At 43.2% G+C, this 262,706-nt stretch overlaps 1 protein-coding gene across 8 annotated transcripts; it reads right to left on the reverse strand.

The window, feature by feature from the left end:
- Window positions 1-1,393: 1,393 nt before the first annotated feature.
- Window positions 1,394-136,371, reverse strand: PALS2 (protein associated with LIN7 2, MAGUK p55 family member). Of its 8 annotated transcripts, none has more exons than XR_013635392.1 (13): window positions 136,104-136,371; window positions 130,731-130,790; window positions 58,357-58,475; window positions 47,805-47,957; window positions 44,437-44,589; window positions 43,591-43,818; window positions 29,580-29,711; window positions 21,596-21,695; window positions 17,894-17,962; window positions 16,755-16,916; window positions 13,198-13,400; window positions 3,591-3,737; window positions 1,394-3,280 (listed from the first exon to the last, which is right to left on the reverse strand). XR_013635392.1 is itself a non-coding variant. In XM_073333706.1 (13 exons), exons 3-13 carry the CDS (start codon window positions 58,471-58,473, stop codon window positions 7,057-7,059), a joined length of 1,623 nt encoding a protein of 540 aa, XP_073189807.1. In that variant the 5' UTR covers window positions 58,474-58,475; window positions 130,731-130,790; window positions 136,104-136,371; the 3' UTR covers window positions 3,744-7,056. The 8 variants fall into 8 exon arrangements, 7 of the variants coding, with proteins under 7 accessions (XP_078707896.1, XP_073189807.1, XP_073189809.1 ...); XM_073333706.1 differs by lacking the exons at window positions 1,394-3,280; window positions 3,591-3,737 and adding exons at window positions 3,744-7,233; window positions 12,615-12,743; XM_073333708.1 differs by lacking the exons at window positions 1,394-3,280; window positions 3,591-3,737 and adding exons at window positions 3,744-7,233; window positions 12,615-12,743 and having other exon boundaries at window positions 58,357-58,478.
- Window positions 136,372-262,706: the final 126,335 nt, after the last annotated feature.

Genomic DNA, 262,706 nt, shown 5'->3' on the forward strand with positions numbered 1-262,706 from the left:
CTGCCAGTTTTACAACAGGCTACATAAAAAGCACTAGCGAAGTCTGTACAAACTAAAATTTCATACGACTTGTTTATTCTGCTCTATATACTATATTATACAGTAACAACGTGCATATACACACTGTATTAAACATTCGTTTTATGTCATATGATGCATGCAAGCACGTTAATGAGGTTGAAGTTGTCAGTGTGTATGCAGTTCCAATGTAAAAACTGACAGTTTTTTAAAACAAGGTGCTAGAAGCGATGGTAGTGGCGACAGTGAAATTTGTAAGAAATTGAAAAGGACTGAAAACACTCGATCAGTTTTGTGAGGAATATATTGCTTTTGGATTCACATCTACAAATAGTGATCCACCTCAAACTTTGTGGTTCCTTTGCGGAGAAGTCTATTAAATAACAGCATGAAGCTGGCATATTTGCAACAACATTTGAAGACGAAACACCCTGTGCATGTGGGTAAACTGGAAGAATTTTTTCAAAGAAAGATTTCTGAGTTCCAGACTTGCCAGCTTAAAATGAAAAAAGCGTCAACTATTTCTACAAAAGCACATGAAGCTTTATATGCTGTCTCTCTTTCTTATAGCAAAGATCAAAAGAGCCGTACACTATTTCAAAAGATCTGATAAAAAAAGCAGTTGATACTCTCAAGAAAGTACCCTTATCACATGACACTGTCGTAGAACTGAAGAAATGGCTGAGGAAATTTTCTCTCAATTTTAGAGAAACTTAAAATGGCTAAAACATTTGCCCTTCAGCTTGATGAGTCACGGATATTAGTGGAGAAGCTCAGCTGATTGCTTACGTTTGATACCGTGAAACCACTGATATCAACGAGTACATACTGTTTTACAAAAGTTTAAAGGCAAACTAAATTGGAGGGGCCATGTTTAAACTGAATTTTTCTTCTGAACACGATTTGAGTTGGAATTCATGCAAAGTCATCTGCACCGAGGGGGCTGCTGCAATGACCGAGAGTGTGAACGGACTTGTAGCTAGGATCAGGAAAGAAAATCCTTCCTTGCAGTGGGTGCACTGTATCATACACTGAGGGGTACTTGCTTCAAACAAGATGAGTTCTTAACTGCATGAAGTTTCAAATGAGTCTGTCAAAATTGTCACTTTATCAAGTCCAGGCCCCTCAATGCTTATCTGTTTTGTGTTGTTTGCGTAGAGAGGGGGTCAGAACAGCAGCAACTGTTGCTTCACACAGAGGTTCACTGGCTTTCATGACAGAAAGTACTTGACAGATTGTCTGAATTACACACAAGTTCACACGTTTCTTTCTGATCATCCATTCCCTCCTTTCCTCAGCCATTTCTTCAATTCTATGACATACAGTGTCATTTGATAAAGGTACTTTCTTGAGAGTATCAACTGCTTTTTTTATCAAGCATGTTTTTTTTCCTGCAAGTGCCACAGTGGCAGGCAGAATCAGATCTTCTGTAATAGTGTATGGCTTCTTTGATTTTGCTACAAGAAGGGGGACAGCATATGAAGCATTGTGTGCTTTTGTAGAAATAGCTGAAGCTTTGAGAATACTGTGGTTACCTCAACTTGCCTACCTCGCAGATACACTTAGCAAGCTGAATGATCCAAATTTGTCCATGCAAGGACGTGACACTAACATTCTGAATCTCTATGAGAAAGTGAATGCCTTTATCAAGAAAACTGAATTCTGAAAGTCCAAATGTGGAGACAAAGACTATCTGTTTTCCACTGCTTCATGCACATGTCACGGATTTCTGCACAGGGGAAATTGAGCAGAGCAAAATTAAAAGATATAATAATAGATTGTTTTGCTCACTTGACATCTGAATTCAAGTCTTATTGTCATGAGAGATTCTGCTTTTAATGTTCTGAAATACCTTGAATATCCTGAGAGGCTTACAGAAAAACCTGAAAAGGGGTTTAAATATTGCAAAAATTCACTTTTCCCAATTGATATAATTAAGGTGGTGACAGTATCAGGATACTTTGGGTTGTATAAAACAGTAATTAGTTTTAAGATTAAGGCAGTAAGTAAGTATAAATTAATGATAGTTTAAATTTAGAAAATCCAACATGGCCAGGAAAATCAAAATGGGAGAGAGAGGGATTACGGAGTTCAAAATTAGGTTGTGGAAAGTTTAGCAAACAAGATAGCATTAGAGGGAGGAGCTTATAAAGGTCTAGAATCCAAGATGGCGTCAGGGAGGAGCTTTCCTACCTAAAAATAGGTATGTTGTTATAGGGAGGAGCTGAAAAGCTAGCTGCTGATTGGCTGAGAGGAGCTGATATTGAGAGAGCAAACAGCATATAAGGCCAATAGTCAGCAGGTTGAGTTTATAGTGGGTTCAGCCAGCAGGCTGAAATTGAAGTACAGAAGCTGCTTGAAAAGAAGAATGGAACATCCTGGAAAGCAGCTACCTGGAAAAGCAACAGCAGCAGCAGAATTCCAAGGTTGTCATAGCAACGAGCAACTGCCTGCCAGCAACTATCTTACCAGCAGCAATGAATGAGCAGCAGCCACCACAGCATCCATGGCCCGACTGAGCAGTGAAATTGCAAGCTGTGAAAACTGTGCTCTCTAAATTCGAACAGATCAGAAGGACCAATAGATGAATCAGAGGGAAATTTTGAATAAGATGTGTAAGTCTGATCTTCTTTTCTATCTAATATTTAAGAGTGTATGGGTTTGTCTGTAAATAAAGCTGGATGCCTATGTCTTGAGTAAGATCTTCCCTTCTGCTCTTGTAACTGCTTGGCCAGCACTTATAGGATGGTAAATATTAAGTGTTAATGTTAAGTAAAGGTTTTATGTTAAATGTTATGTGACAATGATCTCATGTGTGTATATAGAGACTGCATCTCTTACAATCTAATCCTGTACTTAATGTAACACTAAGACTAAAAACCTTTGTGTATGTGGGATCTTTATATACATGTTACACTGAAGCTGCTGTATTCTTTGTGTGTGAAATATTGTAAGCAGTCTTATTTCATTGTGCCGCTTTAATTATGATGGTTTAAATGTAATTTTACTGCATTTTTACTATATTCTATTATTCTTTCTTGCTTCATTAAATACACTGTAACCACTTACCTTTTAAATAAACAATTATTTTGTTTTCGAAGAATTACTGCTTGTATGTCTATCCTTGAGCGGAGGGCTGTATCCGTGTCCTTTTAGGGGTTAGCAAAACTAGCTTACTCTGGGGAGCCCTCTGTGGGTCATAGACAAGCCCGCTGGTAACACCCTGGCAATTCCTTTAGGGCAGACCACAAACCTGGTTACCCTTTTAAGAAATTAAAAGCGCTATTGTAGGTAACATAATTGAAGTCTAAAATTTTAGGATAACAATACTGCCCCAACATTCAACACAACTTAGCTCAACTCAACTGGGTAAGAAACCCATTCATTTTGTCAGATGTTAGTTACAGTAACCTCTCTGCCAGTCAGCAAGAAAATCTTCTTGAGACATCCTAAGACATCCGAAGACCAAGGGCTGCAAATGAAGTTTAAAGACTCCACACTAACCCAGTTCTGGTGTTTAGTACAGAAAGAGTACAGTGACCTTGGGAACCATGCTTTGCATGTTCGGTTACCTTTTAGGTCAACATATCTTTGCGAAGTCTCATTTTCTGTTAAGACTGCCATCAAGACAAAGAGTAGGAATAGACTTTATGTGGAGAAAAACTTGATTGTTGCTGTCGCTTCACTGCCTCTCAGAATGACAAGGCTCAAGTGTCACACTGAAATGTAAGTACAATCAATATTTACATTCTAATCCATTTATTTTATAATTGCATAGTAAAAATGAGAAAGTAAGCAATTCTTCAGTATTAGTGTGCTGAACTGTTTTGTTTTAGGTCTGATTTTGTAAGCAAGAAGTTTTTAAGTGAGGTGAAATTTGAGGTATGCAAGACAAATTAGACTCCTGAAAGGGGTACAATAGTCTGGAAAGGTTGAGAACCACTGTTCTAGCCTACCCCCCTTCCTACCAATATGTATTATGACATGAAGCTATCACCGTAGTTACGATGGAAATAGCATCTTCATTCTCTAACCCTCTGATGAATGGCTTAACAACCTCTCTTAAATGGTTAGTTTGAACTCAAAATTCTCATTGCTGTCAGACTAGAAGACTTTTTTTTTTAAAAAGAGTAAAAGAAAATATTCAGCCATTTTTGAGTGACCATATGAGCTGAAAACCTATTTTTTATAGTTTAAAGAAAAGTTTCAATGTTTTCTGAACAGTTGTTTTAAATCCAAAGCAGGTGTGTTTATACAGCTAACCTGGTCCTCAATGAGGAAAGTATACTTTACCAGACTTCTTTACCAAATCTTTCAAATTTAGCAAAGAGTTTATTTTGCTTACCACCTTAAGCCTAGAGATCCAGATAACCCCCATAAAGGTTTTGATATACCAGGTTCTTATATACATCCTGCCAGACAATCCTTCCTGTGAGGGAGCCCTAGAATCACACTTTCCAGCTGCTTCTACATTAAAGACAATACCTAAAAGGATACAGTAGGCCTGATGGCACTTATGATAGGCTCAAGCGCGATCAATTTAACATTTTGCACTCTATTGAACACAGGAGGGCCTACGCCCTAGCACAAAACATCACCACACTGTCCCTTTTGACAGTCCTATTTCTATGATGGTACTGGTAGTAGTACAGTAGTTTTCTGACTAGACCTTGGCGCATACATTTCCATTTGGTGAAATATGCTCTGACAAAGCTGCGGAGTTAGTGAAATTTGCAATATACGGCTCTACAGTGTGGAAAGTAAAATCTTCTAATTTTACTCGTTAGGGAGGAGCTAGCTCAACCCACTTTTGGCATCACAGTTCAGGAGTTAGTCATTTCTAACTCATAATGAAAGGCATAGTATCTGACTAGATAACACTTCCTACATATAGAACACACTTATCTCCTATTACATAGTGTACAACAAGGACACTGATAGATCCATCATAGCTATAAAGTCCTTTAGTACCAAGATTGAATCTTTAAAATATTTAAGCAAAGGCTCTGCTATTTTTTGGCAACAACAGATCTATTCTTCAAAGTACCATTAGAGCAGTAGCATCATAGAACCCAGTCTCCTAAGAGTACCAAATAGAAAAGTGTCATGCTGGCACCACATATTATGAAATCTACCAAACTTTTAAAAAGAAACAAAACCCATATATACTTTGCAGAATTTAACAGAATAAAAACAAAGTAGTAATACAAGTTTTCCTTAAAAGTTTCAGACTCACTTTAAAAAACTGAAATCTCAATACCAAAAGCCACAGAGAAGACCAAGGCTAAATTTTGTATAACATTTACAAAATATACTGGAATCTTTAAAAAATATATCTTAGAGGTTTTTAAATCTTCTATAATAACTTTTGAGACTCACGGTTTCTTTGTATAAAGTAACTACATAAAGCTACCTGCACCCTGTTTTTTGTGTACATAGACAAAAATCTTTAAAAGACCAAGGGCACACTATTGTTTTTACAGTGTATCTACTCTTTTGGGTTTTTCATCAGAAAGAGAATTCAGCAGAAGTCCTCTTTTTGTTGGCATTCTGTGTAATATGCTTTGGCATAGAAAAAAACTTCAGAAGACAGGTGCCCGTCACCAGATAGAAAATAAATTAAGTGGATAGATGACTGTAATTTAGGCTCAAACCTGGTAACTGATGAAGAAATGTGACTACATACAATAGCTAGTGTAATATAAAATATGGTCACAAGAATAGTTTGTCTTACTGACAATTTGTATTTTCATTTTATACCTTGTTAAGGAGAATTTATATTAGTAAAAGTCTTGAAAATATGAATCAATATGAACTTGGAGATAATAGGAATAATGCCAGTGAGTCTACTGAATGGAGAATTATTTCATCACGAAACAGAAAAAAATCAAGTTATAAAACAAAATATAAACATTGATTTTTAGCATCTGTCAATAACTTTCTAATTTCACAAGCTATTCAATGAAGAATGCAGTTTAAACACAATATAACAAATAGCACAAAAATCTCATCACATCACATTTTATAAAACACAACAGCTGATCACTCACAATATTCCAAAATGTAAAATAAGAGCCAGCTAAATATCACAAGAACTCAATTCACAGATCAATATACAAACACCGAACAATGTCTCAATAAAAAAGCAGGTTTCTTTAGCAATGTGTTTTCACAAGCGTGAATAAATAGTCCTACACACTAAGCCTCATTGTAAGGCTCTGCAATATAAGGCTCTCTTCTCAGGCTACTTCACCATGATCCTAACTACAATGATTTACATTACATACAACCTTTCTGACATCAGTACCTCAACTGTAATGGGCTAAAAGGTTGGCTCCCAAGAATAGCCTAATAAGCAGAGTGCAAGGTATTGTTTTACATTATTGTTTTTTAAAGGTACACATAGGGGAAGTCTACAGTACATATGTCTAAATCAAGAGACAAGAAGAAACCATGAAACTGCAAAAGTGTATAAACATTGAGCAGAAAGATGTCAGAGCAATGTCACAAAGCAGTGATGGTTGCTGCTTTAATATTTAAAATTCTGCTCCCATAAAAAAATTTAAAGGTGCATATTAGGAAAAGAATTAGTGTTTTCTCCTAACAACAACTGACATTTGACCAGATGAACACTAACTTTCAAGAGTTTTACAAAAATTGTTTCAAGTATCCTTCCTTATCACAGTGAAAATGTAAGACCAAAATGTAAAAGTTAAAGTGAATGACTTGAAAGTTTTAGATGAAAAAGGCAAAGGTACTAAATTAAAACATAAAAATGCTTCAACGCATTTCCTTCATGTGACATGAATAGAAAGGTTATCTGTAAAAAGTTAGAAAAATTAAAATAAATTACATATCTAAGTACACTTTTCCTTCAATATGTTATATAAAAACTCAGAATAGTGTACTATCATCGGAATATACACAGAGTAAAAATGCAAGGGTGCTGCAGGTATCTTCCATCTCTACAGAATGTCTTCTGAGAATGTTTGTTGCAGCTAATTTCACTTGTTAGCTAAACCCATCTTCAGAAATCTGTCAGTATACCCAACTAATTGGGACCCATTGTGGCTCCAACCTCAATTTCTCTATAGCAGTCTGTAGCTTCTCAAAGGCTTTGTCTAGATTGTCATTTACAATGAGGAGGTCAAAATAGTGGTTGTATGCTCTCTGAATCCGTGCACTTTCATCAACTGTTTTTTTCAAATCAGTGTCCTGTTGAAAAGATTTGGAGACTAATTAAAAATCGTGACATTAGCAGTTCATTACACGTTCAAATAAAGATAAATGAATGAACATAACTATTGGTACCCCCATCAGTTTGTCAGGTAGTGCAACTGAATTTTACTAAGTTTAATATTGAACAAAAGCTTTCATTTACTACAAATACTTGGTAGTAAAGTTTAAAATATTTGATGGAGATGGAAGAAGGTATGCTTAATGTAATTTGGTTAACAGTAAGAGCAAAATTTTCAAAATCTGCTAAATTTGAAAGGTGACTATCAGCCCCAATTTAGCAAAGCACGTAAGCATGTGCTCAGAGTTAAGTACATACTTAAATGCTCTGATGAGCTGGTGTCTTTCTGCCCAAAGAGGGCTTTTACTGCAGCTACTTATTTTGTATGTGGAACTGTTGGGTGCAATGAGTGTGGAGGTAATGTTTTCAGGAATAATTTGAGCAGCCAGTTTTATTTGGCCCTAAATATACTTAATTTTCCATCAGATACTGCCACCAAAACAAGAATCTTGATGAACAAGTTTTAGAATTGAAACTTCCAGTATCAAAGAATAAGTGCTGGCGTTTCTTGTTATTTTGGACTGCATTTCACCCAATCTTTCCATCTGTACACATCCTCCCACTTGTGGGCCTCCACTGCATCATTTTATCTGAGATGTTGAGGTGTGTGAGGACTGTTCCAAGACTGCTGATGAGGACATCCTATATCTGAAGTATAAGGTGATTAAAAGCCACTATAAAACTGTTGTTCAGCATCCCAGAGAAGAAATTTCACCTTTGTTTTGTACTCTATCAATACTGGATTTCCCACATACAGCACTACCAAGATGTGAGTGTCAAAGCAGAAGTCACTTTTGCATACAGCCAATTAAACAAAACCTGCAGTTACTGGTTGGTTTGCTCCAATGTTCTCTTCCGTAGAAATAAGTATTTCAAGGCCCAATACTAATGTGAGGTCACGTAAGCCACACTGAAATATAGGTTTTCTAAGTAGCACTTCTGTAACAGTAAGCGAAGGTAAGAAATGAACAAATCCAAGTAGGAAATGAACAGCAACAGTCAAATGAAAAAGAGTCCCATTCAATTACATCACATAATGGCAGACAGCTAAAAAGTGACAAATTTTATAAGTGCTTATATACAAATGCTAGAAGCCTAAATACTAAGATGGGTGAACTTAAGTGCCTGGTATTAAATGAGGATATTTATATAATCACAGAAACTTGATGTCATGATGATAATCAATGGGACATGGTAATACCAGGGTTCAAAATATATAGGAATGACAGAGTAGGTTGCACCTGTTGGAGAATGGCACTGTACGTGAAAGAAAGCATAAAGTCAAATATAGCAAAAATCTTAAATGAATCAAACTGTACCACAGAATCTCTATGGATTGGAATTCCCATGTTTAATAATAGTATAGCAGCAGGAATATACTACCGACCACCTGACCATGATGGTGACTATGAAATGCTCTTATAGATTAGAGTGATTATAAAAATAGAAAATTCAGTAATAATGAGGGGCTATCCCCATATTGACTGGCTATGTGTCACCTCAGGACAGGCTGAAGAGAAAGTTTCTAGACACCATAAATGACTGCTTCTTGGAGCAACTAGTCCTGGAACCCACAAGAGGAGAGGCAATTCTTGATTTAGTCTTAAGTGGAGCGAAGGATCTGATCCAAGAGGTGAATATACTGAACCACTTGGTAATAGCACTAAATTTAACATCCTTGGAGGGGTGGGGTAGAATATCAAAGAAGCCTCACACAGTAGCATTTAACTTCTGAAAGGGGAACTATACAAAAATGAGGAAGCTAATTAAATGGAAATTAAAAGGTACAGTAAAAAAGTGAAATGTCTTCAAGCTGCATGTAAACTTTTCAAAAACATCACAGTAAAGGATAAAATTAAATGTATACCCCAAATTAAAAACATAATAAGAGGACCAAAAAAAGAGGACCATGGCTAAACAACAAAGTAAAAGAAGTGGTTAGAGGCAAAAAGGCATCCTTTCAAAACTGGAAGTCAAATCCTAGTGATGAAAATAGAAAGGAACTTAAACTCTGGCAAATCAAGTGTAAAAATATAATTAGGGAGAATTTTAAGAGCAACTAGTAAAAGACTCAAAAACTAACAGCAACAAATATAAGGCAACTGTGGAGAAGCTAAATGAATTATTTGCATCTGTCTTCACTGCAGAGGAGCCATTCTTTCTAGGTGAGAAATCTGAGGAACTGTCCCAGATTGAGGTGTCATTAGAGGAGGTTTTGGAAAAAATGATAAATTAAAAACAGTAATAAGTCACCAGGACCAGATGGTATTCAAAGAATTCTGAAGGAACTCAAATATGAAATTGCAGAACTACTAACTGGTGTATGTAACCTATCACTTAAATCAGCTTCTGTACCAGATGACTGGAGGATAACTAATTTGACACCATTTTTAAAAAAGACTCTAGAGGTGATCGTGGCAATTACAGGCTGGTAATCCTAACTTCAGTATGAGGCAAACTGGTTGAAATTATAGTAAAGACCAGAATTATGAGAAGCATAGATGAACACAATATGTTGGAGAAGAGTAAAGGGAAATCATGCCTCACCAAACTATTAGAATTCTTTGAGGGAGGTCAACAGACAGGGACAAGAGTGATGCAGACATAGTGTACTTGGATTTTCAGAAAGCCTTTGACAACGTCCCTCACCAAAGGCTCTTAAGCAAAGTAAGGAGCCATGGGATAAGAGGAACAGTCCTCTCATGGGTCAGTAACTGGTTAAAAGACAGGAAACAAAGGGTTGGAATCAATGGTCGATTTTCAGAATAGAGAGGGAAACAGAGGTGCCCCCAAGGGATCTGTACTGGGACCAGTGCTGTTCAATATATTCATAAATGATCTAGAAAAAGGGTTAAACAGTGAGGTGGCAAAGATTGCAGATGATACAAAATTACTCAGGATAGTTAAGTCCAAAGTAGACTGCAAAGAGTTACAAAAGGATCTCAAGGCTGGGCAACAAAATGGCAGATGAAATTCAAAAGCTGATCAATGCAAAGTAATGCATATTAGAAAACATAATTCCAACCATACATACAAAATGATGGAATCTAAATTAGCTGTTACCAGTCAAGAAAAAGATTTTGGACTCATTGTGGATTGTTCTCTGAGAACATCTACTGAATGTGCAGTGACAGTCAAAAAAGCTAACAGAATGTTAGGAACCATTAGGAAAGGGGTAGATAATAAGAGAGAGTAGATGATATAATGCCACTATATATATCCATGCTATGCCCACACCTTGAATACGGCATGCAGTTCTGGTTGTCCCATCTCAAAAAGATATATTAGAATTGGAAAAGGTACAAGGAAGGGCAACAAAAATGTTTAAGGATATGGAACAGCTTTCTTATGAAGAAAGAAAAAAAGACTGAGAAGTTTCATTTTAGAGAAGAGACAACTAAGGGGGGATATGACAGATCTATAAAATTGTGAATAATCCAGAGAAAGTGAACAGGGACGTTTATTTTCCTCTTCACATAACAAAAATTAGGGGTCAGCCAGTGAAATTAATAGGCAGGAGATTTAAAACAAATATAAGAAACTACTTCATACAACACAGAGTCAAACCTGTGAAACTCATTGTCAGTGGATGTTGTGAAGGTCAAAACTATAACTGGATTAAAAAAAATAATTAGTTAAGTTCATAGAAGATAGCTCCATCAATGGCGATGGCCAAGATGGTCAGAGATGCAACCCCATGCTCTGGGTGTTCCTAGCCTCTGACTGCCAGAAGCTGGGAGTGGAAGACAGGAGATGGATCACTCACTAATTGCCCTGTTCTGTTCATTCCCTCTGAAGCACTGCATTGGCTGCTGTTGGAAGACAGGATACAGAGCTAGATGGACCATTGGTGTGACTCAATATGGCCATTCTTATGTTCCTCTTTTCTAAAGGAGGAATGCAAATTTAGCACCATAACAGCCAGAAGCAGTAGGGAAATTTGCAATTGCTTGTTATATTAGAAGTGATTTAAAATAATCCACTAGTATGCAAAGCAGATTCAACCATCCAAATGCATCTATTTACTCAGAAGTGGCTGCATAAACAGATAATATTGAAAGAATACACACTTTCTGTCTCTGTGTGTAAAATACACATACACGGAGAGATTCTGTATACATACATATATAATAGGCACAACAAAAACACATTAAAAGAACATTCTTTAGCTTGCAAAGTCAAACACTTGAAAGTCAGGAAATGCTAGATTTACAGTTGCACATGCAATCTGTTTCCCAATTTTAAAAAGAAAAGGTAAAAACCAATTGTTATATGCAAATGTAACAATATCCTGCCACAATCATGAATCATTAGTAGGATTTCAACCTTTCGTATTAACAACAGAGATTGTTACTACCAGAGCTACTTACAGGACTAAGTCCATCAACTAGCAGCAGAAGAAGGCTGTTTTCTCATATGGGACAGGGAAATAAATGGTTTGCTGGGTTCAGATGGTGGATCCAGGGAGGAGTTAGGGGGAAGCCCAGCCCAGCTCTCCCCCTCATGCTGCTGGAGTTGGAGAAGTTCCTGCCCAACGTGTTGACCCAGAGGGTGGATTGGTGCTAGGTTCATGGGGGTAGCCTGAGAAAGCACAGCTCATATTCTCTCCCCTGCCCTCTCCCTTCCCCAGAGAGTTAGGGGAACTCCTAGTCTATGGGACCACTTGGTTCCATGTGTTGGAGCCAGGTAATTTACAGGGGCAGGGAAACCCAGCTTGGCTCTCCATCATCTCCCCATCCTCCACCCCCAGCAGCTCCCAGGTGTTCCCAATACAGTATGTGCTGCTGCGGTTCAGTGATTGACAGGCTGTCAAAATCTTCCCAAGGAACACAAGTGAGAGAAGGACCATTTTGATTTTTAAATCATTTATAGTTTAGGCAAATCTCAGTGGAACTTCATGAAACAAAGAAAAGCTACTTCTGCAGCCCTAAAAGATTCCCCCTCTCAAATATCAAAGGTCTGCTGCAAACAGTGGAGGTGTGAGAACATCCCAAAGAAAAGTTGCAAGAATCCTTTATAACAGAAAGCATTAGGCAACCCAAATTATAGGGGGTACCACCTTAATAAATTAATTACCTTTATTTAAAAATCTAGCAATCCATGTCAGAACGTAACAACTAGTGTTAGTAGTATATGATCAGTTTAAATTACTCTATATTATGTAATCTAATATAAATGTTGCCTAATCTTCCTCAGCAAGACATTACATTCACATGTGTTACAAAGAACTTGTCGTAAAGGAAAAAAGGTTTAAGAAAATCCTGTGAAAACGAAACTATATATGGAAGAATTTGCTTACTGTTAGAAGTTTGGTTGTAATTCCAGCATCCACCACAGCCTTGTGCATAGCACGCAGAGTCTCTAACTCTGGAGCAGCAATAAACACTACATAGGGCATAAACTCTGCAGTCCTCAATACTTTCAAGGCCTAGAAACAAGAAAACACACAAAACCAACCAAACAAACAAACCCCCTCCAAACACTAAATTGAATTAGTTAAAAATGAGAATAAGTCACTGTACTTCAGTGAAGTACTGCAATTTTAATCTGGTACCATTAACAAAACAACAATACAATTTTTGCACTCCTATCCCATCCTCAAAGTGCTACCTTGCCAAAGGATGGTACGAAACTCCCCTTTGAAGTGTTCAACATCACTCTTACATTGGCTGAAGGGGTTACTGATCAGCAATGCAAAACACACTCGATTACAGGCCTTTGCACATTCCTGATCTCTTCCACCTCAAAATGCCAAAAAGCCAAAATAACTTGTGAGTCTTCCATGGTACTGTAGGATACAAGACTAGCTTAAAAGTCTTCAAATTTAAAACATACCTCTTCAACACTGATACTCATTTTAGGGTACATGACACATTACTTACCTGCGGGTTCACATCCAAAATGCATGTCCTTCCAGTCTGAACCACTTCAAGGATGGAATCTATTTTGGTGCCATAAAGGTTTCCTTCATATTCTCCATGTTCTAGGTATCTGCCAGCTTTAATATCTGCCTCCATTTCAGCACGTGACACAAATCTGTATGCTTGCCCATCTTTTTCATCATCCCTTGGCTTTCGTGAAGTAACTAAATACAAATTTTTCACAAATCACTGGATATAAAAACCCCCAAGATATCTGAAGATTGATTGGCTGTAAAGCCATGTACATGTGTGTCTTTTCTGTGTGGGGAACAAACCACTGTCCAAGCTCATGTTCAAAATTTATGAGCATAATTCCTCCCAAACCCATTCCCTCTGCCATTACTCTCTTCCCTCCCTCATTTCATCTACCCTTTATTCCCTCACTTTCATCATTCTTTGTTCATTCCATATCCCAGACTCATTATCCATCCTCTTCAATCACTATTGCATAAGATTTTCAACAGCACCTAAGTCTCATTTTCAAAGATGATTTAGACACTTAGGAGCCTAAGTCCCACTGACTTTCAATGGGACTTAGGGCTTGGCTACACTTACATTTTATAGCAATCTAACTTGCTGGCTCAGGGGTGTGAAAAATCACCCCCCTGAGCACAGCAAGTCAGAGCGCTTTAAAGCGCCAGTGTAAACAGGCTCCGAGCGCTGGGAGCCGTGCTCCCAGCACTCAGAGCTAATCCCCTCATGGAGTTGGATTACCAGGAGCACTGGGAGAGCTCTTTTCCAGTGCTCACGCAGGACCACACTCACACTTCAAAGCGCTGCCACAGGAGTGCTCCCGCCACAGCGCTTTGAAGTTTCCAGTGTAGTCATGCCCTTACGCTCTTTCCAGCTGATCCCACAACACTCATTTATTTCTCTCTCTCTCTCTCAGACACACAGTGTGGAAGTGGAAAAGCTATAGGAAAACACTAATTATCCAGTCCTCCTTCAAGACCCTCTTCTATTGTAATGCCTCTGGTAAATTTTCAAGTGACAGTAAATTAGGCAGTTGGCCAGTAGAAGCTTCTAATATTTGCCTCATTTATTTCTTATAATAGCATTTTTTTAAAAATTGACAACTAAAACCATCTAGCTATGCTCAAAACTTCCCTGCATAAATGCATGTTCTTTTTACAGCTTCCTTATGGTACCTCCACCACTCCTTCCTACTGTTTGTTGCATCTTATCTTAAATTAGGTAGCAAACTCTTCAGGGCAAATACTATCCTTTTACTCTGTACAGCACATAGTACAATGGAGCCCTGATCCTGAATGGGGCCTCTAGGTGATATTATACAAATGAATAATAAAATACTAAATGTGTTTTATTTTTCATCTCTCTTTTATGGACACCCACCCAGCCAGCTAGCTATAAAATCCCTGTTAGCAGCTGTTCTTTACTTGCTTTACCTGTAAAGGGTTAAAAGTCTCACTGCTATGCATAGGTAAAAGGAAGTGAGTGGGCACTTGACCAAAAGAACCAATGGGAAGGCCAGAGCTTTTTAAAATTGAGAAAAAACTTCCCCTTTGTCTGTCTGTTTTCTCTCAGGGAGAGGGGGACAGGGCAGCAGTTATGTTGTAAGAAGCTTGGGCCAGGTATGAAAAATCTTCAGTATCATACCTAGAAACTACTCATTTGAAATCCCAGCTATGTCAGTAGGTCAGGAAATGTCTAGGAAGACACGATTAGGTTTATCTCTTTCTATATTTTTATGGCTCGTGGATTCCTCTGTGCTAACGCCAGGGGCTTTTGTTTTGCTTGCAACCTTTAAGTGGGACCTCAAGAAAGCTACTCTTGGTGCTTAATCCTGGTAGTCACTCTTTTAAAATCTAGCAATAGCCTGAGTTTCCAGATGTATTTTCTTTCTTTTTTTAAAATAAAATTTACCTTTTTTAAGAACAGGATTGGAGTTCTGTGTCTCAAGAGGTTTGTGCACATATTTTAAATTAGGGTGTATGTGTGTGTGTTCTGCACTTGGGTGGTGGCAGCATCTACCAATCCAAAGTCAGAAAAAAGCTGTAACCTTGGAAGTTTAATACAAGCCTGGAGTGGCAAGTATTAGTTTTTAGAATCCTTGTGGGCCCCCACCTTCTGCACTCGAAGTGCCAGAGTGCAGAATCAGCCTTAATCTCCAAATAAATTATTATGGTAGCTTGATTAAATAGTATTTAACTTTACATGTTTTGTTTGTATGTTGCTGGTTTACTGCTTGGTAATTTGCCTTGTCTATTTAGGTTGTCAGATCTCTGACACATAGACCATGTCTTCTCTGAGTTCTGTGACATTCCGATTCAAGTGGCCAAAAGTGCTCTAAATAGATTAAACAACAAACAACAATAATAATAATGTTGGCACACATACGAATTGAGAGATCTCATTTATTACCTATCTGCAGTTATGACATCTTACAGAAACCTATAATTTGTTAATTTTTAGACAATTTACTGTTAATGTCATGTTGTGCATTACTCTTTGCCTACATGGATTATTAACCTGACTCCCAGCATAGGTTCCTTTGGACAGACTATGCTATCAGATATGCACCCCTGATTCTAATGGTATGGACCAGTTTGGGGGTTTGTGAGCATTACAGATGAAAAAGATTAGGACTCCTGGGGCTATCTAGTTTCCCCACCTCAGTTACAAGACACTCCTGGCTTGTCTTTCAGATTTGCCCACATCCCCACTACTGCCAGTACCATTCCTTGCCACATACTATGAGGCAGAAGAGAACAGATGGCTCTTAGAAGTGTCTGGGCATAATGGGTATGGGGCAATGAAGCTGTTCTGTGCTCAGAGGTCAGCCAGAAGGGGTGGTCTGGCAGACAGGAAGGAACAGGTTCTTTCAGAAAGTGCGAGGTAGGAGAAAATTCTGATACTGCAGGAAGGGGCAGCTCTTTCAGCAGCTGAAAGGAAGAAAAACCAGAGCGGAGAGGGGTAGGGCTGGTGCAGGAAGAAGTAGGAAGAAATGACATTAATTGGCCTCTCATCCCTCAATTTATAACATTAACAACCAATAAAATAGAATTCATAGTTTATTTATCCCTAGGATACTATGGGTTAAAGCCAGGAACTACAAATTTCATATGAAGTTTTTGTTTCACATACAGAGAGAAATAAAGAGTTCATTTAAACAATAAAATGAGTTTCGAAGCAAAATTCTAGTAACTGTTCATTATTAAAATGTACCAGGAATTTTTAGAAGCATTCAGATATTGACTATAAACCCCAAAATAGATATACTTGAACAATCCTGCCAGATGCATGCATTGGAACTCCTGTCTTCAGCATGAGTAGACAAAAGTTTGGCTGGTAGTTAGATGTCATTAACACAGAAGCAGGATCTTCCTACTTATTGAGGAGATTGAAAACACATTTCATTCTCCAGCCAAAGTTTTCAACCCACAATTATTACTCCCAGATTGAGTCACTACAACAAACTTCAGATTAGAGTAAATTTTTCCAGATGAATTACAAACTTCAATAAATAGGATTTGACAGTGGGAGTGCTGATAACTTACATGGCACTGTAGTTCCAAACCTAATGGGATTCAATACTATAAATCGGTTTTTCAAGCTTCTTCGACCCACTCCCTGGGCCCCAATTAAGACCAATGTCTTCCTCTGAAAAGGAGGCATTTTGGCTACTTCCTCATATATCTGAATTTCATGACGATCAAATTCTACATAGAAAAAAGTAACAAAATATTAAATGCAGATCAAGTCACTGCCATTTGTAGAAAACTTCAGCAATTCTATTTTATATTCACATATAACCTATTATGTAAATAGTACTTAAAAGGTATTTTTTCAGATATTTTTATCTCAGTTTTCTTATGTATAAACAGAAATGGGAATATTGTAGATTCTTTCAATGACCATCTACTCTAAACATAGTAATTCTGTAGTAGGATTGTTTTTTGGAAATTTAGGCAATAGTCACACCATGCATAGGTGCCGACTTTCTAATGTGCCATGGGTGCTCCCCCCAGCTCCATTCCAGGCCCCGCCCCCACTCCACCCCTCTCCCAAGGTCCCACCCTGCCCTGTCCCCTCCCCTGAGTGCCCCCCACTCTCACTCCTCCCTGCTCCCCTCCAGTACCTCCTGCACACCACGGAGCAGCTGATCCACAGCAGGGGAGGTAGAGGCACTGATCAGCAGGGCTGCTGGCAGGTGGGAGGAGTTAGGGGAGGCACTGATAATGAGGGCTGTCGGTGGGTGTTAAGCACCCATCATTTCTTTTGGGTGGCTGCTCCAGCTCTGGAGCACCCATGGAGTCAGTGCCCAGGACATCATGCCAGCATTTACCACTGTGCCAATCAATAGTGTTTTAAGTATTTAGAAAATTGTTCTTTGATCCTTTATTATGTCCCCTAATGCATCTGCTCAACAGTAACAGCTTTTCTTTGTGCACCATGACTTAACCACAAAAACTACCCTGTTTATAATTTCTGATCTAGCTGATTGATTTGCTAATCAAGCTACTATAATTTATTTTAAAACTTTCTCCTATAACACAAGCATTCACTGTCATGAGTTTAATCGGCTATACCCAGTGTGTTAACCTAAGTTTAAAATGCAGATTCAGAAACTCTACAACGTACTGGACTTGTACACTATTCTACTGGATTTTACACATAATGTAAGATTAAAATGTACCTGCATTTCTGGTTGTGAGGTACATCATCTTTTTCTTTTTTTTGCTACTTATTGTTCCACAAAAGGGCCCTGAAAGTAAAACAGACAAGAATACTGAAAGCTCTTAAACTCACTTTTTGATAAATATCTTTTCATGATGGCTTACTCTATGTAGATTTTAGGATTAACTAAAAAGACAGCCATATACTGAAGGATAGTTGCACTTTTTTTTTTTTTTTTTAAAACCAGAGACACAATATGACCTTTATTGGAGAGAGAAATCATTATTAATCCTCTTGGCATATACTTTAAATGGTACAGCAGACACACAAAAACTAATGCTCTGCATAAAATGTACCAGAAAACAAAATACTTTTCTAGAAACGAATAGGAAAGGACCAAAACTGTTTCCAGTAAATATTTATATTAGAGCTGTCCATTAATCGCAGTTAACTCACGTGATTAACTCAAAAAAATTAATCACGATTAATAGCACTTTTAATTGCACTGTTAAACAGAACAACAATTGAAATTTATTAAATACTTTGGATGCTTTCCTACATTTTCATATATATTGATTTCAATTACAACACAGAATGCAAAGTGTACAGTACTCATTTTTTATTACAAATATTTGCACTATAAAAATGATAAAGAAATAGCATTTTTCAATTCACCTCATTCAAGTGCCATAATGCAATATCTTTATCATGAAAGTGCAACCTACAAATGTAGATTTTTTTTTTTGTTATATAACTGCACTCAGAAAAACCAAAACAATGTAAAACTTTAGAGCAGTGGTTCTTAACCTTTACTGCAGCCTGCACTCCCTTGGTTCTCAAAATATGTTCTTGCACCCCTTATCAAAAATCACTGAAGTAGGTCAGTTCTTTAAACCTAGATATATTTTTTGTTTGTATACTACAGTAATCATTAAAAAAATTTATAATGTTAATAAATACATAGGTTTGATTAAACAAAGTAGTTGTTTGTACGTACGTACCTATGCTTAATTTGTGTTTTCGATGATTTACCTTCTAAAAAAATCTGGCATGTCTCACACCCCACGTTAAGAACCACTGCTTTAGAGCCTACAAGTCTGCTCAGTCCTACTTCTTGTTCAGCCAATCGCTAAGACAAACAAGTTTGTTTACATTTACGGAACATAATGCTTCCTGCTTCTTATTTACAATGTCACCTGAAAGTGAGAACAGGCATTTACATGGCACTTTTGTAGCTGGCATTGCAAGGAATTTATGTACCAAATAAGCTAAACATTCGTATGCCCCTTCATGCTTTGGCCACCATTCCAGAGGACATGCTCCCATGCTGATGACACTAGTTTAAAAAAATGTGTTAATTAAATTATTGACTGCACTCCCTGGAGGAGAATTGTATGTCTCCTGCTCGGTTTTACCCATATTCTGCCATATATTTAATGTTATAGCAGTCTCGGATGATGATTCCGGCACACGTTTGTTTTAAGAACACTTTCACTTCAGATTTGACAAAAAGCAAAGAAGGTACCAATGTGAGATTTCTAAATATAGTTACAGTACTCAAGATTTAAAAATCTGAAGGGCCTTCCAAAATCTGAGAGGGATGAGGTGTGGAGCATGCTTTCAGAAGTCTTAAAAGAGCAACACTCTGATGCAGAAGCTACAGAACCTGAACCACCAAGAAAATCAACCTTCTGCTGGTGGCATCAGACTCAGATGATGACAATGAGCATGCATCAGTCTGCACTGCTTTGGATCGTTATCGAGCAGAATCCGTTATCAGCATGGACGCATGTCCTCTGGAAGGGTGTTTTAAGCATGAAGGGACACATGAATCTTTAGAGCATCTGCCACGTAAATATCTTGCGATGCCAGCTACAACTGTGCCATGCAAACACCTATAAACAAGAAGTGGGCAGCATTATCTCCTGCAAATGTAAACGAACTTGTTTGTCTGAGCAATTGGCTGAACAAGAAGTAGGATGGAGTGGACATGCAGGCTCTAAAATTTTACATTGTTTTATTTTTGAGTGCAGTTATTTTTTGGTACATAATTCTACATTTGTAAATTCAACTTTCATGATAAAGAGATTGCACTACATTATTTGTATTAGGTGAACTGAAAAAACCTTTTGTTTTTTACTGTGCAAATATTTGTAATAAAAAATAATATAAAGTGAAGCACTGTCCACTTTGTATTCTGTGTGCTAACTGAAATCAATAAATTTGAAAATGTAGAAAACATTCACAAATATTTAAATGGTATTCTATTATTCTTTAACAGTGCGATTAATCACGATTAATTTTTTTAATTGCTTGACATCCCTAATTTATATATAGATATATATTTTAAAAGCAACTTGAAAATGGTCACCCTATGGTTGATTTTCCTGCTTAATTTTACCATTCACCAGCAGGTGGCAAAAAGGATCAAAACTCTGAAAACAGTGAGTGTACATTCTAATCCTCGCTCTTCGAGTCAAGGTCAAAATAAAATACATTTGTAATAACTAGCATTTATTTTATGTATTGAAACCACCTGTGGAGCCTCTTTCATAAGGTCTGCCTGATTGTGCAAATGGAAAAAGCAAAGCAAGCTAATCATGGCAGCACCCCGGCCAGAGCCCTGCCCGCCCTGCGCAACACCATGTATAGCCCCTGGGCTGCTGTGTCCTTCCAAAGCCAGTACGTGGAGCTTGCAGGGCTGTGTGTGGCCTTCCAGTCCCCACTGCCTTCCTCCCTGATATATTTGTTCAATATCTTCATTAATGATCTGGAGGATGGCGTGGATTGCACCCTCAGCAAGTTTGCAGATGACACTAAACTGGGAGGAGAGGTAGATACGCTGGAGGGAAGGGATAGGGTACAGAGGGACCTAGACAAATTAGAGGATTGGGCCAAAAGAAATCTGATGAGGTTCTACAAGGACAAGTGCAGAATCCTGAACTTAGGACGAAAGAATCCCATGCACTGCTATAGACTAAGGACCGAGTAGCTAGGCAGCAGTTCTGCAGAAAGGGACCTAGGGGTTACAGTGGATAAGAAGCTGGATATGAGTCAACAGTGTGCCCTTGTTGCCCAGAAGGCTAACTGCATTTTGGGCTATATAAGTAGGAGCATTGCCAGCAGATCAAGGGATGTGATCATTCGGCATTGGTGAGGCCTCATCGGGAGTAGTGTGTCCAGTTTTGGAGCCCACACTACAAGAAGGATGTGGAAAAAGTGGAAAGAGTCCAGCAGAAGGCAACAAAAATGATTAGGGGGCTGGAGAACATGACTTATGAGGAGAGGCTGAGGGAACAGGGATTATTTAGTCTGCAGAAGAGAAGACTGAGGGGGGGATTTGATAGCTGCTTTCAACTACCTGAAAGGGGGTTCCAAAGAGGATGGATCTAGACTTTTCTCAGTGGTAGAAGAGGACAGAACAAAGAGTAATGCTCTCAAGTTGCAGTGGGGGCGGTTTAGGTTGGATATTAGGAAAAAAACTTTTTCACTAGGAGGGTGGTGAAACACTGGAATGCGTTACCTAGGGAGGTGGAATCTCCTTCCCTAGAGGTTTTTAAGGTCAGGCTTGACAAAGCCCTGGCTGGGACGATTTAGTTGGGGATTGGTCCTGCTTTGAGCAGGCGGTTGGACTAGATGACCTTCTGAGGTCCCTTCCAACCCTGATATTCTATGATTCTATGATAAAGGAACCCATCTCTGAAAGTGCATTAAACCTTACCCGAATTATCCCAGTCCCTCCTAACAAATGCCTTCCGCTTCTCTTCCAGGAACTGGCTAGGAATAAGGCCGGCACTTCCTCCTTCTTTGACATGGCTAGCCTGAAATCAAGTTAATAAGCTATGAATCCCCTGTGACAAATACTTTAAATTTTAGTCCAGTGATTCAAACAAGCAGCAAACTTTCAATCAGACATTCACTCCTGAAGACTGGCTTCTTGAAAGACTGTCATTTAGGATTTCTGGAGGCTAAGCACTGAAGCATTAATGATGGACACCTGAAAATCCAAATTTAGAGAACCATGCTTCCCAGAAACACAGTGGGGTTTGCCGGTTTTCTAGTCCACTTAAACATCATAATTCAAGAAACATGGCTAGAGTAGAGACACAGAAAACTACTTCTTGATAATGAAGTCATTGTACTGTTTACCACATAAATTATTAAATCTCTAATTCCAGAGGTTTATATTTCAGCCATAAAAAGAAATTGCTAAAATGTACAATTACCAAATTGACCAAAATGGCTCAGAAAACACTTAAAAGCCAAACAATTCGTTTGAAAGGATTCTGCATGGCACAACATCTGTAGAGCTCTGCTGAACACTTATGCATTTATCCTGCATTCTTGTTGGAATCCAGAGGCCCTAAGCTAAACATGATTCCAAATATAGGCACCTGACGCACCTATTTTTTCTGTCATTTCACGAACATGTAATATTATCCTTGCCTATGAACTGACCATACCTTAAAATTCCACTGTCATTGTACTGTTTTACTACTACTTAGGAGAGAAAACTCATAGATCTAGGTTTTATAAACCAAACAGTATACTTAGTTATGAAAGCTTAGAAGTCAGATATTCTCCACTGAAATCATTTTATGGTGAGTGTCCCATTGTCAGTAATTCAGGACACACAAATGTGAAATTTTATAGTTTTGGTCCTCTCAATAGCAGCTACTTGCATCCATTTCTCTTAAAGAGAAATGGTATAAACAGCAGGCTGAGTCATATTTTCATCTTATTAGTAGCCAGATGGAATGAAGTTAATATCTCACTTTTTGCCCACTCAAGAAATACTGGATGGATGCTGAGAAGTCTCTAGCTGTAGGAATTCAATGACATCTATTTTGGTACACTTGCAAGTTACTACTTACGACACAATACATCATTGTTCATGTCAATAGACAGAATGAAATGTAAAAACCCATTAGAGATGGCTTGTGGGAGAGGGCTTTTGGTTTATTTTGTTTGGATTCTTGCAAGTTGCCAGTTGGAGGAGTTTGAAAAAACAGAGGTGACAGCATGCATGCTGAATGTCTCTAGTACGCTCTTGTGAAGAGATTCAGAGTGCCTAACTTCTGAAACACATTTAATTGGCAGTAAGTAATTATGCAGACTATTTTTTCTCTTTATTTTCCCTTCTGTAGTTACTGTAGCTGGCTGGTTAGAAGAAGATGGGATCTCTCCATCATCTTTTTCAAACACACAAAAGGAGTAAGATGGAAATCCAACTCTTTGAGAAAACAAGAGAAAAGATTCCTGTATCATAACTGCTGTTCTATGAGATGTGGGTGCAGACATGTATTCCACACGTGTGTGCATGGGCTTACTCTGCCTTGCAATATTCATCATGCTCACTCCTGCCCCAACCCCTCCCCCCAGTTCCTTTGTGCCAAAATCCCCGGCGGAAGACTCGACTGCAGAGGGGTGGAGAGTGGTTCATGGACTACATGTCTGCACCCACATCTCAAAGAAGAGTTACGATACAGGTGGTAGACATGTATTCCAATCAGGTAACTCACAAGCAGTTCCAGGGGAAAGCAGGCTCAGAGTTATTTAAATAGTGAGCACAGAACTGCTCCCCAAAGTTTGCAGCCATTGGTGATAGCACAATGTCTAGCAAAAATATGTACAGAAGATACATCACAGCCCTGCAGATATCCACTACTGAAACACCACTAAGAAATGGAGCTGATGTCACCTGAGCTCTCGTTAAATGAGCCCACAAAAGATGGTGGAGGTGTCATCTGAGTCACTTCAGAAGCCATAGTAATGCAGGAAGTTATTCACTTGGAAACAGTTTGAGCAGAGAATGGTTGTCCCTTCATCTGCTCAGCGTAGGAAATAAAGTGGCGAGGTGATGAATGAAACGGCTTAGTCCTTTCTAAATAAAATGCCAACCACTACATCTAAACTAGGCAGATGCTGTTCCTCCACACTTGAATGTGGTTTGAGAAAAAAAAAATATAGGTAAGTAAATAATTTGATTAAGGTGAAACAGATACCACTTTGGACAAAAATTTTGGGTATGGTCTTAAAGCCATCTTGTCCTTGAAGAATTGAGCGTATGAAGGCTCTGCCATTGAGGCCTGCACCTCACTAATTCTTCTTGTGGATGTTATAGCCACTAGGAAGGCAGTCTTCTGAGAGAGGAGAGCCCATGAACATGTTGCTATCAGCTCAAATGGTGGACCAATCAGTGCTGTCAGGACATTAAGGTCCCACAATGGCACCATTTCTTTTGCTAGTGGAAAAAGATGGATAATACCCTCTCAAAAACTTCACAATCATAGGGTTTGAGAATACCAACTTCTCTTGAATGGGAGGATGAAAAGATGAGAACATCTCCAAGGGAACACCTTCAGGGAGCTCAGAGTGAGGCCTGAAGATTTCAAATGCACCAAATACTTCAAAACATGGGCTGAATCGGCATGGATGTTGCCCAAATAGAAAATTATTTCCACTTAGACAAGTAATGGCCCTTGTGTCTGGTTTTCTACTACTAAGCAGAATCTCTAACTGCCTCTGAGAACTAGCCATTCAGCATCCACACCTTAAGATGCAGACTGCTCAACGATGGATGAACAACCTGGCTAATTGGTTGAGTCAGTAGGTTGGAGAAAACAGAAAGAGGTTTGGGAGGTCAAGGCAACAAGAGAGAGGAGGTTGGAAAATTAACATTGCCTCAGTCATGCTGGTGTAATCATAGTAAGTTTGACGTGATCCAATTTGAGCTTGAGGATAGCCTGAGGGATCAGAGGAATGGGGGGAAAGGCATACATCAGGGTCCCTCCTCAATTTAGATGGAAGGCCTAGGAGGGTGGTGAAGCACTGGAATGGGTTACTTAAGAAAGGAGATTCCACCACCTCCCTAGGAGTTTTTAAGGTCAAGCTTGACAAAGCCCTGGCTGGGATGATTTAGTTGGTGATTGGTCCTGCTTTGAGCAGGGGGTTGGACTAGATGACCTCTTGATGTCCCTTCCAACCCTGATATTCTATGATTCTAAGGCCTTGATAAGAGACCCTGGCTAAGACATGCTCAAGAGCAGAACTGATGACATTTTCTGTTGCCCTTTGTTGCAAAAAAGTTTATGGAAGGGATACTCCGTTACTGAAAAATGGACGTCAACACACTCTTCTTTAGGGACCACTCATGGTTGATCAAAAAAGATCTGCTGAGATGATTAGCCATTTGGTTCTGAGAGCGTGACAAGTATTCTGTGGGTATATCATCTTCCTTGATGCAGAAGTTCCAGACTTTTGTTTCCTGAAAAAGCTGGTTGGAACAAGCACCACTCTGGTTGTTCACATAATACACTGCAATGGCTGTGTCCATGAGAATATGAATCCATGCCCTCCAGATTGGATCCTGAATCACCTGACAAGCATTGTCTACTGCTCAAAGTTCCAGCAGGTTTATATGAAAGGAAGCTTCCTCTGACCACAAACCCTGAATTTAACTCTCCCAGATGTGTTCCCGAACCAATTGGGGAGGCATCAGAACTACTGTCTTAGTTGGTGGAAGGTGGACAAAGGGGAAACCCTGACACAATATGTTGAATTCCACCCACCACTATAAAGAGTGCAGAATTTTTAGGGCACCTGGACAAGGGTGTCCAGCAGCTGGCAACACAGGCAAAAGTCTAACACCAGCCACAACTGAAGAAGGTGAAGATGCACCATTGCATGTTTCATTACATACATGCATGCCACCATAGGGCCCAGTAACCTCATGCATACCCGGATTGTGGTCAAAGGGTGCAACTGAAGATCCCAACAAAAGTGATGAATTGCCTGGAACAGTTCAGACAGAAGAAAGACCCTCAAATTCATAGTCTATCGGAGCACCAATGAAAATTTTTTGAGTTGGCTTCAAAACTGATTTGCTCCTGTTTCAGATCAGACCAAACCGATAAAAAAAAGTCTAGTGTGAACCTGACATGACAGAGAACCTGCTCCCTGGATGGACATCTCAGTAGCCAATCATTCAGGTATGGAAAGATATAAATTCCCCTTCTCCTGAGAAAGGCAGCCATCACCGTCATGCATTTAATAAAGACATATGGGGCTGATGGCAGTCTGAAGGGGAGAACTGTGTACTGGTAATGATAGCTGGTGATGAGGAATCTGAGGTACTTCCTGTGGCCTGGGAAGATTGCTACATGACAATAAGCATCCTGGAGACTGAGAGCAGCAAACCGGTTGTAATTCAGAGCAGGAAGAACAGTAACCAGGATAACCATGCAGAATCTCTGATGAGTTTGATGAGATCAAGGCTAGGTCTCATTCCTTCCTTAGATGTGAGGATCAGGAAGTATCACGAATAAAACACCTTTCCGCAAAGATGACGAAGAACCTCCTCTATAGCGCCCAAAGTACACAAGGTTTGTACCTGCTCTAAGAGCAGTTACTCGTGAGATGGGTTCCTGAAAAGGGACGGGGTAGGAGGATGGGAGTGGGGAATGGATAGGAACTGAATGGCACAACCTGATCCCCCCAGTGCTTATGACCCATCTGACCATAGTTATTGTTTCCCGAACACTGTAGAAGCAAGACAGCCTTTCCCCAAATAACTGGGGCATAGAAACAACATTGACAACTGAGGTGCTGCTCTCAAAACACCAGTCAAACAGACTGTCTAGCGGAAGGAGGAAGAGGATAAGCCACTTGACTAAAAAGTAGACCCAGAAGGTTTCTTCCCTCCATGATTTATGCCCCTTTCTAGGGAAATCTTGCTGCCTTGCAGGGTAGGAATGAACACTGACAGAAATATCATTGAGGACGATATTGCTGCTGCTTCCCAAAATGCAGTCTTTGCAGCCTGGGTATAAATTCCCAATGAGTGTAGGGCACTCAGGAGTCTTTCAAACAGTATAATGTCTCATCAGTTTTCTCCGAGAACAGGACATGACCATCGAACAAGTCCTCTATGCTTTGCTGGATCTCAGGCGCTATGCCAGAGTTTTGTACTCATGAGGCCATGAACCTGGACGAAGCATCTGCTATATCCAGGGTTGACTGTAAGGATGCCTTGGCCACTAAACTACCAACCATAAAAAAAGCCTTGAACTCCTCCTTAGAGGATCCTGTAACTTGTTCAGATACGGACACAGCATCACGGTTCACAAAATCGTATTTTTATAATAGAGCTTGATGATTTGCAAAACACATCTACAAGGAGGAAGTAGAGTAGATTTTTCTCCCCAATAAACATAGCATTTTGGACTTCTTTTCTTTAGGCATAGATTTATATCTTCCTTCTCTCACTCTCATGTTCTGCTGTCACAACCAGGAAATTTGGAACTGGATGTGTGAAAAAGGATTTGAAGCCCTCCATTCCCACATAGTAACTCTTGTCAGTGCATTTTGCTGTGGGTGTTAACAAAGCCAGGGTTCTGCATAATGATTTAACAGACTCTAGTGTTGCTTCGTTTATAGGGAAGGCAACTCTCACAGGAGCCAATTGTTGGAAGATATCTACCATTTTATGGGTGTTTTCCAGCACAAGCTTGGCCTGAATACATAAGGCTGATGCCATGTGTCTGAGCAGATCCCGATATGATCTGAAATCCTCTGGTACTGGACATGAGGACTTGAGTACCACTGCATCATCTGGTGACAAGGACGACAATGTAGTTGGGGCCAATGGAATCCCTTGAGGAATGACATCCATCCATCCCAAAGGTTCAGAATGTCCTAATACACAGGGAGTGCGCCTTCTGCTGTGCCTGCAGGTCTGATGGTTCTGGCGGGGAGACTACTGGAGGTACAGGTGATCGCCTCCTACAGCGAGCTGATGACTGGGATTTTGCTGAGCAAGAGACTTCTCAGGGATTTCCAGGAGGCTGCTGGGCATAAATATACAGCATCTGAGGCCCGTAAGAACTAGGTCAAGGTACCTTGTCTCTGCTGTGGGAATGATATCAATCCTGGTACCAACTATGACTCCTGCTGTGTCTTGACAACCTTCAAGAGAGTGGGATAGGGAAGGGAAGGGGAGATCTCTCTGAGCTCAGGTGTGAAGATCCCCCCCAAAAAGCCACTCCTGTCAGGACTACCAAGATTCCAGCGCCATCCATAGCCCAACCCAACAACGCCACGAGTACCAAAGGAGCAGTCAACAAGTCCTTGAATATTGGTACCAGCCCTGAACTCATTCTGGGCCCCATAAAAGGCATCAGTACCAAAAATAAAGCTGGTGTCAAGCCAGCAGATCCAGACTATGTTGTAGTCAGCATTGATACCACGGATTCTATCTGTGCCAAAGACGCCCTTGGTACCAAATAAGAAATCGACAACACCCATGCATCATGGGTAAACTGCAGTGAGGACGACGGTGTCAGAAACGATAAATTCACCAACAATCCCAGGGTAGCAGAGGACACCACAGACGATGCAATTGCAGTCAGAGGAGGGTCTTGAATAAGCAGTGAATCAGGAACAGACAGGCACAACAGATCTGCTGCTTCCGGATACACAGGGTGGAAACCAATGATACCATCATCTGTATTGAAGGTACCGGAATCAATGGGTGTCCCCAAGGCAGTACACCAGAATTGCTGGTACAGATTCACAAACTTGATCTAAACATGAGACCAGAGATTGGGTTGATGGTCCCACTCTATCCCTCATACCAAGAGACTCCCAGTGCCAATCAGTACTTCCCTTAGTCTGAAGATGAATCTCCCCATCCCCTGGAATGACCCTGATCTGTTTTGATTGTTTTTGTTTGTGGGCCCGATGAAGGGGAGCAGTCCTTCTTCCTTCTGGGCAAGTAATCTGAGCTCAGTCCAGAAGCACCAATACATACCGGCTCCAGTGCCCTTTCACGGGCCTGACACTGGTCCCCAACGTTGAGGCAGGCAATGCTGTCTGCTCGAGAAGGTGCTGTTTTAATCTTACATCTCTAGTTTCCTGTGTCCTCTTTTTAAAGGACTTACAAATAGAGCACCTTTCTTTAGCATGCTTTTCCTGAAGGCAAAATAAACGTCTAGGGTGTGGATGGTTATGGGGAATAGCTGCCCCACAAAAAGGGCAATGTTTTAACCCCAGTGAAGGCATCCTACCAAGAGAAGCTACCTGGCTATTAACTACCTAAGGGTACTAACAGTAACTATATACAAAGATGACACAAAAAGCTGTAAAGACAAGAGAGAGGAAAGATCACACTAAGTGCTCCAACTCTAGCTGCAAGCAGTGTGAAGGAACAGAGCAGGGTTGGGGTGGTGCTGCCCTTTTATAGCCATGGGAAGAGCTATGAGCGGAGGGAAGCCGGTGCCGATTCTGTGGGTACTGCTAGGCAAAATTATACAGCTTTGGTGCGCTGGGTGTGCACACACCTGAGTGCAACGCATGTCTGCAACCACTCAAAGAAGAACCTACTCTTCCGCAATCACTGTCAGAGGGAGACTCACCATAATTAATTGACAACCTAAGATGTGATACTTTGCTGGAAATTATCTGAATTTTGGAATGTAGCAGCTTCAGACCAAATAAGTAGTAGTATAAAAAAGATAGAGTGGTATAGATAATACTGAAGTGAAAGACAATGATGTAAGATTGTTTTAAGACGTTGAGGTTATGCTGGAGAGCGAAAAGCTGGATCAATACTTCTTCCTAAAACTCCTATCAACCGGATTAGATTAATACAAATCTATTACTATTATAAATAATCAAAGTAATAAAGGTCTCAGCATTTTACCAACCTGCCACCAATTTGAGTCTTCCCGGTTTACAATCTGAAGAATTTCTCCTTTAGAAAATTTCAAACCTGCTTCTTTGCATGGGATCAGGTTGTCATTGTATGGATTATAATCAAAATGACACTTCACAAATACCTGAAATACATCGTAAACCTTTAAAGCTTAAAAGATTGAATATCAACAATTGCTACTGATATCAAAAAGTCTCATTACTTCGTTAGTAAAGCCAAAACTGCTTTGTAACTTTGCTAAGGACATACAAAATTTAATTAATGGTTAACAATTTTCCTTGGCCAAGCAAAATACAAGATATTGGAGAAGATTTAAAGAACATTTTGCCTGATATTATACCAGCAGAGAGTACATTAAACTAAACAGCAACACAAATGATCTCAAAAAGCTTCTCAACCCAGGAAAATACAAAATTGTTTTTTTTTTTTAAAAATTACACACATATTGTCTAACTGAAACTGAAACACTCATTTTTACACTTCAGTATAAACCATAACTCCGCATTCTGACATGCACTAACCTGAAATTAATCTAAAGTATGCATTTCTGAGAATGTGAGCACTGGCCTTGAGATTTGTGAAATTCTAACTATGAACTTAGGCTACAAATTGCTGAGGTTTCAAGACCTCACTTGTATTAAAGGCCTTCCTCTCAGAGTTGCTATTGGAAAGGGAACTGGCAGTAAACTGCCCCCCTTCTCTGTGGTTCCAATGCTTCAGAAGATGGGGATCTGCATGCCTTATCCCCTGTATAGGAGAATGCGTCTCTGACTAAAGCTCAGTGCATTCCTATATTCCTACAGCTCCTGCTAGCCCAAGCAGTCTTTTGTCTTGCTTGTACTCAAAAAAGCTGGTTCTGGAGAATTTATGTTTTGGAAAACCATATTCAGGAAGATAAATTTACCACCTACAAAGAGCTTTTTTTGAATCTTCAAATCCATCGATTTAGAACAATGTATTTACTCCTTCAGTGTACAAGTTAACAGGCTACAGGAACAATCAGTTAGAACACTGAGCTATTTGGCACCTCACATTCTCTCAAGCAAATCAACTTCTGAGGAAGTTTCTCTCTCTCTCAAATTAAGCCTGTACCCAAATTCAGCCAAGTCTCTGAAAACTGCAGTTTGCTCAGTAGAGATTTGTTAGAGACTGGCAGCAGCATCACTCTCTGAAGATTCTGCCCGCACAGAGCATTCTTCATCCCTATACATCTCCTGTGGACCGACCAGACTAGTCACGTGCCATTCCAGGGATGAGGGGCTGGGCCAGACTTTACCTGCAATTGCTTCTCTCAACAGCTGAACAATTCTGTGCTGCCAGGCACTGGAATTGAGAGCAAGAAGAATGTCCCCTCTGTGTTCTCAATGCTTCCATTGCTACCGCCAATGCAGCATGAAGGAGAAGGAGGAAGCAATGTGACCTAATGTAGAGGTGCGAACAGGGAGGAGCTGGTACGAAGGAAGGGGAAGCAGTGGAGGTGGGATAAGGAAATGAGCTGTGTTAGGGTGAATAAAGAGGTCCAGAGGAGTACTGACAGTCTGGAGAGAAGGAGGATGGAGCAGAAGGGTCTATAGCCATGTTAACAACACTTTAACTACAAGATCACATACTATTTTTCCAGAGTGTACTATAATGCAATCTTAATTCTCACATTTCTTAACTGCTGAGTGCTTGACATTGCAACTGTAGCTTTCTTTTAATGTAAAGGGGGGTGGGGCTGTAAATAATTAACAAATATATTAAAATTAAGACTAGTTGTAAGTTTTCTATCAAAACCGTTTCAACAGAAAACTGAGTTTTTGACTAAAATTGTTTTTGTGGAAAATGTCTACTTTCTATGGAAAATTGTTTTTGTCAAAAAACTGAACATCCAAAAACGAAACCCCTCCCCAGCTGGACTACAGCTTTCAGGATGCACAGTAGCCATGCAGCTGCCATTATGTATGCCTCTGCTCATCAAGAGTAGAGACCCATATGCAACATGGGAGATTTAGTTTGCCAAGGGAACCCAGCCTACAGAAGAGAATGGGAGCATTATGCACACCAGAAGCACTTCAGAATAGAAATATTTTGGGTTTTGGCCAAAGTGTTCTTGTTTTCAATTTTTCATAGAAAACTCAACATTTTCGATGGGACAAATACCCCATTTTCTGAGGGGATATTCATGGGTGGGTGAACAGGGAATTTTGCAGATCCATAAACCAGAACTGTCTCTGCCAATTGGGCGCAATCAGGATGACTTGAGCTCTGTCTTGGTGGATCTTCCATAGAACCTGTGGTATCAATGGGATGGGAAGGAAGGCATACTCCAGGTAATCTGTCCATGACACCAGCAGATCATCTCCAATCGAGCCCCTACACAGTGCTGCTCTGGAGCAGTACTGAGGAAGTTTCTTGTTCCCCCATAAGGCAAAAAAAAGTCCCAGTCTGGTGTTCCCCATCAAGAGAAAACGTTGAGAACCAAATTTTAAACTCCCATTTGTGATTTGCAGAAAAATGTCTGTTTAGACAATCTGCTAGAGAGTTTTGCATCCCTGGTAAATATGCTGCTGGTAGGGCTATACAATGGCTGATGCACCAGTTCCAAAGGACGCTTGCCTCTATGCACAGAGGATAACAGCTTGTTCCCCCCTGCTGATTGCTCACAGTTCTAATAAATTGATATGCATTCTGGACTCCCATACAGTCCAGATGCCTTGCGCCATATGATCACCAGCATGATCACCCCAACCCAAGAGGGAGGCACTGGTAACAATGGTTGCCTCAGGAGTCAGTGTGAGAAACGGAATCCACATCCAACCCTTTTCCGGTTTAATTCACCGCCTGAAAGAGTGCAAAACTTTGGAAGGAATGGTCACCTTACCATCTATACTGCCCTTCTGATATGTCCATAGAGAGAAGGCAGGCTTGTAGGCAACAAAGATGAAGTCCGGTGAATGGCACCACATGTATGCAAGAGACAATGTGGCCAAGGAGGGAAAAGCGAGTTTGGACTGACATCCAGGGTCTGATAGTGACCTGATGTATGAGTGCACTCGTGGCCTGAAACTAGTCAAGAGGAAGATATGCTCTTGCTGTGGTTGAGTCCATTATTGCCCTGTAGAGTTTATACATCTTGTGGGTGTCAACGTGGACTTTTTGTGATTGATGCAGACATCCAAAGAAGGCAGAAGGCTGAGCAGAACACTGGCTGTTCACTGGACTTCCTCATAGGAACTGCCCTTCAGAAGCCAGTTGTTGAGGTAAGTGAAGCCTGTAAATCCCTTCTCATCCAAACTGCCACTACTGAAAAAACCTCTGTGAAGACCTTGGGTGTTATAGCTAGGCCAAAGTGAAGGACTCTAAACTGGTAATGTGATTGATTGAAGAGGAACCTCCTGTGAGTTGGGTGGATGTCTTTGTGAACATATGCATCTTTCAGGTCAAGAATGTCAAACCATGTGTTCCCCTCTAACAAGGAAATTATTGATGCCCACGGATATCATGCAGAATTTTAGCTTTCAAATGAATCTATTCAGCTGCCTCAGATTGAGAATTGCTCTCCTTTCCCCATTCTTCTTGGAGGTCAGGAAGTAAGGGGAATGGAATCCCTTCCCTAATGTTGTGGTGGAACCCTTTCTACAGCTCCCGGTAGGAGAGGGGGGTTTGCCTCTTGTTGTAGAATCTGCTTGTAAGAGTGGTCCTTGAAATGGAACAGGGAAGGGGATTTGTGAGTAGGAGGTACCAGAAACATGATCAGAAAGCTACAATGAATCATCTCTAATACCCATTTGTCTGTAGTGGGTCCTCTGGTTTTTGGCAAATTAGGTAAGGCAACCTCCAAATATCAGGGGAGGGGAATGAAGCAGCACCAGTAAGGTATAGCTCCACAGACCTATCAAAAGAAACTCTTCATTTGGAGGTTGGAATATGATGTGTCAGTTGATGTTACAGTGGCTGAGTTCCTGGGTCTATAAACCCGGTCTCTTGTGTGGTGGCTCCTGAGGATGTTGGTGGTTAAAAAGCTGAGGAGATCATCTTGCCCTATTCCCCTTGTCTATGGGGTTTTCTCTTAAGGGTGGGAGTATAAATGCCCAGTGAGCAAAGCATTACCCTTAAAGACTCAAGGAGTGGAGAGACTATCATGAAACAGGTTGATACTATCGAAGGGCAGATCTTGGATAGTACTCTGCACCTCTCTAGGGAAACCTGAGGATTGCAACCATTAGTCCCTTTGCATAACAATGGCTGCAGCCATCTTTCTAAATGCACAGCTTGGAGGGAAGCTTTGGTCACCATCCTACCCTCATCCACTAAGGCCTGGAGTGGGCCTTATCCTGAGGGAGCTTGTCCTTGAATTCCAAAAACTTATTACAGTTGCTATCATCATATTTGGACAAAAAGGCTTGGTAATTTGAGCTCCTGAACCGGAGTGAGGTGGATGAGAAGACCTTTCTCCCTAGCAGGATGAGTCACTTGTGTCCTTTATCAGAGACCGTGGGCTTTGGGTGCTGTTGCTTGGACTGCTCTGTAGCTACCTGTACTACCAAAGAGTTAGACAGTGGGTGAGAAAACAAAAACCTCTCCCCCTCCCCTCCAGGAAGGAACAAAGTAATGGTTTTTGGCTTTCTTTGGGGTGAGCACACAAGAAGCCAGGGTGTGCCAAACCATCTTTGCCACGATGGCCTCATTGATGGGGAGGGCCACTCAGCAGGGACTGGAAGATTGCAGAATGTCCAGTAAACTGTGCTGAGGCTTCTGGACCTTCTCCAGCTCATTCTGTAGCTCTACAGTCACCTTGTGCATGAGATCCTGGTATTGCTTAAAGTCATCTGAGGGAAACAGAGGATGGAGTAACCACCTCATTCGGTGAGGATGACAAGAACTGTAGGCTCTGACTCACTTTCCCCTTCCACATATTCTGACAGTTTCAATTGTGGGTAACTGGGTGATGATAAATAGGACTCCTGTAGGCTGAATCAGCTGGTTGAGGAGGAATCCATGGCATCAGGTACCACCTGTCCTTTGGCCAGTTGTATCTGGTCTGGGGCTGGAATCCTGATCTGGGGCTCTTATCTCATGCTCCCTCTGCCTGATGCTGCAGGGGATCCTGCAGGGGCTAATACTCATCTGAAGAGAAAGCTGGATTCCTTATCTCTGGTGGAACCAATGGTACAAATGGTTGCCTTGCTGTAATAGTCTCTGTAATAGGGTGCAGTTCGCCGCTCCAGGCCAATGGGGGCTGCGGGAAGGCCGCTTCCCGCAGCCCCCGTTGGCCTGGAGCAGGGAACCGCGGCCAGTGAGAGCTGCGATCGGCCGAACCTGCGGACATGGCAGGTAAACAAACCAGTCCAGCCCGCCAGGGGCTTTCCCTGAACAAGCGGCGAACTGACTTTGAGAACCACTGGGCTAATGAACACTGCTTACAAAAAATTACAGACTCAGACACATGGTGTGCTTGCATATCCCACATGTGAAATACACATAGGGACCATCACTCAAAGAACAAACTAAACTTTATTGCTGCCACTTCTAGCCCAAGCACATGTATGTGTCCACATGACTGGCTCTGACTGAAAGTGAATGTCTCCCTAGGACAAGTCTCAGGCAATAATGCCAACAGGGATCTAGAGGCATATAAAAAAAAAAGGTAGGTTTCCCGGAGATCCAGACATATTACAAAATCCCCTGAATGAACTGTCCCCAACAGCAAAATCTTTGCATTAGATTCCATCCAGAATTTTTTCTTGAATACAAACAAATTCAGCCATTTTAAAAATCAAAATTGGTCCACCTTTTTTGGTACTATAAAACGTAGGGAAACAAGTCCCAGATTCTGCACCTGTACTTGAGGAGGCAATGAACTACACATAGTTAATAAAACCTTGTGTTATTTTTCTTCCCAAAAAGCAACTGAGGACAGGATGAACAGAGGGGACACAACAGGCATTTCTTGTAATTTTATGCAGTACCGCCTGGTCATTACTGAGGGTGCCCAATCTTGTACTTATCAGTGTTTTTCCCTAAGAGTGAAGAAGCCTCCCACTTTAAATCACTCAATGAGACAGAGTGGTAGATAGAATGAACCTTAGAAGATTCTTTCAAGATGAAAGAGCCTCCTCTTGTATTATAGGAAATAAGGAAATGTGAACTTATGGGAGGTTGAGAAAATGTTACCCTTTTCTGTATGGGTTTAGATTGGGGTGTCAAATGTTGGCTGGATCCAGCCCACCAAATACATTTGCATGGCCTGCATAGCATGTTCAGAATCTAAGCTCTCACCAAAAAAAAAAAAAAAAAGTTCTCTCTCTCCTGGCTACATATAACACCTTTCAAATGTGAACGGACTGTAACTAATGTAATGCCATCTGCCTGATTCTGCAAACAGCCTGAAACAATGATTCATTGCTGTGAACTGCCTCTGACTACCAATAATCTAATGACACTTTAAAATGTAATCATTAACTATTTAAATTTATTCTTTTAGCAAAGAAATGAGGAAAGGATTGAGATCAAAATCCACAGGTCAGAGGTGAGAAACTGGGAGTTGCTACAGAGAACAAAGTACAAATGAAAGACAGACAGAAGAAGGCAGAAAGAAAAGAAATAGTGGGCAGAAAAACAACAGTTTCTAAAATAGAGTATGTTTTCCCTTCATGCAACAAGAAGGTACTGAACAGATAATAAATCTGCACAAAATAAGTTTGACAATTCCAGTCCAGTCTTATGCTTGGAGGTTTGAAGTTTCAATTTTGAGTCTTTTAATAAGTCCTTTAAACCAAATGATATTTAAAAGCTTTTTACCTTAGTTCTTTTGGCCATGAGTTCCAAATATTTTTGCATAAAATTTCCAAGCCTTTATTCAACAGTGTTGAACTTAGTAGGATACGCAATTTTGAACCCTTTCAACGATTTCTGCTTCTGGATTACAGAGTTAGACTCATCTTCAGGCTTTAGTGCCACACTAGTTTAAAAATGTACCAAACTAACTAGAGAAAGAAGGCTGAAAAACTGCTCTTCAAAAGGCTACACTTTGAAGCTTGGTTTCTATTTTTTCTTGTTTTCTTTTTTGATCATGTAGTTTAAAAAAAAAAGGATCCTCACCTGATAAAAGAACAGCAGTAGTGTTACTGAGTAATCCTTATCTGTCTTGGCAGAAGCTAGACTTTGGTGAGGAAAAGCAGCTTCTTGTTTTCTAGACTACTGATTATCTGAACAGAAGGTTCCAACAGGCTGAGGATCAATTTGCAGGTGCCCAAGATGAGACACCTTAAAGGGGCTACATATTCAGAAAGCGCTGAGCACTTATCCTCTGAAAATCAGGCCATTTTTAGTAGTCTCAAGTCAGACAAAAAAAATGTAGACTCACCCAAAAATCACTAATCACTTTTAAAAATCTTGCCTTCAGTGTTCTAATTGGCCTTTTCTGTTGCCTAATAAGATATACACAGAAGGAACAACCCATCAAACCAGACTGATTGAAGATACAGAAATTATATTTCTTCTCGCAATTTTCCATCCCATGCTGATTTGCGTTAGCCAAAACCTTGGGTTGAAAAAAGTTTAAAGGGGGTTTTATTATCTGTCTCTTCATACTATAGAACACCTAGCTCTAATATAACACTTTTCATTAGTAGATCTCAAAGCACTTCACAATCTTTAATGTACTTACTCTTACAACACCACTGTGAAATGAGGACAGTAGCGCTTCCCTGTTTTTACAGATGGGGATTTGAGGCACAGAGGCTGAGTGACTTGCCTAAGATCACATAGGAAGTATTTTGTAGAGCAAGGAACTGAATCCAGGTCTCCCAAGTCCTAGGCTAGTGCCCTAACCACTAGACAATTCTCTCTCAATTAGGCCTCTGAGGCACCTAAAGACAAAGATCACTTGAGATAAGCTCACACGATTTACTGTGAGCCAACATATGTTTCAGTAAAATCATATTCAAATTTTTCAGGAATATGATTTATTTTGTGCTTTAAAAGAAATCTACCTTTAAATGGTCAAACCTATAGCGTGGAGCCGGTGCTCGGGCAGAGGCAGCATAAGGAACCCCATGGGCCCCCATCACCTAGGAGACAGACATGCTGCTAGCTGCTTCCGGGGCACAGCACGGTACTGGAACAAGCAGCTGGGCAGCACTGCCGACGGGACTTTTAACGGCTCAGTCAGCGGTGCTGACTGGAGCCGCCACGACCCAGTGCCTTCTATTCCGCAACCAGTACTGGTCGCGACCCACAGCTTGAAAACCACTTATCTATAGGGACAGTGAGTGGGAAAATAATTTGAAGAGACTTGACAGGAAGAACAAACCTGGCAAAGCACTAAAGCTGTACAGAGAAACAATTCACCAAAGCAACACCACAAGAGTCCGAAGTACTACAAGACCAGACACTGAAGAGAAGCCAACAAAATGTGCCAAAATAGACAATCTACTAAGACAGAAACCCTCCAAATACAGAAAAGCAAAGCAGGATAAAACAAGCTCTGAGCTGACTCATGAAAGGACTTCAGCAGAACCAAATGACAAAGGAACAACAATTTTGGAATTAAACAACAAGAAGCAATGACAAAATGCATTGTGGGTTAAATAAACCAGAAGAATTTATTACAGCTCTGACTGGACTGGCTGATTTAAAAAGAAAAGATATAAATACAGGAGAAAAAGCTACCCTGGGACATGTGACAACAGAAGTGGAAGCCACAAAAGTCAGGCTACAGCACTTAAGGAGAGCTCTTTTACCAATCAAGGCAACACTAAGTGGAAAGTCCTGAAAACTGAGGTAAAGACAGTTGCGAAATGAATGCTGACCAGACTTCTATAAGGGAGGACAGAGAGAAGGAGAGGAGAGAATCCTGCTTGCTTGACACCACCGTCTTATTTAGGAGAGTCAAAATCTCAGAGTTTGGATAGTTTTGCCTTATCTTATAATGGGGACATTTCTGCTCTATTTTGTTCATGATAGTTTGAGGTGCTTCAGAAACGCATTATGTGATATGACTAACATCTTTAAAATGTGGTTCATCCTCTCATCATCCCCCAGAGGAAAAATTGTGTGGCAATATAGTGTGTTCAGTTGTGGTAGTTTTTTTAAAATATATGTACGTTTATATGTTTATTTTAGTTAAGATATGGCCACAGCAGCATAACTTGCATTTGGAGTGGAAAGTGGTGAGGTTTGTGACAGTTCTCAGTTCCTGTGGGAGTATGTTCCACAGTCTTGGCTCTGCTCCCACAACAACTGTCTCCTGCACAAACGAGCTTTACCTTTGCAGCAGAAAGCACCGTTGTGCCTCAGGAGCAGAGCTGTCAACAGCGATCCTCATCTCTGAACTTTAGGTGATCTTCTAGATATCCTGAACCCAAGCCATAAGTGCATTGAAGGTAAGGATCAAGACCTTGAATTTGACACTATATTCTATGAAAAGCCACCGTAGAGAGATGACAGGTCTGATGTGCTCACTGTAGTCTGTGTTGCTGAGGAGAAGTTGTAGTAGTTGAAGTTTCCTAAAGTCTGATGGCTTCATGTCCAGGTATATTTTGTTGCTGGAATCACAGATTCCAAGGACAGCAGGGATCCATTGTGATCCTCTACTTTAAACTTCCTGTATAACACAGGCCATAGAACTTACCCAAAATCATTCCTATAGCAGATCTTTCAGAAGAACCATCCAACCTTGATTTTAAAATGGTCATTGACAGAGAATTCACCACCCCTCTTGGTAAATTGTTCCAATGGCTAATACCCTCATGGTTAAAAATTTACATCTTACTTACAGGCTGAATTTGTCTAGTTTCAAACTTCCAGCCATTGGATTATCCAAACAGAAGATAAGGGCAACATATAACTGAGGGCCAAGTCATTCTCCATCAGGATAGGACTTAGTCCTTGCCAAACAGAGATGGTAGAAAGTGTTACTCATGGATGCTGCTATGTGAGACTATGTCAGCCAAAAATCCAGCAGCAGTTCTAAACTATGGAATGAATTGACCAATTGTGCATATGTACTTTTAACTAAAAGAAACTGCACTCAAAACTTCCCAAAAGTGCTTTCTGCTGCCAATCAGCATAATCTTTATCTTGATTAGATTCAAGTTCAATCAGCTGTTCTTAATCCATTAGCTGATCTTGATAACCACATGTACTGAAGGAGAAGTAGAAGTTGTGTCTCATCTGCATATTGTTGGCACTTGAATCCATGAATTCTCACCAGTTTGCCTAGATCAGAGAAAATTTATCCTTGTAGTACTCCACAAATGAGGGACCTGGTGGCAAAGATGCTGCTTCACATCACTGTGCTTTGAGTGCGTCCCTTCACAAAGGACTTAAACCATTTTAGTACATTCTTATGGATCCTTGTTTCTTTTCTTAGATGGGACAGCAGTATCTCATGATCAGCAGTGCTGAATGGTGCAGAGAGGTCCAGGAGGATCAGAATGGATGTCTGCTCTCCATCCATGCACAGCAGGAGGTCATTCATCAGTGCCACTAAAGCAGTTTTGATCCTAGGTTCTGGGCTTGTAAATTGGCCTTTTTCTTCTCTAAGACTATGCTCAGGAACAAGAGATTTGATACTGGCTGGTAATTAAGCTAAATCTGAAGTACCTAAAGTGGATTTCTTCAATGGAGGTTGAACTATTGTATATCTGAAGGAGGAAGGAAAGATTCCTTCCTAAATGAGGTATTGATTATTTTGGTAAGGAGTAACACCAGTTGCTCAAGGGAACATGATACCCAAGAGTGAGAGTTCTGTGTATAGCACCTTAAATAAAGGTGCATTCTTCAGCCCTCTTTACCCCCAATGAATAAAATTCCAGTTACTTAAATTAACTATAGATATACATGTGAAACGTGGATTTTGAAAAGGAAAAGAAGTGTTCAAGTAAGAGAAGACATGGTGGATCAAGAGACTAATCTTACTCAACTCTTAATTGTTAAATATGTCCATTTTCTTTTCTTTACTATATACAAATAAGATTCAGTTACTGACATTTACAATTCCACAAAAAATAAAAGACAAAAGAAGAAAATCATCTATTACCAAAAATTGACAATTGGGCATTTGTTTCAGCTCAAGATTTTAAACAAAATAAAAAAATACAGGAATTGCAGCAGAAAGCCTGATTTTCCTAAAATATAGAAATCAAGCTATAACAGAATATATAAAGCCTTCAGGGCTTGACAGGCAAACTGGTTTACAAGAGCGTGATAGTCTGTACCCCTGCGTTCATTCCTTTTTCAAGACTATGATACATTTTGGACAAAGTATGCCTTGTGAGGTATTATTTGAAAACTCAAAATTTGCTGGTCATTATTATCCAGGTAAAATACGTGTGGCAACATTGTATGCAATGTTATATGATTCTACTCTATGATATTACTAATAGCAACCACAAACCAGTTCCTCAGAGACAAAAGGCAAACTAATGTTTCAAATCAGGTGTCAAAAAAATGAAAAAGACCATCACCTGATTCAGTGGCCATTCTTTGGCAGAAAAAAGGGTGAGAGAAATTTACATCTTGCAAAGAAATAGCTGGAGGTTCCCATCCCCACAGACTTTCTGTCTCCTGATTCTCAAAGAAGAGAACAAGATATAAAAATGGGGAACAGACACCCCCAAATCTCCCTTCATCTTTACTCACGACATCGACGACACTTGAAGAACAAAGTAAATAGCTTTGGACGAGGAGGAGAGATCCTGACGGAAAGACTCAGCCAGTAAAACATCTAGAACATGTGATGAGAGACCCTAGCTTTGAATTCACTTAGCTGATTATGTTAGGTATTAGTTGCGTTTTGCCTTTTATTTCTTTGTAACCAATTCTGACTTTTATGCCTCATTACTTGTAATCACTTAAAATCTCTCTGTAGTTAATAAACTTGTTTTATTGTTTTATCTAGACCAGTGTGCTTGGACTGAAGTGTTTTGGAAACTTCATTTGAGGTAACAGGGTTTGTACATATCATTTTCTATTAATAAAATGAACGACTTTATATGAGCTTGTGTTGTCCAGGAGAGGGCTCGGCAGTACAAGATGCACATTTCTGGGGGGAAATCTGGAACTGGTGTTGTTCTGCAGTGTAATTCAAGAGTGGCTCGCCACAGCACTCTCACAGGATAGCTGGGAGTAATTTACATGCTGGAGGCTGTGCGTGAGCAATATAAAAGGCACCCCAGGCTGGACAATTGAGGGGACACGGCTGTTCAACAGTCCAGATTGCACCCTGGGTAATGCCACGAACAGACACACCCCACTTTGTAATCTGTGTTGTAGGAATTCACAATCAGTGCACAAATTGTTAGAATATGTATGGGTCACTACGAGTAGAATCAGAAAGCCAGTACTAAAATACTACTCTGTTTGCATTCACAACTTAGTTAACTAAGTTTATTGGCTTTATGAAGCCAACTGCCCTAAAAGGGAATTTGGCTGGTGGATAAATATGTGATAAAAGCCAGGATAGGATGTGGAACAATAAGAGATTTATTTTGCATTGTATTATACTGTTTGGATCTCTTAAGCTCAGCAATACAGCTTTTTGATATGCTAGAACCTGAAACACCCATTAAACAAACAGTACTAAGCATTTATATAGAACTTCCTATTTGTAGGTATCACGGAAGGACAAGAACCTGTATTTGCAGAACGTTAACATGGATCTACCAGAAATCTATATAAACTGCAAATCCAGAAGAGTGGCTCTCTCATAAGGTTAGGATACAGTATCTGTTCTAGTGTGCTGACCCTTCACCAAACTTGTTGAGTGACTATGAGCAAGTCACTTAATTTCTCTGTACTTCACTTTCCCCATCTGTGAATGGAGAAACTGCTACCTACCCATCCTTTTAAGGCAGCTGAGCTCTTCTAATAAAGAGACATTATGCAAATGCAAAGGACTATTACTTTTACCACTCAATTGACAGAAATATGAAGATGTGAGGGATTTAGGGAATTCTTGGTATGAAATCAAATTAGAATTATTGGATAGTGAGGCACATGCAACCCCAGCTTTATGCTCACTATAAAGCAAATAAACCTTCGTCTTTGTTAATTGGCTAAAAGGTCTTTACACTATCCTATGTGTCAATATGAAGGACTTAAGAGGACAGATATAAACATATGAAATGGGCACACGTTCCCAGAACAAAAGTTTAAGACCAAAATGTTATTTATATTAGTAAAGGAATACCATATAACATTAAGCACACTCTTTATGTGCTATGTTTCTCAATAAAAAAGAATCCATAGCTCAGTTGTATACTCATCAGGTTTTGTCTGGTTAAAATCCTATTATGTGAACCTTCCTTTATTTGTCCATCTTTTAATATTTGAAGCAACCTACCTCATTAAGAAGCAGTAGGAGGCATTTTAAGACACCAATTACCATGATATCTATGGGGCCAGATATTTATATTCTCCAGTTTATCTGCAGTATCTGTGTTTACTACCAAATGCTCCAAACGAAGAGAAGGAAATACCTGTACCTCATTGTTTTACATGAGAAAATGGTAGCAAACACAGTCAAAAACAGTAAAAAAAAATTACTACAAAATTTAATCCAAAAATTGTCACTCTTCAAAATGTTCATTTTTTTCAAAATTTCAGCCAGCTATATAGCAGCTTTACATTACATGATATATCCTGTGTCAATCATTTAAAGGACAACTTAATCTAGTTCTTTTTAAAGAGAATTAAAGATACTACACTTACTCTTCAGCCCCTGTGTTAACTTTTGTGGGTTTAGTTATATATTCCTTTCTCTTTTAAAACAATCTTTTTTCTTCCTCTTTTACTGTATGGGAAAGACCCAGACAAAGGGGAAACTGACTGACTATGCAGGGGAAGAGTTAAAGTGACTATACAAAGAGTGCAGTCAAATGCACAAAGTAAGAAAACAAAATAGAGAGAAGTCTTTTGTTTTCATTCCTTCAGTAATTTATAATACATAAGATTATTATAACACCACTAAATAAAACGTTTTCTGGCAGAAGCAATGAAAATATCATGTTACTGACCTGTTGAGGAATAACAGTGTCTCTATAACTGGGAAGAATTTTCAGAGTGACACTGCCACTAATATTTTTCAGTAGTTCTTGTAGTTCTTTTGGATTGTTTCCAACTTCATGGCCATTCACCTCTTTAATGATGTCACCCACATGCAGAAGTCCTTGTCGATCTATCATTCCGCCATGCAAGATTCGTGCTATTACTAGATCATTATTCTCAACCCTAAATGTAACACCCTAAAGGAAGCATTGAGTAACACCATTACTTAGTTTAATATCACTGTTTGAGTTTCACCTTAAATTTTGTTCTAACAATTACTACTACTGCTGACTTTTTAATAGTGACCACAGAACAAATTGTTAACATACTGACATTATTGCACTGTATTATGCAATAAATATGCATGGTCCAAGTGAAATAAATGCAAATCATATGTACTCCGGACGGGAAGTTGATACGTAAGCATACACCGGTCAGATCATTTGCTCTTGATTTCACTAAGTTCTGTCATTCCTTAATAGGACCAAATATTCAAAAAAAGTTTCTTCATATCACTTATGCTAGGCATATCATCCTGCCTAATGACAAGGTCATCATTTGTCCTTGAAGAGAAAAGTGTGGGAGAATGGTCATGTATCTTCAGATTTTAGCCTTTCATTCTTGCATCTCCTGTCAAACTGATTTTGAAAATGTTATAGTGCACATTATAATCAATGGGATTACTCAATATAAAAATTATAAACACCAGTATGAATAAAGAGAAATAATAAGAACAATGTAGAAAATTCAAAACATCAAAAATATTTCTCTTACTGTTTAGGTGAAAGACACAACACTTAATTACATTTACTTACCAGTGGCTCCCCTGCTCTTTTGTGAATACCAAGTATACGAATGGCATCTACTGGTACTACCTGGTTGTTCACTGAAGAACTATTAATTTCTGGGCTAGAAGGAGGGGAATCATAAGACTTTGATGCCACAATATCATGGGCTTCCAAGAGTGACTGTAAATGAAGAGTGAATAAAGCAGGTTTACTATTAATATCTATGGAAGGTATTGGTTATTAAATGACAATTCAGTACCTAAATAAGTTGCTACAAAACCTTTAAGCCTAGATTTTGCAACCCTTGTTTCGTTTAGAATACAGTAACACTTAAATAGACTTCTTTGGGACATATGAGTAAGTATTTACATGACTTCATCATCATACTATGTGAACAAATATGGGACTACTCACATAAACACTATTTACTGTAAGCAGTTGTAGGAGACAGAGTAAATATGGGGTCGAATAGGACCAGGTGAACTCTCACGCATGAACATGCGTGCAGACACCCTAAAATATTCTTCTTCTTTGACTAATAAGGAAGTATCTGAGCAGTCACATTAGGTTCCTGGAGGCTCATGAACACAAAGTGGTGGAAGTAAAAAATGAACAATCCCCCACTAAAAAGCTAAAACTACGCAGAATTGCAAGTCCTAGGTTTATAAGAGTTTCTAGTGATTTTGCAAGAAGTGTGTGGTTTCTACTTACAAGAACCTGAATTATAGTCCCATATATGATTTGGGATATATGTAAACTGAGATAACTCCACTTGCTGGAAACAAGTGATCAGAACTTTGAACTAAAGGAGTTCTTCCCAGTCTACATACATGGACAAACATACAAATATTGAAATCTTATAATGAATACCTTTGGAAAACAATTTACTTTACAGTTTTAAGATACCTTTCGTTAAAAAATCTAATCTTCTAACAATTATGAAAAAAACAACATAAATCTAGGTTTGCTGGACAAAGCAAAAGACCAGACTCTAGGGGACAGATTATAGTGACTTCAGGCCTACGTGGAAAACATGGAAACAAGAAGGGTACTCCAACCCACATCTGTATAACCTGGCAATAATTCACTCCCATGAGATGGAAGTACCAGGCTCCGTCAGAAAGGGAGCTCAGGGGAGTCTCATTGGTAGAGGCAGGGAGAGGAAATATGGGCCCTTGACAAGTTGGTGGAGTAGAATGGCCCTTAATCCTACCTCGCCTTAAAGTAGGATAGTGGCAGTTTATTTCACAAAAAGACATTCTGGAGTTCTAGTCACAGGCAAGGCCACTGACAGGCATCACATTAAGTAGTTGGATAGAAAAAGCAGAGTACAAGATACCATGGATGGTGGCTCTGGTAGGGCCACATGCACAGCCGGGGTAGGCAGAGGATAGGACCAGTAGCTAGGCCAGGCTGTACTACTCGAATGTTGCAGCTTCCAGAGGCCTACCAGAGCATGGACACAGAAAGCAGAGGCCTTCAAGCAACTCACATGGGATGCTTCAGGAGCCTGTGTGCCACAAACAGGGAAACAGCGAAACAGACATAACAGAGAAAAAGGAACTTCAGGTCCAGCTGTGGAAGCAGAAGATAGGGGCTACAGGTTCCTGGGAGCCTCTTGAAGGGCCAGCAAAAATTTGCTTTAACTGCTGCCACCAATTTGCTTGTGACTGAACCTGGCAGTTACAGGACTGGGAGCTATTCTTTTACCTGGTCCTCTGCTCAAAACTTGAGTAAGTGGGTTTTTGTGTAGGAATCTCTGCAAAGGGAGAGTCAGAATCCTCATGACACCACGAGGGGTAAATTATGAAAAAATATTCTAATATGCTCTTTAAAAATCAGTTTAACCTAATGTGGTGGCACAAAATGCTAAGATCCCTTAATCATAATAATCTAACAATGTTACTACAGGGCAGAGTTAAGGTTATTATTTTTTGTATGATCACAGTACCTAGGAGCCCTAGTCCTGGGCCAGTACCCCACTGTGCTAGGCCCTGTACACACACGGAACAAAGACATTCCCTGCCCCAAAGAGTTTAACAATCTAAATGAAAGAAAAGATGATAGAGGTATACAGACAAGCCTAAGTACAAGGACACAAGGGACATTATTGGTCAGCGCAAGAAGCTGCGGGCTCAGTACACTAGCAGCTTAACCATTGTCAAGCTTTTGTACATAACACCACAGAGGAGAGTCCAAAGGAGGAATCTTAAGGAAGATAATGAGTTAGCTTTTCAGATATTTAGGGGGAAAAACTCATAAGCGAAAGGGGCAACATAGGAGAAGATGCTTGTTTGAAAATTTAACAAGTGAGCCAGGGAGGCTGGAGTTGATCTTTCGGTGATGAATGAGAGATGATGGATAAGGTGGTTTCAGTGCCATAACTGTGAATTTCTTACTTTAACATTTTGGATCGCTTAAGTATTACCTTAGCTCTGAATTTCCTGATTTTGTAGTGCTTGGCTTTGGTAGGACATCATCATCCAGGTTATGTTTTTTCCCCTTAAGTGATACATACGCTCAACCTTGACTCTGCTTTGACAGTTTTTTGTTTGGGAATATGTAGAGGGCATAGCTCACATCAAGTGCAATTCCTAGACTATTAATGATTTAATAGGCAGAAATGTACAATACCTCTTTCCTGAAGAAACTTTTTCTGAGGGATGAGAGAAGGCCACAGACTTATGAATAAGGGGTTTCCTGCACCTTCTTGTGAATAGCCTGCTACTGGCTATAGTCAGAGATAGGATGCTGGAATAATGGTGTAGTTAAATGTCTGCCAAACACACCACAGCAGTGGAGAAAAGTAAATCCAAATTTAAGATAAAAAGTCCAGAGTAAAATAAAAGTTAGGGAAATCCTTTTAGATCTTGTGTAACTTTTGAAGCATAAAACTGTCCAGTTAAAAAAAACCCCAAAACACAAAAACCCTGTATGCAAGAGCAACAGTGTGACCAGTTTTAAAAAAACAAAGATTCTTTAGCTGACAGTGCAGAATTAAGTTTCCAGGTGAAAGGATGTCAAATCTGTACGTAATATACATCATCCCCCTGAGCACAGCAAATTTGGACCAGGAGAAGAAAGAATTGTAAGTGCTTGGCTAGAGACAGATTTGAGAATATATCAAGGAATGTAGAATATGCTTTGATCAAAATGAATTCATCATCATATATACCTAATCCCTCCAAGTGGTCTTTTTTCGTTTTGGTTTTATCCTATTTCTCTTTAACTCTACTCTTGGTGAAAAAAAAGACTGTGGTGTTTCTTCCAAATTCTTCCTCCTTATTTGGCTGGAGGGGTTAAAATTATTTTTTCCACTCCTAGTTAGATCAATATGCATATGTTTATATATTAAGTGGTAACATTTAAATATGCAAACTGAAAAAAAATGATACCTGAAAATGAGGTTCCTTGAGTATACCAACTAATTCTGCAATACTTTCATCTTTGTTTATTAAAGGACTGATGTCTTCAAGAATTTCATTCACTAGCTCCAGGTTGTTGTCACTGACAGCCTCAAGTTTAGAATCTTCCAGTCGCTCATGAGCCTGTGAGAGATTAAAAACAAGATTATATTAATGATAGCCAATGAGTTGCAACAGTACTTTTAATTCATTTAGCCCTGTGATTAATTTTATTTCCTGATTTATCTTTTCATCAAGAGTAAAAAGAGCACTTTATCTAAAGTAAATCTGCTGTTTTGCCTTCACAGCCTCACCGCAGGATTAGCGTGCTTAACCACTTGGCCACAGAACCCTCATTTTAAAGCAGCACTGGACTGACGTGTGTGTGTGTACACGTGTCCCCCCAAGCTCTATATTACACAACAGTCTAATAGCCCACCATCTCTGAACAATCTTTCAGTTTCTCTTTACTTCTAGAAGTGCTACAAGGGCTGGGCTCTGAAACAGAGAGGAAGAGGGAGGATCAATGTTGCTTTATGAAGGCAATACAGTTAGAGAACAAGAGTTTGCCTTGGTAACTCTTTTGCTTGATCCTGGACATTTCTGTCACTGAGTCCCACTCTAAGAGACTAGTTAGCAGTAGGGTAAGCAGATAGCAAGTATGAAAAATTGGGACTCTTTTTCGGGAGTAGGGGGTATAGTTCCTATATAACACAAAGTCCTTAATATCGAGACATCTGGTCACCCTAGTTAGCAGTGACCTCCTTGAAAAGAAGGTCTTCTCCCCTCTAATGACTGGGCTTCATAGTCTGAATTTCCTCTAAATACATTATACTCCATTTAGCCAAAACCTTATTATCCTTATTATCTGAATCCCTTCCTTGTCCCCCAGCTGCAGAGGGCCTGAATCTATGCTAGGGGCCAAGAAAGGGATTTGGATAATGCGGAGATTCTGATAATAGAGCAAAGACCCCTGGCCAGGAAGGCGATGACAACAAACCTTGGCCACAGGGGAGGCCACGATGATATGGAATGACTCCTGCAGCAGCACAGGGAGCCCTATGTAGCTCTGCTATCATGAGAGTGGGTGAAGTGGTGCTATGACAGTGGAACTGCAGAAAGCTCGGACCACTGCAAACCTGGTGATCCCTGACCCCTGCAGGCGCAAGGTGCAGGCAGAAGGCCACACTTCTGATGGGGAAAAGCGGAGACCTCCCTCTACCCTCTGGCTAGGACTGTGAGGAGGAGCCACCCCCAGAAACCAAGGAGGCCACCCCCTGCTGAACAGCTCCTGCCCTCTCCATTTTGTCCAAACTCCCAATTATCTGAATGAAATCTGTGTCCCCCCTGCTATTTGGGTAATCAGGAGTATAGTGTAATAACTAAGAGTTCCTAACCATCTCAACTTTCCTTCCCAACAGCAGATATTGGGCTCTGGGGAAAAAAAAACAGGCAGAGAAACTGACTTATTGAGATGAGAGATAATTTTGGTCAGAAACTTGGGGTGCAGCCTAAGGACATTTCTTCTTTGTGGACTATCATAAGAATTGCTGACTCTCACTAGCAGCCATGTAAATATGAACAGTTGCCAAGAATTGCTTCAGTGATACCAGAGATAGGACAAAGTCCAAGACAATTGGAATCAGATAACCACCATGTCAAAGCATCTGCCTTGAGCAATTTTAAGCCAGTTCTAACTTTGTCACCCCCTATGAGGCTGCTTTTTGATCTCTGACTGACTGGATCACCTCAGACAAGTAAAGTCATCTTGCTTTGAAAATCAACAGCTATGAAGGGACATGAAGTCTGCATAAACTGCTCTGCTGAGACAAGAAATCCGGACTCAAGAGAAAGAGTGAAAGGATGACTGAGCAATATTTCCTGAGAACCAGGTCTGTCAGTTCCATGTTGGCTTTCTCCTGCCAAATCTTCCACACTACCCTGGCAATAAGAATAAGTGGAGAAAAAGCATTTTTTTCATAAAAGGCTCCTTTCCCCCATAAATATAAGAGAAAGGTGTCTATAACCACACTGTGGATTACTGCTCAATCTAATGCAGAACTTGAGACACATCTCTACAACCTAAGATTCAGGAAGGCCAATCACAATAAAGGCTGAGCAGATCAGATGGCTGAAGTCCTGTCAGAGCTCTTCTCCTCTGTGCTGAACAACCTCTAACCTAAAGACCCCAGGAAAATGCTTTTTCCAGTTCCATTCAAAGTGATTGGATCTTAAGACTTATAAAGTCATTTAGCTTATGTTGTCATTCTTTAATGATAACCCAGAGGACAACTCTGAAATCCAGTGATGTGATATCAGACTTTGACACTGAGGCAGGCTTAATAAACTGCACTTCCAGTGCCTTTTTAGCGGAGGATAACAGGCTCATGAGCTTCCAGATCCCCTTGTAAAGGCAAGTTCTAATGAAAATTAGAAAATTCTGTTGGGCCTCTTCATCCCTCTTCTGAAAAGACTTACAGATGTACTGCCTTAGACAAAGTCCATCCCTAAACTCAGCAGTGCTCATCAGAAGCTGGGAATTTCCCAAGGAAACCAACAAAAAAATTAAGATGCTCAACACTATATAAACTACTAACATTATTTACAGTAATTTTAACAAACAGAAGTCAGCAAAAGAATTGATTCATGATCACTGGTTGGTACAGAGAGAACTGAGCCCTGGTCTACACTAGGACTTTAGGTCGAATTTAGCAACGTTAAATCGATTTAAACCTGCACCCGTCCACACAGTGAAGCCCTTTATTTCGACTTAAAGGGCTCTTAAAATCGATTTCCTTACTCCACCCCTGACAAGTGGATTAGCGCTTAAATCGACGTTCCCAGCTCGAATTTGGGGTACTGTGGACACAATTCGATGGTATTGGCCTCCGGGAGCTATCTCAGAGTGCTCCATTCTGACCGCTCTGGACAGCACTCTCAACTCAGATGCACTGGCCAGATAGACAGGAAAAGAACCGCGAACTTTTGAATCTCATTTCCTGTTTGGCCAGCGTGGCAAGCTGCAGGTGACCATGCAGAGCTCATCAGCACAGGTGACCATGATGGAGTCCCAGAATCGCAAAAGAGCTCCAGCATGGACCGAACGGGAGGTACGGGATCTGATCGCTGTTTGGGGAGAGGAATCCGTGCTATCAGAACTCCGTTCCAGTTTTCGAAATGCCAAAACCTTTGTGAAAATCTCCCAGGGCATGAAGGACAGAGGCCATAACAGGGACCCGAAGCAGTGCCGCGTGAAACTGAAGGAGCTGAGGCAAGCCTACCAGAAAACCAGAGAGACGAACAGCCGCTCTGGGTCAGAGCCCCAAACATGCCGCTTCTATGATGAGCTGCATGCCATTTCAGGGGGTTCAGCCACCACTACCCCAGCCGTGTTGTTTGACTCCTTCAATGGAGATGGAGGCAATACGGAAGCAGGTTTTGGGGACGAAGAAGATGATGAGGAGGAGGAGGTTGTAGATAGCTCACAGCAAGCAAGCAGAGAAACCGGTTTTCCCGACAGCCAGGAACTGTTTCTCACCCTAGACCTGGAGCCAGTACCCCCCGAACCCACCCAAGGCTGCCTCCTGGACCCAGCAGGCGGAGAAGGGACCTCTGGTGAGCGTACCTTTTAAAATGCTATACATGGTTTAAAAGCAAGTATGTGAAAGGATTACTTTGCCCTGGCATTTGCGGTTCTCCTAGATGTAGTCCTAAAGCCTTTGCAAAAGGTTTCTGGGGAGGGCAGCCTTATTTCGTCCTTCATGGTAGGACATTTTATCACTCCAGGCCAGTAACACATACTTGGGAATCACTGTAGAACAAAGCATTGCAGTGTATGTTTGCTGGCATTCAACCAAAATCCGTTCTCTCTCTCTCTGTGTTATCCTCAGGAGAGTGAGATATAATTCATGGTCACCTGGTTGAAATAGGGTGCTTTTCTTCAGGGACACTCAGTATAGCCCATTCCTGCTGGGCTGTTTGCCTGTGGCTGAACAGAAATGTTCCCCGCTGTTAGCCACAGGGAGGGGGGAAGGTTGAGGGGGTAGTCACGCGGTGGGAGGAGGCAAAATGCGACCTTGTAACGAAAGCACATGTGCTATGTATGTAATGTTAACAGCAAGGTTTACCCTGAAAGAGTGTAGCGACTGTTTTATAAAATGTGTCTTTTTAAATACCGCTGTCCCTTTTTTTTTCTCCACCAGCTGCATGTGTTTCAATGATCACAGGATCTTCTCCTTCCCAGAGGCTAGTGAAGCTTAGAAAGAAAAAAAAACGCACTCGCGATGAAATGTTCTCCGAGCTCATGCTGTCCTCCCACACTGACAGAGCACAGACGAATGCGTGGAGGCAAATGATGTCAGAGTGCAGGAAAGCACAAAATGACCGGGAGGAGAGGTGGCGGGCTGAAGAGAGTAAGTGGCGGGCTGAAGAGAGTAAGTGGCGGGCTGAAGAGAGTAAGTGGCGGCAGCGTGATGAGAGGAGGCAGGATTCAATGCTGAGGCTGCTGCAGGACCAAACCAGAATGCTCCAGTGTATGGTTGAGCTGCAGCAAAGGCAGCTGGAGCACAGACTGCCACTGCTGCCCCTCTGTAACCAACCGCCCTCCTCCCCAAGTTCCATAGCCTCCACACCCAGACGCCCAAGAAAGCGGTGAGGGGGCCTCCGGCCAACCAGCCACTCCACAACAGAGGATTGCCCAAAAAAAAGAAGGCTGTCATTCAATAAATTTTAAAGTTGTAAACTTTTAAAGTGCTGTGCTTAAAGTGCTGTGTGGCATTTTCCTTCCCTCCTCCACCACCCCTCCTGGGATACCTTGGTAGTCATCTCCCTATTTGTGTGATGAATGAATAACGAATGCATGACTGTGAAGCAGCAATGACTTTATTGCCTCTGCAAGCGGTGATTAAAGGGAGGAGGGGAGGGTGGTTAGCTTACAGGGAAGTAGAGTGAAACAAGGGGCGGGGGGTTTCATCAAGGAGAAACAAACAGAACTTTCACACTGTAGCCTGGCCAGTCATGAAACTGGTTTTCAAAGCTTCTCTGATGCGTACCGCGCCCTCCTGAGCTCTTCTAACCGCCCTGGTGTCTGGCTGCGCGTAACCAGCAGCTAGGCGATTTGCCTCAATCTCCCACCCCGCCATAAACGTCTCCCCCTTACTCTCACAGATATTATGGAGCACACAGCAAGCAGTAATAACAGTGGGAATATTGGTTTCGCTGAGGTCTAAGCGAGTCAGTAAACTGCGCCAGCGCGCCTTTAAACGTCCAAATGCACATTCTACCACCATTCTGCACTTGCTCAGCCTGTAGTTGAACAGCTCCTGACCACTGTCCAGGCTGCCTGTGTACGGCTTCATGAGCCATGGCATTAAGGGGTAGGCTGGGTCCCCAAGGATACATATAGGCATTTCAACATCCCCAACAGTTATTTTCTGGTCTGGGAAGAAAGTCCCTTCCTGCAGCTTTTGAAACAGACCAGAGTTCCTGAAGATGCGAGCGTCATGCACCTTTCCTGGCCATCCCACGTTGATGTTGGTGAAACGTCCCTTGTGATCCACCAGAGCTTGCAGCACTATCGAAAAGTACCCCTTGCGGTTTATGTACTCGGCGGCTTGGTGCTCCGGTGCCAAGATAGGGATATGGGTTCCGTCTATAGCCCCACCACAGTTAGGGAATCCCATTGCAGCAAAGCCATCCACTATGACCTGCACATTTCCCAGGGTCACTACCCTTGATATCAGCAGATCTTTGATTGCGTGAGCTACTTGCATCACAGCAGCCCCCACAGTAGATTTGCCCACTCCAAATTGATTCCCAACTGACCGGTAGCTGTCTGGCGTTGCAAGCTTCCACAGGGCTATCGCCACTTGCTTCTCAACTGTGAGGGCTGCTCTCATCCTGGTATTCATGCGCTTCAGGGCAGGGGAAAGCAAGTCACAAAGTTCCATGAAAGTGCCCTTACGCATGCGAAAGTTTCGCAGCCACTGGGAATCGTCCCAGACCTGCAACACTATGCGGTCCCACCAGTCTGTGCTTGTTTCCCAAGCCCAGAATCGGCGTTCCACAGCATGAACCTGCCCCATTAGCACCATGATGCATGCATTGGCAGGGCCCATGCTTTCAGAGAAATCTGTGTCCATGTCCTGATCACTCACGGGACCGCGCTGACGTCGCCTCCTCGCCCGGTATCGCGTTGCCATGTTCTGGTGCTGCATATACTGCTGGATAATGCGTGTGGTGGTTGATGTGCTCCTAATTGCCAAAATGAGCTCAGCGGCCTCCATGCTTGCCTTGGTATGGCGTCCGCACAGAAAAAAGGCGCGGAACGATTGTCTGCCGTTGCTCTGACGGAGGGAGGGGCGACTGACGACACGGCTTACAGGGTTGGCTTCAGGGAACTAAAATCAACAAAGGGTGTGCCTGTACATCAAGGAGTATTTCAGGCAGGACTGCACGGAGGGTTCCAATAAGAAATGGTGCACCAAAGTTATCGTTGTTATTGGAACAAGGAGGTTAGCCTGGCCTCTGATTGATACATGGCTAGATTAACCTCGCTGCGCCTTCTCTGTGACTGACTGCAGTGTGATCTAGACAGGGGAGGAGGAAAATGAGTACAAAACAAATCTGGTCTATTTCTTGTTCTGACCCACTCCATCTATCCTTTACATCTTTGGCTGGCAGCAGACAAAAAAGGCGCGAAATGATTGTCTGCCCTTGCTTTCACGGGGGGAGGGAGGGTGGGAACGGGGTCCTGACGATATGTACCCAGAACCACCCGCGACAATGTTTTAGCCCCATCAGGCATTGGGATATCAACCCAGAATTCCAATGGGCAGCGGAGACTGCGGGAACTGTGGGATAGCTACCCACAGTGCAACGCTCCGGAAGTCGACGCTTGCCTCGGTACTGTGGAAGCGCTCCGCCGAGTTAATGCACTTAATGCACATAGAGCATTTTCTGTGGGGACACACACACTCGAATATATAAAACCGATTTCAAAAAAACCGACTTCTATAAATTCGACCTAATTTCGTAGTGTAGACATACCCTGAGACACCCTTACGGGGAGCGAACAATGTATACCCACAATATATGGAGCCTGATGGACAAGTGCACATATCCAATTGCCAAGTACTGCTTTAATATGGGTCCTTTAGTATCTGCCTAGGAAAACCACTTCTCAGTGGGGCTGTGTAGAGGCAGTGTGTCAAAGGCAGATGTTTAAATTTAATCTTGCTATAAAAATGGAAAAATCTGTATGTTTTTTCTGAAACGATTTTTCATGAAGTAAGTAGAATTCAACAAGTAGAATTTACAGGTAAGAATCCATTCTTACCTGTAAATTCTATTAAGCAAGCCCCAATATTTGTAATTAATTAACCTCTGAAGTAGCTTATTTAACACAGAAAGGACAAAGCTTCAGTTATTTTTCTATTTTAAAGAAAAAAAAGTCAGGTCATTGACTAAATAATCCTGTTTATTATAAGGCTCACTGAGAATTTTGAGCCAGACATACACATCACTCTTAAAAGAATAAAGAAATGTTATGGTGCTGCCGTTTTTTAAATGTATTTTGCAAATACCATACAGATTATATAACCATTTACCACTGTAACCAATACTGCTTTTACAGTAGCTAAAAGACAATAATACTGATCTTATAATTAGTAACATTTTGCAATGACAATTTGCATTAAAAAAAAATCTAACAAAAATTTACTCTACTCATTTCCCCCAGATATAATTGCATCCACACTAGGGGATTGTATAGTTAAAGTGATACAGCTTTCTAGCGGAGATATGCCAATAATCAAAAGTGTAAACATTTCCGTTATAGTCTCTCTCTTTTGCATTTGCAACTTGACCATTAAAAAAACTGCCTTAGGGCTCATCTAGATAACAGTGCGCTGCAAGCTGAGGTGTACATCTACAGAGCACTAGAATGCCACACAGTAATTGTCCGTGAGGACTCTGCTCCTGTGCACTAAAAGTTCCCTAGTGTGCTTTGATCTACTCCCATTTCAAAGTAGAGTAGATCAAAGGGCATGCAGTAGCAGGATCCACACTGAGTTACTGTGTGGCACACTAGCACTGTAGATTTGTCTTTAACTGTTCTCCTAGACAAGCTCTTAGACTGTAATTTGCCAGAGAAGAGAAGCTCTTGCCAAAGGAGCAAAAAGAAGCTTGTTTCTAAAGCACCCCCTCCCTGGTGATAAAAAAATAAAGTATCAAATTTAACATAAAAGTGGAGATATACAATTCACATTTGAAAGCCAACCACTGTACCTGTGCTCTAATCTGTACGCAGTAGATACGGAATGCGAGCATCCACTTTTTGAGACCCCTGCAGTACTTTTGCATAGAGTTGCCGCCACTTTAGCCTAGAAGTGGCTCACTTTTGTTAAATTACACATAAACTGTGTTATTTTCTAATCTTTTCTCACTCCATTCTTGTTACTAACAGCAGCATACTGCCATTGTTTCTCTCTACACCTCTCTCTCTAGGCTGCACCATGGTGATCCATGTGGGTGGGTTTCTGTGCCTGCATGGAGCCCCACTGACTTCAGAGTGGCTCTATACAGGCACAATCTCTCATACGTGTGGATCACAATGTACGTTTGGTCAAAGACAAACCGGATGAGATGCGACAGGAGACAGTAGAGTAGTACTATATAAATACTAAATACTGAAAATCTTGAAATTTTGAGTATTTTGAAATTGTCTTCATAAATAATTTTACCATATTTTTGGTATCTGAAGTTCCTAAAACACAGGAATTTGCCAAATCAACTCCTACCTTCCATCGGCTCATGATGCCAGCCTCCATTGCCCACTTGTTAAATTTTCATAGATTTCAAGGCCAGAGAGAACCACTGGGATCATCTAGTCTGGCCTCCTGTATAACACAGGTCATAAAACTTCCTCAAAATAATTCCTAGAGAATATCATTTAGAAAAACATCCAAACTTGATTTGAAGCTTGGCAGTGAGAGAATCCACCACAACCCTTGGCAAGTTGTTTAAATGGCTAATTATTGTCACTTTATGCCTTATTTTCCGTCTGAATTTGTCTAGCTCCAACTTCCAGCCACTGGATCATGTTACATCTTTCTCTGCTAGATTGAAAAGCTTATTATTAAATATTTGTTCCCCACATAGATATTTATAGACTGCAATCAAGTTACCCCTTATCTTTCTCTTTGTTAAGTTAAACACATTGAGCTCTGAGTCTATCACTATAGGGCATTTTTCTAATCCTTTAATCATTCGTGTGGTCTTCTCTGACTACTCTCCAGTTTATCAACGTCCTTCTTAAACTGTGAGCACCAGAACTACACACACTATCCCAGCAATGGTTGCACCACTGCCAAAAATAACATCTATTCTTACCCGACGTTCTCCTGTTTATGCATCCCAGGATCACATTAGCTCTTTTGACCCCAGTGTCACACAGGGAGCTCATGTTCAGCTGATTACTTCCCACAACCCCCAAAACTTTTACAGAGTCACTGCTTCCCAAGATAGAGTGCCCCATCCTGTAAATATGTCCTATATTCTTTGTTCATAGATGTATACATTTACACTTAGCTCTATCAAAAACACACATTGTTTGCTAGCACCCAGTTTACCAAGCCATCCAGATCACCCTGAATCTGACTCATCCTCTTCATTTACCCCTCCCCCTATGTTTGTGTCAACTGCAAACTTTATCAGTGATTATTTTGTTTTCTTCCAGGTCATTGATAAATATGTTAAATAGCATAGGGACAAGAATCAATTCCTGCTGGTCCACACTGAAAATACACCTGCTCAATGATGATTCCCCATTTACGATTACATTTTGAGACCTGTCAGCCAGTTTTTAATCCATTTGTGTGTGCCACATTAAAAAACTAGAATGATATAAAACTAATCAAAATGTTGTGCAGCACCAACAACCTTTCAAACAACCTCCTTTGTGTTTTATCCCTTCATGCTTGGAAGAAAGGCTCCATGACATCTACAAAACTCACTCATTCTCCCTCAATTCCCTCCTTAAAATTCTCCTTGATGATGTGTGTACAAAAACCTGACAATGGTAAGGCTGCTGGTGTGCTGAGCCTACAGCCTATCACACTGACTAGTAATGTTTCTTGTACTTACCTGTTGGTCTGTCTATATCTAAAAATTTCTTTTTTTTAGATTGCAAGCTCTTTTTGTTCTGTGTGTACAGTGCCCAGCAGAGTAGGATCCTGGTTCGTGACTGGGACTCCTAGGCTCTTTGATAATACTAATGATAAATAAACTTATTTTCATCCTCCATATTCCAATCCCTTTTCTAAATGCTAGAAAAGCAACTGAGTTCAATAGATGGAGAAAGGATCAAGTCAAGCAGGTCCAAGATTAAATCTGTTCTCACAATTTCCTTTAAGTCCACCAGTGGTAGATATGCTCTGGATAAAATTAATTTATACTACCAGTCAGACTTCTTGACTTGACAATATTCCAAGTAAAAATATGCAAAGTGTCAAATTTAATTAAAGCTATCAATACATCAAAATACCTTAGCAAGTGATTTTACAATAGGGTTCTCCATAATTCCTTTGAGGAAAATAAGGTCTATTTCTTCAGCTCCTGTTGATATGGGCAGATCAGTAAGATTATCCAAAACTTGCTGCATTGCTGCTGATAAAAAGAAACAGTAATGACAAAAATACTCTGGACAAGCCTTTAAAAACTGAAATACAACTAAAACCCAATATTCATAAGACATCTCAGATGTTTAGAGACTACTGATGTAGTGATTGCTCCAGTGGAATTACTGCAGATATTTTATATAGCACATTGGAGTGAGTGTGGGGCAGCCAACATTCCATTTGCATTTACAAAGAAAGGGGCTTGGACAGAAAATAAGATTTTTTTTTTTGCGATCCACCTAGAATTTTACCAATGCAATTGCTTTGAAGCCAGGTGCAGCACATTTTCCCAACATTTGCTAGTGTTTAAAGGTGTCAAGAAATACATAAATGAGTATATGCTATACGTTATATCCTTGGAGACACACTTGCACATATTATTAAATGTAATGTGTATTAATGGCTGTTTTCCTTCTATTTCTCTTTTCTTTGGACATTCGAGAAATGTTTTCAGCCCTCATGTGCACATGTCCACACATACTGCAGGTCCAAACATATGCATGTGGTACCTGTACACTTGTGTACAGTTGAACAATTCTGACATTTGCATGTACACATGGGCTTGCTAAGGTTCAACACAATTTTTTTTAAATAATAATCGTTAAGCTACTATACTACAATGGTCCACAGGCTGCAAAAAAAAAAAAAAAAAAAAAGTCAGAAAACTACACACATACCCTTTCCTCCCACACAGAAATGTATTCCTAATCTGCATTACTTCTTCATGGCTTTTCACAATAGCTTTCATTATGTAACAACAACTGTACAGAATGGATGGTATTTAAAACACCTACACTCTGATATCTATCCTTCCTAGAAAAATCCATTTCATGAAAATATTTACTGGCCACTCTTTATTAAAACATTCTACTTAACACAATTAAATGCTATCCTGAAGTACAGTAGCTTCTGTCAATCAACAGGGTTTGTGGACCATTTTTAACATTTGAAAAAGTCTGCTATAACCATATTTTGTAATAAACACCCCCACCCCCATTTACTTTAAGAAAGTGAATTCTCCTTGAAAGGATGAGTAGGAGGGAAATGACAGTTACATTATGCTTTCATAGATTCTGACAGCAATATATTATTTCCAATCTTTAGCTGAGAGACAAAAGCTGTCGGTAACCACATTGTGAGCTTCATGCTGCATACCGTATTTAAGTCAGCAAAACAAAAATGACTAAAAACAACCAAATCAAACTCTACATAGCCCATATGTTTTTTAAAAGCCCCTATGACATGTTAAATCCCTCTTCGCCCATTCCAGTTCAAGTTGGCAAAACAACGTTGCACTCACATTTCATGACTTCCAAATTCTCTAACTCAGTGGTTCCCAAACTTTAACAATCTGTGAACCCCTTTCACTAAAATGTAAAGTCTCGCAAACCCTCTCCTAAAATTATTATTTCCAGGGATTTTCTCCTTTACTTGAGTATAAATTATAAAAGCAGTGATCTTGGAAATATAAATTTTTTGTTTTTATGACATGCTTATTACACACTATTTATTATTCTTAATCATTACAGTATTTTTATTACATTATGAAAATAGCAACACTCTTCCAAGATCTCACTTTCATAGCTTGTATCACTTTGAATAAGCCTGTTATAAGACAAGGCTTTTATGTTTTATCAGTGAGTATCAGATGTGAAACAGCATGAAGGTATTTAAGAAGCCAATTCAGAGTTCCTCTTACACAAGCATTCAGCTCTTGAGCAGTCCAGGCAAACACCACATGTTACAACAAAGCTTAAACTTGTTCATAGTAATTTTAAAAACAATACTAGCTGCCTATTTAATTTTAAAAACAGCAAGAAATATCCACCTCCCTTTCCATTTCTTATAAGGAGTCTTGAAGTTTAAATCTCCTCAGTGTGATAGATATGCTTGCTTTGATCTGCTTAGCTCTTGGAAGTCGTACTGCCCAAGGCTCCCAGGGACAGCTCTGTCCACCATGAGGGAATTTTTTCCCCCCGAGAACCCCCTGTAAAATTTCATGAACCCCAGTTTGGGAACTACTGCTCTAACTACACAACTGTAACATTCTCTTAATGCTGGTTTTCTGGCATAAAATACATACATTTGCACAAGTATACAAGTGCTTCTATCAAGCATTTTTATTGGTGTACTATGTGTCATACAGTGTTGGGATCATAAATGCTAAATTACAATAATATGCTTTCTTTGCTTTACGAATAAACTGTGCAGAGCTCACCAGATTCCACAAAATTACACATCTATGCCAATGCCATTTCATAGTTAACACTTGTCCTAAGATTAAGAATTTATTCCACAAAATTCTGACAAATTATGTGTTTTACAAACAGAAGCAATCATTATATGTGGACAACAGCACTAGTTACTTATTAGCGATACGATGCATCAGTTTCCTTCTTCTCTCTCTCTTTAAAGTCCGTCATATGGGTGTTCTAACAATTTTTGAAATGCTAGGGAGCTCTTTAGGCTGACAATCTGTATCCTTTTCCACATTTATTGGGCATAATTTGCCTTTGCAGACTGTAAATTATTTGGGGCCAGGACTGTTCTTAAATGACTGAAGCACCATGTGTACCACAGCACTGTATAAAAAAAATAAACTACCACCACCTGCCCCTCTCCAGGGCAGATTAAGTCCTGAAAGCAACACTGCGACACTCTGCACCATGGGGGAACCCCCTGCAACCCCCATATTCATCATTTGTATCTAATTGTAATATTGCATATAAAGCATGCCATGTACGGTATCATGGGAAAGATTATGATCTGCTGAAACCCACTGTTCCATCTAAATATGTATACCATTTAGGCATATGAAGTTATGAGAATTGCACTGTATGCTTCTCATTAAAATATGCTGAGAGTTTAGGAAGCACCCAGATACTAGCTCCCCAAAGACAGTAAGAAGGGGGATAACCAGCGCTCAGGTGGGTGCTGAACAAATATCAGCCATTGTCCAGCAAGAGACTTACAATTCAATGACTCACTTGCACAAGGCCACACCAAGGGAATTGCTCAACCTTGCCTGATGACCTAGCAATGCCCAACAGACATGCCTGGACATATGTTCTCCAGTCACATGAACTAAGGATATAAAACACAACACAATGGCCGCATGCTTTGTCCTCTCTCTTCTCCCCCACCTACGCGGAAGGCAATGAGAATGCCGGAGCTGAAGAGACTGGTCCACAAGCTAAGAGGGAAAAAGCCTGTGTATTAAAGACTGTTACCAACCTGCAATATCCAGGGAGGTGAGAAAAACTGCTTAATCTACATCAGGGGTCCGCAACCTTCGGCAAGCAGCCCATCAGGGTAGTCCACTGGCAGGCTGCAAGACATTTTGTTCATGTTGACAGTCCGCAGGCACAGCCCCTCATAGCTCCAAGTGGCCACGGTTCACTGTTCCCGGACAATGAGAACGGAGGGACACAACGAGCTGCTGAAACATGATGGCCGCCACTTCCCGCAGCTCCCATACCCTGAGAACAGCAAACCGCAGCCACTGGGAGCTGTACCTGCAGACGGTCAACATAAACAAAATGTCTCGCGACTCGCCAGTGGATTACTGTGATGGGCCGCATGCTAAAGGTTGCCAACCCCTGACTTAGACATTGCCCAGTCTAACAGGGTTGAGAGTTTAGACTGCATGCTTATATTTTCTTTTCTTTTTTTTTTTTTTTTTGGTAACCACTTTTTGCCTATCACTTATAATCACTTAAAATCTAGCTTTTGTAACCAATACACTTGTTTTACTGCTTATCTTTACCAGAGAGTTTGTCTGAAGTGTTTGGCAAATCTGCTCAGGTCACAAAGGCTGGTGCATGTCCACTTTTCATTGATGAAGTTGTGAACCAATTAATAAATTTGCATTGCTCAAGAAAGGGTCTTGAGCAGTGCAAGACAGTATATTCCTAAGGTACAAGGCTGGGAGCTGGTGGGATTTGGCTGGTACCTTTCTCTGTGAGAGTCATGAGTGACTCTGAGGGCATTTATGCAATCTAGCTGGGTGTGGGACTCCACATGCGGTTGTACTGAGTGGTAACAGCACTTGGAGGGATTTGCTTCTTGCCACCAGTAAGGCATTGTGAGAGAACTCAGAATAATGAGCAGAGGGGGCACAATGCCCCCACAGTCCCAGGTTGCACCCCAAGGATCCTGTGACAAGTAGATACACTAGAAATCTGCTAGGCACCGCATTAAACCTACAGTGGTAAAGTTCCATTCATTCTTTAATAAATTAACTAATATAGTATGTAGCTGAAGTGCTAAATCCGTGACGCACCAAGAAAATGAGAATGCTCTTAGGTAATATGTAAGATAGTTGATCCTGTTTAAATATTATTTTCTGACTTTCCTTTCACTTCAGACATCTATCCCTCAGAGCTGAATCAATCTCTGTGCCACTAACCTCAAATATTTTTGCAGCAAGAACTCCTGACATAAGGGGGACTTCCAAAAGAAACTACCCAAAGTGAGATGAATGCAGGGGACTAGGTGCCCAGAAACTGAAAGTCCTGATGTGCTCACAACTTTCTTGCTGCCGTGAAGGAAAAGAGTATTTACCGTATGAAGGCTTATTCATTTTGGAAGATTATTCTGGACACCATATTCAGTTTCTAGTGATCTTTGCTGTGCTAGTAGACCTGAAGTAGCCCTACTTCTGAGCCTCAATTGATTTTTAAATTTGATACAATGCCAGTATTGGCTATGCTAAGCTGGCTTTAGCATGGGAAAATGGAGTTTACTTACCATATAGTTACTGGAGTTCAAGATGCACGGTCCCTATGAGTGCACATGTTCTATGTGCCTAAGACCAGAAGACTTTTCCATAGCAGTGTGTTCCACAGCACCTGCACTCTGTGCTTCCTCATGCTCTAAACTGAGGACATAAGTGGCAGTGAGGACCTGCTGCCTCACCAGTTCCTACTCTACTGCGACTCAAGTAAGAATCTGAGCAGAGGGGAAGGAGGGCAAATAATACCCATCGGGACCACACATCTCAAATAAACTCCAGTTACTACAGAAATAAGTAACCTTCACTTCAAGCGCTAGTCCATATGGTATGCACTGTGGGTGACTCCCAAGCAGTACTCATGATGGAGAAGTACGTAAGGAAGAATGCTGCAAATCACAGGATTGTTGAACCAAAGGAGGCATCCACGGATGAAGCTTGGACAAAAGCATAATGCCTGGTAAATGTATGAATGGAGCCTTGAGCTGCTGCTTTACAGATGTCCAAGAGGGGAACTAACTCCCTGTAGGAAAGCCACACATACAGTTTGTGCTCTAGTTGAATATGCCCAGATACCGTGATGGGGAGGCGCTTCCATAAGCTCTTAGTAGTGGAGAATACACTCTGAAATCTATTTTGAGAGTCTTTGAGAAGAGACAGCTTCTCCTTTCATTCTCTGAGTAATGAAAACGAATAGCCTTGGAGACTTTCTAAAGGGTTTTGCCCTTTGCTAGTTGGAGGCTAAAGCTCTGCCAACAACCACAGAGTGCAGCTTCCGGTCATTCCTATTACTGTTAGGTTTTGGGTGGAAGCCTGGCAAGCGAGCAGTATGATTCACGTGAAATTCAGAGGGGACCTTTGGGATGTGATTTCAACACTTTATGCCTGCGGAACACCATGTGGAGAGGATCCACCATGAAAGTCCCAAGCTTACCCACTTTCATAGCCAACATGATCACCATTAGGAAGGCCACTTTCATAGACAGGGCCAAAAGAACAGGAAGCCAAAGGTTCAAATGATGCAGACACATCATGGACTGTTTTCTACCCTAAATCTTTCATTTTGCAATCCGTCTCTGTGTGAGACTCTTTTTATAGTGCAAAGACATCTCATCTCAAACATCGGTAGGCACTGCCCCGCCACCCCTTTTCTGACCATGTTTCTCTACTGCAGAGCATTGCAGTGGCACCATTCTTCTACACAGTTGAGCTTTCAGTCACAGTGACATATGTTTGTCATACACAACACCTGAAATGCTATTACACACTTTGCCAACACTCCCCAGTCTGGACCATATCATGTTTAAGCTTACTATCTTCTGGAACCCAGACACCAAAGTACTTGAACTGGTCAGTCTGATTTCGTCATACCCTATTAATTTCTTAAACGATCTGCCATCCAAAAATCAGGCTGCCAGATGGAGGGAGGCTGGATTTGGATGGATGGCTCTGTCCTCATTCTGAGACAGCAGATTTAGAAACAGTTATAGGCTATGCATGGGTGAGAGGCCATCTGCAGTATGGTGGCAAAACAAAATTATCTCAGCAACCAAGGTGCTATCAGGATTATTTTTGCCTTTTCCTGCTTGACCCTCTTGTAGGCAAAGGCTAATAGGGGAATGGGAGGGAAGGCCTACATTAGCAGCTCCAGTGTCCCAGAAAGGCATCCAGCATAGCAGTTCATGAGCAGTAAGTTGGGTGCTGCTAGTTTGCTTCAGTCATGAAGTCCCAGAATCGGAAACCCCACGACCTGAATATGTTCTGCACCACTGAAGAGTGGAGTTCCCACTCACAATCCAGGTAGATATGCCTGTTTAGACTATCTTCTAGCATTCAATACTCTGGTCAGTGCACTGCCAATACGGATCTGATGCACCAGATCCAAAGCATGATTTCATCCATGCAGAGTGGGGGGAACCTCACTCCTCTCTGCTTATACATAATACTGCTGTAGTCACACTGTCAGACATAACTTAGACATGTTGGAGCAGATGAAGAGTGACAATCTTTTGCAAGCTTTGTGCATTCTCTGAAGCAGAAGATTGATGTGCAGTTTAGTTTGTGTGGAATGCAGGAGCCCTGAGCCATATGACTGCCTACATGCACTCCTCAGCACAGTAAGGAGGAATCTGTAATGAATGTATCTGTGGGTGATGGGAGAACAAAGGGAACCCCTACACGGTCTCTTTGTCTTGCTCTACACTGGGGGGAGGGGGGGGAAGACAGAAATCGATCTAAGTTACGCAACTTCAGCTATGTGAATAACGTAGCTGAAGTTGACGTACTTAGATCGACTTACCGTGGTGTCTTCACTGTGGTGAGTCAACTGCTGCTGCTCCTCCATTGACTCTGCCTGTGCCTCTCGTGGTGCTGGAGTACAGGAACTCGACGGGAGAGCACTCGTGGGGGTAGATTTATCGTGTCTAGACTAGATGCGATAATCGATCCCCACGGGATCGATCGCTGCCCGCCGATCTGGCGGGTAGTGAAGACATACCCTTTGTTTTCCCACTAGGTGAGGGATGAGAGGACACTCAAATGAAACAAAACTTGTTTGTCCAGGGTGCAGCTTCCTGGAGCATAGGCCATCCACAACTAGACTCTTACAAATGATGTCACATAGCTGCATGCAGCCAAATGGCCTAGAAGGACCAGGCAGGACTGGATTGTCATTTGTGGGGATTAGTCAGAGCTGGGTGATTAGGTCCTTCATCACACAGAATCTGTGACAGTAAATATGCCATGACCAAAATGGAGTTCAGATTCACTCTTATAAATTCCATAACTTGTGTTGCAGCTAAAGTGGACACTTTTGGATTTACCTACATCCCAAAGAGTGAAAGAAGTTTAGTAAGGAGAGGACCACCATCCATTCCTCCTGATACGAGTGTCCTGTGATCAGCCAATTGTCAAAGTAAGGAAATACCAGGCTGCCTCAGCAATGAAGATATGCTGCTATCCCAGAGAGCACCTTTGTAGACACCGCATTAAGTTGATGTAATTTACGTCATTCAGGGAGGTAGTTTTTTCACACCCTGAGCAACGTAAGTTACACTGATTTCAGCGGTAGACAAACCTAGAGTCTCACTCAGTACCAAGAGCAGGGGAGAGACAGTCTATTTCTTAGAGGACTTAGGAAGTAATGTATCCCTCTTTGTGAAGGGGGTGTCCACCTTTACCTTCCTAATGCCTCTGCTTAAACAAGTCCTTGAGCTTGATCAAGGATCGCTAGAGAGCATTGTTGCTAGAGGGGCACTACACAGAAGCTCCAGCCAGTGTGCCAGGAAGCAGGAGGGATCAGAATTGGAATGGAGCCTCTTGGAGAGTTCTATGAAGTGTCTACAGAGTTGGAACTCTCCTTTCCCCTTTGGACTGGAGGAGGCTGGGTCGACAGATTTTGCACTTAGAAGAAATGTGTGATTCCCTGAGTCAACATAGGCAGGGTCCTAACCAGAAAGGCTTGTGGGCAGGCGAGGCAGGGCTTAAAGCCTGGAATCTTGGGCATACTAAGTGCTTCAGACATTGGGGCAGCAAGTAGGGAAAACCCCCAAACCCCAAAACTAATACTAACAGCTAACCAAGGGAAAAAAAGTGAATTCAAGCAGGACTGCCAGCAAAAGCTGAGGACACTGAAGGGTTCTGTCTCAGACCACAAGCAATAGAAAGGAATTAGAGAGCAATTGATCCATGCTGCCCTTTATATCCATGGTTAAGAGTTTGAGGAGGTGCAGAGCACAGGAGCAGACCAATGAATATGGCCATTAAAAAGTCTTCTGGTCTCAGGTGCATGGAGCACATGTGCACCCTCTGTGAATACCAACTGGGAGAAGCGCTTGAAGAACTACTCCTTAGATCTTCCCTCTGGCATTATGCTCATACCTCTCCTAGTTCCACCACATACATCAGGGTATTCTTGCTGGAGTATCTGAAAATATAGGACCATGGTCAAATAGGCAGTCAACTGACTTTATTTGACTAGTTACAGCTGACCACCTTCTCTGTCCTACAATCCACGGAGCTAGTCATATAAATAATAAAATAATAGGACTGGAAAGGACCTCGAGAGGTATACTAGTCCAATCCCCTGCACTCAAGGCAGGACTAAGTATTATCTAGACCATCCCTGACAGGTGTTTGTCTAACCTGTGCTTAAAAATTTCCAATGATGGAGATTCCACAACCTCCATAGGCAATTTATTTCAGTGCTTAACTATCCTGACAGTTAGGAAGTTCTTCCTAATGTTCAACCAAAACCTCCCTTGCTGCAATTTAAGTCCATTGCTTCTTGGCCTATCCTCAGATGTTAACGAGAGCCATTTTTGTCTGCCCTCCTTGTAACAACCTTTTATGTACTTGAGAACTGTTACCTGGTCTCCTCTCAGTCTTCTCTTCGCCACACTAAACAAACCCAATTTTTTCAATCTTCCCTCACAGATTATGTTTTCTAGACCTTTAATCATTTTTGTTGCTCTTCTCTAGACTTCCTCCAATTTGTCCACATCTTTCCCGAAATGTGGTGCCCAGAACCGGGCACAATACTCCAGTTGAGGCCTAATCAGCACAGAGTACAGCAGAAGAATTAATTCTTGGGTCTTGCTTACAACACTCCTGCTCATACGTCCCAGAATGGTAAGGTTTTTTTTGCAACAGGGTTACATTGTTCACTCATATTTAGCTTGTGATCCATTATGACCCCCAGATCCTTTTCTGTAATACTCCTTCCTATGCAGCCATTTCCCATTTTGTATGTGTGCAACTGATTGTTCTTTCCTAAGTTGAGTACCTTCATTTCTTCTTATTGAATTTCATCCTATTTACTTCACACCATTTCTCCAGTTTGTCCAGATCATTTTGAATTTTAATCCTAACCACCAAAGCACTTGCAACCCCTCCCAGCTTGGTATCATCCTCAAACTTAAGTGTACTCTCTATGCCATTATCTAATCATTGATTAAGTTATTGAACAGAACTGGACCCATAACAGATTCCTGCAGGACCCCACTTAATATGCCCCTCCAGCTTGACTGTGAACCACTAACTACTACTCTCCGGGAACGATTTTCCAATGAGTTATGCAGCCACCTACAGTAGCTCTATCTAGTTTGTATTTCCCCAGTTTGTTTATGAGAAGGTTATATGAGAAAATATCAAAACCCTTACTAAAGTCAAGATATACCACATTGACTGTTTCCCTCCTATCCACAGGGCTTGTTATCATGTAAACGAAAGCTATTCGGTTGGTTTGACTCAATTTGTTCTTAGTCAGCATGGATTTGTCACTACTTATCACCTTATCTTCTAGGTGTCTGCAAAATGATTGTTTAATTATTTGCTCCATTATCTTTCGGGGTACTGAAGTTAAGATGACTGGTCTGCAATTTCCCTGGTTGTCCCCTTTTTATAGGCTGGCACTATATTTTCCCTTTTCCAGTCATCTGGAATCTTACCCAAGAGGAAAAAGCAAACAAACTTTTTAATGAATCTATTAGTCTTGCAAGAACCAGACAGACATTTCACCCTTTGGAGACACCTAAAATTGTTGAGCAGAGAGGCTACTGGTTAAATTCAAATTTGACTCAATCTCCACCTGCTCGTCACAGGATTAATCCCCAAATCCCCATACTGGTATGTAGAATGAAACAAATATATATTTGCTGGTTGTCTTTAAACAAAGATTTCTAATCGGTTCAAAAAACGTCAAAAAATATTGCACTTCAAGCTCAAAGCAAGCATCTGGTGAATACAGTTGCAAACTTGAATCATGTAACAAGTAATTCTGAATGAACATTTTTTCCAAGTCTTCATTTGACCGTATCACATAACTGGAAGACTTTTCCGAACAGGACTAATAATTAAATAGGAGTGTTACAGGACAGAAGTAATATGTATTTGTGTCGCACACTGCTTAGCACAGTACCCCTAAACTAAGACAGTGCTATTAGCTGTTTATTTTCACGAGCACTAAAATTTAATTTTTTTTTAATTTTTATTTTTTTTAAAAGATGGATGTGTTCAGAGACATTGAGGGCAAAAACCCAGTTCTCTTTTCAAGTGATTTCTCCATCTGTAAATTATTCCCAAAGCCAGCCTGTCAAAATTCTAGCATGCCTACAAAGAAATGGACAAATCTGTTTCAAAACCGCATAAACAACAATTCTGTTCAATAATAAGATTTGAATCATTGCCATTTTTCTTGCACTTAGCATGTCTATGACTTAGCTAGAAAAGCTTTGATAGAATTAATTTCAGCAGCCATGTCATAAAATATTCTGAGTCTTCTGGAAAGATTATGAACAGTTAGCACTGATAGTGTTACAGTGCTTGTCCTGATAGAGTACAGCAACTGAATTTTTCACTGACTGGAGTGGCAAAAGGCATTCCATATGTGCTGTCAGCACCAAATGATGAGCATAAAGTGGTTTGATTTTGTGCAAAATGCAAAGATCTGGCTTTCCTTCAATCACTCATATTCAAAGACAGCATTCCATGTTCTTCATCCATGTTGCCAGGATGGACAAAAACACTTTGATGGAGAGTATAAGAGCATGGTGTGCCAAAGTGTGAATGGGTCCACACCCTGGACCATACCTGGTGCTGCCTGCGGGACCACCCCAGCATGTCATGGATTTGCAGGACTGAGTCAGATCTGCAAACTTCACTATACAATGCCTGGTGCAACTACATCAACCGTAGTCACTCTAGCTGGTTCAATGGTCCTCAGTAGACCATGCATGCTTGATGATGACAACTGACCGAAGACGCACTATGTGAGAGTACCTTATTAAAAATGCCACAAATGCCTGTTTGGCCCCCTTGTGCAGATGGATAATGATACAGTCTTTAATTACACAATCACATCCTATTTTTTCCCCTCATAGGACCCTTGGTTAATTCAGTAGACTAGATGGACCTGCTCTGGGAATGAATCAGGGTTGCACAGCAAAGGAGGTCTGTCAGACCGCTGCTTCATTTATTGCGTAAATTAGAAAACATGTAGTGAATGAGGCAGGGGAATTGCAGGAAGAGAAAGGACAGTCTCATGGTTAGGGAAGCTGAAGGCTGCCCTGAAGAACTGGATTTTATCCCTGACCCTGCCACAGAGTTCCTGCATGATGCTAAGCAAGTCATTCAAACCAAACCTATCATAGGTGGTCACTAATGGTGTGTGCCTTATTTTCTGCATGCCCAACTTGAGATCCCAGGGCCTGCTCTGTGCACACACAGCTGCAACTGAAGTCAGTGGTAACTGTGTTTGAATACATAAAGTGCTATGTACTGCTACATACTCGGGATGGAGGGAGGGGGAGATCAGGCCCTAGGCATCTCAAATTGGGCACCCACAGTTAACTATACCTTTAACATGAACCTCTTTGTGCCTCAGCTCCTCATCTGTTAAACAAAATTTTGAATAGTTGCTCATTAAATGAACACCATCCACTCTGTGCACTGAATGAGACAGGGGTTCTGTGGAGAAAATCATTATGTGATCATGTAATTAAACACTGTATCATAAGGTACATGTACAAAGGTGCAAAATTAAGGTTGCACAGGAATTCCCAACTCGAGTGCCTGACATTGCAACCTTTATTATTTGTAAACAAGTAGATTGTATGTGTAATTTTATATAAATACACACAAAAAGACATCAGTGAAAAATTCATGGGGGGTAGGATTGCAACACAAACAGCAGCTCTCCCCCTCTTTTCCATGCCCTATCATCTTACTTTCTCTCCCTTCTCTTTTAGGGCTTACATCTTTTGTGGTTACAGCCTCTAAAAAGAGGAATCATTACATATATTTGTATCCCATAGTTGTTTGGAAGAACAAAGCCATGGACACAATAGATTAGACACACAACAATTTTGAGTAGTACATAATCTAAGAAAGAGGATCCCCACAAAGGGGAATAAAAACCAGGATGATAAAGAAATATAAAAAGGTCGGCCTACTGGATGCAAGAAAAAAGAAACTTGATCAAATATGGGGCACAAGCATTTAAAACACAGACAAAGGAAAAGTGTCTCATAATATCCTCAGGATAAGCACCATGTTTGGCTGAACTGCCTGGTGCCATTTTTTGGCAATATTATATCATCATCTTAGAATCCCTTCATAGTAGCAAATCCTAAAATTCCAGTTTCTGGTACCAAGGAGTTACAGATACTTCAAGCAGGTTTAAAATTTTAAAAATTTTAGTGTCTGTTTTAGGAAGGGCTATAACCTCAAGACTAAGAACAGGATTTAAAGAGGAAAAAACAGAACCAGCACTACTTGGGACAGCTTCACAAGAGTTACTTAATCTAGAACTTTTTGAATAATTTAAGCATGAACATACAAGAGACTACTATTTTTAGGGTCTAAATGGCACAGTGGTTCTTTCCCCTCACTTAGATTGAAATTATAATTTAGGTGTCAAGTGACTAGTTTAGCTTTTTCTTCAGTTATCTACACTGCAAAAATATTTCCCAACTCAGTCATGCACAGAGATTGTCAGCCTAGTACAATGGAATCCTGGACTGTAGGTAACAGATTATTTTTAATCTACAGAGAGGTAGAAGAGTAGGGGTTTAGCAGATCATGACGGAGATGCAGTATTAGAGCTATGGATAGAAGCTTGCATCATGTCTACTTGTCTACCTACATTATACCTGACTCAAACCAGTGCTATCAAACCCTTATTTTCATAAAGTATGAAACTCTCACACATTTAAATGAGAAAAAAAAAATCTACAGCCTTACTTCTTTCAGGCTGTGAAGACTTAAAAAAAGCTGAAGCATCAATTGTCTGATGAACGGCTGGTCTGCAGTGCTGCATTTTCTGGAAAGAAGTGATATTTAAAAATTATTTTATTTCCTGCAAAAAAGTGGATACCTAAACCACCATTCCCTAAAGACGATGAAATAAAAGCAAATTTAGAATTTTTTGGATAGAGGCATTCTTTGGCCAACAGAAAAGGAAGATACTGTCAATGGAGAGAGAAATCAAGAGCCAAATATTGAGGAAACTGTTTTAGATTTTTCTTTAAACTCTCAGCTGTAAAGAATAAAGACAATTCACTAAAACTAAACATTTATTTTGACAATAAGCATAGATAAATTAAACAATTTACTAATTCCTGTTCAGTATACACTGATGCAACCCCCACCTGCTGAAAACGAACTAACTGGAGAGGAAAAAAAGGTAATGAATTCCTCAATATGTTTTGCCTTGCTTTGACAACCAAAAGACGTTCTACCCTATAGTATGAACAAGTCCTGCTTCCAGAACTGAAAGTTCTTCTCTGTGGTAGATAACTAGCAAAGCAGAACTCCATATTTTATTAGTTTCTCTATAATTCAAGCTGCCTAATCAATTTCTGTTTGACTCTATGTAGGTATTTTTATCATGTCATCTCTATAGTATGATCATCAACAGTCAGATCATCACAAAAACCAGAGGGTTTAAAATAGGTTCCAAAAAGTTTAAGGTTAGGCAAGTAAGTAGAGGAAGTATTTCTTCCCCACTCTTTGCCACTGCAGCTGAGCCATTTTTGGATGCAACACTAGAAGAAAAAACAGTTACTCATCTAATCGTAACTGTTGTTCTTTGAGATGTGTTGTTCGTGTCCATTCCAATCAGGCGTATGCGCACACACGTGCACGTTGGCTGGAAGATTTTTCCCTTAGCAGCATCCATCGGGTCAGCCTAGGCGTCCCCTGGAGTTGTTCCCTCATGGCACCTAATATATAGCCCTGCCGACCTGCCACCCCTTCAGTTCCTTCTTGCCAGCTACTCCAACAGAGGGGTAGGAGCATGGGTATTGGAATGGACATGAACACCACATCTCAAAGAACAGTTACAAGAAGGTGAGTAACCATTTTTTTCTTCAAGTGCTTGTTCATGTCGATTCCAATCAGGTGGCTCCCAAGCAAAATTAGGAGGTGGGGTCGGAGCGGTCTACTGACTGGAGTACTGCTCTACCAAAGGCCAAATCATCTCTGGCCTGCCTAGCAATCGCATAGTGTGTGGCAAAAGTGTGTATTGATGACCACGTTGCCGCCCTGCATTTTTCCTGGGTGGGGACTTCAGCCAGGAAAGCTATTGATGAAGCTTGCACCTTTGTAGAGTGTGCTGTTATTGGAGGTGCTGGGATCCCTGCTAGACTGTAGCACTCAGTAATGCAGGCCAAATTCCATGATGAAATGCGCTGTGTTGAAACAGGCTGGCCCTTCATCCTGTCTGCTACTGCGACAAAGAGCTGAACTGACTTCCTGAATGGTTCATCCTCTCAATGAAAAAGGCCAGCACGCTACGGACATGGAGAGCATGGAGTCTCTGCTCCCTACTATTTGCATGAGGCTTGGAGTAGAAAACCAGGAGGAAAATGTCCTGGTTGATGTGGAACTGTGATACAACCTTTGGGAGGAAGGCTGGATGGGGCCTCAGCTGAACCTTGTCCTTAAAAAACACGATGTAGGACGGCTTGGACGTTAGAGCCCTGAACTCAGACACCTTCTGAACTGATATTATCGCCACCAGGAATGCGACCTTGTAGGAAAGGTAGAGCCAGGAGCATGTTGCTAGAGGCTCAAAGGGATGCCCCATGAGCCTAGAGAGGACCAAGATAAGGTCCCAAGCCGGAACCGGTTAGCAGACGTGCGGGTACAAGCTGTCGAGACCTTTCAGGAAGCGACTGACCAGGGGGTTAGCGAAAAACGAGCGGCCCTGTGCCCTGGGCGGAAAGCCGAGACAGCAGCCAGGTGTACTCTTATGGAAGACAAGGAGAGGCCTTCCTACTTTAGGTGGAAAAAAAATCTAAAATCTGCGGCAAAGTCTAGCGCCAGGGGAAAGTCACGCTGAGCTGACCAGATTTAAAATCTCTTCCACTTGGCAAGATATGTGGCCCTAGTGGAAGGTTTCCTACAGCCCACGAGAACCTGTCTGACTTGTTCTGAACAGGAGAGCTTGAACGGATTCAGCCATGGAGCCTCCATGCTGTGAGATGTAGCGACTGCAGGTTCGCGTGCTGGAGCCTCCCGTGATCCTGCGTGAAAAGGTCCGGGAAGAGCGGCAAGGTACTCGGGGCTCCCACTGACATGCCTAGGAGAGACGTCTAAGAATGAGCTGAGCCCAGTCTCTGCAGATCTTGAGCAGGACCTTGCAGATGAGCGGTATGGGTGGGAAAGCGTATAGAAGCAGAACCCCCCCCGCCCCGCAATGGAAGAGGAATGCATCCGCTGTGGAGCCCGAACTGTGATTCTGGAAGGAGCAGAACTGCTGACACTTCCTTTTGCATTGTGTGGTGAAGAGGTCGATCAGAGGACAGTCCCACCTCTGGAAGAGTGAGGATGCGATGTCTGGGTGAAGGGACCACTCGTGGCTGTGAAAAGACCTGCTGAGGCGGTCCGCCAGCTCATTCTGGACCCTTGGAAGGTACGATGCCTGTAGATTGACTGAATGAACTATAAAAAAGTCCCATAACCTGAGGGCTTCCTGGCACAGCGGAGAGGAGCATGCACCCCCGTTTGTTGATATAGAACATCGTGGTCGTATTGTCTGTCATGACTGATACACATTGACCTGCTAAATATGGGTGGAATGACTAACACCCTAGGTGTACTGCCCTGAGCTCCTTGGCACTTATATGGAGACTGAGATCTGTCTGTGACCAGAGGCCGAGTCCTGTGATCCCCCAGATGATCTCCCAGCCCCAAATCTGACGCGTCCATCACTAGCGCTAGGGATGGTTGTGGGGCAGCAAAGGGAACTCCTGGGCACACCTGCTTAGCATCCGTCCACCACAGGAGCGAGTCAAGGATATGGCGATGGAGGGTCACAATCCTGTCTAAGCTGTCCCTGGCAGGTATGTACACTGACACAAGCCACGACTGCAGCGGTCGAAGCCTGAGTCTGGCGTTCTGAACCAGGTACGTACAGGCCGCCATGTGGCCAAGAAGTTTGAGACAATTTCTCGCTCTGGTGGTGGGGAACTGCCTGTGTCCCTGGATTATGGCGTCGAGGGCCTGGAATCTCGCCTGTGGGAGGAATGCTCTGGCTTGGGTTGAGTCCAGAACTGCCCCTCTGAACTCTATCCTCTGGACTGGGGACAGAGTCGATTTTGCCACATTCGGTAGCAGGCCCAGATTCTCGAAGGTGGCTCTGATGAATGCCACCTGAGCCCTGGATCAGCCAGCTGTTGAGGTATGGAAACACCTGTACCTGATGTCTCTCCAGAAAGGCATCAACGACTGCCATGCGCTTGGTGAAGACTCGAGGTGCTGCTGACAGACTGAAAGGAAGGACAGTAAATTGGTAATGTGAACCACTGACCACAAACCTGAGGAACTTTCTGTTGTTGTGCATGATCGCTATGTGAAAATACGCGCCCTTCAAGTCGAGGGCGGCATACCAGTCTGCTGGATCCAGTGAAGGGATAATGGACGTCAGGGAGACCACGTGGAACCTGAGTTTCCTCACGAACTTGTTGAGGTCACACAGATCCAGGATAGGCCTGAGGCTGTCTCTGGCCTTCGATATTAGGAAATAGGGGGAATAGAAACCCTCTCCCCTGTGCTCCAGTGGAACCTCCTCCACTGTCCCCAGTGCTAGGAGCGATTGCACCTCCTGAATGAGAAGTTGCTCGTGAGAAGGGTCCCTGAAGAGGGATGGGAAAGGGGGGTGGAAGGGCGGGAGGGCACCAAATTGGATGGAGTATTCCCTCTCTACTGGGCGAAGCACCCAGCGGTCCCAAGTTATAAGGGACCATGCCCGGTTGAAAGAGGATAGTTGGGAGAAAAAGGTAAGGCAGGGTAGATCCAGTCTCTGGTCTGGTGCGCCGTCCTCGACCGCACCTTCAAAAGGCCAGTTTAGGGCCAGAAGGTGGTTTGGGCTGGCCTTGATTAGTGGAGGAATGTTGCCTTCTCCTACCACTCCAGTTCCTCCTCCTAGAATTGTCCTGGCGGTTCTGCTGCTGGAACCTTTGAGGAGGTTGTGGGTGGAAATGTCTCTGCTGTGTGGCAGGGGTATGCAAGCCCAAGGATCTGAGAGTGGCTCAGGAGTCTTTTAGGCTGTGGAACCATTTGTCCGTCTTTTCTGAAAAGAGTCTCACCCACAAACGGGAGGTCCTGAATCGTCTGTTGGACTTCATAGGGCAACCCTGAGACTTGCAACCAGGCCCCCCACCGCATAGCCACCCCGTCACCATGACTCTTGTGGCAGCATCTGCAGTGTCTAAAGTTGCCTGCAATGAAGCACGGGAGACTAATTTCCCTTCTTCCACCAATGCGGTGAACTCTGACAGAGAGTCCGAAGGGATGAGATCCATGAACTTCGCCATTGAAGCACAGGTGATATAAAAGAGTACCTGCTCACAATGGCCTGCTGGTTAGCAATACGGAGTTGCAAACCACCAGTGGAGCAGACTTTTCTACCCACAAGGTCCAGGCGTTTAATACCCCTATTCTTTCGGGAATGACCTTGGAAACCTTGTCTCTCCTACTTGTTAGCCGCATTGACCACTAGCAAGTCTGGAGGCGGATGGGAGTAGAGACGCTCAAAGCCTTTGGAGGGGACAGAATACTGCCACTCATTACGTTTGGCAGTGGGTTGCAGGGATGCTGGTGTCTGCCAGTGTCTTAGTGGTGTCCACCACCGTCTTTATGAGGGTAACACTACCCGTGAAGGCCCCGAGAGTGCTAGGATGTTCATCGTGGGATACATATCCTCTATCACCTCCTTGGCTTTCATGCCCTTGGGCAGCCCTGCGGAGCAACTGCTGTAGGACTCTTATCCTCAAAACGCAGGAGTTATGGTCGTCCCTGCCAATGCTTCGTCCAGGAACGAGGGGAAGGAAGCGTATGCCGTTAGTGGAAGCTGTCTACCATCTGCCCTGGAGGGGTCACGTAACTCCCCGGGCAGAGTTGGAGGAGATTGAGCCGGTGCCGATGTCAGTGCCAGGGCCATAGGCATCATAGCAAACATGGGCAGTCTCACCAGAAGGAGCTGCATCGGCACGCTCACAGGAGCCCCCGGGGTCAGGGGGCCCAGTGCCAACATCGACACCGGGGCCGTAGGTGCCTGCATAGAGGTCGACCACGGTACAAGCATGGGAGACTGGTGCATCAACGTCGTGAAGGCCGGTACCAAAGTCAGAGCAGACTATGGTGCCAGAGTCGATGACAGGGCCAGAGGCAAAGGCGTCGGGACCGTAGGTGCCGGGGGTGGATGCACAGCAGAAGGCGGCATGAAAGTGGCAGAGGCCACTGAAGTTGTCGCCGAGCGTGGGCCCTGGGTTCCTCCCTGGCCCTGGTGATAAGCCCAGAGAGTCCAGAAGGGCCAATGAGGTGGATTCTGCCATTGAGGAGGCCACACCCGATACTCCCTTCGGTCTCTGCCCGACCTTGCTCTACAGCTTCTGCTCCTACTTGAGTGATAGGAGGTGGGCTCTGACTCCGAGGTCTCAGACACTGAAGACCACGGAGGAGCTGATCCTTAGTGCCTTGAACATTGAGAGCTTGGGGAGCGGGAAGGCTCTCTGTCAGAGCGTGCAGGCACCGATGGACAAGGCGAAAGGGAGTGCCTCGACATCGTAGCCGGCTTTCCCTTAGAGTGCACTGGAGGATGGGGCTCCATTGGTGCTGAGGGTTCCTACCTGGTAGGCGAGAACAGTGCCATCAGGTGGAGGAGATCTCTAGTGGCCTGGTATGCTTCCGGCGTCAACGGAAGCTGCAGCTGTTGCATAGGCACTGGTGATTGAGATGGGGCCAGACTCGACTGCCTCACCTGGACAGGAGTCGACACGGCCTAGGAAGGAGACGCCAAGGAGTGGAACACCTGGGGTTGTGTGTCTCGAGGCTTAGCCGGAGGAGAACAGTCATCCGGCTTTTTCTTCTTTTGAGGCACTGGTGAGTGTGAGCGGTGCCTACTATCAGATGGGCCCTGTGAGGAGGTGTGGCAGTGCTGAGCTTCCCTGGAGGAGTCCTTCCTCGGCGCCGAAGTTGCCAACAGCACCGGGGCACTCCGCGTCGAGGAGGACGCCATAGGGGTCAGGTCTCTTGAGACCAGGTCGGAGTGGGGGCATAGGGCTGCCTCCATGAGGATCACCTTCAGCGGCTGTTCCCTTTCTTTATGTGTTCTCGGGTGGAACTCGTGGCAGATCTTACAACGATCTTTCTGATGGGTCTCCCGCAGGCACCAAAGACACTATGAGTGTGGGTCACTCTTCAGCATGTGGTTGGCGCAAGCCACACAGTTCTTGAAGCCCGGGCATCGCGGCATGCCACGGCATCAGGGCTGGAGTGTGGGGGAAAAAACCCCAACTACTATACTACACTAAACTATTAGCTGGAGTACTACTAAGAACTAACTAATTATATACACGGAATAGAGAAGAAAACTTGCTGAGCAAGAGCCAAGGGAAGTTCAAGCCACCGTCACTGGTGGTAAGAAGGAACTGAAGGGGTGGCAGGTCGGCAGGGCTATATATCAGGCGCCATGAGGGTGAAACTCCAGAGGGCGCCCAGGCCAACCCGACAGATGCTGCTAAAGGAAAAATCTTCCGGCCAATGTGCACATGCGCGCGCACACATCTGACTGGAATCGACATGAACAAGCACGCGAAGACGACCTTGTATTTTCCTTACCGAATTTGAAGCATGTACAACCATTTCTAAAGGAGAATGATTTAGGTGGAATTTCTAAACAACTGTTCAGGCTGTTAGTAGCAAAAGTAAATATTTTCCATCTAGTAGCGCATTCAGGAATGTATCAGGCCAAGTTAGGAAAGCAGTATTAATGAATTTTCAGAGGACTAATTAAAATTCCCCAAAGACCTGCACAACATACAGCCCCCAGGCCGCATGTGACCCGTGTGGGCTCACTGTGCGGCCCGCACGGGGTGAGTAGGGGCGGCGAGCTATATTCTCTCGTGGTGCCCAGGCTCCAGGAATTTTCAGGGCTGGGGGCCCTGCTCCACCAATGTTTGGAGCGGAGTCTCTCCCCCAGCCCTGTCTGGAAAGTCCCTGGCCCCCACCTGCCCCCGGAGCACCCCTGCCTGAGTGAAAATAATGCGGCTCTCCCTCGCCTCCCGCTGCTGGCAGCTACAGCACAGCACAAGAGCAATGCCAGCAGGAGGCTGAGGCAGCTGCTGCTGCTACTGCATCTCAGGAGGGGGAGGGGAAGAGCAAGGGGGCACACACATGCTTGGCAGCCCTCCCCTCCCCCCGCTCCAGACAGTGAGGGGGCTTCCAGCGGGAGACATCTGGAGTGGATCCGTGACTCACCTGAGCAGCTACTGGGCCTTCAGTGTGTGATCAGCCCCCCCCTCCCCCACTCCCAGCCACCACTCCTGCCCCACCCTGGGCAAGGCGCAGCGCCATCCCCCACCCCCAGTGAGGCTATGGTGAGGGGCAGCTAGGGAGGAAGGAAGCCACATATGATGGCCATTCCCTCCCCTGCAGCACCCACCACCTCCTCCCAGAGCCCACACCCTTTCTCCAGCCCCCAAACTCCCTCCCAGAGCCTGCACCCCCACCTCTTCCCACACACCCTCCCTGGCCCCCAAACTCCCTCCCAGAGCCTGCACCCCTCCACCTGTCCTGCACCCCACACCATGCCCCAGCCCAGAGCCTGCACCCAGCACCCAAACTCCATCCCAGAGCCTGTACCCCCACCCCCTTTCCACACACCCCCTCCTGCATCCAAACTCTGTCGCAGAGCCTGCACCCCTCGCCCCCTCCTACACCCCCAGACCCTGCCCCAGTCCACAGCCTACAACCAAACTCCGTTCCAGAGCCTGTACCCCCTCCCTCCGCAGCCCCTCCCATCCCCAAACTCCCTCCCAGAGCCTGCACCCCTCCACCCATCCTGCACCCCCACACTGTGCCCCAGCCCGGAGATTGCGCCCCGCACCCGAACTCCATCCTAGAGCCCAACCTCTCAACTGTCCTACACCCCAATCCCCTGCCCCAACCCAGGGCCTGCACCCCAGACCTCCTCCCCCAACCCAAATTCCATGATTCATAAAAAAATTAAAATAATTAAAAAATTGTTTAACTGAAAAATTCTTAATAAAGTATCACCCCCTCCCCGCCCCCAACTCTTCCTTTTCAGCCCACAGCTGTTTTGCAGGGCAACACTGAGGAAGGAGGGTGTGTTTCTGCAGGGCCAGGGGATTATCAGCCCTCAGCTGTTTTCTTTGGAGTAATATGACCCTCACCGCTTTACAAGTTGTGCAGGCCTGGTCATATAATTCTGGAGTATGTGCTCCAGAATTATTAACTGACTAAATCTTGGTATTCAATCATCCATCAAAACAGAAATTAAATCTTAAAGTACCTGGTATGTTCAGGATTAATTCTAGGCTGCAGGTTCACTACCTTGGTGCCAGAAGCTGAGATTACAATAAAAGCACCTAGTAACTTAGTAGCCATTGATTTTCAAGTCCCATTGATTTTCAGCAAGATTTAGGAACGTAGTCACTTAAGGGCTTTTAAAAATTTTACCTAGTGTCTAGATTGGTGTTCAATTTCCTTGTTTGTCTATCTTTAATATTACGAGAAAAACTTCAACAGAAAAAAGTTTAAATCATCTGTTAGATTTTTCTCAGCACCCATCCCTTCACTGAAAGCACAGCTAAATTACATAAGACAAACAGTTATTTAAATTTTTTCAAAAGCAATGCAGAGGGATTAAAACATGACTAATTCTGTAAATGGCAAGTTATAGCCAAAAGCCTTTGAAGTAATATTAAAAAAACCAGATGTATATAAATATTTCATCACTCCTCAATCATGATTTAAACATGGGATTTCTTTCCCAAATTGAAAGTGCATGCATAGTATATTTTTATTTGAATATCTTAAAAATGTATTTAATGTTTGAAACAAAGTGGTTGCTAAGATTTTAAATGAGTATTCATAAAGTCCAGAAGAGTAGCAAAATAGGGGTAACAAAATGGGCACAGCAATCCATTAAAGTGTGCCTTTCCTCTTTCAATTTAATTTATCTCATCTCTAACATGTACCTTTACAGAGGAGTCATAAAACTGATGCAGTTACAGCTAGGATTCTGCTGAATCATTTAAATCAATTTGTTGCAGTGAGGTAGAACAAATAGTATTGCTTTAACCAGTCATACTAAGAAGCATCATTCATTGCTGCAAGTACCATTACTCAAATTCCATACCACATTACTAGCCACACAAAATGAATATTCATAATATACATACATTTGTTAGACTGTTTGTCTTTGTGAAAAGATTAAGTAATGGTTGTTCCAACATTCCTCACTGCACGTCCAGATTCGATAGAGAACAAGAGCTACAGAACTTCATCCAACAGATGCTCCAGTCTTGTCCCTCCCTGTTAATTAGTGAGTCCACTGGGTAGCATGCTGCTTTAAAAAAAAAATCCACATCTTCACTGTATTGATGTTGAGATCTTATCTTTCTGCTCTCAGCTCCAGAATGTTCATACATAAAGCATTTTTCCATGGATACCAAGATCAAGGTATTGTTAGTGTGTGTGACTTAAGTGAGATCCCCTGCTCCCCAGATTAGAATCAGTTTTGACTAACACCTCGTTTGATTTTTCCAAGGGGCGACCCTGGTCAAGGTTAAGGTTCTTGGATCACCATACGTAAAAGGGTGAGGATGAATGAACAACTTTCTGGAAGAATTCCTTTATTTTCTACTTTCAGTGCACCATTATCCTTCCTATTTAGAACACAGACTGTTGATCAGCCAAATCTTAACAGAATTTCTGAGACTAGAAATGGGGCTTGAAGGCTCTTCAAGCTTCTTCACTTGTGCTATAATCTTGGGGTTCAGATAGTCTTAAAAATATCTAACTCTGCAATAACGCCAGAAGTGGAGCTTGCTAGTTCACCACAACACCAAGAACGGATACTGCGATAGCAAGGCACCCAAGACTAGTAGAGGCTATGCCAGCCTGACCAGACAAGTGCCCAGAGGAAGCCCACCAGCCAGCATAAGGCATCAACCAGACATGAGATCACCTGGTCCCCCAAACTGTAGTACTGTTGTGGAGAAGCTAAATTAATTCTTTGCATGGGTCTTCACTACAGAGGTTGAGAGAGAGATTCCTACATCTGAACCATTCTTTTTAAGTGACAAATCTGAGGAACTGTTCCAGATTGAAGTGTTAGTAGAGTAGGTTTTGGAACAAACTGATAAATTAAACAGTAATAGGTCATGTGGACAAGATAGTAGTCACCCAAGAGTTTTGAAGGAACTCAAACACTAAATTGCAGAACTACTAACTGTGGTATGTAACCTTTTGTTTATATCCTAAAGTTATCTGAACCAGATAACTGCAGAATATCTAATATAACAACCATTTTTTTAAAAAGGCTCCAGAGGCAATCCTGGCAATTACAGGCCAGTAAGCCAATCTTCAGTTCCAGGTAAATTGGTTGAAACGATAGTAAATAACGGAATTATGAGGAGCATACATGAACACACTATGTTAGGGAAAGAGTCAACACTGCTTTCGCAAAGGGAAATCATGTTTCACCAATCTATTAGAATTCTTTGAGGGTGCTGACAAGCATGTGGACAAGGGTGATCCAATTAATCTAGTGTACTTGGATTTTCAGAAAGCCTTTGACAAGGTCCCACACCATAAACTCTTAAACAAAATAAGCAGCCATGGGATAGGAGGGAAGGTACTCTTGTGGATTAGTAACTGGTTAAAAAGACAGGAAACAAAGGATAGAAATAGATGGTCAGTTTTTACAATGGGGAGAGGCAAATAGCAAGGATCTGTACAGGGACCAGTGCTGTTCAACATATTCATAAATGATCTGGAAAAGAAGGTAAACAGTGAGGTAGCAAAGTTTGCAGAGGATACTAAATTACTCAAAAAAGTCCAAAGCACATTGCAAGGAGTTACAAAAGGATCTCATAAAACTGGGTGACCGGGCAACAAAATGCCAGATGAAATTCAATGTTGATAATTGCAAAGCAATGCATGTTGGAAAACATAATCCCAACTATACATATAAATGATGAGGTCTAAATTAGCTGTTACCACTCAAGGAGATCTTGGACTTGTTAGGGGTTGCTCTCTGAAAACAATGTGCACCAGCAGTCAAAAAAGCTAACAATGTTCAGAATCATTAGAGAAAGGATAGATAATAATACAGAAAATATCATAATGCCATTATATAAATCCATGGTGCACCCACACCCTGAATATTGCACGCAGGTCTGGTTGCTCCATCTCAAAAACAATATATTAGAATTGGAAAAAGTACAGAGAAGGGCAGCAAGAATAATTATGGGTATGGAACAGCTTCCATATGAGGAGAGATTAAAAAGAGTGGGACTGCTCATCTTAGAAAAGAGGCCACTAAAGGGGGATATGATAGAGGTCCATAAAAGCATGAGTGGTGTGGAGACAGTGTTATTTACACCTTCACATAACACATGAACCAGATGTCACCCAATGAAATTAATAGGCAAGAGGTTTAAGACAAACTTAAGGAAGTATTCCTTCACACAACGCATAGTCAACCTGTGGAACTCTTTGCCAGGGGATGCTGTGAAGGCCACAAGTATAACCGGATCCAAAAAGGAACTGGATAAGTTCATGGGGAATAGGTCCATCAATGGCTATTAGCCAAACTGGTCAAGGATGCAACCCCATGTTCTGGGTATCCCTAAACCTCTGACTGCCAGACTCTTGGACTGGATGACAGGGGATGGATCATTCGATAATTGCCCTGTTCTGTTCATATCTTCTGAAGCACGTGGTGCCAGCCACTCTCAGAAGACAGGATAATGGGCTAGATGGACCATTGGTCTGACCTAATATGGCCATTCTTATGTCCTGACACTAATGACTGAGCAAGCTACATAAACTTTTTTCTTTTAAATACCATTTTCTTATCCCTATTTTGTGGTTAGGGACACCTGCCACCTATATTCAAGATTTTTCTCTCAACGGTTCTTTAGGTATGAATGAGAGAGTGAAAAATAGCATGTGCGTTTCCAAATTCTAAAATTTTTCACTACAAAAGGTCCACCCTCGCACTCCTGCTGGTAATAGCTCACTTTACCTGATCACTCTTGTTACAGTGTGTATGGTAACACCCATTGTTTCATGTTCTTTGTGTATATAAATCTCCCCACTGTATTTTCCACTGCATGCATCCAATGAATTGAGCTGTAATTAAAAAATTATTTTCAGAAAGTCCCACAATAAAGAAACTAATTAGACAGAAGAGACAAGAGTTCTCAGGTTTTCTGGAATTTTGAAGTCAGTAGGTGCTACAGTCACAGAATTTCATTGCTTCAAAATTTCTGTTATTTGCAGAAGCTGGCTCTGACGTATCTCAGAATTCTAAGGTCCTGAATAAACGCGCTACAGTTAGAAGCAGTGCCAATTGCTTCTGTACATACGCTACATAAGAATAGGCCCAGTTCAGCCTAACCTTTGCAGAAAGACTGAACCAAACCCATCCTCGTGCACATTTATCATTTAATCCATACAAGAAAAAAATCAAAGTTAATTTCATATCTGTTCTCATATCACCAAGAAGTTTAAACTAGTCAGTGTACTGTAAGTGCCCTCCATAGTATATTAAAATTGGAATGTTAAAGGAAGCCATAAGGCATTAGCTTCCTATACAATGGAAGAAAGAAAGGATACGGCCATGGGTGGGAAAATGGACATAAGGAGGGAGGAAGGATAGTGTAGATACCAGTCTAATAGGTTACACTGGCAGTAAAATGTCTGTGCCCAATTGGGTAAAGAATGTGAGTGAAGCCAAACAGCAAAAATTAAGATGTTTGTACACTAATGCAAGGAGTCTAGGTAACAAAACGGAGCAACTGGAGCTACTGGTGCAGTAAGTGAAACCAGATATTATAGGGATAACAAACATGGTGGAATTGTAGTCATGCCTTGAGATCAGATATTGAAGGGTATGTGCTATTTAGGAAAGACAGAAATAAAGGCAAAGGTGGTGGAGTAGCATTGTATATTAATGATGAGGTAGACTGTAAAGAAATAAAAAGTGATGAAATGGATAAGACAGAATCTGTCTGGGCAAAAATCACATTGGGGAAGCAAGCTACTAGAGGCTCCCCTAGGATAGTGCTTGGGGTGTGCTATAGACTGCCGGGATCCGATCTGGATATGGATAGAGACCTCTTTAATGTTTTTAATAAAGTAAATACTAATGGGAACTGTGTGATCATGGGAGACTAACTTCCTAGCCCTGGTCTACACTAGGACTTTAGGTCGAATTTAGCAACGTTAAATCGATTTAAACCTGCACCCGTCCACACAGTGAAGCCCTTTATTTCGACTTAAAGGGCTCTTAAAATCGATTTCCTTACTCCACCCCTGACAAGTGGATTAGCGCTTAAATTGACGTTCCCAGCTCGAATTTGGGGTACTGTGGACACAATTCGATGGTATTGGCCTCCGGGAGCTATCCCAGAGTGCTCCATTCTGACCGTTCTGGACAGCACTCTCAACTCAGATGCACTGGCCAGGTAGACAGGAAAAGAACCGCGAACTTTTGAATCTCATTTCCTGTTTGGCCAGCGTGGCAAGCTGCAGGTGACCATGCAGAGCTCATCAGCACAGGTGACCATGATGGAGTCCCAGAATCGCAAAAGAGCTCCAGCATAGACCGAACGGGAGGTACGGGATCTGATCGCTGTTTGGGGAGAGGAATCCGTGCTATCAGAACTCCGTTCCAGTTTTCGAAATGCCAAAACCTTTGTCAAAATCTCCCAGGGCATGAAGGACAGAGGCCATAACAGGGACCCAAAGCAGTGCCGCGTGAAACTGAAGGAGCTGAGGCAAGCCTACCAGAAAACCAGAGAGGCGAACAGCTGCTCTGGGTCAGAGCCCCAAACATGCCGCTTCTATGATGAGCTGCATGCCATTTCAGGGGGTTCAGCCACCACTACCCCAGCCGTGTTGTTTGACTCCTTCAATGGAGATGGAGGCAATACGGAAGCAGGTTTTGGGGACGAAGAAGATGAGGAGGAGGTTGTAGATAGCTCACAGCAAGCAAGCGGAGAAACCGGTTTTCCCGACAGCCAGGAACTGTTTCTCACCCTAGACCTGGAGCCAGTACCCCCCGAACCCACCCAAGGCTGCCTCCTGGACCCAGCAGGCGGAGAAGGGACCTCTGGTGAGTGTACCTTTTAAAATGCTATACATGGTTTAAAAGCAAGCATGTGAAAGGATTACTTTGCCCTGGCATTTGCGGTTCTCCTAGATGTAGTCCTAAAGCCTTTGCAAAAGGTTTCTGGGGAGGGCAGCCTTATTTCGTCCTTCATGGTAGGACACTTTATCACTCCAGGCCAGTAACACATACTCGGGAATCACTGTAGAACAAAGCATTGCAGTGTATGTTTGCTGGCATTCAACCAAAATCCGTTCTCTCTCTCTCTGTGTTATCCTCAGGAGAGTGAGATATAATTCATGGTCACCTGGTTGAAATAGGGTGCTTTTCTTCAGGGACACTCAGTATAGCCCATTCCTGCTGGGCTGTTTGCCTGTGGCTGAACAGAAATGTTCCCCGCTGTTAGCCACAGGGAGGGGGGATGGTTGAGGGGGTAGTCACGCGGTGGGAGGAGGCAAAATGCGACCTTGTAACGAAAGCACATGTGCTATGTATGTAATGTTAACAGCAAGGTTTACCCTGAAAGAGTGTAGCGACTGTTTTATAAAATGTGTCTTTTTAAATACCGCTGTCCCTTTTTTTTTCTCCACCAGCTGGATGTGTTTCAATGATCACAGGATCTTCTCCTTCCCAGAGGCTAGTGAAGCTTAGAAAGAAAAAAAAAAAACGCACTCGAGATGAAATGGTCTCCGAGCTAATGCTGTCCTCCCACACTGACAGAGCACAGACGAATGCGTGGAGGCAAATAATGTCAGAGTGCAGGAAAGCACAAAATGACCGGGAGGAGAGGTGGAGGGCTGAAGAGAGTAAGTGGCGGGCTGAAGAGAGTAAGTGGCGGGCTGAAGAGAGGGCTGAAGCTCAAATGTGGCGGCAGCGTGATGAGAGGAGGCAGGATTCAATGCTGAGGCTGCTGCAGGACCAAACAAGAATGCTCCAGTGTATGGTTGAGCTGCAGCAAAGGCAGCTGGAGCACAGACTGCCACTGCTGCCCCTCTGTAACCAACTGCCCTCCTCCCCAAGTTCCATAGCCTCCACACCCAGACGCCCAAGAACGCGGTGAGGGGGGCCTCCGGCCAACCAGCCACTCCACAACAGAGGATTGCCCAAAAAAAAGAAGGCTGTCATACAATAAATTTTAAAGTTGTAAACTTTTAAAGTGCTGTGCTTAAAGTGCTGTGTGGCATTTTCCTTCCCTCCTCCACCACCCCTCCTGGGATACCTTGGTAGTCATCTCCCTATTTGTGTGATGAATGAATAACGAATGCATGACTGTGAAGCAGCAATGACTTTATTGCCTCTGCAATCGGTGATTAAAGAGAGGAGGGGAGGGTGGTTAGCTTACAGGGAAGTAGAGTGAAACAAGGGGCGGGGGGTTTCATCAAGGAGAAACAAACAGAACTTTCACACTGTAGCCTGGCCAGTCATGAAACTGGTTTTCAAAGCTTCTCTGATGCGTACCGCGCCCTCCTGAGCTCTTCTAACCGCCCTGGTGTCTGGCTGCGCGTAACCAGCAGCCAGGCGATTTGCCTCAATCTCCCACCCCGCCATAAACGTCTCCCCCTTACTCTCACAGATATTGTGGAGCACACAGCAAGCAGTAATAACAGTGGGAATATTGGTTTCGCTGAGGTCTAAGCGAGTCAATAAACTGCGCCAGCGCGCCTTTAAACGTCCAAATGCACATTCTACCACCATTCTGCACTTGCTCAGCCTGTAGTTGAACAGCTCCTGACCACTGTCCAGGCTGCCTATGTACGGCTTCATGAGCCATGGCATTAAGGGGTAGGCTGGGTCCCCAAGGATACATATAGGCATTTCAACATCCCCAACAGTTATTTTCTGGTCTGGGAAGAAAGTCCCTTCCTGCAGCTTTTGAAACAGACCAGAGTTCCTGAAGATGCGAGCGTCATGCACCTTTCCCGGCCATCCCACGTTGATGTTGGTGAAACGTCCCTTGTGATCCACCAGAGCTTGCAGCACTATCGAAAAGTACCCCTTGCGGTTTATGTACTCGGCGGCTTGGTGCTCCGGTGCCAAGATAGGGATATGGGTTCCGTCTATAGCCCCACCACAGTTAGGGAATCCCATTGCAGCAAAGCCATCCACTATGACCTGCACATTTCCCAGGGTCACTACCCTTGATATCAGCAGATCTTTGATTGCGTGAGCTACTTGCATCACAGCAGCCCCCACAGTAGATTTGCCCACTCCAAATTGATTCCCAACTGACCGGTAGCTTTCTGGCGTTGCAAGCTTCCACAGGGCTATCGCCACTCGCTTCTCAACTGTGAGGGCTGCTCTCATCCTGGTATTCAGGCGCTTCAGGGCAGGGGAAAGCAAGTCACAAAGTTCCATGAAAGTGCCCTTACGCATGCGAAAGTTTCGCAGCCACTGGGAATCGTCCCAGACCTGCAACACTATGCGGTCCCACCAGTCTGTGCTTGTTTCCCGAGCCCAGAATCGGCGTTCCACAGCATGAACCTGCCCCATTAGCACCATGATGCATGCATTGGCAGGGCCCATGCTTTCAGAGAAATCTGTGTCCATGTCCTGATCACTCACGGGACCGCGTTGACGTCGCCTCCTCGCCCGGTATCGCGTTGCCATGTTCTGGTGCTGCATATATTGCTGGATAATGCGTGTGGTGGTTGATGTGCTCCTAATTGCCAAAATGAGCTCAGCGGCCTCCATGCTTGCCTTGGTATGGCGTCCGCAGAGAAAGAAGGCGCGGAACGATTGTCTGCCGTTGCTCTGACGGAGGGAGGGGCGACTGACGACACGGCTTACAGGGTTGGCTTCAGGGAGCTAAAAATCAACAAAGGGTGTGCCTGTACATCAAGGAGTATTTCAGGCAGGACTGCACGGAGGGTTCCAATAAGAAATGGTGCACCAAAGTTATCGTTGTTATTGGAACAAGGAGGTTAGCCTGGCCTCTGATTGATACATGGCTAGATTAACCTCGCTGCGCCTTCTCTGTGACTGACTGCAGTGTGATCTAGACAGGGGAGGAGAAAAATGAGTACAAAACAAATCTGGTCTATTTCTTGTTCTGACCCACTCCATCTATCCTTTACATCTTTGGCTGGCAGCAGACAAAAAAGGCGCGAAATGATTGTCTGCCCTTGCTTTCACGGGGGGAGGGAGGGTGGGAACGGGGTCCTGACAATATGTACCCAGAACCACCCGCGACAATGTTTTAGCCCCATCAGGCATTGGGATATCAACCCAGAATTCCAATGGGCAGCGGAGACTGCGGGAACTGTGGGATAGCTACCCACAGTGCAACGCTCCAGAAGTCGACGCTTGCCTCAGTACTGTGGAAGCGCTCCGCCGAGTTAATGCACTTAATGCACTTAGAGCATTTTCTGTGGGGACACACACACTCGAATATATAAAACCGATTTCAAAAAAACCGACTTCTATAAATTCGACCTAATTTCGTAGTGTAGACATACCCCTAGATATAGACTGGAGGACGAGTGCTAGTAATAATAATAGGGCTCAGATTTTCCTAGATACGATAGCTGATGGATTCCTTCACCAAGTAGTTGCTGAACCGACAAGAGGGGATGCCATTTTAAATTTGTTTTTTGGTGAGTAATGAGGACCTCAGAAGAAATGGTTGTAGAGGACAACCTTGGTTTGAGCGATCATGAGCTAATTCAGTTCAAACTAAATGGAAGGATAAACAAAGATAGATCTGTGACTTGGGTTTTTGATTTCAAAAGTGCTAACTTTAAAAAAATTAAAGGAAATTAGTTAGGGAAGTAGATTGGACTGAAGAACTCATGGATCTAAAGGTGGAGGAGGGCTGGAATTACTTCAAGTCAAAGTTGCAGAAACTATCAGAAGCCTGCATCCCAAGAAGGGGAAAAAAATTCATTCAGGAGTTGTAGACCAAGCTGGATGAGCAAGCATCTCAAAGAGGTGATGAAGAAAAAGCAGAAAGCCTACAAGGCGTGGAAGATGGGAGAGATTAGCAAGGAAAGCTACCTTACTGAGGTCAGAACATGTAGGGATAAAGTGAGAAAGGCCAAAAGACATGTAGAGTCTGACCTGGCAAAGGGAATTAAACCCAATAGTAAAAGGTTCTATAGTCATATAAATAAGAAAACAAAGAAAGAAGAAGTGGGACCGCTAAACATTGAGGATGGAATGGAGGTTAAGGATAATGTAAGCATGGCCCAAAATCCAAACAAATACTTTGCCTCAGTCTTTAATGAGACTAATGAGGAGCTTAGGGATAATGGTAGGATGACAAATGGGAATGAGGATATAGAGGTAGATATTACCACGTCCGAGATAGAATCACAGAATATCAGGGTTGGAAAGGACCTCAGGAGATCTACTCCAACCGCCTGCTCAAAGCAGGACCAATCCCCAACTAAATCATCCCAGCCATGGCTTTGTCAAGCCTGACCTTAAAAATATCTAAGGAAGGAGATTCCACCACCTCCCTAGGTAACGCAATCCACTGTTTCACCACCCTCCTACTGAAAAAGTTTTTCCTAATATCCAACCTAAACCGCTCCCACTGGAACTTGAGACCATTACTCTTTGTTCTGTCATCAGCTACCCATTGAGAACAGTCTAGATCCATCCTCTTTGGAACCCCCTTTCAGGTAGCTGAAAGCACCTATCAAATCCCCCCGCATTCTTCTCTTCCACAGACTAAACAATCCAAGTTCCCTCAGCCTCTCCTCATAAGTCATGTGTTCCAGTCCCCTAATCATTTTTGTTGCCCTCCGCTGGACTCTTTCCAATTTTTCCACATCCTTCTTGTAGTGTGGGGCCCAAAATTGGACACACTACTCCAGATGAGGCCTCACCAATGTCAAATAGAAGGGAATGATCACGTTCCTCAATCTGCTGACAATGCCCCTATGTATACATCCCAAAATGCCATTGGCCTTTTTGGCAACAAGGGCACACTGTCGACTCATATCCAGCTTCTCGTCCACTGTAACCCCTAGGTCCTTTTCTGCAGAACTGCTGCCGATCCATTCGGTCCCTAGTCTGTAGCGGTGCATGGGATTCTTCCGTCCTAAGTGGAGGACTCTGCATTTGTCCTTGTTGAACCTCATCAGATTTCTTTTGGCCCAATCCTCTAATTTGTGTAGGGCCCTCTGTATCCTATCCTGGCCCTCTGTATCCTATCCCTACCCTCCAGCGTATCTACCTCTCCTCCCAGTTTAATGTCATCTGCAAACTTGCTGAGGGTGCAATCCACACCATCCTCCAGATCATTTATGAAGATATTGAACAAAACCGGCCCCAGGACCAACCCATGGGGCACTCCACTTGATACCGGCTGCCAACTAGACATGGAGCCATTGATCACTACCCGTTGAGCCCGACAATCTAGCCAACTTTCTATCCACCTTACAGTCCATTCATCCAGCCCATACTTCTTTAACTTGCTGGCAAGAATACCGTGGGAGACCGTGTCAAAAGCTTTGCTAAAGTCAAGGAACAACACCACGTCCACCGCCTTCCCCTCATCCACAGAGCCAGTTATCTCGTCCTAGAAGGCAATTAGATTAGTCAGGCATGACTTGCCCTTGGTGAATCCATGCTGAATGATCCTAATCACTTTCCTCTCCTTTAAGTGCTTCAGAATTGATTCCTTGAGGACCTGCCTCATGATTTTTCCAGGGACAGAGGTGAGGCTGACTGGCCTGTAGTTCCCAGGATCCTCCTCCTTCCCTTTTTTAAAGATGGACACTTCATTAGCCTTTTTCCAGTCATCCAGGACTTCCCCCGATCGCCATGAGTTTTCAAAGATAATGGCCAATGGCTCTGAAATCACACTCGAAGCCAAACTCGAACAGCTTAATGAGACTAAATCGGGGGGCCCAGATAATCTTCATCCAAGAAATATTAAAGGAACTGGCACACGAAATTGCAAGCCCATTAGCAAGAATTTTTAATGAATCTGTAAACTCAGGGGTCGTATGACTGGAGAATGGCTAACATAGTTCCTATTTTTAAGGAAGGAGGAAAAAAGTGATCTGGGTAACTACAGGCCTGTTAGTTTGACATCTGTAAGGTCTTGGAAAAAATCTTGGAGAAAGTAATTAAGGACATTGAGATCAATGATAATTGGGACAAAATACAACATGGTTTTACAAAAGGTAGATCCTGCAAAACCAACCTGATTTCCTTCTTTGAGAAGGTAACTTTTTTTAGACAAAGGAAATGCAGTAGATCTAATTTACCTTGATTTCAGTAAAGCATTTGATACGGTTCCACATGGGGAATTATTAGCTAAATTGGAAAAGATGGGGATCAACATGAAAATTGAAAGGTGGATAAGGAACCGGTTAAAGGGGAGACTACAACGGGTCAAACTGAAAGGTGAACTGTCAGACTGGAAGGAGGTTACTAGTAGAGTTCCTCAGGGATCGGTTTTGGGACCAATCTTAATCTTTTTATTACTGATCTTGGCACAAAAAGTGGGAATGTGCTAATAAAGTTTGTGAATGAGACAAAGCTAGGAGGTATTGCCAATACAGAGAAGGAACAAGATATCATACAGGAAGATCTGGATGACCTTGTAAACTGGAGTACTAGTAATAGGATGAAATTTAATAGCGAAAAGTGCAAGGTCATGCATTTAGGGATTAATAACAGAAAATTTTGTTATAAGCTAGGGATGCATCACTTGGAAGTAACAGAGGAGGAGACGGACCTTGGAGTATTGGTTGATCACACGATGACTATGAGCCGCCAATGTGATATGGCCGTGAAAAAAGCTAATGCAGTCTTGGGATGCATCAGGCGAGGTATTTCCAGTAGAGATAAGGAGATGTTAGTACCATTATACAAGGCACTGGTATATTCATCTGGAATATTGTGTGCAGTTCTGGTCTCCCATGTTTAAGAAGGATGAATTCAAACTGGAACAAAAAGAAAAGGAGTACTTGTGGCACCTTAGAGACTAACCAATTTATTTGAGCATAAGCTTTCGTGAGGTACAGAGAAGGGCGACTAGGATGATCCAAGGAATGGAAAACTTGTCTCATGAAAGGAGATTCAAAGAGCTTGGCTTGTTTAGCCTAACCAAAAGAAGGCTGAGGCTAGATAGGATTGCTCTCTATAAATATATCAGAGGGACAAACACCAGGGAGGGAGAAGAATTATTTAAGCTCAGTACCAATGTGCACACAAGAACAAATGGATATAAACTGGCCACCAGGAAGTTGAGACTTGAAATTAGACAAAGGTTTCTAGGCATCAGAGAACTGAAGTTCTGGAACAGCCTTCTAAGGGGAGCAGTGGGGGCAAAAGACATATCTGGCTTCAAGACTAAGCTTGATAAGTTTATGGAGGAGAAGGTACGATGGGATAGACTAATTTTGGCAATTATTTGATCTTTAACTATTCATGGTAAATAGGCCCAATGGCCTGTGATGGAATGTTAGATGGAGTGGGATCTGAGTTACTACAGAGAATTCTTTCCTGGGTATCTGGCTGGTGAATCTTGCCCACACGCTCAGGGTTCAGCTGATTGCCATATTTGGGATTGGGGAGGAATTTTCCTCCAGGGCAGATTGGAAGAGGCCCTGGGGGTTTTTTCGCCTTCCTCTGCAGCATGGGGCATGGGTCACTTGCTGGAGGATTCTCTGCACCTTGAAGTCTTTAAACCATGATTTGAGGACTACAATAGCTCAGACATAGGTGAGAGGTTTATTGCAGGAGTGGGTGGGTGAGATTCGGTGGCCTGCATTGTGCAGGTCAGACTAGATGATCATAATGGTCCCTTCTGACCTTAATATTTATGAGTAATACACTACACAAAATTAGTATTTAAATATCCAAAGTTATTCAAGACTATTTTAAGAGATTTGATATTAATTTGTACAAATGAAATCAATTATACAGGACAGCTTTTATAATGAACTGCAGAGCAAAGAAGATGAATCATAATATTTCCACCCCATTATTTAAACATGATCTACATTGACACCCACCTAAAAACAAAAAAAAAACTGAATATATTTACTATTGTTACAACGAACATATGGGTTTTTTTAAATAACAATTAGAGAAAAATCTAAATTTCAGTTCAGTTACTTTGTGCATTTGACAATTATGAATCTAGTCAGTTTCACCGGTGTAGTTCCCCCTTTTCTTTGTGTACGTCTTTCACAGAGGAACAGGGGAGCGTAACATTTTTCAAAATAGAAATTCAGATTGTAAAAGCACAAAAATTGACACATAGAAATCAGGAGCAAGTGTACATCTCTAATCACAACTTTTTTTCTGTAGTTAGACATTGTCAAATTGAAATCTGTCCAAGATCATCATTCAGAACAGCTTTATTTACAGCTTATTGCCAGACAAACTTTAGAGATTTTTAGATCACTGCTTTTTACATTGAAATTTAAAAGGTGAACATTTAAAGTTTATAATTTAAATTTAGACAATTAAAGATTGTCTAAAAGCTACAATAAAAGATTAGACAACATGTTGGCACTTCCTACTGTAAGGAGGCAACTGAAGTTGGGGAAAGTATGTTTGGGTCAGTGCAAGGTGTTTTTTTAGATTGATATTAATATGTGAAGTGAGGTTTTGAGATTCTTGAAACATTGCCAGTATGGCTGTGAATACAGTGACAGACACTGATACAGGATCAATCAAGTCTGTTTGCAGAATCTTAAGTGACCCCCCCAAAGAATCTTTTTAAAAGTGGGCATTTGCACTTGAGTTTCTTTAAGTTTTGCTACCTTTCTTTTTTTAAAACACAGAAATATCAGGAATGATCCTCTAGAAGATTTCTGGAATTTTAATCATGAGCTCTAGCACCCTTAACAAGGGGGCAAGAGTGAACTGTTAACACAGGCTTCCTTTATCTAAAGTGTTAGGCACTGAAGCTAAATAGATGTTAAATTAAAAAAAAAGTTTAATGCTTATTTTCCAGACAATTTTTGCTTCCTTTTACTATGAGAAAATGGGATATGAGATTATCACAAGTACAAGTGTTCCCAAAGTGTCTGTATTTACCACAATATATACAGTATACAAAGCACCCTTTTTTTTAAAAAAAAAAAATTTGAAATTCAAGGTATATATTGCTGGGGAGAGCTTTGAGGAAATACAACATTACAAGAAAAGGATTCAGAAGTCTGACAAGTTATTTCCATCAGTTTACAGTCAACCTTAGCTGGACTGGTGTCACAAACAATGTTAGACACTTTCCACCCCCTTGTATTTTCCCAAACATAGTCAAAATGGAAGCCAGTGCTCTGCATTTTATGCAGAGATTAATAATGGGATTTAGAAAACTGAGCAGGACATTTCCAACTGTCAGTTTAAAAAAAACTTCTCACTATCAACAATTCTAAAGGCATTCACTACAAAAGGATGCCTTTAAATCAAATCCAAAGTCAAGTTTTAATTTCTCCTCTTGTTTAGGCTGTAACGTATCGAATATTTTATGCCCAGGCCTGACGTACACACAGTTTTTGAAAGGGAATAACTTTTGTTTAGGAATGTGATTTTTACCAAAATATGTATGCATTACAACCCCTACTGTGGATGCAGTTATACCAGTCTAATTTATTCCCCTTTCTGTATGAAACTAGTATCCTTTTACTGATATAACTGGTGACAGTGATGGGTGGGGGTGTTACTGGCCCAAGTTGTAATACATGGGTCTGCCCATGAGTTTCAGTTGCAGGGCCCACGTGATTAAATTCCATGTGCAACAACCATTCTGCAGCTGTCAAATGTAAACAGGAAGTTGTCCGTACATTTGTCATGCATCATGAAGTAATGTGAAATGCTTTTGCAGATTGAAAACAATCTTCTAGGCAGTTAGTGAAAATCTGAAAATCCTACAAAACAGGATATTGACTCCATTTGCCAACAAATACCAAATGGCTGTCTGAAAAGGTTTGTTATGGGATTGCTCAAATACTGAAGTCCATAGTATGACAATTACTATAGAGGGAAATTAATGTTCACTAGCTAAAGCTGTTGAAATGTGGAAGAAAAAACCTTTCAGTGAATTGCAATTATATACTGTCAAAATGTTTTTAGTATTTTGCACCATGTCATTTTCTAACGTCAGTGATCAGTTCAAGTATGAGCCATTTCCCCCAAACAAAACACATGCAGAAGTTTTTAAGTTGCAACTGAGGCCTTGTCTACACTACCAATGTAAATCAATCTAAGCTATACTACTTCAGTTACATGAATAACGTAACTGAAGTAGAGGTAGCTAGATCCACTTACCATGGTGTCTACACCATGCTGTGTCGACAGGAAATGCTCTCCCACCAACTTACCTTATGCTTTTTGGGGAGGCGGAGTACAGAAATCGACAGAAGAGCGCTCCCCTATCGATTTAGCATGTCTTCACCAGACCCGCTAAATCAATGCCACTGCATCGATTGCAGCAGCAATGATTTAGCTCTGTAGTGAAGACATGCCCTGAGTTTCTTCCAATAGTAGTTCAATTGTAAGCCAAGTTTCCTGTATTTCAAAAACCACACTTCTCCAGTTAAATACTATAGAATAGGACAGTAATAGACAAATTAAGGGTATGTCTACACTGTCCACTTTACAGCACGGTCGGAGCAGCACTGTGATGTAGGCAGTGTAGACACGCTTTATCACCAGGGGAGAGCTCTCCCAGCAATAAAAAATACACACACACCTCCCCGCACAAGGGGTGGTAGCTTTATCGTCGGGAGCACAGTTCCCATCGATAAAATGCTGTCTATACTGGCGCTTTTCACGGCTAAAACTTTTGTCACTCAGGGTGTGTTTTTTCACATCCCTGAAAGACTGAAGTTTTAGTGCTGAAAGTGGCAGTGTAGACACAGCCTAAGTGCTCTGGGAGAAAACAAGGATGTCTTAATCATTAATTCCTATAGGCCTATGCTGGTGCTAAATGTGCACAGGGCTTAAGAGTTGCTTTCCTATCTCAAATATTGATTCTGAAAGCTTTGAAAGCACCACCTGTGAATTTGAGAAAGAACTCCATCATAAGTCATTCATGATTATGGATTGTACTTACTACATTTAAAATGCTGCATTATGTAACTGCATTATGTGTTTAGTAAAAAGTTTGTATCTAAAAGTTCATAATTCTGAACTTTGTTAATGTACCAAAACTTCTACTTTCCACGCTACAATGCCTTCGTTGTACAGTGACAAATAGTTTAATGACATTTAAAATTTGAGAAAAGTTTTGAATACAGTTATACCCATGCATAACTGGAAGCATAAGTAGTTCCACTTAAGTCTATGGGACTATTCACTTTAATGAAATTACTCATGTGAACATTTGCTTGCAAAATCAAGGCTTTAGTTTTCCACTGTGCACTAAAAGGAAAGGAGTACCTTCACGGAAGAGGCACGAGTTTTTACACTTTCCTAGCAGAGACAGCCACCCTCCCTTAAAACCAGAAGTAAGAGAATGAACTCAAAGGCTTAAGAGCAGAAGCAGAACAAAAACAAAAAACAGAATCCAAGCTGGGGGGGGGGGGGGAGAGAAAGTACTGGTCCAAGAGATATTCTCAGTCATTTTCAAGAGCCTGTTGACTAGGGAGATAGGAAACATTGGGAAATTTCTCTATACAGTCCCCAATGACTCCAGGACAGATGCCTGACCCAAAAGAAATCTAAGAACATAGAATATTGGGTTGGAAGGGACCTCATCTAGTCCAACCCCCAGCTCAAAGCAGGACCAATCTCCAATTTTTGCCCCAGATCCCTAGATGGCCCCCTCAAGGATTGAACTCACAACCCTGGGTGTAGCAGGCCAATGCTCTAACCACTGAGCTATCCTCCCCCCCATCTTTAATCTTTCTTCCTACATTAACACCGCCACCACAGAGCCATTTCCTGCTTTATCCAACCCTTCACCGACAAACCAAAAGGAGGATTTTTTGAAAAAAAAGTCTCTTTGGTATATCTTAGGATTCCAGAATAACCTCAATGCCCTCATAAAAATAGGAAAACCGAGTCAGGCTTTCCTCCTGGAGCTGAACAGCTTCTTCAGAGCTTTTGGTTCTCATGACTCCATTCAGGACAAAAAATTCATGCTTTGGACATTTTTGGGGGGGAAAGCAGTCTCATATGGCCAAGACTGATTTTTTTGGAAGCAAAGGAGGGAAAGACTCACTCTCCTCAGAACTTGCTAGATTCTCCATAGGCCTGACCTTAATCGTGGATTAACTGGGGGGAGGGGGAGAAGAGAAGGTGGCCCTCTCCCATCTAATTTCCTCCAACAAAGCTGAGTTCCATCAGAATGTTTTCTGTGAAACCTGGATCTTAGCCCCAGCACACACCACTACGGGATAGGCCAATCTGCCTAGTCCAGGGAACAAAGGGGATGGGGCACATTATGCAATATCATTCTTATCAGATATGGGGAAAAGGTCCCAGAGAGCAAACAGGATAATAGAGGTCTGTCCCGTAATGGTTCAAATCTACTTTGGTCACTCTAATGCCCCCAGATGTCACTTCAATCACCAACATAACAGGAGGAGCCACCCCATCTTACCAAAAGGTACCAGAAAAAAAGAGGAACCAAAAGATGATTGCAGGTAGGACTGGTAGTCAGACCCAAGAGCCTGGCAAGAAACAAAGGTCTGCTTTGTATGGGGAGAAAGAGGGAGGAAAGGAAAAGGGCAAGAGAAAAGTGGAAAAACACCTGCAAACAGCAAAACAAGAAGCAACAGCCACAGATTCTAGACTGGTGGGCTTTTTATATGAAGAAAAAAGTATTCACTATCCACCTGATATTTTTTTCTGCTTATGATATTAAGCATATTTGAAAGTTTACTATGCTTCATTGCAGGTTACAAAACTGCACCATAAGTATGTGCCACAGAACTGACTTTGCAGCTCCAGTTCAGAGGCATACTGACATTCTTGCCTTATCTTCCAAAACTCACTGATGGAAGTTTGAGTGTTATAAGCAAAGCCAACAGAAAGTTGCATTTGTTTCCCATTACCTTTGGAATCTATTTTTTTCCCCAGAAGATATCAGAGTAAGCCCAGACTGCAAGCACTTTATAACAATTAGCCTATTTCTTTTCAAGATATACAATAGTTGGGTATGTGTGGGTGTGGAGGGGGAGAGAGAGAGGTGGCGGATCTTAATCCTTCAGCATTTGGGGAGTTCTTCTCTTTATATGCATCTCTTATTTTAGAAATTCTTTAGGTTGTCCCGTTCATCACAGTATGTGATTGATTACCAAGCATGGTAATTAAGACTTACATAAGGCCATATGAAGTGGTCTCTGCTCTTCACCTTGCCTATGGCCTGTCCACATGAGGACAAAAAGGGATAATTTTAAAAAATATTAGTATCAAAAGTCTATCATGTGACTTTTTGATAAGCAAATTAGGGAAATATAGCCTAGACAAACCTATTATAAGGTGAGTGCATAACTGGTTGGAAAACCATACTCAGTGTATGGATCAATGGTTCACAGTCAAGCTGGAAGGGCACATAAAGTGGGATCCCCCAGGGATCTGTCCTGGGTCCTGTTCTATTCAACATCTTCATAAAGGATTTAGATAATGGCATAAAGCAGAGGTGGGCAAACTACGGCCTACAGGACCATCCTGCCTGGCCCCTGAGCTCCTGGCCAGGGAGGCTAGTCCCCGGCCCTTCCCCTGCTGTCTCCCCTCCCCTGCAGCCACGCCACCATGTCAGGCAGGCAGCACAGCGGCGTGGCTGGCTCTGGCATGGTAAGGGGGCGGGGAAGTTGGATAAGGGGCAGGGGGTAATGAGGGACAGTCAAGGGACAGGGAGCAGTTGGATGGGGTGGGGGTTCCTTGGGGGGCAGTCAGGGGATGGGGAGCAGGGGGAGTTGGCTAGGGGGTGGGATCCTAGGGAGGCAGTTGTGTGGATAGGGGTCGTGGCAGTCAGGGGACAGGGAGCGTGGGGGGTGGGGGTTGGTTAGGCGCGGGGGGGGGGGGTTCCTGGGAAGAGGCAGTCAGGGGTCAAGGAGCAGGGGAGGTGGCCAGGCTATTTGGGAAGACAGCCTTCCCTACATGGCCATCCATACAGTTGCACAACCCCAATGTGACCCTCGGGCCAAAAAGTTTGCCCACCCCTGGCATAAAGAGCTCATTTAAAGTTTGCAGATGATACCAATCTGGGAGGGGTTGCAAGCACTTTGAAGGATAGACTTAGAATTAAAAATTGAGAAATGGTCTGAAATAAAAGGATGGAAGTCAGTAAGGAGAAATGCCCCCCTCTGGGGACAAACCCTGGAGAAGGAGGCAGGAAGTGAGTTCCTCATCTTCCTGTTGGTGGTGGGGTCAGGCTTCAGCCTGGGGGTGGTGAGCAGCACGCTCCAGGCACAGGGCTTAGAACTCCATCTCCACCCTAGGGGTCCAGCCCCAGGCCTCATTCCTCGGGTGCAGGGCTCAAGGCTCTGCCCCCCAGCCGCACAGTGGCAAGTAGGAAGGAATAATCAGCTGCACAAATACAAAATGGGAAATGACTGCCTAGGAAAAAGTAGTGCAGAAGAAGATCTGGGGAATATAGTGGATCACAAACTAAATGTGAGCTGACAGTAATGCTGTTGCAACAAAAACGAACATCATTCCAGAATGTATTAGCAAGAGTGTTGTAAGCAAAACAAGAGGCAACTCTTCCACTCTTCTCAGCACTGACAAAGCCTCAAGTGTAGTACTGTGTCCAGTTCTGGACAGCACACTTCAGGAAAGATGTGGACAAACTGGAGAAGATCCAGAGGAGAGCAGTAAAAGTTAATGGACTAGGAAACACGCCCTCTGAGGAAAGATTGAAAAAAACTATTTTGTTTAGTCTGGAGAAGGGAATAATCAGGGGGCAATAACTCTTCAAGTATGTAAGGTGTTATAAACAGGAGGGTGATAAATAATTCTCCTTATCCATAGAGGACAGGTCAAGGAGTAATAGGCTTAAGTTTCAACAAGGGAGATTTTAATCAGACAAGGCAAAACTTTTTAATTGCAAGGTTAGTTAAGCACTGGGACCTCTGTCACTGGAGGTTTTTAAGAATGTTATCAAACATGTGTCACGGATGGTCACTGTTCTCACATGCAACCACCAGGGCTTTTCTTGTGGCCACAGCCTCCTGGGTGGCGATTGATGGGGAAGGGAGGGGAAGGAGAGAGCCATAGCCCCTCCCCTGGGGTAGCCAGCAGAAGTTGGGCCTTTCCCCCCTCTGGGAACACAAATGCTGGAGAAGGAAGCAGCTAGTGAGTTCCTCACCTTCCTCTGGGTGGTAGGGTCAGGCTTCAGCCTGGGGTGGTGAGCAGCAGGCTCCAGGCACAGACCTTCGAACTCCATCTCCAGCCCAGGGGTCCAGCCCCGGGTCTCATCCCGTGAGTGCAGGGGCAAGGCTCTGCCTCCCTGTCACACAGTGGCAAGCTCTAACCCCAACTGTCCCTGGCCCCTGCTGCCTTGCCCAGCCGCCATCCATTCTCCCTATCGCCCCGGCCCCATTGCCTCCCTACTCACCTCCCCATCCAGGGCTTACTTTGTCTCCTCGCTAGCCAGGGCTGAGTAAGTTTGCGGTGAAAAGTGATATTTATATGTTTGTTAACAACACTTTTCACCACAAACTTAGAAGATAGCTGGGAGGCTGTGCAAAGTGATATTAATATACAAGCATCACTTTTCACAGCAGCAGACTTACTAGCCAGCAAGTCTTTAAAAAAAGCAACTAAAACAGCCAAAGAAGCAACAAAAGACAAGCATGTGCAAAGCACCTCACTTGTGTTTCAATTCTGTTTAGGTCCAGTAAAGAACAGAGACAACTGTACATTATTTTTATTATTGCAAAGAAACCCTACATAAATAAATTACAATGATTTGGACATGTGTATGTGCATATTTGTGTTTTCCTAAAGTTAAATATTTTAGGACAAATTGTCAGAGCAGCCACCAGGAAAAGTTTGTGGCCACACTCTGAGGCCACCAAAAAAAAAATTGTTGCGAGAACCCCTAGATAATATTTAGTCCTGCCTCAGTGCAGGAGACTGGCCTAGATGAACTACCATGGTCCCGTCCAGTCCTATATTTCTTTGATTCTGTGATTTAAAAATCCTACAACAGACAGGACAAGCTGTATTTTAACATGTTAACACTAGGTTCAAGTTAAGAGTTAAGAGTACAGTGCCTTCCCTACACTTGGATTTAAAATAATTACACATACAATTTTAGTGTGTACAGGGCTCTAGGTAGCACAGTTTAGTCTGCCATTTTTGTTCTCTCATCGTCTCAATTGAAGATGAAGAATTGTACCAGTTTTTCCAGCCAAAATAAGACGACCCTCAACTATGTGCAGAAATGATGTGGGTTGAGATGAAAACAGAATTTGCCCTAAGATTGTGACTTTGTCTTCGTCTGCTGGGAAGTCCTACTGAAGTCAATGGACTAGTAAACTGAATAAAGCAAAAGATGATTTGAGCCTGGGTTAGTTTATCATTCCTAAAATAATTCTTTGTGCAAGAGCCATCCTAGTGAATTCAGTGGAAATCTACTGCATAATCAAAGGCAAAACAATGCTTGGAATGTAGGAAGTGTGTAACTTCTGAAGCCTCATGTTAAAGCTAGCGTTCTGCAGTTGTATACAGCAAAATAGGAGATCCTCACCTTTTCAAACTGATTACCAACATTTAATTTGTGTTTATTTTGCCGTTGTTAAACTTTCCCTCCTTTGGTTATACAGTCCTACAGAACTCTTAAAATAGTACCTCTGGCTGGTAGCAATTTCTCATTTGAAAACTGATGAAAATTGTCAAGAGAAGTTTTTTTTAAAAAATGTGCCAAAATATTGTTTTCCATTTCTACCATCACTCCTGGCTTTCCTCAGATAATTTACGTTTAGTGCCTTAGAACCAGGGTTGATTTGGAAGAGTTACCATACATGGACAAAGAAGACTGAACACTGGATATCAAAGTTGGGATTTCTTTCAATCAGTTCCACTAACCAGCACAAAAGTAGTGTGTATAATTGAGTGATTTAAGCATGTGCTTAATTCTAAAGTCAATGGGATTACTAAACTGCTTAAAACTGGACATGTGCTTAAGTGCTTTTCTGGATCTAGAACACAAGAAGGGCATGGAAAGAAGATTAACCTAATTGTATTAGAGACTCAGATTGAGTTTATATTCAGCCTCTAGAATAGAGATGAGCTAATATGGCAAGAGCATGTTCAGTACATTTATTTGAATGAGATGAAATTTACTTGAACTGTATCCATAACCCTTCTTATTCAGTTTTCATATGCAACTTGTGATCAAAACTTGTGACAAAAAGTGCTAACCTCTCATTTATCACTTATTTCCATTCACCTAATACCATACATTACTTTCCTACTCTGTTCTCTGTTGACTTAATGTATGTTCAAAAAAATATTCTGAAGTGTTGAAAACTGCCTCAAGCCACAACAGCTTCTCTATTGCTTGCTATGTGGGAGGAGTTTGATTAGAAACAGTCAGTGCAAGAACAACTGAGGCCTGTAGGCAATTTCCAACACTAAAAGTTATCTGAAACACAGCTTTGATAGGGAGACGAGAGAGAAAAAAAAATAGTGAAAGGCAGAGCTATCACAACTGTAGCCTCAGTCACAAGTTAAATCTACTGAAGTTTGCCAGTGAATTATCAAAGCTTGGCACCACAAGCCCTTGCATCATTCTAACACTGCTCACAGCTATAGCAAGGCAATGTTAGTTAGGATATTCATGAATAATTCAACATACACTTTTCTTAATGTTAGTTTGCACAGGAGTGGCTTTTTGGATATCACTTGAAAATAAAGTTGCAATGTGTATGTCAAATGCAAGGAACAGTTTGAATACTTAAATTTTTTTTGATGTAAGATTTACATTTATTTTTTTCTCCATAAAAAGAACACACAAAGTTAGTCCTAAATGCTATAATACAGCATGTACTGAGTTCCCAGATTAAAAACACATATTGAACTGGAGTTAACTGAAATGCATGTAATGCTTTTACCTTTATCTAAAAAACAAAGCATTACAAGCCACAGATATTCAGAATTAAGGTTACATTTAAGGATATCCAACCAGGTTAAAATATGGAAATACTTAGTTCAGGCACCCAAAATATTGACTGTATAATGTCACTACAGGACATGTATGACTAGTGCACAGTAATATTTGTAGTCCTAGATACTATTAAACTGATTTAAAAAACCACAGATTTCTTCATCATTCCAACCTTCTCCTCACCCATGTCACTACAGAACAGAAAATGAGAAGGGAGTAGTTAAGGTTTTCCTTAAATATGTGAAATCCAAGTTAGCACTATTCCCTGGGAACTCTATATTTCATAGATCAACACTAAACAAGAAACCCAAAGAAAACATAACCTTCCAGTTATTAGGAATATTACATGATATGTAGTATCAACCTTAATTTGGTGTTTTTACTTTGAGTCAGATTCACCTGTGGATTCTGACCACTTTTTGCCATTCTGGGAAAGCCTGAGCTTTCTGGCCAAGTTTCCAGTAACAATTCACCACTACATTCCATTTCACACCCACAATTTCTCCTCACTTTCCCTGGAGCATATAGGTTTCCTGTCTGGTTCTCCTTGTTGACTAGATCTGATGCAATGGATAGTCCTAAGCATGCACATTCAAACTAAGTTTTGGGGGTTTTTTGGACCATATTTAATAATTAAGTTTTGTGAAACAGAGGCTGCAGGATATTTTTCTTCAGATAATTCCATGAAGAACAGTGTTCTTTCAAGACGGTTGCCGCCTACCATCCTCAGTGAAACTGAGGCCATAGTGTCCTCAATTAAGCCAAGCAGCTAAAGGTGACTGGAAGCCAGTGAAAGGATTTTAGCATGGACCCAATTTGCTCATGATGGTCTACAGCATGGAGTAGGGTAGGCAGCCACATTCTGTACCAGCTGCAGCCTGTGTATGTTCACTTTCAGCTTCAGATATAATAACAGTCATTTTTCCAGCTGGAAGTGACCAGTGCATTGATCACTGTGGTCCAGACCTCATCTAGGAGGAAGGAGTGAAGTTTCCTAGCAAGCTGGAGGCAAGAAAACATCTTTTAGATATCAATGCTATACTGTCATCCAAGCTAGTGAGGAGTCAAATAGGGCATACGTGCACACCAGAGACTTCATGCTACTTTAATAAAAGGGGTTGTAGGATTCAAGAGGAAGAGGACAGTGTCTGTTAGTTTTTCATTTCAAGATCAAAAGAAATCTAACACAGAGCAGGATTTCTTAAATGACCAAGTTTTAATTAGCTGCAACTCAAAATTAAAGATTTAGTTGCAAGTTCTCACAAAATTCATTTTGTACTCAAAGTTCTGTAATTTTGGGAGAATACACTATATTCTTCATATGTAAGAGTAGTTGAAATCTCACTTTAAGTGCAAACTCAATCTTAAGCTACAAACAAACAAACCAGTTTCCACACTATAGAAGAATTCTAGGATGTTAAACTGAACAGACTTGTCTGAAACACACAGTTGAAAAGATATTCCTAAATGCCACAAAAGTTGACCTCTAAGCTGTGTGACCCAGACAAGTGTGTGACTATTAGAAGTTAATTTTCTCACCAATAAAGAGAATGTCAACTTTGACCTCTCATTCCTTATTCATCTAGAGTTCAATTCTTTCATGCATTCTTCATATTCTGGTTATTAAGGCAACAGACTATACGTTACTGTCTTATGAATACACAGCACTAGCACATAGCAAGGCACAAGGCCGAAGTCCAAGTTCTTTGACAACTCAAAGAGCTTTAATTGTAAGAAAGTAATGCACACAGAGTGCATTATGACAAAGAAATATTTAAGACGCCCGTTAACAGTCTTTATTTATCATAACTGATTGCCAGGTCAAGCTCCAACCACTCAATTTCCAAATAAAGTTTTTTCATTCTGATCTGTTTACCATACTGAAACACCTAAACTGAATATGCAAGTATTGTAGCTACTTTACAATTCTAGATTTCTTAATCATTCCTGTTCAGAGTGAATACTAGGATGGATTTTGTATTTCGATTCAGATTTATTAAAACACAAATATAAAACTAAACTGCTGACAATAGCCACTTCACAACATGAGGAGTAAGGCGGCCTTAATAAGTCTTATTTTCAAAACTGCTGCACAGTCACAAGCTCCACTAACTGACTGGAGTTGCAGGTACTTTTTTTGAAAGAGAGGCTAGATGTTCACTGGAAGTTTAGACCAAGATCAGCATTCATAGTTTTAGAAACTTTGTCAAATACCAAGTCAACTCCTTAAGTTCTGGGTACTGATCAAGAACTCTCACTACATTCTCTTTTGCAGAGTGACTTTTAAAGCACAGATGAGAGTGGGTGGGGATGAAGTTTTTGGCCTGAGAAGTCACAAAGGAATAACCTGAATTTATAGGAGATGTAAGCCACAAATTTAGGTGGGGAGCTCTGAGACAGTCCATCAGCAGAGGGGAAAAAAACTGTGCAGTTAGTTACAAGCATCTATACCATCACTTCTGGAGCACACACAGAATTCTACAGTGTAGCAACCCTACACCCACCGTACAGTGGTCCCCAACCTTTCTTGTGGGAATAGCATATTGCTATTCCCAGAAGACTGTGGCGGGTGCCCGACACCCCACTGCCAAAATGCCACTGCCAAGAAGTGGCAGCGGCAAGAAGCCTCGCCACCAAAATGCTGCCGAGAAATGGCAACACTTTTCGGTGGCGGGGTGTCCTGTGGGCGCACAAAAATGCCCTGGCGGGCACCACGGCACCAGCGGGCACCACGTTGGGGACCCCTGCACTAGTATCTTCAAAGAAACCTTAGTGGGGTGCTTCAGCTTGAAGAAGTGAGACTAAAACATGCAAGTACAGCTTCATCATACTGCTGCAATGACTTCTCAAGGAACCGGTTCTTGGTCAGGAAAATAGGTAAGCCTCCAGTCTACCCTTGACCTAAGACTGCCAGATGATGAGCAAACTACACCTGTATTTGAGATCAGAACTAGATAAGTCATCAACACATTTAAATATAGGCCACTGAACACAGCAACAGCTTTGTCACTTTTGTTGAAGTGCTTGTAGAATTAGGAATCAATTCTCCACACAGAATGGAAGAGGTTGATTTATTTTTCTGTGGGGTATGGCTGACTGTGCTCTTCCTGGCTTATTTATGAAAGAAAATTCCATTACACACATCTGTCACAGTCAGAATGTCACCTTGTCTACAGTACAGAATTAGGTCAATGCAAGGCAGCTTACATTGACCTAACACTGTAAACATCTACAATAAAACGTCGCTCTCGCCAACATAGCTTGCCTATTACACTGACTTAACTCCACCTCTGTGAGAGGCGTAGCTCTTAGGTCAATGTAGTTAGGGTGATGCAGCGTCAGTCTACATTGACACTGCTTTCTTTACGTTGACTTTAATGGCCTCCAGGTGTCCCACAATGGACCATCATGACTGCTTTGGTCATCATTTTGAACTCCACTGCCTTGCGACCAAGTACACACCCCATCTCTTATAAAGCCCCACACATTTTAAATTCATGTCCTGTTTGCTCAGTGTGGACACCTCACATAGCAACTGCCCAGCTGACCATGCCTGCGCCATGCTGCAGATGCAGTCCTGCTTGGAGTACACAGAAGGTGGTGAGTCTGCGGGGAGAAGAGGCCGTGCAGCCACAGCTCCAATCCAGCCACAGAAGTGTTGATATCTACGATCAGATTACTTGGGGCATGGAGGAGAAAGGCTACAGGAGGGACCCACAGCAGTGCCTCATGAAAGTTAAGGAGCTGTGGCAGGTGTACCAGAAGGCAAGAGAGGCCAGCAGCCGCTCTGGCGTGGAGCCAGAGACATGCTGCTTTTACAAAGAGTTGCATCCCATCCTCAGCAGAGATCCCACCACCACCCACAACAGCACCGTGGATACTTTAGAGGAATTGAAGTCACAGGCCTCCCGGGTGGACAATGAGGAGAAGCATCCGATGAAGTGGGTATCACCCACAAAAGCTTATGCTCCAATAAGTCTGTTCATCTATAAGGAGCCACAGGACTCTTTGCTGTTTTTACAGATCCAGACTAACATGGCTACCCTGCTGATACTTTGTGCAGGAAATAGCCCAACTTGATTGTGTAAAGAGTTGTCACTTTGGATGGGCTATCACCAGCAGGAGAGTGAATTTGTGTGGGGGGGGTGGAGGGTGAGAAAACCTGGATTTGTGCTGGAAATGGCCCACCTGATGATCACTTTAGATAAGCTATTACCAGCAGGACAGTGGGGTGGGAGGAGGTATTGGTTCATATTCTCTGTGTATATATAAAGTCTGCTGCAGTTTCCACGATATGCATCTGATGAAGTGAGCTGTAGCTCACGAAAGCTTATGCTCTAATAAATTGGTTAGTCTCTAAGGTGCCACAAGTACTCCTTTTCTTTTTACTTAACTGAGTTACTTTAACTACGAAAAATGTTAAACGCAATGAAATAGAGTTCTAAAAGAGCACAGTGTCTCTTCACCGGTCACGCTGCAATGCCCCCAGCAGCTGCATCAGTACAACTGTGCTGCTGCAGCGCTGTACATCTAAACATGCCCTTAATGGACCAACTTCTGGTGGTGAGAGACCCAAAAATTTGAGCTACTCAGAACTCTTCCTCAGGTCTGGGAAAGGTACTCAGAGTTCCTCAGCTAAATACAAGGTTGAAAAGATAGTTTAGCATAAGTAGTTAGCACATCATCTAAGTGACCACTCGTCCTGTACCTTGTGGGAACACCCTACACTCCAATGTTCATCCTTATAAAATGATTGTGTGGTATCTAATTCGAAGTTTGTTATGTCAGATGTCTTCAGAAGGCTCATGATGCACTGAGCATTGTTATAGTAATCATTGTTATTGGTTGTAATTTTATGTATATAAATAATATAATAGTTATGAGGCCGAGAATGTGTCCTCTTGGCTTAAAGCAAGCCCAGGCAAAAAACTCTCCAAGAGCAGAGGGGCAGTTCACATTTCATCAGGGCATGTATGGGACAAACCTAGGTCAGTCTCATAGGAACAAAGGACACTGGCCTTGGCAACAAAGGATCCGTTGGACTCTTGAGTGAGTCACCCCCCTTCCTTTGGTCAGTTTGGGACTGCGATGAGGTAATGCTCACTTGACTTTGAAGGGGAGGCAAAGACAAGAGGGAAGAAAGTACATGATAAAAGGGAGAGTCGTTTGCCATGCTCTTCCTCTCTCTTCCACTTCCATCTACAGACACCACCACCAAGCGACTGAAGCGCTGATCAAAGGTGAGAGCCTTGCTGAAGGGCAACCCGCCAGCCTGTCGTGAGAAGCATCTAAGTTTGTAAGGGCACTGAAAGTGTTAAGATCAGCTTAGAATGCATTTTGCTTTTGTTTCATATGACCAAATCCGACTTGTGCTTTGACTTATAATCACTTAAAATCTTTTATGGTTAATACATTTATTTGTTTATTCTTCCTGATGCAGTGTGTTTGGTTTGAAGCATGTCAGAGACTCCCCTTAGGATAACAAGCCTAGTGCATATTAATTTTTGTTAAATTGACAAACTCATATAAGCTTGCAATGTCCAGCGGGCATAACTGGACACTGCAAGACTGAGGTTTCTAGGGTTGTGTCTGGGACCGGAGATATTGGCTAGTATCATTCAGTTGCACAATCTAAAGAGCAGCTTATATACCAGAGGCTGTACGTGAACAGCCCAGGAGTGGGGTTCTTACAATAGAGCACAGTAAGGCTGGCTCCCAGAGCCAAGGATTAGAGTGATCCAGCAGATCACCAGTCAAGATATCACCAAGGAAACATCACAACCACTCAAGGTGAAATGGCCCCTTAACACTCCTTTAGTCAAAGAACAAAAAAAAAATTCCAAGAACAACTATGTGGGCGAAACCAGACAACCACTATGTGATCAAATGAACTCAGACAGAAAAATGATAAACAAAATCACCACCTGTGGGTGAACATTTTTCAGAAAGCGATCACTCTATATCTGATCAGTCCTCATCCCAAAAGAAAACTTGCATAAACTCTTTCATAAGATGAGCCTGGGAACTTAAATTCATAACTTTGTATTAAAACCATGATTTTTAATGTCTAGCCGATACTGGATTTTGGCTTGATACAACAATCTCCCCTCCCCTTTTTTGACCTATGACTACAGGAGCAGGTGGCACTCTGTACCTCAAAGCAGCAACCTGGAACCCCAATATTCACCTCTGTCATATATTTATGTTTTGTACAAAATATACCTCGTGAGGTATCATTTTAACATCTTGATTTGTTGAATACTAATGTCCAGTTGGAGTGTGTGTGTGTGTGTGTATGTTACTGAAATATGTTGTGAGGTTGGGAACATCTGTAACAGCTTTTCAGGTACAACAATGGAGTAGCCAGACACACTGACAGACATTAAAAGGGAATCTACTTTCCCAACAGCTATCCCAAATGACTTCTCAGAGACAGCACATAGACAATGGAGAAGGATTGACCAATGGGGGTGAACCTCTCTGTCATAAGCATAGATCTTTCCAGCAAACTGGAAGAAAACTATAAAGAAGGGAAGTGATGTCATGACTGGGCCTCACTTCCCCCACAACTCAACACCTGGAAGCACATCTGAAAGAAAGATTTTGAACAGGGGCACAGGTGGTCCCAGGCTGGAGGAGAGTTCCAGCCTGTATATTGAACTATATCATCTGCCAAGGTGAGACACTGCTTGACTCTAATTCAATTTAGTTTATAGAACTCAGACAACAAATTATTTTATTTCTTAGGTAACCAACTTTGACCTCTACTCCTAATACTTACAATCACTTAAAATCTTTCTGTACTTAATAAACCTGTTTTATATTTTACCTAAAAGTGTGTGCTTTGGTTTAAGTGCTTGGGCAATCTCAGCTCAGTTTGCAAAGGCTAGTGTATGTCCACTCCACAATGAGACAGGGGCAAACTGGGTAATGAACTTGCTCTGGTCAGAAGCCTGACCAGTGTAAGACAGTACAGTTCTGGGATTCAAGGCTGGTGAGCTGGAGGGGAATTGGCTAGAGCAGGGGTGGGCAAACTTTTTGGGCCAAGGGCCACATCTGGATATGGAAATTGTATGGTGGGCCATGAATGCTCATGAAATTGGGGTGCAGGTGGTGGTGAGAACTCTGGCTGGGGGTGCAGGCTCTGGGGTAGGACCAGAAATGAGGCGTTCAGGGTGAGGGAGGGGGCTTCAGGCTGGGACAGGAGGTTGGGATGCAGGTGGGGGAATGAGGGCTCCAGCAGGGGGTACAGGCTCTGGGGTGCAGGAGAATGGGACTGAGGGGTTCAGAGGGAAGGAGGGGGATCATGGCTGAGGCAAGGGGTTGGGGTACAGAGTGGGTAAGGGGTACAGGCTCCAGACAGTGTTTACCTGAAGCAGCAGGATGTCCCCCCTATGGCTCCTACATAGGAGGCGTGGCCGGGGGCTCTGCACAGCCGCAACCTGCTGCAGCAAGGGAGGGGTGCCCATAGGCAGCAACTTCCCCTCTAGCTGGGAGGTGCTTGATCCCTCCACTCCCATTAAGGGCCCGCCTCCTCCCCCACCCTCCTGAAGCTTCCTACATGCCACGAAACAACTTTTTGCAGCGGGGGGAGGCGCTGGTCAGTGTGGCCACCCGGACAGGATGCTGGGGGAGCTTGGTTGCCCATCGGTGCTGCTGAGAAGCATCTGCTAATTTTTCTCTGTGGGTGCTCCAGCCCTGGAGCACCCATGAGTCGGTGCCTATAAGGGCACCCCTCCCACTGCCCCAACTCAGCCCCAGACCTGCTGCAGCTGGAGGAGGGGCAGCCCCACCCCAGAGCCCACATCCCCATGCACCCCAAACCTCTGCCCAGCCCTGATCCCTGCCCCCCACATGCTGAATCCCTCGGCCCCAATTTTGTTGTGTGCACCAATATGGAGCTCATGTGTCACACATCACCTCCATATTAGTGCACATAAAATTCATTCCACACATGTTCCCTCTAATTTTTCCCCCCACACACTGACTGGGAGAATCATTTTTATTTAGCTGTGGCACTGAGTACCTTTCCCAGACCTGAGGAAGAGCTCTGTGTAGCTTGAAAGCGTGTCTCAACACCAGAAGTTGGTCCAATAAAAAGATATTACCTCACCCACCTTGTCACCAATATCCTGGGAGCAACATAGCTACACCACCACTGCATAATGCAGAACTATAAAACAGTCCATATTCTGAATGGATAGAGCTATAGGTTCAAGTAAAGTGAACTGAGTTTTGCCTCCAACAGACAGTCTTCAAGAATGTTAGTGCTGATTACTTGGGGGCAACACCTGGCAGCCCCTTCAACAGCAGCTGACTGAGGAGCTTTCTTGCTTATCTGAAGATCTTTGGAGACATTTAATAGAAGATGTTTATCCAGTATGACAAGGCTCTCAGTGTGGATGAAATTGGCACTAAAAATGGCTACTAGTAACTATTTTTGAAAAACTTGCTAGTGCTTTTCACTTTTGCTACATGTTGGAGATCTGACAACTTTCTCATCACATCACCAGTGAAAACCATCATACAGGCAGCACATCCAAAAAAAGGTGAGAATACTCATTTATCATTTTCATATTAGCCAGGTTATTGGTCAACCAAAATAACCTTCACGGACCCAGTCCATTGACTATATTTTTAAACTGGTCACCAATACATTGGGCTGTGTGGTGATGCTCAGTTGTCCAACAGAATGAATGAAATACTGGTTGTGGAGTTACCATTAAGTTGATGGCACACTCCCTGTGAATACTGCTCTATCCATCAGAAACTGGAAGAGATGTGAGGAGTCTGCAAAAACACCAACTCCTTTTCACATTGTCGCGAAGACTTCCGGCAAGCTGTCTCCTACTGGGTACTTTGTAAATTGGATGTAATTTATGAAAAAATTCTAACAATGATTAAGCAATACACCATTTCATATAGTTATCATAAATACCTCTAGCATCAAGTTCATTTTTATGGTCATGGGACATTCAATCCAAAAACCTCTTAAAACTAATTTGATGAACATCTGAAGACTTTCCAGCAGTAGGAGTTGACACTGAAACAGATGGGAGTAGCAAAATTATTTTTAGAAGATCAAGAAATAGAATTGCTTCATTCTCATTGCCACTCATACCACTTCCTTCATCAAAAGGCTTCATGTTCTGTGGTGATGCTGCCAAAAATGAAGGATAATGCACAGAAAAAAATTCTGATGTAGACCAGTTTTCCTCCTGTTTGACAGCAGTTGGACATATCTGAAGAACTTAAGTGTTTCTCCATTCTATCTACATATATCACACACCCAGAAGAAGAGAACCTGCACTTAGATTTGACAGTTTTTCCACATTCATCTCTAATAAAAGATTTTCATACAAATGATTTTGTCTTTCCCAGATTCTGCCATGTCTACTTATTATTGTCACTGTTTCTGGACAGTATTCTTTTGCATAGAGACTGTCTGGTTTGGCCAATGCACATGACAGAGGAGCACTGCTGGCACATGATGGTATATCACATTGATAGATTTTCCAGGGGAACGAGCCCCTGATGGTGTGGCTGATGTGGTTAGGTCCTATGATGGTGTCCCTTGAATAGATATGCGGACAGAGTTGGCAACAGGGTTTGTTGAAGAGATAGGTTCCTGGATTAACGTTTTTGTTGCGTGGTGTGTAGTTGTTGGTGAGTATTTGCTTCAGGTTTGGGGGGCTAATCTGTAAGCGAGGACTGGTCTGTCTCCCAAGATCTGTGACAGTGAGGGATCATCCTTCAGGATAGGTTGTAGATCCTTGATGCACGGAATAGGTTTTAGTTGGGGGCTGAAGGCGATGGCTGTTGGCATTCTGTTACTTTCTTTATTGGGCCTATCCTGTAGTAGGGGACTTCTGGCTCTTGCCATCTGTTTCTTCACTTCACCATGTGGGTATTGTAGTTTTAAGAACACTTGATAGAACTCCTGTAGGTGTTTGTCTCTGTCTGAGGGATTGGAGCAAATGCAGTTTAGAGCTTGGCTGTAGACGATGGATTGTGTGATGTGGTCTGGATGAAAGCTGGAGGCATGTAGGTACGTATAGTAGTCAGTAGATTTCCAGTATGGGGTGGTGTTTATGTGACCATCACTTACTTGCACTGTAGTGTCCAGGAAGTGGATCTCTTGTGCGGACTGGTCCAGGCTGAGGTTGATGCTGGGGTGGAAGTGTCCACATCTGATGAAGTAGATTTTAGCTCATGAAAGCTTATGCCCAAATAAATCTGTTAGTCTCTAAGGTGCCACAAGTACTCCTAGTTGTTTTTGCCGATACAGACGGACACGGCTACCACTCTGAAGGCTATAATCTGTAGGTTTATCTCCCTCTACCATCTATAGGGGTAGAGTCAACCAGATTGTGATTTAAAGGTGGAGGCCTATACTTGCAAAGTTAAACCAGTTTAATTGTATTAGCCACTGACCTTGCATTTAACAAACAAAGCTCAACATCTATTCACATACGGTACTCTTGCAATGAAACCCTGGAAGATGCCAATAGAACTGAAACTAAAAGCCTTGGCCTAAGCTTCACTTTTTGTTCTTTCTGCCTTGTCTTGCCTTTGGTCAACACTGCAGTAATCAAGGGGAACAAATCGTATAATCAGAAATATAGGGATGGACAGGACCTCAAGAGGTCATCGAGACCAGCCCCCTGGTGTTGGGGCCGGATGAAGTATACCTACATGATCCTTGATAGGTGTTTGTCTAACCTGTTTTGTGAGGATTCCACAACCTATTCCAGTGCTTCCTATCTTCAGGTGATACACAGAACAATTCATCTGCAGTATTGTTGCAGCTGTGTTGGTCCCAGGATATGAGGTAATATCTTTTACTGGACCAACTTCTGTTGGAGAGAGACAAGTTTTCTGGGTTACACAGAGTTCTTCTTGATCACCAGCCTCTCTATAACAGTCCTAACAGATCTGAAGACCTACCAGGTTCTCCTTCAGTCATCTTTTCTCAACATTAAACATGCCCAATTTTTTAAGCCTTTCCTCATAGACAATGTTTTTAAATCTCTTATTTTTATTACTCTCCTCTGGACTCTCTCCAGTTTGTCTGCATCTTTCCTAAAGTGTGGCACCCAGAACTGGACACAGTACTCCAGCTGAGGCCTCACCAGTGCTGAGTGGAGCAAGATAGCTTCTTCAGTTCTCTTACTATGACACTCCTGTTAATACACCCCAGAATATTATTTGCCTTTTTCACAACTGCATCGCACTGTTGGCTCATTCAGTGCGTGATTCACTATAACCCCCAGATTCTTTTCAGAACTACTGCCTAGCCATTTATTCCCCATTTTATATTAGGAAGAAAAAAATCAAATGCACTAAGTAGTACTCTGCAGTTGTCTTTAATGAATTTCACCTTTCATTTTAGACCAATTCACCAATTTTGTCAAAGTTGTTTTGAATTCTAACCCTGTCCTCTAAAGTTGAGACCCCTACTAGCTTGGTATCAGCCACAAGCTTTATGAAAGAGTTCTCTCCACTATTATCCCTATAGCCTGTCCCCACCATAGACCATCCTACCCCCAAGCTCACAGATACTTGCGTCAACAGCTTCTGCCTGGTAAAGGGTGGATTGTGATAGGGTCTTCTTGATGGTTGAGCATTCCTGGCTTTGAAATTAATTAGTCTCACACTTTGGTTTACTAATATCCAGATTTGGTGACCTTCAGGGCACCTTAAGAGCCACCTATTCATTCAGGGTCCCCCAGGAGGTAGGAGTTTCCTGACCATAACATTTTCTCCAAGTGGGTACCTGGTGCTCCATCAATCTAGCTCCAATAGTCTTTCCACTTAACCGCACATGGCAGACAGAAAGATAACTTGTTTTGTCCAAGCTGGTTGGTGGTTTTTCTGGCTGACCTACTTGAGATGCTGCAGCCACAGAGCCTAGGCATCCTGCCACAGGTGAAATACAGAGTAAATAGTAAGTTAGCACAAGAATGCAAAGATATCCCCAAAACTAGCCTATGTGATTTTTTTTTTAAAAAATATTAATTTGTAGCAAAGTCTTTCATGTGAATAATAATGGAATCTTACTTCTCTCTCTCTCCAGTATTTCCATGCAAAAGTAAAAACCCTACATATTACTGAGACTTAAACACAAGATGGGTTCTGACAAAAACAGCAGTTACTGACTTGGAGAAAGTAGAATTACAGGTAACGCAGCTTATTTTACTTTTAAGCCATATGAGTACACAAGTTCCATATTGAAACAATGGGAAGAAGCAAGCATTAACATTTTCAACAGCCAGTTTACTTTTTTTTTGGGGGGGGGGGGGGGTGCAACGACGCCTAAATCCACCAGTTCATCCATCTTCTTGTGGAGAAAATGGCAATCAGAGAAATTAATTTAAATTGGTCTGAGGTAGTCCTGGAGTTTGCCTTCTGGAAATATGGCGATTGTATCTGTGCTGGGGAGAAGATTGTTTCTCTGGCAGGGATGCCCAAGGGATATCCTTTTTAAAAGCTTGGGAGAGTAAAATTTCCAGCTGCCAGGAAGTGAATACTGAGAAAGTTTGTGTGTGTGGGAAGACACTTTGACCATGGTCCTCTAATGTCTTGATAACTGTTTTTATACTTAAGTAAAAGTTCAGGCCTTGTCTACCACTACAGAGTTTTGTCAGCAGATGACAGCTTTTGGTGGCAAAACAGTGGAGGTGTGCATACTGCAATGCCACTTTTGGTGACAAAACTATCCTGTTTTGGCAACAAAATAAAACCACCTCAATGAGAAAATTTTGCAGCAAAGTTTTAGTAGCAAAGTGCCAAAGTAGACACCACATTTGGTTTTGCTGCTGTAAATGGCCTCCAGGAGACATCCCATAATGCCCATCCTGACCACGCTGGGCAGCAGTTTGAACTCTGCTGCCCTGCAGCCAGGTAAACAATCTTCTGTCCTTCCCCCTTTGAAGCCCTGTGAATTTTTGAAATTCCACTTCCTGTTTACTGGGCATCGAGAGCTCACTTTGCATCTTCCCAGCTGATCATGGTAACTCCATGTAGCAAACTGTCTCCTGCTTGGACCGATACTGAGCAGATCCAACAGCTCTGCATTTGGAGAGAGGAGGCTGTCCAGTCCCATCTGCGCTCCAGCCATAGGAATTTCAATACCCACAGGCAGATTTCTCATGGCTTTTGTGAAAAGGGGTACATCAAGATACGGTGCAGTGCCGAGCAAAGCAAAGATCAAGGAGCTGAGGCAGGTGTACCAGCAGGCAAGAGAGGCAAACCGTTGCTCCGGTGCTGTACCAGAGGCCTGCCAGTTCTATAAGGAGTTGGATACTATCCTCGGCAGCGACCCCATCTCCACCACCAAGAGCTCTGTGGACACTTTGGCAGCACTTGAGGCAGTGGAAAGTAGACATACCCAGAGGACGAGGTCGTGGATGAGGAGGTAGAGTTAGAGGATGCCATGGAGCCCACAGCGGGGTTGCCAGGTTGTCAGGCCAGTCAATAACTGTTCTCCACTCCGGAGTGGCCTAGCCAGTCCCAGCACTCCCATGAGCAAGAAGGACAGGAGACACCTAGTAAGTGGTGTTTAAAAAAAAAAAGTTGATGGTGCTCAGTTACATGATGGGTAAAGAGACAGAAATGGACAAAACTAGCTGTGTTTCTGTGTGCTCGACATTTCTGTATGCAGCTAAGCAGTACAGTGAAACAGGTGTTGATGCACACCGAGATTTCACGGGAATCCTCCAGAGAGATCTAGGAAAAAAAAAACTTTCCTGGAGGTACTTGGCAATCCTCTGCCAGAGATTCCTTGGCAGAGCTGCTTTGTTCCTTCCCCTATGGAAACTTTCCCACCCAACTCTGCAATCACTTGTGCAGGGACAAAGTGCCACACAGGAAAGTAACATAGGGACCAGGTTGGAATCCACAAGCCTGCAACAGATGTAGCCTTGCTATTTAGCCCAGGTAGAAACTCACCCACCCTGGCTAAACTCACCATGCCTAGGGTGTTCGCTGAGATGCGTACTTGCCAAGGGACAGAAAGAAAGGAGAAAAGGCTTGGTATGTTACAAGGAATGTGCTAAACTGTAATGATTCAATGTGTGTGAACAACAATTATACATCTGTGTATTGTTTCTTGTGCTTCTGCAGATGTGGCCTTCATAAAGACAGTGCAAGGAGGACATGCTCTGGAAGTTCTGCAATACTCTGATGCAGAAAAAGGGGAACACGAGGAGTGAAGAGAAACTGAAAGGCAGGTCAGAAAAGAATCAGGACTACGTTAAGGATGCCACCGAGCGGATGATAAAAGTAACATAATTCATTCACAAACATGCTTAAGTCCCTCATAACTCTGCAGTCAGAACAGATGCCTGCCTGCCCACCCTCTCCTGCAGCACATTCAAAACTGTTTTCCACACCCCCACAACTCCACCTGCGCATTCCCCGACACACTCTGGAATTTAACGGTTTCCCATTCACTTCACCCCCGGGACAGCTTTCAAAATGATAGCTAGGCCTACGCACAGCTCCGACAGTCTGCCCTTCCCTGGTCCCTTCTCTTCCCACCAAGCGTTTGTGTGTGTTGAGTGTTTCATAAAAACAAAAATATACAAGAGATACCTCAATTTCTAGGGCATAAAGATAGCAGGTGCACCAAGACACACACAGGCAGTTTACTCCTTTGCTTACTGAAATCCTAAACCACGAATCACCACAAGTGCTTCCTAGGAAAATTTAATTTAATGAAGCATTGCAGTTTGCAGCATAAAAATATATATTGTTGGTTCTCATTCTCAAGGTGTTGCCTCAAACTTCTCTGATTTGAATTGGCCCCCATTGTGCCCCTCTAATAGCTTGGTATCAGGCTGCTCAAAATCAGCTTCCAGCTGGCATGCCTCAACAGTCCACTACAATGAACAAGAGCCGTTGAAAACATGCAAACCAATGCTGGAAGACCATGGAATGCTGGGACAGAAAACAATGTATCATGGGATGTTAAGCACGCACTCATGATGTGCTGTGATCCACTCTACCAACCCACAAGTCATAGCGGCACAAGGTAGTGAGTATCCCTGTGGGATAGGTACCCACAGTACACTGCTCACTGTCTATGGCACTAAATGTGGATGCCCTCTGCACTACGCTCCCTCTGTCAGCAAACAGTCAATAGTGCTGCTATTATGATTGTCAACCTAACTTTTGTCTACAAAAAAGTCTGAAGTGTAGACATAGCCTTAAAAAGCACTGGTTGACAGGCATAATTAAAAATTGAGTGTCATCTAGTATCCATGTAACTTTTAGATGTACATTTAAACCAATAAGTGAAGAATTATATTGTAACTTCTTGCAACAGTACTTCATCCTAGTTTGTAACTAGACTAAGCTGTATCTAGCCTACAGTCCCATATGCAGAGCTCTCACTAATTTCAAAGAACTGCAGGATCTCAGAAGTAGCTTAAAAGAGACTAAGCATTTGTCAAAATAAAGAGCATATACATGAACTTCAACTCACTTAATGAAGTATATGAAGAGAGCCTGGTCTCAGTCCCATCCCTACTGGGCACGTACACACATAAGTAAAGACAATCACCATAACTGACAATCTCAGCAAGCAGGTAGAAGATTCAAACAGCTTTCTTACTGACCTGAAATATTAAAATTTACAGAAAAGAAAATGCAAGTTTTTTTTATTACATGTCTTTATGAGAAGCCAGGAAGGAAATGAGGGTTAAACATTGGCTCTTAGTCTTCCGTACATGGCTAGCAAGATAAAGATTTAGGAGTCAGCCGGTTCTGCATAGTAATGATAAGACTAGAGCCTACTGTGAAACATCCTAGACAGTTTAGACAGGTATGCATGTTTGACTGTAAGCAGCAAATAGCAGCCTTTTAATCTAAACTAATCTCTATGTAAGCTCAATAGCTTGTCTCCCTCCCCAACAGAAGTCAGTCCAATAAAAGATCTCACCCACTTTGTCTAATATCCAGAAAAACAAGACTAAACTGCGTAATCTAAACTATTACCATTCACCTGCACAACACGCAAAGGGTAAAGCCATCCTGCATTGGTTATGCAAGAAAGTGGGAGACCCAAGAGGTACCAGGAGTTGCTTAAAACCCCCCAAGAACAGGAAGTTAAAGACTCCAAAAGGAGTTGTACAATTTAGTCAATAGTACAGTACTCCCTTGCACAAACTCCAATGTTATTTCAACTAACGATGAAAAAAGCATGCTTCTAAATCTTAAATCCCCCTTTATCCCACGTATAGAAGGTGTTTGACTTTTTAGATGAACACGTCACTGAGAACATTTGTAAAAGAGTTCCTGTTTTTTCCTAATAGGCATTTTGGTCCCTGTAAATGAGACAAAATAAATACAATTCCTATGCTCTTTGACCACTTTTATTAGCAAAACTGCTAACTCAGTGCATCACCATAGGGAGCCATTCATTACAGATCTATTTGGTCATAGTTAGCTGAGACAGACAAAAAAGTGCTGGACTGCAGCTCCAAAACTTAAGTCCTGGAAGTACACACATCTGCAGTCTCTCTTGGACATGTATTAAAAAAATCATCAAAGTGCTGAATGGACAAGAGATTGTTAAGTTTGGAACAAACAGCTTTTGAAGCATCCCATGAGACTGGAATTTTTATTTACTTAAGAAGTATTTACTTACACCATTGAGGAAGCATGAGAAGTCAGTCTAATTAAATTACTTAAGTAGCTTGTGCTGTCAACCTTGGGCCTGGGTTACGCTACAAAGTTAAGTCAATGTAAGCCACCTTGCATCAACCCAGTTGTGCATGTGTGTGTATGTCTTTAAATTTTGTCTCCTATCGATGTAAATGCTCTGTTACAACACAGTAACGCCACCTCCTCAAGCGGCATTGAACCTTGGTTGATATACTGAGATCAACTCAGTGACTATAGACACCGCATTACTTTTGTCAACCTTAACAGTCATCCAGTAGCTGTCCCACAATGTTCAATACTGACCACTCTGGTCACAATTGTGACCTCCGTTGCCCTTGGGTAACAAAGAGGAAGCTCCTCCACCCCTTTAAGCCTTTGAAATGCCTTTTCCTAATTGTACAGCCTGGTGAGCACACCTAGCAGCTCTCTATTGTTGTGCACAACTGCTCAGCTGAGCATGCTGGCTATATACTCCAGACGTGCTCCTGCTTGGAGTAGACAGGAGATATTGGATCTCCTGTGCGTGTGGGGAGAAGAGGTTGTGCAAGCACAGCTAGAGACCAGCCATAGAAACATCAACATCCACGAGCAGATTGAATGGGGGATGCAGGAAAATGGGTACGACAGAGACCAGTAGCAGTGCCATGGGATAGTGAAGGAACCGCGCCAGGCATATTAGAAGGCCAACAGTTGATCCAGTGCTGAGCTGAAGACCTGTCGCTTTTACAAAGAGTTGCATGCCATACTTGGCAGATGGCCCACAACCACCATGGATACCTCCAATGGATCCAAGACACAAGTCCCTAGCTTCAACAGCAAAGACAAGTTGGAGGCAGAGGAGTAGGATGGGAAACATGCAACCAGGTGGTCCCGCTATGCTGTGAGCCAGGACCTGTTTGAGACTCCCCCACAGTCCAGTCAGCTCTGGCAGATGAGCCAGATGAAGAGGAAGGTACCCCAGGTAAATGTGAAACTATTTCACATTACAAAGATGTACTGATGGTGTCCCCAACTTAACAGGGCACAGCTATCAACTTTTTATTAATTTATCCATACAAGAGAGATAACTACAGGAGAATGAAAAGCAGATGATAATGCTAAGCAAGCAGGGCTATATGGAGTAGTTTGTTATTTACACAAGTATGTCCCTTGAATCCTCCTGAAAGATCTTGATGAAACTTTCATGGAGGTACTCTACAATCCTCTCCTGAAGGTTTCTAGGGATGGCAGCCTTACTTCTTCCTCTGATGCACGACACTTTCCCATACCAGTGAGTGATAGCTTGTATACTGCAATGGTGCCTACTGAAGTTATCAGCATACAGGGGCAGACAGCTTCAGGATATCAACAACAGCTGTCCTTTCTCAGCCTTGGTTACCCTCAGGGGTTAGAGATCAGCTAAAATCACAGCCACCTATGGAAAACAGTGCCAGTATTCAGTGCCATTGCCCTATTTGCATACTTTCATGCAACTGAGCAATTCCTTCCTCATTTTGCTCACCTGTAGGCAGACTATACTCACCATGGCTTGTGCTGTGAGTGTTGCTGTGCATAAGCACTCCAAAGCAGAAATTTCAATATGCATGTCTTGTTTAAAAAACTTTAGGGGAGCAAGGGAAGGAAGTTCTGAATCTTAACTTTTGATTTCTGTTGTGACTATACTGTTTTAACTGCAGCCTCGAGGGGTTCCCCCTTAATACCAACAGAACACCTGAGCCAGATAAGGAGGAGAAAGAAGAGAATTTGGGATGACAAGTTCAAGGAGATCATGTAAGTCAGTGTTGCTTCAGGTCACGGGCAAAGGGCCTCATGGGTGAACACTACAGACAATCTGGAGAAGGAAAGAGAACCGGAGAAAGACTCTGGACTCCCTGCAGGAAAAGGAGATGCAAAAGCACCAGACCATGATGGGGGTTCTCCAGCAGCAAAACACAAATGCTGTTGACTCTTGTGGCCCTCTCCCTCCTTCCTTAGAGGTTTTTAAGGTCAGGCTTGACAAAGCCCTGGCTGGGATGATGTAACTGGGAATTGGTCCTGCTTCGAGCAGGGGGTTGGACTAGATGACCTTCTGGGGTCCCTTCCAACCCTGATATTCTATGATTCTATGACCTACAGGGTTAACACTCACTGGTTCACCTCCCTTTCGAGTTCTCAATGGAGTACTCCATTACTCCACCTCCCTAAATACCCCCTCAACATTCCACGTGACATCAGGGACATCTCATTCTATATGACATCCCTACCACTACCACTCCACCCTGGAGGTCATTAAGGACAACCACAGCTTCACATAAAGCCATGATTGTTCTCACAGATCAGCCTATGTGCAGGTAAAATGGACATGAATATTCTGTCCCCTTAAGTACCATTCCACTAATGTATTGGGTTTAATGTATTTGCTTTTAAATTACAGATTTTTCTTGGCACTGGTTTTGTTACTGAATAAAATTCTACTTTGAAAACAATTCATCTTTATTAGTTCACAACATATGCTGCAGAGTGCCTAGCAGTTCTGAAAGCACCCACTTTACTAGTTGCTGTACAGGGTGACGATTCATAGGAGCAGCGACAGTAATCATAAATGTACAGAAAGCACTGCAAAATTAATAGATTCATTGACAGTATCGTATTCATAGACACCAAGAGCACCACAATTTCTAGCCAGCCCTAAAACAGCAGGGTCAAGTACAGCATTGTACACCACAACACATTACTGTGGCTCACTGTTAAAGTGCTCTTCCAAAGCCTCCCTGAGCCCCACATTGAGCTCTAATAGCCCTTATGGCTGACTATTCAAACTCAAAAAGAAAAGGAGTACTTGTGGCACCTTCGAGACTAACCAATTTATTTGAGCATAAGCTTTCATGAGCTACAGCTCACTTCATCGGATGCATACTGTGGAAAGTGTAGAAGATCTATTTATACACACAAAGCATGAAAAAATACCTCCCCCCCACCCCACTCTCCAGCAGGGACGTATTTTTTCATGCTTTGTGTGTATAAATAGATCTTCTACACTTTCCACAGTATGCATCCGATGAAGTGAGCTGTAGCTCATGAAAGCTTATGCTCAAATAAATTGGTTAGTCTCTAAGGTGCCACAAGTACTCCTTTTCTTTTTGTGAATACAGACTAACACGGCTGCTACTCGGAAACCTGTCATTATTCAAACTCAGCAGACAGCCACTTCAACTCTGCCCTCCACCCCAGCAGCAACTTTTCCCCTCTTTGCTTCACAGATATTATGCAAGACACAGCAAGGAGCTATAACCTCTGGGACTTTTTCCACCTGACTGAGATACAATCTTGTGAACAAACAACAGCAACCCTTCAAAGGACTGAAAGCACATTCAACTGTCATTCTGAACCTACTGAACTGGTAGTTGAATCTCTCCTTGGTGCTGTCAAGACGGCCAGTGTATGGCTTCATGAGCATGGAGAGCAATGGGTAGGCTGGGTCCCCCAGGAACACTATTGGCATTTCAGTATTCCCAATGGTAATCCACTAGTCAGGAAAGACTCTGGCTTGTATCTTTCTGAACAGTCCTGTGTTCTTAAAAGATGCAAGCATCATGCACCTTCCCAGACCAGCCAATATTGATGTTGGTGAAGCATCCCTGGTGATTCATCAATACTTGCATAATCACAGAAAGAGTAGCCATTTGTGCTCTGTGGCAAGGTGGTCTAGTGCAAAAAATAGGGATGTGAGTGCCATCTATTGCTCCACCACAGTTCTGGAACCCCACTGCTCCAAATCCACCCACTATGTCCAGCACATTGCTGAGAGTCTCAGTCCTGTGTAAGAAGAGGTAATTAATGGCCCTTCACACTTGCATGACAACAGCCTCCATAGTGATTTTCCAACTCCAGAGTGATTTGCCACTGACTGGTAGCAATCCGGCATTGCAAATTTCTACAGTGAAATCGCCACTTTCTTTTCCACTGTCAGTGCTGCTCCCATTTTTGTGTCCCTGTGCTGGAGGATTGGGGCAAGCTTGGCATACAGATCCAGGAAAGTTCTGTAGCCACTGCTACTATCCCACCAGTCAGTGCTCATTTCTCAGATCCAGAAGCACCACTACACCATCTGCAGCTGCTCCACAAATATCACCAACAACCTTGAATTGGTTCTCATTATATCCCACAGAAATCTGTCCTCAAGAAATCATCATGTTTCACACTGAACCAGTTCTTGCAGCTCTGCAAATACCAGAGGATCATGCATTCTGTGCTTGCAATTGCTTATGACAATAGCACAGAGCTGTGCAGGCTCCATGCTTCTGTCAGAGATGGCCAACAGCGAGGAGGGCCATGTGGGATTTTTTTTTCTTAAAGTGTGAAAGTTATGGGATACAGATGACATTACGAGATGGAGACAGTTGCACACTGGGAAGTTGATCCCTTGCTCCCAGTCACCCCTGCACAACTCCTTTCTTGCCCCACCATGCCAAAACTTCCCAAAAGACCATGTATTGACTGGTGGCAGGTTGCACATGATGCACTGCACTGTGTATTAACACAAGCATTCCTAGTGAGTACACACAGCACTGACACAAGGAGCCAAGTATATACACACACACGCGCGCGGGCGATATACTAACTGTGGCAGCTTTATGCTGATGTAACTTGCAACAACCAGTTTGTCGTATAGACATGGCCTCACTCTTCACTGAAGTGATCTGTCTTAACAAGTACTGTTAAAGCTAAGGTTTGCTCGGTGCAGTGGATCCCTAGTCACATAATTAGCTGAAAAACAGACATTTATAACTGCCTTATGATTCATTTTTCACTCCCAAAAAATGCACTTGCAAAGTTTTAGGTTGTTTTCTTTTTTTAAGCAGAGACTTTAAAAATTCCTAATAACTTTTCAAGCATTGATTATCAGGTTATCAAGATTTCTAGACAGAAGACTAAAGAAAGGTAGTCGGGCTCCAATGGCTGGGGGATACAAAAAACCTCATACCATAGCAACTCGGTCTAAACTAAGAAGTGCTTTGGCAGTAAGCTACACTGGCAAAAGCAGTTTTTGCCAGTGTAACTGCATCTACAGTAGGAACTTTTACCATCACAACTATATCAACCACAACTCACAAATGTAGACTGGGTCTGGGAAAACTAGGGATTGGATTTCTGCCAAGACACAGTCATTGTTGAAGGGCTTCATTTTTTCTATCAGCCTTTGCATAGGTAGGTGTGTGACTAGTTTGAAGCCTTCCATCCCCACCCTCTGCTGGAAAGACATTCTCTGTTCTACCTCCAGCTCCAGAGCTTCATGACTGCTAGGGATAAAGGGCCTCTCTGCTATTATACACCCCCTGGCCCAGCTTTTGATTTGAGCACCTCCTCCCCCCTCCCCACATACATTAATTAGTCTCAATGCATTGACTCCTTTAAATCCCCAGATAGACAACTTCATTGCTTCTGCAGCTGCTCATAGGTTTCCTGAGATTCAGAAGAGTGAAAACTCACTTGTCAGAACACTGTGATAGACTGTGAAATTGACAAGAATGTCTGTTTATGTATATTTATGTGGAGACTTAAGGAAGCAATGTATTGACTTCAGCTTCAGAAAGTTCTCTTCACAGTCAGAGCTAACATACATGTTTTCTATAAGTGGAAGATAGATATAGATTCCACATGATTTGGTAGCACTACCCCCCTGCTTGTCAGGGAGAGAGAACCGCTGGATAAGTAGGCAAGTTAAATTTCCAAGCCCACTTATTACATGACATTTTCTGAACCCCTCTCTATTTTGTCATTTATTTTTGTAAAAAAAATGTAGTTGGCTACCCTAAGAGACACTACAATAGATAATTTTTGAAAAAAGTTCACAACCAAGGAACTATACACTAAAAAGTTCATCAGGCATCTATATAGTTTCACATAGCTATATCTACATCTATATCTACATATCCACACCAACTACAACCTCTCCCAGGACTACTTCTCAATCTCATAGATACCACAACTCAACCACTAGAGGGAGTACTCTAGCTAAATTTGTTTTGTAAGAATGTTCTGCTTTATAATACTGATACACAAGGCGTGAAAAAATTTGACAACCTTATGAGCCAGACATGCTCCCACACCAGCATCGCCCTCCCCATGAAGTCCAAAGGCAATACCCAGCCTCTCTTCCATTCCAGTAGCTGGGATTTCCACTACGGTACTGTGTCCCTGAACTCTGCATCTTTCATTGGTGGAAATGGAGGGGAGAAGAGGAAGAGAATATTTTTATTATATGGAATTAGACATCAAAGGGCTCCTAAAGGAAATCTCCCAGAGTTCTCGGAAATCTCCCCTTCGTACAAACTCCTTTTCTGAGCCCTCCACAGCCTGTCCTAGCTGCTGCTCATACATTTCCTCCTAATCCACGCAGCAGAAAAATGAATAGGGCCCTACAAAATTCACAGCCGTGAAAAACGTGTCACAGACAATGAAATCTGGCTATTGTAGGGTAGTCACAGTATTGCCACCCTTACTTCTGCACAGCCTTCAGAGCTGGGCGGCTGGAAAGCAGTAGCTACTGGCCAGGCACTCAGCTCTGAAGGCAGCACCGCCACTACCAGCGGCACAGAAGTGAGGGTGCCACAGCATTTTTTTTTTTTTGGGTGGGGGTATCACTTTTTGCAGGAGAACAGGGCTGATCTCATAGGGTGATGACTGCCCAAGGTGCTATGGTCAACTCCCCCCCCCCCCCCCCCAACACAGTTAGCCCCTTTAACACGAATGCTGGGGAGGAACAGAGCTGGGGCATCCTACCGTGTGCCAGGCTCCAGCTGCTAGTCTTGGCAGGGCTGTGGTGGGACAGGACTTCCTCTTACCCACACAGGCCACTTCCAGGGCCAGGTCAGACCCACCTCCTGGGGCAGCACAGAAGGGTGGCAATACCATACCATGCCACCTTCACTTCTGTACTGTTGCCAGTGATGGTGCTGCCTTCAGAACTGGGCTCCCAGTCAGCAGCCGCCACTCTCTGAAGGCAGCACCACCCATCTCTGACAGCAGCACAGATGTAAGGGTGGCAATACTGCAGTGGGTGGCAACAACCCCACCACCACCCATAGACTTGTGACCTCCCCACCACAAGCCCTTTTTGGTAAAATTTCATATTTAAATATCTGAAAACATGAAATTTAAGATTAAATCCTATGACCAGGAAATTTACCAAAATGTACTGTGAATTTGGTAGGGTCCTAAACCTGAGTGTTCCCTCTTTCCCACAAGGGTTCTTAATAATCACAGTCAAGATGACTAGAGCATTACCATAAGTCCTTATGGAACTCCAAATGGGCTGCATCATCTAATCATCAAAGGCTACGATAAGCCCATCACACCAGATGGTCTTCTGCTCTCTACCTAGTGTCCTTTTAAACAGGAAGTCAAATTCAAAATTTTCTTCATTTTCAAGGCACTCTGAACTGGATCTCAGATACCCAAACGGTTGCCCAAGGCTCCAGAATTAGGACCATGAATAGAATTCCAATCCTCAAGCACAATGAAGCCACTTTAAAACTCATTTGTGGAGCAGGCACAAAGTTCTAAGGCTGTGGAATAAACTCACAGGAGCTAACAATCACCTTAAATATCAAACTTTCCACTTGAAGAAAAAAAACCACTGCTTCTCTTTTTTTTGGTCTGCTGTGCTATGTGTTCTACTGAAGGCAATGTCAGTTTTCCCCTTAGAGAAGGGCTCACATGATAAATTCTAGTCACATCCTTTAGGACTGGTCTGCACTTAAAAGTTAGGTCAACCTAACTATGGCACTCAAGGATGTGAAAAATTCACACCCAGAGCACTGTATCTATGCTGACCTAATCCCCATGAGACGCAGCTAGGTTGATGGAAAAATTCTTCTGTGGCTCTAGCACTGCCACTCAGAGAAATTGATCACCTACAGAGATGGAAAAACCCTTCCATCATTGTAGAAAGTGTCTACACTATGGAGTTACAAAAGCACAGCAGTGGAGTCACTGTGCCACTGCACTGCAGCACCTGTAGCGTAGACAGGACTTTCTGGAAGTGCTCAAATACTACAGTGATGAGGGAAGTTTAAAAGCCTCGTCAAAAATGAATTGAGCAGAGTATTGTTCATCTTATTCTGCTGTAGCTTAGCAAAGCTATAAAAAGCATGAAGCGACAGAAGCCGCCTACCTGCACACTTTGGAAGACCACACAAGGTTGTTTTTGCAGCCAGAAGGACTAGAAACTTTAGAAGTAGCCTCCTGCAATCCTCTCCACTAGTGAGTGAGCAAGATCCTTTTCAAACCTTGTTAACCACAATAGTTCCTCCTGCATTTCAATCACTATGGCAAAAATGCAAACACAGCTAGTGTGAAATATTATAGACACAAGATTTAAGTTATTTCTGTGTAACATTGTAACTAGGTACGAACAGCCAAGATTACTGTAACCTAGAGTTCCTTGGAAGTATTTCTCTAGTTTTTCTATTTGATCATTTTGTGCATTTGACTGCAGCTTCTTTATAGTCAGCTTCACTGTTTCTGCAATATAAGTACTTACTTTTTCCTGTTGAAAAGACCTTTGTAAACATTAACAGGAGATCAGGAAAATTATAAGTCATTTGAATTAAGTTTAAGCAAAGAGGCCATTTAAAGGTTGATTTACCAGAAACTGGATTTTTCTAAAAATTAGTCTCAAACAATTTAAGTCAGTGTCCTTTTAAGACAAGTTAAAAGTTTATCTAGGAGGCTCTTCCATTCCATGGAATCCTGCTGGTGTGATAAAGAAAGAATATCTGCAGCCCTTTGTTTACCCTGGAATGGTGTCATAATTGCATTCATTTTTTTCTGGAATTCTAACAATAGCGTATCAGCAATAAGGCGGTTAGAACTACTAATTTTTCCATTCCTTATCCCCCTCCTATTTTTATTTTCCCAATGGACAGCAGATGCTATACAAGAGCTCTATCTCCCTGGTGACTGTATAGAATTTAGTCTTAACTCCCCTCCCTTACTAGATAGTTTTGCCATTAAAAAAAAAACCTCTCAATCTACTCAATACATTTTCCTGCACCTTGCACTTCAATTCTCAGGTCGCACTTCAGCTTCTCTGCTAAACATTTGACCATGAGGTGGCAATATAGCCATAAAAAGGACAAATTATAAACCAATGAATTGACTGCAATCACTCTTCTTGGGCAGCACACCAGCATGCTCACACTATCTTGATGAAGAAGTAGAATGCAAGAAACATGGTTTTTATCAGTGATTTTTCACAATCAAGCACACATTAATAAAAGTGTGCTTGCATCTGCTTCATGATCAGCAGCATTCTACCAATACTTTGGCAAAATGCTAAGAGTCAAAACGCAAAGGTTTTAACTGGTTTGAGATCAACTGCTTGTCTCCAGCTACTGGAGAAGTGAATTTAGCAGAAAAAGCTAAAGCAAGATTTGATCCTTCGAGATTCTATAACTAAGCAAAAGCAGAAACTGACAGGTCAGTGCAAGATGCAAAAGACTGAAAAGTCAAAGCTAAACTGAGCCCCACAAACTTATGGAAAAGAGACGATAGTCAGCCAGCAAGGATATAGAACTCTTGTGCTGTTCCTTCTGTTGAAAAAGGCTGTCAAATGAAAAAATGAGAGTCAGAAGGGTACAGTTACAATACATAAAGTTCTTACTTTATTAAGACATACCTTGGTAGTTTTATACATCAAGTGTTGACTTAATTCCAATGAATTTTTCTTTTGATGTCACTTCAAACAGAATTTAAGGAGACAGACATTAAAAATCAGCAGTAATTCTAAAAATGTTTATATTACATATCTAGAATATTTCATATTAGCAGCACCCCTCAGATTTTATTCATGTTCTTTAATCAGCAAGAACTTTAAAGTAATTAAACATGGGCTAAATAGAAGGGAGGGCTTTCTGAATTCCTTCCATCTTAAATTATAGGAACAAATTCTGTTTTTACCAATACCATTTTGGATTATATCATATGGTTTGTGAAAGTACTTTACAAGTACTTATGCTATAAAAGCAGTCTCCTCTCTTTTTTAAAGAGTTGTTACATTCTTACTCTTGGCCCCTTTGTTTCTCACCGCTCACACACACTCACACCCCCTCTCATATAGCCTTCCTTCAGCTGTCATCCACTTCAGCCACCATTTCTCTACTAACAACTAAGACTACGTTGTTAACAACAAAAAGAGAAGTTTATTACCTCAGGATAGCCAATGCTCATCAACTATTCTGCTGTAAAAACATAGTGGGAACAAGAAACTGTAGTTTTAAATTTATTGTGATTAAGTGAAGTCAACCACAGGCATGGATGTAATGCTGACCTCACCTAATTTAGGTTCGGTTAACACTACAAGTGCTTTGTTTCCATTTGGGATTTTGCAGCAAGATAACTATTGTAAATTAGTAAATCATGCATCTATTGCTCTCGTCTCCTCCATCCACACCTGTACATCAGCCCATCTCCCTGAAACCAACAATACCAAAACTCCTTTTCTTCCAACCACCTCACTATGCTTATGCTCCCTGTCACATCTGACACCACTTTCAGCCTCCCTGTCACAGACTCTTCATATGGTCATTTTTCACTCTTCCCTCTTCCTTCCTGCCCCTCCCCACATATAGCTTGTATCCAAATCCTGTTGCTTCTCCCCCTCCCCCAACATTTCTAGAAATCCAGCTTTTTTGTTCTGCCCATAAAACCAAGAAACCCTCAACGAGTTCTGCCTTCTCAACCCCAACACCCATCATCACCCCCCTTTCCAATTCACAGAAGACAGCTGCTTAGGTCACCTTACTATCTCATCTAACCAGGCCTTCTTTCCTCATTTTGGGTATGTCTTCACAACAACCAGAAGGTGTAATTCCCAGCAGGGGGTAGATATACATGTGCTAGTTCTGCTTGAGCTAGCATCTAACAGTATGGCCATGGCACCACAGGCTAGCTGCCCAAATACGTATCCAGGGAATCAGGCAGAATCATACTTGGGCAACTAATCTGATCTGCCACCCATCCCACCATGGCCACACTTCTATTTTTAATGTGCTAGCTCCAGTGCAGTTAGTACAAGTGTGTGTAACCATGCTAGGAATTACACCTCAGCAGCTATCCGAGTAGCAGCCGTGTTAGTCTGTATTCGCAAAAAGAAAAGGAGTACTTGTGGTACCTTAGAGACTAACCAATTTATTTGAGCATAAGCTTTCGTGAGCTACAGCTCACTTCAGCAGCTGTGTATACATATCCTTTGAATCCCTCCACTGGCTTTCCTTCCCCACCACAAATTTAAACTTTCCACCTTCAAGGCTATGTAACTCGGTCACTCCCCATTCAGACAACTTTATTCTTTAATATATCAAACACTCTTCACCTCTTGATGCCAATCTTGATACCTCATTTAGGATCTCGTCCAGGGCACCCCCTATGCACAGAATTACCTTCCTGAACCAGTTGCTTGGCCACTGGCTTTTCCTTCTTCAAATCCCTTGCTCAGAAATTAGCATTTTAAGTAAAAAACAAAGAAACTGACTTGTTCTACTCTGTGGCTGAAGTGGAGCCCACTAGTGCCAATCACCTCAACCACTTGCTTGCATTTTGCATCCCACTTAGTCCATAGGACACAAGCCCTTTGGGGCATGAATTGTTTCTTCCATAGATATATAGGTACAGCACCATGCACATTCCAACTACTATTGCAATAATTAAAAGTGTTAAGGTTATATAGGTCCTACTGACACACAACTATTAAAGAAACACACTTCTCTGCCTGTAGGAGTAGAGACTTGTATATAGATTTTTATTTTAAATGAGCAAGCCTGTATAGAGATCCAGAGAACTGGACAGATCAGACCTTGGTTCTATACCCAGCTCTTTCTTGCTGTATGACCTTGCCCAAGTCATGTCTCTGGACCCCCGTATACCCCTCCACTCTACACCTACCCTATTTATGTTGCCAGCTTTGGGCCATGAACGGTGTTACTCTGAATTTGTACAGAGCCTAGAACAATGGGGACATAATCTCAGTTGAATCTTGATTGTCCCATCTCGCTAACAGAACTGGAAGATGCTTACAAATGGCATTTAAACATTACAGGATCAGATCCTTATATGGGCAAGTTTCACTCTAGACCATTATTTGTGGGAGAGGTTATTATAATTAGTCTTGGCATTCAAGAATAAATGATGCTTTCTAGATTTCTGAACATTTCAAACTTACCCAAGTTCTGCTCCAAACCACTAGATATAGAGTTAGTCCAAGGGCAATTTTTTAAATCCAAAATTTCTTGGGGTCATCTTTGTTTAAAGGTTTATCCTTTCCCACATCCTCACCAACAGTTTGAAGCTTGCATACTTCGGTAATTTACATTTTTTTTTTATTGAAAAGGTTCAGGTGATTAGTCCATTATTTAATTTATTTGCTTCTGCTGTTTTCAAAAAAAGTTGTAGTTGTCTTTAGAAAATGATCTACTGCACATATGCTACAACAGCTTTTCAATCATTTCAGAAATTTTTGGTATGCACAGTTGGTCCATAAGTATAGCAACAGAACAAATACAGCTCTGAAGGAGCTGTGATGGTCTAATTGGCAATAACCTTTACGTTACATTTTCTTGACAAGATAAACCGAAACAGCAGTGAACTGCAGAATCTGCATATGGAAGCAAGCACATTGAATTCAAAGGAGTTGAAGGCGCAATACATTCAATAAGATATTGGTGGAGTGCTATTTGAAAATAAAATGTTACAAAAGTTGGAGAGTCTCTTCTACAATAGAGCCACACAAATCCAAAGCCAATACTGACAGGTTTCAGAGTAGCAGCTGTGTTAGTCTGTATCCGCAAAAAGAAAAGGAGTACTTGTGCTCAAATAAATTTTTTAGTCTCTAAGGTGCCACAAGTTCTCCTTTTCTTAAAGCCAATACTGACACTCCAGCCTTATTCATGACACTGTGCCTTGACACTGCAGACATCTCTGAGCAATGCGTGATCTCAGGTAATCTATGTTTATATGGTGCAATACCCAGGCTCAAGCAGATATGAAGGCAGAGAGAGAGCCTCTGTACTCAACATTCTTGTGTTTTGTCAGCTTGATCTTTTCTTAAGAGCCTTTTAAGATTATTTTCAAAATATATGAAAGAGTAGTTGATAAACCAGTTACCAATTAATCAACATTTTATTTAAAATGTAAAATTTCTCTATGGCATTTCTAAACTGTATTTGGCGACAAATGTTGGCTCATTTAGGAGTGTTAAGAGCCAACCACCACAGCAGGAATAGAAGGAAACATTATGACACTACTGACAACCAACCAGTTTAACAGACAGTGTGTGTTCATAAGTAACACACCAAGATTTGTTCAAAGCCTCCTCTAGATGTCTATTTATAGCCACCCAGCCTCTCTCCAATTTCCCTCAGCCCCTCCTCTTCCCAGAGCCAAGTCAAGGGAAGTTTAATGGATGCAATCCTGGGCCCTGAGCTGCAGAGCTGACAGGAAATTCTGCAGTTCCAATCCAATGATCCCATGTACCGCAACTGGAGATAGAGAAGACATGAGTGGTCTGACCCAAGTGGGAACCATACATAAAGGGTCACCCATAATCGCTACTCCATTAAGCGAACTTGTTTTCCCTTCATTTAGTGTCACTGCAGCACTCGTCCATACACATACACCAGGGTCCAAGTGCAAGATGTTTACTCCCTTCCCCAGGCAATCCATCAACTGCCTTAAAAAACAAAAAAGAGAAAGGTTTCAGAGTAGCAACTGTGTTAGTCTGTATTCGCAAAAAGAAAAGGAGTACTTGTGGCACCTTAGAGACTAGCCAATTTATTTGAGCATAAGCTTATTTGAGCATAAGCTGTAGCTCACGAAACCTTATGCTCAAATAAATTGGTTAGTCTCTAAGGTGCCACAAATACTCCTTTTCTTTTTACAGAAAAGAGAAACATTCCGTTCAGAGCTGACCCTGCACAACAGCAATGTCATCCATGTAGCATCTTCATGTTTTAATGCTACCTTACTACTGTATTTGATGGGGGTTTTTTTTATGAACTGGAGTACATATTTTTGGAATACTGTCCAAAAATAAATGATTGAAAAGGAGACTCCAGAACCCAACAAGAAGGTGTGTTTGTACATCTATAAAGCATAACCCAGACAGCTGGCTTCTTCTCTCTCACCAGCAACATCATCAAGAGCATTCACGCTTTGGTGAAGCTGGGTATTTCCTCCTGCATTTAGCACACACTGCAGCCCTAACTCTGCCATGTATCCCTTTACTCCCCCCCCTCCGCCCCCCAGACACCCCATGTACTTCCATCAGCCTGTAGTACCAGTACAAAACCTAATAAAGTGACAGCCCTGTGACAATTACAGCCCACCCTCCTCCCCGATCCAAAGCAGCCCTCTTTCCCCCATCTCACTGCGGACTGCAGCGAGGGGGGCGGGAGGGGGAGGAGGTAATTCCTCGGGGAAGGAGGAACGCCGACCAGGGGCAGCGATCGGGAATAATCCCGCAGGAAGGGGAGATAATCCCTGGGAGGGGTAGCACGGGATCAGAAAGGGGGAGAAGGGAGGCAGCAATAGGGAGAATAATCCCCTCGGGGAGGGAGGGCGGGAACAGATAAGCTCCAGGAGAGCAGAGAATGGGGGCTGGGGAGGGAGAGATAATCCGGAGCGGCCGGAGAATCGCTGGGGACACGGCAACAGCGAGTGGTCAGTCCCCACCTCGGGGGCAAAGGAAAACCCTCTCTCCCTCGCCGCGCTGCCATGTTCCCCCGCAGGTATGGGGCTCGGGGCGGGCCTGCGTGCGAGCGGCTCACACACGGGGCGGCTCGACCCCCGGAGGCAAAGCAGCCTCCTCACAGCGCCGAGGCCAGCTGGCCCCACTCGTTGCAGCCTCCCGCCGGCTGCGCCCGGCGGGGGAGAGGAGCGGGGCGGAGAGGTCTCCACCGAGACACCAGAATAGCAACAGGACCCCCTCCCCCGCGGCCTGAAGGGGAACCCCGTCAAACATCCCGCACCGACCCCACCGCGTGAGGGGGGCACTCACCGGCTGGCCCCGGCTCTTCCTCAGCGGGCACAGCTCAGCCCCATCTACAAACTCGGGCTCGGCCAGTCGGGTGAGGGGGAGTGCCCGGAAAGCCGGGCCGCCTCCTGCCGTTGCCCGCCAGCCGCCCCAACTCGTGCTCCAGCACGAGCGCTCCTTCCTCCCTCACAGCGCGCGCGGCCGCAGCCACTATGGCGCGTGAGCGCTAGCGGGGGCAGCGGTTGCGCTTCTGCCGAGCGCCCAACAGTTGCTCTAGCCAGAGAGCGCGAGCGCGAGCGCGCCCCCCCGCGGCTCCTTTCCGCGGGCCCCGCCCCTTTAACTCTTCGCAGCCCACGTGGCTCGGCCGACGTTTGGGAGCTTGCGCGCGCGGGCCGCCTCCTCTTCTTAGGGCGGCTCACGGGCCTGGTGGCCTCGCAGGAGGGAGCCGGGATCTAGTTGAGGGAGCGTCCCATGTATTAGGGCTGCAGGCCTTGGCCCCTTAAGGGAACGACAAATGGTGCGTTATGTTCATTGGCTGCAGCTGATGTTTGGCCCGACTATGGGCGGCTTCGTTCTGGAGCCGGGTGTCAGCGGGGTCACGCCCTTAATTAGGCTGTAAAAAAACAAAAAAAAAAAAAAACCTGCTGTGAATCGTGCCCTGCACACAGTGGGCTGGTGTGCACAGCCCATTTCCTGGATCCGAATAAGGGGGTGTGTGCACAGCCCATTAACCCCCCACTGGCTCTGCGCCTGGCTCGCTAACAGCAGGTTTGGGACTCCACTGTAATCCCCTTGGAATCAGTAGGGGTTACACCAGGGATTAATTTGGCCCGATGGGTGGGGATCAAACGTGTTTAGGGACCCAGATTTAGGGTTAACACACTCTTCTCTGGTTGGTGTCTCCCATTGGCTAGTTTGGCAGCTCCTTGCCTAGTATGCTTGATTTTGTGGGTCCCATTCTAAGGCATGGATCTTTCCCCATTCATTTTATAGGGAGCCTAGATGGCTAATGCAGGCTTTGTGAAGTACTGTGTGTTCCTCAGATTTTCTAGGTGCTTAAACGTTAGGCTCTGCGATGCTGAGCCCTGCAATGCCTAAGTCCCTTTGTGGATCCCACTCAATGTGCTTAGCCAGCCAGTGAGAGAGACTGGCAAATGGAAAGAATGGAAAATTGAAAATCTAATTTTCCTTTCAGCGTTTACTCGTTGTTTGCTTTTTGCATTTTACTCCATTTGAACAATGACAATAGACTAATTATATCACTGTGCCACAGAAACTTTCACCTTTAGGTTCTCATGGCTTGGGCCAACCTAATGCTGCAGTATCTGAGTTGCAAAGGCTGGGCCAATTTATATCCTTAGATTAGATATGCACGCAAAACTCCCATTGAAGCCAGTAGGAGTCATGTGCATGTAAAAGGAAAGAATTAGCCCCAATGCAGGAAAATATTTAAATCTAAAAAACAACCAAAAAAAAAAATACTACTACCTGTTTTCATTCAAACTTTAAAAAAAAAACAACTGTTAGTCTGTAAACCCATTTTTAAATTGAACATACATTTTGGACTTAATCTATCTGATTACTTTAAGAAAACCAGATAGAGTGATGAACACATGATCACTCTGTGTAATGGCTCAATGCAATTCACACTGGCTCTTGCAATGGAAGTAGTAAAGGGGAGGAGAAATAAGGGCTTACACAGTCAGAGCAATTTGGGGTAGAGTTCATTTGGAAAAAAAAAATTGGCTAGGTATTGATTTTCATTTAACAGATTGGGGTTGTGCTCTACCACTAGATAACGAACAAGCTGACTTTTTTGCAGCCAGAAGAGTCAAAGGAAGCAGTGTATATAGTGAACTCAGTAAAAGAAACTGTGAAGTAGCAGCTAGCATGTTAAAAATCTTTTTCACATTAACAAGTTAGTACACATAGTAAATATGATCTTGCCATTGTATGTGCAAGATCTTAGTTTAGGAGGCCAGGCTGTAAAAATTCCTCCTATAATTATTTACTATTTGAATTATAGTTGTAACCAAAGACTCCAATCAGAAGTGGGTCACTGTATTGGGAGCTGTACAAACTCGTGGGATGATGTTGTCCCTGCCTCCAAAGAGCTTACAATCCTCTCAGTTTCTCAGCAACGAAGAGTGGGAGCATGAATGGGGCTTAAAGACACCTTTATCCCCTCTTTCCCCCCCCTCCATCTTGCACTGAGTACCATTGGACTAGACTGGAGATTACAGCCATAAAAAGTTGTGGACTCAGTCCTCTGTGTTATGAGGAAATGGGCCTCATTTGGGTGGAATCATCTCTTTATTATGTCCAGTGCTCAGATACTCAGTACCCTTCTAAACATAATGAAAGAGAACAGGGTTTCTAGTTTTGTGGTAATTCTCTGTTAGTGTTACTAGTATAATGGTATATTTCTGTCTCTTCCCTTACCTAATACCCTTGGCATTGAGATAACAGAGGGAAAGGCATATATCCCCTTTATCCACCTATTATTGGAGCAATGCTTCCGTTGGTAGTATCTTTGGGGCACATTCTGTTCTGCTCCATGTAATTCCACCAGAGTCTGAATAATTGTTATAACTACTGATTTAGCTGTGAGATCCAGCTTTGGAAGATCCTGTCTTTTTGACAAAGTGTTCCCTGTGTATAATCCAGTTGTTGTGAAGCAGTGTGGTCAAATTGTTAAAGTGGGGGACTAGGCATCAGTATACTCTTTGGCTATGTTCCCATCTGTTCACTGACTCACTGTGCAACCAGTGTAAATCCTGTAATTTCTGTGCTTCTGTTTACATTTCTGTAGTATGGATATAATAATGCACACCTCGCAAGAGCTTTGTGAAGGTAAATTATTGAAGTACATTGAGATTTGTTTATGAAATACGGTTGTTATTACTTCTTAGATGAGTTCTAGTCTACTATCATGTTGGGCAGCCCATGGAATATGCTCCACTTGTCACATGATATTATACTGTAGTCAATACACCCACAATTACTTTGCCATATTTGCCAACATCTGGGTATTGGCTCCCTAGTTTATTTATTCTGCTGACATACTGCACAAGGCAATCATAATGAACCTTATTGATCTCTTTTTATGAGGTTCTTTATAGCAAAGGATCTAGCTAGGAGTTTGAGGCAGATAATATGAAGTGGTGTCTCATGAAATATCCTCCAAATTGATAATAAAAAAAGGTCCAGTGAAGTGCTATGAAGGTGTTAAGCAACATGAGTGTAATCTGCATTTGGTGAGAAATTGCACAATTTTAGGAGTTTTTAGCTGGAAAGAAAAATAAGTCAAAGGAGTCATTAACATTATTAAGGATAAAGTAAATATTGACCAAATTTCTCCTTTTATCTGACCCAAAATGGGATAATTAGGGGAACATTCAGTTATATTAAAAGGCAGAATGTTTTGAACAAATAAAAGAGAATATTTCTTTATAAAATATAAAGTCTGTTTATTTAGGCTCTTTCACATATTCCATCAATGTGGTATTTTTACATGTGGAATTCAACTCCACAGGAGGAGGTAATCAAGACAAATATTGTGGCTAGATTTTTTAAAGGGTTGGATAATTTCATGACTGCTTACAATATTGGTAACTGGGCAAGCTGCTAATCAAATCTCATGCTTCAGAACACTAATTCCCTGTGGGATCAAGAAAGGTTCTTTCGCCTATATACAATATTGCACAATTAGCTAGCCTTGTTATTGGGATAGAGTAGAGGGGAAAAATGCCTTCTTCTAAAGCAACAAGTATTGCTACTCTTGGCAGTAGGATGCCATACTTGTTGGACTAGATGGGACAGCAGGCCAGATAGACAAAAGATCAATGATCTTTTGTGCCTGTTCTGTTATTCCTCCCTGGATCATCTGTTAGGTCCAGTATTTTAAGGATATAATAACCAAGATTTTTTAAAATTACTTTCCTCTCTGGGCATTACTGCTTTCAGACATCAATGTTGCCAAATATCTGTCAGAAACCTTCCCCAGTAGGGCTGGGCAGGCCAGCCAACTCAAAAATAGCAGGCATTGATTGGACTCAAGAATGGCAATGATTAAGAGTTTGCAGGTGGCTTTTCCTCAACTTTTGCAATATATATTATCATCTGTTTAGGTCAGTATTGGTATAGAATCTGCCAAAAACTGCTTCCCTGTGGTGGCTCAAGCAGAAACTCCTAGTTCCAAAATGATGATCAGCTGTTTTAGCTAGAAGCTAACGTGACATGTGTTTGGAATATTTAGCTGTAGAAGTACTGTTCATTTTCTTTAATTGCATGAACATATTGTTGTAGGTGTTCTGTCTGTATACTTGGATTTTATTTTCCTTCAATGCATGCAGCAGGGAGACGATGTTATTTCTAAGTGAAAATATTTTGCTATTTCTTTGTGCAAGAATGATATTCTCTACGTGAATGTGGCAGTCCTTTACTATTTTGTATTAGATGTGGAAGGATTAGAATTAAAGCACTGAGTGTCTTGGAAGTCCACATTCCAGAAGGAACTTCATCTCCACAAGCTATACCTTACACAGTGTAACTGGGAAGTGCTCATCCTTGATCTCTACCCCCAAATATATTAATTTTAAACATATAAATTATTCTCTAATGTATAACTCTGCTCCTCTGTGCACAGCCCACATACATTCTCAGCTCACACAGTTTAGAATAAAAAACTAACCCCTTTCTTGGGGTTGGCTTTATTGACAAAGAGATTAGCATGAGATGACATGACATAAAATTAATCTCAAGCTTTATCCCTAGATGTGGATGCTTCAGGGATTCATACCTGAGGATTACACAGTCAACATCCTAGATTCTCTCTTTATAGACAGCCATTCTCACCTTATACCCATGTAGGACATTAAACCACCTGCCTCAGCAAACCCCCTTAAGCCTCCCAAAAGGATCAACATCTAATAAGAGAGTGGGGTATTTCAGGCAAATATTGCCAGCCTGTTACACACATATTCGGTCTAATTAGATGAAAGGCACTGAAGTTGTGTTTAAAAGGAAGGGATATAGTTAAGTATGCCATATGCTATGATGAATATTCTTCTTTCCCGTCTTTCACCTTTCCCCAAGATATGTGCATGTTTTAGCACGGAACAAAGAATATCCACAGAAAAGCATAACCATAAAAAATTCTTTACATGCTATTCCATTCGGTCTTGGATCCTGTCAGAGGGAATCACCCCTCTCTGTCCTTCTCTGATAATTGTGCAGCGGATAACAAACTATCTGATTACTTGTAACTTGCAACTGATGAAGTGTTGTCCATACCTTATAAAAAAACTAGATGAAAAAAAAGCACAGAAAATAAATAATGGGTGCTTTGAAAGAAAAAGTGAACATTTTTAAAAATGGCTAAATTGTAGAAAATTAGTTTAATGGAAAACAGAAACTAAAAAAGAATGAGGAAAAAATAGTCAGATAAAGGACCCCCCCAAAAAAGGTGAAATATGAAAATGAATGAAGAACAAAGGGAAGGGAAACATGGTAAATTAACCTTGACAAATAATTTTTATAATACTATCTTCAATTTTATAGCACTTTTCATCTAAAAAAACAGGGATAATTTCACTTCCAACCTGAAGTATAACAACCCCAGGAAGAAAGCTTGGCAGTTGCCTAATAGGACACAGCAACACTTCAGAACAGTTCAAGAAAGGAAGTGAAGAAGAATATGATGTTTAATTGAACCTGCAGAGAGAATTTAGGTACGTAGAATGTAATCATCCAAATTGGAATTTGGACAGGACCCCAAAATTCACTCCTGAACTCTTACAAAACTGCCATCTGTTCTCTAACCATGAGCGATGAGGGCCATTTACTTCTCATTCAGTTGTCAATTTAAGCCAAAGACCTTCATGTGGTGATTTGGCATTATCACATTGGGCTTTAGGATCCGATGGGTTCTTAAATGAAAATTTTGTAGGGGGCAATGCACAACAAACAATCTATTTATCAAAAGTGTTTAAGGCATTACATATCAAGGCAATTGATTGTTTTAGGCTTGAAGTAACTGTGGTGCCATAAAAAAGATTAGTCATCTGCTGTCCACCAATTGTTGACCTGTCATCCCAAAGCCTCTGCTCATATACATTCCTGTCACTTTCCATCTGCATTGTCTCTATTCAAATCATGAAATACTATAAAAATGCTCCCCATAATCAACTTTTTAGGTTCAAGATAAAAATTAGAGGAATGAACAGGTTGGATTATGAACAGGAGGCTGCCAGGCAACTCCCCAGCACGACATTCTACAGGTCACTATCCTCTGACCCCACTGAGGAGTACCAAAAGAAAGTACACCATCTGCTCAAGAAACTCCGTGCTACAGCACAGGAACAAATCTACACAGACACACCCCCAGAGCCCCGACCAGGGGTATTCTATTTGCTACCCAAGATCCATAAACCTGGAAACCCTGGACACCCAATCATCGGCACTCTTACAGCAGGATTATCTGGCTATTTGGACTCTCTCCTCAGACCCTACGCTACCAGCACTCCTAGCTATCTTCAAGACACCACAGACTTTCTGAGGAAACTACAATGCATTGGTGATCTTCCTGAAAACACTATCCTGGCCACCATGGATGTAGAAGCTCTTTATACCAATATTCCACATGAGGATGGACTACAAGCTGTCAAGAACAGTATCCATGATGAGGCCACAGCACACCTGGTGGCTGAGCTTTGTGACTTTGTCCTCACCCACAACTATTTTAGATTTTGGGACAACTTATACCTTCAAGTCAGTGACACTGTTATAGGTACCCGCATGGCCCCACAGTATGCCAACATCTTTGTGGCTGACTTAGAGAAACGCTGCCTCAGCTCTCTTCCCCTAGCGCCTCTCCTCTACTTGCACTACATTGATGACATCTTCATCACATGGACCCAGGGGAAGGAGGCCCTTGAAGAATTTCACCTGGATTTCAACAATTTCCACCCCACCATCAATCTCAGCCTGGACCAGTCCACACAAGAGATCCACTTCCTGGACACTACAGTGCAAATAAGTGTTGGTCACATAAACACCACCCTATACTGGAAACCTACAGACCGCTATACTTACCTACATGCCTCCAGCTTCCATCCAGGACACATCACATGATCCATTGTCTACAGCCAAGCCCTAAGATACAACCAAATTTGCTCCAATCCCTCAGACAGAGACAAACACCTACAAAATCTTTATCAAGCATTCTTAAAACTACAATACCCACCTTGGAAAATGAGGAAACAGATTGACAGAGTGAGACGGGTACCCAGAAATCACCTACTACAGGACAGGCCCCACAAGGAAAATAACAAAACACCACTGGCCATCACATACAGCCGCCAGCTAAAACCTCTCCAGCACATTATCAACGATCTACAACCTATCCTGGAAAACGATCCCTCACTCTCACAGACCTTGGGAGACAGGCCAGTCCTTCCTTACAGACAGCCCCCCAACCTGAAGCAAATACTCACCAGCAACTACACACCACACCACAGAAACACTAACCCAGGAACCAATCCCTGTAGCAAACCTCGTTGCCTACTCTGTCCCCATATCTACTCTAGTGACACCATCAGAGGACCCAACCACATCAGCCACACCATCAGAGGCTCATTCACTTGCATGTCTACTAATGTTATATATGCCATCATGTGCCAGCAATGCCCCTCTGCCATGTACATTGGCCAAACTGGACAATCCTTACGTAAAAGAATAAATGGACACAAATCAGACATCAGGAATGGTAACACACAAAAGTCAGTGGGAGAACACTTCAGTCTTCCTGGACATTCGATAACAGATTTGAAAGTAGCTATACTTGAACAAAAAAACTTCAGAAACAGACTTCAAAGAGAAACAGCAGAACTAAAATACATTTGCAAATTTAACACCATTAATTTGGGCTTGAATAGGGACTGGGAGTGGCTGGCTCATTACAGAAGCAGCTTTGCCTCTCCTGGAATTGACACCTCCTCATCTGTCGTTGGGAGTGGACTACATCCACCCTGATCGAATTGGCTCTGTCAGCACTGGTTCTCCACTTGTGAGGTAACTCCCTTCTCTTCATGTGTCAGTATATTTATGTCTGCATCTGTAACTTTCACTCCATGCATCTGAAGAAGTGAGGTTTTTACCCACGAAAGCTTATGCTCAAATAAATCTGTTAGTCTTTAAGGTGTCACCAGACTTCTTGTTGTTTTTGTGGACACAGACTAACACGGCTACCCCCTGATGCTAGAAAATTAGGGGAATTCTAAAAACTGTTGTATCTTCTCAGTAGCTATAAATTTGTTTTTATTACCATATGTGATTCAAACTAGCCTATGGAGAGTGTATAAATTCAATGACATTCTTCCTCAGGAGTGGCAAGATGAGCTCCAGAAGATTTTCTAACTGAAAATATTGTGTGTATGCCCCTAGAAGTACTTGAATATGTCATTTAATGCATATGACTCATTCATTTAGTTTAGATTAAAATTTTCCTGTCTCATACAAATCTGGTATTATCCCAGTGTTACTTCTTGAACATCATTAACATGAAATTTGTTGGATCATGAAACTGAGGAAATGGGTAGTGTTTAGAGGCGGGAACAGGAAGTCCGGGTTCTTGGATCCTATTCATAATTCTTCCACGGATTCTGTGTGAGTATACAAGTCACTAAGCTCTCCAGTTAACTGCCTCAGTTGATTCATTTGCAAAATGGTCTACAATTACACTACCCTGTATCTATCTCATAAGATTGTTAGGCAGCATAATTGATGTTTATAAAGGGTTCTGTGATCCTGGGATGAATGTAATAGTATCATTTATGTTAAAGAAATCAGCCTGGATTCATTTTATTCAGGTTCTTGTACTGCACCATTCACTGTGATGTCCAAATACCTTCCAATGTTAAAAATAAACAAGGTGACTAATGTTGATCATGTGTTCTCTCTGCATTTCTCCCTTACAGAGGCAATGGTATATAATGGGGTATTGAATTAATTAATTTAAATATAAGCAATATGCTCTGTGTTGCTATGCAGGAAAGCTTGGTAAAAGGGGAAGGATAGTCCAGTGGTTAGGAATTAGGAGATCTAGGTTCAAGTTCCTGCTCTGCCACAGACTTTCTACGTGACCTTGCATGGGTCACTTAACCTCTGTGCCTCAGTTCCCCAGCTGTAAAATGGGAATAATAGCACTTCCCTACTTCACAGAGGTATTGTGAGTATAAACACTTTACAGATTGTGAAGTGCTCGGAAACTATGATGAGGGATGCCATACAAGTACTTTAGATAGATAAAAGAAGGGGGATTTACATTTGGACCACAAAGAAATGAGGTTTGTGTTTACTTTTAGGATCTAATTCACCATTACCCTGCACCATATGTAGTCATTTACAGCACTGCAGTAAGTACCAAGTGAGAATGGTACCAGAGCAGAACAGTAGTGTTTTAAGCCAAATTTGCACTGGTGTAAATAGTTACAAAAAGTGTAGGACAATGGTGAATAAGGCTTTCTGGTCCAGCAGTAGTGAATTTCACAGTTGTGGGGTAGGTCCTGAGAAAGCCCTGTCTCCAGCCCATACAAACTTCACCCTGGAGGTTGATAGTTCCATTGTTCCAGAGGGGCAGAATTGTCAAGGGCTATCCACGTCATCATAGAAGCTTTGGTATCTATTTTTTGTTGTGTTCCTTCTTTGGGCTCTTGTTGCATATTTTGCAATCTTTTTCGGCCTCAATGAGGTGGAGATCTCTGTGGTACTCAAATCTGAATATAATCACTTCCAACGAGTGCAGCAACTCCTTTCTTTCAGCAACATTTCCTCAGTTCCGACAAATAACAGCTCACTAAAAATATTAATGAATACAAAGATCCTGATTCTCATTTGCACTAAGGTCTCTTTTATACTCTCAGAATGTTGTATAGGGCCTTTAGTGTAAATAAGAATCAAGCCCCCAGAAGCCTTTTTTCATATTCAGTAGAATCAGAGCACAAAGGCAAAGACTTTAAATTAAAAAAAAAAAAAACTTGGGGAAGTCAAATCATTTGTGGATCTCAGCACATTAGAAAAGCTACAGTTTGGTGGCCAACGTGAATGGACTTAGTTCACTTCCTAATAGATTGGTGTCCACATTACAAAAACAACAACACAAAACCATCACAAGCTAAAGTAAAACTAATAAGGATTAGGAATCATCATGTTTCGGGGCAAAAAGTTAATCATCAGCTGTGGTCAGGAAGAAATATACACCCCCGTTACATAATAATGCACAATATTAGTATCCTCAGGAGTGCATACCCCTCTTCACTCTGCTGCAAATACATGTGCCTGCAAAAGGCAGCTCCTTTCCAGATCTGCTTGACCTGCCTCAAATCTTCTCAAGTCATAGTATATTGTTCTGCATCCCTACAGCTCCCTGGGATGCCAGGGAAAGAATTAAGCGCCTAATGAAAATCTTATAGAAGATGATGATCTTCAGTAGCAAGCGTTGCTGTCTGTTCCCTGTTGTCTGCCCTGGCAAATTAATTTAAAGGGAACCACAAGCAGATCTGGCAAGAATGACAGCAGTGTCAGAGGAGATTTTCTGCCTGAATGAAGAAAGAAAGAAAAGAAAATCAGGGGAGGCAAAATACGAAGCAATTTTCAAAGCTAAACACTTTAGAGAGGAAATAAAAGAAAGGCTTAGGATAGGTATTTTACTGTATCTGACTTTCACATATTTAAAAAGTGTTCATTTTAATTACAATCACATTTAAGGACCAAATTCTCACTTCAGTTAGGCATGACATCATTGGGGGCTGCAAGTGTATATCCAGTGAAAAAATCTGGCTCAACTCTGCATACTTTTCCTACTTACTTTTCTCTTAAATTTCCATATACTTTTTTAAGGGTCAGAACCTGTGGATTTAGGATGCAGGCCAGTTTGTCCTAAATGTACTTTAGAACAGAGGTTTGAGGGTTTTTAGGCAAGTTTTCAGAGAACCAAATTAATTTTGCAAACACAGTTGTAGATGCAAGTTGTAAAATACAGAAATCTAACTACCTGGATTACCCAATCGAGTTAGCTTGGTGTATAAACCCTACTGTTTTTTCCTACAGTTAGTTTCAGGCATGAAATTAGAGGCCAGTTGTGAAGACTTGGCTAATAAGGACCAATTTTGCCCTTACATACACAGGTATAACTCCCATTACAGCATCAATCTCATTATGAGGTGTACCCATGAAAGCCAAGGTGGAGTTGGATTCTCTCATCCCTTTGTGCCAACTATTCTCATGCAAGTGGGCTGCAAAGCAGCTGCATGAATCCATGGGGAATACCCACAGTGCCAGGAACCTTCTGTGGGAGCCACAGAACAAGCTATGCATACCTTTTCCCTAACAGGAAGCCATGGCACAAGGAGCTTTTCAGGGCATTCTTATGCCCTAGTTATTCTCCACGGCTGCAGTGGCCTATAGGTACCATTGCAGTAGGAGCAAAAGTTAGGGCAGCTGTAGCCTGCACTGAGGGTCTAATTGATCATTTGGCAGTCCTCTGAATAGGAGAGGTGAAAGCCCTCCAGTCCTTTGCAAGTGCTGACACAGGGTTGAATTCCCTTGTTAATGTTTATATCCCACAGTTATGAAATCTATTACCTTTTCACATTCAGAGACTAATCTGAGTTTTTAAATCAAAACTGAACAGAGTATGTCTGATGCTTTATATTGCATTGAGTTTAGGAAACCCTGGGATTATTTACCTTAAAAAATACATATTAATTTATAGTCAAAACAGCCCTGTTTTAGTGTTTTATAATATTATCTCCCCTTTCTCCACCCTTTTGTCTGTCTTGTCTATTTAGATTGTAAGCTCTTCAGGGCAAGGGCTGTCTACAGCTGTGTATTGGGACAGTGCCTAGCATGATGGGGCCCTGTCTTTGGTCAGTTCCTAGGCACTATCATAAAAATAATAGAATGTAATATTATTTTGAATGATTTTTTCCTTGTTTTTTTAGTCATGTCACCTAAATGCTCACTTTGGTTCCCCCTTCTTCTTTTCAGACTTCCTGCTCTGACTCCAGGCTTCAGCAGATTTCTACCTGGCATCAGTGCTTGTGTGGTTTCAAAAGCACTTCACCCACCACAGTGCTTCTTTTCAACATTTGGTTGTTTTTTTTAATTAATAAAAGTCAAATTGTGAGGGGTCTTTAAAGCTCAGGGTTTTTTTAAAAAATAAAAAGTTAAAAGCTGTAAAGTCAGGAGGGATAGTTTCTGAAAGTCACAGTTGAGCTAGTGCCATCAAAGGAATAGAAAGATCATTTTTTCAGCAGAGACTGTCAGTGGCTTTTAATGCTCCCTCATCTATGGCTGCGTCAAGATTGATTTTCATTTCTCGTTAGAGAAAAAAATCTAGAGAATCAAACGCTTTTCACTAAAATGTGAAAGTTAAAAGCAGCAGTGTCCTGGGTACAGAACTGTTCAAAGCTGTGCTGGGTAATATTGGTAACTATTTGCCATGTAATTGTGTATCAGCATTCAACCTAAAGGATCCTAAAACACTTTATAAACTGATACACATGTTGTATAAAGGCATTATTTCATTTTACCACAGAATACAGTAACCTGCAGGGGAGATGCAGCAGCAGTGAGCAGCTGTTCTACACAATACTTTAGGACAGGGTGTGAAGAAGAATACCCTAATTCAAATGAAACTACAAGTTGATTTTAGGAAGGAGGTAAGTAATTTGGCTGGGTCACTCAGGGGTTAACATTTCTACTCTTACAAATACTGCTATCTGTTTTTAATCACTGCAAGTACTCAGGTTCCTTATTTTACATCTTAGGCAGATGACAGAGGACCAGATCCTCAACTGTGGCCAAAGAAAGCACAGCAGAACTTGTGTGTGTGTGTGGAGGGGTGACCTTAAGGCACTTTCATAGTCCTCTAATCATTGTCCAGCTGTGCGCTGGAATATGTTAGAACCTGAATGCAACTGGGGATTACCATGGTGCAGGGAATCCCCAGCCATGACCACTGTTTTATGGTCCCACCTTTTACTGTGGGAGGAGAGTGCTGCAGGAGCCGTTACACCAGCTATGCAACCCAATGGATCACCCATGCTGGAGTGATCCTCCTGTAACCATCTACAGTCAAGGTTTGTAGAAATTTTGGTGGTGCCCAGAACCCGCCCCTGCCCAAACTCCGCCCCCACAAACTCCGCCCCCCACAAACTCCGCCCCCCACCTGCCAAGGCTCTGGGAGGGAGTTTGGGTGGGGGAAGAGGTCTGGGGTGCAGGCCCTAGGCTGGGGCAGGGGATTGGGGTACAGGGTGCAGGCTCTGGGAGGGAGTTTGGGGATGGGAGGGGGTGCAGGGGTGAGGGCTGTGGCTGCAGATGAGGGGTTTGGGATATGGGAGGGGCTCAGGGCAAGAGTAGGGGTGTAGGTGGTGAGGGCTCTGTCTGGGGCTGTGGGGTTTGGGGGTTACAGAGGCTCAGGGCTGGGCAGAAGGTTGGAGTGCAGGGGGATGAGGGCTCTGTCTGGGGCTGGAGATGAGGGGTTTGTGGTGTTGGAGGGGGCTCAGGGCTGGGGCAGAGGGTTAGAGTGCAGGGGGATGAGGGCTCTGTCTGGGGCTGGAGATGAGGGGTTTGGGGTGTTGGAGGGTCTCAGGGCTAGGGTAGAGGGTTGAGGGTGTGGTGGGGGGATGAGGGCTCTGGCTGGGGGTGTGGGCTCTGGGGTGGGGCAGGGCTGCGGATGAGTTTGGGGTGCAGGCAGGTTGCTCCGGGACAGGGGCCAGAGAGGAGGACTCCCCCCACCCCTTTCTCTACAAGCAGCAGCGAGTTCTGGGGGAGGAGCCCCTCTTTCCCACCCCCCCCCCAGCAGCACATTCACCCCCACCACTGTCACTGCATGTGCTCCTAGGGCCCCTCTCAGGTCCAGGAGTCTCCCTCGCCTCCCCCGTGGTGGGTGCTGGGGGGGTGCTGTGTGTGCCTCCTCCCCTGCTGTTGCCCCTGACTGTAGCCTCACTTTTGGGCCAATGGCAGCATGGCATAAAGTGGCCCTAATGCAGGGAAGAATCTGGGTCACCAACTTCAGAAACACAATCTCCCATGCCAAAATTTTGGTTCAGTGCTGCTTCTGAGGGAGGTGTGCCATCTACTGAATCACCTATGCCACTTCCTGCAGAACGTGGTATTCCTTGGAGGTCTCCCATTCAACTATTGATAAGATAGGCAGTGCTGGGCTTTGTCAGAGCTAACAGGCTCACTGCACAAGATGTAAGTAGAATTGAGGCTTGAACATAGCCTAAAACAGCCAATGTATAAATCAAGATTTAAAAATCCAGGTAGTTATAAGAATAAAAGAATGGCCATACTGGGTCAGACCAAAGGTCCATCTAGCCCAGTATCCTGTCTTCTGACAGTGGCCAATGCCAGGTGCTTCAGAGGGAATGCACAGAACAGGTAACCACCAAGTGATCCATCCCCTGTCGCCCATTCCCAACATCTAGCAAACAGAGGCTAGGGATACCATCCCTGCCCATCCTGGCTAATAGGTATTGATAGATCTATCCCCCATGAAGTTTTCTAGTTCATTTTTGAACCCTGATATAGTCTTGGCCTTCACAACATCATCTGGCAAAGGGTTCCACAGATTGACTGTGCATTGCATGAAGAAATACTTCCTTTTGTGTGTTTTAAACCTGCTGCCTATTAATTTCATTTGGTGACCCCTAGTTCTTGTGTTATGAGAAGCAGTAAATAACACTTCCTTATTTACTTTCTCCACACCAGTCATGATCTTATAGACCGCTATCGTATCTCCCCCTAGTCATCTCTTTTCCAAGCTGAAAAGTCCCAGTCTTATTAATCTCTCCTCATATGGCAGCCATTAGATACCCCTAATAATTTTTGTTGCCCTTTTCTGAACCTTTTCCAATTCCAATACATATTTTTTGAGATGGGGCAACCACATCTGCATGCAGTATTCAAGATGTGAGCGTATCATGGATTTATATAGAGGCAATGTGATATTTTCTGTCTATCTATCCCTTTCTTAATGATTCCCAACATTCTGTTCCCTTTTTTGACTGCCGCTGCACATTAAGTGGATGTTTTCAGAGAACTATCCAATGACTCCAAGATCTCTTTCTTGAGTGGTAACAGCCAATTTAGACCCCATCATTTTGAATGTATAGTTGAGATTATGTTTTCCAATATGTATTACTTTGTATTTTTCAACATTGAATTTCATCTGCCATTTTGTTACCCAGTCACCCAGTTTTGAGAGATCCTTTGAAGCTCTTTGCAGTCTGCCTAGGACTTAACTATCTTGAGGAATTTTGTATCTTCAAATTTTGCCATCTCACTGTTTACCCCTTTTTCCAGATCATTTATGAATATATTAAATAGGACTGGGCCCAGTACAGATCTCTAGGGGACACCACTATTTACCACTCTCCATTCTGAAAACTGACCATTTATTCCTGTCCTTTGTTCCTTATCTTTTAACCAGTTACCAATCCATAACAGGATCTTCCCTCTTATCCCATGACAGCTTACTTTGCTTAAGAGCCTTTGGTGAGGACGCTCATCAAAGGCTTTCTGAAGATCTAGGTACACTATATCCACTGGATCCCCTTTGTCCACATGCTTGTTGTTCCTCTTAGAGAATTCCAGTAGATTGGTGAGGCATGATTTCCCTTTACAAAAACTATGTTGACTCTTCCCCCAACAAATTATGTTCATCTATGTTTCTGACAATTTTCTTCTTTACTGTAGTTTCAACCAATTTGCCCGGCACTGAAGTCAGGCTTACTGGCCTTTAATTGCTGGGATCACCTCTGGAGCCCTTTTTAAAAATTGGTGTCACATTAGCTATCCTCCAGTCGTTTGGTACAGAAGCTGATTTAAATGATAGGTTACAGACTACAGTAAGTAGTTCTGCAATTTCACATTTGGGTTCCTTCAGAACTCTTGGGTAAATACCATCTGGTCCTGGTGACTTATTACTGTTTAGTTAATCAAATTGTTCCAAAACCTCCTCTAATGATACTTCAATCTGTGACAGTTCCTCAAATTTGTCACCTAAAAAGAATGGCTCGGTTTGGGAATCTCCCTCACATCCTCAACCGTGAAGACCGATGCAAAGAATTCATTTAGTTTCTCCACAATGGCCTTATTGTCCTTGACTGCTCCTTTAATATCTCAATCATCTAGTGGCCCCACTGGTTGTTTAGCAGGCTTCCTGCTTCTGATGTATTTAAAAAATAATTTGCTATTCCTTTTTGAGTCTTTGGCTAGCTGTTCTTCAAAATTTTTTTGGCCTTCCTAATTATATTTTTACATTTCATTTGCTAGAGTTTATGTTCCTTTCTATTTTCCTCACTAGGATTTAACTTCCACTTTTTAAAGGATGCCTTTTTGCCTCTCACTGCTTCTTTTGCTTCGTTGTTTAGCCACGGTGGCACTTTTTTGGTTCTTTTACTTTTTTGGTTTTTTCATTTGGGGTATACATTTAAGTTGAGCATCTATTATGGTGTGTTTAAAAAGTTTCCACGAAGCTTGCAGGGATTTCACTTTTGGCGCTGTACCTTTTTAATTTCTGTTTAACTACCTCATTTTTGTGTAGTCCCTCTTTCTGAAATTAAATGCTACAGTGCTGGGCTGCTGTGAAGTTTCCCCCACCACAGGGATGTTTAAATTTAATTATATTATGGTCACTATTTCCAAGTGGTCCAACTATATTCACCTCTAGAACCAGATCCTGTGCTCCACTTAGGACTAAATCAAGAATTGCCTGTCCTCTCGTGGGTTCCAGGACTAGCTGCTCCAAGAAGCAGTTATTTAAGGTGTCAAGAAACTTTATCTCTGCATCCCGTCGTGAGGTGATATGTACCCCATCAATATGGGGATAGTTGAAATACCCCATTATTATTGAGTTTTTTATTTTAATAGCCTCTCTAATCTACCAGAGCATGTCACACTCACTATCACCATCCTGGTCTGGTGGTCGGTAATATATTCCTACTGCTATATTCTTATTATTAGAGCATGGAATTATTATCCATAGAGATTCTATGGTACTGTTTGGTTCATATAAGATTTTTACTTCATTTTATTCTATGCTTTCTTTCACATATAATGCCACTCCCCACCAGCATGACCTGTTCCGTCCTTCCGATATATTTTGTACCCTGGTATTACTGTGTCCCACTGATTATCCTCATTCTACCATGTTTCTGTGATGCCTATTATCAATATCCTCATTTAAAATGAGGCATTGGTATATAAGCTCTTTAAAAACTTGTCATTTTTTAGCTGTCTGCTATTACATGATGTAATTGAATGGGACTTTTTTTCATTTGACTGGTTTCAGAGTAACAGCCGTGTTAGTCTGTATTCGCAAAAAGAAAAGGAGTACTTGTGGCACCTTAGAGACTAACCAATTTATTTGAGCATGAGCTTTCGTGAGCTACAGCTCACTTCATCGGATGCATACCGTGGAAACTGCAGCGTCTGCTGCAGTTTCCACGGTATGCATCCGATGAAGTGAGCTGTAGCTCACGAAAGCTCATGCTCAAATAAATTGGTTAGTCTCTAAGGTGCCACAAGTACTCCTTTTCTTTCATTTGACTGTTTCTCAACAGATCCTACCTGTATTTTATCATCTTTCATCCTCTCCTCCTTACTAGGACATAGAGAATCTCCATTAATAGATCCTCCCCTAAGGGATGTCGCTGTCCGAACCACGTGCTCCTCCATACCTATTGGCTTTCCCCCAGCCCTTACTTTAAAAACTGCTCTACGACCTTTTTAATTTTAAGTGCCAGCAATCTGGTTCCATTTTGGTTTAGGTGGAACTCATCCTTCCTGTATAGGCTCCCCCTTTCCCAAAAGTTTCCCCAGTTCCTAATAAATCTAAACCCTCCTCCCTACCCCATCGTCTCATCCACGCATTGAGACACCTCATTTAAATAGCTTAAAATAAAAGTTAAAAAATTGAGATTCACAGTTTTTCTATCAAAATGAATGTTGACTTCCAGTATCTGCCAACCTCAGGTATCTACCAATGGCAAAGCCATTCACATGGATGGATACCCTCTCTGTTCTCTTTAGCAACACAGCTTTTGTAGTGCCTTTCACCTTTTGATGTCCTGGAAATTCTTCTTAGGAGGGAGGTGGGGCATCATATCACTGTGGTGGAACTGGCATAAATTAATGCTGACAGGGTTAAGGAGGTGCTTCTGGGTCACCACTGAAAGCAGGCCATAGAGCTGACATTCCCTGCTCTGCATCCATCCGCTTATCAGGATCTGCAGCTGTTCGCTCTCTTCCACTTGCAGAAGCAGAAGGGAACATATGGCTCAGTATATTCATATTTTACATCTCACCCTTCTTTCCCTGTGACCTGTTTAAGAGAATGTATCAAAAATCTTGCCTTTTTCAATTGAATTTGGAGATGACTATTCCCGGGTACAAATTGATGGTGTCTGTTCTGCTTAGTATTTTTTAAAAAAAATTCTTAACCCAATAGACAAACATAATTTGGGACCACTTCTGGTGCATCAAGTTTAAAGTACAAATTTTAAAAAGTCATTACAAAGAGTAAACTAAATTCCCCCTTCCTTTTACTATAATCTATTCTTTTCATAAAATAAAGATGCATTCAATGAAATGCACACAAAATAATTTTCAAAATTTCATTATAGACATCCCTTGGTAAATACAAAGATCTGTATTATTACAGCAATTAGACACAACAAGGAATAGGTTAATTGGTCATTAATACACTTCTTGGGTGGTTGAAGTTACTCGGCCTTTTGCTTCACAATGCACATAAGGCACATTTTAATAGGCCATTAAAACATGGCTTGTTATGTCTTATTGCTGAAGTAATCTATTATTTGAATTAACAAGAACTGTGCTAGCAGTTCTTTTGGAATGAAACAAGTGGTATTCAGATGAGACCATATTTAATGCTTTTTGCCTGGGAAATGAATGAGAGCACTGTTCTCCAAATATGCTGCTCTCCATTTACAGTTGGGAAAACCAGAAAAGTCTAGTGTTTCTCAAAAGGTCTAGAACTTTTTGGAAAGATTTTGAGTCAGATTGTCCCCTCTACCTCAGTGGGGTAAGTGAATGACTCAATGCATAGATACTTCAGCTATGAACACTAAAGAAAAACCAAGGATGGATGGATAAATGGATAGGCAGGCATAGAAGGAATAGGAAACTTGCCCGCCACAACACCATTCTCCCCACTTCCTCTGGAGTTTTGTAGGTTGGGCCTCTGTAATACTTGAACATGAGAGAGAATGGATAAGGGGGACAGCTGCTCTCAGTGTAATTATTCTCTGTGGATCCCATAAATTTCTGATTGCGAGTTAATGTGCTTCAAGGATTAGCTCCTGCTAGGTCATCTTCCTGGACTCTCTTCCTAGCCCAGGGGAGGGCAAACTATGGCCCGTGGGCCAGATCCGGCCCATCAGGGCTTTCAGTCCGGCCCACGTGATTGCCAGCCCCATGACACGGCAGGGCAAAGGCAGGCTCCCTGCCTGCCTTGGCCCCACGTGCTCCCGGAAGCAGCCAGCACCACGTCCCTGCAACCCCTGGGGGAGGGAGGGCAGAGGGCTCTGTGCGCTGCCCTTGCCTGCAAGCACGTTCCCCCTCTCCCCGCAGCTCCCATTGGCCAGGAATGGGGAACCGCAGTCAATGGGAGCTTCGGGTGTAGTACCCACAGTGAGGGCAGCGCACAGCTGAGTCACCTAGCCCACCCCACCCCCAGGAGCCACTGTCCAGCATGCTGGCCACTTCCAGGAGTGGCGCGGGGCCAGGGCAGGCAGTGAGCCTGCCTTAGCCCCGCTGCGTGCCACTGCCACCCCGGAGCCACTCAAGGTAAGTGGCATCAGGTCAGATCCCACACCCCAAACCCCTCCTGCACCCCGCACACCAACGCCCTGCCTTGAGCCACCTCCCGCACTCCTTACCCCCTCCTGCACGAGAACCCCCTGCCCTGAGCCCCCTAACCCCATGCCTTGAGCCCCTATTGCACCCCTCCTGCACCCCAACCCCCTGTCCTGAGCCCCTGCCACATCCCGCACCCCTCCTGCACCCCAGCTCCTTTCCCGGAGCCCCCTTCCTGAACACCACACCCCCTCCCACAGCCCAGACTCCCTCCTGCACCCCAACCCCCTGCCTCAGCCATACATTCATGGCCCTGCATACAATTTCCCCACCCAGATGTGGCCCTCAGGCCAAAAAGTTTGCCTACCCCTACCCTAGCCCCTACCACTAAAGAGGATGATCTGAGGAAAACTTCTGTCAACAATCGTGTCCTGGAGTTTCTTGGATGTATTGCGTCTCTTGTCCCTTCAGTGGGTATCTTTGCAGGAAGTGATGGTTTGACTATTATGCTTTAAAGTCCTGGTGACTGTGTCCCCGTTTCCTCTCCCTGTATCAACTTTCAGTCAGTGTTATCAGGGCTGAAAATTAGTTGCTTCCAAGACTGCAGAGCATGTCAAATTACAGAAAGGATCTCTTAAACCAGAACAGAGTAATTAAAACACAATCTAAATTTACTCCTCACTCTAGAGATCCTAATCCATTTTCCTGTGTCTGTCTTTTAGATTATAAACTCTTTGCAGCAAGGGTTGTCTTTATATTTGTGTCTTATACTTTTTCAGTTCTTAGCAAAATAATAATGATAGCAGCAGCCCCAAAACTAGTCTACAATCATACTTTGCAAGTAGGCTAAAGTATATCTGTATTCTAGTACATTTAGAAAAAATACATTAGTGCTCCAAAATACAGTGAAGCAAATAAGCTATGACAAGAGAGAGAGATGGTATAGAGAGATATGAAGTGACTAAAAGCAAGTTAGAAAAAAAGAATCTCTGTTTATTCAGAACTGAACTAAACGGGGAATCTGGCATATTGATCTGACAATATTAAGTCTTAACATTGTATTATTTGGATGGTTTTGTACCTACATACTTTAACGTCACAGAGATAAAACTATGATGTTGCATGCCCTGTTTATCAAAAACCTGTATGAACAAAAGAAAAGGAATTTGTTTCTTCATCTTCTTCATTTTTGTGTTGTTGATTCCACATTTTATTTTAATCTGAAAATTAATTACATTTTGCATTAAATTAGGATACATACAGATGTTATTAATTGGAAACACAATGCATTATTAATAATAAGGGAATGTTTCATTTAAGCTCCAGAGATCTGGTCAGGTGAGGAGCTAAGTGCTTCCTGAAAAGGAGACAAGGGTCTTTCAGGAGGTGCTCAGCACCTCTCAGGGCTGCACCCACGACCTCTGATATTTGTTTTCTATTAATATTTTAAAAGATTTTCAATATGTTTCTGTTGCCTTCATTAAATAATGTGGATGCTTGTGATGGCCAAAAGAAAAATCTAATCCTTCCTGTGCTGAGCACCTCTTGCCAGGCATTGATTGCACTCAGTTCCCAATGAGGTCAATAGATTGAGGACACCTTGCAGGACTGGATCGCCTACCCCATTAGCACCTGCTACTCTCATTGACTTCAGTAAGAGTTGAGAATTCTCAGCCCCTCTAAAGAGGTGTTCAACACCTTTCACAATTAAGCCCTTAATTTCTAGTGAAAATGGCTCATGCAAATGTAGAAAAAGAGTGTGTTTTCTATTTCAGAAGATACTTAGTCAAAATGTTGGGTCTGATCTAGTTTACAGCAATGGAAATCAGAAGCAACAGTGATGGAGTTAACATCAGAGTAAAAGAGGTGTAAGTGAAAGGAGAATCAAGCCCTTGTATTTTTTTTTTTTTTTTTTTGGAAGTTGATATCTGTTTTCTCTGTGTCAGATGCATTGCTACACAGGGCCCATCCTGTCCTCAGATACACAATAGGAATAATAGGAATTACACTTGTGAAACTGAGGCCAGGATTGGGCCTTTAATTATCTTATTCATTCCAAAATACTTTAACAAAAGTCCGTGAACGACTATTTTTATTGAAGAACTAAAACATAATATAGGCTATTAATTCAAATTTTAATTAAATGACTGTGTGTTGATTTTGATATGTAATATAGAATGCACTCTGTACCTCACAATCCTTATATTCAATTTTAAACTTAATTTGTTAGTCATTCTCAATAAATTTCTATTGCATCCATGGGAAAATATGTGAGCCCTCTGGTGGTCAAAACAATACTTTTATTTCCCATGGATGGTATGCTAAAATAGCATATCCTAACAGGAAAAGTGTCTGCTTTATATAGTTCAAAGATATTGAATTAAAATTTTGTTAAGATTGTACTTTTACTAAGACTTCTTGTATGTTTTTCCTCCATAGGTGATTTTACACTGATCCGTACTACCTCTGTAAAGCCAAAAGTAATGATATCTGAATCAAAACCTTTGCATTAAAAATAACCAACTTAGGACTTGTCTACACTATGAAATTAAATTGACCTAACTTATGTCGGTATACATCCGCCACAGTAATTACATCACTTGTGCATGTTGTTGCCTGAGTTTCGGGGATTTACAGTGTCTACACTTTGCTCTTTGTGTCGGCAGTTTTTGTCCTCACCAGGAACGCTTGCACCAGCTGAACTGTCAATGTGGCACTTTGTGGGACAGCTTCTCAAAGCCAGCAACAGTTGATATAAGCAATGCAGTGTCTAAACTAACACTGCGTTGACCTAACTACATCCATGGGTGGCCAGTGACCCAGCCATGGGGCGAGGCTAGTCCCCCCCTTGTGCCCGACACCCCTTCCCTTTTTTTCCCTTCCCCTTCTGCCCCCCTGCCCTGTAAGAGCCCAGAATGCACCCCTGCAGCGCCCCCAGCCCCAGTGCCCCGGGCGGCCAGGCAGCATGGTCCCAGCACCAGCCACCCTGAGTCCCTGCGGGAGGCAGGCCAGCCAGCCCCAGCCCCACCCAGCCTGGGCCAGGGCAGAGCACCAGGAACTGCAGAAGGCGGCTGGGTGGTGTATAGGCGGGGCCATGCCAGGCTGTTTGTGGAGTCACAGCCTCCCCCTGCCTACGTTACCCGCCACCCATGACTACATCAACATTGACTCTGCACCGCTCGTGGAGATGGAGTTGTTAAGTCGGTGTAATGTGCGAGTTACATCAGCAGGAGCGAAATTTTAACGTAGACACTTACATAGTTAGGTCAACGTAAACTGCCTTATGTTGACCTAACTCTGTAGTGTAGACCAGAGCTCAGAAAAATCACAGTTCCTCCACACAGAGATACATGACTTTGTTCTCCACTGCCTTATACTTTGTGAAGGCATGAACTCTTTTGCCCAGTGGGTGTAAAATACTACCCTTCTGATCTGGTAGCATTTTATACCCACTTTGCACAAATAAATGACTACATACAGTTCAATGTGGCAGAGAATGAAGCCCATGATGTTTAATATTTATAGAAACAGCCATGTTAAAAAGGTATTAACTTTTAAATGGCCAAGTTAAACAAGTCACAATTAAAGCCAACTTGATCATCCTGCCCAATTTAGCACTTCAGTGTGTCGCCGGACTTTAATAAATTCAAAGATTTTTATGGCTCAGAAGGATATCTATTGTTTCCAGAGTTGTTGTAGCCATGTTAGTCCCAGGATATGAGAAAGACAAGCTAGGTGAGGGAATATATTTTATTGGACCAACTTCTGTTAGTGGAAGATACAAGCTTTTGAGCTACACAGAGCTCTTTTTCAGGTCTGGGGAAGGAAGCAGAGTGTCTGAGCTAAATACAAGTTAGGACAGATTGTTAAGCAGAAAATCTAAACTCCCTCATACACTGCCACCACAGCTTCAACAACCACCACCTGTCCATTAAACTCTCTCTGGAACACTCCCACAATAGAATCAACTTCCTGGACACCACAATGAGCTTCTGCAATGGAACCCTACAGAAAACCACATACAAGAAACCCACAGATCACCACACCTACCTCCTCAGATCCAGAAATCACTACAGACACCCCAAAAAATCTGTAAGCTACAGCCAGGCACTCAGATACCACAGAATTTTCTCTGAAGAGAAAGTCCAGGATACACATCTAAACATACTTAAAACCACCTTCACTAAACAAGGACACTCCACCAGAGAAGTAGGTTGAATCGTGGAAAGGTCAGGAGATACAATACAGGAAAAGGAAAGCCACTGACTGCACACCACTAGTTATCATCTACCAGCCCACCCTGGATCCCATACAGGAGTTCATCAGTTACAACTGATATTTGATGGGGACCACATCCTGTTAGAAATCTTTCCTGAATCCCCTCTTCTGGCCTTCAAATAACCCCCCTCTGCTCCCACTGCCTCACCAAGCTCACCATCAGAAGCAAGCTCCCCACAGACCAGGACACACCAACTCAAAGCAGCACCGGACCCTGTCAGAACAACAGACACAAAAACTTACAGACATATCTTCACTGCTACAATGAGTAATAGTTCCCACAACACACCTTTCAAGACCCATGAGTCCTACACATGCCTATCACAACAAGTGGTTTATGTCATCCAGTGCATCAAATGCCCCAATAACAACTATTTCAGTGAAACCAGACAGTCACTAAACTCTCAAATGAACTCACACAGAAAAATGATAAAAGACAAAAACACCATATCACTGGGGCTGAACACTTTTCACAAAGTGATCACTTCACATCTGATCTTTCAGTACTTGTCCTCAAGGGAAACCTGCACAACACCTTCAAAAGGTGAGCATGGAAACTTAAATTCATAACTCTGCTAGACTCCAAAAGCCATGAACTTAGAGATACTCGTTTAATGGTTCATTACAACAATTTGTAATGTACCACACTACCCACTACCCTTTATTGCCCACTTCAAACACTTTATGCATATCCGTCAAACTCCCAAGCGCCCACTTCATTTTAAATGACCGCCAATAATATGCATTACCCATTCTGTTTAATAATCTGTCCCAATTTGTATTTTAGCTCAGGCTCTGCTTCTTTCCCTGGACCTGAAGAAGAGCTCTATGCAGGTCGAAAACTTGTATCTTTCACCAATAGAAGTTGGTCCAATAAAAGATATTACCTCACCCGCCTTGTCTCAAGGATATGCATCCGATGAAGTGAGCTGTAGCTCACGAAAGCTTATGCTCAAATAAATTTGTTAGTCTCTAAGGTGTCACAAGTACTCCTTTTCTTCAAGGATATCTGTAACACTCTTGTGTGATTGATATTAACTTGCCAGCAGAACAAAGTGCCACCAGGCTGGCGTCCTACAGAATCACAGAATATCCACAGTAATCCATCAAAAACTGGAATGTAATTTGCTACTGAACTTTCATACCCATTTGTTTGTAACAGTTAGAACTTGATGGTGTTTGCACCTGGTTTTTCATTTAAGGATTCATAGAGTTTAAGACCAGAGGGACTACCAGATCATCTAGTCTGACATCCATCCAGCACCAGCATACTAAGACAACAACTGAAATTAGACCAAACTATTACAGCTCGATCGTTATGTGCCACAGGCAGAGAATAGGAGGGACCGAGGTGCAGCAGTGCCTGAGGCCCTGCAATGGCAGGGAAATGATTGAGTGTTTCCTATTGCTAACACCTACACTTAAAATCTAAGACCTCTGTCATTAACTGTATGTTAACATCCAGCAGAATTACAGAAAGGAGCTGACACCCAGTAATTTCAGATAGTCATAGTTTTCTCTGCAAACTCTTAGATCATTGATACACTGATTTTTCTTCTCCACAAGTCTGGCCATTTATATTTAAACCAGGATTAAAACCCCAAGTGTATTGTAAGAGCCTTTTTTAACATACACTGAAGTCAAAGGGAGATTTGCCATCAATTTCAATTGAGCAAAATTAAGCTGTAATTGCCCAGCTGCTAACAAAGAAAAATAATTTACATGTCCATGTGTTAATGTATTTTTATTATACCCAGATGTCCAGGTTTATGAATACAAAGAAGGGCCCTCCCGTTAACCTTAATTATGGTGTTTTGCCATCTTTATTAACTTGACAAAGGTGTCAGTGCTGCTGTTTTTGTTATTGGGACAAGTTCTCTCAACCCCCTCCCCCTCCGACTCCCACACACTGCTCGGGCAGCACATATGAACCCTTAATGCACCACAACAGTTTGAGGAGAAGTCCCCCAGCACAGGCACAGCAAACGATCAGCATTCACAGTGCTATGCTGCCTACCTTGCAACTAGAGAAGGGCAAAAATTTTCAGCCAAAGTTTTTCTCAACTGAAAAATGCAGATTTGCATCGAATAAAGTGATCTATGCACTTCCAGTGCTGTGCTTTCAGAAGTGGCAGCTCAGAATCAGACCCATTATCTATTTATTAAGTACCAACTTTGTGCTTGGCCCTGTTTTAAATGAGGACATTTCCTGCTCTGAAGCAGAGAGTTTATTTGTGTATATAATTTTGTTTCACTTTTGGAGGGCTTCACAGAAAAATGAGTCATTCAGAGGAGGGACTTGAATGTGGAGACAGTTGATGGCTAGGGAATTTGGAATGAGGGATAATGGTACAGAGGTGGAAGCAGAAGGAGGAGGAGAAAAATGGGGCAATAAGACTGGCTGTGACCGACAGCACCACAAAACCTAATTACAGCTGAGGAAGTTGGTGAATTTCATATGGCAAAAATGGCACTTGAATACTAACAAGTTCTGCCCCATTATTGTCACTTTTTGAATCCATTATGTTTGAGGGGGTTTAAAATTTGGCAGATCAAGTTTCCCCAACTTTGTGCCAGTGCATCCTTAAGGAATAATGTAGGAGCTAGGAGACATGGCATAATACAAGCACTCAACGAATGAATTTCACTTCTGTGCCAGGGGACCAGCACAAAGTCATTTCACCACTTAAGTCTCATTTAAGCCCTCAAAACAAAATTTAAGTGGGATTTAGATGGTGCATAGGGCTTGTGATGGGTCCCTGCACAGGGATGGGAATGTCTCTTAATATCATCTTTCAGATATTAGCATTTCAGATGGAGCATACTTTTCATTTGTTTTCGTTTTATGGCATTTTTGAAAAAAATGATTTGTCTTTCCATGGCTCTGTGATTCATTTGATTGTTTTCTCTCATTTTAAGATAAATTTTAATGTTTTAATCTGTTTGCTGTCATCTCTCATTTCTGTGAAGCATTTAGATTGTCATGCAGATAGGTTCTATATAAAGAAGATGTATTATAATAATTAAAGTTAGAGAACCTTGAGTCATCTCTTACATAGTACATTTCTTACTAAAGATAGTGCTTGCACTCCCATCACCCTGAACCTTCATTTCTACAGGTAGTGCTTCCTTTTAGGTGACTGGGAGGAGGTGCAGTTTCCAAGTGTGTCAATGCAGAAGAGCAAGGATGAAATATTAAACGAGAATGACAGGGTGGATTTAACACTGATATGTTCAGAGAATTACTTTACTCAATAAAAGCAATGATCAGGATACTGCCGCAGAGCTTGATTTCATCATATCAACTCTCAAACAAATAGAATAGGGACAGGTCAGCACTCCACAGGGAGATCTCCAAAGTACAATGGTGCTCCAGGAAGTGGTGTTGTTGAGTGAGGAGGTGGTACTCTCTTCTCTGAGGTTATGTTTACAGTGCAGTCATGGGATGTGATTGTACCTCATGTAGACATACCCAAGCTAGCTTTAATCTAGCTGGTACTGGCACAATGAAGTCACGGCAGCGTGGGCTCTACGAGCCCATCCAGGAACCTTGATTAATTACTCAGCCAGCTAGCTCGCACAGAAGCCCATTCTGCCATGGCTTCACTCCTCCAGTCCCCAAGCCAGCTAGATTAAAGCTAGCTTGGGTGTGTCTCCACAAGCTTCAGTCACACACCACAATTACAGCACAGACATACGCCGAGTCAGGAATGAACTAATGCCCAGCAAAGTGCTAGGGGACAATGCTGCTGAAGGTTGTGTCTTTTGGATAAGGGGCTTTTGGATCCTGGCTCAGCCCTTTTACCTGCGTAGGCTTCCCTAATTAGTACCACTGATTTCAGTGACTAAAATGGAGCAATGCCGGGGTGCAAAATCACCAATGCTCAGGTTTACCCCATCCACGTTCCCTCCCTTTTCTGGCACGCTCCCATACTGACCTCTACTCTGCCCCTGGAATGCCCCCTGTACTGGGGACTGCTGCAGAAGCAGCACAGAGGTGATGGAGTCACCTTCGCCCTCTGCACCAGTGCAATTCATTGCAGGGCACAGAGGAGCAATAGAACAATGATGAACCAGGACTATGGACTTCAGTGGGAGCTGTGAATGCCTGGCATTTCTGAGAATCAGGCCCATAAAGTGTTGTTGTTTTATTTTATCTGCACTGCTAGGTTTAATGCTCCAGGATTAAACCCTTCTTCCCCACAAAATAATTATCCAGTCCTTACTGCGCACTCCCATATTCTTCTTCAAGTGCTTGCTCATATCCACTCCAATTAGGTGTGTGCGTGCTGCGTGCACGATCGTCAGAAAATTTTTACCCTAGCAACACTCATTGGGTCAGCTGAGGCGCCCCCTGGAGTGGCGCCTTCATGGCGCCAGATATATGCCCCAGCCGACCCAGCGCCCCCTCAGTTCCTTCTTACCGCCTGTGACGGTCGTTGGAACTGTGGAGCACAGCTTAGCTGATCTCCACTCACCCTAGCATTCGCTTTAGTACCTGTTAATAGTTTGTGATTAGTTGTTTATAGTTGTTAGTAGTTGTTAATAGTTTAGTTAGATTTAGTTTACTTAGTGGGGTGGAACAGAGTTTTCTCCCCTCTCTCCTGTCCTGGTACATGGGCCCATGCCTGGGTCTCCGGGCTTCAAACCCTGCTTGGCTTGCCTGAAGCTGATGCAAACGGGAGACCCCCACGACAAGTGCTGCATTTGCAAAGCTTTCAAGCCGAGGACCAAAAAGGAGTAGGACTTTAGACTGAAGCAGCTCCTTATGGTGGCAGCACTTAGCCCAGTCCCTTTCTCTGTGCACCGGGACTCGGTGCCATCGTCTTCGGTGCGGAGTGCCCCTGCTGCACTGACTGGTCCAGCACTGCTTTCGGACTCTGCTAAAGACTTGTGGCGCCGGATCTCCCCGGCACCTCCACCACCACGGTGCCGGTCCCTATCTCCGGGCCAGAAGAAGCAGCAGCCCAAGCAGGTGCCGACTGCTTCTTGTTTGTCGGTTCGACAACCACCGATGCTTCCCGCACCGCAGTTGGAGCCGCGTCCATTGCCGGAGCACACAGGACAAGTAACGGCTCCTGCACCGTCAACTGTGGCGCCTCAAGGGCTGTTGAGTCTGGTGCACACCACGGTCGAGCTGAGGCTGCCCTCCACGCCGGAGACCTTTTCAACAGCGCGGGACTTGATCGCGCTCACAGAGTGGTCTCCCCTGCAGCCGGCAGCACTTACGGTGTGGGTGGCGCCGTCGAAGGGAAAACCGTCCCTGATACGACCGCCATCCCCGAGCAAAGCAGGGCGGCACCGGTCCCGGTCCCGATCTTGGTCCTGGCACGCATCACGGCATCACACGCAGTCCCGGCACCGATCTTGTTCTCTGCACCGGTTGTACTCGCAACGCTGCTCCGGCTCACGGAGATCCGAATTCCCGTATGGCCGGTACTGATCGGACTCCCGGCACCGCTCCCAGTACAAGTCAGAGCATCACTTGACCCGGAGCCAGTCCTGGCGCCGATCTCACCGGAGGTTGCCATCGAGATCCAGATCAGGCTCCTGGTACTGATACGACTGCAGACACCGATCGACGTCTTGGTGCCGTTCTGCATCACGCCACTGGTCCCCGGCACCACGGCACCATACAGCACCGGGAGACTCAGCGCTGACACGTACAGCACCGCCTTGGCCGTCTTGCTCTGCCTCTGCGTTGTCACTCTCACAAGGTGGCTACCACACCCAGGACTAGAGTGAGGACGGTGCAGGCCAGTGGCTGGACGAAGGCCAGAACCCAGGCCAAGGACCTCCACAGTGGTCTTTTTGGAACCCCTGGGCATACCATCAGGCCCAAGGGGTTCCTTCGGGGCTTTCTGTTCCACCCCTTCAGAGCCCCGAGTACCGGAGGCCACTGTGTCTCCCCCCCGGGGGGGTTCTGAAGTGACTGTTCCAGCACCAATACAGGCCTACGCCCCTAGCGTGGTGGACGTTGGGCAACAAGATCCTCCACAAGAGGACCTCACACAGGATCCCTTAGTCATGGGGTATCTTCCTCCTCCTCGCCTGATGAGGCAGTGGCGGGGACTACGGTTTTGGGCCCTCCTCCTAGGGACCTCCACACCCACCAGGAACTGCTCCGCAGGGTGGCGCACAATATGAACCTCCAGGTAGAGGAGGTGGTGGAGGTAGAGGACCCTGTGGTTGACTTTCTGTCGGCAGAGGCACCGTCCAGAGTGGCCCTCCCCGTTATACAGACAATACAGGCTGATGCCAAGACAATCTGGCAACCACCAGTCTCTATTCCACCTATGGCCAAGGGGGTGGAAAGGAAGTACTTTGTCACCTCAAAGGAATACGAGTACCTCTATATGCACCCCCAACCGTGATCCCTTGTCATGGCTTTGGTCAACGAGAAGGAACAGCACGGTCAGCAGGCCCTGGCGCCTAAATCAAAGGACGCTAGACGCCTAGACTTGTTTGGGGGCAAGGTGTACTCGGCTGGAGACTTGCAGCTCAGGGTGGCCAATGAGCAGGCACTCCTGAGCCAATATGACTATAATTCGTGGCACTCTATGGAAAAATTCAAAGAGTTGGTTCCACAGGAGTCCAGAGAAGAATTTGGGGCTGTAGTAGAGGAGGGCAAGAAGGTGGCCAGAACCTCCCTACAAGCCTTTCTGGACATGGCGGACTCGGCGGCTAGGACCCTGGCCTCAGGCATAGCCATGCGCCGCATCTCGAGGCTGCAGGTCTCTGGCTTACCACCAGAGTTGCAGCAGACCCTCCAGGACCTGCCCTTTGATGGTCAGGGCCTATTCTCCGAAAAGACAGACTCAAGGCTGCAGAGTTGTTATACCAATAAAATAAAAACCAGCAGGATCTTATTAAAGGGGAAAAGGCAAAATGTCACATTTGTTGTGAATACAGAAAGAATCATAGTAAGCAGTTAGTTATAGCTATAACATTCCATTCAATCTCATATTTATTCACACATTCATTCATACACACACACACACACACACACACACAGAGGTTCTGCAAGGTTGTTATCATAGTTACCACCCCTAGAGTTGCTCATGCCAAGCCACTGGCCAGGTGGCCTGGACATGAGGAGGGAGCAGGGCCTTGTCAGATGCTCATCTGATGCTCCTGGAAGTTGGTTTGCAGAATCAGACCCCAAAGTTCTCACTTTCTAGAGTCCATTTTTATAGGAATTTCTTCCTATGCCAGTCTATGGGAATTGCTTCATCATGCTGTTGCTGAATCAATCAGCAGATGGCACATTCCTGATGGCTCCGTGCTGCCAGATGTTATCTTGTTCTTTGGTTCTCCCATTCTTGAGGCTCTTGGGTGGATTCCAGTCTGCCCTCCAGGGGTTCTCTGGTTATTTCCACTTGCACCTTCTTCAGCTGATGGACACTGGATTCTTAGGCTGGCGCCTCCCTGATCATTCAGTTATTATCCACACCAAGCATCCATCCACATACATCCTCTATTTCAATTTTAATCACAATTGTTAACAAAGTGATATGAATACAACAAAAGGGGGGGGAATCTCTGGGTGCTGTTTCTGTTGTTACAGAGTATTGCTTTGAGTCTCTCTCTTTGTGAGTAGTTGTTGTTACAAAGAATTGCTTTGAGAACAGACTCTCTTGCTTTGAGAACTGTCTTAGAATGTACTAACACAATTAGCAACTTGCAAGTTTCACACATAGAGGGAGAGAAACAGTACCAAAAACCAAAAGATCTCTTAATCAGTAATACCCTGGAATTTAAACTATGGGGAATCAAACTCATTTGTGATTTTAATACAGAACTTCTTTAATATGATCCAACAGAGTCTGAAGGACTCGAGAATTATCATGCGCTCTCTGGGAATGCATACCCCAGTAATGCAGAGAAGGCCCTTCAGACCACAGCCTCAGAGATCCTACCCTCCCCCTCGGCCAAGACAGGACTTCTTTAGAAGACGCGGTCGAGGTGATAAAAGAAAACAAACTGGGCACCAAGCCAGCCAAGGCCAGGGCCCTCCCAAGCCATTGGCAGGGCCTAAGCAGAACTTTTGAAGGTGCATCCGAGGATGGAGCACCCGTCTCCATTCAGATCCTTCCCCGCCTTTCCAAAATCGTCTCTCCCATTTCCTCCGTGCATGGTCTCACATAACATCAGACGGTTGGGTCCTACGCACAGTGGAAAGGGGATACTCCCTCCAATTTGCTTCCCCCCCCTCTCCTTCCCCGTCCCTCTTCAGGGACCCTTCTCATGAGCACCTCCTTCTACAGGAGGTCCAATTACTCCTAGCTGTGGGAGCGATAGAGGAGGTTCCAAGAGAGTCAAGGGGCAGGAGTTTTTACTCCCACTACTTCCTAATCCCCAAGGCCAAAGGCGGGCTTCAGCCCATCCTGGACCTACGTGGACTCAACAAATTCATGGTAAAGTTGAAGTTCTGCATGGTCTCACTAGGAACCATTATTCCTTCCCTAGATCCTGAAGACTGGTATGTCATCCTTGACATGAAGAACACGTACTTCCACATTGCGATCTACCCAGCGCACAGACGCTTCCTTCGCTTTGTAGTCAGTCAACAGCACTTTCAATTCACCATCCTTCCTTCGGCCTGTCCACAGCCCCCACGATGTTTACCAAGTGCATGACTGTTGTGGCTGCCTCCCTTCATCAACAACGGATCCAAGTGTTCCCATATCTCGATGACTGGCTTATTCGGGGTTACTCCACGGATCAGGTGCAGTCTCATGTTCAGCTCACCACGAACATGTTCAATCAACTGCCTCCTGCTCAATGTCGTGAAATCCACTCTGGTACCAACCCAGAGGATAGAATTCATAGGAGCAGTCTTAGACTCAGGCCTATCCCGGGCACTTCTGCCGGAAGTACGCTTCCAATCCCTGGCGAACATCATGCACAGCCTGCAAAGCTTCCCGACTTTGACTGTGAAAACATGCCTATGCCTCCTGGGACACATGGCCTCTTGCAGATATGTGACCATGCACGCCAGGCTGCGACTATGTCCACTCCAAGCCTGGCTATCAACAGTATACCGCCCAGGTCAGGACAGCTTGAGCACGGTGGTTACCATCCCGTCAGGGATATTAGCCTCTCTAGGCTGGTGGCTGGAGCCCAAATCAGTTGCGAAGGGGTGCCATTTCATGCCCCTCAGTCCTCCGTGTCCCTAGTCATGGATGCGTCATCCCTGGGATGGGGAGCCCACCTCAGGAACCTCCGTACACAAGGGCTGTGGTCAGCAGGAGAGTTATCCCTGCTCATCAATGTACTGGAACTCAGAGCAGTGCGCCTGGTCTGTCAAGCATTCCAGGAGCGCACCTGGCAGCTATTTCGGCTTTCCACCCGGGTGAAAATGGGCGTTCAGTCTTCTCCAATCCCATGGTCAGCAGATTTCTCAAGGGTTTGGAGTGGCTGTTCCCATGAATTCGACAACCGGTTCCTATGTGGGATCTTAACCTGGTCCTCTCCAACCTCATGGGTGCCCCATTTGAGCCAATGACCACCTGCTCGCTCCTGTACCTTTCCTGGAAGACAGCCTTCCTCATAGCTATCACCTCGGCGAGGTGTGTGTCTGAGCTCAGGGCACCCATATCAGAACCATCGTATACAGTGTTCAACAAGCACAAGGTACAGCTGCGACTCCACCTGGCCTTCCTCCCTAAGGTGGTGTCTGCCTTCCATGTCAACGAGGACATCTTCCTCCCTGTCTTCTACCCGAAGCTGCATGCCTCTCGATGGGAACAACAGCTGCACTCCATGGACGTTCGCAAGCCCTCGCCTTCTACATCGAGCGAACAAAACCTTTCAGGAAAATGTTGCAGCTATTTGTTGCTGTGACAGACCGGATGAAGGACCTTCCGGTCTCCTCCCAGCACATCTCGTCCTGGAGCACATCATGCGTCTGTGTGTGCTTTGACTTGGCTGGTGTCCCAACTATGCACCTTACCATCCACTCCACGCGGGCTCAGGCTTCATCCTCTGCTTTCCTGGCACACGTACCCATACAGGAGATATGTAGGGCAGCGACTTGGTTATCGGTGCATACCTTCGCCGCCCATTATGCGATAGTTCGGCAGTCCAGGGGTGATGCTGCATTTGGTTCAGCGGCCCTTCACTCCGCAACATCTCACTCCAACCCCACCGCCTAGGTAAGGCTTGGGAGTCACCTAATTGGAATCGATATGAGCAAGCACTTGAAGAAGAAAAGACGGTAACTCACCTTTGTAACTGTTGTTCTTCGAGATGTGTTACTCATATCCATTCCAAATCCGCCCTCCTTCCCCTCTGTCAGAGTAGCCGGCAAGAAGGAACTGAGGGGGTGCTGGGTCAGCTGGGGCATATATCCGGCGCCATGAAGGCACCATTCCAGGGGGGCGCCTCTGCCAACCCACTGAGTGTTGCTAGGATAAAAATCTTCCGATTATCATGCATACGGCACGCACACACCTAATTGGAATGGATATGAGCAACACATCTCGAAGAACAATTTACAAAGGCGAGTAACCATCTTTTCCTTACCAATTTATTTGCCAAAGGTCAGAGATAAATACTGAAAATATCTACTCAACAAAATTTTTAAAATAACACCATGACATTTCCACGTAAAATAGCTGCAGGTGCTTTGTCTTCATCACATAGGGGACTGAAACTTCCTGACAATTGGAAAAAAGACATTAATGCTCAGAGCCCTTTATTAGCCAAACAAGATTTGTTTTAATTTTCCATTAGCAATAGCAGTAGTTCCATCAGGCTGCTCAACCAGCCACACCTGAGCAGAATCCGGAAGAGGATGTCTTTCTTTTCAGCCTGGAGTTTTTAACTCTTAGCGTGGCTGTGAAAAAGCACCTGATATAGCTGGGTTGCATAAGGTACAATACAGCATGATATTCTCCCCACAGCTATACTATAAATATAAACACATAGGTCCATTTACTCACACCACCCATCACTGCGGAGAAGCTCCTGGCACCTCTTTGAAACTCATACAGTTGTAATGTACTATTCAACAGAAGAAGCACACCACGATCTCCAGATGTAAAATGTATTGGGGATATTAAGTCAGCTGTCTGTCAAGAAACCAGTAACATCATGAGGTAGTGATTTGGTTCTGATTAAGTCTTTCTCTCTAACCAATTGATTTTTGCAGTCTGAAATATCTTACCCAGAAAGGTTTCAGAGTAACAGCCGTGTTACTCTGAAAGTGATTTTTATGCTGATTGCCTGTAGGTCAGGTTTACTAAATCGTTCAGCCCATCTCTCTAGCAGCTGATCCACCCTGAACTGAGGACTGGTTTTTTTTAAGCATGAAGTAGTGACAATAATTACCCATCGCATTTCCCTTTTTAAGGTGATGTCAGAGTTCCAATCATTCCCCCTGCCTATATTTGTATTCTGTTCTCATCTGAATTTGAGTGAAAATTGTGCTTTGCAAAGTAGACGAAAAAAATCCAGTACTATCTGTGTCAGCTTTAGTTTGTTTAGAATCCAACCATACATCTTAAGAGCTCTGAGATTGTTGTTTCTTTTGATAGCAGCACATTAGGTTTGCCTGAATCTACAAAAATATATATATTGAAATGGTTGTCTTTGAGCATATCTGATTGTTATTCTTTGACAGAGCTAACACTAAAGGGTCCATTTTGAGCTCATTCATTGAAAGCTGTGGGAGCAACAGCAGCCAGCTTTGCTCACTTCTTCCTCTAGAGATTTGAAAAGAAGCTATTGGAGTTTATCACACAGCTTTACAAAATACTACAGTCTCAGCATGCTGTTATAAAGAGGTTCTCACTCCAACTGGGATCATTAACAAATACTGTTTTATTACTCTCTAGCCTATTTTATCTTACACTTTGCAAAGCCTTTCTTTACCCACTTTGCTCAGTAGCTAGATTAAACAATTCTGGAATGGCATCATAAATGTTTAGAGAGACAGGTGGATGAGGTAATATATTTTATTGGACCGACTTCTATTGGTGAGAGAGACAAGTTTTCCAGCTACTCAGAGCTCTTCCTCAGGTCTAGGAAAGGTACTCCAACCGTATTTTTAATTAATTTATAATTCAACAGACATTGTGGTCCTAGTACACTAGAGTTCTTTGATTCTGAGATTGTCTTTCATCATGAGTCCTTCTTGTCACAGTTCACTGGGAAAAACAATAAACTGATGTGGACCCAAGTATCAAAGTGACCCTCCCCCCATATTCGGTTTCTATCTATAACCATGCTGTTTGCCATCTATCCACATGTCAGGCACCTCCATGGCATCCTTGAGATACGGAAATGGTAAACCTGGAGCACACGAAGCCATTGATGTGTGAAAGGTAGTGTGATTTTCATTCCATTTTTATGAGCTGGGCAAAGCCTGGTTATGGTGAGTTAAAATCTCATTGAGATTGATGGGTATGAACACACTCTCCACATAGCCTAATTGTAAAGATAAATTAATCACAATCTGCCACCTAAAACAAAATGGTTATGTGAACTTACCCCAGCAGAAGAAAAATTCGCTGTCACCCAGAGAGCAATGGAAAGGCGAATCTGCAAGATATCACTCTGTGATCACATACCAAATGAGGAGATCAGAAGGTGTACAGAGGTGACCAATGTAGTTCAGGCGATGAACAACGCAAAGGAAGATGGGCAGGTCATGTAGTCTGTAGGCAAGACAATAGGTGGACAACCCGCATCATTGACTGGATCCCCAGGGACTACAAGTGACCGCTGGGCAGACTGAAAACTCACTGGACGGATCCCATGACAAAATTCTTTGGCCAGAAATGGAAAGAACGTGCTCACAACAAAACAGAATGGCGTGGTGTCAACTTGTGTGCGTGGAGGAACAGACAAGGGCAAGCTGGAAAAGGAGACCCCAGCAGAACACAGAACCAGAGAGAGACAGAGACAGCCTGAAGAAATCCAAGCAGAAGCCTGTAAGAATTCCATGGTGTGACCCTGAGCAAAACCTAGAGAGAGGTTCTGGGTTGGATGGGGCTGCCCTGGGCCTGTAAGCCAAGAAATGGCTCCTTTTGCCTTTGGTTCCTGCTGCATTCGGAGAAGCAAGACTTTATACATTCCTCCAAATAAACAAGATCGCAACAAAGAAAATGCCAGACTCCATCATCAATTTCTGCTCCCTACTGAAACATCCCCAGGTCCCTGAATTTTGACTAGCTACTTGGATTGAAAAGGGGTACACTCTCTATAGACTATCACAAGCTAACAAAGGTACATAGAGCCCAGTTCGTCACTACATCATTCCCCTTTTATGCCACCTCTGTCAATGAATCGGACCTTCAAAGCATTCTCCTAATGTGGGGGCTTGCCCAACTGGTGATGGACTAGGGGAAGGGTTTTATGCCACCCTCGACAGTGTGACTGCTCCCTGTGGATGTCTAGGAGAGGAGCTTGCTCCTCTCTTGTAGTCCTGTGCAGGGTCTAGTCAGAAAGGCAGCCCTCACGTTCTCCTGAGTGCAGGGAGTGCCCCATCAGAGACATTCCAAAGGGAGTGGGGAGAAGGCTGGGCATTGGTCTTGGCAGCAGAGCTAAGTTACTGTAAAGGGGGAAAATGCTGCCCCCTTTAAAGGAGATGGTGCAGTGGGTAGGTTCCCCTCGCAGGCCAGCAATCTCCAGGCAGCACATCAAGGAAGCTAGGAACTACTTCCAGCACAAGCAGGTATATAAATGTCAAAACTGGGTCTCTGTGACTACCTGGTCACTATTGAGCTCTCCAATTTTGGTTCCACATTTTATAGGAACCTTTCCCAGAATGCTCTGCTGGCAGCAGGTCCTTTAAATCTAGGAGAGAAAAGCTATTTTGCATATGACTGCTGCTGGCTAGCCCTCCCCCTTTCCCCTGGTATATTTAGCTCCTGTTAGGTTTTCCTCTCTCTCTCTCTTAATCCTGAGAGGTGGCATGTCCTCACATATCCCTCTGGTCAGGATAGAACTTCAGTTTTATCTGACATCACAGTTCCATATGGGAAATGAAAATTACATTTCTTATGTTGCTGTCTTGGCCAGTGCATGATTTTATACCTATGTGCTGGAGTAATTCAGGTGTTTATATCTTACATATGCTGTTCATACAGGTTAGTGGGTGATGTCTGTTACTAACAAATTCGCACCCTAGTAGATAACAAAACATATTTATTAAAATATATTCTCACCCCTTAAAAATGCATTTCATAGCCACGTATTCCTGGTCTGTCATGGGATCATAGCTGTTCTATCATTTGTTCTCTTGAGAACCATTTTTTAACCACATAAAGAATTTACCGTTCCACTTCTGCAGATTCTTGATTTAATGCTACTTCTGTTACGGACATAGAGGCCGTGCTTAATTTGTGCTGGCCCTGGCAAGCCCTGGAACCTCTAGGCTTGGTAGTTCATAGCCCCAACACCTTTGGGCTTACCGCATCAGTTGTGAAAGTTAAAACATTGCTTAATTTCTTGAGACTTGCCACCTCTTTCATCACAAATTAAGCACTGCATAGAGGTATCTGTTTGCAGAAGGGTTTCTCAAAATCTGGGCTATGTAAAACAGAACAGCACAACCATTTCTTTTTCTCTTAAACGACTCACTCATTCTGTATTATACTGATTTTTTTACACTTATCTTCAATTATGCTTGTTGATAGAGCAGTAATTTCACAGAAATTACAGCTCTAGTGATAGATCTGTAATAGTTGGCTAACCTTATACAATGTTTCACTTCTTTTTTGGTGTTAGGAAATTACCCCGCTTCTCTGCCTTGACTTTATCCTAATCAGGTTTCATCACTTCAATCCTTATAAACCCAAATTCTTTAATTTCCCTATGGCTTAAATAGCTTTTTTTATTATTATTAATAGTAGCCCTGTTGTTTCCAATTGTTTTATGACACACAAAAATCCAAGAAAGTAGATTATTTTAAAATGTCTTATGCTGCTCATATTGGAGCCCAGAACAAAGCTGGAAGACTCCTGAACGTTAGGATATTGTTACAGTTAATGCTAATGTTGACCAGCATGTTCTTCCCTTTTTCAGCTCTTTTGCCCTAATGAAGAACATAACATAGCTGCTGAGGAGCTTGCGTGCACTTCTGACAGGAAGGACTCCCTTCAGTGTGTGACTGCCTGAAGCAACATATGGATGTGTCTTCCAGGGACCCTCTTCTCACGCCCATGCCAAACTCCAGGGTTAAGAATAATCCAGTGGTGGACAATATAAATCTTACTCTTGAGAGCTGCATTATAATAGATGGTGTTAATGTACTGCTGTTTTTACGGGGGGTGGGGGGGTTAAAATGTATGTGTACTTATGTAAAGTCCTCAATTTATTTTTCAGAAGGGATGCTGCACAATTGGGCTTCTGGTTCTGCCTCATGTGTCACCTGCATAGGCCTCACCTGGAGGTGGTTCTTAGTTTCTCAGCTGAAACTGCTGATGGTGTGACGTGAGCGCAGGTGGACAGAAATGAGACCACCAACTCCTTTCATATAGACTACCAAACAAATCGCTATCATAGGACAACTTTTGATCACCACCCACCTTGGACCTGATCCAAAGTAATGACCTAAAGATGAAAGATTCTATATCCCAATACAAATCCTCTAAGCCGTTCAAGTCCCTCTAAAGCTCTGACTGTTTGTTAGCTGAAGACTTTTAGTCTGAATAAAGCATGAGTGGCATAAAATGCTTTTATAAAGTGCACTTTTTATTTTGGATGCTTAATCTATTTCCTTTTTACTTTACATACAATTATTTTTATTGTACATCTGCCCTGTGGGAGGACAATAGCTGTTTCATAGCATTTTACTTTTATTCAACAAGTTGCCTTGTTTAATTAATTTGCTAGACCTAATGAGTGTGAGCTGTTATTGCAGACTGTTGTATTTATAAATGACAATTTTATGTTTCCTGGGTTTACTAACTTGTGTGGGCTTAGATTCTTATAGCAAAACAAACAGTAGAATATGTTTTCAAAACATCCAAAGCTGCCTAGTTTACATTTTTCATTGAAATTGACAAAGGGACATAGAAGGAGTTTTAGGTTTTTGTTTGTTTGCAATACCCTCCTGGAACCTGGACAATTAACATGTTTTTTCTTACCAATGCAAGCCTCTTCTATTAGGTCAATTTTGGTTCCCCCTTCCAAGCACCCAGATGTAGTGAAGCAGAAACAAAATGTGGCTGTGTTTCACTTAGTTCTTTTTTAAAATCAGTAATACTTTTACAACTCTGCAAAGTACTTAAGGACATCCTTAAGTCCCATTGACTAAAAGTTAAGCATGTGTTTAAGTCCTTTGCTGAATCAGGGTCTGAGAGCCTGCAAATCCCACCGATTTTAACCAGCATTTCTTAGTATATGGCCCAGAGTTTGTTATTTAACATGTGCTCCCTCTGCTAGATCAATGGCTGTAAAGCAGCAGAGCACTAAAAACAGTGGGTGAAATCTTGATGCCATTGACTTCAACAGGGTCAGGATTTCAAGCAGGTAGGTCCTACCTAAAAAAATGTATTGGTGACCAAGTGATTGATTAAAACTTGGATTATGGTTGCATTCTTGAGCTTCACTCTTTCAAACTGCTCTGTTGTGGTCTATGCCAAGTGGAGTCGTAATAAAGTCAATAGAGCTAAAGGCAGGTGCAAGAATCCATCCAAATAAAGCCCCTTACAGAAGCAGAGCCTTAGTTTATGTTGTGCTTTAAGCTTGCTGATCCAAGAGGATACATGTGATCTGTATCAGGCTTTTGTATGAAAATATTTTAAAATCACAAAAATAAAACTTTAAAATGTTATTTCAATCTCACAGCATTCTCTCCACCAAATTATGATAAATTCAGGTAATGACAGTACTGGACTGTCCCCTTACATTAATGCTTGGAAATATTCCAATACACTGCTTACTGCAAAAAATTAATAATAGCTGCTAAACAGTATTCTGGCATCTGTTTCCTTTGAAAGTTGTCAGAATAATGTTGCATTCTTTGCAGATGACATAACTGGTTTAATTCCCTGGTGTGACACAGTCAGGAGAGTTTTAAAAGCTAATCTTATATTGGCTGATGCAGGAAGATAACAATAATTTATGGTTTATGTGTAAGAATCATAAATATAATTAAATACATTAATAGAGACATTCGGCTACATTTGCAGCTATGTGTAATCTTATTAATGACACTAAGTCAAATTCCAAACAGAAAGTTGGGGATAGTCTTCATTTAATTTACAAGCACCTTCTAACTAGGAGCCCAATAGAGTTCTGATCATTTTATGCTAATGAAAAACAAATTTCAGTAGACATTAGACATGCTAATTCAATGCATTCTATTGGCAATAAATTTATGAGCTATTTATTAGTACTTATTCAAGCAATTGCAAATTACCCAAAGAGAAATCCAGGCTGATATGCCAATTTACTAGTTGGACTTCTGGATATGAAATTTTAAAAAAATCCTAAGGGCCATGTAAATCTCTCTGAAGTGCCTGGTTCTTTATATCCTTATCCAGGAAATTATTTTAATGGGGAAATGAAATTGATATAATATGCAAGTGTGTCATATAGGAAGTTTTAGTTTAATTTGCTTATGGTACCCTAATAACAGAAATTTTAATTTAAATCAGTGAGCAGACAAGATGCTAAATGGAACCTAAGATGCAACTATATGTGTATTAGACATGGGACTAAGGCCATCAAATCTGTGGACTTTGCCACACAGTTTGGGAGTGTTTGGATATGAGGTTCTGATTCAGGCCCCTCGCTGATGTTTATTTTTAAAAAGTCCCAGTACCCACCCAGGCTGATTAGATGACATTGCTGTTACCACAGCACCTGCAGCATAGACTCATACACTTTAGGGCCAGAAGGGATAGATCATCTAGGCTGAACTGCACATTGCAGGCCACAGAACCTTTCCCACACACTCCTGTAATCAGTCCCTAACCTCTGGCTGAGTTACTGAAATCCTCAAATGATGATATATAGACTTCAAGTTACAGAGAATCCACCATTTTCTCTAGTTTAAACCTGCAAGTGACCCATGTCTCATGCTGCAGAGGAAGCAAAAATACCCCAGGGTCTCTGCCAATCTGACCCGAGGGAAAATTCCTTCCTGACCCCAAATATGGCAATGAATTAGACCCTGAGCCCATCAGCAAGACCCAACAGCCAAACAGCTGGGAAAGAATGCTCTGTAGTAACTCAGAGCCCTCCCCGTCTAGTGTCCCATCTCTGGCTGTTGGAGATATTTGCTAATAGCAGGCACAGATGGGCCACATGCCATTGTAGGCAGTTTCATCATACCATCCCCTCCATAAACCTGTCAAGATCAGTCTTAAACCAGGCAAGTTTTTTGTCCCCACTGCTCTCCTTGATAGGCTGTTCCAGAGTTTCACTCCTCTGAAGGTTCATCTAATTTCAAACCTAAACCTATTCATGACCAATTTACATCCATTTGTTCTCGTGTCAACATTGGTGCTTAACCCAAATAACTCCACTCTCTCCCTGGTATTTATCCCTCTGATGTATTTATCCAGAGCAATCATATCTCCCCTCAGCCTTTGTTTGGTTAGGCTAAACAAGCCAAGCTCCTTGAGTCTCCTCTCATAAGGAGGTTTTCCATTCCTTGGATCATCCCAGTAGCCCTTCTTTGCACCTGTTCCCATTTGAATTCGTATTTCTTAAACATGGGAGACCAGAACTGCACACGCTATTCCAGATGAGGTCTCCCCAGTGCCTTGTATAATGATACTAACGCTTCCCTGTTTCTACTGGAAATACCTCGCCCGATGCATCCTCGGACTGCATTGGCCTTTTTCATGGCCGCATCACACTGATGGCTCATAGTCATCCCGTGATCAACCAATACCCCGAGGACAGTGCACTGGCGTAGAGCTTTCAGCTCTCTCCAGGGGTATGTCTACCCTGCCGTCAGACAGTATGACTGGCGCACCTGTAGGCACACCTGACCTCGTTGTGACTGAGTCAGATCACGAAAAACAACAGGGGCAGCAGCACGGGCAGTGGCACAGGCTAGCCACCCTGGGGGGGATGGAGGGGGTGGTCTGGGCCGGCTTGTGCTTGAGCAGCCAGCTCATGTTGCCACCTGTACTGCTGCAGCTACCCTACTATTTTTAGCAAGCTGGCTCCATCAAATCTAGCTTGGGTATGCCTACATGTGGTGCTATCACACCTCCCGACTGCAATGTAGGCATACCCCAGGAGACAAAGGGCCAGATCTCCAGCTGGGGTAAAATGAAGATATGCTGATTTACACCAGCTGAGGTTCTAGCTTAAAGGGGCCCTTATGTGTATCAACCAAAAACCCTCTAAATTACTGAACAGGAGAGAAATCTGTGAAAACGTCTAATATATTCCCAGTGAACATCATCAATAATATTTCTTTACTAATGGTCTATTTATAAATGTCTAAACCAGTAAGATAACATTGAACCAATGTTAAAACCAGTGAATATAAAATATTATGATATATACATGGAAAACTCCACTATCCACTCCTCTTTCAACTCAGCTGACAAGGAATCACAGTTTTCTCAGATTTCCAATTCCCATATAGTAAGACCAGCTGGTCATAATCAGAGAATAAATACGTAGTTTTGTTATTAACAATCTGACATTTACAGTGTGATTCCTCCATGAATTTAAGATAAGGAATGAAAGCTAAAAATCTTTTCCTTGGACAAAAAGCGAACTGAATAATGTTTGGGCAGACTAAAATGCTCTGCTCCTGAAAAAAGAATTCCTGGACATTGTCAGGCCAGTTTACATATCCATTTTCAGCCAGTAACAAAACATTAATGAATAAGAGCTTCTTTTTGTATCATCAGTAAAAATGGTGCACCTTTTCTATAAATGCTGGCACTAGTGAGATTGGTATGTAAAATATTTTTGCTTTAGGAGGAAATGTCAAACCTCTACTACATAGTATTTTTTAAATGTCAGGGCATACATAACAAGATGTCTCAGAGGTAATCAAAAAGACAGTTTTACAATTGGTTTGCTTTTCAAACCAGAATTATGATGATTATTTCAATATTTTTCTGATCCTTCTCCTAAAAGATGGAACTAACCTTTACGCATAGGGCCCGCAGAAGTTATTTCACTTAAGTCTCACTTTAGCCCTGTTTTGAGGTCCTTGTGAATTTCACCCCAAAGGCAAAGGCACAGTTGATTTGAAACAATTTGCCCATCTTATCCTAACAAAAGGAGCAAGTTACTGAAATTCACCATCTGTGAGGGAGGAAAGCATGATCTTGTAAAGGGAAACACTCTTGTAAATATCAGATCAAATTCTCTGCTGATGCAAGTCTATTGCTGGCAAAACTCCACTGACTTCAGAGAGTTTAGCCCATTACTTCAAGAAACGATAGATAAATTCATCTTCGAGAATGTCTACCATCCCAACATGGCATCAGAAATCTTTTGGTAGAAGAGGATGCTCCCCATGTTAAATTTAAAATTGCCTGAATATTTTCCTGACATTGAAAAATGTTCGTTATTGGTTGTTGCCTAGTTCAGTTCCATTTCCAATCAGTGGAACAGCAACTTTAGTAACAGAATCAGAATGTAATTTATATCAAATTTCAGTTGTATATAATAAATTGAGTGATGTTTGATGAAGGCAGCACGCGGTACTGGTAAATTCCAAGCCCTGGTGGCAGGGGGTTAATCTTAATGTATTTAGATTGTCTTTGTTTCCCAGACTTTAGGAACAGCCTGAGATTTAGCTGGCTGTTTAGATTAATCATTAATGGCAGCTGCTGGAAACACCAGATTGAGCATAAACTGCCCGTCATTTCTGGGAGTAACGCACTTGTAAACAAGATCATCAAGTGGCCATGAAATATCTTACGTCATCAACTACAGAAAAACCTCTCTTTTTGCTTTAGACATTGCAAGAGTCTTGTCACGAGGGTCAAGAACAGGGCTCTGAAAATTCTGCAGCGTTAGGAGCCCAAATTCTGCAGGAGAATTTCTTGTCTATAGCACTGGCTAAACCAGTTCTGAAACAATAGTCCTCAAAAAGTACCTTTATTAACAGCAGTATCATGTCTGTGTTTGAGAGTCCTGGTAGGGAATCCAAGGTGAACAAGTAGAACATTAGGGCATCTATTCCTCAATACAGGCCAAACTATATGGGAAACCTGCGATATTATTAGTCTAAAAATATCATGCATCAATCTTTGTACTTTTGAGTTTCTGCACAGATTGGCTGACTCCAGCATCATGAGCAATGAGTTGGTGCAATAATGAAAAAAAAAAAAATCTTTCAGACTTCAATGTAGAAAAAAATCCCCATTTTTCGGTAGAAGTAATAAAAACCTCAGATTGTTCCCTCTGTCTCTGTGGGTGGAGGGATTGAAAACCTGACAGTTCCCTAGTATGGGGAAAGAAATGAGGTAACTGCTGCCCCCCGGGCATTATTCCCCCTTCCCTTTCCTGGGACATGAGAGAAGCACCTCTGAGGTAGCTCCGCAGGCCTGGTCTCTCTGGGGGTGGAGGCTGTGGTGGGAGGGAGCAGAGCAGAGAACTCATTGTTTTCCACAGCATCATCCTTGGCTGACCCTAAGGATTTCCAGCTGGAAATCTGAGCTACAGTTAATACTGCTTGACACAGAATTAATTCTCAGAGTCTCCTCTGTAGCTACTATTACACAGCCACGGGGGAACTCTGCCAGTTACAGCATACCTCCTGTGCTATGTTGCTAGGAGGACTGTAAGGCTAGAACAGCAGCATGGGGGGACATCCCCTCTGTGAGTCTGGGGGTGCCCATGCTCCTGGAGCCCAGAAGGTGATAATTTGAGGCAGACTCCATGATCTGAACTGCCCTAAGTTTCCTAGATCTCCAGTGACTCTCCCACAAGTATAAAAAGGGAGAGCACAATATGCCCCACAGTAAAATGACGTTGAGTTTTTCGTAAAATTTAGCATGCTGGTTATATTTTGATATGAATTAGAGAATGCACTGGAAATTTCCTAACCTTTCTACTGAAAGAGCCCTCAGCAGCTCCACAACAGCACCTCTATGTGGCAACCTAACCCAACCCCCTCCAAAGGGACTATCCATGACTCCAGCCCAACTTCCATATATGGCAATCAAGCTACTGTAGATTAAATCAGCTCAGGCAATGCCTCATTGTTGTCACAAGGAGGGCAGGTTTCTCCCCATTTGAGAAACAGGTGGGCATAAAATAAACTGCCACCAAAGAGAGTGCCCATGGCTAACTGTTTCCCTTCTTTGCTTCCTGAAATAACATTAGTGGGCAGGGACTGAAGACTGGGTCTTAAGACCAAAAAATGCCCCCTTGATAATCAGAGCTCACATGTTTGTGGGGGCATGGCAGGGAGCCTTCCAGGAACCCCCAGCTAGTTCAGGTGACTGACAGACGCTGTGTATTTGGTCTCTCTGTTCCATACACCGAAGCTTGAGTGAAGGTTACTGTACATCCTTCCCAAACATCTCAGCAGCTCTTTACCATGGATCTCACCTGGATGTTTTTGATGCTTTGATGTTTGCTTTATTAGAGGGTAATATTAACTAATAATATTATTAACCATTATTTCTGCAACTAAGTGGTTCCATACGCTGGGCTGAATCCTCTTTTCTAGCCAGGCTACGCTCAGCAAAGGACCAGAGAGAAGGAACAAAGGTGACTTTGTTTCTGTGGGTTCTCCCAATCCCGGAGCTGTCTAGGGGCCAGTTCGGCTCCCAGTGCAATGAAGTGCAGCTTCAGGTCTGCTCTAAGTTGTATCTACCCCAGTGGGCTGTTCCAACAGTTAGGGATCACTGGAGTGCAGTAGTACTCAGAATACACCCATTTTTCGCCAGATAAGCCTTCTGTGCCAAGAACTGCTACACTGGCTCTTTGCCACCCAGGAATCTTCCTACATAAGAGGGCTCCTCAGGAGGACAATTAAAATGCTTTTATGGCCCTTTGTGCTGCCAGAGATTTGCAAAGGGACTGTATATAGCGAAGCTAAGGATCTGGTCCAATACTTGTATTTCATGTACATTTAATTCTTTCAGAACTGTCTGAGACTATATTAGATGACAAAGGGGCTCTCCAGATATTAAAGATTGTGTGCCACTGATCCATATAAATGAAAAGGGCAAGGATTTGTGCCGTAAATATGAAACAGAGTGCATGATTGCAATTCAAATGGGTTACGTTTGTCATCTTAGATTAAATGGCCTTTCACCCTAACTCTTCTAATTTTAGCTAAAATCCTTCAACATCAGTGCTCCTCTGGGCGTGTTTTCTGTTTTCTGACGTGCTCCCTGTGACGCTTTCTTGGGGTATCTAGAACTGTAAGTCAGCCTTGTCGCCTTTCTGCCTTAGCGAAAAAGGAATGTGTTGGTGCTAGCCTGCATGACAGCTCCCTGCCACCCCAGTCTGCTAGCCAGCCAAATAAACTCCTCAGGACTCTGTCAGTCCTAACTTTGCCTCGCAGGGTGGTCCCTGGTGTACTTCAGGGACCTGAACTCTCCAGAAGCGTCTCCCTGCAGCACCCAGCCCCTCTTCTGGATGCCCACAGAGATATCAAGCCCACTGCCTCCAAAAACATGAGCCTGTTGGTTCAGCTGAGGGGTCCCACCTCATTCTAATACAACAGCCCTGGGACGAATGTATAACAAAACAGAGACTTAAGTGATACAACGCAGAGATACTAGAAACCAAAAATGATTACAAATAAAAAATATAATCACACTTCCTAGTGACCAAAACTTTACTCAACAGGTTACAATCCTTGTCTAAGGCAGTTTTCTCACCTACGGCCACTTCTTTGAGTCACCAGCCCCACGAGGTTGGGCAGTGCCGGTGCTAGCCCATTGGGCACAAAACCCATATTAATAATTCATAAAGGGCCCCCTCAAGCTGCTTGGGGACCTAAGCAATTGTTTAGTCTGCTTACGCCTAGCACTGGCTCTGGAGTTGGGGATCCACTGGTCGTGGAATGCAAAGAGCACTGACCTCTTTGTTCCCTCAGTGGTGGATAACAAGGTGCCCTTTGCTTCTCCTTATGTTCCCGCAGAGTTCACTCTCTTTGTCTCTGGGGTGCTGATGCCATGCTGTTTCCTCATCCTCCTGATCACTGGCGTTTACCTCAGATACAAATGAACTGCCCATTATCTCTGGCACTGCCATGCTCAATTTACATTGGAGACATAGGCAAACACTCAAGTCAGCATTCTTTTCTCTAGGACAAACTTTTTTTTTTTAATCAACTCTGCCCCAAAACATATTTAGGAAGGTATTTCCAGCACACACACCATCCATTCCTCCACACACACACAATTATATTAATGACCAGGGTGTCACTAGCTTTCATTTGATAATTCATACCACACTCTTTACAGACAAACACTATGACAGCAATGGGTTAGGTGTAGTGAGTATGTCAGGCCTGACAGGAGTTACAGAACAGTGGGCCCTCTGCCAGTGACACTGAGGAGCTCTTAGAGTAACACTTCCTCTCCAAAATTCTCTCAGTGATATTCCTCAGTGGGATTTTCTCCTACCTTTTTTTCTGTGTGATAGGGAAGGAAGATATCTGAAACCCTTTTAGGAGATGGCATTGTTTATTAAATAGGAAGAGGTATCTGTCATAATTATATCATAACACCATGGCCATCCATAGGGGGCGTGTGGAGCCCGGGGTGGAAGTGACGGAGGTGTCTCTTCCGGGACCAACTGTGCCAGCCAATCGCACCGGCCCACAGGGCCCCCCAAAGTGCAGGGCCCGAAGCAGTCGCCCCGATTCACCCTACCCAAGGGACAGCTCTGCATACCACTGTGCCTCATTTTCTCTAGGCACTGACAAATGTAAAAGACCACATGATGGAGAGTAAACCAGGGGGAGAATACAGAAGAAACAAAACCAAACAAGGATCCAAACCCCATTCAAACATCAATAAAAACACCAACATTAATATATCTATCTATATATAAAACTATATATATCTACATGTAACTATATCTACATCTAATCTATCTATCTACATATAACTACATCTCTCTATCTCTCTATATATATCTGTATCTATATCTATAGTTCCTGCTGTTTTGTTCATATTCCTTTGGACAAAGTGGAAGTTTCAGAATGGTTGTAAAATATCCAGTATGATAAGTATAGTGCCAGAAATCTAAATCAAAGTTCTTTTGATGGTGAAGATAAAAGGATCTTCCATGTACAGCTTAGTTAAAAATCACACACTGAGCATATCAAAGGTAGCAACGCATGCAGCAACACGATTTCACGTTTTGGAAAATAAATCCCTCATCCTTTTCACCAGAGGTATATATTAAATAGCTGACATGTACAGCCAATGTTTCATAAAATTAGAAGACCAAGGTCACGTTGAAAATTAGTATAAAATTGCTTGCCTAATTTACAGACCAAATTACCATGATCACATGGGAAAATTACTTATTTGTAAGTCTGCTTTGGATATTTTTGCATTTTAACCAAATTATCATAATCAGATTTATGCACCAATACCTTTTAGGACAAGATTAGCCATAATTGTTAGTCATAATCCTGAGGTAATAGGACATAATAATGGAACACTTATACAATTTAAACAGCATGTTTTGTACAAACTGCAAAATTATCAGGAAGCAGAATTTCTGACCACTACATTATGGACTTCAGCATGATTTGCATGGAGCAAGGGTATTAGAATGACACTATTTTAAAAATAGAATCCCATAGTATTTTTAGTGTAATCAACCATGGACAAGGCCCATCTGTTATATCTACTCCGTATGTCTAATTGTTAGGGATCTCTAATTGATATTTAGTTGTATTAACTAAACGAAGATGCTATTAGAAATCCACTAATTCAATCCTATTATAAGCAGTACTTTGGGGGTGGGAGCAGGATAGATGAGTCTATGTGGTAGATTTTTGGCAGTGGTTATGTTTATATGTACTAAAATAAATGTGTTCAATATTAAAACTAACAAATCTATCTGCAACACACAGCAGAGCTGTGTGACAGATGTCTAAGTTATGGCAAATCTCGTTTGGAGTGTTCCATGCTTTGGAGATCATTGTGAATGAAAGATGGATTCACCCTTTTTAGAGATTATGTCTTCTAAGGGATTCTGGACAAAAAGTGCCATACACATCCAATACAATACACTGAGCTCCAAACAGGATCTGTGGTTTTGCACCAGAGCAGTAAAGGCTAATGCTATCCCAAAACCAGAGAATTTACAAGACTAGTTTAAAAATCGAGGATGAAATCCTACCCCTGTTGATGGCAAATCTCCCATTAACTTCAGTGGAGCCAGAATTTCATCCCTTGAAGGTAAAATGCACTTTCTGTGAGGTATTAAATCCCTTAATTGTCATAGATCAAATTATGTGAGAGATGAGGTTACTCAACCCCAGACAAAATTGGATTCTTCATCATTAGAAAGCAAAGGGACTTATTGCTTGTGCTTAATGAAAGAGTGTTTGTTTTAAAAACCACCTTCTAAGGCAGGGATTGGCCCGCGCCACTTCCCTCAGCCCCCATTGGCCTGGAGCGATGAACCGCAGCCAGTGGGAGCTGCGATCGGCCGAACCTGCAGATGCGGCAGGTAAACAAACCATCCCGGCCCACAGGGGCTTACCCTGGCAGGCCACGAGCCAGAGGTTGCCGATCTCTGTTCTAAGGGCTTGTCCACACTTGAAATGCTACAGCAGCACAGCTATGCCGCAGTAGTGCCTCAGACAATTCCTACACTGAGGGTAGCAGTTCTTCCGTCAGCGTAGGTAATCCATCTCCCTGAGAGGTGATGGCTAGGGCGACAGAAGAATGCTTCCATTGACCTAGCATTGTTTGTGGGGGTTAGATTGGCTTAAATACACTGCTCAAGGGTGTGGTGTTTTCACACACACCTTGAGTGATGTAGTTAAGCCATTTTAATTTTTTAGTGCAGACCAGGCCTAAGACCCCTAACTCTTGCTCAATAAAATAAATAACCACTCTACATATATATATGATCACCAGATGCAATTTTGCAGTGGGTGTCTTCATAAACCGGAAAAGTGAAACACCACAACTTGTGCTAGAAGCAGAAAAGTCTAGAGATCTAGATTTTTTCCATTTCATTTAGCCTCTACTAATTTTCTCAATTAATCTGCCCCATTATGCAGGTGTCTTGTCACCATAAAATAAAACTGAGCAACATATTTAATTCTAAAGACTTAAGATCTTGTATTCCGTTGGTGTCTGTTGTTGTGTAACGACCTTGTCATTGTGACTACCTATGTTTGAGAAGTATGTGGGATATTTTTACTGCTAAAAAGCAACAAAGGGCTTGATGCTGCAAAGTGTTGAGCACCCTTCCCTCCTACTGAGCACACTGATAATCACATTCCGTACCCACCAGGAAGTGCTCAGTATCTCACAGGATTAGGCCCTGGCTAACAGTGCTCTGTGTATTTGGAATCGTTTTTGGTACTTTGGCCATGTAGACAAGAGTTGTTTTTCCTGAGTGTCACCTATTGGCTGGGTAGTGTTGCTTTTATAAGATTTAAACTTAAGCCATTCAACATACAAATGTACATATAAGTAGGTGACCACTTAGGGCATAACCTATGAGGGCAATACCGGAAGAAAGCGGAGACAACTAGGGCCATTCACCAACAGACCACGCAGAATTGTTCTTCTCTGGCTTAAATAGAGATTCCAAGCCAGCCCCCTTCAGGAAGGTCTCTCTGATTCTGCTTAGTCAAGTAAATGCCTTGGGTCTTAGACATGCTCCCAAGGCCTTTTGCATCGGTTGCTGTAGAACTTCTCGCTGAAACACCACTGTAGCTGCTACAAGTAATTCAGTGGTGCTGTTAGGAGACTGAAAGCACCTGTCACAGACGACAAAAGCAGAAACAGGGACAACCTTCGAGAGGAAGAAATGGTTCAGATTTGTGGCCAGACCGCTAAGGAGAAGGGAACAGGAAGTCACTATGTGGGAAGGAGAGTCAAATCCTGTCTGACTAAGGCACCAATGCCCTGATTCTGGCTGCCAATCATAGAACAGGATCCACAATCATTTTGTTACCTATACTTATAAGAATCATGTCCATAAACTTAGACTGATGTGCATTTTTATTTTTACTGACAGCCCCCCACAGCTCGTATGAAAGATTATTCTAAAAGGGTGGACAATATTGTCCAAAAATACCACTTATTGCACAGAGACCAAAACTTGGTTAAGCCCTGTGCTAGAATACCTACCAAATGAGTTTACTATCTCCAAGAGTTCAGAAAGAAAGTGGGAGAACTGCAGCATTGTGTGGCATGCAGCATGAAGAAAAAGCATGTCACTCAGGCTGATTCAGTTGCCTGGCTTGTTCCATTGAAAGCCCCAGACTCTGTCTTATTTTCTGCTGTAACTACTTTCACTTCTTTGAAACACATAGTCCTGTCCACAGTGCAGAGCTGACAGCAAGGATTGCTCTTGCTCTAGAGAGCGGAACTGATGCATAGGCTGGCTTGGCTGGAAGCCAGAATACTCAGCTTTGGGACGCTTTCAATTCTCTTTTCTTTTAAAGCGTGCTTTCTGTTTGTTTCTTATTTTATACTGTTGGTCAGGATCTTCATTTGCAAGCTAGTGTCATGAATGTTTGCTCTCTATATCAGCTCTTTATTATTTTTTCTCCCTTTCCCAACGAACAATTTTCTTTTCCTTGCTTTATGTCTTTTTTTTGTTGTTGATATCTTCACACAATTTTGAATACTAGAATTTTGCTTCCCGGATTTTGCCAATAGGTGTGGTTTGTTGTTAAGTTATACGTTATTAAAGCATACTGATATTTAGGGTTGATTAAAACAAACAAACAAACAAACCCCCAAAACTGTCACCTGCCTGTGTTAGTCTGTGCTAATATACCAGCAGGTTCTACATCTCCAAGGCTGTGGGGTAACATTTTCAAAAGTACCTAAGTGACCCATTTTCAAAGGGGACTTAGGCCCAGTTCCTTAAAGGTATTTAGACACCTAAATCCACCGTTTAGGCACCACTGACATTTTCAAACTGCCACTCAGCTGTCACCTAACCTGCTAGGCACCTACGTTTTCACCAGTCAGCATTTGCAAAGCCCCACAAGCCCTGCCTCACAGTTATCAAACAACTCCCAGCCTAGCTCAAGCCAAAGCCCCAGTACATCTGCACAGCCTATGGCGGCGAGCCACCCGGTCCAAGTGGGCAGACTGGGGCTAATGCTCTAAAAATAGCTGTGTAGCCAAGGGTGCTGGAACAATTTTTATAGCTGGGGTGCTGAGAGCCACTGAACCAAACTGTAAACCCTGGATATAATGGAAACCACTTCAAGTTAGAGGGTGCTGCAGCTCCACCCCAAGAGCCTGCGCTCCACCCCAAGTGGCAACTTCAAAGCGCTGGCCACACAGCTATTTTTAGAGCACTAGCCCTTGTCTGTCCATCCAGGCTGGGAAGCTCACTGCCAGGGGCTATGTGGACATACCCCCAGAGGCCCTGAAGCAGGATTCTCAAACTAGAACACCAGTCTCACCAGCAGGGCCTGATCCTATAGGCATCTCTCCTGCTGAAGCTGTTCCCCTGTAGATAAAGAAAGAAAGAGTCATTGGACCAGAGAGAAAGAATGACTCTGTAGTCCAGTGCTTAGGGCACCCAGCTGGGGGACAGAAGTCCCTGGGTCCAGTCCCCCTGATCCAATCACTCTTTATTTTTCCACAGTAGAACTGCTTCAACAGGCAATATTGATGGAGAGGTGGCAGACCCCAGCTTCAATCTCCCAACCCCTTCCCTGATGCCAGGGAGGAGGGAATTGAACCTCGGTCCCACATCCCAGGTAAGTGCTCTAACCACTAGGCTAGAAGTTATAAGATGGGCATGCCGGCATCTCTTCCAGCCAGTAGGTGCCCTCTGAGTGCACCCACCAGATCAGACCCTTGGGCGAGTTAGGCAGCCGAATACCTATCTTCCTTTTGTTTGTTAGTCACTCTGGGGCGTAGGCAGGAGATAGGTATATGGACGTCTAGAGGGAAGTAGCCTTGCACATAATCAGAGGCAGAAACTTAGACACCTAGGGAATTTTTTACTTGGGAAAACTTAGGTGTCAAGTGAATTTAGGCACCTACAGGGTTTGACGAGAGCTTTGGGGATCACAGTGGGGGGACTTAGGCACCGAAAGATGGGTTTAGATGCCTAAATAGCTTTATGGATTCCACTCCTAGTCCCCTGTGGCTTAGGCGATTTTGGAAATTTTTCCTGTGATCTCACAGAAAACACTCTTCTAGATGCCATACAAGTGTTAGTTTGTGTTATCTCACACAGCAGGTGTGTGTTATGCCTTCCATTTCATTGCCCTGCATGCCACACATGCTGCAGACCGCTTTGACATTGAGTCCATTTATTTTCCATTTTCTCACTTGCCAGTTCCCAAATAGAGGCCAAATTACTTTTCTGCCATGTACTTGACTTTATGGGCCAGATCCTCAGCTGATGCAGACCAGCATAGCTCCACTGACTCCAATGAATCATGAAAAGAATAAAGACAAAAATACTGTCATATTCCACACTATACATTAATGGAACATTGGTGCAGTTTTGGGGTTGCTGAAGAAACTCAGCTGTTAGCCTCATTCCTTAAAATGCAGCTGAGGTTTAATACATCAATAGCCCGTGACTGAACTCCCTTGTACATTCTGCTGACTATATTAAGCCCCAAGATCCCCGAAGACCAGGCAAATTTTGCTGTGCCAAGCCACCTACTGGGGGGATGAGTGTCTTGCAGTTCAGACAGCTTCTCAAGGCGGTCAGTCAATGTTCACTGTCATAAGACATCTAAATCTAGTAAGTAGAAATGAGGTCAAGCCCATAATGTTTACCACAGAGTGAACACATATAAATGTTGAGACTGTGATTAGATACTATCTCTTCACTCGTCTTGCAGTTTTATAGATTACATACCAGCTTATCAGATTCATAACTCATACATAGGGCCTTACCAAATTCACAGCCATGAAAAATGCGTCATGGACCGTGAAATCTGATCTTCCCCTGTGAAATCTGTATAGTACAGGGTAAAAGTACACAAAAGACCAGATTTCACAGGGGAGACCAATGTCTCTCAGATTGGGTCCTGACCCAAAAGGGAGTTGCAGGGGGGTTGCAGTACTTCTGCACTGCCTTCAGAGCTGGGTGGCCAGAGAGTGGCAGCTGCTGGCCAGGCTCCCAGCTCTGAAGGTGGTGTTCCGCCAGCAGCAGGGCAGAAGTAAGGGAGGCAACACCAGACCATATTCTCCTTACTTCTGCCCTGCTGCTGGAGGTGGCTCTGCCTTCAGAGCTGGGCTCCTGGCCAACAGCTGCCACTCTGCAGCTGCCCAGCTCTGAAGGCAGCGTTGCCGCCAGCAGCCGCGCAGAAGTAAGGGTAGCAGTACCGCAACCCTCCCTACAATAACCTTGGGACTCCCCTCCCCCGACAACTCCTTTTTGGGTCAGGACCCCTACAATTACAACACCATGAAATTTTAGATTTAAATAGCTGAAATCATGAAATGTATTATTTTTAAAATCCTATGACTGAAATTGCCCAAAATGGATCATGAATTTGATAGGGCCCTACTTACACAGTTTTGTACCAATGTTGCCAGTTTTTATTCAATTATTTCAGCTCTTTGGTTTTATAAACTTTTATTTCTTATTTTGTCTCTCCCTCTGTCAGGAAATGTCTTCTGGGGTCAGTTTTGAAAGCACTGCACTATGATTTAGGTTCATGACTCCCATTAATGTCAGTAAGAATCATGCTGCTAAGTTTCTGAGCACTGTCTTTAAAATATACCCGCTAGTATTTTCAGCTATTTCTGCATCGTAAGCACTTCTGTATAGAATGCCTCATGTCATACAAATATGTGTTTAGCATATACAGAGTAGCCAATGAAAAAGCACTCTTTTCGCTACACCTCCCCTCCACCCCCTGTAATTGCACTGGTAGAGGAGATGAATGAAAGCCTGTGGGGAATGCAGATAAAACGACCAGGGTCAGACAAGGAAGGTTAATGCCTTCTACAGAATCTCATCACAGGACTTAGTATAGCTGCAGCGCGGCAGAGAAGCAGATTGTGCAGCTTGGTCAGCAGCATTCTCAGTGCGACAACATGAGCATTAAGCTAATTAAATAGACAAAGCAGTTTTCAGGATCAACAACTGTCCCTGTGCTCACTCACTTTTCAAATTAAGAGATTTTATTTATGTAACTTGTTCTGATTTCTGTATATATCTGCCTATAAACTGACACATGACCACCCACCCCATACTTTACATTACACGTTAAAGTTAACTTAAAAGCATTGACCAGTGCTTGGTACTGTCTGCATGGCACTGGTCCTGCCCCCGTGACAGAAGAGACTGAAGTGTGCTAGGGACCATGAGTGGAACATAGAAGATATGGATTTTTATAAGTTCCGTACTTGCATTTATAGGAGTCACACTTAATAAGCTCCACAACTGTGCATTTTATACACTTCACATATATTTATTTTTGAGCAGCCACAATTGTACTCGTTGTTTTACAGAATAAAGTAAACGTAAGTATTGTTGACAATCCATGGCCTCGATCCTGCAAATACTTGTGCACATGCTGAACTTTAGTTCCTTTGAGGACCTGCTCATGGGTATAGTCACAGGCATAAAATTAAGCACATGTGTAAGTGATTGCAGGATTAGCCGGGACTATTAAATTCCACTTAGATGAGATCTGCACTTGTACCACAGGTAGAACCAGCTGTTCTCTGGTGCAGCTGCTCTTTTCCTGACCTTTAATTCTACATATAATGCCCCTTTTCCCCCTCCAAAGAATGTCTGGCACTTTTACTAGAGATGGCTGGAGGACAACAACTGTGTTCCATGGCAACTTTTGAGGTTTTGAAATTTGTTCTCGTTCTGCATTGGAGTGAAAACAAAACATTTTTAACATTTTCATGAAACTGAATAGTGTTGAAAACCCATTTTTGAATCAAAAAGCTCAGCTTTTCAATTCAGATCTCTCTCTTTCTCTCATCAGAAGTGATGAGAGAGCCCATGTACCAATATATCCCTCACTATGAAAATGTTGCCAAAACAAATACATCTCCGTTAAACACTTCAGTGAAACAGCATGTTTTGACAACATTTCATTTTGTTGAAAATGTTCGAACCAGATCTACTTTTTACCTAATTTTTTTTCCCTACAGTATGGAAACTGTATTTTTATTCTTCAGTGCCTTATATACCACTATTAGAAAGGAACAAGGTGAACAAGGTCCAGAACAAGGGTGAACAAGTCCAGATAAAATAAGAACCCCGCAACTCCTACAAACTTTCATTCAAAACTCAAATGGAACCCAAACCAAACTTTCCTTCAGGGTTCAAAATTTTTTTCTTAGGGTATGTCTACACTGCGGATACTAGAGCCGCCCAGCTACAGCTCTGCAGGTGTGTCTCTGTAGCACCATAGTGGGGGATTTTCTGTCACCGTAGTTAATCCACCCACTGGAGAGGCAGTAACTAGGTTGATGAACAATTCTTCTGTTGAGCTAGCATTGTTTATACCAGGACTTAGGTCAGCTGAACTATATCTCTCAAGGGTGTGATTTTTTCCACACAACCACCCAGAGTAACACACTTTGGTTGATCTAAGTTTTAGGTACAGACCAGGCCTTAGTTTAAGGGAAATGTAGTGAAATGTGGCAAGAAAAGCTGTTCACACAATACTTCCATCCTGACTGGAAGCCGGGGTGAAAGTGAGCTGGTACGGGCCAGTACGGCGTACCAATAAGAACCCGCCCCGGCCGGTACACAGCCCACATTAAAGCGCTGCAATTTAAAAAGACCCAGGGCGCCAGATGCTGCTGCTGCTACCGCGGCAGCGGTGTCCGGAGCCCTGGGCCCTTTAAATCACCACTGGAGCCCTGGGTGGCATGGGCCAGGCAGCCTGGAAGGGCTGGCTGGGGGATGCTGACCCCCAGCCCTGCCCTGCCCCTTCCACCCGAGGCCCTGCCCCTTCTTGGGGCTGGAGCCAGTCCTGGCCTCATACCGGTAAGTGTCCTGAGTTACTTTCACCCTTGCTGGAAGCACAAAATACTGGAGCTCTCACAGGAAAGCCTTTTCTGATGAAATTCCAGTCTTCACTTTCAATCTCAAGTGGTTCAAGGTAGGTGCAAAATGCCTCAGCTAAGCATCCAAACTCTGGGGTGATTATCTCACTGAGCTAAGCCTAGGAACCTTTCAGTGTTTCTCTATGTGTGATACCATTCTGCAATACAGCTTTGTGATTGCTGATATAATTAAACTGAAAAACTGGACACTTTCTTCCACTGAAACATAACTAATGTCGTCAGGAATTAAACTTAATCTAAACTAAATCTCTGTTGTTTCTAGCTCATACAATCACACAGAAGGATGACTTTCTGCCCACATTTAGCTAGTAAAGTTTCCAGAAATAATTGTTTGATCTTTTTGGCAGCTCCATCACACAGGGCTGAGGGATTTTCCCTCCTTCCTTTTTAAAACAATACTTCTGATTTACTGCGATTTTTTTTCCCACCATCAGACACTGTAGCTGGATAAACTACATTTTGTCAGAAAAGGGAGTAGAGCAGTGGTTCCCAAACCTTAACAGCCCGCGAACCCCTTTCAATAAATTGTGAAATCTCGTAACCCCCTCCTAAAAATGAATATTTCCAGGGATTTAAGTTTAAATTTCCTCCGGACTCCGCGGAGCTCCTGCTGCTGGACCCTGTTGACCGCCCCAGTCAGCTGAGCTCCACTGAGCTTGGGCTGCAGGTCCTGCTGACAGGGACAGGGCTCGGGCTGCCAGCCCAAACTGCCTGGCCCCCGCTCTCCCTGGGGCTCGGGCTGCCAGCCCCGCACAGAGCGCTGGGGTTCGGATAGCCGGCTCCCCTGCTGACGGGGACAGGGCTTGAGTTGCCAGCCCCAACTGCCCAGCCCCCGCTCTCCCTGGGGCTCGGGCTGCCAGCCCCGCACAGAGCGCTGGGGTTCGGATAGCCGGCTCCCCTGCTGACGGGGGCAGGGCTCGGGCTGCCAGCCCCAACTGCCCAGCCCCGCTCTCCCTGGGGCTCGGGCTGTCTGCCCTGCCACCGGGTCCCACCTGCTGCCTCCAATGCCCGGGGTCCTCTGGCCGCCATGAGTGACATTTTTCTGGCGAACCCCCTGTAACGTTCTGCGAACCCCAGTTTGGGAACCACTGGAGTAGAGGAAAGGGGCATGTATACTCTCTAGCAATTGAAACCTGGCTCTAAACCCTGGGTGGTGTCATATTTCTAGTAACTTTTAGCCAGAAGCCTTTCAACCTGTCAACACACAATGGGCGAATTCACAAAGTCCAGATTTACATTGCTCACAGTTGCAGACAAATGACCAAATTAAATCATATGCTGTAAAAGGCTGCACACAAGGACAGGTATGGCAGCCAACTCCTGAGCAAGCATCCTTGATCTCTCTTCTAATTCAGGCTACCTTTTTCAGACAGGGTAATCAATCAGACTTCATAAATGAAACTAGGGGTTTTGTGATGACCGAATGAGCCTTGCTGGACCCACGGCAGGTTCTTGCTCTTCAAAGTACGATATTTTAGAGGCAGCTCCTTACATTTTTTTACTTCTCAGACCTAGGGTATTGTCTACACTACTATGGTACATCTGTGTGCTGCATCTACGCCGCTGTAGCATCCACACTGCCTACAACAACAGGAGAGGTTTTTCCACAGCTTTAGCTGAGGTTCTTCTGTTGCTGTAGTAAATTTATCTCCCCAAGAGGAGGTAGCAGTGCCTACACAGGGGCTTAGGCCAGCTTAACTGTCTCTTAGGGTGTGAATTTTTCACACCCTTGATTGGGCTCGTTTTGCCATTTTGTTTTTCTATTACTGTTGTTTGTCCTCCATGTTGGGTCCTTTCCTTGTCGCCCAGTTGGCGCTCTTTTTGAATAATGGCAGGAAAGTGAGAGCAGGAAAAGTCATCTGATTTGGTGAAATCTACCTAGCAACGTCTATATAAAGACTGTATGCCCTGGATGAGGTGCTGTCCACACCAGTGGTAGCCGTGCTTGTTCCGTGTCATCTTGGAAGAAAAAAAAGATCATATGTATCGTTGTATCAATCCTGATCCTGTTCCTGCGTTGTGGTCCTTGTCGCTGTCCGGTCCGTTTTGATCCCTGGTGGTGTCATCTCTTGGTGGTTCCTGATCCAGTCGTTGTCCTGGTGTTGTCTTGGTCCCTTGTATCCCTGTGAAGGAAATGATGATGTACATAATTATCTGTCTTTCTTTGTAACCCACCTTATTAGTTTGTGGTCCTGGCTTTAAGCCATTGAAAAGTTAACTACTGAGTTATTTTTTTAATAAACGTCTGTTATTGTTTCTTAATTGCATTCCCATTGTATTATTGGTTGGGAAAAGGGTCACCACTGGTGAATAGATACGGAATCAAGAACAAACCTGTGGGAGGGGGTCCCTTATAAATAATGCCTCTCTTTGTTGAAGCTGTTATTTTAAGCATTTTGGTTAACACCTTAAGTGACACAGTTAGGTCAACCTAAGTTGTAGACCAGGCCTTCTCAGGCAGGTAATAAAACTACTTTTTCCTAGAAACTTGGTAGAAGAACACTTCTTATTTCTGTCTTACTGGAAGCCATTCTTCAGAGTAAGTTTTTTGCTCTTTCCTCTGCCATGTCTAGGGCTGGTTGTAAATTTTCCTTTGAAACAGTTTTTCAACAGAAAATGAGGTTTTTGACTGAATGAACTTCTCTGCAAAAAGTGCATGTTTTCTATGTTAATTTTTGATTAATCAATCTAAAACAGAATGCCCAAACAAACAAAAGATTTTGGTTTTTGATATTTTTGCTAAAAAGTCAAAATTATTCACTGGGCAGGGAGGGTAGATCAGTCTCTGACTGGCTATAGTCAAGAAACATCAGATGTCTAATTCATTCTCTGTTCACTCTTCCAGTATCAAATTACTGTTTCTTTCAAAGGACAGGAAAAAGCTAAGCTTTCTAGCTCATACAAGTTCTACAGGTTTTACACTGTTCTGACTATGAAATAATACTTCCCTGTTTTTTTCATAAGATACTCCTTGATTTTCCCATCATGGTGTGAGAAGTGAGAATCTCCAAATAGCTAGCTAGCTTTTGGTCTAAAAGCATGGTGGAAATATTATATCCCCAAATCCATCCTCTGAAAGTTATGTCTGTCTTCCCTCAAGTCTTTGGGCTTAATTGTTCCTCTCTCTGGAGAGTATTCTTCTAGCACGAGAGGATTGGGAACTGAGCTGCTTTTTTCAGAGGACAAGGTAACTGCATCCTTCTTCCTTTTCCTAGGATGATCCTGTGATTCATTCCTTCCATTTTACCTTCCAGTTTTTCCTCTTGTTTTTCCTCTGCTAAGTGAGGCTTATGATATACATTAGATTATCAAACTCTATCTGAACAAGACAGGGGATGAAGGTGGTTAGGGTGCTAGTTTGAGGCTCTTAAGACCTAGGACACCATGGTGAATCATGGGAGATGTAGCCTAGCCACAGAGCCCAGTCCACTGAGGGCAATGGGGGCATGAGGTGCCTGAACTACAAGTCCCATGAGACACTGTGGCAGCATTTCCAGATCAAAAGATCAGTTTTCAGATGAATTTTTGGGGGGTTTGCTTCTTTGCCAAAAAGTAAAAATTATCTGAGAAAAATTAAGAAAAAAATTCTTTTCATTTTCAGTAATGTGTTCTCTAGAAAAACCAACCAGCCCATTGTTTGATCAGCACTAGTATCTAATCACATAAGAAAAAGCCTCTTGCATAAGGTTGCCTTTACTCTCTCTCCCTTAAAGATCCTTAAGCAGAAAATCTGCTATGGCCAACTGAGGCCAATTGCCCTCTACGTATTGGATGATGGGGTATCCTGGGAAGCTCACAAGGGCTAGGTACAGTTGCTCTAAAGCTTTCCGTTTCTTTCACCTCCAGTTCCTACTGAATGTATGGCCCCTGTGGACAGAAAATGAAACTCTCACCTGTAAATTGTGTTTATATAAAACAGACCCACAAATCTTCCCAGGAATCAGACTGACAAATCTCCATGATTATTTATTTTGTTTGCTTGTTTATTTTGGCTTTGGTTTTGCATCAGATACAAAATAATGGATCTGTTTTATGTTGTTTATTCCAAGGATGCTGATCTGGGCATTTTAATAAAAAGCGCCTATGACTGGCAGGATGATTTTCTCATCTCAGATTATCCTACCTGAATGTCAGGCAGGAAAGATACCAAGTTTCATTGTTAAATCTGCTTTGCAAAAACCCAATTTACAGTCAGAATAAATTCCTTTTTTCTTGATTTGGGAATTTAATTTGGCCTACACTGAGTATGATTATGCATTTATTGTGCACCCAAAACTCCCATTGACTTCAAAGAATTTTGAGCACACAAAGAGTGCAAGATCAAGGTCAACATAATTCTATCATTTGATAATACCGTATAGTTTCTATATGGCAATGTGAAATTACTTTCTCCCATTTAAATGCTAAGGGCCCTAAACACTAAAACATTGCACATCTACTGAGGAGTTGTTAAGGACAGGAATAGAGTGGGCATTGCAACTCAGAATTGAAATGCATTAGTAGAGCACTGGGAAAGAAGCACCTCTCTCACCTTATGCTTAGCTCAATACAGGGATCCCTTTTCTGAACCCTACATTTACTTACAAATTAAAAAAGTTTCTCATGTCTGCACCATACATGATGAACAGCAGAGTCACACGTGATAGACAGAGCTATCCACCACAATCATGATACCTTTCCTGTAAAGCATCTTTGCAAAACTAGTGCTGATAGGCCAACTGGCTTTACAGCTGCACACAGGAACATGGTTACATCCTTTCACTCTGCCTGCTTTTTTTTTTAAGTTAGTTGTTACTGATTTTCAAGAGTAAGTGCATCCAATAAAACAGCCATTTCAACAGAAGAACAAAACACAGGCTAATAAAAACTGGTGGAAATAACAGGTGACAGCAGATTATATACCAAAGCACAAATCATGGACCAAATTTTAGTCCATGTTTACACTGGAGGAAGGACATATGACGTTATTAGCATATAGGAGAGGTTACGGTAGATTAGAATAGGAGCGGGAGCTCACCAGTTCTGGTGACTGTCATTACAGGTGACATGTCCTGCTTTGGCATTATCTTGTGGCGACAGGTTGCAGCGAGAGCTGAAATGTATCCAAAAAGAATCCATGTACCCCAGTAGGCCCATAGCTAGTCAAGCACAAGTATGTATGTTGGGGGTGAGCTGGGCAGAGAGGCACATCCCTGAGGCTCTCAACAACTATCCTTATAAATACCCTTGTTTAGACTTACCCCGGGGTGGAGAAACTGTCCTGATGTAATGACAAACAAAAAGAAAGGGCCCAGAAGTTCTTTTCTGGAAAAACTGAAGTGCCTGGTGCAGTGCCCTGAATTTTAAATGATTTTAAAACATTTTAGAAGAGAGATTTTATGAATTAAAAACAAAATGAAAAAGGAAAAGGAAAGGAAAGGAAAGGAGCCTGATCTCTGACTGTGATTTGCCAGTGGTAAATTAGGTTTGGTTAAAAAACAAAACCCAGCAAACACTGGAAAGCCACCACATGTCAAACTTGCAAATTTTCCCATCCAACACACATATTTAAATATGTCAAGCCATTGCCAAATGTCAGCATTGTTGATGTACAATGTCATAGCCCACCAGAGCCTCTCCGCTTCTCTCTAATAATTCTAGGTTCCTGTATTCATCTCCCACCCACAGCCAAATCTCTACATCCCCCTCCTACTCGAGCCTGTGCCCTGTCAACTACTTTGTGTATTTCATTGTAATACTTTTATATCAGACTTTCTATATGACAATATACTATTTTTTTTATTTACTGTGTCTCCTAGGTTTTCTACCCTTCCTTTTCTACCCTCCCTTTTCTTTTCATTAATTCACTCCATTTTTTCTTTCTTTCTATGCCTACCTGTCTCTCACCAGCTCCAACTTCTCTTTACTTCTCTCCTCACACTCCTTTTAGGATACATCAACACAGCAAAAAAAACCTGGGCAGTGAGTCTCCGAGCCTGGGTCAACTGATTTGGGCTCACAGGGCTCATGCTACGGGGTTAAAAATAGCAGGGTAGCTGTTTGGGCTCTGAAACCCAGCTAGTGGGGAGGGTCTTGGAGCCCAGCATCCATCCCAAGCTCAAGTATCTACACTGCTATTTTTAGGTCTGCAGTACAAGCCCGAGTCATAGAATCATAGAATATCAGGGTTGGAAGGGACCTCAGGAGGTCATCTAGTCCAACCCCCTGCTCAAAGCAGGACCAATCCCCAATTAAATCATCCCAGCCAGGGCTTTGTCAAGCCTGACCTTAAAAACTTCTAAGGAAGGAGATTCTACCACCTCCCTAGGTAACGCATTCCAGTGTTTCACCACCCTCCTAGTGAAAAAGTTTTTCCTAATATCCAACCTAAACCTCCGTCACTGCAACTTGAGACCATTACTCCTTGTCCTGTCCTCTTCTACCACTGAGAATAGTCTAGAACCATCCTCTCTGGAACCACCTCTCAGGTAGTTGAAAGCAGCTATCAAATTCCCCCTCATTCTTCTCTTCTGCAGGCTAAACAATCCCAGTTCCCTCAGCCTCTCCTCATAAGTCATGTGCTCCAGACCCCTAATCATTTTTGTTGCCCTTCGCTGGACTCTCTCCAATTTATCCACATCCTTCTTGTAGTGTGGGGCCCAAAACTGGACACAGTACTCCAGATGAGGCCTCACCAATGTCGAATAGAGGGGAACGATCATGTCCCTCGATCTGCTCGCTATGCCCCTACTTATACATCCCAAAATGCCATTGGTCTTCTTGGCAACAAGGGCACACTGCTGACTCATATCCAGCTTCTCGTCCACTGTCACCCCCTAGGTCCTTTTCCGCAGAACTGCTGCCTAGCCATTCGGTCCCTAGTCTGTAGCTGTGCATTGGGTTCTTCCGTCCTAAGTGCAGGACCCTGCACTTATCCTTATTGAACCTCATCAGATTTCTTTTGGCCCAATCCTCCAATTTGTCTAGGTCCCTCTGTATCCTATCCCTCCCCTCCAGCGTATCTACCACTCCTCCCAGTTTAGTATCATCCACAAATTTGCTGAGAGTGCAATCCACACCATCCTCCAGATCATTTATGAAGATATTGAACAAAACCGGCCCCAGGACTGAGCCCTGGGGCACTCCACTTGACACCGGCTGCCAACTAGACATGGAGCCATTGATCACTACCTGTTGAGCCCGACAATCTAGCCAACTTTCTACCCACCTTATAGTGCATTCATCCAGCCCATACTTCTTAAACTTGCTGACAAGAATACTGTGGGAGACCGTGTCAAAAGCTTTGCTAAAGTCAAGAAACACTACATCCACTGCTTTCCCTTCATCCACAGAACCAGTAATCTCATCATGGAAGGCGATTAGATGAGTCAGGCATGACCTTCCCTTGGTGAATCCATGCTGACTGTTCCTGATCACTTTCCTCTCATGTAAGTGCTTCAGGATTGATTCTTTGAGGACCTGCTCCATGATTTTTCCGGGGACTGAGGTGAGGCTGACTGGCCTGTAGTTCCCAGGATCCTCCTTCTTCCCTTTTTTAAAGATTGGCACTACATTAGCCTTTTTCCAGTCATCTGGGACTTCCCCCATTCGCCACGAGTTTTCAAAGATAATGGCCATGACATGGACTCAGACATGGACTCAGAGACTTGCTGTCTAGGGTTTTTTTGCTGTGTAGACATACCCATAGTTGTTATTCCTATGACCCCTGTCCCCATAATATCCAACCGCTCACTTTTTTCATGTATTTAGCCTTACAACACTAGAGTATGATTCTCCCCATTTTGCAGATAAGAGACTGAGGCCCTGTCTACACTGTCAAGTTTCTGCGCAGTAAAGCAGCTTTCTGTGCTGTAACTCCCAAGGTGTACACACTGCCAAGCCACTTAGTGCGGAGAAATTGCGCAGTTGTAGCACTTTTAAAAAAAACCACCACAAGGAGAGGCGTAGACCTTTCTGCGCCAGAGCTACAGCACTGCGGTGCCAATGTAAACACCGTGGCAATTAAAGTGCTGCGACTGGCTCCCAGAGGTGTCCCACAATGCCTGTTCTCGCCTCTCTGGTCATCGCTTTGAACTCTACTGCCCTGCTGTCAGGTCACCAACCGTCAGCCCCACTCCATACATTCCTCTGGAATTTTGAAAGTCCCCTTCCTGTTTGCTTGGTGATGCGTGCAGTGGTCTCAGCACATCAGAGCAATGCCGAGCTGCTGGACCTCATCAGTATTTGGGGAGAAGAGGCTGTGCAGTCCTAGCTGCGCTCCAGCCATAGGAATTATGATACCTACAGACAGATTTCATGATGCATGACAGAAAGGGGCCATTGACCAGGACACACTGCAGTGCAGGGTCAAGGTGAAGGAGCTGCAGAACACCTACCACAAGGCACAAGAGGCAAACTGCCTCTCCGGTGCTGTGCCCATCAGCTGCTGGTTCTAAAGAGAGCTGGACGCGATACTCAGTGGTGACCCCACCTCCACTGCGAAGACCACTGTGGATACTTTGGTGGCTTGCGAGTCAGTCGAGAGTGGACCAAGCCAGAAGGAGGAAATCTTGGACAAGGATGTGGAGTGGGAGGGGGACCCAGAGGCAGAGGATGACTCGGAGGTCAGAGATGCATGCAGCCAGGAGCTCTTTTCTACCCAGGACGAGGCTAGCCAGTCACAGCTGTCGGATGTTGGCGAAGCGCAAACAGGAGAGGAGGCCCCTGGTAAGTGGATTTGATTTTGGGAATTGCTGAAGCGAGTTATTGGGGGAAGGAGAGTTGCAGGAAGCAGGTTTGTCTCCCACCGCATGGCTAGTCTGAGAGGAGGAACAGGCTGTTGATTGACTCCCTCACTTCATGGGAATCTGCCTCAGAGCTCTCCACAAAACTCTCATGGAGATACTGGGTAATCCGTCGCTGCTGCCACAGGTTCTTTGGTTACCCATTCATGGTAACTTTCCCACGCCTGTGCCATCATGGGGACAGGGGGACCATTGCTGCGCATAGGCAAGCCGCATAGAGGCCAGGGCGGAAGCCACAGTCTTGGAGAAAACACTCCCTTGATTCCCTGCTCACCCTCAGCAGCGAGACATCTTCTATAATGATCACATCCTGTGGAAAATGTGGGGACAGAAATTATTTTCAGCCCTTCCCCCCTCCCCCCCCACTACAGTGCTGGTTCTCCCCAGGAGCCATGTGCCCAGTGTACAGCAGGTCCGGGAAGAGTGATTTACCCTGCCCTGTGGCTACTCACCATTTTGGGGGTCTTGTAGCTCATGTGTGCTTGTCAGCGGCAGCCAGTGAGTGACAGGTGTGTGAGTACTGGCTGTGTTTTAAAGCACTGAATCAGTGTTCTGTGTGTTGCAAACAATACTGCTTCTGTAAAATGTTGCCTTTAACCCTAACCCTAACCCAGACTCCCTCTTCGTTATCAGTGGCTGAACAGCTGCGCAGAATTAGAAAGAGCTAAGGAGGACTTTCTGCGTGATGTTATGATGCCCTCCGCGTCCAAGAAGCAGAAATTGAAGGAGTGGTGGGACAGCGCGAAGAGGAATGAAAGGAGAACGCAGCATGCCAGAATGAAGCCACGGAGCGGCTCTTAAACATTATGGAGCTCCAGGCAGACACACTCCAGGCGATAGTAGCTCTGCAAACCGAGCAGCTCCACACCCGCCCTCCCTTGCAGCCACTGTCGCAAAACTCTTCCCCATGCTCCCCCCGGACACTGCCAACACACTTTTATCAACCTGGCTCCAGTCTCTACCCGCGACATTCCACTCCGCCCCCCCTCACATTCCAGCACTGTGGACTGCCACTACACTCAACACCCGTCCCTCTGGAGTTTGGGCCTGCTGAAGTACAGTACCCGCTGCACTGTACTCCAAAGCAGAAGGCTGGATATGATCTCTGGATATACACAAATCTTGAACTGTCCCGGGACCCCACCTCCTCCTGGGACCTGCCCTTCCCCAATTCCCCTCACTGCTGATGGTTTTTTTGTTTTTTGTCTGAATCTCCCCTCCCATTGTTGTTTTTTAGAAGAATTGTGAATTGAATAAAAAGAATAAAAGAATTGTGTTGGAATAAAAAGAAAAGAATAAAAGAATTGTGTTGGTTTAAAAGCAATCTTTAGTCTCTTAATAGAAAACAAACAGCGCCCTGCAAAGAAACACACAATTATGTTAAACCTTCATTTTGCATTGCTTGCACCAATCACATCCTAGCATTACAAGCACTGCACTCCTGAGAATAGCAACAAATATTTGTGGCTTTCAGCTTCAAATTGGTGCCTCAACGCATCCCTGATCCTTATGGCCCCATGCTATGTCCCTCTAATAGCCTTGATCTCTGGCTGTTCAAACTCAGCCTCAAGGTGCTGAGCCTCTGCAGTCCAGCCCTGAGTGAAGCTTTCACCCTTGCCCTCTGTGCTCCTTTTTAAAAATATTATAGAGCATACAGCACATGGCTATAAGCACAGGAATATTGTCATCGGCCAGGTCCAGCTTCCCATAGAGGCAGTGCCAGCGGGCCTTTAAACGGCCAAAAGCACACTCCACAGTCATTCTGCACTTGCTCAGCCTGCTGTTGAACCGCTCCTTGCTGCTGTTAAGTTGCCCCATGTATGGCTTCATAACCCACTGCATTAAGGGGTAGGTGGGGTCTCCCAGGATCCCAATGGGCATTTCAACTTCACCTTCTGTGATCTTCTGGCCCAGGAAGAAAGTCCCTGCTTGCAGCTTCCTGAATAGGCCAGTGTTCCAAAAGATGCATGTGACATGCACCTTTCCAGACCAGCCTGGATGAATGTCCATGAAACACCCACAGTGATCCACAAGTGCCTGGAGAACCATTAAGAAATACCCCTTGCGATTAATGTACTCGGTGGCGAGGTGGTCTGGTGCCAGAATTGGAATGTGTGTGCCATCTATTGCCCCTCCACAGTTAGGGAAGCCCGTTTGTGCAAAGCCATCCACAATGTCACGCATGTTGCCCAGAGTCACTGTCTTTCAGAACAGGATGCGATTAATGGCCCTGCACACTTCCCTCAAAACAAGTCCAACAGTCGACTTTCCCACTCCAAACTGGTTAGCGACCGATCAGTAGCAGTCTAGAGTAGCCAGCTTCCACAATGCAATCTCCAATGCTTCTCCAAAGGCAGGGCAGCTCTCATTCTCGTGTCCTTGCACCACAGGCCTGGGGCGAGTTCATCACACAGTGCCATGAATGTGGCTTTCCTCATGCGAAAGTTCTGCAGTCACTGCTTGTCATCCCAGACGTGCATGACGATGTGATCCGACGTCCCAGTGCTTGTTTCCCGAGTCCAAAAGCGCCATCCCACTGTGATCAGCACCTCCGTGAATGCCACAAGCAACCTCATGTTGTAGCTACTATGCGTGGAGAGATCAATGTCGCACTCCTCTTGCCTTTGTCGTTTAAAGAATAACTCCACTGACACTCATGACGTGTTGGTCGGAGCGAGCAGCATACTGATCAATAGTCTGGGATCCATTCCTGCAGCCCAAAGAGGCAGAGTGCGCACTACACAAACTGTTGAAAGATGGCGCTGAATGTAGATGGAAGCACAGGGAATGCTGGGATGCAAAGCAATGCATCACGGGGCACTGGGACAGGACCCAGGATGCCCCATGACCCCCTCCACCTTCCCATAACTCTTAGTGGCAGAAAAGGAAGAGATGCTCTGTGGGATAGCTCCCCAGAGTGCAGCGCTCCGAATACCACTGCAAGTGCTGCAAGTGTGAACATGTTATTGTGCAGGCAGCTGACAGTGTGAACACACAAAAGCGGTTTCCCTTCAGTGCTCTCTGAGTGGCGCTGTAACTCCCGGCACTGTAACTCTGACAGTGTAGACATGCGCTAAGTGACTCAGAAAGGCTGTGGCTGAGTAGGGAACTAAACCTGGGTCTCCCAACTAGCAGGCTAGCACCCTAACAACTGCACCATCTTGCCTCTCCTCAGTCCCCTCTATTCTCCCCCCTCGATTGCCCTCTGTGCTCCTTTTTAAAAAGAAAAGAAAAACCATTTCCAGCCTCCATTAGTCATCATAAAGAAGCAAAACAGGGCATAATTTTTATTTCTGCTTTTCTCAAGTCACCTTTAATTGACGCGCAATAAGAAGAGAAACAAGTTTGAAAAAGGTTTTTCACCTTTCTCCCCTGTAGGTAACAGTTAAGTCTGTGCTAGAATTATGTTTGAGAAGGGCCTGATTTTTCAAAAGGAATATATCTCAGGGCTGGTTTACACTAGGGTGAGGGGAGGGGGATCGATCTAAGTTATGCAACTTCAGCTATGTGAATAACGTAGCTGAAGTCGACGTACTTAGATCTACTAACCACAGTGTCTCCATTGTGGTGTGTTGACAGGAGACGCTCTCCCATCGATTCCCCTTGCGCGTCTCATTGAGGTGGAGTACCGGAGTCGACGCTAGAGCGATCGGAGGTTGATTTATTGCATCTATACTAGACACGATAAATTGACCCCCGCTGGATCAATTGCTGCTGGTCGATCCAGCTGGTAGTGTAGACAAGCCCTTAGTGTGCAACACGTTCTAATGTTCTCCAAACAAAACCCATCTGAAACAGGACAGTACACAGCGCTTACTGGGGAGACGGTTACAGAAAGAAAAACCTCCCAGGACAAATGTTTGCCATGTTGTTGAATGCAGGACTAGAAGGGACGCTGGTGAGAAGGATTTGATAAGAACCTATAGAGAATTGAATCGAATGGAAAAAATGATAGAAAAACATTCTAAAGCATGACATTTCTTTTTAGTGTCTTTGGTTCCTTTTTGCTTGCAAAGCCCTTTGGGACACAACAGGAGATATAACCATATGTGAGGCGATAGACCAACATCAAAACACATCAAATCTATGTTTTCTTGTGTATGTGGTGACTGGAGCCTTTGACAGGATGCTTATGATTTCCATTTGTTCTTTCCAAATCTATAAATAGGATAAAGAAAAACATATTCACAAAGGAGAATATATGATATAGAAATATGTCAGATACATCTAAATAAAAGAAGAAACAGCAATGGCCTGATCCTAGATACCAGAGGCTCCCTAGATCATTTAACTCCCGCTTGTCTTATGTACCAAAATCTCAAAGTAAATGTTTGGGTACACAAAGAAAGCAGGATCAGACTCCAAATTACATGTACAGTATTTTTCTATTTGGTCTGAATTGCTGTCCTTAAAATGACTGTGCAACACTCAGCCAAATCCTTTTTAAAAAGTGTTTAAAGGTGTTTTTAAAACAATGTAATGCCACCATGTAATATGTCATAACAAAATGTGCCATTTAAGCTACCTAAACCTAACTACATATAAAGAAATTTGTTAGTCTCCAAGGTGCCACAAGTACTCCTTTTCTTTTTGCAAATACAGACTAACACGGCTGCTACTCTGAAACCTATAACTACATATGCAACAGCAGGGAAGAAGGACAGTTCAGTGATGAGGGCACTAGCCTTGGATTCAAGAGGCCATGGTTCAATTTACTGGTCTGTCACAGACTTCCTGAGAGATCTTTAGGCAAGCCATTTAGGGCTAGATTGACAAAGGGATTTAGGCATCTACTTGTCACTTTAGGCAGCTCAAGTCCAAAATTTAGATCCTCAAAATCCCTGCTCATCAACAGCCTAACCTTGTAGGCATCGAAGTTTCCTAAGGTCACCTACGCTCTGAATCTCTCCTGCTGAAACTGTTCCACTTAGCATAAAATACTTGAATATTCATTGGGCCAAAGAAAACATGAAAATGATTCTAGAGCCCAGTGATTAGGACATCTCCCCTGGGGTGTGGGAGAGTCAGGTTCATAGTCCCTCCTCCAATAAATATACAAAGTGGAACAGCTTCAATAGGAAAGACTGAAAGAAACCCACTTGAGAATATCCCAGTAGCTATAGGACTCACATAGGAGACCTGGGTTCAAATCCCTGATCCACATCAGGCAGAATGGGGATTAGAAGTCTGATCTCCCACAGTCTGAACAAGTGCTTTAAACACAGGGCTATAAGACATAAGGTGGGGGGGCAGCACCTCCTCAGTTCTTTGTGATAAATCACTGACCTAGTTTAGGTACCCAACTAGGGTGACCATATATCCAGGTTTGGCCAGGACAGTCTCTTTTTTAAGCTCTGTCCCAGCCGTCCTGACTTACATTGGCAAATGTGGGCATTTGTCCTGTTTGCTGTTGCCAATATGGGACAAATGCTCACTTTTGTCAAAACCCTGGGGTGCAGAGGATCAGGTGGAGGGGCGACCAGTGATGCCAGCCCTCCGCAGGTGGGGAGGCAGGGCTCGAGAGAGCACTCATGCCAGCCCCAGCCTTTGGGAAACATGGTCACTCTATCTAGTATGTGCATCACTGCTCACCTAAGCCCTGCCTGCCCCCCATGGAGGGAGAGGGGCTTGGGCAAATGGTTTGGGCCAGCCCCACCCGGTGTCCTGTTTTTCTTTTGGGAAATATGGTCACCCTACACCCAGCTCCAGGAGAGTGCTCATGGCTGAAAATCCTGAGCGGTGGGAGGCAACTCCCTCCAGCCCAGAGTTAGGTACCTCCCTCCCTTTGAGGGGTGGGGCTTAGGCAGTGGTGGATTAATGATTTTGCCGCCCCTAGGCCCAGAAATAATTGTCGCCCGCCCCCCAGCTCACCTCCGCTTCCTCCCCAGAGTGCGCTGCCAGGTCCTGCTTCTCCCTGCTCCCTACCAGTGCTTGTGCGTGAAACAGCTTCGTGAAGGAGGAGGGAAGGGGGGGGGAAAGCGGCATGCTCAGGACAGGAGGCAGGGCTGGGGCGGGGATTTGGGGAAGGGGACCAATAGGGGCAGGGAGGGGGCGGGGAAGGGGTGGAGTTGGGGTGGGGCTTGGGGCCGAGGGTGCAAACCGGCACCGGGGGAAGCAGCCTCTGGCTGCTATTATAAATTTGCCCTGCAAATTTGGCGGCCTAGGCGTTAATACGCCGCTGGGCTTAGGCAGTGGTGTAGTTGTAAACTGCAAACTAACCTACAGTAAACTGTACATCCCCCAAATGAGAAGTGGGTAAATTCCATTTACCCATGTTGACCTTCTTCTACATTACTCGAGTTTAGGCCACACCCCTCTCCTTGACATTTCTTATTGGCTAGCTGACGTGGCACCCTGCCCAATGTGCTGGCTTCTGTGCATTCTATTCTTAGGCGCCTAACTCTCCCCATGCATCCTATAGGGAATCTGGGCACCTAACACAGGGCTGAGGATTCCACTAGGTGACAGGGTGCCTAAAGTTAGGTATTGCAACACTGAACCTCAGTTCCCTTTGCGGATCTAGCCCTTAGTATCTGATCCCCCATCTGGAAAATAGCACTTCCCTACCTCACAGGAGTATTGTGGATAAATGCAGTAAAAAGATTGTCAGATGCTCAGATACTATGGCAATGTTGTCCATATAAGGACCATAGATATGTAACTGCATGCACTGATAGCCAAGTCTGGTAGCTTGTCAAAAGCTGATAACCCAATTTGTGTGCTCAGTCATGATATAATGGATACAAACGACACATGCTGTTTGAAAATCTGGTCCCCAGTGTCCCTATACATGCTCCAATATCTGTCTGCTAGTACCACATTATTAGCGATATTAAGAGTAAAGTGTAAGACACATCTTTGGTGACTTTTTATTGTTGTTTTGAAGAGAGGGAATAAAATCCTTTGCCTAATATTTTATATTGTTCCTTTGATTTATTTCCCATTTAAAATCAGGCTTATTTTTTCTCTTCATAAAATACATTTGCACTCCCTCTAGTGTCAGAAATTGTATATGAGCTTAATCTAAGTTTTGATCAAGTATTGTTGTAAATGCTAGACTAAGGTTCAGTTTCATCATTCTACATTTCAAGGTTAATAAGTTACAGTAATATATAAAATTAATATCAGCCCTACATGGCACTGCCTTGCAGCCACAGGACTGAAGCAGTAGAAAAGAAATCTATTGTTGAACTGTAAAATTAAATGAGTGCTTCTCTTATTTATAAAGCCAATGCCCTGATTAGCATAAAACATTTATTCCCCATTATTTGTCATTTCTATTCTAAGTTACTGATCTAGAGGAAAATAAATACAGAGCCAAGTCCCACAATAAAACCTGTCAAAAGAGCCCACTTGGAGGAAACTAATTTCTTCTAATTATACCCCAGAGAGGAAGTAGAGGCCCCAAGAACCTATGGATTCTTTCCTCTCCCAATCTTATGAATTTTACGGCTCGAAAGGATATACAGGGCTATCAGTTCAGGGAAGATATGCCTCCACACTAGCTCCAGGGCTCTTCAATTGCAGTGCTAGGGCTTTTTCCACAAGGTCCCCTGTGAAGGGGGTTCCACTGTGTGGAGTGAACCTGTATTATCTTTCAGGGACAGGATACTGGGGGATGCTGGATATCCTCTCTGGTCTCTTGTCCCCATTGCAGCCACAGTGCCTCAGATCTGTGAAAGGGGTAAACACCATCCAGGTTACTGCTGATGGTATGAGGGCCATGGCAAGTGTCCGGCCAGCTAGCTGCCTGTAAATGAACTAGCTCTTCTGCTAAGCAGCCAGTGCCACAAGGAGAGGTAGCATTCTTGTGTGAGAAGCAGCATGACCTAGTGGAAAGCAAAGGACAAAGTCCAGCTCTGACAGTGATTCTCTATGAGGCCTTGGTCAAGCAACATATGGCAAAAATTCCAAACTTTGGGACCTGAAGTTAGACACCTGAATTCAGAGGTTCTGAGCACCCCCAGCTTAAACTGGGTTCAGTCAGAGTTAGAATTACTCAGCACTTATGAAATATCAGGCACCTAAAAAAAAGGGGGTCTAACTGTTGATTAAAGGTGCCTGACCTGAAAGATTTGGCATTAACTTCTCTATGCCTCATTTTCCACATCTGTAATAGGGGACTACTATTGCCTTATATTACAGCTTGTTTGTGACAATGAAATGGTTAACGCCTGCAAAATGCTACATAAAACCCCTAACCTTGACAGCGTTCATGCAAAAAACACCAGCGGCTAAGGACATACCTGTACCACCAATCCCCAGGTTTTTGGACAATTATCCTTTGCAAAACTTTTCCAAACGTTGGCAAGTACACACAGACTCAGGCCAACAGGGGCAACTGCTCTCATTCTCTTGCGTGAGGCTGGGGGTGAATCGGACTTAAAGAAACTGACCCCCCCCCTGCACCCTTACCTCAATTTATATTATGTGTTAGGCACCAGGCCAACAAACAAAGGCACAGTCCAGTCCCCACTATGAAGAGCTCATAATCTAAAAAGACAGGCAACAAACAAAGGCGGTGAGGGGAAGAGCCAAAAAATGTACAATCAACATCTGATGGTTTTTATAGGTAAAAGATACAAATATCTCCCACTGGCCTTTGAGCTAGTCCTTGTGAGTTGGATAGCTGCTGCTGGGCTCCATGATAGAAGTGGGGTGGAAAGAGTTGAAGGAAGAGAGGGAATTAGCCTTATGAAACAGCTCAGGGAGGGTGTTGCATGCATAAAAGGGAGTATGCAAGAATGAAGGTCATTATAGGAGTGGACGAAAGGGCGGTGGTTCAAGGCCAGCACCAGTTACACAGTAGGAGGGGACAAGGCACAGTAAGAGATCAGAGAGTCTAGACAGGGAGGGAGAGTTGTGGAGGGCTAGTGAAATTAGGGTGTGTGGCAAACTCTGGGCATATTGGCAGCTAGCCAGATCCAAAACCCAACCAGCCCTGGGGATATTGGCAGGATCCTGGTAGACAGGAGTCTTTTGCAGTTTTGAGGTCTCTCAGTGCAGTGACTGACTGAGAAACAAACTCCGGGTGAAAGAACTGACTTGAGGCAATGCTCACTGAGAGGCTTCAAGGTGGCAGGGCAGCAACATTATTGCATGAGGAATTACTATAATTTATTCTTTGTATTTGTAAAGTCCCAGACCCCATTGTGCTAGGCACTGTACAAACATATAACAAAAGATGGTCCCTGCCCCAAAAAACCTGCAGTCCATGTAGACATGGAAGTGATCCAGGAGGTGCATTTATATTCACCTCGCCTACATCCTATGTTACTAGGGTTGTCAGGGATCCTGTTTTCGAGTGGAATGCCTGGTCAAAAGGAGACCCTGGCAGCTCCAGTTGGTAGCGCAGTGGGGACCCAGGGCTAAGGCAGGTTCCCTGCCCGCCCTAGTTGTGTACTGCTCCCGGAAGTGGCCACCTGGTCTCTGTGGCCCCTTAGGCACATGGGAGGCCAGGAAGGCTTTGCGCGCTGCCCCTGCCCCGGTGCCGACTCCACAGCTCCCATTGGTCGGGAACTGCAACCAATGGGAGCTGCAGGGGCAGCACCTGAGGGTGTGAGGGCAGCACGCAGAGCCTCCCTGGCCATCCAAGCGGCTAGGGGCCTCAGGACCCTGGTGGCTACTTCCTGGGAGCAATGGTAAGCGATGCCGGGACCCTGCACCCCGAGCCCCCTCCTGCACCCCAGCCCAGAGTCCCCTCCCGCACCCAAACTCCCTCCTAGAGCCTGCAACCCCAGCCCAGAGCACATACCTGCTCCTCTCCCCCCACATCCCAACCCCCTTTCCCAGCCTGGAGCCCTCTCTCAGACTTCAAACTGCTCATCCCTGGTCCCACCCCAGAGTCCGCACCCCCAGCTGGAGCCCTCACCCCCCTCCCGCACTCCAACCCCCTACCCAAGCCCAGTGAAAGTGAGTGAGGTTGGGAGAGAGCGAGTGACAGAGGGAGGGAGGATGGAGGGAGCAGGGCCAGGGCCTCAGAGAAGGGGTGGGGCAGGGGTGTTTGGCTTTGTGCTATTAGAAAGTTGGCAACCCTAAATGTTACCAGCTCAGCAACTCCTTCTGGGCACCAGTCTCCTCAGAACAATACAGTGCTGTCTTTAAAATGGACAGAAACATGCCCTGAAAATAGGGACTTCCTTCTTTTCAGGGATGCATAGTCACTTTATTTTGTTATAAATACCTAGCTGGGCTGTTCACTCACATTAATACAAAGTGGTGTGCATTCAACTAAATTTTTTGGAGGTGGAAAGTAGGAAAGAGTCAGCCATTTTCATGGCATAAAAACGGGGTGTGCTGGGTTAGTGGAGATACGTTTTGCAGGTAGTCCTAGCAAAAAACTGCTAAACTCAAGCTTGCTAGAATATTTCTAGGGTGAGATTATCCTTTCCCCTCATTTATTTTAAATGCTCTGCGATTAGATAGGGTAAAACACATAACCCACAGGAATAGAAACTTTTTGGAGGCTGTGAAAACTTCTTGGCCTCCTTCTTGGCTTCACAAAGCTAGTTTGAGCTTGTGAACCTTTCTTTAAACCTGTAATTTTAACCCCTCCCCCGCAATCCCATATATTTTAAAATACATGTTTCTCTTACTAAAAGAAAGCCTTTGCTATGTACTGGAAACAGAAGAACCCTCCCCTTTCCAAAGCTAGACTGGTTCAACTGGATGCCCACTAAAAGTGTACATGAACATTATTTTTAAAGTTAGAATTCTTTTCTCTCTCATCTGACACATGACAAGAGTTGGTACGACTGCTTGGCAGCTACTCTTATATCCAATACCCTGTAAGAAAATGGTAGGTTACCCTGGCAAGGGCCAAGTACTCCGTATTATATTAAAAGTTTTGTGATTTTGATTATTAGGCCCAGCTCCTACAAACATTTGTGCATGCTTAAATGTTTTATTACATGTGCTTCACTTTACCACCAGGAGTAATCCCACTGAGGTTAATGTTGTGTTTGCAGTGTGAACTGCTTGCAAGGTTGGGACCTTGTATCTTTCGTGCTGGCTTATTGTAGCAGGAGTATTGTATCAAACATCATCATGCCTCATCCACAGTGACATCCGTTCATTGAGAAGGGCATTATGGACAGTTTCTTTTTAGAAAGTGACTGATCATCCTTTCAGATTTTTCAAGCTCAGGACATATTTGTTGCCAAGGCACTGGAACAGCTCTGTAAATGCAACAATGTGTTTACATGTTAGGAATATTGCAGGTGTTTTGAGGAAGGTAGTTTCACTTGCTGGAAGATTACAGAAACATTAAACTGTTATAAAGCAGCGATTCATTTATTTATATTCACTGGTATCCATTTTCTCTACTCAGTTCTTTCATAACACACAGAATAGATATCACTAGCCCGTTAAAAAACAGTTCTTCTTTTATTGTCCCACTAGAGGGTGCTTTAGCAAAATATATCTTAAATACTTGATTTAACACTCCATGATAGAATCATCAGGATATAGAGTAAATTAACATATTGAAAAATGCCCAATTCTTTTAAGATGCTATGAAAAACATGACAAGAGTGAAGCTAAGATTCTGCAATGTGTGTGTACGAGAGATTGATCAGCATACAAATAAATTAAATAATGCAAATAATTATTGTGCACATTAGTACCAGCTTTACGAAAGAGAGAAATTTCATAATATCTAATGCTTTACACAAGCAATAACCCTGAAGATCCTGGCTGCCTTGCAAAAACATCAATTATTTTTTATCTCAGTTTGCTACTATCTTGGGTTAACTCTCAGTGGATAAAAATCAGAGCTTAAATTTCAGAGTGGTAGCCGTGTTAGCCTGTATCAGCAAAAACAATGAGGAGTCCTTATGACACCTTAGAGACTAACAAATTCCAGTTCTGCAGTTTCTCATTGGAGTCTGTTTTTGAAGATTTTTGGTTGAAGAATTGCCACTTTTAAGTCTGCTATTGAGTGTCCAGGGAAATTGAAGTGTTCTCTTACTGGTTTTTGAATGTTATAATTCTTGATGTCAGATTTGTGTCCATTTATTTTTTTGCAGAGACCATAGAGACTGTCCAGTTTGGCCAACGTACATGGCAGAGGGGCATTGCTGGCACATATCACATTGGTAGATGTGCAGGTGAACAAGCCCCTGATGGTATGGCTGATGTGATTAGGTCCTGTGATGGTGTCCCTTGAATAGATATGTGGACAGAGTTGGCAGCATTAGCATTAGGAATCCTCGCTTACAGACTGCCCCCAACCTGAAGCAAATACTCACCAGCAACTACACACCACCGAACAAACACACTAACCCAGGAACCAAACCCTGCAACAAACACTTCAATCTCCCTGAACACTCAATCACAGACTTAAAAGTGGCAATTCTTCAACCAAAAAACTTCAAAAACAGACTCCAATGAGAAACTGCAGAACTGGAATTAATTTGCAAACTGGACACCATCAAATTAGGCCTGAATAAAGACTGGGAGTGGATGGGTCACTACAAAAACTAATTTCCCCCTGCTGATATTTACACGTTCTTGTTAACTGTTTGAAATGGGCCACCTTGATTACACTGGCCTCATTAGCACTACAAAAGTGATTTCCACCCCTTCTTGTCAACTGTTGAGAATAGCCCACTTCCACCTTAATTGAATCGGCTTGTTAGCACTGACCCCCACACACACTTGGTAAGGCAACTCCCATCTTTTCATATGCTGTGTATTTATACCTCTCTACTGTATTTTCCACTCCATGCATCTGATGAAGTGGATTTTAGCCCATCAGAGCTAGTTAATTCAAACTGTCTCAGTAGTTGTTATGTTGATAGTTTTGCAGTGTTGCCAATTATCATTTTATTGTGAGTTTCAAGATATTGGGTGTTTATTGCTCCTGGAGTCAGGTGACTGCCTGAGAATCAAGGTGTTCATTGGAAAAAAAAGGTGTAAGACAGAGGTGAATGTGGGCCAGTACAGGCTGGTACGGCATACTGATAAGAAGTCGCCGCTGGTACCGGCCTGTATGCAGCCAATGTTAAAGCACTGCCATGGTAGTGCTTTAATGTCACTGCCCCATTTGCCCCCTGCAAGGCTGCCAATGTGTGTGTGGGGGGGGAAGGGGCAGCTGCCCCGAGCCCAGTGATTTAAAAGGGCCCAGGGCTCCCGGCTGCTACTGCAGCAGCAGCCAGAGCCCTGGGCCCTTTAAATCACCACGAGAGCCCCACGCGGCACAAGCCAGGCAGCGTGGAAAGGCTGGCTGGGGGATGCTGACGCCCAGGCCCGCCCCTTCCGCTGGAGGCCCCGCCCCTTCCGGGGCCCCAGAGCCAGGCCCCCATAACGGTAAGTATTTTATCTTACTTCCACCCCCAGTGTAAGGTGAAATCTTGGGTCCATTGAAATCGGTGGCAAAACTCCTCTCCCCATCCAAGGGCTAGGATTTCACCATGAGCCCTCATAGTTGCAGAGAAAAGCTTGAAAATTTTACACTGGCCTGAAGGCTTAACATTCAGAAGCCAAATAAAAACCCAAACTTTATTCCTTTCAAAGAAGGTCTCTTGATATGCAGTCTTGGCTTATAGGCTTGGGGTGGGTGATCCTGGATAAGGCAAAGTGGGGGAAAAAATTCCCCTATAGCTGTAGTCACAGCCCAGACAAAGTAGCAGATCTCCTCAGTGATGTGTTCATATTGTGAAAGAATATACTGAGTCTGACTGAGCCAGGGTTTAGTCATAGTGTCAGATAATGACAAGGAAAAGAGGCTCTATCTCCTTCATTGCTGGTACTCAATAGAGACCTGACATTTATCATCAGATAACTATGGCAAGTAGTGGCTGTTAAAGTTTACTGTATTGTAGCTGCTGAAATATATAGGCAACAAAGCAGTAAAACTGGAGGCAGTTTTACTGTAAGCTACAAATCTGTCATTAGCAGCATAAGTAAAATGTCCATAACAGAGCCCAAAGGTGAGTTCTGCCAGTGTTGTCACATGACAGTAAAAGGCACTGAAATCATAGAAACATAGGACTGGAAGGGACCTCGATAATCCAGTCCCCAGCACTGAGGCAGGACTATTATCTAGACCAGTGGTCCCCAAACTTTTAATGGTTGTGCCTCTCCTTACCCCTGTCTGTGCCTTCTCCCCACCCCATGAGCCAGGGCCAGGAGTGGGGTCATGGCTCCTGGCAGGGGTGTGGGGGGGAGAAGGGGGCGAGACTGGGGCTGCAGCTGGGGGAGGGTGTGGGGCCAGGAAGGGAGCTGCGGCCAGGGGGAAAGGGGGTGGAGAGGGGACTGGGGTTGGGGCCAAAGGCCTAGGCTGGGGCCGAGGCTGAGGCTGGGGCCGGGAGCAGAGCCGGGCCTGGGAGGCACTCCTGCCCTGTCCCCCATGGAGGCTGGCTCAGGCCCCGCCATGCATCCTGAACATTCCTGCACACCCCCCCGGGAGGGAGACACCCCACAGTTTGGAGACCTCTGATCTCGGCCATCCCTGAGAGGTGTTTGTCTAACCTGTTCTTAAAAGCCTCCAGTAACCGATTTCACAACCTCCTCAGAGAAATTGTTCCAGTGCTTAATTACCGTTACAGTTAGGAAGTTTTTCTTAATGTCTAACCTAAAAAATCTCCCTTGCTGCAATTTAGTCTAGAGTCCAAAAAAAGTACCTTTATCTACAAAATAGTTAAACAAACAAAATAAGCTTCTCAAAACTAATCTCACCTTTTCTTTTTATTCTTCTCTAATATCTAATGCATGGGGTTGACTTGAAGCCCTCCGGTTCATCTGCACTCTTCTGGATATTCCTGGGAGTGTGTCTACTCACTCAAATGTGTAGTTAAATCTGGAAGAACACAAATAGGCTCTGAGCAGAATAAGATTTAAAACTAATTGGATTTTTATAAACCAATTTGGTTTGTTCGTAAACGGAGTAATACAAAAAACTGATTTATATTTTAACCATTCATATTATACATAATCTACTTTTTCAAATATAGTTACGGTTAGGTAGCATATGGTTGACACGTTATGAGAAGTTTAGGTACTATGGGAAGTTTATGATGTTTTATTTTGTGTGTGTATATATTAAACATTTAATAAAACATTATAGGAACAAATGGGCTCTGAATTCATTTTAAAAAGACAAATATTCTCTCTTTTGCTGTGTCTAAATTGCCTTTTTTCTTGAAAGATTTCCCATTTCTGCTAATATTGGTTAAGCTCCGCTGATGATATAGCAAGCCCTTAGTGGAAACAGAGCCCCAGGCAGCTGCTGGCATTTTAACTACAGTGCCACCTGAACCTACTCAGAGCATTTTAAAAATGAAATGGTGGTAAAAATACTGGCAATAGACGGTGCAGGTAGTGGCACCTGTAGTTAAGGTAGCCAGACAGTTCTCATTGTAAGACCCGATTTTCAGTTGCTTTCGCCAAACTTTAAATTTCCTGGGCTGGGAGTGTGCCTCAAGCTGAATTTTGTTGGAATTTTTTAGCCAGAATGGTTTATCTGTTTCTAAGAACAAAGCTAGGAGAAAATATGTTGTTTTGTCCTTGTTAATGAACTGGTTGCATTTATTTGTCTGGTTTTTTAAGAAGCTTTAGTGTAGAGCCCCGCACAGATACAAGATTTATATCCGCAGACGCAGATATCCATGGATATAAAGCGGATATCTGCGGAGCGGCGAAAGCAGCAGCATGTTGGGACGCCACTCATAGGAGCCAGCGCCCAGCCTGGGAAGCTCCTCTGGCGTGGCTGTACCTCCCCCAGCCTTGCCCACTGGGGCAGACACCAGGCTCACCGGCAGATGTCCCTGGTCGCACCAGTGTGTGCCAGTGGCTCACACATTCCCGGACAGGAGACGCAGACCAGGTGAGGCTGGTATGTCAGGCTACAGTTGATTTTACTCCCAAATATATGACAACTGGTTGGAATGGCAATAGCCATTCTTGTACGTGGATTAAGATGGGTTGATTGGCAAGACGATTGTTTAGATGGAAAGCAGTTGCCATTCTCCTGGTTTCATTAAGAAATAGTCTCCATTGCTGGAAGTCAGTGGTCAAAATGCCCACGTCTTGACTCAGATTCCTTTCAATCTTATGGCAATTGTTTCCAGTGTCCGCAACACAGATCTCACCAGCATACACATGCTTCTCAGCCTGCATCTCAAAAAGGTCAGATGTGTACATACACTGAACAAAAGGAGAGCCAACACTGACCCTTGTGGCAGGCCTTTCTTTGTCCTTTGGACAGTCAAGTTTTCCCACACTGCACAAAGAACAAAAGGCTAGATCAGCCACATTTTTGGAGGGTGCTAGGAAGTCTGGGATATGGGTAGTTAGACTCAGGCCCACATAATTCAGTGTAGATGCTGGATCCAGGGTTCAACAAGTCCTAACCTAAGATTATAAATGAGTGTAGACACTCAAGTCATAGTTTAACAAACCAGGGTCTGCTAACTTGAGTTCTACCAATCCTAGGCTTACATTGCACTCTGGACTCTGTGTGTCTTTCCATCCAGTGCACAGGATCTTTTGTAGGCACTTACTTTCAAAGGCATCTAGTTTTCTGTCTAACATTTTGTTAGCTCTCCAGCTCTGACAGCCACGTTAGCACTGAAATAACATTTGAGTTGAAAATTCTCAGTGTTCTGGTGCTATATATCTTTGATTTCCGTATGTTGTTGAGTTTAGCGAATGCTGTCGATGCTTTTCCCTATACTTGATGTCACTTCCTTCTTGAGGTCTTCATTGACTAGTCAGCTGCTGCCCAGAAAGATGGACTGTTCTACTTTCTTGATGTTTTTGCCTTCTAATGCGATGTTGCAGCTCAAATGTCTGGATTTTGAGGATGCATAACTGATTATGAGCCCTGCTTGGCCTTCAGTTTTTGTATGTCTTTGTAGCTTTTAGCAGGTGTCACTCAGGAGCAAAGATCATCTCACTATTATTTAATTTATCCTTGCTATCACACATCCCAGAACAGTTTCTTGGAGCTCAGCTTTTATTTTATTTGTATTTCACCTGGATACTAACCAAATTGCAAGGCCTACTTCAGGCTGTAATGTTTAGAAAGGAAGATACATAAAAACATCCACTATTACTTTTTTTCCTTAAATGTTTCACCCTAAAAAGGTGTGAACAGGGGTCCCCAACCTCTCAGGGGTGTGCCCTAACCATTGAGATATGGGATATTCTGATGTGAGGGCCCCTTAATTATTCCTGTTGAAACTGTTGCACTTTGGATCAATAATTAGTTACTGGAGCAGGGGGACTGGACCCTGCATCTCTCACATCCCAGGGGAATGGTCTAACCACAGAGCTAGAAGTTATCAGGGAGGCACTGCCACCTCCTTGTCTCCTGGGATTTTGTATGAGCCCCAGTCTGGTAGGCCTGCTCTGAGCACACCTAATAGATCAGGCCCCACATGGAAGACAGGCAGAGGAACATCAGTCTTCATCTAGTTTGACAATCCTGCTGGGCCTTGTGCATGAGACAGGTATCTGGGCTCTGGGTGCCTAGACTGAGATGTGTTGATGCCCAGAGGTAGAAATATAGGGGACTTTTATGGCAAAAATTTAGTAACCAAGGGATTACAGTTACCCACAGAGGTAGGTAGCAGATGAGCAGGGGTCTTGAGGATTACAGTGCTGCCTAAATTTTGGACTTAGGCACCTAACTCCCCACTTTAAAGGCCTATATGCCCTTGTGGATCCAGGCCTTAGACTCTAATGTCAGGAGAGGGCTCTGAAGACACAGGAATATGTGAAAATAACCCTGTGCAGAGGGTTAGGCAAGCTCCAGTCTGAAGGCTTTTTTTGTACTCCAGTGAAGCCTAGGCCTTTTGCACAGAGGTGAACTGCACCCCGGGAGCAGATATGTTGCATAGTAAAATCTTGCACAGGCAAAGTGGAACCATAATCCGGAGAGAAGAGATTTCCTTTAAAAAATTTGTGTAACTTTACCCTCAAACTAATCAGGTAATTTGAGCAAATCCAGGTGGAGCAACCAGATTCTATAGCCATGCAGCAAGAGGGAAGGAAAGGTTACCCACGCTTATAATTATGTCATGAGGTCTTATTCCTGGTGATTTACTGCTCAGAAACTAAAATGGTGTGCATCTGTTTTGTATCAGTTTGATCAGGTGATACCATCAGCACAGGAGAGGGATTAACCTCTTGTCATGAGGATATTTTTAGATGGCACTTGCTATCAGTGGTTTGTTATAAGACTAACTTTCTTTAAAACCTCTAATTAAGACATTTGTCATATGATCTGACAAATCTATTTCTCATTCCATAATAACACTACATCGATTTTAAAGCTGGAAGTCAAGCACCCAAAATTAGGAAACGCCAGAATTAAGGTTTCCCACACAACCTTAGTTCAGCCCCTTAATTACATGATCACATACTATTTTCTCCCTGGGAACTCTTCCTCATTCAGCGCACAGAATGGATGGTGCTCAATGAGCAGTTACTAAATATTTTGGTTTATTCTCATCATTCAACAAGTGGTCCATGCTTTATTTGCCAATCACCATCTAAACCTTGCACTGAATACAGAACTATTCATTTTCTCATGGGCTTTTCTATGGCACTCTCATCCTAGTATCTTTATGTACAAACATTAAAGAAGTTATTTTCACCACACCCCTGGGAAGTGAGGTTGTAGTATCTCCATTTACTAGATGAAGAACTGAAGCACAGAGATTAAAGCCAAAATTGTCCGAAGATGGTCCACTCATTTTAGGTACTTGGTTTGAAAGGTCTAGAGCCTGAGTTTTTGAAGTACTGACCATTACATTTTAGCATTTTAGATGCTGTGAACACAGCTCCCATTGACCTCACTTGCAACTGTGATTGCTCAGCCCTTCTGCAAATCCAGCCTCAGGTGTCTCAAGTTGGGTACCTAGACTATGAAGAACACACATTGGCCACCTCTGAAAAGTTTGGTTTACATGACTTGTCCAGCATCGCACGCCGCTCTGTGGTGGAGGACGGAATAGAATGCAGTCTCCGGGTTGGCACTCAACTACTTTAACCATGAGACAAACCATCCTTTCTTTTCCTCGTGACATCACATCTTCCAACTTCCACAACAAATGAGGGAGGGATCCCACAGACAACAGCCTCCTACATTACCCAGGCCTACTTCATGCCCAGAGCACTGCCCAGACTGTGCACTGAACGAGGCAGGGCTCCTGTGGGAAAAATTGTAAGTGATTATGTCATTAAAGACTGTATCATAATACATCCACACAAGGGGGGCTGAACAGAAGTTTCACAGACAACATTAATTCTGGCATTTTTTCCTAACTTTAGAATGCTTCTCTTTGTAATCTTAAAGTTCTTTTAATCTTCTCTTTTTCTTCTTCATATGGCTGATGTAAATGTAGAGCAACAACTATAATGTTACATTTAGATGATTAAGCCAGATAATTGTTTCTGAAGTAGCAGAGTATATTGCTGTGATGCTTCCTTCATATTTGTGAATCAAGCATAGAGTTGTTATATATTCCATGGTCTGTTCTGGGTGACCACAGTCGCACACTGGAGTGTCTTTAATTTTCCATTTGTGCATCTGCCCGCATCTGCCATAGTTTGTGTGGATACGGTGTAGGGTTGCCTATGAACTTCCTGGAAGATCAAAGCCAGGGATCTTCAGCATTGGGTTTTTCATGAGGTGTTTATTTGTGACTTCTTGTGAACTCCATTTGGCTTTCCAAACTTCATCCGTGTTGCAGTTCCATTGTTGAAGGTTAAATGCGTGAGTCTGAAAGGGTTTATGCGGTGTGACAAAGCTGTCCTTGCCTCCGTGTGTCCCGCGTTTCCTGGCAGATTTTGCTAGCCTCAGAGGCTCACTGTGACCCTCCATGTAACCCTTCTTTCTCTAGAGAAAAGGGTCACAGTTTACTGAGCCATTTTCATCATAAGCCAGTGAGGGAGGTGAGGAGAAGTTATCCTTCCTTGCACAGTCTCTGTTGTCTCCCAGTCTCAGTGATTAATCAGGGGGCAAAGGTTGGGGGCCCACCCTCTACTCCGGGCTCCAGCCCAGGGACCCTAATAATATCAGCTACGGTAGCTGACCTTTTAGAAACATGACATGGACAATTCCCTGGGCTACTTCCCCCACAGCAGGCCTCACTTCCTCAAGCTCCACTTCACCCTTACTTCAGGGCCTCCTTCCTTGTGCCTGATATGTTGTGTACTACTCAGCCTCTCCAACAGCGCAACTTCCTCCCACAGCTCCTGACATGCACACCCACCTGACTGACTGGGAGGCTTTTAACTAGTTTCAGACAGCTTCTGATTGGCTTTAGGTGTCCCAATCAACCTAGCATTCTCCCTTCCTTCCGGAAAGTTCTTAATTGGCCCCAGGTGTCTTAATTAACCTGGAGCAGCTTCCATTTCACTTAACCTGGTACCAGGGATTTGTTTAGCCTGGAGCTAATATATCTATCTCCCACTACTTTTCTATAGCCATCTGGCCTTGCCCCATCACATATCCCCCCCCCCCCCCGCTCAAAACCATAGAGTTGGGCAACTTGAGACACCAGGCAGTATGCTCGTGACAGACCATCAGCGTTGCCATGGTGGCATCCAGCCCTGTGCCGTATGCGGAACTGGAATGGTTGGAGGGATAAGAACCACTTGGTGACCCTTGCATTCTTTTCCTTATTCTGCTGCATCCACTGGATGGGTGCATGGTCCATCACAAGAGTAAATCGCCTGCCTAAGAGGTAATAACGCAGTGTCTCCATAGCCCATTTGACAGCAAGGCATTCTCTCTCGACTACTGCGTATTTCTGTTCTCTTGGGAGAAGCTTTCTGCTTAGGTAGAGGATTGGGTGTTCCTCTTCTCCCACCATTTGCGACAGAACTGCCCCCAACCCCACCTCAGAAGTATCTGTTTGTAAAATAAATTCCCTGTTAAAGTCCGGGGCTATGAGTATGGGGTCATTACAGAGGGCCATCCGAAGGTCTGTAAATGCCCCCTCTGCTGCGTCAGTCCACTTTACTATGTTTGGACCTCGGGCCTTCACCAGGTCCATTAGGGGACTTGCCCTAGTGGCGAAGTGGGGAATAAACCGTCGATAGTAGCCTACCACGCCTAGGAACGCACGGACCTGCTTCTTTCGGGTCGGCCGGGGCCAGGTTTGAATTGCCTCTAGCTTATTCATTTGGGGCTTCACTATGCCCCTTCCCACAATATATCCTAGGTACCTAGCCTCTGCTAGCCCTATGGCGCATTTAGCGGGATTAGCAGGGGTAATGCTAAAATGCGCAGGGGTAATGTTAAGATGTGCAGTATTGCCTCAACTTTCTCCAAATGGGTTCCCCAGTCTGGTGTATAGATGATGACATCATCTAGGTATGCAGCTGTATAACTAGTATGGGGGTGCAGCAGCTTATCCATGAGGCGCTGAAATGTGGTTGGGTCCCCATGTAGCCCAAAAGGGAGGACGGTGTACTGGAATAGCCCATCCGGGGTGGAGAATGCTGTCTTTTCTTTAGCTTCTTTGGTCAGAGGAATATGCCAGTACCCTTTTGTCAGATCCAGTGTAGTAAAGAATCAGGCACTACCCAGTCAGTCAACCAGTTCGTCGATGCATGGTATGGGGTATGCATCAAACTGGGATATTTCATTCAGTCGGTGAAAGTCATTACAGAATCTCATGGTACCGTCAGGTTTAAGCACTAGAACAATTGGACTGGACCACTGACTGTAAGATTCTTCAATAACCCCTAATTCTAACATTTTCTTTACTTCAGCCTTGATTTCTTCTCTTTTGGCTGTTGGGATTTGGTAAGGTCTCAATGTTACCTTGGCTCCGGGGATCATGCGGATATGGTAATAGGTCTCAGTCGTCCAGCCTGGTTTTGTAGAGAACACATCTCTGTTGCGATTAATCATGTCGGCTGCCTCGATCTTTTGGATCGACGTCAAGTCAGATGATATCCTCACTTGCTCGTGTAAGTTATCCTCCTGGGGAAGGGTCTCCTGCATGACTAAGCATGCCTCTCGATCGTGCCAAGGTTTTAGAAGATTGATGTGGTGAATTAGCTCCGATTTCCGGTGGCCTGGCTGCTTCACCTTATATTTCACCTCTCCCATGGCTTCGATTTTTTTGTAGGGTCCCTGCCACTGGGCCAACAGTTTACTTTCTGCTGTGGGCACCAGTACCATCACCCAATCCTCTGGTTGGAACCGTCGAAGCTTCGCTTGGTAGTTATAATGGTTTCGTTGGGTCTCCTGTGCTCTCTCCAAGTGCTCCCGTACAATTGGCATAACTCGGGCTATTCAATCTCTTATCTGCAGTACATGCTCAACTATATTCCTTCCGGGATTTGGCTCCTCTTCCCAGGCTTCTCTGGCTATATACAATATGCCCCGAGGGTGGCACCCATATAGTAGTTCGAATGGAGAGAAACCCGCGGAGGCTTGTGGAACCTCCCGGATGGCAAACGTGAGATAAGGCAATACGGTATCCCAATCTTTCCCATCCCGGCTCACCACTTTCCTTATCATGGCCTTGAGGGTCCTATTGAACCTTTCCACAAGGCCATCTGTTTGCGGGTGGTATACAGTGGTCCGTAGGGCTTGTACATGGAGCAATGAACAGAGATCTTTCATCAACTTGGACATGAAAGGTGTCTCTTGATCAGTCAATATCTCCTTGGGTAGCCCAACCAGGGCAAAGATCTGTACTAGCTCCTTCGCTATTGTCTTGGAAGCTGCGTTGCGCAGGGGAACAGCTTCCGGGTACCAGGTTGCATAGTCCAGTACAACAAGCACATGTTGGTGGCCCCAAGCTGTCTTCTCTAGGGGCTCTACCAGATCCATGGCTATCCGTTTGAAAGGAACCTCTATTATTGGAAGAGGTATCAAAGGAGCCCGCAAGTGCGGGTGAGGGCTATGTAACTGACACTCCAGACAAGAGGTGCAGTATCGCCAAACATCTTCATGTACTCCTGGCCAGAAGAACCTCCGCAGGATCTGTACCTGGGTTTTCTCTACCCCTAGGTGTCCTCCACGCAGGTGACTGTGGGCGAGACTCAATATGGCTTTTTGATGTTTTCATGGCACCAGAAGTTGTTGTATCTCTTGCTCCTGCATTTGCACCTCGCAGTACAGGAGATCTTTCTTCACTATAAAGTAAGGTTTGGGACCCCGGACCTTCCCATCCACGGGTACCCCACTTCTAAAACCAGTTGTGACAAAGCTCTGTCCTTGCCTCCGTGGGTCCCGCATTTCCTGGCAGATTTCGCTAGCTTCAGAGGCTCACTGTCAACCTCCACGTAACCCTTCTTTCTCTAGAGACAAGGGTCACAGTCTACTGAGCCATTTTCATCATAAGCCAGTGAGGGAGGTGAGGAGAAGTTATCCTTCCTTGCACAGTCTCTGTTGTCTCCCAGTCTCAGTGATCAATCAGGGGGCGAAGGTTGGGGGGGGAGCCCGGGCCCACCCTCTACTCCGGGCTCCAGCCCAGGGACCCTAATAGTATCAGCTATGGTAGCTGACCTTTTAGAAACATGACATGGACAATTCCATGGGCTACTTCCCCCACAGCAGCCCTCAAGCTCCACTTCACCCTTACCTCAGGGCCTCCTTCCTTGTGCCTGATATGGTGTGTACTACTCAGCCTCTCCAACAGCGCAACTTCCTTCTGCAGCTCCTGACATGCACACCCACCTGACTGACTGGGAGGCTTTTAACTAGTTTCAGACAGCTTCTGATTGACTTTAGGTGTCCCAATCAACCTAGCATTCTCCCTGCCTTCTGGAAAGTTCTTAATTGGCCCCAGGTGTCTTAATTGACCTGGAGCAGCTTCCATTTCACTTTATCTATCTCCCACTACTTTTCTATAGCCATCTGGCCTTGCCCCGTCACAGCGGCTTAAAATGGTGGTGAAGGACATTGTTAAAGTCCTAGTGTAGGGGAAGATGTTCATTTTCCACGATCCTCTGGAATTCCTGAAAGGTTGCAGCATCAGTGCAACTGGATGGGGGAGCAATGTGCAACAGCACTGGCAGCCATGGTGTTGGGGTCAACTTGAGGGTTCCAGTGATGCACTGCATTGCAGTGTTCAGTTGGACAGCAACAAGTCGAGTATGGCTACTTCTGGTCCATACCGGTGCACAGTAGTCGGCTACAGAGTACACAAGGGCCATTGCTGATGTCCATCACAGTGATGCTGATGCGCCCCAGCTTGTGCTTGCCAGGTTCTGGTCCAGGTTGATCTTGTCTTCATCTTGGCAGTTACCTTCTTCAGGTGGTCATGGAGGGTTAGCGTATGATCCAGCTTCACTCCAACATAGGTCAGCGTGGGGTCATGTTGCACAGCATTGCCGCAGAAGGTCACTCTCAGGCTGCACTTAGCATTCCTATTATCAAGATGGAATGCAGTGACTGTTGTTTTGTGAGGATTCAGCTCCAGAAATATTCCTGCATGGTGTTTAGGTCCCTGTTGAAGGTGGACTCGATGTCACTGAAAGTGGCTGCTTGCTTTGCCAGGGCAAGATCATCTGCATATGCAAATTTTCATGCCTTCATTGGAGGCATGTTGCTCATGTAGACATTGAAGAGTGTCGACACAAGTACTGAGCCTTGTGGCAGTCCACTGTTGAGGAACCAGGGGTCACTGACTTTGTTGCCCAAGTGGACACATAGCTGCCTATTGCTCAGCATCATCCATAGCAGGCATAGTGTTTTACAGCAATGGATGATCCTTGCAAGCTTCACCATCAGGCTTTTAATCTAGACCCTAATATAGAATGATGATAGGTCTACAAAGGCTGTGCCGGTCTTAAATTTCCTCTGTAATCTGGCTTCAGTGTGCATTATAAGGGCCAAAACTCGGTTGCAACAACTGCATTTAGTCCAGAGTCCTGCTTGTTCTTCAGGGACCACTGACTCGATGAAAGGACTGATTCTCCAGAGAATGATATATTCCAGGAGTTTGTAAGTAGTGCAGAGGAGCGATATCGGCCTATAACTTCCAAGGTCATCAGTCGTCTTGCCCATTTGAGTATGGCGATGACTATGGCCTTCCACCAGGCTTTTGGGATTCCATGATTTTGGCATACAGTTTCGCCAGCCATTGGAGTCGCTGGGGGCCTAGTTGATGAAGAAATTCTGGGGGGATAGACAATGAACCGGTAATAACATTCTGGTGTCACGGGGATTCGGATCACCACTTTTTCTATGGCTTCCCTGTAGCAATCCCAATCGGCTTTGGGGGCTCCACCGTGGGATTTGTTTAGACAGAATTGTGGGGATTTCAATGCCAATGTGGGTGATGATGGACCTGTGTTGGCCGTTGGAGAAGTTGGGAAGTATTTTGAGGGATACATGAAGCATACTCCCGCTTTGATCTTTGGAAAAAATGGTGAGGTCTGCGTTGTAATCACATTACCAGCAAGCAGAGGGGAAAATTGGTCACTGTTTGGGATCGAAGACCAATTTTTTTAATGTAATTTTTGGATAGAATTTATACTAGCATTAATCCAGTGTTAGCAGAATTGGAAGATTTTTTGTTTTTGTTAAAAAAAAATGTCTAGTGTAGATAAGGCTAATGAGTTACTGCAAATCCTATTGATTTGTTTGTTCTCATGTCTCCCAACTTCACCCCACCTGACCTGTAAAATAGATTAACAATGTTGATGTTTAAATTGCCTTCCAGAGACAGTCTTCAGAATTAACACCCCTGGGGATGAAGGGAGGAGTTCTGACCTCTCTCTCAGCTGTTGTTTCAGGCTCCCTGCATAGCTATCAAGTTTTGTGCAGCTCCATGCACTCTACATTTCACAATGATGACAAGTCCCTGATTCCTTCAAGCAATGGGAATGAGTGGGAGTCAGGCACCTATTCCCTGCACCTCTTAAAAACAAGATGGGACATGAGGGAGTCAGAGGCAGCTTGTGGGGAGCCTCAGATAACTGTGGAAGTAGGAGGGAACCTGGGGGTTCTTAGGGAGAACTTAAGGGAGACTGTTGGGGATAGATGGGAGAGCTGAAGAACTTCCCCCATTCTGCCAAGCATAGCCTGTCTTTGTCCCCTTAACCCCCCACCCCAGTTCATCCCTTGTCCCCAGTCTGCCTCCCCACATTGGCCCCCATGCTCCCATTAACCCTTGATTCCCATTCAATCCCCCCATACTATAGGCCCAATACATCAGAAATTCAGGTTAAAGGGCATCACATGTTTTTGTAAAACTGACACAAAGGTGAACCCTAACCTAAATCTAATCTGGTTACAAACACCACTTTTATCAAGGTAATCAATTTGGCAGCAGTAGGTGCTGTATCACCTCTTCATTCATCCAGCTTCATCCTAGCTATATCAAACATGTGATTCCATTCTTACAGTTGTGACCAAACATCTTATTTTTAAATACAGCCACAACTGAATTCAGCAAATGTTTAAAAAACAAACAAACCAAGCCAACCAAAACCTACCAAAACACTATGTATATTGGTCAGGGAAACCTCGCTAGAACAGTGGTAAAAACCATCATGTTTATTGTTTCTAGTACGGTTTTAATCTGTAGACCCTGATCCTACAAAGAGAACCATGGAGGATCTGTGTGGACACAGAGGTCTGCCTGTGCAGAGAAAGTTGTTGGATGGGGACAGTAATGTGCATAATATGTCAGTTACATTGTTTGAGGGACATTGGATAAGCTGCCTGGGAACAACCCCAGTTAAGTAGATGGGCCATTTATCCAGGTGCTGTATACAACCATAACATTTTGGGGGCAGGAATTAATGCAAAATATTCTTTGATAAATGCCACAATAACACTGCAAAATAACAATTTAACATTTAAGCTTATGCATAATTAGACTAGATAGTTATATAAATAAAGTAAAAGCGGTGCTCATCACTGTCGTGTAAAAGTAAAATATATGTGTTATTTTACTTTTTGCATGCAGAAAAAATATATTTGGCACCAAGAAGCAATTGTTTAGCTTAATTGTCTTACTTGATTGTGATGCTACATCAGTCAGACAGCATTTAGTAGACGTATTAAAGTATATTAGCTCTCTGCTGGTGCTTAATGACAAACAGGCATAGCCTATATTCACCAAGCAATTATTTATATCATGACCTTTTACAGAGTTGTGAATTATCCCTTAGGATTTTCACAGTGACTGATATTTCTAATACACCTCTTAATTTTGTTCCATAAATTGGTGGTACTTTTTTTCTGGGGAACTAAAAGCTGTAAAATTAAACTTCTTATGCAAGCTGTGCAAATCTATGAGATTACGAGGCAGTTGCAGGTCACTCTAACGTAACAACACTGCACCATTACAATACAAATTATGGGAAACATTACTATCTACAGATGCACTTTTATGAGAATAGCTGTATCTAAATTGCTAATGTACAGAATTTATGTAAGCGCTGCCACTTCTGCTATTGGGACAGGCTTTAGATATTTTTTAGTTCTCACCAGATTTATCCTCATTTTTCTGTAATCAAATATTATGGTTGTTGAGGATGTGTTAGGAAGTCTTCACATGCTACAGCTGTTGCTGTGGCCAGCACTTGGCCATCAGGACCTCACTGATACAGGTGCTGCAAAATTCTCATAGCAATTACAAATAATAGTACACTGAAAAAATAAAATGCAGTTCCTGGGCCTGATCTTGCACTCTCTTACTCGGGCAAAAGTCCCTTTGATGTCAACAAAAGATTTGCCTGAGTAAGGAACGCAGGATCAGGTCCTCTGATTTTTGGCCCCAATTCAGCAAAGCACTTGGGCCCAGATTTTTAAAGGTATTTAGGCATTGCTCCACTCGGCGTTGCAAAGCCCAAGTGACTTAAGCTGTATCTTCATTATAAACCCTTCAGTGTAGACCCTCATGGCAGTGATGGGAGGGGTTCTCCTGTTGCCGTAGTTAATCCACCTCCCCGAGAGAATTGTTCCATCAACTAGCACTGTCTACACCAAGGGTTAGGTCAGTGTAACAGCATTGGTCAGGGCATGGCTTTTTCACATGCTTGAGCGACATAGCTGGGGTCAATCTCACTCTGTAGTGTGGACCTGGCCTAAGTCACTTAGCCATTGCAATGCAGAGCAGAGCAACACCTAAAACTACCTTTAAAAATCTGGGCTTTTCAGCTTGATCCAATGCCCATTAAAGTGAATGGAATGACTCCTATTGAATTCAACCGGCTTTGGATTATTCCCCATAATCGTGTGCTTAACTTTAAGCCCATACTTCGGCATTTTGCTTTTTCAAGGCCTTTGTAGGGAGCTTTGTGAGCATTGTTTTTGGTTCTAATACAGTCAAGTGGTAGTGTGCACAGTGCTATTTTGCAAACAGGTCTGTTTTCCACTTTCTGATGACGTACTTTCATCATTTATATAACAAGAACATATTCCTGTAGGAGCCTGTGACGTTTTTTACAATGCTTACATCATAAAAAATGACATATCCCATAATAAAAATGCCAAAGACAGACTGTGATGGACTTTCTAGCTGTATACACACACAAATGGAAATTGTCTTTTTCCATAAAGGGCTTTAGCCTCTCCAGCAATATCTCACAATCTAATTCTGTGTGGAATCCTGTCTACCAAGAAAGCATCAGTAAGAACTTACAATATTGTGTAAGCATATTTCTGTCAAAGAGAAAAACCCCTGATGTGTTCCTAACACTGTGGTGATTCCAGTTTGGGAAAAGTAATCAACAGCTATAGTACATGATTTTGTGATGGTGATAACCGGGAAAGATTAATAGCCTGGCCTCATAGTTCATGGAGAAGTATCTCCAGTTACCCAGAAATAAAGTAACACCACCAAAAGCAATTGGTTTTAGATTGCTTCTTGAAATATAGGCTGGAATGACAACAATGGGGAGTTTAAGCAAGATTGCTTACTTTGAAATGTCTCAAGTGGCTGAGGAAATATCAGAATCATTGTAACTACAATTATTGGTGTTACTTTTAAATGACTTTAGTTCCTCCAAGTTCTTGCTAGTGGTAGTATACAAGATGTCAGACCTGTAGATTTTAACATTAACAAAAGTGAAACTATATTTCCCTAGACGGCTATGTCTTGACAGGAGCTCTTCTTATTTATTAATACAACCATTGCTTTTTATTTTATCTACTAGCTAACCAGTAATTTCTTAGTCAGATTTAGTCCTTTTAGCTGTTTGGAAAGTGTCCTTGAACAGACAAGTTTCTTCAGATTTGTTTCCTGGTTGAAATTGTTTAATATTTTATGCCAACACATTTTAGCCTATGCATTGCTTTCAAAGTGTTAGCTATTGGTATTACTTTAAGAAGACAAAATTCATTATTGAACTGTTTTGCTTGGCACATAGATCACATGGTACGTTTCTGTTCTCTGATTGGACGAGAACTCAGAGTTCTTGTGTAAATACATATTCAGATTCACTTTCGACAAATATTTTGCAGTATTTGTTTAGAACTCGATGTTTGGCTGAACACTCTTGCCAGGGAAATTAACTAGAACTTTAGCAGAAGACAAACTTAAGAGGAGAACAAACATGTTCAAAGAAAACGCATTTAAAAATTGGCACTCATGTTTGGAAATACATTTTTGCAACTCCACACAGCTGTGCTAGTGACACAATCTTGCCTCTAAACAGAGCTGTCCTCCGGAGAACATGCTACTTGCAGAGTCAGACTGAAGTATTGCCAACCCCAAGCATTCAAAAAACATGAGGCAGGGACTCAAAAAACCGCATGAAATGGTTAACAGAAAAATGGGAAATTCAGGCTTCTTTTTGGCTTGTGAGTTCTCCAAAGCCTTTAAGCTTCACCCTTACAACTTTTCTCTGCAAATCTGGAAGGACAGGAGGGTCTAAATTGATTTTTTTTAATGAAAGATGTGATTTTCATTGACAACATGACTCCAGCAGCTGGAGCTTTAAGATAAACCCACACATCGCAAGACTTATAAAACTGTGAAAGTTGGCAATAATGAGACTGTGAAGCTAACATAGTGGTTTGCTTATCAAAGAGCACACACTTTCAGTCCCTGGACCAGGCTGTGGTGGTGTTGGCTTGTTTGTTTTGAGGGGTTTCGGTTTGGTTTGGTTTTGGTTTTGGCATAGCAGAGGCTGAGGCTGAGAGTGCTTCAGGGATAGTCTGCTCAACTCTGTAGAAGGAGGCATGAAGAGGGACCAACACATCTTGCTCAGCTGTGCCCTTTTAGGCTGATTGAGGAGTGGTGGTATCAGGGCTTGAAGGAAGTCCTCTCCATTTTTCCTTAGATGGAAAATGGCCTTGACATGTGGTCTTTGAGAGAGGTTACAGCAAGGGAAATGGGAAGGGAAGAACCTAAGCCCACCTTAACAACTTAAAAAAGTCCATCCCTCATTTCCTGCAATCATTCACATAATAAACAGTCACTAGACATTTTCTTGTCCTCAGAGAGCCCTTGTTCTGCCTAGGCTGATAGATCCAGCCAGGGGGAAAGGAAGGAATTAATGGCTTTGTCTAACTGTGAATTGTAACCTCACTAAGACTGTAGCTACAATGCCCTACTTTGGGATGCCATGGAGCCACACCACCCCAGCAGGAGCACCAGGAGGGGCTGTGGCTAAGGAACATTCCTTAGGACTGTGAAGTATGCACTTCCTTCCATGGCTGGCCAGATCTGCTGGCCAGCACATAGGTATGCAGGGCTAAGGCCCTGCTTCCTTTCTGCCTCCTGTGGAGGGACTTGAATCCCAGAGGATGCTAGGAGGGAACGACAAATTGGAGGGAAAAAAGGCAACTCTGTAAACCCCAACTCTGTACACAGTCACAATCTCACCCGTCCTGGATCTGAGTCTGCCCGTGTTAGGAAAGGAGTCTTTTAGAGCAGGCATACTACTAGCTGCCACTATCTACTTAATCAAAGCTCTACATAAGAGGGTAACACATTTTTAATATTAACCATACATTAACAATAACACAGCTTGAGACGTGACAGACTTTATTTAATATATCTGCTTTGAAAGTGCAGTGTATAGTTTCAGCCTTGTTGAGGAAATTCAAAGCTCATGTTGTTTGGACATACTGACAGGGTGTACTGCTTTTGACAGACTACATTAAGCAATACCTTGCAGAAGGCAAATACTTTATATTCTCAAATCATAAAGCTTTGTAGATTGCTGACAGCCTTCTTGGTCCTGTTCCTGTTTAACCCCTCCCCCGCCTCCCCAAAGAAAGAAAGAGAATTAAGTGTGGCAAATTGCCTTTATGATTGTGATGGGTCCCACACTTCCTCTTCTTGTGGGGGGTTCAGGGTGCGGTTTCCTGCCCCTGAACTAGGGTATCTACTGTCACATTAGTAACCCAGAGAAGGGTAATGGAGAGGGAGGGACCCGGGCCCACCCTCTACTCCGGGTCCCAGCCCAGGGGCCCTGGGGATAGTGGTAAACCGCCTGAACTTGTGCTTCCTTCCCCTGGGCTATTTCCCTCTCCTGCTCTTCAGCTTGTGGGGCTTCCTGCCCTCTCTCTCTGCACAAACCAGGTGTCTCTTTACTTAGGGTCTTGATCTTCTAGCCAGCTATGGCACTTCTCCAAACTCTCCTCTACTTCAACTCCTTCAAACTGCTCTCTGCTCCAATTCCTTCCCTTGGCTGATTGAAGCAGGGGGTTTTTATCAGGTGACTAGCTTCAGGTGTTCTAATTGGCTTCAGGTGCTTTTAATTAATCTATAGAAACCTTTCTTCCCTCTACAGGGAATAAGGCTTCTCCTCATCCTGGGACTTACATATCTCTCCTATATCATTCTTCTGCTGCCTTCTGGCCATGCTGTGTCACATAAGGAATTTATAAACCATAATTTTCCATTAAATGTGTACATTTCTAGAAACGTTTGTCTGATCTCTAAAAATATCTTAAATATCAACCCTGAGGAGACCTGAAAGAAAGGAAGCCAATACTATGTCTATAAATTCATTTGTAAATTTGATGTTTTAAGAGCCTATACTTCTCTTGCTATACCGTCAAAAACACTTTACAAATATCAAGTCTCACAACAGCTCTGTTGAGTAGAGACATCTCATCACCCCCACTTTATAGATAGGGAAAATGAAGTCCCACGAGGTTAAATTACTTTCTAAGGCTACATGAATTAATTGCATTTATTAAGAGACCCCAGGAGTCCAGAGATCCAATTCCCTGTTCATTGTTATTTCTGCCAATTAAAAAAAATAACCATTTCTATTCTCACTTTATTTTATTATAATGTTTTCATATCTATAAATATGACACACACAGGGTTAGTTCTGTACTATTAATACTGCACTAATCTTCTATTAATATAAGTGGGAATTACTTGTGCAATTATAGAAAAATATCCTTGTACGTAGAGCTGGGGGGAAATTTTCAACCAAAAAACTTTTTCAACAAAAAATGCAGATTTGGTGACACCACAACCATTTGTGAATTGTCTGTTTCTCCAAGTTTTTCATTTAGAAAACAAAACAAAATCTGAAAAAATCAAAATGTTCCATTTTCATTTAAAATTTCTTTTAATTATTTTAATAAAAAATATGTAAAAATGGCTGAAATCAAAACAAAATATTTTGTTAACCCAAAACAGAATATTTTGTTACTTTTTATTTTCTGAAAATTTTGAAAATTTTTATTTTGGCCAGAAAAACAATTTTCCTCCTGACTTTTTGAAATTGCCAACAAACCAAAAAATCTGGTTCCGCTCAGCGCTACTCAAGTTTTCCTTCGTATCGTTATCTTCCACGTACTTTCCTACAAACCATTGGTTGTGAAAGATCTGCTATGTATTTCTCAAAGAAAATACTCAAGTCACAAAATGTTATTTTATTTTTAGTGCCATAACCTTAAAATAATGTTACAGTATTTATGAAGTCAGATCAGAAAGATGGCACCTTAGCAAATTTCCTCCTTCAAAGTGGACCCTTGGATACACTTCAGTGAGCTGACAATGGTGAACTGCTATACATATTTCACCTCCACTTATTTCAAAACTTCAGCCCAAATAAAATAAATGTTTCTTCATGATACTCCCTCATGAGGAGACTAAGTGTGCCTCTGTACTGAATGGATGAGAGTGGCTGCAAGCCACACTGTAGAACACAACTGACCACTCTTTAGTTACCCCAAAACATGTACAAGCTGTCATCAGGATTTTAGGTGGGGTCAGTTTAATGGTGGGGGTCACAAGTGCGAGCCATGTCTACCTTACCACTTCTGTCGGCAAAACTTATGTTGCTCAGGGGTATGAAAAATCACACCCCTGAGCTACATAAGTTTCGCCGGCAGAAGTGGTAGTGTGCACAGGGCTGTCAGTGGGATAGCTTCTCCTGGCGACATAGCTACCGCCACTCATTGAGGTGGTTTTATTATGTCAATGGGAGAGCTCTCATCCATCGGCATTGAGCAGCTATACGAGCCATCTTCCAGTAGCGCAGCTGCATCGGTACATCTGTGCTGCTGTAAGCTCACTAGTGTAGACATGGCCTAATACACCTCTTAGGAGAAAGTGTTGGGGGATTTTTCTTCACAAAAGTCTTCACACTAAGGAAAGCTTCAGTGTTACAGCAGAGGGCCTACCTGCAAAGTGCACCTATGGGAGGTGACAAGGCTGCTCTATGCCTTTCACTGGTACAGGTAGTTCTGTACTGAAGGGCCTCTAGAGGCTGTATCTTCTCTACCAGCAGGGAGCAGCTGTAGCAAGACTAGCTCCTCTCCATCTCCCCCTAGGGTTGCCAACTTTCTAATCGCACAAAAACGAACACCCTAGCCCCGCCCCTTCCCTAAGGCCCTGCCCCGCCCCTTCCCCAAGGCCCCACTCACTACATTTCCCCTCCCTTGGTGGCTCGCTCTCCCCCACCCTCACTCACTGTCACTGGGCTTGTACAGGAGTTTGGGGTGTGATACGGGGGTGTGGGCTCTAACGGGGGATGTAGGCTCTGGGGTGGCACCAGAAATGAGGGGTTCAGGTTGCAGGAGGGGGCTCCGGGCTGGGGCAGGGAGTTGGGGTGTGGGAGGGGTTGAGGGCTCCAGGCTCTAGGATGGGGGGTTTGGGGTGCAGGAGGGGGCTACAGGCTGGGGGGTGGGGCCCAGGGATTCAGAGGCAGGGGGTTGGCATGTAGGAGGGGGTACAGGCTCTGGAGTGGGGCCGGGGATGAGGGGTTTGGGGTGCAGGAGGGGACTCCGGGTTTGAGGGGGGCTCAGGGCTGGGGCAGGAGGTTGGGGCTCGAGGGCAGACTTACCTCAGGCGGCTCCTGATCAGTGGTGCAGCGAGGCTAAGACAGACTTTCTGCCTGTCCTGGCTCCGTGCTGCGCCCTGGAAGTGGCCAACAGGTCTGGCTCCTAGGTGGGGGGCCAAGAGGCTCCATGTGCTGCTCTCACCCTCAGGCAGCTCCCCCTAGCTCCCAGTGTCTGTGGTTCCCAGCCAATGGAAGTGCAGAGCCAGTGCTTGGGGTGGGGGCAATGTGCAGAGAGCCCCGTGGTCTCCCCCCGCCGAGGAGCCAGACCTGCTGGCCACTTCTGGGAAGAGCACAGTGTCAGGACAGGTAGGGACTAGCCTGCCTTAGACTGACAGCACAGCCGACCGGACTTTTAACGGCCCGATTGGTGGTGCTCACCAGAGCCGCCAGGGTCCCTTTTCAACCGGGCGTTCCGATCGAAAACTGGACACCTGGCACCCCAAGTCTATATCCCACCCTATCTCTCCTTCCACCTCCACTGCATGTAATTGCAGCATGACTTGAAGCCAAGGATTCCTCATAATCCCTCCGTGCCGTGACACAGGTTTAATCCCTAACAAAAGCACTTGGTTAAAAGAGAATTAGGGATGCTTAGCAGAGCCTCAGACCCTTCCAGAACATGCAGTTGGCAGCCAAAACGTCTCAGCCACACAAAACACAAATGTTAGAAGAAAGCCGGGAAATGAACAGCTGAGGTAAATGCAGTCTGGGACACACTACTCTTTCTAATGTCGCAGGGATTAATTTCAGACAAGACAATCACAAGCACTGGCCCAGCCCAGCCCTGGCCCACCCCGGATATGCTAGTGTAGTTTTGATATTGCTTTGGTTTTGTTTATTTTTTATTCTGCTTTTTGAAGACTATTTTTTTTTAAATCCGAATATGTACCAGAGAGGCTGTGTCAGAAACTGAAGTCCTCTGTCTATTGACAAAAATGGAGAAGCCTGGGCAGTGACAATACGAGTTTCTGCACAAACATACCTAAGCCCTTTTCAAGAGAAACCACTAAAAGTGTTGAATCACTTCTGCAATTTACAAGGATTTCTGATTGGTATAAGCAGGGCAAAAAAAACCAAAAACAAACCCCCCCAAAAAGCCAAAAAAATAAACCCCCAACCCCACTGTTTTCTAAAGAGGTGATCCACTGAAATCAGTGAAAGCCTTCCCGCTGAAGCCAAAGGGCTTTGATCATGCCTGAACACACTTGAAATTAAGATTGAATAACCATTTCTAGAATCTTTAATAATGGCCAAATGTAACTAATTATATGGTTTATGTCTATACAGAGTTTCCATATCCATTCGGGCCTTGGCCAACAAGGTTCTCATTTAGTGCTAGTTGCAAGGGTGGGTTTTATGACTCACCAAAACTCATTTCATTTAGACAAGTCAACAGCCACCAAAAGCAATAACATTTGCTTGAACCAATATGTACTGCTTTCCCAAAAATCCTATTTAGGATAGAAAAGTCTGAAATCTGGTTAACATCATATCAATAAAACATCAGACTACCTTTGTTAAAGCTGTCTTCTTCAGAAAGAAGTGGGAAAGGACATGGAGGTGATTTCAGTAAATACAATTATCCAAACATATCTGTAAAAGATAGAAAAAAATCTACCAGCCTACCTCCTGTAATATAACACATCTCAAACTCTATTTGTCAGTACACGTGAAGTCACTGATGACCCTGCAGACTACAGCTATGGAGCGGAAAACTATTCTAAAGAGTTTGTTCTGTTTAAAATATAAAAATAGCTGGCTGCTGGGATTACTCACTATTAGCTATATAATGTGCAAGAGCAGTGAACTGAGACACTGCAGAATTAAATGATTTGCCTCTTTATGGGGGTTTTAGAAGAAAATGTAGAAAATGACATGCTCAGACATTTAGTAACAACAAATCATAAAATTAAATAAATAATACAGTTCTGTACTGCTATAATACTGTATATCACCAGGTACAAATGTTAACTATTTAAATACATCCCCAACACTTCTGAATTACGTAACTATTATTATCCTTGTTTTCACAAATGGAGAAACTGAGGCACAGCGTGGCTTGCTCAAGGTCACACAGTAAATTAGTGGCAGTGGCAAGGTTAAAACTGAGCAGTTCCTGGTTCCTAATTCTATGCCCCATCCACTAAATCACATTAAAAACATGCCTGTTTGAATTCCTTTTATTATCTATATCAAAATAAGCACCTGGTTGAGAACCTGCTTACTTAATTAACATCTCTTTAGTGTCTTTCTTCCACTCTTATTCTTGCATCTTCTTTCTGGTCATTCCTTATGCTCAGATTATTTTCTCTAGTTTCTGTGTCAAATGATCACAAATCCTCCCTTAAAATACCCTGGCTCTGAGAAGCCCATCTGCAATAACTCAAAGTAAATGGTGCATTTGAAACGTTATTTAGAGTCACTCTGAGATTTAACTATCAAGCACCTGCTCATCTCATGCATTGTCCAATAAAAGATGTTACCTCATCATCCTTCCTTTGACACCACGGTAGGTGGGGGCATAGTTAGTATAGCAGTTAGGTCTGCTGGCTTTACACCAGCTGAGATCTCTCCCATGCTGGAGGAATTCTCAGCTGGCCCAAGCTGGTTACTTTTCAGCCACTTTGCACGACTCAGAAACGCAGATATCCTGCACGTTTAGCAAAAAGTGCTTCCCCAGACAGCAAACGTGTTTTTTACTGTCAATGTACATGTGTGTTATTAATAAAGCTTAATACTTCCTTTATTTGAGGACAGAGATTCCCATTACTCATTTGTAGCACAATTCCATGGCAATGACTGAAGGCCACTTCTTTGCAAAACGTATATCCATTAAAAAAAGCAGACGATGACAATGAAGTGACCGTATTATTCAATCTGGTTCTTAGCTGGCAAATTAAGAGAACCGGTAATTATCTGTTTATGTCATCTCCACCCACGAGTGACGGTTGAAGAGCACAGTGGAAGGGTGCATTAAAGGGTAAGGTGGGTGTTATAATTTGCATTCATTGCTTCAGTAGTTTTTCATTTTTGTTCCAGAAAAGATCAAAAGATGATCTTGTGCCATTCCAGATACTGGTCTTGTATTAATCTCGGTGGAATAAATGGATAAGGAGATTCAAAGGTGTTAACAAAGGTGTCACTGTACATCACCAATGTCCCTCAGAATCAACAAATTTGATATAGAAAAGTCCTATTAGGTCACCCAGTCTTTCCCCATCCAGTACAGTACTGTTCCCTACAATGTATTTCCTAGTGATTTATACCATGTCTCTGTCAATAGCACAGTATACTAGCACTTGATGTATGTTGTTAATATCAAGCATTTTAGAACTGGGTAAGTAAAATAGGCAGATTGGGATTTGCAGAACTCAGAGCCAAACTGTTTTAGATTCATATGTACAACTCCCCTTGACTTCAATCTCTCTTTCTCATACACATATGGCACCTGCAGAGCAACAGACATACACATTTGTAGGTCTATACGCCATTTGAAGGCCCACTCTGTGACATTTTGGATATCAACCATTTCACCTTTGAATCCATATTTAGGACACTGCGTTATGCTATATTCAGTGGTTTGGATGTTCTCACCACAGGTGCATGAAGGGTAGTCTTTGATTTTCCACGTGTGCATCAAGTAGCCTCATCTTCTGTGGTTTGTTTGGATGTAGTTCAGTGTGATCCAAAGTCTGTGTGGCAGGTCGAAACTATGAAAGCGGCTTGGTGGATTAGTGATAATGTGCTTGTTTGTAATGGGGGATGAGGTCCAGCCGCTTTGCCAGTCCCTGGCCAGATCCAGAGACATGAGGAGACAGTGGTTTTTGCAATTGCAGGCATTGTTGAGGTATGTTGTTCACAATCTGCCAGATGGGAAGTTCTGGGTAGTCTTCGGTGTGTGTAAGTTCTCATGCAGTGGCTATATCTCGACAGATAGCTGGAGGTTCAGTGTTTGTTAATCCAGAAATCCACAGCAGAGGTGTTGATTTTTAAAGTTCCCATGATGATTCTCATGGTCTGAGTCAGTTGCTTGTCCACAAATTGGGTATGGCAGTTTGCCCACATCAGCGCACAGTAAGTGGTGAGTGTCTGCATGCAAGTACACAGGGCCACAGCCAGTGTTCATAGCTATGGGGCAGTTGATCTCTAGCTTGAATAACACTGATGTGAGTCTTCTCTTTGGAGGCTACTTACTTGAGGTGGTCATGAAAGGTGAGTGTGTGGTCAAGAATGACACTGTGATATGTTGGCTTTGGGTCATAACACAGTTTCACCTCAAAACTCAATAGAGTGTTTTGTGCAGTTCTGATGTCAAGGTGGAAACCAGAGACCACTGATTTGCTTGTATTTGGTCTCAGCCACCACTTTTGGAAGTAGGCCTCCATGATCTGAAGGTCAGATTACGGGTCACATCAAGCTCTTTAACTGAATACAGGCCTGAGTTGCGAGTGCCAAATCAGGAGCATAAGCAAACTTCTGTGCTCTCATTTCAGGCATATCACTGGTGTAGACATTGAAGCATGTCAGAGTGAGTACAGAGCCTTGTAGAAGCCCATTATTTAAAGTGTGCGGCTGGCTGGTTTGACCTCCAAGATATACGCACATATTTGGCTACTGTGCATGGTGTTCAGCAGCCAGGGACTCTGCACACAGGGGATTACTTTGGCCAGTTTCGGTAGCAGTCTGTCCTTCCAGATTGTGTCACGTGCCACTGACTGATCAATGAAAGCAGTACCAGACTTGAGTTGTCATTGGAATCCAGCCTCAGTGTTTTTTAGTGAGGGCCAGGACCGGGTCACGGCAACTTCTGTGTTGTTGGAAACCAGCTTGAGCATTGGGTAAGTTGGGGTCCACGGAGGGCCCAATTCAGTTCTGCATCATATGCTCCATCACCTTGTAGGTAGTGCTCAAGAGGGAGCTTGGCCTATTACTAGAAGGGTCATCTGCACGTTTTCCAGGCTCTAGGAGTGCAATGACCCTGGCTTCTCTTCACACATGTGGGATTTCAACAGTCTCCAGATGATGGTGAAAATCTGCATCATCCATGTCCAAGCCAGCAGCCCCAGGTTATATAGGAACTCTGGATACATGACTTCAATGGGAGTTGTACACATGTATCAGCACTTAGAATCCAGTTCCTAGAGTTTCCATGCCTCCTCAGAAGTAGATCTCTAGATGTGTATCTGAAAACATAGCTACTCGATTTACACTACTTAAATAGGCATGTCTCAGGCTGCTTGGCTTAAACTGATTAGTAGAAACCAAGCACCTCACTGTAGTTTGCACAACACTTAATATTTCATTTAGTGCCTTGTAATAGCACTTCTGAGCTTGGAGTATGATTACGCCTCCTACAGCAGCAGTCGTTGAGCTGCTTTGGCTGAGTGCCCCCAGAACTGTTTGTGCCATGATGAGCACAGTAGTGTAAAAGGCTCACCAAGAGCAGCTGAAAAAGCAAACAGAATGCAAAAATAATCTTTGCCCATATTTGATTTACTTCTTGTAGCTTTGCTCAGATAAAGAAAATAGCTGTAGCCACAAATCAGGTGACTTAATAAGTCAATACACTCTCAGAGTATTTGGGTCGTATTTGCCCTTTGAGGCTTTTACTGAATCGTATACAAGAAATGGCTGATCAGATTATTTTTGTTTGCAGTGTTGTAGCTGTGTTGGTCCCAGGACACGAGACAGAGACATGGTAGGTGTAGGCCAATAAAAGATATTACCTCACCTATCTTGTCTCAGATTATTTTTTATAAGGGACAGAGTAAAAGTGAAGAAACAAACTGGAATTGACCATAATTCACTGATGACCTGAGGTACAAAATTTAAGTATTGCTGACATTACATGTAGTTACCACAGAAAAATTTCTGGTCCTGGTTCAAGTCTGTGTGTATTCTTATTGTTTTGGGTTTGTTTTTTTTCAAACATGCAGCATGGAACTGAGATTTATGAAGAAAGTATCTGCTTTAAGTAGACACAAGTGAATGATTAATTATTATTTGTTCAGTGCTGATTGGTACCACATGCAATACGCAGCAATATAGACAGTTCCTGTGCTGAAGACCACACAGGACTTGCTCACATTTGATTGCTTAGCTAGCGGTGCTTTGACGGGCTGTGCTGCAGCACCAACTGAGTGCATCCATGTTTGTTCTCCACTCTTGAACTGGTGTAAGGTTTATGCCTGTGTCCCCACAAGGGCTGCATTGCATTGATTGATTGGATAGCAAGGGTGTCATTTTTACCACTTTTTATCTGATGAACCACCCGAGATCACTGGTGAGATTTTCTCCTTTGCCCTCTCCCTGTCATGCCCCCTTCAAACTTCTGATGCTACCTCCTTCCTAGAAATATACCCCGAGGCATGAGTGCCCCATTACATCTCTGCAGCTCCTCCAATGGCAATCCAGCTATCAATAGTCAGCTGAGACTGCAATCTCTCCCCCTCTTATAAAATTCCTCCTTTCCTGGCCATGTTACCCTACAAACACTGCTCCCTCCCGTCAGTATGCAACTGGCTTGCATTCTGCTCAGTAAATGCTAGGGAAACTGAGCCTTGGCAAGGACTCGAAGCTCAGGGCTTTGAAGCGTTATCAGGCTGAACCGTGTGGAATCTTTATTCATTTGGCCTAACAGTGACAACATCAATGAACAAAGAGTCAGGCGCTACCCTCACTGTTAAAAATATTACAGGATATAAGATCAGCACAATACACTGTGTGTAAATTAAATTCAGGCTTGTAATTGCGTAAAACAGCTTTGTTAATGGCTTCTTTCTCACGAAAACATGATTGCATTAAAAAAAGAAAAGCGTGGTGTAGTATTACTGTATCCAGAAGTGGATTAAGGTCTGGTGGGGCCCTGGGCCAAAACAAGTGGAGGGCCTCTCCCCACCCCTTCTGCCTGAAGCCCTGCCCCCATTCCGCTCCTTCCACCTGCAGCCCCGTCCACAGCCCCACCCCATTTTGCCCCTTACCCCTGAGGTCCCACCCCATTCCACCCATGGTCCTGCCCCATTCTGCCCACCCACTGCAGCACTGCAACCCGCTCCTTCCTGCCCCCACCCTCGCATCAGTCCTGGGGCCGCAGTGGGGAGTGATAGCTCCTCCAATCTCGGGGCCACAGCCGGAGTTTGGGCACTAGGGCTTCCCCTGCTGCGGGAGCAGGGTCGGAGCGTGGGGGCTAATCTGCCACTGATGTATCATTGGATATTATTAAAACATACAGTTTTGTAGTGATGGCATATGTTGCAGCATATTATTCTTTGATGGGTTTCAGAGTAGCAGCCGTGTTAGTTATTCTTGTGCAGATTGTGATTTTCTACCAAATCCGGTACTATAAGACACCACATATGACACGTGTGTGTGTAAGAAAATATGCACGTTATTTACAGCATGTTTTAGACAGAAAATGATCAGGTAAGTAATGACCATAAACATGCTGTAAGACCGAATTAATTTTGCTTATGGCTATGCTCGTGTATTTTGAATCTTCCCTCTGTTGGATCTTGTTCTTTATGTCATCGTGTACAATACCCTTCAGGACAGATCACAGTGGTAGCTGTTTTATTACATTTTACAGTATTTCATTAGCTAGGATGGAAAGAAAACAGTGTCTCTTATATAGTACATGCACAGTATTAATGCTGCTGTTTGGTGAGCCATAGGAAAACAGGAATTGTCAAAATGGGACAGACCAACGGTCCATCTAGTTCACTGTGATATCGCTAATCGTGGACTAGATGAGTTCAGAGGAAGGTATAACTCCACTGAGACAGTGATACTAAATAGGCGGCCCACAGGCCAAATGTGGCTCACCAGCTCGCCTTAAAAAAATGTTTATCATTAAAGTCACAGACAGTGATGCACTGCCTATCATTTGCCTTTGACTTCTTTAGTAAGTAACTTACGGGCAGTGCTTAATTTGTAATGAAAGAGGTGCCAAGGCTCAGCCCAAGCAAGCCCTGGAACAAATGAAGCACTGACTGGGCAGCCAGAGAGTGGCAGCTGCTGCCACCCAGCTCTGCCGCCAGCAGCAGCAGGGCAGAAGTAAGGGGGGCCTGGTATGGTGTGTTGCCACCCTTACTTCTGCCCTGCTGCTGCTGCTAATGGCAGCACCGCCTTCACAGCCGGGCAGCCGGAGAGCGGCAGCTGCTGGCCAGGAGCCCAGAAGTATCAAGCCTTGAGGTGCCAGGGCTCAGCTGACATTGGAAAGAGCTAGAGCCAGAAGGTGGAGGAATAGGAATCAGTACCAAAATTGCCAGAGGGGTTCAACAATAATTTGTCTGGTTCTAGACACAGATGATCCAAAAGCATGTAATGTGTGGCTGATTGGGCCATTTTGGTGATGTCAGAGTTGTGCACCAACTCCTCAGAATGCACAACTGGGACCTCTCATCCGCAAGAGAAAAAGCCCCATGCGCTTTATGCTTAAATGAGTAAAAAGTTAAAAAGCAAATGGGGGAGAGGAGGAAGAATCTCTCACTTTAACAGAGAGATTTACATGAGTACTGCCAGCTCTAAGCGTTCAAAAATCATGAGTCAGGCCCCCCAAACCAAGAGATTGGCTCTAAAAAAAAAAAAAAGAAAAATTAAAAGCAATAACTGTAGGGTCTCTTTACTTCCCTTCTGCTGGCTTACATTTTTCTGTTTTTCTCCACAACCACAAGGGCTAGAAATTTCCTTTTTTGTTGTTGTTTAAATGAAAGCTGAGATTCCCACACACTCACATGGCTCCAGAAACTGGGTTATTAGAAAAACACCAACTATAACAAGACTCACAATGAAATCACAAATGTTCATAAATGCATATATTCATAGACTCTAAGGCCAGAAGGGCCATAGTGGTTTTCTAGTCTGACCTCCTGTATTAACACAGGCCGTAGGATTTCTCCAGAATAATTCCTATATGGACTAGAGCATAGCTTCTAGAAAAACATTAAATCTTCATTTAAAAGTTTCCAGTGAGAGAGACCCTTGATAACGTGTTCCAGTGGTTAGTCACCCTCACTGTTAAAAATGTACACTTTATTTCCAGTCTGAATTTATCTGGGTTCAACTTCCAGACATTCAGCGTGGATAAAAATCTATCTATGTTTTAAAAAACAGATAATAAAGGGATTTTTAATTTAAATTAGATTGTTTTTATTTAAATTGGATTTTTAATTTTAGATTAAATGCAGGTTTATTTTAAAAATAAACCTATTTGAAATTATGGCAATCTATTAAAAACATTTAAATTAAATTTAAAAAATATTAAACAGTACATATTGTCTGCCAAGTTTTATAGGAAGTCAAATCATTGAACTGGTGGAAGTCACTGGCTAAGCACCTGCAACCAGAGTTTGTTGAATGGCTAAACGAACTTTTGACAGCAGTCGTCTTTTCTGCAGGTGCTGAGAGAATTATTTTCTTCATTTCAGTTTTATTCAACTAGTTCAGTTAAATGGCCAGTTCATTCAAAGTTAAGAAACCAATTGGTATTTGAAAAAAGCAGTAAAGCGTGTTTTCTTCTTCCAATCTATGAATCAAAATTAGGTGAAATAGGATGAGATCTACTAGTTCTATAATCTTGAAGGACATGGTGACCAGAAACAATCAGTCCAATTCACTAACTACACATACTTCCTCAGTTTAACAACTCAATTAGTTTTAAATGTAAAACATGTTTTGATAAACCTTTATAAACTTTTCTCTTCTGTATCCAGCACATTTAGGGGTTTTGCATGGGCTTCTTCTCTCCTTCCTTTTCCATTCCTTCCCTTTCCCCAGCTTAGGTGCTTCCAGGCAATGATGAGCTCAGTGGCTGAGCTGCAGAGGGAAGCATTGGTTTCCTCTGAGGCTCCACTGCCGGTGCTCCTTCTGCCGCAGAGTTTCTAAGGCAAACTAAGGCCTCCTCCTGCACCTCAGCAGCACCAGGAAGCCGCCAGCCTGCTTTTTAATTAAGCGCCACTATGTGGAAGGAGGGGAAGGCAGAAGAAGGAGAAAGGTGGAGGGAGCCCTGGGGAAGGGGAAGTGGAGAAAGGAGAACTGTTAAAGGAGAAAGGGTAAGGGTTACACAGTTTTCAACTGCCCCCTTTTCCCATCATCCCAGATACTCTGTAGGCAGCTGTTTACAGTCCTGTGGCCACACAGTTTTGTTTTCAGCAAATGAGTTGCAAATAGATTCTGGGCCATGGACTCCTGCTGGCCATGCAGCCAGACTCAGAGGAGAAGGGATCCATGTCGCCCAGGTGGCTGAAAAGTGATAAAGGATTAATATACTCTAAATAGTCAAGAAAGAGGGATGGTTAATAACCTTTGCTCATAGCCTTCTGCTAGGAACTGTTCTGCCTAGGGAAAGTTATTGCTGCGTAAAACCTCCCACAACTGGACTTTCAAAAGGCTTTTTCACATTAAATACAATATTAAAGATCCTGATTTTAATAGGACACAGCATGGCGTACATAAGCAGGCTACTGGTGCACTTCTTCGAGGGCTATGAGGTGCACACCTGTCACTGGAGTAATACATACCCTGTTGTGGCTTGTTGCTCTATTCCAAGCTTTTCCCACTAAAGACCATTCATTGGCAGGCTAAATGAATCTTTGGTTTACATTTCTTCTCACACCTCCAGTGTTTACCTCATTTGTTTCCACAGATGCTGGAACAATTTGTATAGTGGGGGTGCTGAGAGCCCTTGAACCAAACTGTAAACCCTGTGTATGATGGAAACCACTTCAAGCCAGGGGGTGCAGCATCACCCCTAGTTCCAGCACCTATGTTTGTTTCTGTGGAATTTCTTCCCCCTCTATTTACACAAGTTAGAGCACATGAGTTCCCAGGAGATAAGAGGATGTCTCATGTTTCCTTGGGTTAATCTTTTAGGAGCACACATTGTGATGCTCTCTCTGACTCCAAAGTGGGTTTTTTCCTTACCTCTACCTTAGTATACAGCTCGCCCCTCGAGGGTGAGCAGGAGTTAAAGATGAATAGTTGCCTGCAGCATTAGCCTATTGTGTTGTGTTAAAGCACTGAGTGGTTTTCCATTCCTCTCTCTACAGTGTTTGCTCTCTACCTGCAGCTCCCAGTTATCAGGCTTGTTCACTTACTCTTGAACTCCAGATGTGGGAGGTTTGTAATTCTCACTAAGGGGATTAAGCCTAATGGAGCTGAACCTGCAGATATTAGGGAAGCCTCTCTGTGGATTTATGCTGCTGTGAAGTTCTGCCAAAAAGAGGGCTGTGTCCTATGCTAAATCCAGTAACTAGAATTGCCTCAGTATTTGCTTTCTGAAAAAGAAAAGGAGTACTAGTGGCACCTTAGAGACTAACCAATTTATTTGAGCATAAGCTTTTGTGAGCTACAGCCGATGAAGTGAGCTGTAGCTCACGAAAGCTTATGCTCAAATAAATTGGTTAGTCTCTAAGGTGCCACTAGTACTCCTTTTCTTTTTGCGAATACAGACTAACACGGCTGTTACTCTGAAACCTTTGCTTTCTAAGTGGCTCTTTACCACAGTACCCAGCTCTGGTCCCTTACAAGATGTTACTGCTTTTTGCATCTCATCCCTTCCTACAGCATTCAGCTCTTCACCTTACACTATGCCAACATCATACAGGAAGCCACCTCTAAGCCCCTTTTAAAAACTTACCTTACACATTTGACACTCCAATACTTCCAAATGCCAAAAGCCTGCTCTGCATCATCAGACTAGTTCTGCTGTTGTGAAGCATCGTTAAAATGGAAACTTTATTGACAGAGACAATAGCAACGTCACTGAAACAGAGACAAATACAATATTTCTAAACAGTTAACAACTCACAGATAAATCATTTTCTAAGGGTCAGAATCTCTCTTCCAGTCATCTCATGTAACTCAATGGACAGGTTCTCAGTTGTGCCTCTTAGGGTATATCTACACTTCAAGTTGGGTGTGTGTGTGAGTGTGAGAGAGAATCCAAACCCAAGGAGACATGCCCGGGCTAGCTCTATTTTTAGAGCATTAGCTGGATTAAAGTGTAGCTACAACAGCACAAGTGGTGGGAGGGGCTAGCCTCCCCAAGTACATACCTGTCCAAGACACTAGGCATGTGCTCCGGCAGTTAGCCCCTCCTGCCACTCACCCCACCATGGCTACATGCTATTTTCAGCACGCTAACTCAATCAGAACTAGAGCTGGAACAGCGCCTCGAGCTGGGAATCACACACATAGCTCAAAGTGCAGGCATAGCAGAGACCTTGCAACCCTAAGCAATGGCATCGCTGAGGTGACTTTTCAGACACCTTTGTGCCTTCTTCATCCTGGGCTCTTCCCGGGGCTGGAGAGGTCCCCAGCATAATTCTGGCAGCCCAGGCAACCTGCCTAAGTTACGGCAGTCTCCCAGAGCTGCCCTATGGGCCACAGCCCTGCCCAGAGTCTGTACAGCTGTATGTGCTGCAGCCCTAGCCCTGACACAATCTTCCTGCCTCCAGCTCTGCCACCATCATGTCCCTGACACCAGGGATTATGAGGGGGTCCTTGAAAGGCAACCTTACAGCTGTCTTCTGCAGTGCAGGCACCAAGGGAATTCTTTCCCAGCCAGATATGGGGCTTTTAGGGACCATTTATGCCACTCTGGCCATTTTATGTGATGTAAAGGAGCCAGAGCAGGGATGAGGATCACCCAGTGAGAAAACCAGGAGTAAGATACTATTCAGCACGAGTAAGGGTGGCAGAAATGGGCTATAAATAAGTATGTATGCTGATATAGAAGACAGTTATCTATCTCTCTAAGGCTTCAGTTCTCAACTATCCATGGAACAATTGCTAGTGGTCTGAAGAGCTGGCTGGTCAATTTACATGAATTCTCTTTCTTATTTCCATCTGCTAAATTACATCACAAGAAGATAAAAATACATAAAAATCCTTCCTAATATTAATTTCCATGCAAGCAATTGCTTTAGTTGCCACAGGGATGTTATGTATTCATTAACAGGAATCGAGGTGGTCCATGCAACTGCAAATTGGAGGGAAAGTGTCCCCAAGAAAATCTCTGTTAAGATATTAACCATACTATGAAAACATAAGAGAACCTCTGATATAACCTTTAGTATCCTAGCCAAATTTTAAATTTATTTTCAAGCATACCTCCATGAGTCAGGGCTTTTATTTTTGTATAATAATGCTTTTAGTTGCTCAGATTCAGTGGTGCAGACATTTGTCCATGTGCATTGATCTGTGGACTCCCATCTTATCTGTAAAAAGCTCTGAAGTTTGAAGCTGGGTCCCAGATTAAGTTATCTAAAACAGAAAATAAATTTTAGGCTCTAAGGAAAAAGAGAGAATCTATTTTAATTAAATGCCTAGGGTTTTCCTCTAAAACCCAGAAGAAAATGTGGGATACCTGATCAAAAAGAAATGCTTTTAAAGTATAATAGCACATTGTACCAAATTATTTCCGCCACACAGAATGAGGCTGAAACGTTTTTATTGGGGGTGGTTAATTTGGGGGAATTAAAAAGAAGCTTCTTATAAATCAGAACTATTAAATGAAATGAAAAACTACTCCTTCTCATTTAAATATAGCTCATTATGAATAATAATGCCTGTCTCATTGTACAGAAAATGCATTTCAATCCATGCATGGCATTGTGACAATTACTATGAATACTGAAGCACAAACATTCTGAGATCAGTGTAGCTGTAGCAGACAGAGGCACCTCCATTTGTATGTGAAGGAATGTTAAACGTACTTCTGGCTAAGGCAGATAAGGCAGTCAATTTAAGATGGGTTTTTAAGCAGCTCTAAATACGATTCATCTTTTAAATGTAGATTTATATTAAGCTCAAGGTGCGGCAAACTCATAGCTTACACGTCAAAGTCATAGCAATTTTCTGTCATTTCTCATTTTGCTTCGGAGGCAGCAAATGATGGTAAGTGAAAATCAAAATGCTTACATAATTACACATTAAAAGGAAGTTATAATTTCTGATCTAATATCTAGGTTTGGCACAATTTGCTCTCTGCATGAAAGGGGCTCATCTTGTCAAGAGGGGTTTTAGCATCTGGTCTATTAACATTCAGTTGGTGATGTTTATTTTCTGTTTTAAATTGTGATTCAATCTTCACAACACAGTAAGGAGGAAATGGGTAATTGTGGGTCCGCTCCTCTGAAAAATCAATCTGAGACACTAACTCTGAGGTAGGATTAATCAGAATTGCAAAAGATGGTAGGGGAAAAAGGTGAAATCCCTGACTGAGTCTACCATGGTGATGCTTAAAAGCAATCTTTTTTGTTAGGAATGTAGGAAAATTTTTAGGAAAATTTCAACATCTGGTTACAATCGTAATGCAGAGATGATCATCATGGTAAAATACATATATGGATGATATCAAGTTACAATAACATTACATGTTATAACTGCATAATCTCAAAGTTACATTCTCCTCTTTTCCACCTAAGGCAATCCAAACTAAACACAGCAATTAAAAAGATGTGTTTTAAAGGGGAGGAACACTTGCCACTTGAACAAAAAGACAACAACAAAATGTGCTTTGAGATCTCTTAAACAGCCAGAAAGTCACACTAGAGAACACACTCAACAAATTTCATTACAGTCTCCTAATTAATACTAAGATATCCCTATGCCAAATAGGCTTTCAAATCACATAAACTTCTGAGAGTGGCTGCCACAGTATATCCTAATTTATGAGGTTTGAAGATCTGGTGAAAAACACTGATTACCTCAAGCAGATTGTTACTCCAATGTACAATATTTGGCACCATAGGCTGTTTCCACAGTTAAAGTTTTCAGCAGAGATGATTGCTCTCACCAATGCCACTTTAGGGTATGTCTACACTGCAATTAAAAACCGACAGCTAGCCTGTGCCAGCTGACTTAGGCTTCCAGGCTAGGGCTAAGAGGCTGTTTAATTGCAGTGTAGATGTTCAGGCTCGGGCTGGAGCCCAAGCTCCGGAACCCTGAGAGGTGGTAGGCCCAGATTTTCAAAGGTATGTAGTAGCCTAGAGATGCAGACAGGTGCCTTGTGATGTTTTCAAAAGTACCTAAGTAGAGATGATTGAATTTTTTTTTTTTTAATGACTTTCTGGTAAAAATGCCCCTTTCACAAAACCAAAAGTCTAGGCCCACAAATTTTCCCCATGCCAACCTTCACCTAGGCTCACAAGCCAGAACAATCCAGATTTTAGCCCAAACCTAGAATGGGACTCAACCCCACTGTGACACTACATCCCATATTCATCATAGTAATATTATGATATGATATGATTATGGCATAATTATGATGCATTTTGTACAAGATGGGTCATGTAAGATGTTATTGGAAAAGTTATGATTTGCTGAATATGATTATCCTATTTGTATGCATGTATCATTTGTGTATCTGAAGTTATAAATATCGACTATGTATCTGTATTTCAAATGTGGTTACACCTGGGTGACACCCACTAGGCAAAATGCTTCCAGCCTAGACACCTGGTTGCGAAGGGCCAATTCAGGGTAAGGGGCCATTCAGAAAAACAGTAGGCCTTAGGAGAAGCTTACCCCCCACCTGGTGAGTCTTTCTGAGAATGCTCCAGACAGCCGATAAGTAATGGCTGTTATGACTCAGCAAGGCATGCAAGGACATGTGACCAGAGCACATGATCAGACCATGACCAGAGACACTGATCTCCATTTTGAGTAGCTGTATTTTTCCACAAACTGGGCTGGGAACATTTTTGAAACAAAGGGTTCCCGCCCTATGGAAAACCTATATAAGACAGGGAGTGCCATCATCTGTGGTTCTTCACTTCCCCACAACTCAACGCCTTAGAGAAGCTCTGAAAGAAAAGGACTTGGAATGGGGGTGGGGAGCCCAAGCTGCAAAGCAAGTGCAGCTTGTGCCTTGAGAATCTGCAAGCCTGCTTGTATCATCAGTCAGGGTAAGAAATTGCTAATTCATATCCAATCTTTCTAGTATTTTAGGATTCGATTCCAATTTTATTTATTTACGAGGTAATCTGCTTTGATCTGTTTGCTATCACTTAAAATCTATCTTTTTGTAGTTAATAACCTTGCTTTATCTAAACCAGTGTACCTTTGAGCACAGGTGAAAGTAAAGTCGAGTGACTAACTGGTACGCTGGGGGCAGCACTGGACCCTGGAAGGGGCGGGGCCTAGGGTGGAAGGGGTGGGGCTGAGGGGGTCAGAGCCAGCCCCAGTCCCCCTGTAAGGTAAGTGTCCCACCCTCCTCCTCCTCCTTCTCCCCCGCCCCCACTGGGGTAGCAGCAGCAGCCCAAGGCTCCGGGGGTTAGTTAAAGGGCCTGGGGCTCCCCTGCTTCTACCACCCTGGTCCTTTAATTAGCTGCCAGAGCCCTGGGGAAGCGGCGGAGCTCCAGCAGCTATTTAAAGGATCGGGGTGGTAGAAGCAGGGGAGCCGCAAGCCCTTTAAATAGCCCCCAGAGCCCTGTGGTAGCGGGGGCTCCAGGGGCTATTTAAAGGGCCAGGGCTCCAGCTGCCTCTGCTGCCCTGGTCCTTTAAATAGCCCCTGGAGTAGCAGGGGAGTAGTAGAAGCAGGGGAGCCTCGGGCCCTTTAAATAGCCACCGGAGCCCCGCCACTGATACTTCAAGGCTCCAGCAGTGAGGCTCTGGAGGCAATTTAAAGGGCCTGGGGCTCCAGCCACTGCTGGGAACCCCAGGCCCTTTAATTTGCCCCCTGGGGAAGCCGGGCTGCCCCAATATGGTGCACCGGCTCTTGCTGGTACGCCATACCAGGGCGTACCGGCTTACTTTCACCTCTGCCTCAGAGTGAAGTGTCTGGGGGAAAATCTCAGCTTGGTTAACACAAGCGTATTGTGCATATCCTTCCCACACTGAGGGGAAGGTGAATTTTATGAGTTTACTGCACAGGGATCTGTACAATGTGCAAGATGGTACAATTTTGGGTTTATACCCAGCAAGGGTCCAGGGTGACGGACCTGGGAAATTGGCTGTCGCCGCCTGCCTGTCTTTGAGTAAGGCACTTTGGTACCTCAGTTTGGGTGTGTGGCGCCATCTGCTGTCATGTTGAATGACCACAGGGCCTGAAGAGGCTGTGAGTCGCCAACAGAGCAGCGTAGGAAAAGCCAGGCCAGCTGGGAGGTTAAAGAGGCGCAGGGGTTCCCGTGGCTCCCAAACTGCACCCTAGGAGTGACAACCTGTCACACCCACCCTCACCTCTAACCCTCAAAATGGTCCATATCCTAACATGATCCAATGAACTGTCACCAAAACTAACCCTAGTTTGATTTCAAATTCAGCTGCAACATTTACCTGAGTCCAACTCCACAAGCCGGTGCCAAACCTAATCCTAACCCCAGGCCACAAACTGGCACCAATACTATCTGTAACTTGAACCTATGCCTACTATTAAACCTAATCCTTGAGCCTTGACTACGGTGAGTCCTGGGTTCAGCCTGTGGGCTCAAGCTCAGGCTGGCATAGGGTAAATTCAGTCTCAGGCTCAGATAGAAGCTGGTGTGAGTTCGTAGACTCAGTTTGGGCTAAGGAATGGGCATGTGGTGGAACTGGATGTGAATCAGGTTAGGAATGGATGCAGCTGCAAGTTTGGGCCAGGTATGGTATGGAGCAATTTCTTGGGCTGGTGTAGAGGTGATGGTTGTTGCACACTCCCAGGCTAGGGCTGGTTCTCAGAGTGGCTTGGGGGTTCTAGCTAGGAGCTGGCCTAGATGAGAAGCAACAACCTGGATCTGAAGTAGTTTTAACGACTGCATGTATGAGCAGGAAATACAAGATATATAATACTTGCCTGCATTTGGAACTTCATATTTTTAATTTCTTTAATCAAAAATTATATAAAGCTTATGCAGGGAGTGTGCTGTGACCACTGCTTACCCCACTGATCATGACCATTTCATTGTTACCTTGTGCTTCCTCCACCACCATCTGGTTTTCTTAGATTGCAACGCTCTTCGGTACAAGGACCATCTTTTTGTTCTGTATTTCTACAGAGCTGAGCACAATAGAGCCCTCTTCCACGACTGGGGGATATCACTATATAAATAAATAAATATTAGTCACGCAGCCCAGCAACAAAATACAGCTGACTAATATGTATTGCACTATTTTTTGCATAAGCAAGTTCCATTCTATAACATTTTCACATACATTGTGTTCTGAACCAGTAGAACAAAGTAAGGAATATTTATAGTTTACATTAGTAACTTGTATTAATATATCTGTGCATTATTTATTAATAGATTATTATTACATAATAAAACTGAGCAACCAGACTTGACATAGTTTGAATTATGGTGTAATAATTCAGAGTTTGTGAATTACCACGTGTAATGCAGTCATTGGTTTCTAAACCCAAAGGCCTCAAAGGAGTACCACAAATCCAGGTGATATCCCTACATGATAGATTTTGCTGTTAGATTTCTAATTTAGATGAAAGTCATGTAAAAATTCATGTAGCAGACAGCTACCTGTTGGTATCCTATCTAATCAGCTTTACACACAAGATATGCCAGCTACTATAAAATTGACATATTTTGGTTTACAAAATGGTCTTGAGATCAACATGTTTCAGATAGTTGCATATGACGATTTTCAGGGTTTGGACTAAATCATTCACTTTGTGCCAAATCATGTCTCCTTTCGCGGATTTGCTGTTGTACACATGGAAGGCGTATATCAGAGATATGGACTGTGGCAGAATAATAGCCCTTATTACAGTGCTTAAATTGTTCCTATTTCTGGATATACATGGGCAGAACTGAAGACAGATTTGTCAAAGAGAATGAAATTGTAGAATTTGCACTGGGTTTAATTTTTAGAAATCACACAAATTTAAAAGGACTTGCAGCATATCTCTGGAATACTATGATCACATTCAAGAACCAGTAAAAGTTATAATAATTTTGTCAAATGATTTAGTTATTCACAGATGAGAATTAATATATTTGCATCTCCTTTCTATCAGTAATTCCCATGTTAGAATTCATAGAGATGGATGCATTCAACAGTTCTCTGTTAAACATCCAAACTGATACAAAGCCCATAGAAGGTTGATTAAAAAAAGCAAACCAGTGCATTCTCAGAGGTATAATGGACAAATGTAACGTTTGAGGTGTACTAAATCCCATCAATAGTTCCTAAGAGATAATAAATAGGTATTCCTAAAATCATAAGATGGTTGTATGCCACTGAGAGGATATCACCTTTACTATATATTGTGACAAAGCTCTGTCCTTGCCTCCATGGGTCCCGCGTTTACTAGCGGATTTCGCTAGCCTCAGAGGCTCACTGTGACCCTCCACGTAACCCTTCTTTCTCTAGAGACAAGGGTCACAGTCTACTGAGCTATTTTTATCATAAGCCAGCAAGAGAGGTAAGGACAAGTTATCCTTCCTTGCACAGTCTCTGTTGTCTCCCAGTCTCAGTGATTAATCAGGGGGCAAAGGTGGGGGGGAGCCCCAGCCCACCCTCTACTCCGGGCTCCAGCCCAGGGACCCTAATAGTATCAGCTACGGTAGCTGACCTTTTAGAAACATGACATGGACAATTCCGTGGGCTACTTCCCCCACAGCAGCCCTCACTTCCTCAAGCTCCACTTCACCCTTACCTCAGGGCCTCCTTCCTTGTGCCTGATATGGTGTGTACTACTCAGCCTCTCCAACAGCACAACTTCCTTCTGCAGCTCCTGACATGCACACCCACCTGACTGACTGGGAGGCTTTTAACTAGTTTCAGCCAGCCCCTGATTGGCTTCAGGTGTCCCAATCAACCTAGCATTCTCCCTGCCTTCTGGAAAGTTCTTAATCGGCCCCAGGTGTCTTAATTGACCTGGAGCAGCTTCCATTTCACTTAACCTGGTACCAGGGATTTGTTTAGCCTGGAGCTAATATATCTATCTCCCACTACTTTCTATAGCCATCTGGCCTTGCCCCGTCACAATATTTAGACACTGAGGGGCTAATTACTGCTTTAACCCTTTTAATACTTACACATCATAGCATTAAAACAAAGGCCTTGATCAAATAAAATCAGCGCTTTCAACAATATGCCCCACATAGCAGCAGCCCATAATCCAACCCATTTAGAACGTAACATTGTCTGTGAAAATGGGGACATATAGGAACCGACCTTTCCTTTTGTTTGATGCCCCACATCACCTGTACCTCTGTTCACCAAGTGGTAGCTACAGCCCTTGATAAAATGCTGAGCAAATCAGAAAATTCAGAATTTATGGGAGATAAAACCAGGGATTTTCGTAGGTGCTGTCACTTTTCAGTGGGTGTGTGGTTTTCTTTCTTCTCCCAGTTGTACCACTTCCTGGCAACCTAGAGGAATGAAGACATATCTGGCTGCTCTGGTCCATTTGTTTAGTGTTACCTGTGCTGTCTCACATGTATTAGGCATATGGCGAGAGCTCCTGTAACCAATTCTCCACAGAGCAAGAAGATCTTCATTCAAACTGATAGACTCCACCAGAACCTCACGTGGTGCCTCATAGAGATGGATGAGACTAAAATCACAGGTTGAGCAACATAAATGTAATGTAGCCACTCACGGCTATTTAGTGAGCCAATATAAACCTACTAATATCCCTTCCTAGTAAAAGAAAGAAGGAACTACTGAAGTTTTTACTAGTAATCTAAAAAAAGAGAGACAACAGATTTGCAGGATGATACCAGTACATCAAATTCTAGATATTTGGTTAATTTAGTTCCAATATTGCTCAACTGCCATCTTTTTTTGTTTTAATTGGGAGTTACAGTCTGAGGTCAAGGGTGGTTTAGAGGATAAGCTTACCTATATAGTTCCAATTGATACCACCATAAATTTGCCCTTACATTTTAATATCTTGTTGTTGTTGTTACAGTTTTGTTTCACTGGTATCAAGTCAGTTTGAATACCCACATTTCTTGTAATAGCTAATTTTGCAGATTCTGCAGATGGTCTGCCATTAAGAGAGCAGTTGCTTGCAACAGAAAAGCCAATTCCAATTGCAATATTTAGTAATAATTTTAATACTGTTTAAGATACCAAATCATTAGCAAGAAATGTGGGTATTACAAATACATTTCCATTGTCAAATACAATAATTTAAAAACCATTTCTTTTTCTCCTACATACCAAGAATTTAGCTAAAGATTACATAATCTCCTCTGTAATCACTGATGCTATTGCAAACACCTAAAACAGTACACGCAGTACATTCCCTGCAGCATCATCTTTACTTATGTGATAGATGGGGCTAAGGACCAAGGCAACAGTAAATGAGGGGCAACGTGCACTGGTCAACAGGGAGATACATTAAGGATTTTTCATGAAATCTTTTCATTTTCATTTCAATTTGGCATAGATGTGTTTCATACAGCTCCCCGGATATGCTCTGATGAATACAACACAGTATCCAATGCATTCTCTGTTGCTGATGTTTTGACCATTAGCCAAACGGAGTGCCGGTACCACAGGCAGTCTTCAGTGGCTGTAGGCATGTTCTTTTTGTTTTTATTTTCTTCCCTTTTAGGGATTGTGCCAAAAAAGTGATGGGTGAGTGTAACATCTTAAAACAAGGATTATAATTGGCTACCTGTTTTTAAAAAGTAGGAGTAGTGAATGTTCAAGTTATTAAAGCCAGAATTAAAATCTAACATCAGGCTACATAACCTTAATCTGGGATTGTACAACAGTGTTTAAGATTTCTTTGTACAGTCATTACAAGCAAGAAACACAGCAATGTAAGCGAGACCATTCACATCAACTCAGGGCTTTCTTATTTAATATCATTAACTTCCATTATGCACATGCAAGACTTGTAACTGAAAAGGCAATAATTTAATTGTAACAAAATAACTGATCAAGCTGCCTATTACATAAACACTGTTGACAACGTAGATCAATGACATATTTCAAAATGAAAACAAATTTGAAATGATTAAGCCCATATCTACAGTAGTCAGTGAGACAGACCCAAGATGCAATGCAGAAGAGAATCAAGCCCACTGAAGGATTTAGGAGGGTGACCTCATCCAACCCTACCAGTAAATGAGGCTCCTATAGTGACTGCATATAACTGAGGGGAAAGCAGGTGTAAATTGTGGTCCCAGAATGAAACAACAGAGGAAAACCTAAGGATCTTAGAAAATAAGACCTGAGAAGGGGCCAGGCATGATTGTTTCAGGAGCTGCCACTTCATTGTGGTGCAGGCACATTCTATCCCCACCTGACAGGAATGTCTATGGGATGAGCTCCCTTAACTCCATCACAACCAACCCTACTAACACAGCAGCAGCAGGACTGGGTCTAGCAGCTGCTGTTCCACTACAGCTCTGGGCCACCCCAACTGTAACAAAGATGTGACTCAGAGAGCCTGGTTTTTTATTTCCAGTCCCTTGTCACATGACTGAGGTCAGTCCCCACTGATTCCTGTAGCTGCTGTTTCCTCCCACCCCTTTGTATTAAAACCAAATGTAAATAAAACATAGCAGCCAAAAATCACCCCATATTAATAAAACACACAAATAGAGATGTGTAGGAGGGAGGCCAAGGGAGATGACTTGACAGATTAGACAGACTGGTGGCTTTTGGACATCACAAATTAAAAAAAGAGAAAAATCAAGTATTCAGCTACAGAACTGGACTGTCTGGCTATACTATATGTCCACAATGCCTATTGTCCATGTATACTAGGTACGGAATTCATCATGTCCACAGACAACTGTGTCCTACAGTGGCTTCTTAAGAATCACAACCCCAAAGAATGCCTGTGGAGATGGATTCACAAACTGTTTGAATATACATTTCGACCATAAACCTGGTCCCAGCCCTTCAAGGTCTCCAAGATGCTGGGAGAACATGGGGATTGAACATGGCAGAAGAACAAGGTCCAGAACCGTGGAGCTGGGTCACAAAAACTCTCAGTGCAGGTGGGGTTGAGTACTGTGGAAAACACTGATGAGTTCATCCACCTAGGCTGCAAGCAGAATTCAAATGGTCTCAACAATCTGGATATTCTTTGACAAGCCGGTCTCACTGCCTCCTGCATGTAGGCCATTTCTCTCTTATGGATACAAAAATCTTTTTGTGTTGGGACAAAATTCAGGATCTATCATACCTGTGTGGTACCTGTATTGCTAGATGGTCAGAAACTTGGACTTTCTTACAGGCTGATTTGGAATGGCTAGATGCATTACCTTTGTGCTGTCAGTACCAGATTTTGATCATAAAGTGGTTTGACTTTGTGCAAAATGTCACACTCTTTCAAGGATCTGGCCATCCTTCCAGTCACTCATTGTATTCAACAGCAGTGCTGCATGCTCTTCAGTCATGTCGCCAGGATGGACAAAAGCACACCGTGCTCACAACTCTCCATCCATGTGTGAAGGAGTACACACGCTGACTCTACATGGTGCCACCTCCAGAGCCACCCCAGAGATACATGGAATCACAGGATTAAGTCAGATCTGGGAACTTCACTACACAATACCTGGCACAATGCCGTCAACTCTGGCTGTTGCAACATTCCTTAGTGGACTGTCTATGGTTGATGCACAAACCTGGAAAACAAAATGTGTAGACCTTGCTGGCACATTCTAAAAGGTATCTGGTTCGCACTGATGTACTCTCGTTTCAAAGAGAATGACGTTAATGCACACTAGGTACCGTTTAGAGCATGCCAGCAAGGTCTACACATGACAGTTAGAACACAACACGTTAGAGCACTCTAGTCAGCACTGCAATGCCATGTAGACCAGTCCATAGTATGTGGCAGGCTAGTGCTGGGTAGCTCTACACCCCAGTTTGCTGTGAACTAAGTGTTTATGTAGCCAAGCCCTAAATCAGCGAAGACCAACAAGACTGGGATAGAGACACCTTTTGTCATTGTTGCATAAAGCACCAGCCAGCACCCCACTATCCATTATTCTCCCTAGGAGATTATTTTTGGCTTTTACAAACCCATGATTCCCTGTGACTTGCTGATCAGGCAGCAAGAACCAGCAAGGCCCCCTGCACCTACACAGGTGGATGATGCAGCAAAATCTTATATCACTGACCTGATGATAGATCCCAAAGGGAGAGGACTAGATGAGCTGGAAGCTAGCATGCCAGGCTCAGGATGCAAGGAAAAATGAGGATTTCTCTGTGGATGAAGTGTCCCACAGCACAATTCAGACAGCCGAGGAAGCTGCTCTCAATTATGGTAGCTCTATGTGGGCTGCCTTGGAGCATCTGCACAACCCAGAGCTCCCCAAAAAGGTCATAGTGGCCTCCCACCTGCACACTCCCAAACCGCTTCCTATGCCAGGTGAGGCACTCTTTTGCTCCTACAGCATGTATAGAGGCACTGGAAGGCAGGAGGATCATTCCCTGTATGTAAGGGGAATTAGGATGATTTTCTCTGCTTCCTAGCTCCCCCTAACACATTCTCCCAGCCCTGTTTCCTATGATTCCAGTGGGGGTGAGAGTCTTATGGGATTAGGGTGAAATAAACATCAGGCGTTTCCCATGCCCTACTTAAAGTAAAATCAGACTTCCAGATCCAGGGGTGGGCATGACATCTGGAGGAAGGGCTTTCAGACTGCACGAAGTTGGAGGAGGCACCAGGAAGTCTCTCTGTATGCAGATGGCTAGGAAAGGTAAATGCCAGATGGAGCAGGTCTGCAAAAAATTGCTTTAATGAAGAGCCAGTTTAGGTTAATAAGAATGGAGCCCTTTCATGTTATTTCCCAGCACACAGTATATGAAAGGAGAGAGGGTAAGGCAGAGGTTGACTTGAGTTGGGTGATGCCCTCCTGTGATAAATGAACTTGGGGGGGAATAGCTCCCTTTTATGGACACCCAGCCAGCCAGTTAGCTATAAAGTCCCTCTTGGTGGCTGCTTGCTTTACCTGTAAAGTGTTAAAAAGTCCCCAGGTAAACACCTGACCAAAAGACCCAATGGGAAGGCTAGAACATTTTAATATGGGAAACAAACTTTCCCTTTGTCACTCTGTTGTTCTCTCTGGGCTGAAGAGACAGGGGCAGCTGGAATGCTGTGTAAAGTTTGAACCAAGTATGAAAATGCATCGTCCATACCTAGAAGGCTTCATTGGGACAGGGAATGTTTAGGGTTATTTCTTTTATTTTCTGTAAGGCTTGTAAACTCCTCTGTGCTAACCCCAGATGCTTTTGTTTGCTTGTAAACTTTAAACTGAACCCCCAAGAAAGCTATTTTGGGGGCTTAATTTTTGGAATTGCTCTTTTAAAATCTAGCAAAAGCCTAAATTCCAGACGTAGTTTCTTTCTTTTTATTTTTAATAAAATTTACCTTTTTGAAACCCATCAGGTTCTTAGTGTCTTAAGAGGTCTGTGCATATGTTTTTCAATTAGCCGGTGGC

This window comes from Lepidochelys kempii, chromosome 2 (genome assembly GCF_965140285.1).
Source record: "Lepidochelys kempii isolate rLepKem1 chromosome 2, rLepKem1.hap1, whole genome shotgun sequence".
NCBI classification, from domain to species: domain Eukaryota; kingdom Metazoa; phylum Chordata; order Testudines; family Cheloniidae; genus Lepidochelys; species Lepidochelys kempii.

Bases quoted from the DNA above. Each gene is read 5' to 3' on its own strand.
- PALS2 (XM_073333707.1), bottom strand. From the start codon at position 58,473: ATGCAGCAAGTTTTGGATAATCTTACTGATCTGCCCATATCAACAGGA. The intron at 44,590-47,804 runs GTATCATTTTTT...CTTCATTTACAG, and splicing joins TCAAGGAACCTCATTTTCAG to TCACTCTTGGAAGCCCATGA. The intron at 21,696-29,579 runs GTTGGTAAAATG...ACTTGATTTCAG, and splicing joins AAGACTCAAATTGGTGGCAG to GCTAGCCATGTCAAAGAAGG.